Raw genomic sequence first — 288,358 nt, forward strand, 5'->3', positions numbered from 1 at the left:
GAAAAAATTCCTTTGTATTGCAACTATAAAGAGGAAAGAATATTTTCAAGTAATTTTAGAGTATCACATTTAATTTGTGAAACATTAGATTGATTCATTTCTAAAAATCATAGCAGAAACAAATATTTTCTGGCAATATCAGCTCAAAATCTGACGTCTCTCCCTTTCAAACTACCTTTGAAGTTAAAGAATATTTGTTTTTGGATGTTTGTTCCAGTTATGTTTTGTTTCGTTTTTTGCACAGACTGGGCTAGATATATTGTAGCCAAAATTGAGACTATACTTCGTGTGTGTGTGTGTGTGTGTGTGTGTACAGATCCACAGACAAAAAACAAGGAAGTGAAAAGGCAAGAAAAAAAATAAAAGAAATAGTATAAATGAAACTTTAGGCTAATACTATATGGTTTTCGTTTTCACTCTGACAAACGATTTAATCTACTGAGGATTTGGTCTGAAATAGATTTAATTATTACCATTTATTTCAAAAGGTTGGTGCAAGACTTAAAGAGTTTGTGTCATCCTCTTAATTTAAACTTATTGATTAATAGGGTAGTGATGGGGAGTAGTGAACAGATATCAATGCAAAAGTTAAGTGCTATACTACGGAAGTTAGCAAACTTCTATTTAAAAACATGTAGTAACTATTTCAGTTCTGTGGACCATATGGTCTCTCTTACAGTCGGTCAGCTCTGCCACTGTCACCCCAAAGCTGCCACAGACAATACAGAACCAATGAACATAGCTGCGTTTTAATAAATTTTGCTTATGAACACCAAAATTTGAATTTCAAACAATTTTTATATATGATAAAATATCATTCTTTAGATTTTTTCTAATTAAAAAAATGTGATAATTATTCTTAGCTAAGACTATACAGAAGGAAGTGGCAGCCCTAAGACAGTGCAAAGGACACTAAGTAAACCAAACCCCGCCTCTGAGTTTGAGCTCTTCCTTCTGCTGCTGAGTGAGATTACCTCACTGAGTCTCAGCTTCCTCATCTATAAAATGAGAGTTGAGAAGTCCCTTTCAGTTTTCACATCTAAGGATTTTAGTGAGATCATCACTTCATATTGATATTTTAACTGTTACTGATAAGATATGTAATGGTGTTTTATAGATTGCAAAGTGCTTATCCTATTTTATCCTCAAAATTTCCTGTGAGATGGTATAATTGTACCAACCTTTTAGATAAGAAAATTGAGGGATTTAAGAAATATTCCTAAGGTCACATATCTAGCAATAACAACTCTCATCTTAAACTCAGATTATTAGAACATAAAAGGTTCTCATCACCTTTCTAATACTTTGAGAAAATTATACATAAAAATAACTTTTTAAATTATTTCACACTGATGTTTTCAATATTTTAATCACCTTGGGAAACTAACTGAAATGCTTTTAGTTGAAAATACTGCACTTGCCTTGTCTTTCCTAAGACAACAGGCTATAATTCCGAGAAGCAGCTAATGATATCTAAATAAAAAATAGGGGAGGGGAGAGAATAAACTGGAGTAGGTAATAGAACATCTGTGTCTCTTCTATATATATTGTAAAGTTAAGACACTGGTAGCTGACACATTTCAAAGTAATAAGCATCCATTTAATTTTTTATCTTCATAAATGCAATGCCTGTTTTCAATTTGCCTGTGAACATAATGGGCTATAGTCTTTATGTAAAGATAGTATCATCATTAAACACAAATACCAAATTTCTAAGAATTTTGTACTGGGTTGATTAAAATCTTTTTTTAAGGCCTTTTCTCCATCCTTGACCAATTCCTTGACCTTCAAAAAGTTACAAATATTCTATGGGCCTTAGTTTAGCCACCAGGTTCTAAGATTAAAATAAATTTATAAAGAAAGTGTTTATAATTATTTGGGGTGAGAATTTATAATAAATTAAAATGAAATAAGTTGGTAATATCTTAATTTTCTGAGCTAATGTGTGGATAATTTAATTTTTAAAATTACGTACATTAATTCAGAAAGTATTTTGAAGGACTATTGTGTGCTAAGTATCATTTTAGGCCATAGGGATTCAACAATGAACAAAACACAACTTCTTCTTCTGGGAACTTATGTTATGTTGGGGAGATAGATACACAAATAAACAAATGAATGTGTGATTTTCTAGGTGCTAATAAGGGATGGGGGAAAACAATGTAAGATAAGAAGAAAAGAAGAAATGGAAAGAGTGCTGGACAGAGAGGCCAGGCAGAGAGAACAACATGTATACAGGTCCTGGGGCATGGGATGCTCAGCAGGTTTAAGGCACAGGTAAGGGGCCCACAAGTCTAGAGTAAACAACATAGAGGCAAATGACAGGAAATGAGTACAAGTTCACTCTGCCTGTGATGGAGACCCTTGAAGTTCTCTTTGCATAGTAGTATCATAATCTGACTTATGTTTCAAAGAGATCTTTCTGGTCATGTGTGAAGTATATACTATAAAGGGGCAAGATCAGATACAGAGATAACAAGAAACAATTACAAAGGTCCAAGTGAGAATTTACAGTGAATTAAGAAAGAGTCATAGTAGTAGAGGTTATATGTAGTGGCGAGATTGTTCTAGTCAAATGGCAAAGGAAGAGTTGGCAGAATTTACTGATGATGGTCTGGCTGTGGGAATGATGGGAGTCAAGAATAACAGAATTGTGGCCTGAAAAACTAGAAGATATTGAATATGCCTTTCAAAACTATGGGAAGGTGTGAGTGTATTGGATCGATGGAGTGGGGAGAGAGCAAATCAAGACTTCAATTTTGGACACGTTAAATTTGGGAAGCCTATTTCTTATCCGGATGGAGAGATGTCAATTAAGCAGTTGGTTATGTGAGATTTGACTTGAGCAGAGGCTCCTGAAAAGTGAGTTCACCTAGAAAGTAGGGAAGGGTAGCTAAAAAAAGATGAGTTAATTCCTGTGGAGTCCACAAATATAGAGATGGTGAGAAGAGCAAAACAGACAAACAAAGCAGTCAAGGAGGCAGGAGGAGGAGTGAGAAAAAACAGTGTTCTGGGAGCCAGATGAAGAAAATATTTTAAGAATGACATCATCTATATTGAATACTGCTTAAAGTTTGAGTACAATGAGAACTAAAAAATTGACCATCGGGTTGGTAATGCAAAAGTCTCCGATAACTTTAATATGAGCTGCTTCAATCCAGTAAGGAAAGCAGAACCTGACTAGAGTCAGCTCAGGAGTAGAAGTAGAGACCATACGTATAGTTAACACTTTTGAGGAGATTTGTTGGAAAGAGAGCAGAGAATTAGAGTAATATGTGGATAGGATTGTGATATCTTCCTTCAAAATGGGTTCTTGATAATATGATCTTACAGGAAAAATTGTTAATGCAGGAGCAAGGAGGAGAATGTGATCAAGAGAGTAATCCTACAGCAGATAATAGGAGATGGAGGACAGTGCATAAGAAAAAGTGTTGCCTTAGTCAAGAGGACAAACTATGACTAGGCAATAAAAAGAAAGATAATATAGTATAGTTAGAGGTAGGCTAGTAGATGTGGGAGAACACATGGAAAATCTCCTCTAATGGTCTGTTTCCTCAAGGAAATATGTAGCAAGATCATCAGTTGAGAATAATTGAAAAAGAAGTTTGGGAGTTTGGGGAAAAGTTGTGGAATAATGGCCTAACATAATGGGAAAACAAAAGAATTAGGGAAATAGAACATAGTTCCTGACAAACACTGAGTCCACTTGAGATTAGTAGTCATTAATTTTTTTAAGTTGTCATGACTGTTCTTTTCTCCAGCCTCTGTCAGTTTCCTAGGCACCAGAAAGACTGGGGCTCTCCTGGGAGAGAGAGCTCTGTGGAGATGGTAGGGTCGGCGAACCAGAGTTCTCTGCGAGGTCAATGAGCTGTTGATGTTAAAAGGCAGAAAAAGAAATGGGAAAGATAAGATGTAGTTTTCAGAGAATAAGACATTTCACGTTAAGATTATGGAAAGTAACAGAGATATTGGTAGTAAATTCTAGAGTATGACCATAAAAGTGGGCAATCGAGGAAAAGTGGAGTAGTAGATTGTTGGAGATCGAGGTAATGAGAGTCCATTTCTCTTCAGTTATGCATAGGGTAGTGCTGAGGCTGGCAGAGTGGAGATGACAAGAGAAATCTGTAGGATCCTTTGGCTGTCCTACTCATTGTGTGAGGATCTGCAGGGAATGTTGTTATGGGGAGCAGGCATAACTCTGCAGATTTCCCCTTCTGTCACACCAGTGGCATATTCAGACACATAGAATCCTGTGGACACTGACTAGAAGCCATGATAGTGGGAGTAAATCTATGGTAAAAATCAGAAAAATGAAAAATGCACTGTCTCCTAGCTATAAGACAATTTTGCACTTCTAAAGTGGTCCAAAGATTATCCACTCTGACTCATTCGGTGGTCATTTTCAAGGAAGAACCATGGCACGCATCATGGTCATTAAGGACACAATAATGTCAGAAAAGGGTTAACAGTCTCTTCTACTTCCTGATATGTTGCTACTCTTGTTCTCTTTAGAAAATAAAATAGGGTTGAATATTCCTTCAGTTCTTTAGGCACTCATTTCCAAAACTTGAAACAGAGCCAGGGTGAAACGTGGATAAAAAATGGAAAATAACTTCTGAGCACAAATTATACTTTATGCATTAAGGATTAGGGGTAAAAAAAAAAGTATCTCCTGGTTTTAAGAATAAGTATTCTTTTTGATAAAAAGATATGTTGCATTGAGTGAGAAAATAAATGATGTCAATAATTATATACTCATTAGAAAGTGATCGACTTATGGGAAAAGAGAAAATATTAGAGTGCTTTTGGGTAAAGCAAAAAGAAGGGAGAAGCAGACAATAAAGCTGACACAGAATAAATATGTAGCAGTGACGGGAAACTTCATCCATTCAGAAAGCTGACATTGACTCATTAGCTCACAGTGGAACACCTGTCAAGTTCTGACCTTGCTGATATTTTCATTGATCTGAAGTCAGAAGAAGCATAGAGGAAGATTGTCACATCAGACTTAGTTCCAACCAACAGAAAGAAATCCACTGCAATGGAAAAATAATCACAAGAAAAAAATAGTTATTTCAGAGGAGTGAAGAAAGCATCCTTTGTTTAATTCTTGCTGCAGACCTCAAATACAAAAGAAAGGATTTGATTTTTTTTGTTCTGGATCTTTCTTAAGAAAGATGGATTAAAGCGAGCTCTAAAAATGTAATTATCTAGATATAATTAATTATTCCAATGAAGTAGAAAAGTGACAAGTAAATGAAAAAATATATGAGTTCCACAGGCTATTCTCAGGAAATTAATATCATAATAGATGTGAACAACAGCAGGAGGATTAAGCCCATAACTAAGGACAAATGTAAGTTTCTGACTTGGACAAATCAAGAAGGTGAAATCCTCAAGACAGCTGAGGGCTTATACTATTAAATGCTAAGGGAAAAACAAAGAAGATAGGGGTAGGCTCTACTTGAGATGGAATGTTAATGGACAATGGAAAGAAATAAAACACCCCTTAAATTTTTATTTTATTCAGTTGTTCTCTCAACTTTATAATGTCATTCAGACTGCAAAGAATAAAAAATTTAGTAAAAATAATCAATAATTTATTCAAGCGAAGCATGTTAAAACCACTAGTTTTAAATGATTTGGGGGAACAGAATATTTGCTAAGTGTTACCCAAAGATTACTTACTAACTGTAAAGGGGGAAATGACCTTTATATTGGAGAAATATAATGGTCAAACTAACAAAAGGGCTACTTGTTGCATTGTGGGACATTCTGATATTATGTTTCTATTATGATTCACTATATGTCAAAAATGTTTAACCTGAATATAAATAAGCTTTTAAACCTAATTTTCAATTAACAGAAAATGCTAGGATTAGAAGAGCCAATTATACATACTCCAAATTTAGGATATTTTACCGAAAAAAAATCCTGATATTCCTCAAAACGAACGTTATAAAAGAATTTTAAAGTGTAGGGGAAACATTGTAGATCAAACAAATTAAAAAATAAACTAAAATAATACATAAACTTCATTTAGATATTGGTTCACTGCCACCACAAGAAGCTAGAAAAAGAAAAGGAAACTAAACCCAAAGTTAACAGAAGGAAGAAATTAACAAAGATTAGAGCAAAAATTAGTAAGAGACAGAAAACAATAGAAAAATCAATGAAACTAAAGTTGGTTTCATAAAAAGATAAACAAAATTGACAAATGTTTAGCTAGGCTACCAAGAAAAAGATGAGAGACCCAAATCAATAAAATTATAAATGAAAGAGGAGACATTACAACTGATATCAATCATAAAAATATAAAGGATCATAAGACACTACTACTGACAATTACATGCCAACCAACTGGATAAGTTAGAAAAAAATGGATGAATTCCTAGAAACATACAACCTACTAAGACTGGATCATGAAGAAATAGAATATCTGAACAGACCAATAATGACTAAAGAGATGGAATCAGTAATCAAAAACCTCCCCGTAAAAAAAAAAGCCCAGGACCTATTAGCTTCATAGGTGAATTTCACAAAAACATTTAAAGAAGAACTAATCTTCCAAAAATTAAAGAGGAGGGAATACTACCAAACTCATTTTACAAAGCCAGAATTACCCTGATATCAAAGCTACACACAAGAACATTAAGAAAAGAAAATTATAGGCCAATATTCTTGGTGAACATTTATGCAAAAATCTTCAAAAAAAATACTAGCAAACTGAATTCAACAGCACATTAAACAGATTATACACCATGATCAAGTGGTACTTATCCCTGGGATGCAAGTATGGTTCAAGAAATGCAAATCAATACATACAATATACCACATTAACACAATGAAGTATAAAAACATATGATGACTTCAATTAATGCAAAAAAAAAATACTTGAAAAAAATCAGCATCCTTTCACGATTAAAAAAACACTCTCAACAATTTAGGTATAGAAGAAATACACCTCAATATATATAACAAACCCCCAGCTAACATACTCAACAATGAAAAGCTAAAAGCTTTTCCTCTAAGGTCAGTAACAAGACAAGGATGCCCATTCTTACTACTTCTATTCAAGATAGTCTTGGAAATCCTAGCCAGAACAATTGGGCAAGAAAAAGAAATAAAAGGCATTCAAAATGGAGAGAAAGAAGTAAAAGCGTCTGTTTGCAGATGATGTAATCTCATATATAGAAAACAAAAAATACTCTAACACACACACACACACACACACACACACACACACACACACACACAGAACCTGTAAGAATTAGTCAGTAAATTCAGTTCTTGCACACCCCCTGGTCCCACAAAAGTTGCTCTTGAACCTCCCATGATCTTAAGCTCTTTAATGCTGTCCTGTTCTCTGAAGAGATCCAGTCTTCACAACATTCTTTATTCAGTCTAGAAACCACGCCTATTATTTCAAGTATACACACAAATAACTCTTGAATGAGCCATACTCTTTTGATATGATCAGAAAATGGTTCATCATATTAGTTATGTGAATGAAATATCTTTCTTCTTCATTTGACAAACACCACTTATCTTTGAAGTTTACCCAAGTTATGAAAAGTATCATGCGATCGTAAGTACAGAATCTTTTACAAGCTTAGTTCTAACTAAAATTTGATGAGTGAGTCTAAGATGTCAGAAGAAAAAGCTGTAATAAATTGTATGTTGTCTTTTTACGCACCTTTCTATTTAATTTTTGAGAATTTTTAAAGGGTAGTGTAATATATTTGATTATAAATATAGTCTCGCATTTTCCACTCTTTTATATGAAGATGAAGTTGATCAGAGTAATTACAGAACTAAAATTAGATAAATTTTTAAGGCATAAAAAGAAACTTACCCCCTAGTTGGGCAAATTAATCCCAGATATTAAAATCAAAATACCTCTGAGTTGACTCCATTTTAAAGCAAAAGTGTCAGCTTTTATCAATGTTTATTGGATATGTACTTAGATGAAGCGTGGCAATCAAATCTTAATCTTGGTTATAGCTTATATTATTCATATAAATTTATAGCATCACTGTGTTTTATTTTGTTTATTTTATTGTTGTTGTTGCTTTCGTTTTTTGTTTTTTATTTTTTTATTTTTTATTTTGCCAGTGGGAGAAAATGTGTATGAATATAACATATTCCAGAGGAGACAGATCATACTGGAAGTTAAAAGACTAAAGTAGCCTCTTTGGGGTGGGAGTACTGTAAATGAAATTATTCACAGAGTATTAAGTCATACGAGCAAAGCTAATTTAAAGATTACAGAAAAATACTGTGGCTCTGTTTTTGATAGGTGCACAAAAACTCTAAAACAAATTCTGTTAAAAGGATTTGATACATTAATTAAAGCCAATTTGAGAGTTACAAAACCTCAAGACTGCTGAATTTCATAAAGAGCTTAAAACAAAATATAATCTAACCATTAAAGCTTTAGCAACAACAGTTTTCAGCATGGTTTTGGTCAAAGTGTTACTTTTTCTTCTCCAATTAGATAATCAAAATTTAAGCGTAACTCCCTGTAAACCATGCATTTCCTTTTATGTATGCCTGAGGTAATCTGCATTTGATCTTTGGGTTTTATATGATGTTACAGCATCCAAGGTGAAGATATAGCTTATTTTCGCTCTGCAGAAACAATGTGAAATTAGATCTCTAGAGTCATGACTGATCTATTTCCCTTCACAGGGGCCTATAAGCAACAGAGGTGGTACAGTGTGTAGACATTAGTCCAGTTAATTATCCTCTCTGTGACTCCATTTCCTCACATGTAAAATTGTATCTGGATTATAAATGGTTGTGAGGATTTGCGTTAATATGTTGTAAAGTGTTAGGATCCTACCTGGCATATAGAAAGCGCTTTTATAAATGCTTTATAAATGTTAGCTAAAACGAATGACAGGAGACACAAGGAAGAATATATCAGATCACAAACATGGGATTTAAGCTTTATCATTAGGAGTGATTGCTCAGTGAAACAGCCGTAGGATCAAATGTGGGTTCTGCCATTCCCTGGCTGTGTGCCTTTAAATATTGACATTTAATCTTTCTAGACCTTATTTTCTCATGGTACTTGGAACATAATAAGGTCTTAATAAATACTAGTAATAGTAGTAGTAGTATATCACATTATCACCAAAAATCGGAAAGAAGTCATCAGTATGATTCTTTTAATTGGACAGCCACTGGATATTTCTATGATCTACACTGGTTAAGTCTTTCTTAGGTCTTATTTATATCAAGTCACATACCCATACGACTTAGTAAACTGTACCTGTAAACAAGACCCTACAAAACTGGTCTTGTTGGACAAGTAAGGGGATGTGATTACTAAGAGGATTACTAAGAAATTACCTCATGTAATGACTGGATTGGGTCATGGCTATATCACAGACAAGAATAAAGATACTCAGAGGACTCCCTGGAAGAAGGAAAGTTATAAAGGTGTACTAGCACAGAGATGTTAGGATGGCTGTAACAGGGCTTTCCTTGTCTCCACTCTAAATGTGAAGTACAAAAATATACTGCAACTGTTTATTCACAGCACTACGATAATGAGTCAATAAAATTAATTCAGTGAAAAAACAATAGGCTTTACAAAGAAGTCCAATCCTATTATTTAACAGGACAATTCAGTCAAAATTGGTAGACCAACTTTCCTCCCCAATACTACCATAATCACACATTTAAGTGCACCACGTACATATATTTTAGAGTTACATATATTTAATAACTGAAACACATAAATTTAGACTTTTAATTAAATTCATTTCATTGAGAAATCTAACATGCAAAAATTTTTTAAAATCATTGTACATTATACCAAGATTTCTGAAATGCAGTATTCTAAAAATCAAAATATGCTCTTTAAAAACAGTAGCACTACACTCACTCTGCCAAAATGTTCATGTTGTGATACATACCCTCAGGGAACTCATTGAACAAGCCTTACACCATTCTACTAATCCACTGAATCCACTCATAACTGTTAAATAAACAACATAGCTTTACATTTGACATGGGAGATGGGTGAAGTAATAGATACTTGGAAAGACTGGGAAATTATTTTTTATGATTATAATGATAAGAAAATGTCTGAGCTAAGGAGAAAATACAATACACAGGACCAATATGAATTACAAAAATTATGTAATTATGTGAAATAGTTAACTGACAGCTTTTCATATCATATCTTTTTTCCCTCCGCAACACATAGCACACTAATTTGCATTTATGGTCCCCTCAAAAATATTTCTGGAAGATATTACATCAAAAGTTGCATTCTTGTGCACTTAGAGCAATTCCACTGTAAGAATTATATGGAATTTATTTTCATATGGGAAAATATATAAATTCAAACCGACATAAACATGGACGTTCATCCTCAGAATACCATCTGGATTGGGGATCTCCAATAAAAAGAAGCAGTACATTCAGGAGGAAGTTACTTAGGCAGAGAAAACATGGCACACTTCCTTTATAGCCACTGGGTCGAAGGAGGTGCAGCCTTCACGTCAGCTAGAGCCTTTTTGCTTTTCTGCTAGTGGAAGGTTGGTGTCTGAACTGCAACCACTACACTCAACTTTTATAATTAAATGGGTCCCAATACATGAGCTGTGGATCATTAAGATCATCCTTTATTATTAATGACAAATTATCATATTAGTCAGGAAGTCACTTGATAACATTATTCCCCTCCTCCATCTCTCACACAATAGAGACCATCCTCCCGAGTTTGGTATGTATGGCCCTCACAGTCCAGGCTCCTTTTCCCACTGTCCCCGAACATTCACCCTGGTCCCAGGATCTTTTAAGTAGTCCCTGTTCCTTTTTCTGACCTTTTGCATTTAGTTTCCTCTGTCTGTGATTGCTTAGTCTACCCAAGCCTTCTTCAAGTTCAATTTACCCTTCACTTCTGATGTGAAACCTTTCCTGCCTCCCCTTTGTTTAAACATAGTCAATAACAATAATCACAATATGATGGACTGAGCTCTTACTATGTGTCAGAAAATGTTTTCCTTAGAAGGAATAGGGCTGGCATTACAGTTAGAGACTGGAGTCAAACTACTTGAGTGGCCATCGTGGCTCCTTTGTTTACTAGATGTGTAACTTTGGGTGCCGTAAATCACCTCTCCATGCTTCAGCTTCATCCTCAGTATAATGAATCTAATAATAGTACCAAACTCATAACATTTTTGTGATACATACTAAGTGCTTAGTGATAGTAGGCTCTGGATGTGTGTGATTTTTCACACAGTCCATTTCACAGATAAATTAAGGTTCATGATCAATTAACTTAACAAGCTAGTAAGTGGTAGAGATGGGAATTAAACAAAGGGCTCTCTAAACCCAAAGCTTATCCACTTAGCCACTGCATTATCTTGCCTCCAGGAATTGGTTAAATCCCTCAGATACCAAAGTACCTTAAACATTTCTTTATTAGCCCTGACCCATGCCATCATAATTACCTACTTAAATTCTGAGCCTCCTGAGAACGGGGTCCATGTTTTATTATCCCTGTGTCGGCAGGAGTACTTAGATTTTCCACAGTCTAGCATAGCGTCTGCACAATACAGATGTTCCATTATTGTGTTGAGCAAATGACTAAAAGGTTATTAAATATATAAATGGAATATCTGGAAAGATTCTCTTCCTTTTATTCTAGAGTCTCAAAAATAGTGCTGATTAGAAAGTTGAATATGTCATAGAAATGGGACTGTCATTCAGGACAGAATACTTTGCTCCTATATAACATCATGTGAATTGCTGCTTATCTATTTCATTTAGATTCTCAAATTCAAAGTAAATTTAAGCAAATTTAAGTAAATTTAAAGTAAACAATTTTAATTTAAAAAAATTAAAGTAAATTTAAACTTTTGCTTGTTTGTTTGTCATTGTATCTTACCAACTGTCCTGAACAAGATTTGTTCAACAAAGATTCCACTAACCAGTATTTGTCCTGAACTTTGTGTTTCCCCAGCTGTAGCATTATAACATCCTAGGAGTGTATGTGACCAAGGGGAAAACTGAGCCTATGCTAACCCTTCGAGATGATGCTCCAGACACATCGTTTCCAAAACCCTGTCGTAATAGCCCCAAGCCTGCTTTGGGGTTTGTTTGGATCTCTTGCCCACAGGATCAATGTGCCATTGATGTCCATACTCCTAGCCCCTGGGGTTGGTCAAGGGGCATCTGCTCGTTGAATGGGGGAAGGTATAGATGAAGCTTAAAAATGCATCTGGGCTGAAATGTCCACAATTGTGCATAGGAGGCCTCTCATGTGGGGAGACAATGCTGATAATGGGGAAAGAACAAGTCACAAGTCAGAAGTCAGCTCCAATCCCTGCCATCACGTTCCATCTCAGGGCTTGGAGTGGTCCAAGAAGTTTAAATTCAGACCTGCATGTCCAAGTCATGATAAAAAGTAAACTTGTTAAGATAGGAAAATGGAACATATATGAATATTTGAATTAACATGCCATTAGCTTTATTTATAATGTCTAGATAATTAGGCAAATATTATAAGCTTACCTTATTACTTTTGCCCCGGGCCCTGCTAATATTAGGGGCAAGTCTACTAGCAATAATATGCCTACAGCTAAGGAAGACAGAGTCATATCTCTCTTCTTCTTAAACAAATTAACGAGCTTAGTAAGACTGAGAGTAGTGACATGGTACTGGGAAAATGGCTTGGGAGGTCTGCATCCTTCCTGATGGTAGAAATAATCCAAGTAGATAGGCAGCCTCGCTTGTACGTCTTTGTAATCACTATGAAATGACTAATATGAGAAAGACAATGTTTTCAAGCTGTATATTTTAGCTTGCCACATGGCTACCATTAGAAAATGAAGGTCTCCCATGCTGCGCTTTTCCCTAATGAGGTCCATATGCAAATTGAAGAGAAGTTTAGTCACAGGAAAAAAATCTGTCTGCCAAGGTCCAAGTTCCCAAGGAGGAAGCCTGTTTTCATCTTGTAGCACAGGGATGTTTTCACTTTATATCAGTAGAAATGCTTGTTAACCAGGTTGCAATTGCAGAGGTTCGCGGTTGAGAGCCATACCACTGAGGAAAAGCCACTTGCCAGTGTAAACGGAGGCTACATTGTTTTAGGGCAGTGGCAGCCTCTCTTATCAGAAATGGGCAAGTTGCAAAAGAAAGTGAGAGGTCTCAAAAGCCCACCTCTGTTCAGCAAAGCACATGCCATATCAGTTTGGTCTTGTTATGAGGACGGACATTATGATTTATAATAAATTGGAGGGGTACTTTGGCTCTTTAAAAAAGGAAAAGGAACTGTGGGACCTTGTAGGAAAGGAAACTACCCATGAATCCAATCTACACAGAAATCAAGTTCACACGCCCATAATTCAAGGAAACGGAGCAGTATGTAATGACGTGGACGTTCACTTTGCTTTTTAAATTTTGAACTTTCTTCTGAACTAGTCTAATATTTTTAAAACAGCTGGTTTTTTTTTTCTCTCTCATCTCCTTTAACAAGCACTTTTGCTAAACATGGGAATCGCTGAAACTCAGACTCACACTGTGACTCATGACTATTGTTCCCTTTAACTTTTCTCACCATCTCCTCCTGCATCATTTCCCTTTTCTCACGAATAAAAAACAGTAATGAGAAAAATCAATGTTTTCAAATGTATACTGAATACATAGTGGAAGTATACTGATAAATTCACTAATTTTGCTTTGACTTTCTACTAACACATGTTTTTAAATCCATACACGACTCATGTTCAACTACAGAATTATATTACTCACATAATTAAATAATTAGTAAATTTCTACTTTTTTCCCCTTCTTGTAGGGCTAGGGAAAGAGAGCTATAGATTTTTTTTTTAATTTCTGCTTCTACTAAATGTATATCCTTGAGACTTCTTGTCTGCTATGAAGATAATGTTTTTAATATATTTTGAATAACAATGGTAATGATAGCATTGATACATTGAAAAGTATGTCCAGAACTTGCAGGGATGAGAAGTCTCCTATCACTTTTTCTTTTGACTCCACCAATTATGCCAGCTATGACTTTAAGAACAATCAATAAACAAGTAATGATGCTTAAGCTAACTTTTAAAATACAGATACCAATACTTTAATAGTACCTTTTAAGAGAAATGCAGGGACAAAGATGTGGCACTTTAAGTCATATGATAGGAAAAAGAGGGGAGGAGGAAAGATGGAATATTCTAGCTATAAGATCCAAATCTCTCTAACGAGTGGACGACGCCATGATGGGATATAGATATGCAGAGGTTAGACTGAGGAGGGAGAGTGGTGGACTCCTTTTCAAAGCAAAGTCAGACTGCAGTAACACAGAATAGTATAGAATCTTACTCCTGGAATGGACTTCAGAAATCGCTAATCCGATCCCATGTGACAACTGAGGAAACCAAGGCCCAGAGAGTTCAACAACTTAACGAGTACTGCGGCCAAGGTCACGGCTCAGACAAGACAGCTCAGATGAGTCCTCCAGATGGAATTCCAAGCACAAGGCCTGTGCCTCTGTGTCTCATGGTCTTTAATGTTCACACCTCCATTATGTATCCATTTTTTTAAAGGATAAAACCTTAGAATTAATAACTTTATTAATGATGCTGAATATACTTTTTCTTAAGGCAGAGAACTTATAAACGTAAATTAGCATTACGTCTCATTCATTTAATGCCACTACTGGGTTCCCAGTATAGAGGCAGCACCCCGGAGAAGAAAAAAGCATGGACTTTGGAGCAGGAAAGATCTTGCTACTGTCAATTTATCAGTCTTTTACACATGAAAAAGTTATTTAAACTTTCTGAGATTCTGTTTTATCATGCCTATAACCACGATAAAAATCACATGACTTGCAAATCTTTTCAAAACTTAAATTCGACAGAAATACCAAGACTGTGCCTGCCACTTAGGAGACGCTCAAATGTAACACCTAAGAGGGAGGATACAATACCTGCCATTTAAATGAGGATGTAACATAACACTAAAACAGAAAGATAAACAACTGGAGAAAAATTCAAAACTGTCAAATAAGGGTTTATATTTTAGTCATGTGGTAGAGAAAAACGATGCAAATAGGGACTGGAAAATATATGGAGCAGCAGCAACAACAGAAAGAATCAGAGTGGGGAGGACAAAGGAAGAACCACGTGGAGAAGATGTCTTTACCTGGGTTTGAAAAGAAATGGAGCATGTTGATTGGTGGAGCTGACAGGCACAGATGTCCTAAACATGACTGAAAGGTTAGAGCCGAGAAGGAACAATTACGTACAAAAGATAAAAGAACACCTTGGGTTTCGGAGAAACAGAGGAGACATTCTGAAGAGCAGTAACATCTGGAATTGCGTTAAGACCTGGAAGCCAATTCAAGGTCTGAAGTGCTAGCCTGAGTGATTCATTCTTGATACATATCACAATATGTACTAGATTACAAAGCTGTGGGAGAGTGAGGTGAAACCAGTGATTTAAAAACAAGCCATCTGGCAATTGGAGTGTGATGGATTATGTTAGAAAAAAAAATCTTGAAGCAGGGAGAGACCGTGGATAAAAACAATTCTAATAACCTCAGAATGAAGTGAGGTCAGCCTGAAATAGAATGGTGGTTAGAAGCCCGGCTTCTGGCCCAAATCCTACGTGTGCCCTTTCAGGCCCAGTCACAGGTGATGACAAAGACTTTACCCGGCTGTCCTCGCAGGGAAAAGCCAACCTGTCCACACCAGACCCTGGCACAGCAGGGCACAGAAGTCCTGGAAGGAATTCAGACAGCAGCCGACCTTGCTCTCTGCACGTCTGCACTGCTAGCCCAGGCACCTCCATTCCGACGCCTCTGTCCACAGCCTTCCACTGAAGCCTTCCTCTGGGGGAAACTTGAATACACCTTTTTCCACTCTGACTCAATATTCAGCACTTTCTCAACTCTAGACCTTCCCTCTCCAGGTGGCCCTTTCCACCCTGGGTCCATACAAGTCAGGAGACTGTGGTTCACTTCTCTGGCGATATACCTGACCTTACCTTACCTACCAGGGCTCCTCCACGGGAAAGAGGGAGCACCGAGGAACTTAGAGCTTTCTATTTGTGCTCCCTCTACCTCTGAAAGCAGTTACAGGCTTGCTTATTATTTCATTTGGCTTCTCATTTATTTTATTTTTTATGTTTATTTTTTTGGCTTCTTGTTTTAATGGACTACTCCAACACCTGGCAGCTCAGTTCTTGACAGTGACAGAGTGGTTTAAAAAAATGAACCTGGAAGAGTCTGTCATTCTGATTGTCATTCTTATTTTGAGCAAATTTCCTACATTCACAGTCACCAGAGTTATAAACTATATTAGCAAAACATTTGGAGAAAGTGCATTAATTTATAAAAATTTTTAATTTTACTTCTTTAAACAATGATTGCTGCTATATTTCCAATAAGATGTAATTTCAAATTTATATACAATATACTAAAAACCCATATTTCATGGTGAGGACTAATTTGAACATAACTTTCACATCACTAGCATTTGAAATATAAATTCATAAGTCAATTAATCTCCAAATTATTGCATTTCAAAACCAGTGCTGAAAAATAATAAACTATGGGGGCTTAAAGTCTCAGACAAATAGGACAATGATTGACACCTGACAGCTCTTTAAAAATAGGAATGTGGGGAAATGGGAAGGAGAGGTTTATTTACCTCCACTGTACCCACCTCTGACATTGAATATTCAAGCTCATGCAAAAAACAGTGTGATTACTTCACTGTGCATTGATTCCATGATAACTGTTGTGACTCTTTATGGAAATCATGCTTCACAGCAATTGTCAGAGCTGCTCATCAATCAGTGTTACTCAAATGCCAGCAGCTCATTAACACCACGTCTTCTCCGGAGCGCACCTGCCTCCCTCCTCTGCTTCATCCTGCGATTGTCATCATGTTCCTGGACCATCACCGCTGGTTCCACAATCTTTCTCTTGCCTCTTCCTTTGCGGTCATCTGCTTACTTTCCCACATGGCCTAAAAGTTAGGCAACTGAGTACTTAGCTATTTAGGGAGCTGAATGCTCGGTCACTTCTGAAGTGGGTAAAATGTGAATAAAGGGAGGACAAGAGTAGAGATCTCTTCTTTGGCCTTGTAAATTCTGATGTGTGCATTAATAATGTAACACTTAGGGTATTACTGGAGTCCTAGAGGAAAAGGTCTAATATAAAAATCTTTTAAAAATCTATTCTAGATATTACTGTTATGTCATAGAACTCTTGCATAGAAAATCTTCCAATTGTAATAATAGCGTATTTTCCTACTCCAGTAAAGTGTACTATTTTTCATAAGCTATTAGTTGTTTGGTGTCAAACTTTGTTTCTTCTTTCCATAATTTTATTAGCTAGCCATCTTTTTGTCACTGTTTCCTGATGAATAACTACTATTTAATATACATACCATAAAACCAAGTTTTGGTATTCAAAAACCTCATAAATTATAACAGAAGCCAAAAGATTCTCAATCAGTAAAATGAAGAGAAAGCTATTTTTGTTCTCCTGCTTGTAAATGGCATGTTGATGACAAGGATCTATGGAAGGGGCAGAAGCAGGCTAAGCTTTGATACCCTAGCGGGGGGCCCAGCTCCGTGTCCCTCCATCAGGAAGAGCCATCAGGTATGAGCAGAAACATCTGTATTAAAATGCAGCACTCGGTCCAACTCTTCCAACAAACTAATCTGAAGTACAAGAGTCAGAAACAGGCTTGCAGAGATATTGTTTTCTCATAATTCAGGATTTGGTGAGAAAGACTGGCAATATTGCTCCCTTTAATGAACACGGTGTTTCGAATAAACTATTAATCCCCATTAAAAGGAGAAAGTAGATTTAAAACACAAAGATAGTTTGAGAAACATCTAAGGATATGTGAATTTTTGCATTCAGAATATTTTATTTTAAAGAGGCACTCTCTCACTTTTAGAAACAAAAGAAAACTTGTCTCGTATAAATTAAGCTGGTTTTACTCTGGTTTTATGAAATCTGCCCTTGGCTAACAAGCGCTATGCCAGCATCAGTGGCTGGATGGAAAAACTATTCGCTATTGTTGCAGGAGTGATTAAAAAGCACATTGCTTCACATGCATCCGGACAAATATACACCGCAACCAGCGTGACATATTTTTAATTCTAAACTAGAGCGAAATCCTAACCTTACATTGACATCAAATGTGATGTGTTTTCTCTCGTGCAAGTACACATTATTTTAGCACAAATATAAATCGAAATTCCTTACATGTCTTCCTTGATTTTCTCATTTATTTCCCAGTTATACATGTTGGAAACCGAGATGGAGATTTTTTTTTTTAATTAAATGAGAAAATAAAAATTCATCATTGCTTGAATATAAAATGCCTCAAGTCCCTGATAGGCTAATGGGGAGGATTATTGTTGTTACAGTTCAACAAACATGTCACTTTGACATAATAACTAAAGGCGATTTCTCCTCAGCTGGTCCTTGGCAACAGAGACTAACTACAGATCAACTAAAGAGAATGACTGACATCTGCTGGATTATAAGAGAAATTAAAAGAAAAAAACTTCAAGTATTTTCTTCAAGTATAAATGCTAACAGCCATTCTAGCATCCATCTATGTTTACAATCAGAAACAACTTAGTTGATATAAATAAAAGAGTAATAGGGTGTAACGGGAGGGAGTACAACGTGTAACTGTGTGCAGTTGTGTTATGGTCAGTCCGGTCCAGGTAGCTTCAGCCCCAGAGCAGCGAGCGACACAACCTCTATGAAGACTGTGGTCTGTGATTTTCTACATCTCATTGATTTCTGTAATCTGTGGTTCCTATCAGCTTGTCACTGCCTAGGTCTGCGCAACCAGTCAAATGAGCTTTGCAAACCTAGGACTAAGAAATTCATCAGAATCAACCATTAGAAAAGTGAAAATACAACTTAGCCCCAAATGGACAGATCCATGACACCAGACCTGACTTACCCATTCCTTAAGTTGGGCTTTTTCACTGGGTTTCCATTTTAAAAATGACATCTTAATGAAGGAAGGGGATAACCGTTCGTTGAGAGCCTACCGCGCTATTTCATTTAGGCTGCGTGAGTACCAGCCCATGAATGGCGTAGGTATTTCCAGCCCCTTTTAATGATAAACTGAGAGTCAGAGAGGTGCAGCAGCTTGCCCAAAGTTAAGTGAAGGAGCTGTAATTCACGATTCAGTTCTACCTGACTCCAGGGTCTGTGCTTTTCACAATACAGGTTGATTCTAGGGACATGAGCCTTCCAGTGCCTGCACCATTTCAGGCTACTTTTTAACTGCATAATGTTGTATAAAGGTAATAGAGATTGCCCATAAACACTGACTGAAGACACCGTTCTTTGCTGATTTTGGTCCTGCTTTTGGACGCTCTCTGTGAGCGAGGGCTTTGTAAAGCCCTGTGGATCAGTAAGACTCTTACTGTGGACCAGTAAGAGTTGAGAGGGCCCTTTTCTCCTTTCTTTCTCAAGCGCAGTTTAAAATGTGGTCTGGTCCTCAGGACCTCTGTTTGTGAAATGATGGCGATGGATAGTTCGGTGCTAGGATCTCTCCCACCTGTGAATCCACAGGAAATTGAGAAACAAACTGAATTGTTGAGTTTACTGTTATTCGGCAATACAGTCACAGAATCAGTATATATCATACTCCATATCCAGTCATTGAAAGTTATTTTTGAGAATTTGTTTTTGTTTATAAAGCCTCATAGCAATTGAACTAAAGCTATGTACTCAAAGGTAGTTTATTTTTACACACAAAAACAGCCATTTGGGATGTTTTCTTGATAAAAAAAAAAAATGTGAAAAAATGTAGCCCTTACTCTTTCAGTAGTCTGATAATGAAATCTTTATTTCATTTGAAAAGGAAAATAGCTATGATCAAAACTTACAATCATGTTAAAATGACAAAAAAAACTATGTTTTATAATGAAAAAGTACTTTCCATGAATTACAGTAAAAATATCAGATATACCAGCTCTTTAAGAAGTTAAGTGTTTTCGTTTTCAGAGGTTACAAATTTTGATTATTTTTCTTACAAAATAAATAAAAGTGGCCTAAATGTCATTTTTAATATTAATGTAGAAGGGGAAAGAAATACAACATAAATGTCTTCTATAATTTGTTCCTGCGTGGAAACATACAGCCAATTGAATCTTGAACTCAATATTGCCATCTAGTGGAAATCGACCTGAAATGCTAGGGGTTTTGTATGTTTTGCTCTTCCTCCCCAATAACCAACCAATCCAGTGGTCAAGGAACTGGTGGGAACCTCCCTGAATCGCTATTTCTTTGCAACAAAAATGTTATTTTCTTGAGACTAACTTAAACTTACCTATGGAGTATATCAAACAATTTAACCGAATGTTATTAAAAACATAAATATCTAACTATAAGCTTATTCTTAACAACCAATCTCTCATCATACAAGATGTTGATAAATGTCATTGTAAGGAGTTAAATTTTATGTGTGTGTGTATATATAAATATATGTACATAAATATAAATCATTCATTCACTCATTTATTATCAATCATTCTTAATTTATAGTTCCTTTCACTTTCCACTTCTGCTGCTGTGTTTATTCACAGCAGTCTCGCATAAACTCCTATACGGTGCTTAATCTTCTGTGGACTGTCACTAAACTGAACCCCAATGTCACACCACCTTTCTCTTTCTTGCTATTGCTATTACCGTTGTTTCCTGACTTATCCAGACTACCTAGCTCATGCTGCACTCACTTTCATAGAGCTCCATTCTTGCTGCTGTATTAAAAAGATGTCCCCTCTTCTGCAAGGTAGTTTTGAAATTCTCTTCTAAGCTAATCCTGAGTAGTGCTTGAGACCAAGTTAGGAAATAAAGTGCCACCAGAAAGAACAAATAGGAAAAGACGGGAAAAAAACAAATAGTCCCCTCCAGGAACAAACAGACTTGTTCTTCATCCTTGAAAGCAACCACAGTCCAGATAAAAGAAAATACAGGTATATAGGGGTTTCTGAACTGAAATATAGCTGATGACTTTGTATTTTTATCTGTATAGGTTACAAATAATTCTCCCACCCCAAGATGGAAAAATTGGCATTGCATAATTCCTCATGTTCCTTCTTTTTTTCTTATTTTCCAGCTCAGGAATCGTAGAAGAATGCGCCACAAAGAGTCTCCAGCAGCCTATGTCAGGGGCTCTTATTCCAGGGTCCCCCTGGACCCTCTTGGATCATGAGTGAAAAATAAACTTCTTATTATTAAGCCACTGAAATTTTGGGATTTATTTGCAGCATAACCCAGCCAATTTTTACAGACACGATGGGTTGGTTAAATGTAAAATAAATAAATACTTAACTAAATAAACACAAATACATGTTAAGATGCTGAAAGCAAATACAGAAGGTATTACCCAGTCCCTCTAATAGAATTCCCACTTTTGCTGAGGATGCTGTATATGTTGTATATGATATGTGACTTGCTGACACATCAACTGATCAAAAGTTCCAGAGTCAATGGACATTAACCTCTCTGACCTCGGATTCCTCCCTCATTTCATCATGCATCTGTAACCATATTTCTGCTTGATGATTAAGACAAATATTCTCAGGAACAAGACCAACCTCCTAGCCTGTGTGTCCAATGGTGGAGGATCTCAAAGGGGCCAGGATGCTCATTCAACTTTTAATTCAACGAAACCATTTTGCTTCTCTTGTGGGGTAGCACTCTTCCCATAGACAGTAAGGCCTTTAGCATAGCCTGGCCTGAGTCATGAGGTCAAAAATTGGCAGTGGGTCATCCATTAGGTGTAAATGCGAAAGGTGACACTCCCAGTTGGCTCTTCATTCCTGGACCCACGATTATGGCAATGAGAAAACAGCATTGCTTTCTGGTTCTGAGTAAACAATGCATCCTTCCAGAAAGTGCCACCACAAGGTGTTATATTTCAGGTAGCTCTATAAATTAGTCTTCAAAAAGCCATTCTACCATTGTAAAAGACCAGCTATTCTGGATATGAGGTAAGAGCAATGATTCCATAAAAATCGACCTTACTTCTTTTGCCCTAAAACAACTTCCTTGTTCAGAAATAGTGTACTAAAATATCAATACTGTGCATAAAGCATTCAGAAAGTTCACGGCTGGCATCAAAACGCAAATCTATATTGAAAATAAGGGTCCATTGCAGTTATGGAAATTCCTTCTTCCTTCATATTAGAAGTGGTCTAATATAACCATTCAACTGCTAGTGACAGGATTGTCTCCCATCCATCCCATTCTGGAAAGATGCCATATTGGGGACCATCAGCTGGTCAGTACTGCTGGCAGTCCGAGTTGCCAGGAGTGATAGTAGCCACCTGTAATTTCATAAGCAGGGGGATCTCTGTGGCTGAGCCCATGAAAAACTGTCATCCCTGCTAACATGGCCACTTCTTCCTGAGCCCACCAAATAAGAACTGGAATAGGAAAAGACAGAAGCTAACACCTACAGGCAAGTCATCCTTCCACTTGGTCATTAAGAGCTTCCTCCTCAGTGAGATCTCTCTGGTGAGCATTTACTGGAGTCACTAATGTCCTCAGATCTTGGGCCCATCCCTGGACATCCTTTCATATACTCTTCCCCAAGCTTGTCACTAACTCTCCAATTTTACTTCATCCAAGTGCTGACCAACTACCCAAAGTATCAGCAAGTCCTCGAGAACTGGTGTAGATCCACACCTCTTGCAATCTTTCTAGAAAAAATGGATCATGAGAAATACTACTTAAACATCAGGTCACTGAGATTTTCTTCTCCACGATCCCAAGGCCATCTCTGAGTACTACAGTCCTAGAGCAAATCATTTCCAGCTGACATAGAATGTCATGCAGAGCCATCTATAAACCAAACTTGATTTGTTTCTTCCTCCAATTACTCCACAGAAGATCGCAGGTATGGATGGCAATGAGCTTACTAGTTCATTCAGGGCTTGTCTCATCCCATATAATCCCTTCCATTTAATGGAGAACTGTAATGATTTAAGGCTTAGAGCACCAAACAAAACTTATTTTATGATGTGCCTCTCAAGTCTCATAGTTACCTGGTGTTTCAAGGTCCAATAGTGAGCCAATAATTATTCTCAATATGTACTTTCTGAAGATAGCACAGCCTTGTTCCCTCTGATTCACCCTTCAGAGCCCAACACAGGCTCCATACAGCCTCCCAGGAGGCATAGACTCTCAAAGCATCACGGATCCATCAGGACATGGGCTGAATTGCTTGCCTAGCAAACTAGGCACACCAAAAGGATCTTATTTTATTCTGGGTCACATTCAAAGCTATCAGCCTTTGAATGATTGGGTTATTTGGTATTCAGATTGGAGCAGTGGCCCAAAATGGTATATGATGCCTCCTAAACCCAAGACATCTAAGAGGAAAGGTTGCTTCCACAGTGGTAGTGGGCAAAGGGGCTGTCACGTGCCTATCACTTTAAAAGTGACCCAGATTTCTGATCCCCTAGACACATCATAGTAGTGGCAGGTCCCTGAAACATGTGGGAGAGAGCTCCCACCCTCTGAGATACATGTATATTGATAGGCTATCCGGATCACAGAATTCTAGCATCATGTTGTCACCAAAGTACTAAATCGGTCTTATATCTTACAGGGTGGTGATGTAATTAGGCTCCCTGCTGACTAAATTATAGCAGAAAACAAAACATTGATGCCCTGAGGCAAGAGAGTAAAAAATTCTTCAGCATAAAAGCAAATTTCGTGCATTCTCTGCTTCCTGGGAAAAAAAGAGAGAGAAATCCATTAACCATAGCGATAAGTTGCTCAGGGCTGTATTTTTTGCTCCAGCAAAGAGACACATCTTTGAATGGCATCATGTTGGACTAGATATGCTAAGAAACCCTCGTACTACAAGACTAGATCCTAAAACAAATACAAGTTTAATGTATTTCTAGCACTTAAGAAAACATGAGAAAGCTCCAAGGGAAAGGGTAGGGGAGACCAGTGAGTTAAAACCTAAATGTGACCAAGACCAAAATTCAGGATTTTCCAGAAAGCAGAGGTCCATAGAAAGTTATGATCAAGACACTGAGTCTTGAGCCCACAGAAAGGGGAAGGGGAAGAGGAGAGAACCTAGAACTCCCATCTCATGCCACAGCTCTTGAAAATGCCTTATAAGGTTGCTAGTCAGACAATAAACTTGGCCCAGGCAAAAGCCAATTCAAGTCCCCATTAGAGAAAAGTTCCACCAATTTGGGAGCTCAGTATCTATAGTGTAAGTCCTATAGATGTGGGTTCACAATTAAAGGAAAAAAAAAAAAAAAGACAAACCACTAAGATACAAGAAACAAACTACCGGAGCCCTGATAGTCAGCAGAAAAAAAAAGCTCTTTAGATCTTAAAATTTTCAGAGTCAAATCTTTGGGAAAAAAAAATGACGTTTGATGACAATTTTTAAAGATAAAAGATGGAATTAAATAAATGAGAAAGGACCATGAAATTTTAAAAGGGGTCATGAAAATTATACAAGAACAAAGTAGAACTTCTAGAAATAAAAAATAATAATTCCAATGGTGGGTTAGGAGCAGATTAGACACAGTTTAAAAGAGAACTGGTGGCTTGAAATACAGATCCAAAGAAAATACTCAGAATAATGCAAGAGAGAACAAAGAGAATATGAAAGAAAAATTAAAGAACCCTGAAAGACAGAGTGAGGTGTAGCACATACCTAACCAGAATCCTACAGAGAGAAGACATTTGAGGACATCATCAGTGAGAAATTTCCAGAATCTTTAAAATAAATCCACACAAAATATACAACTTATTTCAAACAGGAAATAATAAAGCTTATAGGCAGCCACAGAGAAAATGTAGAATAAGATAAAACAATTCAACTGGCAGAGATATTCTTAGAAGCTAAAAGGCAGAAAATAGAGAAATAATGTCTTAGTTCCTTCAGTCTGTGACAACAAAATACCACAGACTGGGTGGCTTATAACTAATAAAATTTATTTCTTAGAGTTCTGGAGTCTGGAGTTCTGAAATCAGGGTGCCAGCATGGTGGGGTGAGGCCATCTTCCAGGTAGCAGATTTCTCCTGTATACACATGTAGCAGAAGGGGCAAGAGCGCTCTCATTCAGACCCCCTTTATGACACCAATCTCATAGGGCTGAGCCCCGATGACCTCATTGCCTCCCAGAGGCCCCGCCTCCTAATACCAACACATTGGGAGTTAGGATTTCAACATATGACTTTGGGGAGGGGAGAAGAAACATTTAGCCTATAACAAATATCTTCAAAGTGTTGAGAAAAAATAACACTCAATCTGGAATCAATCACCTAGTAAAACCTTTTAATGACATGAACAAAACATATTTTGGAATAAACGAAAACTAAGAGCATCACCATCATCAGTTTTTTACCAAAGGGACATCTAACAGATGGACTTCAGAAAGAGGCGAAAAGCAAGAGGTAATGGTGAGTTTTAAAATGGTAAATATATAAGCAAATCTAAACAAAGATGGTTGTGGTGATGACGAGGAGGAGAGTGATGTTAAATCTGTGTTATTAAATTATTTTAAAAACCTGAAATAATGGACAACAGCAGCTAGGAGGTCATGAGCAGGTGAATATGGTTAACACGTTTGTATTGCCTGGAACTCGTCTAGATGCTTGGAACACAAAAGGGGACAAAGACAAAAATCTCGGCTTTCATGCAGCTTACATTCTTAACAATTTATATTCTTAAAAATTAACTTAAGAGTTATTAACTTAAAAATGTGTTACATGTGCATGGTAATATTTCAAGGTTCACATAACTTTAAAAATCAATGAATTACAAATAACAAAAAGGATCAAAATAAAACAAGAAAAATTAGCATAGAAATAGATTATATATAAAGTACAAAGAAGAGATAACAAGTTCAAATAAATTGATATTCATGATAACCACCAATTAAAATTAGATCATCGCATTGGATTTTTTTAAATCCAGCTTTATGCTATTAAAAAAAAGATATTCCTAAAACACAGGACACAGAAAAGATGAAAGTAAAATTATGAAAAAACTATATATTGTAAGGCTACACCGTCGATTATAGTCGGTTTGCCCAAAAACATACCATTTCTTTCATACTGATAGTGGTTTTTTTTTTTATTTTTCGGTGACTTTTTAAAATTTACTTGTCCTGTTTTAGTGAGAGGGGATTTACTGGCAATGTGCACACATATGTGATGACTGATTTTTTTGTTATTGTTGTTAAGTATTATTCTGAAAAGATTAATGATTTTTTCTATGATATTCATTTTTGAGCCATCTGTTTATGAAATTAGATATTGCTTTCTCTTAACACTCTCAAAGCCTACATCAATTTTTATGAGGCAAAATTTGATGAACCAATAAGTGTACATTGTGAATTTTTTCATGCTTTTCAGCATTGTAAATTGTACACATTAGACCACACCACACATGAAATACTTGTTTTCCCCAGTTTACCACCAGAGGGTACCAAAACACCAGTAATCAGCAAAAGATTAGCATTTGAGAAAAAGGCCACCACAATGACGTTTCTTCCGCAGCTTTTTTGCACGAACACATCTGGCCAGGTGGAGGCGCTTTGTGAAATAGTTTGGCACTAAAACTTTTTATTGTAAAGAAATAAATTTAAAAATCAAGAAACCAGAAAGTCCGAATTGGTGAAATTACTTCCCTGATTTTACAAGTTACATTGAATTAAAAATATTTCACTTATATGGAAAGTTATTCTCCTGTGTCATCTCACTAATTAATTGAAATAACAGTGCTCTGGAAATAGTTGTCTCTTTTTCCTATTAATCTGTGTAAAGCTTTGCTGGGCTTGAGTCTTTCTTCTATTGACAAGTTCCTTTATATGATTTCTAGCCCGGGACACTTGACTCCCTTAGTTCACCAGAAATTGTTAAGTAACCATCAGATACTTAAAGTTGTGTAAGAAGATGAATGACACAAAGTGAGCTATTACTATTACAAGGGCTAGTGGATAAGTCCTTATAATGGAGAATGCACTGACACTTTGGAGTCACTAGTCAGACGTTGCGTTCAACTTCCTGACGCTGTTTTTCCACATCTGTATCATGCTTCAGTCCTGTTCCTGGGGTACTCCAAGAATTCACTTGCCTCAGGGTCTGGCTCTTACAAACTTCCTGTGCCAGAATTTTTCTTCTCCCTGATATCCACTGGGTTCACTCTCTCTTCTTCCAGTATCATCTTGCACCCACTCCTTATGCTCCATCTCATAGTACTGATAACATGATATAAAATACATCTTGCCTTCTCACTGGACGTGAGAACAGAAATTGCTTTTTCTGCTTTAATTACTGCTGTCTCTAGAAACTAGAGACAGTGCTTGGCACATCGGAGCTCCGTAAAAGCTTGCTGAACAATAAATGAATCCTAAGAATGTATGGCTGATGTTTATAAATCACCTAGCACATAGTAGCCAGTAAATGGTAGCTGTTACAATGAATTTTTGATAGACTCTTAATTTCCTATTACTGCCTGAACTTTTTTTTTTTCTATTGCAGAACTTTAATTGTGGGGTGGGGGAATACAGAGGGGACCGTGGAGGGAGATACCGGGCACCCACGAAGCATCTGCCCTTGCAAGTGGAACAATCTCCAGCTTTAGAAGCAGTACCAGGGCTGAGGATGTGTGGAGTGGGGTGCAGGGACTTCCTAGGGTTCGCTTCCTGCACCAAGATGCAACGAGCCTGGGACAGCCATTACTTAGAGGTCCTGTGAAAAAGACAGTATTAGGTCTAGTGGGAGACCCAGGAAAGCAGAGTGGGGTGAGGGCCACACTGACAGCCTACTGCGCTTGGTTTGGCAGCTGCAGAACTGAGTCAGACACACAGCCAGAGGAGAACCAGGTTCTTGGGTCCATAGTGAGTTCTGAGGGGGGAGAACAGGGTCGAGAAAAGGTCTCTGCAAAGGCAAGCCTGATGGCACATCGGGGAGACTCTCTGATAGGCAAGGGGCTCTGGGGAGCTGAGGATCAGGGAACCTGAGGAAGTTGACCAGAAAGAGGGCCTGGTGAGTGCGGGCATCTGGTCAGTCTGGGGCTGGGAACAGGACATGAGAAGCTGAGCTGGCAAGGGGCTGACAGTGGGGCCAGGCATAGGCCAAGCAGGACGGTGAAGATGAAGGGAGGCAGCAGCCAGCAAGCACTCCAAGGACGTGCTGGGGTGCAGCCCTAGGGAATCCCAGGACTCCCTGTGGCTGGTTAGACAGCCTGCTGCTGCTTAGTCTCAAGAGGTCAGCCCTCTGAAGCCAGGATGGACTTAGGGTGACATTGGCCAGAAGGCATTGAATACACAGGGGTGCCGCCTATGCCCAGACACATTGTGCCTGTGGGACCGGGAAGCACCAGGACCTCTCAGGCTTGCTCTGCCAATTGCCTTTAAACAAGGTCTTGAAATTGATTTACTAAGTAATGACCATTCTTTTAACGACGTGAAGGGTAAATGGCCATCACTCCATTCTCCAAGTATTATTCTGTGGAGCTTTAACTGCAGTTTTATGTGTGCAGTATGAGTGTGTCATAAAAGCACAACAGATACTAATACACACCCAGGAGCTTTCATAGGTTGGCCTGGAGACCTTTTACCTCTCCCATAGCTGGTCCTCCTTGTGGTAAGGGAACTGACCCAACAGGAGGACTTAGATATGGAAGGATCATTCCCTATGCCTTATTTAGTAAGCTAATGTAGTTAGTTCACTTGCTTTATTTTATAAGCCCTTAGCTGACATCACGTGACTTGGTGTTTTATGCAGCTCTAAGAATATGTTACAGAAACAGACAGATAAGATCATCTGTTGGATGAGATCACCGGTTTTTCCAGCAATGTGGTGGACAGCTTTAAGTCTTCCCTTGGAGTCTGAGCAACTTGCCAGTTAGGGTCATGTGAAGTTCAACAGCACTGCACTAAAACCAGCTATGCTAAGCTCAACACAGCCCACAAACGGTTCAGGCAAGCCAAGTCCCTGCGCGTTTCTGCTCAGGGCAGGATCTTGGCCACCTGGGAGCTTAACTTCCGAGCCCACTACATCCCTGTCAAGAGCAGCATGTAACATGTGACATGTTATCCCCTGCCTGCAACCCACTTTAATATGTTCATTCTTTAATAATCACCATGATTACTTTATTTCTTGACTAAGACAACAGGAGAAATCTGAAAGGCAGGGCTGAGCACTCTCCACTTTACTAAAAAAACAAAGCAAAAAAAAAAAAAATAACTTCCCCAAAACATTTCAAGCGTGTTGACATGATATTGCATGATCACCACACCCCACCCCAGGGTACAAGCAGTGTCTGGCCCATTAAAGATGCTGAATAACACACACAAATGAGTAACTTAAAGTTGGTGAAATCAAAATAATATCTATGGATTGCACCAAAGACAATTTCCAGGTTTTGATAGTGAAACAATTATGTAAGATGTTACCATGAGGGGAAACTGGGTAAAGGTCACATGGGGCCTCTTTGTGCCATTTTTGCAACTTCCACGAAACTATAACACTTTTTAAAAATAAGGATCAATATGGGATTTTAAACAAGTCTCTCCATTCACCACCCTTTTCAAAATTGAAATTGCTAATTTACTTAGCAGAACTGTATTTTCTAATTAATAGGAAAGAGCAAGAAAACTTTTAGAACCTGTTAAGTCTTAAATATTTATAAAATATTTATATTTGTAAAATATTTTACATTAATATATAATTTTATATAAATGCTTGCATTTATAAAAATATTTCCTATCAGAAAGGTTTTCAAGAAGTCTTAAGCAGACAAATGACCAATGGAAAAAAAGAATGTAATGCATTGATTTTAAAGAAAAATAAATATTTAAAATTTGGCAGAAAAGATGCCAAGTAAATACTTAAAATTTCTTGACTGCTGTGGTACAATCAAGTGTGAAGAGCTGATGGTCAGTGAATTATCAATCTTTAAAGGTATAAATCATGGGGGAGAGAACTGCTTGAGGTTCTTCTTTACTTTGGGGGGCTTAGTATCCCCATTAGGTCTCTGACACGTTACCTTGACAACCACAACCTCCTGGGTATTGACCGCCAGTGTTGCTGTTACACCAGAGGATTCTGCATTTGTCTTAGCTCTCCTCATACCAGTGACAATGTTGAACTTCTGAGCCCTGTGCTCCCAGAAAGAAGTGATGGTTAAGAAGTCCCCTACCTCTGGTGCTCTGCGCAGCAGCTCACCTCGAGACACCTCCCTTGTCTCCCTGTGACTACTTTGTTCCCCTGGCTCTATAAAACCCCAAGCCTCCTTCCTTTTCTGTAAGACATTCTTCTGCAGCATGGACATTGTTCATATTGCAATGGCCAGAATAAAATCACCTCCTTAACTGTCTGCTGCATTTTCCCCCGCATACCAAATTCCAGCCTAAGTTTTATTTCTTGTTTTTTTTTTTTCCCCTGTCCTTTCTTATTCTAGATAGTTACAATGAGGATAAAGTTTTCCATACTTTTCAGGTTCATTAATAAATTAATCTACATGACTGAGGTAAGAAATTGATTTTTCTCCCATTTTTACTAGAAAAATATTGGAGCAACACTGTTTTGTATGAAGTGAAACAACTATATAACTTGTACTATAATTATTTGTAAAAGAAAAAACCTTTGCTAGAGACTAACTTAAAATCTGAACTGTTCAGTTCTGTTTCCTGGACTCCCGTACATTTCACAAAATAAAAACGTGCTACCTGTCAAGAAGGCTAGATGGTCCTTTTCTTATACAAATTTACTTCTCACAACTCTGAAAGACAGTTATGATCATGTCCATGTTTCTAAGGAAACAGAACAGGTCTGGTGCGGAAGCCAGGGTCTGAATACTGGCTTCACCAATAAGCACCCTTGTGACCTTGGGCAAGTTGTTCACCTATCTTTATCTGTTTTCTCCTTAAAATGAGATTAACCCTCCCTCATAGGGTTGTTGTGAACTCATTTAACCAGTTACATATATGCAGATCACATACAACGCCAGACATATTCAACTCAATCAATATCAGACATCATGTTTGTGCAAATTACTGTTATTTAACTGAGTATAACTTACTCAAATTCACTTAGCTAGAAAGTAACAGAAACAGAATCCAAACCCATATATTCTTATTTCAAAGCAGATCCTTTCTGTTACACAGCATCACATAAGCTGGGAGAACAGTTAGAAAGAGTCCTAAAAAGAGAAAAACAAATAAATTTCACTATATTTAGAACTGTGACTTATGAAAGGGCACCGAAAAAAAGAGTGAAAGGCTAACCAGGCTGTGATATACGTAATTACCAAAAGACTTGAATGGAGAATATCTAAAGAACACTACAAGTCAATTAAGACAGACAATGGAAGAGAGGCAAGATTTGAACAGTCACTTTACAAAAGAATGCAAATGAGCAATAAAAATCTGTAAAGTCAAACATTTTAATAATCAGGAATATGTAAACTGAAACCAAAATAAGATACCACTGGACATCCACCAGCCTGGCAAAAACCAAAATCTGCAAAAACAAATGCAGGCAAAGTATAACCACATTAGGAAAAACACTTTGGGTAAGTTTGGCAGTATTAGTGAAGATGATGATATGAATTCCCCAAGACCCAGAAACATGTAGTCTCAGGTGTACATGCTAGAGCGGGGCTCGTCAGTTATAAGCAGTGTGAAGCCCTCCCTGTCCATGGGCCAGACCGCTCCAGAGAAACCCGCTCTTTGCTCTTCTAAACCTGTCTGGCAACAATGTGCCTAAGCCTGAGGTCCTCCTCGTCCTCCTCCTCCTCCATCTTCCCCAACAGAGGAAAGGCCTGCCTCATCCAGCCTTATTGCCTTACGCTGCCCCAAGGTGTAAAACCTTGGAGAAAGAGATCTGACAATCCCTTCAATAAAAGCACCAGCAATTATCTCCACATCTGATCCCATCTTATTAAGAGTTACAATTATTTTGATCAATTTTGTACTATTGATAATTATACAAATAATTAACTTCAGAATAACTTTTAAACACAGAATATTGTGGACACAGAAAATTTTTAAAGATCGATTCTAATTTAGGTATATATTTTTATTGCAAAGAAATATGATAGAGTTATCAAAAGACTTTTGAAAATAGAACTATATGTATTGCTACCTATTAGAGTAAATGTTGGGGGTGGGGGAAAGAAATGTAAATATGATTTCAAGGAGAATAAGGAATGTTAAAATTAACATTAAGGAAGAATTTGTTCTTTAGAAAATGAATGGTTGTGAACATCAAACAAATCATTTATATTCCACCTGAGTCATTTAAATATACTTATTAATTTAATGCAAGTTTGTACTTTAAAACGTTAATATTTACAATGTCGAAATTACAACTTTTATACTATTTTAACAAGATGAAAAATTTTAGATGTCTAATAAATAATGTTAGAGATTTTTTTCCCCACAAATCTTTTATGTGCTATGCAAGCAAAAATGTTTGAAGATTTTGCTCCTAGAGAAGCAGAAACATTTATACCAGGCTACCTGTGCAAGAATATTTACAGTAACTTTCCGTCACAGAATGGGTAAAGAATTTATGCAGACTATGGACTGCTATAATTAGAAAACAATGTATTATTACACAACAATGAAAATGAATAAACTACAGCCTCACACAAAAATAAATGAATTTCTCAAATTTAATGCAGAGGTGAAGAACCAAAACACAAAAAATTCTCATGCTAAGGTTCACTTCTGCTCATGACCAAGCAAAGCTGAATTACATTGCTTCGGGATATATATTATGTCATTACCCCTCAAAATTCTGTGCCCAGAGACTAGCACTATTTCCCTAAGAATGTGTATCCTTGCCCTTTTGACTTGGCTTTGCCATGGGACACACTTGAGCCAATTAAAGAGCAGACAAGATGCCTGTCACATTCAGTCAGAAGCTCCAAGAGGCATCAAAAGTTCATTGTGCCTGTTCTACTTTCCTTCCGGGTCCCAAAAGAACTTTTCAACTTGGATTCTGGAATGAAGAAATATGTGAAACAAATCCCAAACCAAACCTGAGTCCTCATGGATGCAAGAAATACGTTTCTTTTTGTAAGCCACTGAAATTTCTATTGTTCCCTATGGCAGCAAAATAGGAAGCAATACAGGTAGAAAAAAAAAAAAACAAGAAAATAACACAATGAAGACAGTGGAAAGGGAAGAGGCTGTGATCCAGAAGAGGTACGGAGATGGAGGCTTGGGGTAGAGGGACTGTTCTGTTGATTAGAGTAGTGGTTAAAGAGGTACCTGCTGTATAATTATCAAACTATATACAAATATTTTGTGCACTTTTGTTTCCTTTTCTCCATTAAAAATGTAAAAAAAGGCAAAAGACAAATTTATAAGGATTGTCCTTTGCCTCATTTCAAATAGAAATTATTCCATATCACCATCCTTTTCCCATTATTTAATATTAAGCACTATCACCAAGAGATGAGACCAATTTTTACAGTATAAAAAAAAAGTTCATTTATCCTTGGAAAATTTTGTAATGAAATGTTCTGAAATACTATCTTACATCAGACAAAATACCTGTGTAAATTATTATAACTAAATTTATTAATCACTCTCATTTTCTTCTCATTAATTCAATGTACTAAGTATCCTATGTGTAGAGGTATAGATAAAAATAGATCCCCCCATAATAAAACCGGTAGTCTATACATAAACATGTGTCTTATGTGGCAACAGGAGCTATGAAGAATACTACTGCAAAGGATGTAGAATGACAGGAGTGTGATTTTCAAGTCATCAGGGAAGCACTCTGATGAACTTATGAGAAAGATAAGGGAATCAGGGAATATCTGAGGAAATACTGTTCCAGGGAGAGAAAGAAGAGGTGCACTGATCCTGCAGCAGGAAGCTGCTTGGCAGGTTTGAGGATGAGGCAGCTAGTCAATGGGGCTCAAGTGTGTTTATGGCAGTGTGTGTCCAGGAAAACAAACATTGCTTGTGTCCTTATATGGGAGCTGCAGGATCCCAGCAGTTTTAATGGGCCCTGAAGTGTTCATAATTATCTGCACTGAATAGAGACGGACTCCCAGGTATCTCCTCCCAGACCAAGTAGCGCAGACAGCTCTAGATCAAAGTTGGGCAACAGCTCTGAGCAGCGCTTCCAGAGAAATCTTTTGCATATTTGAGTTGCACTGAGTGATATAAATAGCAGCAGCCAGGAAAAAAATAAAGATATAAACTGGATGTCCCTTCAGTAAAACTTAAAATTACATTCTGGAGGCACAACTAGAAAGATATTTGTCAGATAACTAATGCCTGAGTAATGCCTGAGAAGTGCTTCAAAAACCAACTCAAAATCTCATGCTCATCTTCAGAAAATCCTTAATGCCTACATACTAGAAAAAACGCATTTAAAAAAATGTGTAAGATGTTCACAAGAATCAACAGGTTATCTCCTACTGGGATCCAGCACAGGGTCGGTCTGGCAAAGCTGGTGAGCCTAAGCAAAAAGTGACAGAGGTGACCAGCTATGCAAGATTCTTCTCACCCATCGCAGTTGTTTGAGAAGTGATTGCCCAACTAGAGATTCTTGTTTCCCAGATGTCCTTGCACCTATGCAGGGCAGTGTCATTTGTTTTCACCCCAGAATATGACTTGGTGATACCTGACACCTGTGGGGCAAGCACTACCCTCCCCACCCTGTCACTGATTCTGGTCAGCCAGCTTGAAGTGAAGGCTTGTGAGTCCTGGGGTCGCAGTCCTAAAGTGAGAGGCACCTGGGTTCTTCAGTCACATGTTGGAAAGCTGCCTGAACACCACACTGGTTCCTCACATAAGCAAGAAACTCTTATTTTCTTGACCTACTGAAATTTTGATGTTGTCTATTACAGTAGCTAGTGTTACTTTAATAGAGTATTTAACTGGACTCCCAAGGGATGAGCTGAAGGCAATACTCAGGTAGCAGTCAGTCTCTAATATAATGGCATTTGCAAACTTTCAATGACAAGTGAACAGGATTCCAAATTAGAGTAACAGTCTGTTTGTTTTTACATACAGAGTACTATTATAGGGGAGTCTTAAAAGCAGAAGCGGTCTCCAACAGTGGGACCAGCTCCTAGACTTCCCAAAGAAACCTGGAAGATGCCCACACAAATTGAAGTCTTCTAACAGGGTCCAACTAAGTTCAAGATGCCCTTGTAGTGGATCTCAGATAATCTCAGAACCCTCCTCCTCCCCACTCCATTGATTCCTTCCCATCCTCTGTACTCACTAATTTACCACGCAGGTTCCAAGCCGGTGACAAGCGGGGGGAGTAGGGCAATGGCCACAAGTGGCAGCCTTCACGAGAAAGGAAGAGGCCCTTTTGTCCCAAATACCTTCTACTGGTCAGCACCTTTACTTTTCAACTCCTAGATGCCTATATTCAACTATACTCAACAGACACACCAGTGGGATATGTATAAATTACTTAATACAAAAAAGAAATGTCCTTTTGTTATTCTCAAGTGAAAAAAAAAGGCCCCAGCCGAGAAGCTACTCCACGCTTTTAAGTCTATCCCAGTAAGGCACACTGACTGAAGTGCTAAGGTTTCTTTCTGCAGGGTTAACGCATTAACCAGCAGACTAAACCCAAAATCCTTGCTGTAACTTATCTGGAGAGAAGAAAGGGTCAAAGAAGTGTAAATGTCTAAAAACTAAAGTTTTCACAGGATTGCCCAGATTTGAAGGGAAAAAAAAGCAAAAATTTGGCTTTTTGTATTGTCCCACATAAAACACACTTAGGATAAAAAAACAAAAACAAAAAAACTTACCCTCTAAACTTCTCATTTTCTATTCTTTTGAGGGGCTGTTTCTATTGCTTTGAGTTCACTGGCAAATATTCTCTTCTGAAAAACTCTTCTCTTCTGAGATAAATAAAAGTAGAATTTCTATCAGTAAGTTCAGTGCAGTCCAACAAGCCAGACATGTGAGAGCAGTAAGCCAAACCAGCTGATGTGCCCAAAAGGTTGATAGAGGCTCAGCAAATCACTTTCAAATGGAGTCAAGTTGTATATTCTGACCCATTCCTTCATGAGCTAAACAGCCATCTTGAGTTTTTTACATGCCTGAGATTTTTTAAACTCGGGTCTATGTTGTGTTTTTTTGGTGTTATTTTAAAGTAAATCTTTCTTCCTAACCAGTTACTATCCCTTGGCTCTCTTGTCAAAAGCCTGGGACTGGAAGAATACAGCTCATATCAAAAAGAACAAGAGCAGCATTTGCCTGAACTGTGCAGGACAATCGGGCTCGAAAAGAAAAGAGAGTCAGATCTAACGTCACCAGGAGCTCAAGAAAAAAAAAGTGGCAGCATTTACAAAGGAAGAGAGTGGTAACTGTCCCCATGGTTTGGTCACATTAGAAAGACAATAACTTCACTCATCATCAATATTTATTGGGCGCCTATTAGGTGTGCAAGGCACTATGCTAGGCGCTGGGGAAGATACAAAGATAGGTCCAACAAGACTGCTCTCAACGAGCTTACAGTCTAGTAGTATAGGAGCATACAGCCTCTAGAGAGAGATTTTAGATGTAATTAACCTCCCCCCACTCACTCCATACACACACACACACACACACACACACACAAAATACAAAAAAAAAAAAAAAAAGGGAGCAAGCAAGAAAAGAAAAAGAAAACAGAAAAAAAGAAAAAAACTTAAGCTTACTAGACTGGGTTTCATCCCTTTTTTAATTCAGCAGCTTCACATAAAAAGCACAGATCTGAGAATCTTTTAAAATGCATTTTTACTGGTAAAGAAAAGTCATTTGTTAGAAAAAATGCTATTTATTGCAATTAAGAAAATCCTCAAACATATCTTCAATATTTTCATGAACTTTTTTCTTATTAATCTGTTTTTGTGAAGTAAACAGTTTCCCAAATTGCATCAAAATATGCAACAACTTTTTGAAACAGATCTCTTTAAACCACTGGCAGTCACATAAAATATACACAGGCTCTCTGCTAAAAGCAAGGAAAGCTTCTGAAATGGGTGTTCATTTGCTACCAGAATTCACAGCTTATGGTTCCCCCCACTCAAAAAGCCTCTCTCATGTCAATTCAAGAAATTATAAAATACTTCCATTAACCTATACCCCAAAGGCCCCAAACTTTAGACTAAGCTTTAAACAGAATAGTGGAAAAAAGTTCATTATAATCTAAACCCCATCTCTTGGTGCTATTACTAGGCTGGCCAGACCCACTAGAGAATGATAAAATAATTTCAATAAAGGAAATTCAAAATAACCCACTTTTGTATTACACCCCAAGGAATTTCGGAAGTTTTCCGTTATTTTCCTTTCAGCAGAGAAACCAAATGTAGTCAACTGGGGAATAAAAAAAGTTACTGCTACTTTAGGTTAAACTGCTAAAGAAAGGGGGTTATGTGAGCATTACACATTAAAATTCACACCTTTCTAATCATTTTTACTTTAGATAAGCATCTTGCAATTTATCACCTCTGGGCTCAATGATACTAAGGATTTTATGAACCCTTGGGCCTTTGCGGAGACTTTATAAGACTTAAAACACTGACGCTAAGGTAGATGATACAGTTATCAAACTGAACATAAGTCCTTTTTCTTTTTTAATGCAGAATCATGGAAAATTAGCAAAGTCATGCACGCCCAAAAATGAGTTCCTGAGACAGAGGTTTCTTATTCCACGTGGGAGTATTCTTGTCCTGAGCAGTTTTCCTTAGTTAAGAGCAAAAAACTATTGATTCATTGTGCTAGTTATACCTAGTAGAAACCTTGTCCTCGCCAAACTCCAAAAAAAAGTGGGTGGGCTTGTCAAATAAACTGCAACTCAAGTAAATTTCAACATTCATATCCAAACTTGAACATCCTCTCATCACAGAGGTAAAATGAAGTATTAAACCAGAAGCGAGTCCAGTTCAAACTGCAGGCTTATTGTGCATGCCTTCCTTAATGAAAACATACCCAATTTTTAAGCTTTGATACTAAATATTTTAAGTTTCCAAGTCTACTTGTACAAACCACATGAAGAAATTTTCTGGGTGTAAAGCCTAACAGAAAGAGTCAGATCAATATAAATTATTAGTCTTTCAATCACCTTTCTTTTCATATTACTAAGGTGCTTTTCTGTTCAATCTCTCTGCTGAACAGATACAACAAATTTTATAGACTTGTGTGGTGTAAAAGAACCACTATTTAAATTGACTAGTCCCACTCTAACATTTTACAGATAAAGAAACCGAGACCCTGAAAAGTTTAATGAAAAAGCTGGGAGCCAAACCCAGTCTAGTCTTCATGGCGCTATACCTCTGACCTTTTCCATGAACACATGACCCTATACACAACAGGTATTAAAACTAACATAATTAAATAGTGATGTGTTTTATATGAGATAAATCTAACAAACGTTAGCTACTAATTTAAACTATTCTTAGAAACATTAGCCCTTTCACAGTTACTGCTTTTAAGGGTAAATCATTTGTAGTTGCTTCCTTTGAGGATGTTTATTTGCCCTCTCTAGAAAAAGATGTTAAATATGACCATATAGTCAACCATTTATTACCATCTACCTAAATCTCTAAATTATTTTTACATACATTTGGATTCTTATACTCTTAAAAAGTAAACTAATTTATGCAGAGAATGAAGTGCAATACTACCTCTATAAAGGTATTGGCATCTGAGAATTAGTCACTTCCATACAGGATGGAAAACCTCTTCTAGGAGTGGTAGAAAGGGTGTCCAGGATAACAAAAAAAAAGTGATGAAAATTATATGTGAATTTTGATTAGTCTGTAATCTGAGGTACAGGAGAAAGGATAAGCTTAGAGAATCGGATCTGAGTTCAAGATTTAACTCCCTTCCTTGCTATATAACCTTCGAGCAATTCACTGAACTTCTAGGTTTTGGTTTCTTCATCTGCAAAGAGTTAACATATGCATTACTTACCTCATTAGATTATTGTAGATAACTTACAGTAAAATACATGAGAATGCTTATAAATGGAAACACATATCAACAAATATATTAGCCCAATAATTATTAAACTGGACTTACAGAAAATTTTAAATAATTACCACTCAGTGGCAACTAAGCATGCTCACTATAACAAATTTAACTCAGAGGGGAAACCATGCAAACTTTTCAACTTTCAATGGCAATGATAAAAATGCACAGAAAGATATAATACGAAGGAACATTTTTAGAGAAAGCACTGAAAGACACACATTTGGTTGACTTATGAGACTTTAAAATGAGTTAGAATGATTTACAGCATATAAAGAGGTATTTAGTCTTTAAGTGGAGAAAGTTGCTAGTCACCTGTAAGAAAAACAAGCAATATGGATAGTCCTAAGACAAATGGAATAAAATTCCATCATGTTTGGCTATTTTGTAAACCAGACTTCTCACAAATAATTGTTAATGTTGCCAATAATCAGACATACCCTAAAAGATAAAAGAGAATGTCTACTTCAAAATCACATCCACTGTGACTTGCATGAACGCAAGGCATACAATAGTTTTTCTAACTCCGCTGGCACCTAAAATGTTAGATGCCCTTCATGCTCACTTACATTCCATTAAGAACAATGGAAATACAAATCTTTTACAAATCCTTATTATGTATTTTTTTTATTCTTATAAAATACTCCACTCTGGTGGCCTTGTTTGTTTTGATTGTAAAATTAAGTTTAAGTAGCACATTAACCTTCAAATATGCCTTTTGATGTTAGGTCTTATACCAAAAAAAACAAACAAACAAACAAAAAAAATTAAGTTAACAACCAAAAACAAATGAAAATGCAAATGAAGAGATAAATGAGATATGATTCATTAAGTATAAAAATATGTTGTTTCAAATTCAGAATAATTTAATAACTCTTCGTAATTTCATATGTATCTGGAAATGGAACAGATACATGTCCTGATCCTGTCACAAGAGGTAGAATTCCAGCATTTGGTACAACGTTCCAAGATAGGGTTAAAGTGACATTCCTGTTTCCCCTATAAAAAAGATACAATAAACAGATGTCAGCAGAAACATTTGTGGTTCAACAAAAACATTTTAATTAAAGCAATGGGGTGTCGGATACTTTTTTAATTGGCTATTCCTAATTGGAATCCTAATCTACATCATAAATTTTCTCAAGCCTTTTAAAATAAATAAACAAACAAATAAACAATGCTGGAAAACACCAACACTATCTACAATGACCTACCAAACTCGCTGATAGTTACTAGAGCTTTCAACCAAAAGCTTAAATGGGTAAAACAGAGAAAATAAAGAGATTTGAGCTGGAAATCAGAAGACAATGATGTGAACTCTAATTCTATCATTATCTAGATGGACAAATCTTAACAAATCAAACTTTCTCATGATTGGAAATTATTAATCTGCATAACCAGGGGTTTGGTTAAAACAGCTCACGCCCAAAACCAGTCCCATTGTTTATTCACAGAGCGGAAGAGCTAACTATGACCCAAAAGATTAATTATTCCTATCCCTTCATTTTATGTTAAAAGGAAACTGAGGTTCAGAGAAGTTAAGAGAAACAAAACTAGAAACCTTAGCATCAACTAGGCCAATGCACTATTTCCTCATGAAGGTTCCCCCTGGCAAGTTCCTCCTCCACCCCAAAAGCAGCCCTGTGACCATCACAGTCCTATTCCCACATAGGTGAGCCTTGGACTCCCTACGTACTTGAGTAAATGCTTTAAGAGTTCGGCTATTATATTTCATATACTGCGAGAACTGAGCATTTAGCTTAGATCCCAGTTTGTATAGCAGTATTTCTATCCCATTGAGAAATGTATACTTTGCTTCTCTCTCAACTTTCCTTTTCAACCTCTTTTTAAAATAAAAGTTCATCTTTTTCACCCCTTCACATTTCATTAAATGTAAATAATGACAAAGAATTGCTCACTTGAGACCATTTCCGTCGTCAAAGAAAAAATATTTTGTTTTCATATCTTTCAACAGCAGCTTCGGATTATCACCTCTTAAAACAATCTTGTCCCAAAGGACAACTTGATTCAGAGCCTACATTAAAATGAAAATTAGTTAGATTAAATCATCAGAAAAAGCACCTTTGTCACTTTACATTAAAAAGTACTGGTTAGCAAATGGTTTAATTTATACCAATGAACCCAACTTTGAGGGGATTCCTAAAATCGCAAAACATACAAAATAAAAGTGGATAGATATAAGAAGGGGTCAAACTTTTCTTGGACAAAAGAAATATACTTCCCTAAAGGAAATCATCCTTGTGCTAAGGCACTGTATTATTTAGGGTCCTTAAAGCTTAATACAAGGTTTTAGACCTAAAGATTCTCTAGAGTGAGATCTTTGGAGAAACAAAAAAAGACTAGAATCCCTACGAAGGAAGTATTCTTTTCAATTACTTTTTCCAGAAGATTTCTGAGACCCTCCAACTCAGTATGGACCCTGTATGGAACCAAGGAGTTGTTGTACCAATTAAAGTACTTAATCTTTTTAATCACAGAGCTTATTAGAAGTTTTATAATTAGAAGCTATTAAATCATTAACATCATGCTATTAATACAGATCACTGCTGCTAGATTATGTCATGACAATTTATGTGTCTCCAAGATTTTTAACTTACTAAGGAATCACTAAAGAAATGAAGACTTTTAAAGATTTTGTTTACATTAAAATAAAACATAGGCACATCGTTGTTTTATTGTGGCAAAATTCTAGAAGTCAGACAATTGTTTTAAGCCACTATTTTGACATATCACAAATAAACTGTCTGGGAAATCTGGGGCATTAAATTGAGAGAAAACACATTTGTGATCACTACTAAATCCCAAGGACTATGTTCTGAGTAAGCCATCATCCATGAGCTTGTGGGGCCAATTGCTCAGTATGTGGTGACCGCACTAACTAAAAAGAAATATGGAATAGTTATTTCTAAAAGAGGGTTCACATTATCACCATAAAGTCTGCTTCTAACATTAAACAAACATCATGACAGAGGAACACCAAATCAAAGACATGTCAAAGTAAAATGACTTTAAATGTATATTTATTCTTTCAGATTATATTACTTACTAGTCATACCGGCATAAATCAGAATTATGAATATAATTTAGATATGTCTGTCACCAAGAAGGTAACAAATGTTTATTTGGATGATTTGTTGTGATCTGTAGAAGAATATAAGTGTTTACAGCTTATCCTCACAATAGCTTTTCTAATTGTTTGTTAATGCTTTGTTGATTCTCAAGGGCAGGGCACAAACCTTATTCAACCCAATATTCCAGGGCCGAACAAAATATCTAGCAGAAAAGATATGTTCAAAATAAATGTACTGTACAATGAATTGAAGTGCTAAAAATTCCAGTGAACTAAAAAAACAATCAACAGAAAAAGTTGATTAATCTGTCTCCCTTGAAAACGAATATAGTTAAAATAAAATAGATTCATTTCTAACCACAAATCTCCTCCAGTCTATGCTGATAGCAAACAAAGGGTAACTCAGGTAAAAACAGAGAAGTATTTTATTCCACAGAATTTACCTTTGTATTTTAATTCACTTATCAGAATCATTTACTTTATACTTTCAGCACTTACGAGATTTGTGTTAGCAATACGTTATATAAATCTCAATCCTTTATTTTCAACAAAAGCTCTAAATCAGACTGTATTAAAAAATTTTTATCACAAACTGTGTTTTAATAATTTTAATCTAATAGCTTAATAGCTAATTATAAAACTTCTACTAAACTCTAATTTATGGTTAAAAAGACTACTAAAATTGGTAAATCCCATACAATTCCAAAACAAAATATTTTTCAGTAGATTAATTCCATATGTATGACTTAATATTATTGACTATCAAAACAGCTCATGTGTAGACACAGTATACATAAACAAACACACACATAGTATATATACAGATACATATATATACACACGCACACACATAAATATTTGGGTAGATTTTTTAAATGATCTCAGAGATGATTCAAAAATTAGTTATCTTCACAGCTTTTGATTATATATCTAACTAAAACTATAAGCACAGCTCACAAATTCTGTTGATTCAAATGTTTTGCTGTCTCTCTCTAATTATAGCTGTGGAGAGAGAATATTCTAGCTTAAAGAGTACTACACCTGGGCAGCAATGCTACCACCCCATCTCCCGGTACACTCAAGTTCAATAACATCCTTTCTGATGTTATCATTGGAAGTGGTCTCCAACGGTTTTTGATAACAAATTATGTTAAATAAAAACCATAAAAATATGTACATAATACACATTATTATCATTCGATAGTATCGATAGTGGATGTAAATGTGCATTTCAGTCTTCTTGACTAAGACTGAATTTTCTCAGCCAATTTTTTATCAGATCTAACTAGGTTCTCTCTTTTCTTTCAATCCTTTAATGTGGTTGAGCAGCTCAAAAGAGAATCAGACATATTGGCTCTGCCACTTTCCTACTGCTTACATGTGCTTGATCACTGGCATTATCTTCAACTGGCAATTTCTTTGCAGTAATTTTTTTAAGCCATTTTTCCATCTTGTGAGGATTAGTTTATTTAAAACTAGAAAATATAACCCATTTAATTATGTCTATACTGCAAAACTTTGCAAAATGCTGAATGTGAATGGATAAATAAATGTATACATATAGCATGGTCAATCCCCTATCCAAGAATTCCTCCTCTTCTTTTAGAGTATCTGCATGTTTTAGGAAGCATGTGACCACTGACTTAGAGACAGAGTATTAATGTCAATCCATATAGCAAGTATTAGTGAAGTTTAACTTCTTTCTCTTTTTATTTTAAATTGAGAAATACACATATAGACTTGTGGTTTCCAGTATGGCATGTAAAGAACCTAGATGCTGCCACTCTGTCCTAACATCAAGTAAAAAGCTAAACAAACTGACTGCAACTCTTCATAGATCCATAAGAGGAGAAATAGTCGCTCTTGTTTTTCTCATATATCTATAAATTATCTTGTATGCACTCATCCAGGAGACAATACCACAGAGACGGAAAAAAAAGACAGAGGCTATCAAAGGAGATAATGATTTTTAGTAGAGTCACCTCTCCATAGGCTTGTGACTTTTACTACTACTCAGGTTAGATAATTTGAATACAAAAAATTTCTATTTTTTCATAAAGAATAGGTTTTATGTATCTACTAAATACTTCCATATATACTTACATTATTTTTTGTTGAATATTCTGCTGATAAATAAAGAAACAACTGCTTAACATTCCAATCAAATATATTCTCTAGATGTAAACAAATTAAGGAATATATAAATCACAAAGCAGCATACTTTAAACAGATCTTTTTCTTAATTATTTACAGCAATAGTTATACTAAAAAAGTAAAAGAGAGGTAGCCCAGAAACATACAGAGCCACTAGTTTAATAAAAATATATAGAAGATAAATACATTGTAAAATACAGCTCATTCCTAAGTAAAAAAAATATCAGTAAGGTTATCAGTACTGTTCCCTGATCCTCTAAGTACTCCTAGCTGAGATACTTTAATAAGAACAAAGAAATAAAAAATTCGGTTATCTATAACATCAACTCATTAAGTCTAAAAGAAACAGCATTTAATAATTCAAGCACATGATGCCACAGTAGTTCTAAAGCGTAACCAATACTCACAATTTAAATGTCATGATATGCAAATGTGAAATATGTTCTGCATTAAACCAGGTATTATAAAATGTTGTTTTGGACATACACCAATACAGATCAAAATATCTCAATTAATGAAGTACTCATCTGGTTTCATTAAGTTTACTAGAGTGAAAAATAAATTACCAGGATTAATTATAAGACTAGTGTCACTGAGAAATTACCTGAGTTAATGTTTAGATTTTATTAAGCATTATATGTAAATGGTTAAGTCATTTTATTATGTGTTTACATACTAATAGTAACATGTTCAAAATATTCCCCCTTTAGATGTGTATCCACTAAGAATCACTACTTTAGAATGGAGAAGTCTAGGATGGTGCTTTATAAGAACAAGTACAATATCAAGTTTTAGCAGCAACATTAAGATAATCTAACTAAACTACAAATTATAAGACTGAGCATATATAAATACAGTAATTGAGACACGAGAAAATTTCACTATAATTGTCCAGATACACAAAGTTATTACTTTCACATTAGATCCAAACTACCTCTTACTAGTTTTTTTTTAATGATAATGGACATAAATTTGGACAAAGTTTAGCATAGGACTTTTCTGATGGTGGACTGTTTCCTAAAAAAAGTGCCTACAGAACTAATTCCTAGTCTATTCTAAATGCAATTAAGTTATTTCTAAAGAAATCACATTAAAATTCCATGGTAGTAAAGAGAATCAGGTAAACTCCGCAGATACATGATCTGCTTCGACTGCTTAGTTACTTTACCTAAGTTCAGACAGTTCAATCTCCATAATCATTGTTAATCTTGGGTTTTAAAAAAGACATATCTGGCTAGAAGTGGCAGAGAACAGTGCTGCCAACATATTAATCTAAAACCCTAAAAGATCAAACTGGCCAAAATGATGAGTCATCAAAAGGTGGAAACTCAAGATAAAGTATTTAAATTATCCTCATTTTAAAGTAATTACCTTAACTGTTAATATTTCTCATATTATAGAAGTACTTATTAAAAGAACTATAATGGAAAAATGCTAATATAGCTTACTAATAATCATTTTAAAGACTTTCAAACCGTAACACATGCAATTCACTGTTTTAACATGTTTCTGTTAGCTATCATAAAATATGAATATATTTTTAGGGACTGTATATAAAATACTCTTATCAAGGTAGGCTGAGCACTGGCTGACATTCCTCCTTCTTTAATCCAAAGGTTCTTTTTTTCCGAAATATAAATTCAAACTATCTTGAAGCTTTCAATCTACTTAATGTTTCTGTGAAGAATTTAGAGTATGTCACACAGTAACTCCTGAATCTATAAGTTTTCTCCAGGTATGAACGAGGAGGTATTAACACTATTTTACTAATGAAAACAAAGGTCTAGAAATTTCCAAAGTTTGACTGATAGTCATTCTGTCCACAAAATCAATAAACATGTACAGAAAAAGCAATGAAATAATTTCTTAAAGGATATCTGCAGTTATATCAAATGTAATGAATCCCAGATCACTCCTTTCTCTAGGTCCAGTGAAGTCTTCTACATTTTTTCTAAAAGTAAAGATAAAATTTTTATCATACTGCAAACATAACAGCATACAAAATTTATATAATTCCTTAGGTGAAGTGAAAGACAGGATCTAGTTGTTTGCACAGGTGAAACAGCAATCCCACACAAAAACAAGTAGAAATCAGAAAAACCTGTAAGAAAATAGGATAAACATGCTAATTTAATATAAAAGTAGGTCTTTAGCTACTTTCATATACCTCAAAAGAATTGCTAACGAAACCTATGGGGAGATTAAAAACTAAATACTTGATGTCAAGCTATTTAGGAAGACAGGTAGAAGAAAGTTACAAATGCCTACAAGGTGGTGCAGAAAACGAAGATAAAATGATAACTGCTATTTACTGAGTGCTTAGTATGTATGTGTCAGGTTCACTACATATTTTTCACAATTATCTCAAACAATCCTCACAAAAAAACCTAGAAGTTACCTAGTACTTCTATTTTAGACAAAAGTAAATTAAGGCCCACAATGGTAAGAAACTTAAAATTGACAAAAGCTAACAGCTCTTTGGTGTTTACATGTCCTAGCTCTGCTAAACCGTCACAGAGTCGATAGGGGCAGTGCTCGGTTCCACTCTGGATCTGATTTTTAATCTAAAAGTGTGTGTAACATCGACACAGCAAAAAAAGGGGAAGAGGGGTCTGAGGGGCGGTAGCTATTAGGTGATCGTCTTGTTGAGATTCTGACAATAAAGAAAACTAAGGTTGGAGAAAGACACAACTTGTTGGAAGATGAAATAAAGAAGAACCAGAAAAAAATGCAACGTATCAAAAAAAAAAGTGCTAGGGAATAAAAATTATCAAGAAAAAATAAGTAGACAACAATGAAATGACAATGTCATTCTGAAATTCTATTTTTGGCCTGTTTGCAGATTTATTCAAGCGGTTGGCTCTTAAAAAATAAACACCACGCCGTATTGGAGAGCTAAGAGGCGGAATTCTCTCAGTACATCCTAACCGCTCTGCCAACTTCAAAGCAGCTCCAAGTATTTGCTGCCTAGTGAAAGGGGAAAGACAGAAACTGTAAGAAAATGTCAAACAGGGCAAATTCTGGTTCTCAACGGCCCAGCAGAGCGGCTGAGAAAACCCGCGGCACCTGGGCCTGGAAGGCGGCGGCTGGGGGTGCCGCGCGGCCCGGGGCGCGAACGCGGGGTCCCGGGGCGGCGGGGCGGCGGCGCGGGCGTGCTGTTGTGTTGCTCCCTCATTGGCCGGGCGTGGGCAGAGGGAAGTGAGGAACAGGAAGGAAGCAGAGGCACTGACCTGAGGAACACTCAAAATTAAAATTTAAGAGCGAGCCCGGGAATTTGCAGCGCAGGTGTAGGAGTTCGAGGGGAAGCCGGGAAAGTCCACGCGGTTCACCCAGACGTCTGCCCCGGCGGCAGGAGGTCGCCCAGGACAAGAGACCCGCGGCGGCCCGCCGTCCGCCCCCACCTCGGCCCAGCGCGCTCCACGTGCCCTGCACCGCCGGCCAGGCCTCGGCCACACTCACAGCATGATCCTCGAGACGTGCAGCCGCACTGGGACGCTCCTGTCTTTGAAGGCGGTGGTGATGAAGCAGCCGAAGGTGAGCGCCGCCATCACGCTCAACGAAAAGGCGAACAGCGAGTTCGCCCGCGACAGCACCGTGTTCATCGCGGCCGTGTCCTCCGAGCCCTGTGCCACACTCACAACCGGGACCCTGTTCCGGCCACGGACCGGTTCCCTGCGATCCGCGCCGCCTGCGCTGCGCGCGTTACGGGGGCGCGCGCCGCCGCCGCCCCGCCTTCTTTCCGGTCCTCCGAGCGCGCGCGCAGCCGCCTCCCGGGACACACCCACCAGACGACGGGACCGCGCCGAAAGGCCGACGCTGAGCCGCGCGTGGGCCCGCCCCTCCTCTCCCCACCAATCAGCGACGTACAGGGGAGGGGCGGGGTTTCTCCACGGATGGCCCGCCGGCGTTCTTGCTTCCTGTGCTCGGGCCCGTGGACTCGCCCACCGTCCTTTCTCGGTCTTTACGTCATGTGCTTGGGGTCTGTGGGTTTGTGCTTGCTTCTGTTTCATTAAATTGTACTTAAAATCAGAAGCAAAGCAAGATAGTTTGGAGCGTGTCCCGACGTTTCGTATTCGGTAGCAGCACTTTGCAAAACGCTTTCCCCCTTGTCAGATTGGTCAGTGTTAGAATTTAAGCTTTTTTGGAGGTTGAAAATAGGAAAAGAGGCCATCCGCATACCTAAAAGCAGACCACCTTACACTGCTAATGTTAGTCCATTTCCTATTAATGTTTTGCCTTCCAACAGCAGCTAAAGCTGTTTTAGACTATAAGGATTGATGTTATCAACTCTAATATAAGCGTTTTACATGGTATTTCCTGTAACAGGATGACTCCAGTGGGTTCTTGGGCTCAAAGGAGATGATGGCTATAAAATTGCTATACAGCACAATGGATAAGAAAATTAGCAAGCCATGAATACATAATGGCCCTGAGGGGCTCTAGGGTTCAGACTGTGCCAGTCTGTCTTTAAATATACTGTCTAACACTTACTTCCTTTCATAGCTAGAGATTTTTGTAATTTTTTTTTAAAAAAAATAGGATTCAGAGTCCAGTAATCTCAATTTTTTATAATTTGCATCTAAAAACCAAAAGCTGAGATTATCTGGCCTAGAACAAGATAGGTGCAAAACAGAAATGATGGTCTCACCGATTCTGGCTTATGTTGTCCATTGCTGAGCCCTCGCTTCTTTGTATTATTCATTATCATTCAATTAATTTCTTACAGCCATACAGTTATGATTATTACTGAGTGCCTACTGTGTTTCCGTTCAAGCTTCAAGAGTACAGCACTAATAAGGGAATAGCTGTGCTAAATTGGAATAGAGCCAAGTAATGACAAATGGAGAGCTCCTTAATTGGGTTTAAAACCTTAATTTTTATCTCCCAGGAAACCACAGTTTATTCAATAGAGCAACCATTATTGAAAGTCTATTTGTTGCAAATGATAAGAGATGGGTATGAATCACTTTATACCCTCATGAAGCTTATAATCTAGTGGAGTCAATAAAATAAAAACACAAATCTGAAATGCGAAATATAAATACCAAGGAAGTTACAGAGTGCTCTGGACTTCAAAGGAGGAAAAATTCACAACTGTGGTGATATAGGAGCAAAGTAATGTCAGTAAAATATTTAACACAATGCCTAAATAGTATGTCTTAGGTATTCTCATTAGAGGATGACTTAGAGAAAGGATACTCATTGTAACATGTTGATGTCCAGGAAGAATATTTCAAAAGATACAGTACAGATATGTCTGAGAGATACCCAATAGTCTGGCCCAGCTAAACAGTGTACATATAAAGGATTAGACAGAAATAAGGCTAGAAAGGTAAATTAAGGCCCTACTATAGAAAACCAGGCCAAAAAGTTGGGACTTTATATCAAAGGAAATCACACATAAAGCAAGAGTGGCATCAAGAAACTGGCAGACATTTATAAATTATATGTAGAGCGTAAGTAACAGGATGAGGGCAATGGGACAGAAGAAAAGGAAGACCAATAGGGACATTTCGGAAATAAAATCTATATGGTTTCGCAACTGCTTAGATAGGGCTGGGGTCTGCAAATATGAGGAAAGTAAATTGTGAAAGCACAAATAAAGTTAATATTGTTATAATACCATGACTTGAACTTGAGTGGCTGAGAGTGCCAAAAACGTAAATCCGCAAAAGGAGCAAAGTAGAGAACTCTCTAATTCTGTTGTACTTCTCTAATTGTTGATTTGTATTTTCTATATATTTAATCGTAAAATGTACATTAGAGACCATTGGACCTTTTCCTTTCTAGTTCTTATATTTCTCATTCTTTTCTTTTGTCCATTGCAGTAGTCAACATTTCTAACATAATGCTCAATAATAGTGGAGATAACTGGCCTCCTTTACTTGTTTCTGAATTTAACAGGAAAATTCTTTTTATTTCTCTACTAAATAAGATGCTGGCTTTGAGCTGTGTGTGCGTCTGTGTGTGTGTGTGTGTGTGTGTGTGTGTGTGTGTACGTATACTTATATCTGTATTTCATATTGATAATAAGGAAATATCCATTCTATTGACAGGATTTTTTTTAACATGAATGAGTGTTGAATTATTTTCAAATACATTTTCTATATCTTTGAAGGTGATTATATAATTTTTCTCCCTAGCTCTATGCTATAGACTGAATTCATACATTGAATCCTAACTCCCAGGGTGGTGGTATTAAGAGATGGGCACTTTGGGAGAAGATCAGGTCATGAGGAAGGAGCCCCCATGAATGGAATGAGCACCCTTATAAAAGAAACCTGGGAGAACTCTCTTGACCCTCCTTTGTGTTAGGACACAGTGAGAAACTGCCTGTTTATGACCTGGGAGGCCAGCTTTCACTAGACACTGAATCCACCAGCACCTTGATCTTGGATTTCTGAGGCTCCAGAGGAGTGAGAAATAAATGTCCACTATTTATGAGTTGACTTAACCTAGACTACAGTAGTTTATTATAGCAGTCCAAAGGGACTAAGACACTCTGTTAATATGATGGATTAAATGAATTGATTTCCTTATATTGAACCATTGTGCCTTCTCGGAATAAACTCCACTTGGTCATGATAAATTAATTTTTAATATGCTCTTGGGCTTTCATTGCTAATTGTTCTTTTTGTCATAAATATTCATAAGTGAAATTGTTTTTTTCTTTTTGGTCATAATTTCGCACTCAAATTAGAAAATTAATTTGTAAGTCTTACTGTTTTTTTCTATATACTGGGATGTTTTAAGTAGCATTTAGATTACCTGAGCTTTAAAAATAGGGTAGAAATTCCCATGGAATACTATTTTTCTATTTTGATGGTTATTAATTATTAACTCTAATCACATGTATTTGTTTTCTCCCTTTCGTCTTGATTATTTTAATTAGTACTTTTTCCTTGTTTATTTTTTCCGAAGAACTTCTATATTTCCTGATTCTACTACTCTTTGTTTTCTTATTCATTATTTTTTAAAAATATTATCAAGTATTTTTTTTATTCCACTTTTCCTTGATTTACTGGCTTTAGGAATTAGACATTGAATTGCTATATTTTCATTTTTATTGTTATGATAACTGCTTTATCTGCATCTAAAATTTTCTGATATATTGTTTACATTTTCTATTTCTCCTCTATTGAAAAGTACTGTAAGTGTGTGTGTGTGTGTGTGTGTGTGCGTGTGTGTGCATGTTAAATTTCCAGGAAGAAGGACCTATTGCCTTTTGACTGTTTTAAATTAATGTCTGTTTTTATTTCAGGTAGGCATCGAATGCTGTTTGCATTATTTCTGTTCTTTGAATTATTGAGATCTCTGTAGCCTAAAATGTCACTTTTGTGAATATTTAATGTGCACTTGAAAAGGTGATATATTTTCTATTAATGGTATATGGAATTTGACATATGTGAACAAGATCTACCTTATTGATTATGTTACATCTTTTATATCTTTAATTTTTCATTATCTTGATTTTGTTGGATTGAGAAAGATGTGTTAAATTCTCCAAATGAATATATTTTTGTTTGTTTCTCCTCTCATCTTTATAGTTTCTGCTTTATAAAATGTGTGAAGTAACTGTTGTTTTCATTATGAATGGTAGTCTTTAGCCTTATAAAGTATTCTTTCACTCTTAGTGCTTTCGATCCAAATTCTAGCTTGTCAAATACCAAAACTGCATTATCTGAAGTAATGTTATAGACCTCAAATTAAAGTTTAGCACTTTCTCATTAAATTTCTTCTACTCTGTTAGTTTCTACTCAGAAGCTAATGGCAGTAGTGAGAGAAGGCTTTGGAGTGCTTTGTCACTTTATCTGCATATATATTCCTCTGTAACAGTCAGCTAAGAAGAAGAAAGAGGAGTAAATTATTTAATGAGGAAATACTTTAAATAAAGCTGTGTGCACATAGATAGTTAAATGGTAGAAAAAGGAGATGAACCCAAAGAGATGAGCATTGTAATCAAATATATTCTCGTTAGGGATATCTGAAGTGTCTATGAAGCACCAACCTACCTAAGGAAGTTGCTGCAATGGAATATGTTATAGGTTTGACACACTGAGGACTCCAACTGAAAATATTTTTCATGAAGACTATAAATTATACTGTCCATTTTAGAGGGTCATACATTTTTCTATCTTATTTAGTGTCTAAGACAGAACCTTGCACATAGTAGATGCTTTAAAAAATTCTAATTGAATTGTGATACCCTTAATCCATAGGCCGTGATATTTCTGAAGACATTTCCATGGGAAAAATATATGTCATACAAAAGTAACAAGCATTTTAAGTGTAAATTGGTATAAAGCACAAAGCTAAATTGGATCTGTAGGCCACAGGCAAATTATAGAACGCTTGATGCCAGGATAATAAGTTTAAACATTATTCAGGAGACGAAAGCAATGTAGAGGATTTTAGATCAGTTGAGTATAAAGACCATGTGGACTCCAGGTAGGTAGGTAATTTCTTAGGGAAGGATAAGACTGCCAACTGGTAGACCAGGTGAGAGATTATTGCAGTAGTTCAGATGAGAGAATCAAGGTGTAAATCAAGGTCATGGCAGTGCAAATGAAGTGAAGGAGCAGATACATCTATGGATTCCCTATAATTTCATTCACAGCTTCCAGTCCACTGTCTTTGCCACCTGTATGCACCTGACTGTTAGCCTGCATGACAAGTTGGCTCATGTGTTCACATGCACATGGCAGATTAGTTCATTGAGCATCTTTGAGAGGAGCATGAGAAATTATACCAGACACCTTTGGTTTCTGACGATCTACACCTCACCCTCTCAAGTAAAATAAAAAAGAAGCCCTTCTATATTCCCCAAAGAGATTCAGAAATTATTAGGATTCTTTGGATAGTTTAGGTAATTAATATGCAGCTTCTCTGTTTATATGATCTAGACAACTACCCTTTTAGGAAAGTGAGAGGAGCTAATGAAACCTGTGGCATTCTCTTAGTTGAAGAACCTAATCATCTTTTCTCTCTTCTTGGCCTCTTCTGACTCCCCCAGAAACTCACTGTTGAAACGCAGAGATTCAGACCAACAACAGCTCTAGAATGAATGGGATCCAGAAATTCAGACCATGCCTGGTGAGGTTTATTACTTTCTTTTACTCATCTGAGCTCTCTTTATTATATGAACGTTTCTAGATACCCATTGGCAAACAAAGCCAAAATATCCAGAATGAAAATAAAAGGGGAAAGTTGTTATGATAACTGTGTAGAATAGTTAACATAACAGGCCTGAGACCTCTATGCTTAAAAGTACCTGCTTGCAAGATTGACACTTGGCTGGCATCTGGGAAGCAGTTCCCTGCACTGATGTAATCCCCAAACAATAAAAGTGACTTACTATGCCTAAACTATTTGTAGAAACTGGTTTCTGCTAAATACCCACTTTCCTTCTGGGAGTCTAGAATTTTGATAGAGGGTGTCTAAATGACCACTTCCAGGTAAAGTCCCTGGGCAATGAGTTTCTTATGCATCCTTGGTTGACAACACGTGTTGTCAGCAATCCATTCTGGGGGAATTAAGCACACACTGAGTGACTACTGGGAGACGAGTCTTGGAAATGTGGGCTGCTTTCCTCTAGGCTGCTCCCTATGCATATTTTCCCTTTGCCAATTGTCTTATAATCCTTTCACTGTAATAAACTGAGTGTATGACTATATACTGAATCCTATGAGTCCTAGCAAACCAACAGACCTGAGGTGGTCTTAGGGACCCCTGACACCAGGACTATCTCCTATTTCACTAATTTTCATATTGAATATCCTTAAGGATTTCTACCAAAACCTAGAGAAACTTAGCTCCATTCTATTCTATAGGGAGAGGAAGAGTTTCTTTGTTTTATTCTAATCCTAAATCCTATTAATGAATTCAGTCTTTAGTTCAGGGTGCTAACTGCTCGCATGTTTTTCGTTTTCCCAGCTTACACCTTGCATTTATTCTGCCTGGCCTTCAGATTCCTTGCCTTCTCCCCTCTGTTCCCAGCACCAGCCTCAAGCCCTGCTTGTCATGTTAACTCATGTGGACACATTTCTGTAGGTTCTCAACCTTGAGTTACCTCCTCAGTATTGATTTTCGCAGTCTTCTCCTTCCACACACATCCACAGCACTGGTTAGGAGGCGCTTTCACCACTTGATTATCACTGAGCCACTCAGTGGCTACATCAGCTCCTGTGACCTCCCTGCAAGGAAAACAAATCAGGCAAAGTCCATTATGACAGTCAAGTATATTCTGTGTGTGGACCTATTGCCACTTTCATGCTTCTTATTTATATATGTAAAGGTGAAAAGAATTTAAAATCAATATATGATAGAGAAGGTTAAAAACCTGAGTAATACCTAAAATTGCTATTTTTTTCTGAGATTTTTTTTTTTTAACTAATGGGACTACTTAAAAAGTTAAAAACTTATATGCAACAACAACAACAAAAAGAATAAGGAAATATCTGAATTCTTTATATCTTAACTTTGAGGCCTGTCCTAAATAAAAAAATATATATATATTTCAAGAGAATTTTATTAGATTTTAGTTTCTTAATCCTTATATAGGAAAGAAGTATAAAGTACTGCTCAAGTAATTTGAATATAATGGACATTGCCTGAAATTTTTGAAGCACAGATTCTGCTCCTGTGGTTTAATCATGTGTCATATCGTGGGAATCAGTCACAAGTGCATGATATCCTAGGAGCAGGTGGAGAAGCAAAGGACTTGTGACTTGGCATAAGATCTGTAACAGATGCCAAGAAAATGATCTTGCCATGTACACTGATTTTACCATAAAGACTGGCGAGACCCAGTGCCCCAAGAATGCTCTGAGGACAGTTGTGAGTCAGGCAGCAGTCAGCATCTGGGATCTGAGTTATACATGGACCCTTCAGGTGTCTTCCTACATTTACATTACTCCTTTGCATAAGGCACTGTTCACTATAAATTACCATGTTCAGCAGTTGTTAATTCTTGTAAAAACTTTCCTGGGAAAGATCCCAAATGATTCTTAACACCAAGTGATTCTTGACACAAAAAAATCCCTAGAAGAAAGCAGTGAATAGATCATGTCTTCCATCTTTTCTCAAACAAAAATAATGAAAAAACAAAACTTTAGTCAGTCTGCAAACTACATTTCTTCTCTTTCTGTCTTCACTGAGCTTTCGGATACATGACACCTGCACTTCCCTTTGGTTCAGCAGCGTAGAGAGAACTTATTCTTCTGCATAGTCTAGAATCAATGTTTTTAAGGTAAGAATTATTTTTCATGTGTGTAACATCTTTTAAAAGTTATTTAAATGGGGAGAGAATTGCTAGAATAAAACATGTTGATGATGGACATCTGCAATATACCATTTACATTAATTCTCACAGAATAATTCTTGATAAATCTTTGCTCTAATTTTTTTTGTTTGTTTTTGTTTTGTTTTGTTTTGTTTTGTTTTGCCACATAACCTTGATGTATTACATGTACTCATCGGGCTTGATTTTCTCATCATAAGAGAAGAACCCTGTGCTAGGGCACTTGTAACAGTGACAGTACTCAGATAGGCAGATAAATGGTAATTAAGCAAGGCGTGTCGATGCAAAGCTATAAGATATCAGTGGGTTTTCAGGGCAAGACTCCAAGGTACTATGTTGGATAATCAGACTGAACTTACATGTAGTGACTACGGCAGATTCGCAGTCCTGTCTACAGTGGGGACAAGAATGGGGAGAAAACATATATTACAATTTAGGTAACATGTGGCTATTCAGAAATCACTAAGAATGCTAAAGGAACAAAGCTCTCATAGCTGAGCTCCCAGATCTCAGTTAGGTATCTTTGATTAAGTATGCTGAACTCCAGAGCATAGGGGTATTGATGCTGTTGATAATCTTGTTTACTGCAGTCAGGATTGACTAAACAGCAACAGAAGTGAACCTATAAATTGTAAAGAGGAGGGAGGTCGTGTGTCATAGCCATAAGATGCTGAGAAAGAGAACCAGGAGAATATATGGAGATTGGGGGTGAGAGGGTTGATGTTAAATGCCTACATTTATTTCTGTTTTAAAACAAAATTTCGATGATTATATGAAGTGGGTGGACAAAATCTCAAAACTTTTTTTAATAAAAATATAATTACAAATCTAAAAAAATGCTCATACAAATAAAAAAATGGATTTCTAACTCTCAATTCTGTGGTCTTTATCAAGTTTTTAAAATTTCTTTTCAAACTGTGTATAAATTTGTTATTCTATAATCATATAAGTACTATCTAAATGCAAATAATAATTATTTTTAAAATTTCAAGTTCGAATAATTTCCTGTTAATGAATCATTCCAATTACTCATTCATTAGAACACAGAGCAGCCTTTAGTACAGATATTTTCCCACTGATTAAATGCATTTTGCTGCTTGTATTATAGAAACTACCTATCCTAACACCTGGAATAGTGTGGACACTCAATAAAGGAAAGCTGTTAGTATCATCATTACTAAAATGCAAACAGTTTTATCTAAACAAATATTTCGAAAGTAAAGATTTCACATGCTATCAATGTCATAGTTATATTTTCCCAAAGCTTTTATATAATAATCACATTTAGAAAGAAAAGAGCATGGAGGTAAATATTAATTAAAAATAATATAATAGATGATATGAAGAAGCAGTGTGAGAATGAGACAGAAAGACCTTAAAAATACATTTCAGAATGTTATGTAAAAACTTTAGAGATTATCTATAGATATAAACCTATTGTTAATTATTTAAGTTATTTTCTATTACGTGAAGTAAAAAAAAAAAAAAAATGACAGAATGGTAGCGAGGGTGCAAATGGTGAATGGAAGAGTAGAAAAAAAAAAAACTCCTTTAGAAACGTGCCCTCAGGAGGAAATTTGATTTCGTAAAAGCTGGATGTGAGCAGGATTGCTGTCTGCGGATCAGAAGTCAAGGACTCAGGTGTTGGGAAGACATTGCTTCAGCATTGCAATGTGACAGAAGAGACTGTTAGAAGTACTGTGGTCTTGTTTATCACCCAGCAGTCCTGCAATGCCTGAGGGGAAGCCACAGCATAACCACGGAAGCTGCAGCTGTGCCTGTCATATGTGCCCTCAGCTCTGCCATCACTCTTTCAGACCAAGCTATAGCTATAAGTGGCCTGATATGCAAATTTGAGGTCATGCCAAAGCTATAAAACAGATGTTGAATGTAGCTGAAGTAAAAAATAGTATACGACAAAAGCCTAAATAGTACAGGAGAGGGTGATTCTCCAAGCTATCCATCCCCATTACTTCATGGGACTCTAGCTCTAGCTTTAGGAGAAAAGATCTCTGAATGAGTTGGTTTATCAGTCAATGTCATTTTCATGATAGCTACCAGCCTCCTGTGTGTCAAGCATTGTGATAGTATTCCCTTTTACTTTCATTTCATTTACTAGATATACAATAACAAACAAAACAGATCCAGTCATAAAGCTCACGGTTTACAGCCTAGGGGAGGAGATAGACTTTAAACAAGTAACACATGATCCAAAATAGTAGTAAGTACTGTGAAGGAAAAGAGGTTGCTAAGAGCGATTCAAACAGAGACTGGGTGGCTAGGGCGGCCTAGAGGAAATTCCATTAAGATGTTTCAGGGACAAGAAAGAGACTGCGAACCAAAATGGCTGGAAGTCTCTTCTCTCCAGGTCATGAAGAAGTAAAGCATGCTTCTTGGAGGGTGGCTCAACCATGTCTCAGGAGCCTGGGTTCTTCTTTCTGCTCTGCTGTCCACAGTATCAGTTTCCTTTTAAGTCTGGGATTTTTTATGGTTCTAAGATGTCTCAAAGGGGAGGAGGGGTAGAAAAAGGTGACAGAAGGAGACTTGACTAGATGGCGAACATACAACACAATACACAAATGACGTATTATAGGTTTGTATGTTTGAAACCTATGTAATTTTATCAATGTCACCCCAATAAATTTAATTAAAAAATATGTCTCAAACAAAATAGAAATTTCTCTCTCACTTAAAGATGGTTGTTATATCTAGGATTACTTGTATTCTTAATCACTTCCAGCATGAGAGGGAAAGAGAAATAAACTTAGAGACTCACCTTCAGTCTAATTGAGCCACGTTGGCAGAAAGGCTGTTAGCTGGCCACTAACATTCATTGTCCTCAATTTTCAGCAAAGCACATAGCCACCTGGAGTAAAGATTACATTTCTTAGCTTTCTTTATAACTGGGTATTGCCACATGCCTAGGTTTTAGCAATGTCATATAAATGGAAGTGATTTGTGTAATTTCTGAGAGATAGCCTTATTACCACGTGACTAGGTTTTAGCAATGTCATATAAATGGAAGTGATTTGTGTAATTTCTGAGAGATTGCCCTACAGAAAGGAGGTATGTCTTTCTGTGTCTCTTCTTCCTTCCTGCTGCTTGAATGTGAATATGATGGCTGAACATCTACAGCCACACATTGACAATAACACAGCAATATGGATCCTGAGCATTTGATACCTATAGCACTACCCCAACCCTTGACCATTTCCCTCTTCACTTCTTTCAAATGAGGAGAAGCAAATTTTTATTTTGTTTGGAACACTAGTTAGGAGTATTTTTTTGCCATATGTAGCTCCAAGCAAGTATACTCTCTTTTAAGCTATCGCCCAGACAGTGGACTGCCATGCGCTGGCTGACATTCAGTCTGTGTTCTGCCCTGGTCTATGGATGTGGTGATAGTTCCTGAGTTGTAGAGGTTGTGTGAGGGAGGGCTGGACAAAATCAAAGTGCAGTTAGGAAGAAAGAAAGGAGAAAGGTTACTGAGTGACTGACCAACAGCGACCACTACAAAAGATTATTAGTCAATCAGGCAAAGAGAGAAGAGTTGAACAAGGCAGAATAAGAGTATATGTCAAGTCTCTGAACGAGAATGAGCTTGCATGTGGTTGTGTTCACAGAGCTAAAAGAAACTTAATATAAGTGAAGGGGGAAATGACGTGAGACTGATCAGATTATATCGGACCTTGTTGCAAAGCTATACCCATGTTTCCCAGAATTGTTCTAGTCTCACCAGGTTGTACTGGGAAAATTGTGATAGTATTTCCTTTTACTTTCAAAAATGTCCTGGTTTCTATAATAAATTCTAAGATTATGCTACAAATAAAACTCATGTTAAGAGATTTGGACTCCATTCTAAGTACAATAATAGGAAGCTGTCTTTTTCCTCATTTTGTCTTGATACAGACATTAGGCTTTATCTTCTAGCTACTCCCTTATTTGTTTTCCTAGGTCAAGCTAGAAAATTCTTCCCAAATTGACTTCCAAAATTGACTATCTAGCCTCAAAGAATAGATTAAAAACTCATTTTTGCCTCTTCTGAGCCACTCGATGTTTCCTACAAGATCACTTCTCTCTGTCTGGATTTCTAATCCAGCAATATAATTATTTATAAGCAATCTTGCTATGATGTTAAACTATATGTTTTGAATATTCTTGCTTTCGGCACATTCCAAATCTTCTCTAACTTATTTTGACCTGTTTTATACCCAGCCTGTCTGCTGAAAATTATACTGCCATCTGCTTTTTCACCTTGGGCAAGTTACAATACCTTTCCTGGCCTCTTTCCATTTGTAAAATGGAATTATTAATGCTATTACATTATTAAAGCTTTATTAGTCCACTAGGGCTGCAATACAAAAAGCAAGACTGGGAGTGGGGTGAGGGTAAGCTGTCAACAACAGAAATTTATTTTCTCACAGTTCTGGAGACTTTAAGTCCAAGATCAACACACCATCGAGGTTGGTTTCTATGGAGACCTCTCTTCCTGGTTTACAAACGATGTCTTCATGCTGTGTCTTCACACAGCCTTTTTCTATGCCTGGAGAGAGGAGGAGAGTGGAAAGAGAGAAAAGAGGAAGGGAGAGAGAGATCTCATCTCTTCCTCTTCTTTTAAGGACACCAGTCCTACCAGACTTCTTTTTAGCTAAGGATGGCACATAAGCTTCATTTTTGCTTGAGCATCTATGGAATCTGTCATCCCCACCCTTATGACCTCACTTAACCTTTATTACCTCCTCTTGAGCCATAACTCCAAATTCAAGTCCATTGGGAGTTACGGCCTCAATGTAAAATGAATAGAAAATGAGATTCTGCATGAAGTGCACTTGGACTAGAGTTTATATTCGATAGTTTGATATATTTTAGGATGTATCAAAATACTATATAATAGATATTTCTATATATTCTAAATTTATATTATAGTGCACAATAAGTGTTATTTGCTATTATGGTTATTCCCCTCCCCCCCCAGGCTTAACTTTTCATTTCATCCCTGCCCTCCTCTTCAACTCAATCTATACATCCAGGCTCTCACCCATTAGGACAATCATATACCCAACAGACTTTAACGATCCGTTCTTAATCTAAATCAGTGACCCTCATATGTAAAATTACAGTTTGGAAATTTCTATTTATACTGTTTATAAGAAAACAAAAACTTAGACTATGACTCAGTTGCTTTATTATAACCAGAGTGGAATGGGATAAGATTATATACAAAATTAATTGTGAAGAAAACAATATCTTTGACATAAGTCATACTATTATTTGAAAGAATAATCCACAAACAGTGATACAATTTGTGATTATTGTCATGATCTGTCAATTCAGAAAAGAAAAAGGGCTTTACTTTCAGTGACTTTGATACAGCTGACAATTATGATATATGCAATCTTGCTATTTTATTATAAACTATATTCATCTTATTCATCATCTCTGGGTTTTAAATAGTAACTGCATTTATAACATTGTTAAATGTATGTTTTTAATTCTCCATCGAATATCAAATGGAGAAATATTACAGATTTACTTCAAATGCCAGAGTTGATGCCCTCCGACAGGCCCCAGAGGAAAATAAAACTTCCCTGGTTTTTTCAGAGCCCCTCAAAAAGCTCTAGTCTCCCAAGACACAGAAATATGTATGACATACAAAGAGGAAATGCTTGAAAGTACTAGGACAGTTAGATCTGTATATTTGTCCAGTTAATTGCTCTGATGTGAAAGGATAATTAAACATATCCTGCCTTCCTGAGAGGGCCAAATGGTGACAGCTGGCCTAGGTCCCTTAAGACTCCAAGGTGCCACGATTACTGGAGTGCTATTTTTTAGATATTTATATTTCAAAAGGGATGAAGTTTAGACCTAGGAATCATCTCTAGGTTCTAAAAGCCAGGACCTAGGTTTATCTAGAAAGACATATTTACATTCCACAAGGTTAGGGTGAGAATCCAACATTCCTTCCATCTTATCCCAAAGGAACAAATATTTGGTTTTGTTTTTTGTTTTTATTTCTCCTTTTGGGAGGCAGAGGGCCGGCTGTCTCTCTCAATTGTCTAAAAGGAGAGATTCTTGTTCTCTGACCCTCACCTATGGAGTGTCTGGCCACTCTTGGCCACTCTTGAAGGAAATATTTTATCTGGCTTTCATCCTTTTGTTCTAGGGGTAAGGTATAGGGAACCTATACCTGATGCGCTATTGTTTACTACAAAATAATGTCCAAACTGACTCTAATTCAGAACACTTCACATGAACATTTAGAATAAATTAATGAAAATGAGTATTAAAAACCCAATACCCCCATCCTGACTTGCCAAAAATGGTGCATAAAAAAGACATAGCATAAAATAAAATTTAAAAAAAAAGAAAAAAGAAAGGTGTTTTCCTACCTAATGGCAAGGGTTGTGAATACAGATGATTCAAATCTGGATGCAGATGGTGACGGGGCCTCAGGTGACAGGTGCAGGCACAGACAGAAGATGCCAAAAGGATACTGAGGAAGAACCTTTCACCTTCCCCCTCACTGCACAAAAGTATTTAGATCAAGGACCTGCTCTAGGAAGGGAGCTATCACTATAGATAACTATCCTATACTATGAACTAGGTGTGACAGACAGGGAGGAGTCTAGAAAAGTCTGTTAAAATTCCTCTCTGTGTTCCATTGTTTTTATATGGCTCAACAAACATTCGTTTACCAACTATTTGCTCTTTGTATCTTCCTGTAACTGCTTTCCTTCCCTTTGTGGTCTGGGATTCTACCCACTTTTCTTTAGCTCAAGATGGAGCATAAGCTTCATTTCAGTCTGAGTGTCTATGGAATCTCTCATATTTATGTGGATTCCCCAGACGTATGTAATTAAATTTTATTTTCTCTTGTTAATTTGCATCATATCAATTTAATATTTAGACTAGCCAGTGGAACTTAAATGAGTAAAGGAAAAATAATTTCCCCTCACCAACAGTATACTATTATCAGTCTTTTAAGATAATTTTTTTGATTGCTTCATATGTTTACTATTTTGTGAGTCACTCAACTGCTCACTTTCATAATGCATTTTCAGATGTGGACTAAAGCACTACTATTTGCAGTAAAGCTATTTATTATAGATCAGAAAATAAGAAATATCTTTTAGTATTTGTCATAGATGCAAATAAAATAAAAATATTTAATAATATTAAATATTTTAAGGCAAATTTTTAGATAATGTAGTATAAAAATAGCTAAATTGACATTTTTATTTGTAGTCTGCATTCAACCTGCGCAAACCTTTTGTTCAGTCAATGTGTTATGAGAATTAAATAAGATCATGTACTTGAAAACATTTACAATACTATATATATATATATATGTTACTGTTAAATTGTACACCTGAAACTTACCGAATTTTATTAACCAATGTCACCATAAAAAATAATAATAAATAAAAACTACTTTTTAGAAATGATAACATTATATACATGTGTACATATATTTCTATCCAAAACCTCTCTCTCTACACACACACACACACACACACACACACACACACACACACACACATATGTAAGAGAATTATCCTTCTTAAATATAATCATACATTATTAGACTGGTAAAAACAAAACATAAGTTTTTGATTAAGCCAACCATGTTAAAGTGTAGGAATCTGTTTAATAGGTCATGAAACACTAGTTTAACTGATCCTCATGATGCTAAAGGGATTTCGTCTCCATAGACTGCTTTAATGAAGACTTGTTCATTATCTCTTTTATTACTATCTAAAACGATAATGTTTGGTAACAAAAAAGAAAACCTGTTAAAAAGAAAATTGAACGATAGAAAGCAAATTCTTTATTACTATTGAAAGGACTCAAATAGAGCCTCCTACTAGAAACTGTAGTAGATAGTTTCCAAAAACTGCTTTAGAAGATATGAGAATAACTGACAGTAGTCAGCCTACTCCTGAAAATTCATATGCAGAGAGATGAATTCTAGAAGTGAAGAAAATAGAAAACCCTAACGTCAACACACTGAGCTCAGCTACTGAGTCAGTGCCCAAACATGGTCTCATGAAAAGATTCCTCGCTGTGTGTCTCATTTGCCTAGGAGTAAATTATTTGAAGACTTGTGGAATTAGAAAAAAAAACATTTCATTAGACTATCAGTCTTGTATATATCTTAAACACTGTAAACAAATCTCTTAAGCAGCTCTCTCCAGTAAGCTCAAATAATCAATATAGTTTTATTGAAAGTCTTTTTAATATCTGACTTTGCCAAAAAGCAAGTGAACAGCTGATCCATTCTTGAAGATATTAGTGCAGAGTCTCAAGTAATCATTGTTCATAAGCAACATTCTCAATCAAGTGGTTCCTAAATTTATTACTTCAGCGATCAGTATTATACAGTGAAAAACTGAGTACATTGGTGATGGAATCAATAAAGCTTAATCCTGAGTGGAGATTTTGAAATATTAATTACATCTGTCATTGATGTCTACCTGAATTTTTTTCAATGCTTTCTCTACATAGTTATAATTCTCCACATTATGTATTCTGCCTCCTGACTTGGCATCCAGAAAACTACATTTCCCAGAAATCTTTGTTGTCAAAGTACAGACACGTAACTTAGATTTCACCAATCAGATATAGCTTAATGAACCTTTGCTTTGACTGGCTACATGAAAAAACAGGGAGCTAACATATTTGCAGACATGGATAATTCTGTTTGAGGGCGAGTGAAGCCGGTTCTGGAATCACAGCAGAGGCAGTGTGGTTTCAGTGGTCACTGGTGGCAGCAGTACCTTCTAGATCATAGTATAAGCAACAGTGATACAATATCAAATAAGGTAGCCATTCCCTTAACAATTCTATCTGTGCCATTTAATTTCTTTTATTCCAATTATTCACAAATACTGACCTAGCGTAACCTATTAAAAATGACATTTTGTGGCATGACTTATCAGTACATGTCACTTTTCTGGAATACCAAACCATTATTGACTTCTGAGCCTATGTGTTGCTGAATCAAGGCTGATGAGAAACCAAGTACCTACTCGGAGAGTTGGAGAATGCAGGTTTATTACACCAGTGGTCCCAGAAGAGCTAGCTCTCTGAAGATCTGGGCCCCGAGTTCAGGGGTAACCTTACTTTTATAGGGCTTAACAAGCAAAAGCAATACATCTATTCTTAACAAGCAAAGGTAATGTATCTGTTATCCAAACAGAACGATCAAAGAGAGGGTGAGTCTTTAGTTGATTTCAAGATTGCTCTGCCCTTCGGCGTATGCAGCAAGCATGTCTACAGAAGTAGAACAAAGAGCTGATAACAAGGTTAGCCATCTGAGTGGAAAATTCCTCTTCAATGCTGGTACATTAAAGTAGACATGAACCATGTTTTCTTAGTTTTTTGTAATTAGGTTTGCCATGTCTAAGCTCAGCTTAGTTACAGAATGCCAGATGGCAACTAATTGCCAATAATTTATTAGGTAATACCATGTAATATATAGAACTGGAATATGGAAATCATAATCATCTGTGACTGTGTTTTTAAATTTATACTGATTACATATTTCTTTGGGAGTAATTTTCTAAAATGAAGCCCAAATATATTTCATAAGATGTTTAGCAATGAGCCTTTTTTTGGTACTTTCTTTTATACAGTTGTATCCGAGCTTCACAAAGTACTATTGAATTCTGGTGCCCTGAATTTTCTGGTACCACACATCCAAAATTTCATTGCTTTGGTATTATTCTTCAACGCCTTCTTTTCCTTCACTATCTAGTTAATCACCAGATTCTATTAATTCTGCCCTTAAATATATTTTTATTGAACTATTTTTCTCAAATTTTAATTCCATTACCCTAGTTCTGACCATCATCATCTTACCTGAACTGCTGTAATAGTCTCCTCGCTGACCTTCTGATTTTATTCTTGCCCTCTCTAGTTCTATACATACCAGCTAGAATGATCCCCCTGTTTTAATTAAAGTCTTCGATAGCCTTTCATTTAACTTAGAATAAAATCTCATGCAGTTATTGTGACATTGCGGTTTGCGTTCCTCAAGGAGTCTCTGGCATGCAGGAGGCTGAGTAGGAGGCAAGGCAATTCCCAAGAGGACTGCCAGCTGAGGATAGTCAGCAGGCAGCACCATTAGCTTAGAGAAGAAAAGCTTCTTTCTGAAAAGGAATCTGTGTGGTACGTCACAGCATCCACTATCCGTGGCCCCGAAACAATGGTCCCTGCCCACTCCAGCAGTACCATCTGATGCCGTACTTCTCTCACGCATGCTTCGGGCACAGTGGCCTCTGTCAGGTCCTAAGAAACCAAAATCCTTTACTGTCACAGGACCCTGTGGTTTCTCTCCTGTGCCCAGTCTATTCTTCCCCAACTCTTCATCTGGCTGGCCCTCTCATTCTTTAGGTGTCTGCTTAAATATCATTTTTTTTCCCTAAAAGATATCCCCTCACATTCCTAATCGTGGGTCACTGCCGTTATTCTTTGTCACAACAGTGCATTTATTTCCTAATTCCTATTATTTGGCTTTACCACAAGAATGTAAGCTCTTTGACAAAAGGGAAACCTGCTTTGCTCACACTTGCTTTGCCAATGTCTAACACAATGCTGGCACATAGTAGGCACTTGATAAATTTTTACCAAATGAATGAATATAAATCTTCATGTTTTCATATTATGGCAACTTCTTGATTGCTTAGCTCACAATGATCAAATTGATTTATGTGTGTATCGGTTAGACAAATGAAATCATGCTGTGGTAAAAATGTTAAAACCTCCATGACTTAGAAATGCAGATATTTACTGCTCACTCCATAGTTCCCTGCTCAGGTAATGAGAGGCTCTGTTGTTTTATGCTGTCTTCATTCAGGTTCCCAAGCCAAGGTGAGGCTTGATTTCCTTGCTTCCAGATTTGCTGAGGCAAGCAAGAGGGAATGTCGTGAATTGTGCATAGGCTTTACAAGCTTATTCCCAGAAATGATATACATCTGCTCACATATCATTGGCCAAAGCAAGACCCAAGTTCATGTCTCAGTCCAGAGGGAATGGAGGACAGTGTGGATTCCAAATTAGCTTTGTCTGTCAGGATGTGAAGATGATGAACAAAAAGAAACTGTAGAATCTAATCTGTTTATAACAGTTAACACAAGTTTTGGCTTTTGTGATGAAATCACATTTTTATTTCTGGGAAGGTCACATTATTTATGGCACATATGGGCACTTTACATCAAATTATTAATGAGAAGCTGTAGGGACTCATAAGTGAGGCTACATGGCATTTCCCATTACTGACACCAAAATCTCTGTGGAAATAAATAAGAGACCTAAGAAAACCCATCAATATTAGAGAATCACTCCAACAGAGAAAAATAAAAACTGCTTTAGGAATAAATTTACAAAATTACTTTAAGAATTCCTAACTTTATCTCAAATCGGTACTGTAACAAACGATTTTAGAATTTGGCTTGCCAGAAAGTATAATTTATGGCATTATTTCTTTAAATGCCTCAATTGAGTTTAAGGAACTTGTGGCAAGAATTTTTTCCAAGTTATTGTCAACCAACTGTGTGTGTGTGTATGTGTGTGTGTGGGTGGGTGTGGGTGTATGTGCTGACAGACGTATGATGTATTTCAGAGACATTATAGCAATGATTAACAGTAATAATTCATCAAAGCAACTTTAAAGTGATTATTAAAAGTACAAGAATTATTACAGTAACTGCCTTACTAGAAATGTACAATATTGTTGCCATTAATTATAACAACAATAAGAAAATTAACAATTGAGCTATTCTGACTAATGAGTTATTCAGGGACAAGAAAAAGACAAATGAAATGCATTAAAAACAGAGCTTGATACATAGTTGTATGGTTACTGGAAAGCTTATCTGATTGAAGAAGATTTAAATGATAATTACCTTACAAGGTCACCCCACACAATTATGCAAGGCCTACAACATAAATCTGATTGGCAAACTTCGCCAGATGTTTATTGATGAAACAAAATGTTCTACTAAGATTAGATGCAACTTACCCCAGTGGACGTTAATTGACAAAGCAGATTATCATGAGATAAAACTGAGGAAGCAAAAGGCCTCAAGACTTTATACGTAAAAAAATTTCTGAAATGGAATGTTGTGGGTTATTTATTCCAGTTGAACTACTAATGAATAAAGCTTAAAACAAAACAAAAGCTCTCTGTTTGACTGTGAGCTGATTGTGGTAATTCTTTCTTGTAAATTTATGAGGATGTATTTTTATATCTACATGCGGATGTAAAAGAGAAAACGTGGTCATCGGAACCTGGGTTTAGGGCCACAACTTCATTTGTGGGCAGTGTGTACCGACCTGTTGCCAGGGCCACCCACCCTGTAGACTCAGTAGACTGATGCCTAAAGCCACCACACTTTTAGGGCCCCCCAAAATGTTTTCATTTCTTTTAAAATCTGAAGAAAAGAAATAGATATAATCCATCTTAGATCTGTCTTTATACAAATGCAGTTGTAAAATATAATATTTTATATTTTTAAATAATTTTTCAATCATTTTATAGAAGGGATTGCTGAAGACAAAGTGCCTACAGGGATTGCTGAAGACAAAGTGCCTACAGGCCATAATGCAGCCTGATTCATGGTCTGTAGAATCTTTCATTAGACTGGTCAATCGTTTACAGTGGTGCTTTTAAATCGGCTTTTAACTGTTTGGCTAAGTTGGTCCTGTGGATGTTGACCCCGATTGGTGCATGTAGCTTCTGGCCTCTCTATTGGGTCTGTGGAGTGGCTCCTCCTAATAAAAGTAGAAGTGCAAGCATGTGAGACTCTAAGCAAACAGCACTTGGACAGCTTCTCTCTAAAGCAAAGGCACGAGGACATCAGCAAAGCTGCCCTCTCAGGATGTAGGTTGTTACAGCTTGCCCTGGAGGTGCCCTTGACAGACTTTTGCAGCGTGGGGTATCAGCAGGGGTTAGCGTGACAAGAGCTGCAACAAGGATTCATTATAGAAAAACGGCTCTTTCTGTAGATACACCTGTTAGATCTTAGATGTTAGAAGACAGAATGTATCTGCTGCTTTTAGAATGTAGAATAGCTGATTGCTTTGCTGATACAAAACACTAGTAAGGTTCAAGAAATAAAATTAGGATGTTCCAAATTCTACATTTAGGTGCAAGCTAGACTGCAGAACAATAACCTTGAATTCGTGTGCCTTATCCATCAGTCAAATATAAAAATACTCAACAGATAAACTTCAAAGTGACACAGTGGTCATGAAGACTAGAACCAAGCTGCTGATCAGATCTCTACCACCCAGACTGAGGACACATGCTTGAGATTTTAGAATTAAAAGTGGGGAAAAGAGAGTATCCAGAGAAAGTTATATAGGCCTTTCGGGGAACAGGCATTAAAAAACTACAAAGTAGTTTTCGGTTTAGGAGTTTATTTAAGCTAATTTGGCAGTTGGAGCAAATATGAAGATCTTCAACACTTTCCCTAAATGAAAGTTTCTTAAACCTCAGCAATTCCACGAGAAAAGACTGTGACGGCAGACTCTGTGGCACAAGACTAAAAATGCCTGCTCAAAAGCTACAGTGGGGACCTCGTTACCATATAGAACACACACAATACTCTAAGTGCTGGAAATGTGAGGCTCAAAAGGGAAATGTAAATTTCAGTGGATGGAAAGAAAAGTACCCCAAACAAGACCAGGTGACTGTAACTGTCTCCGCTGCAAATTTCAAATCTTTGCAAAGATTCAGCGACACAAACATGTCACTCTCTGAGAGAGGAGATAGTATGTATGGGTGGGCTTTTCCCTGTAGATATGGTAAATTCATAGTTTTGAAATTAAGCTCTTGCTGAGAAATCTCTATAAGTTCACAGTTGTGGATTCTATACAATGAATTTTTTGATAGGCAATCTGATGAGCATAAAAGCCAGATTTTTTTGTTTTGTTTTGTTTGTTTGTTTATTTGTTACTCTACCCTCCCACACACACAAAATATTGAGTTTCTGCCATGGCTTTTGGCAACACTGATACTGGGTTCTAGAAATGTTATTTTTCCTGGGATGATTGCCAGGAGCAAGGAGTTGGTTTTCTGCATTTTGGGGGTAAGAGGCTATGGCTCGTGATAATTGTATTATGTCCTGCTATCTCTCTGAACTCTAATAAGTGAGGAGCATCAGAGAGACCTGGCATTGAGCTGGTAGGACTTTTGATGCCTGAAGGCATTAGTCATTCAAGTGAGAATCTAGGCTAGAGCTGTCGCAGGAACTCTGATTCTACCCAGTACCTAAGAACTCCTCTGACTGAGGCTGGTCAGTACAAGAAATTAAGAAAATCATGTTTACATCTTAATGTAGCTTGAGAGTATTTGACTTTGAACTTGTAATTCACAAGAGCAAGTAATTTTGATTTTGGACTCCAACCCTTCACATTGACATGCTAAGAGATTTATTCCCTTTTTAAAATTCATAAAATTCAACAGCATATTGAAAAATGCATAAAACAAATGTATATTTTAACAAATTACTTCAAAGTAGTAACCCAGGTTCAAGAATAGAACATTTCCCCTCCCATGTGTACCTTCCTTGTCACACCTTCTGCTGCCCAAAGACAACTACTGACCTGGTAAACACTGTCTCGCTGCTCTTTGTTATACTTTTTTTTTTACAACATATGATGAGTTCCGTGCCCTTGAGTCTGCTCTGACTCTTGGTGACCCTATGAATGAGTGACATTCACAGTGTCCTGTTCTCAACAGCTCTGCTCAGCTCCTATAGACTCAGGCCTATGGCTTCTTTTACAGAGTCAATGCGCCTCATATTTGGTCTTCCTCTTTTCCTGTTGCCTTCTACTGTTCCCAGAGTCGCTGTTTTTTCCAAAGAACCTTGCCTTCTCATGATGTGCCCTAAGTAGGACAGCTTTGGTTTGGTCTTTGTTGCCTCGGGCAATGTTTCAGGATCCTCCTGTTGGTCTTTCTGGTGGCCCAGCGTGTCCCTACAGCACTCCTCCAACACCATATTTCAAATATTTTTCCTATCAGTCTCCTTCACTGTTCAACTTTCACATCTATATATAGTAACTGGGAATATGATCTTCGCTTTGGTCTCTAACAACACATCTTTGCTCTTGGTGAATCTTTCCTAATTCTTCCACTTCTGCCCTTTCGAGTCTCAGCCTTCTCTTGCTTTCTTGGCTACAGTCTCCGTTTGAATTGATGACTGAACTAAGGTAAGCGAACTTTAATGATTTTGACGTCTTCATAGTCCATGTTAAAGTTGTGTATTTCTTCTGTAGTCATGATTTTTTGTCTTCTAAATGTTCGAATTCAGTCCTTCTCTCACACTTTCTTTCCCTTTCATCAGAAGTCATTTCAGATTATTGCTGCCTTCTGCCAGTAAGATGGTGTCATTTGCATATCTTAAGTTATTGCTGTTTCTTCCACCAGTTGTCACTCCTCCTTCCTCTGAGTCTAGCCTTTTTTTATATCATATGTTTTGCTTACAAATTAAACAAACAGGGAGATAAAATGTACCCTGTCTGACACTTTCACTATATGAACCCATTCTGTCTCTCCATATTCTATCCTGACAGTGGCTTCCTGTCCACACTACAGGTTATGCGTCAGGACGATGAAGTGCTGAGGCAGCCCATTTCCTTCAGAACAATCCATAGCTTTTCATGGTCCATGCAGTCAAAGACTTTACCCTGTCTATAAAACACAAACTAACCTTCTTCTGAAATGCTCTGGAGTACTCCAGTATCCAGTGGATGTTTACAATTAGATCTCAGTTACCTTTTCCTTTTCTGAATCCAACTTGAATATCCTCATTTCTCACTTCATATAAGCTAGAAGTCTTTGTTGCCACACCTTGAACATCACGTCTCTTGAACTTCATATAAATGAAATTATAATGAACTTTTTTGGCAGAATCATTTCCTCGACATTATGTTTGTGAGAGTCATACATGGCTATAGCTGCAATTTGTTTTTGTAATGAACTAAATGCCTGGGCCTGGTTCCCTAACGGTCTGGGTAAGCTCAACCCAGATGGCGTCCGTTGGGCTGCAGCCGTGTTCGGCCTCAGTGTTTGCAGTGCTGACGAGAAACTGATGCGGTCTCTCCACTCAGCGGGAGGAATTCAGCTCCATTCTCGTAGCTCTGGCCAATGCGCTCCTTGACAAATCTTGTTCGATTTTTATCAATTCTTGGGCTGTTGCCAGTGGCCTGGCTTTTTGACCTGCCACTTGGAAAACTGCAAACAGGCACATTTAAGACACTCCTCATTGAGACCGCAAACTATGGAAACAAAAGGTGTTGCTCTATGAGCCAACTGTGTCACTCATGTAGATGTCCATTGTTCATTCTAATGAGGCCAACTCGATGAGGCCAACTCCATGAGACCAACTCAAGTTACTGACCGATTCTGCACACCCAGTTTGTAAACATTGCTGCCTGGATCTGTCATTGTACTGAACATGATGACATATCCACCACAATAGATGAAAAAAAAAAAAAAGATTCTGTTCTTGATGCAGAGGTTAATTCATCAGAGAGGTTACTCTTGTCATTTGTCTCCTTCCTCACTGGGAGACAAATGGCACCTCCAACCCAATGCTGCTAACCAGGGCTCCCCAACCCCTGGGCCACAGACTGGTACTGGTCTGTGGCATGTTAAGAATCGGGCCGCACAGCAGGAGGTGAATGGCAGGAGAGCGAGCAAAGCTTCATCTGTACTTGCAGCCGCTCCCCAGCACTATCATCGCCACCCCAGCTCTACCTCAGATCATCAGGCATTAGATTCTCAGAGGAGCACTGTTCTCTAGTGCCAAAAAGGTTGGGAATTGCTGGTCTGATTTATGTCCTCTGCCCAGTGTGGGCAGATCGACTGCATCAGAATTTTGCCTCTCTCCTAGACTATCAGTGAAAAAAAATAAATTTTTTTTTTTGTTTAAGATATTTTCTGTTTTTCCAGTCCAATCAGCTAACCACTGTGACTCTTGAAACTAATCTGTGTCATGTGTTCAGCTTTCTGGACCATTTTCAGTCCCTCAGTGGTGTGTTTCTTATCACAAAAACTACACAACAAATAGGTAAATAGTCAAGGTATTTGATGAACCTTCTATGCTTCCTACCATCCGCAGTCATCTGATACTATTGAGCATCTGACAATGTCTTCAAAAATAAACTAAAAAAGAAATTCTGAGTTTATCTCCCTCTTCTCCTTCTGATCTACACAATTGATAGGACAGATTGGTCACTGAATGTGACTGTCTCCAGAAAAGGAGCATTCCTTCTTGAATCTGCCTCCTGAGTGATGATCAGAATGAAAAGAATGGGAGTTATATAGTTACATTTTGAAAGTTTAGGATTCTGCCCTGACCATTTCCAGGTATAACGCATCTTTTCCCCTAACAGAACCTAGCCTTCCTGTTGGCGGCCAGCCAAAAGGAGCCCTTGGGGATCAAACCATATTCTAGCTGAGGCACCTGAACACATTTTCCTGGAGTTGCAGGGTCCTAGATCGTGAGGATGATTATGACTGCTTGTACACATGTCTCACTACAATGGCCCACATAGGCTAAACTAGGAGATGTACTAGATATTTGTGTTTTACAAAAAAAATCACTTGTCGCTATTATTCCTGATCCTTCTGGATGAAAGGTCTGAGTGTGAATAGAGGATGATTGTGAAAAGGGAAGTTATAGCTATCTGAATAGAGTAAGACCATTGTGTACCAGGGGGAGGGGGACCTAAAACCTGGGCACATGAAGAGGGAACAAGCACCTTAGACCAGGAGGGAGGGACATTAATGATCTTTGGCTTTTATATCTGCCCCCAACACCTTCCTCACAAAGAAAAATGACCTGTTGCAGTTTTCATGAACCGTCGAAGGCACCTTCAGTTTAATGGCTGGCCGAATCTGGCACCTCCAACCAAATGCTTCTAACCATGATTTGATCATCATTCCACTTATGTGTATTGAGAAGTCTGTTGGTAACTTGAGGGAGTGGTCTTGGCTCATGCAGCTCCTGTCAATGCCTCCGAAGTCTTCTGTACTTCCTTCTCCCTTAGCCATCACTCAATTTTTCCATGGACTGGGTGAAAGCTGGCAGTTGTAGTTTGGACATACTAGACATGTTTCACTAACTGCCCTCAGGCAGTCTCTTCAAAAATAAAAGCTGAACTCAATTATCAAAGTAAACTGGGAACCCTAAGATTTACTAGTGTGGGTCCCAAGCCTGGCTGGTCCCAGATCTGGCTGTGATCCAGGCTTGCAGCTAGGAAGGACTAGGACCCCAGATTTGACTGTTATATTAGTGTAGTAAGGCACCTGCACCTAAAATATGTAAACATAATTCGGCTTATTGTATCGTGCATGTGTGACAGAATGTTGCTCTTGCACTCTAATATGCGTGGAGCCCATGCAGTGCCCTAGGGAACAGAAGCGTGCTCCCTGCAATAGAACTGCACTCCCCACAACAGAGGTGAGCTCCCCGCAGTAAAGTTGGTGCCTGCTGTTTCATTCTCTTGTTAGCCCCTCATGCAGTTTTCCAACCGGGCGACTCACCGATGGAACTTTCCCTTCTCTATCAGTTAGCGCTGACAATCAGCCATTGGAAGGCCACGTTCGAGGCACCATCAACCCGAATCCCTCTACTCTCGCATAATACAAGTATCACTTGGGGTCACCCAACAACTGTAAACAATACTTTCTTTCCAGGTACATCATGAGCATCCTTGGGTTGTACATCTTGTGTAGAAGGCAGACATTAATTTGCTTCCATCCTGAAACCAAAGTGGTTTGCAACTAAGCAGTGATTTAGAAAACACCATCAGTAAATTATGTAGCTCTCAGATGACAGAGAGCTCTCTAAAATGAGACTACTCTCGATTATTTGGAGTTGCTTTCCAGAGAAATAAGTGACTATTTATGCATACTCTGAGGGTAATTATTTCTACAATAAGAATCTTACATTGAGAAAAGGTGGTTCAAAATTTGTCCCTAACTTTAACTAAAATGATCAATGAAACCACCTCAGTGCTAGAATGCAGGCACTGATGGTTTATGAGAATTGTTCAGCTGGTTGGGTCCAAAACTCTTGGGGGAATGGTTGACATCACTACCGAAAGGTTTTCCTCATTCTGCTGGTTAGAGTCTTGTTAACAGTAGCCTTAATTACATGCCGTATGAGACAAATTGAATTAATTTGCCCCAGTGTCTGCTATCAGATTAGCCACTGTGGCTGATAAGTGACATACACATGGGAAAATTAGCCAGTAGCCTAGATGATGTAGAAATGAGGTGTGAAGATGTTGACATACAATTCTCCATGGGTCTCTCGTGTCTATACTCTTGTAAGTAGAGGTATTTGCTGCCTTTTTTCTATACTGTCTTTTCAAGAGTGTTTGTACAGCAAATTTAGCCTTGGGAAATACAGATCCTTGTCTTTCTCTGGAGCAGAGGGCAGGTTTGTGTATAGCACAATATAATAAAGATAGTGGTCTTCCTCCAGGCAAAGTTTAGGCAGTTTACTGCCTGTTACAAAATATCTGGGTTCCTAAAACTTGGAGCTCATCAGCTGTGAAACTACCCACTGCATGTGCAGTATACGCCTTGGCCCCTTCTCATTGCCACTGAGCACTTGGAGGCAAGACAAATTGATGCAAACGCTATGCCCTTGCTACTTTCTGTGCCATGAATAGTAGTCTTTCACTTGAAATAACATGTTGACCCAGGAGGCTCCTGTGTCCTGTCAGCAGCCATGGAACTGGCGGGCTAACTATCACATTGCAAGTAGAGTGAAATCCCAGATCCTTCACAGTTCTTGACAGGGAAGGTGGTGGTTGTTGTTTTTAAATTAGCCTGCCTGGGAGTCACCAGGCTCCTTGAAATTGTGGGTTGATATTTTTCATTAGTTTTGGAAATTTCTCAGCCATTATCTTTACAAATTTTGCTTCTGACCATTCTGTTTTTTCCTCTAAGACCTTGATTAAATACATGTTAGATTTTCTATTATATCTTCCATTCTTCCTGTTTTTTCTTCTGTTTATTATTCATCCCGCATGGTTTCTTTTGGTTTACCTTCACATGTACTAACTTTCTTTGTGTTACATCTAATCTGCTGGTATACCCATCCATTGAGTTATTAATTTCAGAAATTGTGCTTTTTAGTTCTCAGATATCTTTTTTTTTGTTAATTTTTGCTTTAAATATATGCCGCCCTTTTTAAAAATTCCAGTGTTTTCCTGGGATGTTAAAATTTGGCTTCTATCTCTACAAGCTTAGTACCATATAATACCTGAAAATTTCTGGAAATTTCACTATCCAGAATACTTACAGTTCTGTGTATGCTGTTTGTTGTTTGAGTTGGCTCTTAATCATGTTGATATGTCTTCTTGTGTGTTTCCTTATTTTTGAATGAGTGCTAGATCTGTTTTTTTTAATGTATATATAAATAATTTAAAACCAAAAATAATATCTTCCTCCAGAAAACATTTTTTTGTTGTTTCTTTCTGCTGATGCCTACTGGTACTAGCAATCTCTAATCACTTTAATCTAATTTCAATGATTAAAATTTTCTAGACCATATAGATTGCAGTCATTGAAAGCAGCTGGTTACTTCTGTTTCATTCTTTGACCAATGTCTCCTCTTCTGGATATCAGTTTTAAGTGTGAGCACTTTACCAGGGCCCTCAATCCTGGCAGGCCTTGTACTTTAACTTGTATCCCTCCTTTCCCCAAGAGATTTTAGGAGGATTGCTTAACCTCTCTGTCATTTCCTTCTGACAGGCAAAGTCCTTCCTGTTCCTAGGGCAAAAAGGGCCCCAAATCCCATCCTCCCCTCTTTGGATTTTCCTCTTGTCCTAAATTCTTGGTTCAGTGATTTCTCACTTTTTTTTGTTGTTGTTGTTGTATCTTATTGATACTCCTAGGAACATAGTTTTAGTATTTAATCTAGAAATTTTCTTTTTGCCTCTAATGGGAAGTTTGTTCTGAATTAACTAGGCTGCCATTACCAAAAGACAGAATTGACTTATTTTGCCAGTGTATTTTTTTATTTTATTACGATATAATTTACATAGAGTAAAATTCATAGATTTTAAATATACAGTTGATGAGGTGTTCTTTTTTAAATGTATATTCCATGTTACCGTTACCCATATCAAAGTAGATAATATTCCCATCTTCTTGGAAAATTATTTCCTTCTCCTTTGTAGTCAATTCTACTCACCCCAGCACTGGAAATCAGTCTTTTAATTTATATCTAGATATTTATATTATCGATCTTGAACTTCATATAAAATAAATTGTACAATATGTACTCTTTTACTCAACCTATATGTTTGAGATTAATCTGTTTTGCACGTATCAGTAGCTTAATACTTTTATTACTCAACTGTATAAGTTGTATAAGTATACCACAATTTGTCTATTTCCTGTTGATAGACATTTGGATTATTTCAGATTTTGGTTCATACGAATAAATCTATTATGAACATTTAAGGATTCATCCTTTGAATTTTAATTTCTTGTGGAAAATGAGAGCATTTATATTTAAGTTTAAGGCATCATGTGTTACTGGAGAGTCTTGAATCATATCAAACTACACACCAAGCTACATCTTCCAACTTAGCCTTCCTCTGTTTGTTTTAGTCACCATATTTTCTATTTTTAATACATTTTAAAATTCTTATAAACCACTTAATATGTGTTAAACACTGTTACAAATACTTTTTAGTATTAAATAATGATCCTGACAACCCATTGAAGTAGTAGTTATTAGTATTCACATTTTAGAAATGAAGAAGTGGAGGCACAGAGTGGTCCATCAACTTGCTGGAGGTCACGAAACTAGCAAGTAGCAAGGTCAGGATTCAAGTCAAAAAGTCTGGCTCCAGAGACAACGCTGTGTTTTTAAAAGTATTTGAGCAGGGAATACACACAACGTACCTTCAGACAACCTGAGAATAAATAACCAGGGCCATTACATATGCTGCAGATGTTCTTTATAGTGTAAGCCATTGTATAAATGGCTTTAGATTAAAAGCGTATTAAATGTGCTTGTTTGAATAGCAAGATCGTTAAACAAAAGAGACTCACCACAAGTTAAAGATGGAGAAAAGAAATAATCAAATACCTAGGGATCTCGATTAACACCTCACTAATTCTCACTTATTCAGAAAGTGACCTTTTATTTTCTCCACGTGTGATATGCTAAATCCATGTGACAAATATGAGAGGCGATGAAGGGCACCGTTATTTTGCCAGTACCCTCAGTGTTCTTGTGGAGGCTGCCTTCCTTTGCCATTTGCAAAAAAAAAAAAAAAAAAAAAAAAAAAATTGCATCTTGGATTCATGGACCTCGATGGCACGCAGATTCATTTTCTTTGTCTTTGCAAAGTATTTACAAAGCCCACTACTGCCTTTGGTGATGTTACAGACTAAGGCCAGGTGGGGGAGCTCTCCAAAATGTACTACATAGAAACCTAGTAAGCAGACCAAGCTGGTAGGTAATCAATTATGATGAAAAAATGAGGCCAAAATGTAACTGTAAAATACAGCAACGACAGCAACAAAAACTGAGGCTTGATGATGGTGTATGTACCAAGTGAGAAAAACAAGAATAGAATATAAAACACTGAACTAACACTAAGGTATGTGATCAAATAAAGGCTTATTATGACTTTTCGTTGATTTTATATCCTGGGTATTAGACAAAAAAAAAAGCAACATAAGTTGCATAATTTTGAGAACATCTATTGTTAAAGACTGGATACGTTATTGGTTCCAAGTCCAGGCAGAGTGAGATAATGTTGAATCTAACACCCTGAGAACAAGGTCCTTATCCAACTCTTTCAGCTGAATCCCAGTGCCCAGCAGAACCTGGTGCCCGTATGCAACGCATTTTGTATGCGTTGAACAAAAGAGCCATATCTTGACTTGTAGAGGAATAGGTTGTAGTTATTTAGTAGTAGCAAATTTGAGTTATAGTTATTACTGTAGGGCAAGCTTGTTTATTATTTTAGAAAGGATGATAAAATCAAGGGCTCACAAGTTGAGGGGTTGCCTTTAAAAGAAAATTGAACAAAACTCAGGGCAAATTTATCATTCACCCTCACAAGTCTGTAATAGAACTATCATCCTGTTTTATAAGTAAGAAAACAGGCTCAGAGGGTTAAGGAACATGCCCAAGATCACACAGCTTGTAACCAGAACCACTGTGTCTTGTAAAGACCTTGCCCTAGCACTTTCTGCTACCTTACTCAGTTTATCCTGGGACATACATGATGATACCTGCTAGGCACTCCTCAAAGTCAATGCCCAGGAGTTCAGATGATCATACAGCTTCCATTGCCTTCATTCCTGTACCTGTACAACTTTAATTCATAGGTTGCTTTAGGTGCATAGTAATATATAACAAAATATATTTTGCTGTTACCATTCTTTTATCATTGCCATTAGCACATCTTAAGGTAATATTTTGTATTTCCAGAACCTTAGTTTCTTAAACCAGGATTCCAACGTGAGATCAGTTTTATTTCTAACACCTGAAGTGACTGTTTTCTTCCCTGTGTGTCCAAAACTGTTGAGTACCTTTGTTGTAGACCTGGGAAAATAAGTAAATATTTCAAAATATTTGTGATGAACAAATTTCTTAGGCAGCTGCAGCAATCCTTCATAACTTGAAGCAAAAATGTATCATTCATTTTATATAGAACATTGGTTATGAATTCTGGGTGTAGATATGGGCACATTTTCCAACACCAGAGGGAGTCTGATAGTACATGTCTATAGCTGGCAGAGAATGGAACTGTTGGAAGTTGGACATTTATTTAGACAGGCATACAGCAAAATCTTAGTGCTTATTAGGTAACAGTTTCTAATTTAAGAAATTTAATTAACAAAATAACATAAATCATTATAATACAGCTAATATTTGCTGAGATTTTTTCATAATGTATGCAATGCTATGCATTATTACATCTAAATTTCACAATATGTGTGGTAGACCCTTTAATCATGGGACACATTATTGGAGATTTAAAAAAATAGATTTGAAAGGAGAGCACACAAGGCAAGTACCTATGCTTCTCAAAGAAACAAAAACCCTAACCTTAGGATTCTAAACAGGGTCATTCACAGACCCCAATTTTTATTAGCCAGTTGGCCACATACAAGGGTAATCGATATGTTATACCTCTTTAAAAAAATGATAATTATTAATTTCTGAAAGTCTATATATAAGAATGCTGATAAAATTGCCATGCTGAAAGTACCTGAAAGGTCACCGAGGCATCATTTCACTTCTAATGTGGTCTATGCTTTGGATCTTCAAAACAATGAAATAGGGAAAGGCTTCCCTTTAGAGAACAGTCTTTAGGTGGTTTTATTAAAAAGAGGTGGTTAGAATCAATTCTTAATCACCAAAGATTTGGGTGGGGCCCATTAGCTTCAGCCCAGTGAAATACACAGTATTTAGGTATCCAAAGACTATTTATAACCCAAGCATAGCACAAAAGTATGCAGTGAATCACAGGGTGTGATAGACTGGTAAGCCAGTGAGTAAAGTAGACAATATGAATTTTTTAACTCTAACCTATCAACAATAATGTGAGAAGAACTGCAGTGAGAAAAACTCCAACTGGAATCCCAGCACTTCCACTTTAAGGGATATAATCTTGGGCAAGTGATTTCGCTTAAGTTCCTGTTTGCTCATCCGTTATGCAGAAGGGAAAATGGTACCTACTTTATAATTTCTTTATAAGGACTTCAGAAAATTTAAATATATCGGGACTTTTTCTGTAAAAGTGAAAGAATCCTCAATTCGATTTGGTTTAATTAACAACTAAAAGGGATTATTTGTATTACTGTCAGATCCTGCTGCTTCAGGTCCAGCTAGATCCAGGTATTCAGATGAAGGTGTCATGATACCACCTCCCCAAATCTTGACTGTGCAACTACTTAATGGCTTAATTCCTAGGCAAGCTATTTCCTTACTGACAAGAATAGCTCCTAGCATCTTTGAGCTTCGACATGCTACCTTAACTTGCCCTGCAGAGTAAGAGCATCTTTCCCGAAATGCCAGCAGAAGTCCCAGAAATACCTTTCATTGGCTTAGTTTGGTCAAATGACCTTATCTGGAGCCAGAAGGTCAAGTTCATAGACTGAGTAAGGGTGACATATGATCCTCTAAAAAATACTGGGTTTGCAAAAAATAAAAAAAATAAAATAAAACAAAAAAAACTTTATTGCAACAAATATCTAGAAAAGTGCTTGGCATGTAGTAAGTATTAATAAGTGTACCATGTATTAATTTTAATATAGAACCTATTTTTAAAACCCTTGAATATGTAGAGCTACCAGCTTTCAGCCACATTTTCCAGGACCACACATACATGACTAGAATCTGTTAAACCTAAAGCAACCTCTAGTTAGTGCTGACCACAATATGTAAGTTTTAGCATGTCTCAGTTTTTAGGATAGAAGGTTTTCCGAGTTTTGGAGAAAGCCCACAACGTTCCCCTAAAGAGCCTGGATGAATTTTAAGTAAATGACAACTTTGTGGATAATATTTTACTTAACTTATGAATCATAATAATGCTAGCAGAAGTTACGCTTTTGTTCCATTATACTGGAAGTATGGCTTAGAGGCCAAAAGCAAGAATTTACTATCAAGTAGCACAGTCAGAACAGAATAGCTCTCACCCCAACTAACAATATAAATAATAATTATTACGATGACTATAATCTCTAAGAGAATTTGTCCTTTATCAATAATAAAATATATTTAATAGGAACCAGAGGCACAGATACCTGCAGTTCTGCTGTGAACACATTAATTATCTATGACAGGAGATTTACATCACAATGTGTAAGTCTATATCAGGAGTTATGACAATGTATTCTGGTTCCCCTTTGTGAAGTGTCTAGTTCCCTGAGTATGGCTTTGGGGTAAGTGAAGATACAAAACAGAATCTACGGAATCTACTGAATGGAGCTAAGGCTAAATTCAGTTGTTAATTCCCTTTCAGGATTTTAACTTAGAGTGTAAACATTTGTTTTTATTTCAAATTCCTATGCTTCTAAATATGTAAGGCTCTAGTGTATTTGAATAGCTCAGAGTTTCATTTGCCTTTATTCTCAAAATTTTACAAATTTAAAAAAGAAGGGTTATAGTTTTTGTGGTGTTATAAGCACAGCGATGAGAAATTATCCTGCGAATAACAACTTGCATAAGTTTTCCCTTTCGCTTTATCAGCCACCATTGACCTTTTCAGTTTATGAGCAAGTGACTTTCTCAGTTTGCATTGACTGTGTACAAATCCTCCTCAAAATCCTGTTCTGGGGCTGGGAGGACGCCTGCCATTGGACTGAATGTTAGCAATCTTGCCATGTGAAATAGATGCTTGCAGTTCAGGTTTATATTTATGTTTTTTTTTTAATATTAGGAATATAAATGTCAATTAGAGCCTTTAGACTTCTGCTAGAAAATAAGGGATCATATTTTTTAAAAAAGGAAATGGTCATTTCAATGGGGTGACTATATTCCCTCCACATAAAAATATTTATGCAGTCGACATAAGTAAACTCCAAACCTGTAGAGAGTTTTAATGAGTTTGAGCCAAACTGATGGCAATTGCCAGCAAGCAAAATCTCAATGGATTGATAAAATGCTCCAGAGAATGACATTAGAATAAAAGGAGGTGTAAGGAGGGTTAGGTGAAATCCACTGGTGGTAAATTAAGGAGGCAGGACAAAGCAAAACAGAAATCTCTGAGATACGACAAAAAGTAAAAGAGAGAGGCATACTTCATTACATTGGTGGGTATGGGAGAGTTAGTAATTAACATTTACAGCACCTAGAGATGGCATGCTGGGGACAAGGTAACCATGAGGGCTTTGTGGTCCCTGCTTTGGTGGGAGGTTATGCCCTGAGCAGTCTGGAAAAGGGGATTTCTCTCACATTTCAAAAGTATGTTCTCTTAGATGCAAAATGACAATGGACAGTCAGGCTCACTCAAGGTAAAGGTTGACTTTCGTCAAGGATATTACAGGCCTAGGACGTGACTAACCACAATAACTCACTTTTAGTCAGGAATTTTTATGTTCAGACCATCCTATGTGGTGACTTTCAGTCTCTGAGTATGTTGGGCCTGCCATGCTGGCCTATCCTGAGCTTCTCCAGTATAGTATGCGGCCCCTTTTTCCTCCACTTGCTAAGATTTATCAACTGGAAAGCACTAGAAACAGGCAATTTTTATTATGTCCTGTTGACATTTTTAACCTAATAACTTGGATCAATACTGTAGCTAAGTTAAAACAATTGAGCACTATAATCTCTGGAAATGAGATGCTCTCTTTTATGAAAACTAAAGACTAATCTGACCACCTTTGAAAGTCATTAACATATTTAACATCCTAATGACATGAAATGAAGTCTATGAAACAACAACAAATTCCTCTTCATGTAATACCCTGGGATACTAAAGGTGGATGAACAAGAGATTTGAAAGGAGAAAGATTGGGAGTCCCAGGGCAGCCTCAGAGAGGACTCTCCTCTGATACCATATGGTGAAGAGGAGCAGAGCCAGTACCCAGATGGTAACAATAGGGGAAAGCCAAGGAGACTTTTTATTTGGAAGTTGCTTTTAGGATCACCCCTTTATACTGCTGCCTTGATTCCCACTTCACAGTCATACTAAAATACTGAGCTGAAATCCAGTGAATTCCTCTGACTAGACCTAATATTCTTTTCTTTATCTTTATTCTTTTTCATTTTAATCGTGTTTTGAATACTCAACATTTTTAATATAGTAACTCTTGACTACCCTATTTTGACCCTTCTATCTACTTCTCCTCTTGTTTTTTATGGGAGTTACTCACCAACTTTTAGCTTTGAATAATCCAAAAGTATTAGCCCAGTCATGAAGCATTCTCTTTTTCCTTTTTTCCCAGTTCTTGACCACACACAAGATTCCATTTAATTTAATCATTGCGTATAGCTTGCCCTACTAATTTAGGTACTAATTTGGGGACCAGATTAAATACAATCTCAAACTGATCTCTCGGCGTGTGTGTGTGTGTATGTGTGTGTGTGTGTGAGAGAGAGAGAGAGAGAGAGAGAGAGAGAGAGAATTTGGTCTCATTCTCTGTATGCATAAATGACATTTGCTCATTCGGATTGTAAATTCTTAAAAATAGAAAATATAAGCAGTAACTTGAGCATGCATTTTAGAGTCAGAACTATGTTCAAATAGTGCTATTGCTCATAATGAACTTTTATAGGTCACTAAAGCTCTCTGAACCCAACTTTCTACACCTTTAAAATTAAATAATAATACCCCTCTGAGATAGAGATATTAAATGAGATTTATATAGCATATAGTGGACTTTCAATAAATGATTTCTTCCTGTATTTTGAACTTCTCTCATATCACCCATTCTGCCACCAATCCTAGAAACACAATTGTTGAGCTCAGTTTGGGTTTGATTGATTGATTAATTGATTGGTTGGTTGAAACTAACAAAATTAGGACAGTTGGGATGTACTGGCTAATCAACAAAATACCCCTTCCACATCTTTTCAACAACGTAAATTATAAAAGTATTATCTCAATAAATCAGTTAAATTACTAATCAGTTTTTATTTTTTTAAAGAAAATGCTAATGTTTAGAAGACAGGGGCAAAATACTTTTCACGTGTCTCTTAAATATTAATAAAATTATTTGTGGTGTTATTTGGAAATATCTATAATATGAAAATACAGCATCTCATTTACATTTGATGAGTTAACTTACTGTGAGTTATTTTATTTAGCTTTAATTTTTATTTAGTGATTAATAGAACTAGAGATAGTAAAAGCTGCCGAAAGAGAGTATATACCAATAAAGAAAATTGAGATGGGAATCAAGGAACTCATTAAAACAAAACTCGACCCCTTGATATAAAATCCTAAATATTAGACGGTAGTATTTTTCTAGTAGTAAAACTGTAAGGACTTAAACATAAAGCCCAATGATAGCAGCCTTATTGAAATAAAAGTGTTTCTCAACCCAAAAGAATCTAGGCCCCTGATTAGCTCATGTAGAGATAATTATTTATGATAGCACTTACTGGTAAAGAGGAAGGAGTGAAACCTTAGACACTCAGATGTGACTTAGGCAGGATTTATTTGTAATTCTGAAGCACTGAAGTGGAAGTCATTGCAGTGACTCAGAGCATTGTGATGGTTCAGCTGTCCCTGGAGACTGCCTGTGTAGTCAGGCATCACAATGCCAGAGGGAAGACCAACTGGAGGTGATGGTCATGCAGCTACTTAACTGGCATAATGGCACCATAACTGAAAGGGAGGAACATTTGGTTATTTTACCTTCAATACTTTAAAGTTAGTTTTCATTGATTCCCAGAGCACAGTTGAAATGGACACTGGGTCTCATTCTCTGCCTATGATAACAATATTAAAGGCCATTTTCATAAAGAGCTCAGTGGTTTCTTTCTAATATAATGACCACTTATTTTACTAAGAGCCACTCAATCATTTGAGGAAGAAGAAGCTTACTTTATTTGACATATTTATTTTATAACAGTGTCTCCTTTGTCTCAGGAATGTTTTATGGAAATCAGTTCAGTCAGATGAAATACACGGCATTAAAAATATACAGCAAGTCAGAGAAGCACCCAACACTTACTAATATCACCAGTCGTTGGTATGCTCCTTTATTCCAAGAAGGCCACATCTATTTTCTTGTCTTTTTTATAGATTTTTTAAAAATTAATTAATTTATTTTTTATGGTGACATTGGTTAACAAAATCCAATAAGTTTCAGCTATACACTTTAACAGTAAGGCATATATATATTTACACCATCTCCCATAGTTAAATTTCTTTCTGTCATCACATATTTGACCCCCTTTACCCCATCGACCTCCCTCCTCCCCCACCCGCTCCCTACCTTCTGGTTACCACTAGTCTATTGTCCATGTCCATGAGTAGCTGTTTGTTTGTCCTGTTCATTTGTTGCTTTTAGGTTTATATCTCACATATAAGTGATATCATGTGATTTTCAGCTTTTTCTGTCTGGCTTACTTCGCTTAACATGATTATCTCAAGGTCCATCCACGTTGGCAGTATTTCATTTCTTGTTATGGCTGAGTAATATTCCATTGTATATATGTACCACAGCTTCTTTATCCAATCATCTATCTTATGACACTTCAGTTGCTTCCATGTCCTGGCCACTGTGAATAATGCTGCTGTGAACATTGGTGTTATTTTTATAATTTGTTATTTTGGAGCTTCTCAGAAAAATTGGGAAACAATACAGTGATTAATAGGCCCCAAACCTGGTTGTATAAATGTATAAATAAGCTCCCCATGTAATATGCCGTTTTATGTTTTGCAATATTATTTTTGGCTATATACCAAAATATTACAACTCTACATGTTTCTTAATATTTTACTCTATATCTCTTTTAAAAATATAGCTTGCCTAAGAATGCCTTTATGACAGTTGCATTTCATTCATAAAATAAATCAAATTAGACTTAACAAATATTGTAGGCCTAAAAAGTATATTGTTTTGCTTGGTTCTAGGTAGACTAGATGAAATACTTACGTTTACTTGATAACTGCTTGTATATGCCACCTCTTCCAGGAAGCCTTCTTTGACTCTTCCTTATCAGGATTAGTCCCTTACTCTTTATGTTCCCATTATATTCTGTCCTCACCTGGATTTGTCTGATTTCTTGCCTGTTTCCTCCTCTGGACTATGAGAAACTTGTGGCAGGGACATTACATTTTTTCTTTGGCTCCCCAGCATCAAGCAAAATGTTTGACACATTGTTTATTATTGCTTAAAAATTTTTCACTGGATGAAAGAACAGTCTAAAGTCATTATTCTATGGCTTTCCAGTCAATCCATGTAGAAAAATTTTTTTTCTGACCAGTCAAAGCAACATAATTGGATAATCTGATGAGTAGACATTAAAATCATCATCATGGCCTATTTGATGACTTAGCTCATGATCTACAAATAGGGCCATTTTATAGGCTTGAATTGATGGACTTAAGTTTTCTTGCTGTTATGGGTATCATTTACATTAACAACAGAAACCCCGTACACAAAGTTTTCAAAATGTTCATACTAATTAGATGCCAATAAAAAAGGAAATAATCTGTATATAAATTTCAATACCTGGATTTTGAAATTCAGAGCAGAGAGGTGGGGTGTTTGTTTATTTTGAGACTGGAAAGTCAGGAGTCTAGCAAATGAGGCACATGTTGCAGTTGTTTCCCTGGAATATTGTCAGACCAATCGGAGTTTGCAAAGAACTTTTATGGTCGGTATAAATATTTTGAGCTGGAGGCATCATTACCAGCTGATCTTTTCTTTCTTCAAGACCAGCTGTTCAAGAGAATCCCGGACGAGAGCCAGGCACATTTGAGACTTGGATCTCACCGAAGACCGCCACAGATTCCTGTGCAACAATGTCGGTGTTAGAAGAAAGCCGACCATTTGCTCAACAGTTATCCAATGTCTACTTTACAATACTTTCACTTTTCTGTTTTAAGCTTTTTGTGAAAATCAGCCTTGCCATCCTCAGTCATTTCTACATCGTGAAAGGCAACCGCAAGGAAGCAGCGAGGATAGCGGCTGAATTTTATGGAGTAACCCAAGGACAAGGTATGTTGCCAGTAATGCTCTCTTGTTTCAAGTTGAGTTTAACTATCATTTCATCCACAGTCCAAGAAAACATCGCATGTTTTCTTTATGGACTGTTTCAAAAGCGAATATTTTGTAAATTTCTGGTTACAGAAAATATTTGTTTTTAACTCTCCTTCATGGTTTCATAAAAAAGAAAATTACTTTGCTTTATCAATGTTTGGGTTAATAAAATCAAGGTATCATTTCAAAGTAGATTAATGGAAACATATTATTAAATATACATTTTTCTATTAATATTTAAAAATTTTAAAAATTTTATTTGCCAAGCCGTAGTTTTAGAGGCTTCAGTTTCTGTTTACACTTCAATTGTCCTTTAATTTGTACACAAATTTTTATGATTTTTAATTCAAGTATTTAGTTATATGTAAAATAAGTGTTATTAAAGAGATTCAAAGGTTCTGTTTGTCTTTCACGACTTTTATTTTACTAAGATTAACCACTTGTTTATGAAATAATGCACACTGTGTCAAATATTAAGATTTATGGCATGTGTTTTTCTGATGGATTGTTGCTTTGCTTGATTTGTAAAAAAATTAATTAGAAGAGGATAGGAATATGAATTAACAAATTTTATACGTGTACATCCATCCATGTTTCTTAGAAGAAATTGAAATATTAGACCAACTGAGAAACAATAATTTTAATGGTAGACTTTAAAGGTTGTGAAATCATTTACAATCTATTGGACTGATATCTGTACAATAAAAGCAATTCTTATAGTGGGTTTCAAGGTGACATTTTAATTGTTTATAGTCTTTTGATTAATTTCTGGTTTGAAAATAAGCGGGCAAACATGATTATTTTAGAGCCCAAAATACCTCTAAAGTAACTTAAAATTTCAGAATTAAAGAATGTAATTAAAGAATGTAATATAAAAAAGAGCACTTAGAGTAGAAAACTTGCCTTCTTAAATGATTTTTCTACATTTTCAACTTATGAAAAGTCATTTTAACTCTAGAGTACTCTTTAGGTGCATGGAAAGTTGAGTGAAAGTAGAAAATATTTTTTTGGTGTGTGAGGTAGATAATATTTTTCCCAAGAAAAACTTTTCTTATACAAAGTAAGGACTTCATGTACTCATTTAAAGTGAAGAAAATCTAAATGTCAGAATGCAATTTTCACATGGAAGGTGGGATCTAGAGGAAATAGTGGTATTTAATCATCTGCCCACCAGCTCTCCTTCCTAACAGGTATAACTTTTTAAATGTGGCATACATTATGTTGGTAAGTGAAGTATTTTGTTTAAAACACAGCAAACATAAAAGACTTGATTTTAAAAAAATCACATTTTTAGATATAAAGCTAAATAGATTATATGATCATAAGGTCCTAAAGTTTACTCTCTTAGGCAGCTTATAGCTCATTACTTCAAAGTCAAATCTTGTCTGCGTAGTATGAAAATTGCCATACATAAAAATATGAAATATGGGCTAAAAATCCACATTTCTTTGTGAGTTGACAAGGGTTTTAGAAGCAGCTTTGGAAGCTCCTTTTCAAACATATTTACAAATAAGAATAAATAATCATCCCCTCTGTAGTCTACTCTCGGTGTGCTTAAGCTGGGAACTCATTGGAATATATTAAATGGCTTCTATGTTCTTGTTTACCTTTGTCAGTCTGTGTTAAGACATATTAGAACTCTAGGATTATGTCGCAAAAAAGAAAGCAATTATCACTCACAGTTAGAAAACACTTTTCCTGGGAATATCAAGTTTTTAAAAATTTTATTTTGTGTTGTTTTTAATATTGGATCTATTTCACAAAATTTTGTCTTCTAATACCTTACATTAATTTATATGTTAAATAGAATATATCATGATAATTTTCATTCAGTGCAAGCAAAATTAGTCTTCAGGTTTTTATATTGGAAGGCAATCAGATATCTTGCAAACTCTTTCTTGATCATCTATCTCTAAGAATTAATTCTTCCTTGCCCAGGAAATTATTACTTTCTTCATTTTAATATAGCTTTTTTTTTTATTCATTACAATTAAACTATTTTTATTTTGATCGTATTTTTATAATTAACTAATCAAGCTTAATTGCCTTTGCTTAATCTGGCAATTTCCTCCTTCCTAGGAAAGATTATCACCTTCACTCCACTTTGAATTAGGTTTCTCCTTCCTACTTTCAAGACTTAGCCAGATTGTTCCCCAACATTTCTGATGTAGGCTTGCCAAATTCCATGAAATATGAGCTGATGTGTGTATTTTCATGTCTTTCACAATCACAGAAGACCATGTTGACAACATTCTGATGTCCTCCCCACGAGCAGTAATGCTGTGATATGAAATGATAGAGATTGTGTCTTCCTAGATATGATTGGACATCAGCTCATTGTATTAAACAAATGTTGAATGGTCTTTTTAAAGCACTTTGCAATGAGGCTTCTGGCCAAGATATGATTATGCAACAAGAATGTTGAAAGGCTAAATGGTAGCTAAAATAGCTTAAGGTTATTTCTTTCTTGATTTCTTTGGTATTCCAGTAAACCTAACATATCTTTTGTATGAAAAATTTTTATCAACTTCACCATCATACTAAAGGCCCTATTTGTTATGATTTTCTATATAACTACCTCCTGTATCATTCTTGCCATTTAATATCCTGATGATAATCTCTATATACCAGAGGTCTAGCTTATTTTTAAAGCTAACACTCTACTTTGAGATTGACAGTGAAAGGTGTTTTCAACTGTAATATCAAACAGTACAGAGAGCAAAAGATGGTGTGAGGGAGTACGCTGATTTCTGAAATCATTCCCAGGACCTAGAAGAAGCCATGAACTACTAATATCCCAAGAGGCAGCTCCTATCTTCTGTTAAGGCTAATTTTGTTCAAGTTTTATCTGAGGCTCTGAAAGGAGTGTAGAAGTTTTACCTACAAGTGGACAGGGCCAGTTCTAAGACCTGTTGTTTGAGCACCCCTGATATTAAGGAACTAAAGAAACAGAATATAACAATGGCAAAATGTGCTGTTCCCACCTGTAAGTAAGGATATTATTCTAATTAAGGAGATGGTGTATCAGCACATAATAATTGCTTTCCAGAAATACTAAATACCAAATGAATCTAAAGAATGGAAAGGTTAGTTTTAGATCTGGACCTTCAGAGATATTTTCATGAAGGAGATAGATCTTGAGTTGACCCCAGGAATAAATAGTAGCATGAATTTACGGGTACACATAGAATATGAAGAGATTTGACTGGAGAAGATGGTTCATGAAGTGGAAAAATGATAATAAATTGGGCACAGTTATGGAAGAATTTAAATGGCAAGCTAAGCAATTGGAACTTAACTTTGAAAGTGGTAGAAATCACTGAAAGTTTCTGGTATAAGTGAAGGTGGGAAAATGGGGAAAGACCTGTAAATCCTAATTCAAAGTAGGTTTATTTGTAGTGATCTTTGGAGTTGAGCAATAAGACAGGTTCGAAGTAGATAGACCAGTAGGCCCCTCCCGTAAGGCAATGAGGACCTAGACTTGTCTGGTGGTGCTGGTATGTATAGAAAAGAAGGAATCACTATAAAAAAAGAGAAGAAAAGAAAAGAAAAGAAAAGAAAAGAAAAGAAAAGATGAAAAGAAGAATGAATGAATCTGATGAATCCTTTAAATAGCATTGCCAGAGAGAGCAAATGTTACCTTAGGCAACTGATTTTCTCCCAGAATTAGATTTAATGTAGCTAAAAAAAAAAATATGTCAGTCAGAAACATATTAATTACCCACACAGGAGAGTCTGCAATTCCCAGCTAATGCCACCCCAAAGACGTGGCATCCTTAGCTGCTTGATGAGTCTGGTAGGTTGCCTATCTCTAGTGTGAAATATCAGGATAAATCAGGAAGTAGTAGAACTAGAATCTTAATTCTAGTCTGGCATTTAATTTATTTAATGTGTTCCCGTTGTCCCACTTTTTCGTCACCAGTTAGTAACTTCTGATTATAATTCAATTCTCCATCTAGATTTGTCAACAGGAAGAAAATGTGCTAGCTTGGCCCAGCAGTGTTTTAGTCTATCTGACACTAGGGTCATCGTTGTAAATTAATGTATTTGCATCTTGATATATCAATTTTTGGGATTTTGTGCTCTTTGAGTTGTAAATCTACCTTCAAGATGTGAATTTGCTCCAGCTTTGTTGATAGATCAAGTTTCCAAGTGTGCAAGGCCATGGACCAAATTCTAGACTGTGGAAAATACATCAGGCTAATGTCTCTCTGTGAGGCTGCTTGAAAAACAATCTCATGACACCTAACCTCTTCAGGCACTCCTTTCCTGGTTGAGACCTTATATAGAATAGAGAATGGATGTGAAATCATCTGATAGGTTATTTATGCTTGTGATTTCATAAATTCGTTTTTAGGGTTCCCATTAAGCACGCGATTTTTTTTTTTTTTTATTTAATGGGTCTATTGTTGACACTTGGAAACAGGCTGCACAGGCTGCAATGTTAAAGTTCCGCCACTACAAGTCAAAGTATTTGTCATTTGGAGACTAGTATAACCAGGGTAAGAAAAGCAGCTAGGATTTTATAGAATGTAATATCATTGTTTCCTCTATCAGTAAAGTCCCTACTAGGACTGAAAACATTTCAGGAATTTAATTTTACAGCAGATGCCAGCAACAGCAGCAGCAGTGATACTTATACTGGTTTCTGAGGAGCAACTCATTTCGTGTGATTTTGGTGCTACTGTGTTGATTTTGTATGAGGTTAGTTTCATCAGGAACATTTCTTGAAATCTCAGCAGTGACAAATTTCAAGAGACAAATCTGTAGGATGACTTCTTTCTTGGTGTTCACTAAACAAAGGTACAAAAATACCTTAAAGATGTGAGAGTTTTGGGATACATTTTCTATACTTAGGTAAAACTCCACATAAGAACAACTTAAATCAATAGAACTGTTCTATGTGACAAAAGGCATGACATTATAATCAAAAGTGCTATAAAAAATTTTTTTAAGAGATTTTAATTTTGCCCATGTTATATTGATTTTCAGATATGCCAGAGCACTTTTTTGGAAGAAATGATTACAATACTGAATTAAGAATGGAATCTGGAGACAAAGTTTCAAGTTTATAATAGATGGTTTTTTAATGTATTCTTTCTTATTCCTCTATATTTGGAGAAACATGAATTTTTAGAATTAAGGAACTTTGCATAGCTGATTATAGCTTAGGAGGGATCAATTTTCTTAGGAATACTCTTCTCATTTCTTTTTGTTCCTTTTTTCCTCATTTTAGCCATTAATTTATTTGCTCATTTATTACTTACATCATTTACTTATGTGTCTTCTATGTCAAAGCCCTGTGCTGGTATTAAGGATAAAATGAACAAACACACCACAGTCCCTTTCCTAAAGTTGTGTATAGTTAAGTGGGAGAGACAGACAAATAACCAAGTCACTTAAAAGTGTGTAAGTCCGACTTTACAAGGTTAAAGAAAGTGTTCTGAGAGCACAGAGGAGAGAGTACAGGGAAAATACTTCTGCCTGGGATATGTCAGTTAAACAAAAGCTGTATCAACAATATACATGCGTCCTTATCCATAATGCTTGAAAGGTTTTCAATTTCACACTTTTATCCTCTATTCACTTTTCACGTCAACTTTTATCGTTATTATTATTATTATTATACTCATATACCTCCTGCCTAAATCTTTACCTAAAGGTTCAGAGTTTTATTGTTAAAAGAATTTATTTTTAAGAAAGAACAAGTATGATCATTGCTTATCCATTAAGCTTTTTGAAAACTGCCAAGTACTTTGGTAAAAATTTTCAAAACAAATTTTGTATGTATTGATAGATGACATTGTTATCATCAGCTCTAAAGTTTTTATATAGTAAGGAATATTAAAGGATCAAAGCTAGGTCTTGACCTACTTTCCAATTTACTTCTTTTAGGAGGTGGTAATTGATTAAAATAAGCTATTTTTCTTCTTACTTGACATAGCCAATACAGTTTTGAATTTAATTCAGTTTAATAAATACTTGAATACATACTCTGCTCCTGACACAATATTATGTGAACATGTACACAGGATACATGTGTATTTATATACATATGGGTGTGAACATATATGTATTTATATATTTACCACATATTGCACATGACCTATGTTTAGAGTAAAAGGAGACTTAGGTGAGTGGAGCCAAATCTTGCATATGTATAACGACCAAACATCAAGCAAGTAGAAAGTTATAAGGTGCTACATTAAGTTTTGCAATGAATGTTCTCTTAGGAAGTCCATTGAGAGTATCAGACCCTTCATAGAGAAGGTAAAACTTAAGGTAAAACTTCAAAGGCAGATCATATCTGGTTCTGTGCAAGGTGGATGAAACCAAGCTGAATATGAAGACAAAGAGAAAGTTTATAATACAGAACTAAACAAGCCTGGTTCATCTGGGACGAAGGTTGAAGTCTAAACCTTAGATAAGGACATATTGTTGGGTGCTTTGTGCTGATGTGAAAAATAAATACATCTTCTCAAATCACACATCCAAACATAAGTGGTTCTATTAAGAGCTTTCATTCACTAATGATGGAAATAATTACCACTATAAGTATTTTTATAAAATCCTTGGTGTAATGAGTTAATTTGTCATTGTATGTATTTCATGAACCACATCTCAGAGAAGATAGAATACCTTCTCGATGTTAACTTGTCAGTGCACATCCTCAGAGTGGCTCCCTGGCAGTTCTGTGGGTTCCTGCAACAATTTTAGGACGTTAAGCTCATTTCCCAACCTGGAGAGGAGAGCAGAAAGTTTATTTTCAGTGACAGACAAAGCATGTCATTGAAAGCAGGTAGAGTATTTGTAATGCCTCTTTCTCCAAAACCGCCATCAAATAGTTTTGGAAGGAAAGAGAAGAGAAAGGAAAGGAAAAGAAGGGAAGAAAAGGGAGGGAAAGGAGGAAGGAAGGAAGGAAGGAAGGAAGGAAGGAAGGAAGGAAGGAAGGAAGGAAGGAAGGAAGGAAGGAAGGAAGGAAGGAAGGGTGAGTTTGCTTAGGACTGTGTAAACTTTTGGCTTTTCTTCTTTACGAACTGCATAAAGAACAAGTCATTCATTCTTTCTAGACTTCTCTCAGCAATGCTGCAAAGCAGACCTTTTAACACTGGAAATGTCCAAAGAATATCAGATCTGGAAGAAAGAGGCTTAAGGAGTCTCATAAATCGTTAGCACTTCCAGGTGGGCTGTGATTAAACAAGTCCATTTTGAAATTTAGGTTGAGGGACAACATGTATTAGAATGACCTTTTTTCTCAATCCTATAATTCTCTATTGGTTACAGGATTTCATAAACTGCCTTTTAAGTAGATTTGAGAATTTTCTACAAGAGCCTCAGGGACCGAGAGGTTAGGGTGGTATGAGGGGACAAGGTTCCCATTGCCCCCTCCCCCTCTCTGAACAGAATGACTCTAATGAATCTTCAGCAGTGGGGCTTTAAGAGGAATTTTTCTTTAACAGAAAGGATAAACTCATGTTTAAAACTAAGCTATCCTAGTTTATTTCAAATGTTATATGTCACGTGCATCCTTACAGAGCCTAACCACCTTATAAAATGAATCCTGACTGAATATCCTTGCAGCATTCTTTCCTAGGGATTAAAACAACAGTAAATATTTTGGACCCGTTAGGAATGTGCATAACTATGTGAGATGGCAGGAAGGAATCCTCTCTCCACCAGAGCGGCTAAAATTTCCATGTCATCATTACCTACCGAGCAAAATAGAAACGTTCAGAAATACTTACCCTCTTTCCAGAAGGCTTAGAGTCTTAAACTATGTACGGGCAGAGTACAAACTAACTGAAATTTAATGCCGAAATGCCATTCATGTTCTTAAATAGAAACATTGGCTCCACTCAGCCATCAAGTGTGCAGCTAGATTTAAATAAAAATGGACAATGACACAATTAAAGTTCAGGCCCAGCGATGGCAAATCCGCTCCTCGCCGTCATCACACAGTGAAGTTCCTTGTTAATTGACTGAGTCAGGTAGGCTGCTGCTCAAGTACTGAAGGAAGTTACACCACACACTACAATAGCAGTTAAATAATGAGCCCATGTGTAATGATGAGTCTGTGAGCAACAACTCTTCAGTAACAGCCAAACTAATATTGATTAGGCGCTGAGATTTATGAGCTATCACCCATCGAGTGAAAGTAGTAAGCCATTTTTTTGAGTGGAATGAGGCACCAAATAAATTTCTCAATTTGGAAGCTTGGTGTCTTATTTCCCTCTTGAACCATAATTATTTAGAATGGGGAATTGGGAAAAGGAAATAGTGCTAGTCCCTGTAGAGTTCAAATACATAGAATGACAGATCTATTGAGTCCAAGAACGAATATTTCTTCATAGTGACTCTCCAATAACTAAAATAAAAGGAGCTAAATGAAAATTGAGCATCTCTCCCTCTCTCAGTTCTTTGTAGTTATGATGAAATAACCCATCTAGTAAAATCTAGTAAAATATAAAATACAGTATAGAAGTTAAGTTTGATGGCTACTTACCATTACTCAAAGAATCAACAGAACAAGAGTAGTTTGGGTTGGAGAAATTACCTCCTGTACAATGAATATTGAATCCTAAAATGGTACTTGGATATCTAATTGGTGTAACATTCCCAGAATGTGAAAGAAAGAGAAATCTGTTTAAGTAAGCTTAATATTCAGGGTCAACTGGAAGTAATGATAAAATTTTTTAAAAGTTATTTTTATTTTGAAAGTTAATTGGATTCAGTGATTGAGATTTTTATAATTATTTAGAGCTTAATTTTTAAAAGCAAACAAATAACCGCGAACCTGGTTCTACAGCTTTATAATGAATATTTTGATTATTAAAAAAACAAGATTTTGAAGGACAAACAATTTAATTAGAAGGAAATAAAAAGAATTTTGTAATTAAGGCTCATGAAGCAAACGTGATTCTTGCCTAATAGTTAGATACTGAATTATCACAGGACCACAGGGTAAAAACAGCTGTTATTCTGGAGGAGGAGAAAAGTCACTTAGTCCTTGAAATAACTGCCAATGGCATACAGGAAAAACAGTGCCTTGGATACTGAAGAAACTCAGAAAATATTTATGGAATAAATAGAAGATCTTAAATTAGGGAAAAATGGAGTTTTAAACCACATTGCAGACAACCATGATTTAGCCACTACAAATTTTTCTATTATGTCTCTAGCACTTTCTAGTTGTGTTATCTTAGGAAAGTTGTTTAAAGTCTATAGCTCTCAGTTTCTTTAGTAAATGGAAATAGTGATATTTATTTCAGAGAGTTATTGTAAATTTCATATGAGATATAATTTATTACCTAAACTATTTGCCACAATGTCTGGCATATAGATAATGTTCCACAAATTTTGGCTCTTTATATTGTTCTTTAAACTTTTCAAAAACAGAACAAAGAATCTCACAATTTAGTAACACAGAGAAGCATCAGTAAGAAAAGGTGGTGAAATTATAATAAATTATATTTTCTAAACAATTGCTGTAAGTACATGATAATACCAGACTTACCTGCTAAGCAGGTGTTGTGCTTTGGCACCATGTTAGCTCTTTAGGGAGGTTTCAGAACTTAAGCAGTTGGTTTTATGTACGTGCCGATTTAAAAACAACAAACTGAAGCTCTGAAAAAATTATGTAAAAGTTGTCAACTTTTTTAGTTAGTAACTGGAAGACGCAGACTTCAACTCAGATCCCATTTCTGAGCTTTTCCTCTCAACCAGCTGCCTGTTCCACTACTGATCTGTCACACCACGTGAACAAGGGCCATGGCAGAATCAAGCCTCCAGCTCCTAAGATCTCTGTGCCATCCATGCGATCTGTCTACTGGCCCTTTCCATGCAGAGTTTTAACTATTTAAAAAGCATTCGAAGTGCAAACTTTTCCAAAAACACAAGCAAAAAATTTGTTTTCTGCATTTAAGACCTATGCTATTCCTGTCATTCAGGTATTTTTCTACGACAGCCTTTACACACACACACACACACACACACACACACACACACACACACGCACAGAAATAAAAATAAAAAGCAAGACATTCTGAGCCATAACATAGAATTGGAGCATGGCAATGCAGAGAGCTTGACTAGCATGGCTGAGCCTCGCCAGAATGCCGTGGTAGAAAGGCTGGTGCAGAGCGGGCATTTTAAAATTACTTGCAGAAATTTTTTCTACAGTCTTACTCTGTCCATGAAACTCTACTTGCCAGAAATTCTTCGGAAAAAAATGTATTCCTGGGCAAACCTGGTCATGACTATGCTGTAAGAAACCTACAATTTTTCTGGAAGAGTATTATGAGAAACGTGTAGTGGCATATTGCAACAGCGTGCAACAGCAAATTTCCGGTTACTGTTTTAGAGTGGTGCCACGGAAAGAGTCAAAGCTACTTAACCTCCAACAGATCAGGGCATCAGACGTTAAGTTCTCCTGCCAAACATTCCCTTTTGCTCTTTATTTTCTTTTCTCTTAATCCCTGGCATCTTAAAAGGGAAGACAAAAAAAAAAAAAAAACAGTAAAGACAGCACAAACCGTGAAGTGCTGAGTCAGCAGTTCAGGGATTTGACAATTTTTCCTTTATTTTCTCTGCTCCTTTCTCCCAGGTGGTCTCCCCAGGAAGAAAACAGAACTTTTTTTTCCCACTGAATACATCTTATTAAAAAGTTTTTTTCCTTATGAGGAAGGAGAAAAATAGACCTTTAAAAAATTTTTTTTAATCAGAATTATATTTGTAAATAAGGATGCAGAATTATTCCATAGAATCATCAAATAACCTTAAACTATAGCAATATGTTAAATTATACACAGGCCCTATACCTCTCCAAGAGCTTGGAGGAACATTTGATCTTTTATCAGGCCACTCAAGGACAATCTGAAGGTGGCTAAGTCACTCTCCAAAAAATAATAAATCACAAATAATGATTTTTGTCTTCTCTCTTCAGTATGAGACCATTAAATTGCATATATTACCATCAGGAAACAAAGTGATGATCCGGAACAGGAACGTTAAGGCCGTTACGAGGTCTGAGGTGTAGTTTTCCTCCTACAATATTCATAGCTAGGTGTGAATCTCAACTTCATGTCAGAAATGAGTGTTACTACTGAAAGTGTGGCAGAAATGGAATGATGGCAGAAGAACTTTCTCTAAATGTGATGTCTTATGGCAACTTCACAAACTGGAGGATAGCATTTTTTGAGCAACACAGCCAGTAGTCTATGGCGATCCACATCTGCAGAAGCTAGCTTAGCCTTCAATAGATGCTTATGGAATAATGCTGCTTGTACAATACTGGCCATTTGTTTTATGGGGTGTAGAAGCCCAGTTGTTGTAATATCAGAATTGTAATATTCTAGCAGAAATACTATTTTTAAAAATAGCTAAATCCTAGGTACTTTTGAAGGTATGTTTAAAACTTGGTAAAGTACTGATCAAAGAGAGAGAGAGAGAGCAGAATACGTGCATGGTTGTATTTTATAAGTTGTGTATAAAACAGTTTTTATAGTAAATTACTGAATTTTTGTCTTACCATGTAAACTTGTTACTTAAAAAGAGTCCCTTTGGAAATAAACCATATAAATTTTTTCATATACTCCATTTTCTTAAATTGAAGCACATCTCATGTGTTACTTTTCTAGTAAATATGCGGTTAATGTGGTAGACAGAGAAGATGAGAAGTGAAAAAAGTAAACATTCTCTTCAACATAAAGTGAGCCCCTAATTTCTTAAATTCCCTGTGATTGCACTTGATAGGGGTGGTTAGTGTGTCTTTTAACATTTTTCATCCCTAACTTTGACTCGACATGACCTACCTCACACTTTCTAATGATAGTAGGTCATATTTTTGTGGTTATTCACAAAGTCTTTCCTTACGTACTCTCTCTTTTCATTCTTGTAACTGTCTTTTGCAAAGTAGGTGGTATTATACTTCTTTTACAAAAGAAGAAAACGGAAGTTTAAAAACATGTAGAGGGACTTGTCCAAGGTGATTGAGTTAGAGGAAAGTCAGACTATGAGCCCATCTTTTGATGTTGCTTCTGACATGGCTCATCTAGACCACTTGTGAGATTTTGTTTCTTTGCCTATATGATGAAACAAGCAGAGTGTTTTTCCCAGAGTTTTCTGCATATTGGGTTGCAGTCTATCTTTCATGGGTTTTGTAATAATCTTAACTAGATAGAATGACTTAATACTTTCTGTCTGCTTTCTCCCTGTTCACGTGATATGCCAAACAAATTCAACACTGACCAAGTTGGGTCATTCATTACTAGCCTGTAAACCTTGTGAAGATAGGGACTCATTTCATCCTCGGAGCTTAGAAAAATGCCTAGCACTTGGCAAGTACTTAATGATAGTTGAGGAAGGAAGGAATCAAAGAAGGAAAAAAGGGAGAAAGTGAGGGGGTTCAAATTTAAGTTCGTGGATTTTATTACCACTTTCAACCTGGGGCATTGCCTGCTATAATCGTGCCTTGCCCAGGGGAGTGGTTGGCATACACTGGATAAATGTTAATGGAGAGACACCATGGGTTAATTCTCACAGAACAAATGAAGACAGAAAATCAGTACCGTGCAGAAATTATAACTAATACTCTCCACTCCTTCCTTTTCTTAATTAGACTTATCATCCCTTTTCCCCGATTCTTTTTAGCCTCATGAATTGGCAATAGCCATCCTCCCCAAATCAAACAAACTCTTTACGTGTTTCTTTTTAACTGGAATCAGTTAAAGGCTCTTCATGTACTTAAGCATCTCTTTTTTTTATCTCTTTCAATTCAAAGATTTTTTGCCTTTTGCTGAAGAGTGCTACCTGTTTCCCTCTAGAGTTGTCATGTTAAGTAAATGCATTTTTATTAATATTTTAAAAATTCTGAGCTAACTTTCAAATATTATTAAAATTTCTTCTTTATTCATTTAAATTGAATACGCTATTTCGACGTGTGAATAGCAAGCATAAAACACCCCCAACACCAGATAGCAGAACTGTAACTGACAGGAGATGGCTCTTTTTCCCTCTAAAGCAGATCAGAAATCTGTCAGGTGCTAGGAGGTGTGACATATAACTTAGGATCAATACCTGCTGAAAACGATATCTCTAGATTTCAGTTTTTCACCATTCAAGCCACTCTGTTTATTACTCCTGTGCCCCAAATTCTTTAGTATCTGTTTTAGTGTACAAAGTGGTAGGAATGATAACTAACTATATTATGTATTTTAAATCTTGCCTTGCCTATGCACCTGAATGGGGTCTTCATATACAGGCAGCTAGATGATTACAGTGGGAGTAATGACTTGTTTCAGCGTCGGGAACTCTTTTAGGTAGTTAAGGTAACGAAAAGGCAACACAGAGCAGCAGCCCCACAGTGTGGGTTAGGCCTCCTGGTTGGCCAAGGAGAGACTGCCCACAGCCTTCTGGAGCTGGTCCGCTAGGGTCTGTGGTGCCACCTTGGCTTGCAAAGTTGGAGCTGAGGCAACACACCTAGGAGTCCTGACTTTCTGTGCCTTCTGCTCTAGGACCTGCTTCTGCAAGTATGTTCAGCATGGTGGAAACAAACAACAGTAGACCTCTCTCTTCAATTTTCTTGAAAAAATATCTACATAAAACACTCTAGCTGTTGCTAACGCCTCAGCCTTCCACGTGCTCGCAGTTAGTGGTGGCTAGAACTTTGGAGAAGGATTACGTGTAAAGTTGTTTTGACATTAGGTCCTTGTCCGTGGTGCATATCAGATTTTCTTCCCAGCAGCTGTCGTGTTCAGACTAGAGAACACAGGTCGCTGATTTAATTCTTTGTATAAATTTGTGACGCTTTTTAAATTGCAAGCTTGCAGTAGTAGAAATAGAACACTTCTGTGGACAAAGCAGGTAAAGGAGAGAAGTGTCCTTTTTATGAGAATAGTAAATACTAACCCGGTTCTTAGTTATAAACCAGGGGCTGTTCTAAACATGTACAATAATAAACTTATTTAATCGTTACAGAAACCTTATGATGGAGGTGCTACTGTTTAGTAGATATGTTCTTGCCTTCCTTCTTCGTACTCACTGGTTTAGATTTGTCTGCCCATGGTATTAAGTACCAGTTTTGTATATTGGCAAGAGCACAGGTAGGAAGCAGGCAATCTTGGTTTTAGTCTTGCTTCACTGGTAATGCTCTGGGTAACTCTGAAGACACCACCTTCCCTCTCTCAACTTCAGTTTCTATATCTGCAAAACAAAGGAGTTAGGCAAGGTTGGTGGGTTTTGAATCTTTTTTTTTTTTTTTTTTAAGCCATTGCTTTTTGGGGGGTGATGACCCGGAAGCTCAATTTGTAAAGCTGGTGGGGTGGATGCTGCTCTGTTTGAAGACAGGACGCCATATTGGCTGCCGCACCCTGGAGCAGCTCTCTTCAACTCGTAGGGGTCTTTGAAGACATTTACAAATCACTAAAGTAGATGATGTCTAAGTCTGCTTATAACTCTGAAACGCGATGGTTCGTTCATGCTATTTTGACTATTGGTGGATCACTTCTGTACCAGAGAAGCTTTTCCACAGAGAACCCAAGTTCCTTTTTATGGATGTATCACACCCATGACTTCACCAGTCCTGTTCCAAAACTTGGACACTGTACTCAGCTGAACTCCGCAGAATGACTGGAGGAAGTCCAGATAACATATAATGACAATCATTTCAGAACAGTCCCTGGAGTCTCACACACAAGTTTTCAGTTATTCACTTCCAGGACCACATATGATCACTTGAAGCACACTGTTGGCAATTTTGCTGTCCAGCCATGCTGGGGTCCTGTCGCCTCTCATTTTTTCTCATCCTCTCCAAGTACACACTTTCAGTACTAAGGAAGTCCCTAGGTCATCTAGGATGCTCTGTTTCATGGAGGTGAACAGTGAGTCCTCAGCACAAATAGGAGAAGAGCTAAAGTATCCTGTAACCCTCTGTCAGAGAGCAGATATTCAGCAGATTTGGGGAGTGGAGGCAAACAGGGAGGCCCCCAAATATTGCAGCTTAGAATAAAGATCATCAGGGTAAGAAGAGCCAAGTGCTTCCTCGGCTCTTATTGGGGTGTTACATTTTCTCTTCCTTGATTTTATTGGCTGGCCTCTTTTGGTTAATTAGTATTTTCTTAATCATAAATTACATCTGGAAAAAAGAACAGAACTCATTTACAGAATTTAATAAAAGACTATAAAGCAGAAACCTGTTTAACCACCATCCAAGTCAAGAAATAGAGAACATTCTTGGAACCCCAGAAGACTTTCAGATAACCCTTTCCAACCATAATGCCCTCTCCCTGTCCCCAAAGGGAGGTGATTAACATTTATAGTAATCATTTTCTCACCTTTCTTGATAGTTTCCACTTCTATGAATACATCCCAAATAAATAAGATTTGGTTTAGCCTTAAAATTTTATATAAATTGATTCATTCTCTAAATATTCTTTCAGGACATTTTTTCACTGACCAATATGATAAAAAGATTTATTTATATATCTCTGGAATTCATTCATTTTCAATGCTGTAAATCCCATTCCCAATAAGGGGCAGCTAAGAATGATATTGCTACAAACATCTAGTACAAAGAAGTTTGTGTAGCTCTAGGAGTGGAATTGCCTGATCATATAGCACGTGTATCTTCGATTTTCTAGTGTCACACTGTTTTCCAACGTGGTTGTATCGATAATGAACCCAGCAGTGTATGGGAATATGTGCGCTTCCCATTATTGATAATATTTGGTATTGTCAGTATTCTTAAATTTTGCCAGTCTGGGGGGTATAAAAGTGTATCTTATGATTTATATTTTATTTCCCTAATGATGCCATTTTCATGTTTGTTGGACATTTGTTCTTCTTTTGTGATATTTGCCATCTATTCCATAGGTCATTTTTTCATTAATTTTTAGAAGTTATTTTTATACTCTAACGATTAAATAGAAAATGGAAAAAACAAAAGAACTACTTACAACTACTTATTGTGGCTTAGCTTTTCACTTTTTATGGTTTTTATTTTGATGAATAGAAGCTCTTAATTTAAAAATAGTAGTCAAATTCATAAATCTTTTCCACTTCTATGTACTTCATGATCATGAAACTATTTTCTATGTTCTCTTCTTAAAGCTTTCCTTTCAAATTATCCATTTAAAATTGATTTTTTGAATGGTGTAAGCCTATTTTTTTTTCTAAGTGGATAGCCAATTCTATTTACATCATTTGCTGGAAAGTAAGTCAAATCTTTTGTAATCTAGTAACTGCAGCATCCTCTCTGCATAAGTATAGCGTCTATTCATGCACAAGTCTCCCTATGGGGCTTCTTATTTCATTTCTACAGGTCTATATCACACTTTGTTTCTACAGCTTTAGAATATATCTTAATACCTATGAGTGCAAGTCCCTACTTTATTCTATTTTCTCAGTAGTTTTGGTAATTTCTATCCTCAGTAATTTAAAATTCTATATATCGATTTTTAAAGCAACTTTTCTGGTTCACAAAACACCTGTTAGGTTTTTGTTGGAATTCATTTAACCTAATATGTAATCATTTCTTAGAGAAAGAATTCATATCTTTGCAATACTTGGCCTTCCAATGAATAAACATGATATATTTTCCCACTTATTTGGTTTTCTTTAATGTCTCTCAGAAATGTCTTATGATTATCTTGAGGAGGACTTACATTTTTGAGAAAATTTATTCCTCAATACTGAATTATTTTATGTCACAATAGATAGTATCTTGTTAATTTTTTTCATTTTCCACCTGTAGGTTATTGGCATAAATACAATTAATTTCGAATAGTAAATTTATACCCAGCAACTTGTTAGATTCTTTTATTAATTCTAATAAGAATCTGTAGGTTCTGTGGGTTTTTAGATAGAAAATCATATTACTTGTGAATATAACAGATTTATTTCTTCTTTTCTAATTGTTATACCATTTTAAATTTCTTCTTTATTTTATGGGTTAAAATCTTCAATGCAACTTATGAATAATAGTGTCCATTTCTGTTTTTCAATTCAGAGAGAAAGTTTTAAACATTTTGCCATTAAGTTTTTTAAAGAAGTTCCTTATCATTCCTGTGATGTTAGTGGAGTTTCGTTTTGTGTGTTAATAACTACAGTACTTTTGTTTGCGCATACATCTGGGCATTCTAGATACTGAAGGAGAGCTTGCTTCTCCAAATGTGTGTGTGTGTGTGTGCGTGTGTGTGTGTGTGTGTGTGTGTGTGTGTGTGTGTGTGTGGTGTGTTTTAGCATTATTTATATCCTCAGTGTTGTAGTTCACATTTGGCCTTACTATCTGGGAGACAGTTCACAGTGCCCACACTCACTAAACAAGCAACTGCCCTATGGTGTGAGCTGACCACTTCCGCATTCTGTGTACACATCCAGTGCTGTGATACTGGTTTAAACTATATGATCTTTCAGAGTCCATTCCGTACATCTTGGACACATGTACTGCACATTTCTGATAGATGGTCTGGAAAATTCTATTTTAAGATTATTTTTTCCCAACATTTTAAAAACTTGTTTCAGAAAAATCTGACTTAACAGCATCATTCTTCCTTTCTCCCTGTTATATCCTGGCCCATCAATTATCCTCATAGCTCTGTAAAGGTTTAAATAACTATTACTAATTTTATACCAGGATCAATTTAGGAGGATTTTAGGGTTTACATAGTTTATGTAACAGGTCTCATTGCTTCCTAATAATGAACTGAGGAATGATTAAAGTGATCTGAAAACTCCTGAAAAGCCAGGTTCAGAGTACAGATTATAAGGAGGACAGTGGCTAAGATGAGGTACAGGTCACTTTAGCTGAAGTGACTGTTCACAGTTTGGTTATTTTCACCTGATATAGGATAAAATTGAGATTTATCTAAGAGATGACTGCTTTTAGAGGAAGCCTCTCTCTGCACTCGCTGTAAGATCTTGTTTCTAAAGAGGACTTACAGACGTAAATCACATATTGTGCTTTAGAGTGATAATTGTTAGATAACAAGTAGCACTTTTTGTATGTTGTGCATGGATATAAGTAGTTATGGATGCAAATATGGTTTACATGTGATGCCTCATACGACAATGAATTTGTTCTGGGTACATGAGGCATGTGTAGCTCCAAACTTATATTTAAAAGATGCTACTTATACAGACAAGATTATAGCTACAATTTTATTTTGGCTCTCCTTAATGCTCGAATTAGCATAAAATTTAAAGCATCATGTTACTAAATAAATAAATACAATATGTAACTTTCAGAGAAGAAAGTAAAATGGAATTAGAAAATTAATCAAATCTCACTCTTGAATACAGCTGCAGAAACCTTTTTAAAAATACCAGCAAGCCAAATCTAGCTGATTCCTCAATCAGCTTTCTAAGAGATCTGTTATGATAAGGTTTTCTATTTTAAATAACCTCCTGGCTTATAAATTGAGCAGAAACATAATACAACCCTGCAAAAGTTACCTTGGTATTATTTTGAAGCAAGTCCCAGCCACATCACTTAATCGATAGACAGAATGATTAGACGACGGCCAGAATAGATGTAGGGAAAACAGTAATGATTACGGTACAGTAATATATACTATGCAGTAGCTTGGTCTAGACCTCCGACTCAGTTGATGGAATTAGAAATGAATGAATATAGACATAATCAAAAGTAATTTAGAAGGAAAAATTAACATGATGGAGTAATGGGTTAGATTATGCACACTTTCACATCAACATTTGAAAGCCCTGAGGTAATGACAATTAAATTTATCAAGGGATTTTTAGTGTAAGACATAGGTATCATTGCGCATTTAAGAACTGCCATCAGTTCTTCATCTGTTAAACTGGCATTTACCTAGCAAAAAAACATAGGTAACATTAAACTTTGTTGAGTTCGGTTCAACTCAGCAAACCTCAGTAGGACTGTTCAAATCTTCTAGCTTCATCCCCACTGGAAAAAAATCTTCTAGAACCTAAGGAGTAATGATAAGCATATTCAAGAGACTTCATGATTCCAGACATTGCTATTGCTATTTCCAGTTACTTCAAAATCTGTGGTTCTTCCCTTTAAAACTTTTTTTTTCATTTCTAGTGTTTAAGTGTTTTCTAATGTTTTTGACTTTTATGTGAAAATGGCTGGTCTATTATATATTCTATCAATAAGCATTTCTTTCTTTGCAGCTAGTAAACTCACCTGTGACATAGGATTGATGTATATTTGAGTCTGCAGCTCTTCTGTGTTTTTATTGCTTCATTTTCATGGGGTATTTTTGTTTGGTGGTTTTGTTTTGCTCACAGAGTAACAAAGTCACATTTAGTATACCAGGAGCTATTTTATATACACGATTGTTACTGAGCAACTAATGAACCATGAAAATTTATGGGGTTTACCAGTAACTGAAGTACTTGAGAGTTGTGAGTTCTTAACTTGCTTTTTAACTTTACTACGAGATAGAAAGACAAGATTTGATGAAGTTAGCATGAATAATGCATTTATATCTACATTTACACTAGTAAGAGTAATGCCATAAACACCAATGTGAATTGAGGGCTAATTGTGTACAAGCATTGTTTTGATTTATGTAGTTATTCCTTTAATTTTCACAGGCAACCTGTGAGGTAAAATTGTTATCTTATTTTCCAGATAAGGAAATTGAGGCATTAAGAATATAAGTAATTTTCCCAAAGCAACAAGTTTAGTGTTTGGCTGACCTGGGATACGATCCAAGCTTCGGCATTTTGGTTGCAGAGTTAGAGTCCTAACTACTACACTATACTGGAAGGAGTGACTCTGTTAAAAAGTGGCTCTACTGAGATTTGTTTTAAATCAAATGTAGATAAATTGTTAGTACAAGTAAAATTGACTTAAAAATGTCACATCAATGAGTTTAAAATCTTTTGTTTCTATTGGCTGTGGTTAAACAATAAAATTAGGATTTTTTTTTTTTGAATGTTTTATATACTTTCTTCTAACTATATGTTTAGTGGAAGTCTGGGGAAATCTCAAGTCCTATTTTCAAGAATAGAATTGATATCTTTGGTTAGATTTCCCTTGTTTATTTTTTTCCTTCACAAAGGTATCTTTCATTTTTATATCTTTCCATTAATTTCACAGTTTATACAATAGTCAAATGATTTCAAAGATACCATGTTAAGAATCACAGCAATAGTGAAATAGCTTTTGCCTACTTCTTTGTGAAGTTCTTTTGGGTTTCACAAAAATCTTGGTAATGGAAATGTACTGTGCATGATAACGTCTTTATTGACTATCACTGGTTACCGCTTACAATTTATTAAAATTCAGTGAAAATTATAGGTAAATCAGGTATTTTATGGACATTTCTAGTAATAAGAAGCCATCACTGCAACCTAGTGATGGGAATTTCTGAGTCTGTCATGATCCTAGGAACCTTGGATCCCCAGATATACAAAAGTTGCTTAAATAGCGACTGAGGTCCACGCTATTTAAAATGCCTCTCTAGAGTCTAAGGTTTAAGTGAGCAGCAATGGTCTTTTTTCTTCGTGTCCCCAGGACAGAATACCTGGTATAAACAGGTGAACAAATGAATGAATGGCATTTTGCCACTTTGTCATTCATTACACACCTAGAAATTGATATGTGTTAGTAGTTAGAGTCTATGCTAGCCTCTCATAGTTTAAGCACTTAGGTATTTTGAATTAAAATTGTATTTTATTATTTTCTTTCCACATATAGGGATTAGTATTTGTGTCTTTTTAAAAAATCACTTATGCTATTTAGCACAGTTTAAAATATTACAAATTCAGGGACATCTTTTATTTTATAACTATATAGAAGATATTTTAAAATTTTTGAGATGATTTCAGCTCTCTTATTAACCAACATTCGAGTTTGGTAGAAATAGCCTGTAAGGAACAGCTAAAGGAAAACTACTTTCGTTGTGAAGTTTTCCGGACATTGGGGACTGGTTATTTTTCTCCATAGAAGCTTCTTAACATTTCGTTTCAAGATCTACAAAAAAATCTGTTTTATGCAGACATGTAATATTATTATTTCAAACTATATTTAACTTGATTTTATATTGTGCTTGTAATTTTTTAATCATACCCCCCAAAAGTTGGTACAATTGAAGAGACCTTCTTATATAACATTTATTCTCAAAGCATTGCATATACAAGCTGGTAAAATATTCTTCATTGCAGTATTTAGGCACTGCTGTTACGTGTGTGTGTTTGTAATGATCCAAACTATATTTTCTCTAGTAGTGAGTTTTCAGACCTCTGTGGCCTTTCCTAACAACTCAAAACCCACTAAGAGAGGGGCCACAAGATGTCACCGTAGGTTTCCCAGCAACCTCTATATCAGACCTGAATGACCCTAGAAACAAGGGTTAACTGTTAGGTAACAATCACTCAAATTTTCCCAGGATACTTAAGTTAGGCTTGCCCTCAGATCTCATCTGCCTCATTTTCCATCCTAGGCCAACAGATCTAGGTACTCATGTTTAAATAAAATAGAACAAAAAAATAAAATGGATCGAGAATGGGCCTCAGAGATGACTTTTAAGAGTTATATATATGCATGGCTTTGTAAAGAAACCCACAGCAAAGCTGATGCCAAGAACTGAATAATGGGCTCTTCCAGATGCGACTTTGCAAGGATGGCAGTTTGATACTAACAGGTAAAAGAGAATCTTTGTGATAATTTAAGGTAAAGATTTTATCTTGTACTTAGTGAACTCCTGGTAATCTGGAGAAAATAATCATTTACTTATTTATTCATTTTTAAAGATGAGATCTTATATTTTTTAAAAGACATTTAGAAAATGGAGATATCACACACTTTTGGCCAAGATAAAAGATTTGAGGGTCATATCAATTTAGAAATCATTATAGAAGATGGTTTATGAACTGAGCTGCTCTTTAGAAAATAAAAATTGCCAACCTATATTTGCTGATATATTAGAATTACATTTTTTGTGTGATTATGATATTGTAGTTATGATTACAAGGAGTCCTCATTTTTTAGAGCTACATCCTGAAATATTTGTGAATGTAAAGGTATAATGAGATTTGCTTCAAAATAATCTTAGGAGTGAGGGTGGGGAGGAATGTGGATTGGTTACATATGAAACAAGACTAGCCTAGACGTGAGTGGCTAACTGTTAAACTGAGTGATGGATAGTTTAAAGGTCTGAAATATTTCAGAGCTATAAGTGGTCTGGGAAGGTGCCAACTCGGATCCAAGCAGAGATCTACTCATCTAGATCTTAGGAATATGCCCTCAAAAATCTTTATCTGTAGATGACTCATTAATTAGTTCAGCTAAGCGCCATCATTTGGAAGCAATGAGCTCCTGAAATTTGTGATTGATCGTGTGAACTAAAGAGTTCACATTTATGTCCCACATTTAGCTTTTAAAATTGTCAGAAGGTGATCCAATTTTCTAGTTTTTCAGAACTTTTTGGGAAAGTGTATTCACTCCTAATCATGCCTTGCATAATTAAGTAGATTTCTATCATAATCCCTCTTAGATTTCATCTTTATATTTTGAAGTATTTAAAAGTATTAAGATTTCTTTCCCACAGGAGTGCCTCCATCTCTTTAATGCTTTCCAGCTTTTTCTTTGACACTTTCACAACCTTAACATTACTTTCACACTAAGGTTTGGTAACCAGACCATGCATAGGTCTCTGAGTTTTCAGATACATTGACATTGTTTAAAGAGGGACTTGAATGTCTCCTAGGAATAGAATTACCCTGTTTCATTTCCTATATTCTTCCTACAAGGTTTATATTTTTATTTTAGCCTTGGTGGGTAGTAAAAGTATGCCATCTCCAATCTATGGAATATCTCAGATGCTTTTTCTGAAATAGAATAGTTCAAAGTCCATTACCTTCTATGGAAAAAAAAGTTTTTATTAATTTCCTTAGTGTTTTAGCTAACACTGGTCTGTTTTAAAACTTCTGCCAACTCACAGGGCCCAAGGATATCTTTCAGCTTATCCAGCTCATTTTCTAGAGAAGATGCTAGATCCTTCTGTATATCTAGAGATTTCACAGTGCATTCTAATGTATACAATCACACATACCCAGCATTTAAATGATTCTGTTCCAAACACATTCACTTCACTGTGCATCCTTTTATGAAATCATATGCCTGAATATACTCAATCGATTCAATCTTCTGTTCCTTATTTTTTTTTTCTAGTAAATTAACTGTAGCCACATTTTCCTTCAACACCATGGAGTCACACTTTTAAAAATTACTTTCAATGCATTTCAAATTTTTGAGAGAAGTAATTATCACCTTAGTCTACCTGGTTATTTATGTGAATTATTATATGTATCCTACAGGTCAGCAAACATCTCAGTTAACTAAATCCAGTGATTCCCTCCCCTGACGGCACTGCCCTGGAAATTCATTACCTCCCATGGACTACAGAAGGCCCTCTAAAAATATTCTTGGGAATTCCTTATTAAAATTGCTCTCTAAAATCCCATGGTTTTTTTGAATGCCCACCATTTAAGAAGTGCTGTGGTAGACCTGTGAAATCACAGATGTGTGTATTCAGTCCCTGCAGAGTACACAACCTAGTGGAGGAGGCAGACAGAAATAGATCATTGTAATGCCAGGTGTTCAAAATTGTATTAAGAACAAAAATTGTACTAATTCTTGTGATAAAGCATCTTCTATTTATTTTATAATCACAAAAGAAGTGTGAAGCCAAACAGTCAAGAGATTAAAATTGAAATATATTTCACAAACAAAAATTTATATTTACTTCACCTTTTTTACCCATCCCTCCACCCCTTCTCTTCTGAGGGGAATATGGTCAATAATGTTGTGATAGGTTTGTACCATGACAAATGAGTCCTAGAATTAGTGGGGTGACCACACTGTAAGGTATAAAAATGTCAAATCACTATATTGCACACCTGAAACTAATATAACTAATATAATACTATATGTCAATCAATACTAATAATAAAATAAAATGATTAAATAAAAATTAAAATTTATTTTTACTGTATGGCTTGTGTAAATCATCATACTCCCTTATGGGAACCAACCGGGGACAAAGAGCCAGTGGATGATGACGACAGGCACATGTTAATATGCTGAACTGAACAGGTCCCTTTACTGATCACCTTTCAGTCTTTTCTAACTTCCCCTTGGAGTGTGTCCCTCAGACAAATAGCTTGGGCTGAGCTCCAGTTTTATTGGGAACGTCTGGCCTCCTTTGTGGTAACATAATGTGCCTAAAGTTCACATGCCACCTTGCCTTTCCTATGTTAGTCATAGAATCTAAATTAAAGAACATTAGAGCCGGAAAACAGTGACCTCTCCTAGTCTCATTTTATAGAAATGGAAACTGAGTTTTCATTAAGCTACTTGCTCCAGGTCACGCAATTTGTAGGATTAGAACTTAATTCAGGATGAGAAAAAGATATTCTTGGTATTCATTAGGGATAACTCTGAGGTAAATATTGGCAATGTAACATGGCAGGAAATATTAATAGGGTAATGCATGAGAAATAATTTTACTCGTGAAATATTTTTTCTCCTGCCCAGCTTTTTGTATGAAGGTAATACCCCAATATTTTTTTTCTGTCTGTATCAACAGAAGGTAGAGCCTAAAAAGTAGTGATTTAAAAAAATAATAAAAGTGGATAATAGAATCTGTGACCATTTTTCATCAAGACGGATCTCAGTATGTTAATGCAATGTAACACGATCCCCAGCTCAGTTAATCCTGAGTCCTGTCACGCTTCAGTCACTACTCTTGATTCAGTCGTGGATAGTGTGCCTTGTTGATCTTTAAGTGCCAGCAAAAGATACCAGGCACATGTTGGGGTTTTTCCTCTCATCTCTCCAGCTCCTCTTTCCTCTGCCTTTTAGGGTGAAAAATCAGCTGCACTTAAATTGACTGCTGACGTCTGTTGGTCTAGAAATTACCTCCAGAAAAACCACAATAGTGAGCTGCTCCTATATAAATAAGAGGACTGCGATTTTGTGCAGAAGCCAGTTCTAAACTTAGATCCTTACAAGATGAAAACATGAGCCAGTTACCAGCTGACCCTAATGCACAGACACTGTTTATTCCTGAAGATGGAGGAGAAAGGATAACTAGTCACTGATCACTACAGAGCTTTCTGGCTTCAAAGTTCTCTGTCTTGTAGCTATTAACAATGGGCAGTTTTACACTGGATTGCTTTGTAAATAATCAAATAGGCTTTCATATTTTAAAGATAGAACTCTAGTTTCTATTCTGTTTCCGACTAGGAAAAGCAATTTTATACGTTTCTACTTTCTTGATAGCGCAAACGGTTAAATGCTTCCGGCTGCGGCTGAGTCTCCACTTTAAAAATAGAAAATGCTACTGCATTTCTGGCCCATCCCCCACAGCGCACCTACCAACCCGCTCCAAGCGTTTCTGAATAGAGTTCAATGTTCAGGCCATTCTCCAGTTAACTCTCAGGAATCTTTGTGAAAGTCCGAAGGGAAGGGAAAAAAATAGCATTCAGTCGCTGATATTCTTGTGGCTAGAGCACTGCTCTTGTGATACCTGATTGTCGCAGACAGACACGTCAAGCACACTATGCCCGCAGATATTGCTGTTGAAAGGAACTGCATTAAGCAGACCCTCTCGAAAAGGAGGCTAGCGAGAATAGAAGAATGTTCTTCTAAACGAAAAGCTAGCTGGGGTATCCTTACCAGTCAAGGTTAGTAGAGCAGCCATTGCAAATCTGTTGGCTCCTGAAATAAATTCTTGACCTGTGTTTGCAAATACTAACTTTAAACTGGGGGTGCTTACCAGAACACAGATTCTGAAATGTAAATGTATGGCATGGCCAAGGGTGGCACCATGTTTTCCCTTTTTACTATGGAAAATGCATCGGTAGACTCAGTTTTGTGACTCTTAGTCCCTGGGCTGCTCACCTTTCTGTTTCAGCAAGTGTTTCTGAGTTGGCATGGAGACAAGGAAAGATGCTATTAAGCAGGAAAAGACTGTTTCCAAGCAATTAAAGATGGAAATTTTGAATAATTTAAATTGGGCCAGAAAATAGGAGGGTGATATAGACAAGAAAATGAATAACTTTCTTAAAATGCCTCAAGACACAGTTACTAATTTTTATAATAGAAAATATGAAAGGTGTAAATGAGAATGAGTATAGTACCAAAGAGGGAGCTATATGAGGAAATTATTTTTTAAAAGAATAATCTAAGCATTAATTTTAATAGAACATCGATATGGTTGATGATAGACTTAGAGGTTGGAAATGAAGATTCAGAAATAAAAATGACCCTCCACATCCCCCAAAACTATAAGAGTTTTATTTGCTATGTATGTAATGGTTGGAGTTTGAAGAATATTATTTATAAATTATTATAAAAATTTAAAATATACAAAGTATGTTTCAAATAGGATAAAATACGATAATTTCTTTAAAAGATTGAGAAAGTAACCTGATTCTTTCCCCATACCAAATTACATTTTCATTTAATTACTTTTTAACAATGCAATTTTCAATAAAGATTAAGAACAAATTAGTATGAGTAAAAAGTGGTTAACTATCAAGAAGACAATTTAACAATTCACCAAGTGTTTATTGAGCACTTACTATGTGCCGGGCACTGTACTAGATGCTGGGAAGCAGTAATAAGTAGTCTCATGGTCCTTAAAGCCCAGGAGGCATGCAGACAATCAGTTAGTGTAGAACAAAGATCTTTCTGTCCTTTATTAAATGAAGAATAAATTATCTAACTATGCAATTGACCACAGTATGAGCAACATAACAGAGTTGGATAAGGTGATAAAAAATTTCAAAAGTAAGCAAATTAATTCACCTAGATGAGTTTCATACATCTTCAATGAAGATCAACTCCAGAGTAAGTTGAAAATAAGCTGTTATATTTAAAAAATCTAACATTGTGTAAATATAATTTTATACATCTATTTTGACATAATTTAAATGTATTGAAAGCAAAATAAAAGAGAAATGGCCCATGCTTTGATAAAAAGAAAAAAAAAAGAAAGAAAAATTCTTAGCAAACTTACATTAGATTTAGTTTCGAATTTTTCCAGCATTGTTAATGAGACTGTAAATAGGCCCAATATTGCTGAAGGTAATTTGATGATGTATATTGAAGCTTTAAGAATTTATGCTAAACAGATAATTAGACACACATGCACACAGATAAGAAATAATGTTGATTCCCTAAAACTGAAAGCTGCCTAAATATCATTTTATAGATTAACTAAATCGATAATGGTAAACCTATACAATGAAATATGTATTTTAAAGTAGTCGTTTAAAATGTAAAATTGTATTTCCTGACGTGGAACAGTGACCATTGATATCCATCAATGTAAACAAATAAGTTAAATGCAATCTGAAGAGTATGGCTGAATCTTGAGTAAGATGACAGGGGAGGGACAGGGAGGACTTTTTCATATAAGATGGTCAAGGAAGTGCTCTCCAATTAGGTGGTATTTCAGTGGAGAACAGAAGTCAGAGAGTAAGCCATGTGTATATCTCAGAAAGAAGCACTGCAGGAACAGTGAACAGAAGTATATGTGGTATGTTTAGGAAAAGCAAGGAAGCCAACGTGCCTCAACTAGGAAGCTGGAAGGAGACAGGAGGTGGAACCTGAGGTCAAGAGGAGCCTGGAGACTCCTGCAGGTCATGACAAGGACCTTAGAGTTTCCTCTAAGTGAGAAGAGAAGCCCTCTGATTCTTTTGACTTTAAAAGGATCATTCTGGCTCCTGTGCTTGAGAGAGACTGTTGGAAAGACATGAGTGAAAACCCACAGACTGGTCAGGAGGCCTTTGTAATAAGTCAGTTGAGGGTAATGGTGGCTTGGGCAAGGGTAGCAGCAGTGGAGGTTATAAGATGATAGTCAAAGTCTGGATTATATGTGAATGATAGAGATGAAAGGATTTACTGGTGTTTGTGTGTGGGGTTTAAGAAATAAAGAGAAATTAGGGATTACACAAAAGTTTTGACCTTGAAGCACCTGGATGAGTGGAGGTACTCTGTACTGATTGGAGGGACATTTAGGAGAGTCATAGCGAGAGTTCACTTTCAGACATGCGAAGTCGAATTTCCTTTTTATACGTGGATATCCAAGTGGGAAAGTGAAAAGCCAGCTGGAAACACGAGTCTGGAATTCAGAGGAGAGAGCTGGTCTAGAGATATAAATTTGGGGTAATCAACACGTAGATAATATTTATGTCGATGGAACTAAAAGTGGTATCCCCAACAGTGAGTGTAAATAGAAGCAATGACTGAGCTTGAGATGATGTGGATCCATGAAAACTAAAAGACTAAAAAGAAGTATCTAGGCCAATAATGACTGCCTGACTGCCTCCTTGCAAGGAAGCATATGAAACTGTAAATATACATAAATTTTCCTTGAAAACCATTTTGTCTAAATTTAAAATCATATTATTAGTATTAGTGCCAGATTACAAAGGGGATGATAACACTGTTTAAAGCAAAGGAGAAGCAAAAAGGGATATCTGGTTTTGAGAGAAAGACGATGAGTTTGCTTTTAGAAATGTATTGAGATGCCAGCAAGACGTCTAGGTGAATGTCCAAAACTAAATTTTAAAATGTGGTGCTTAAATTTGTGAGAGAGGTCAGGTAGGAGCTATAGGTTGGAGAGTCACCCATATAAATGTGATAATTTCTCCTAAAATTTGACCATTCCCTATCTTTTTGTATTTCTTATAGATTTATAGGCAAGAGGAATGAGATGAGCTAAGGCTACATAATGATAAATAAATAAAGTTAGCCTATCTTCCATTTAGAAGATATATTCAAAAGTTCATGGGCACATATGTGAATGTAATTGTTTAAAATGGAATGTGGGTTGTATTGTCATATTTCAAATGTGTTTGGTACTATGCTAAGTAGTTCACATTCTCAATACTGTAGATAGAATTATCCTTCTCTTTACAGTTGAGAAAACAGATTCAAGAGGTTAAATAACTTCCTGAGGACACATAACTCGTATCTGTGACGGAATTGGAACTCTGGTCTATCTGATAATGACCAATGTGCTCTTTCTACAGCACCAAAGACCAGTAATGGGTTATTAGGGTGACTGAGTCATTTCACCCAAGAACAGCATAATTGTCTGAAAGAGTTGATAAGAATGGAAAGACTAGGACAATCTCAGTCTTTAAAGAGACTGGTTTGGGCAACACATTACTTCCCCTCTCTATCAACCATGTCTTTCAGGATTTATATGACTTTATTAATCTGGTGAACAGAAGAGTGAACAATAATGGTCAGTAAATGCCTGCTGATTTGTTAATTATTTTGTAAACTTGTAAATAGGAATGAGCCAGATATTATTGAGTTTGAAGCTTATCCACATTTTGGGATCTTCTTTAAGAAAAAATAACATGAAATTACAGTGTCTTAGAAAGTTAAGAGTTCTGAACTGAAGTTTTGTTGATTTTATAGTAAATCTACCCCCATTATAAAGGAGACTGTTGACTTAATATTTTATAATGAAAGGAGCTGTAAAATGTATTAACATTTTGTACTCAGATTCATATATGAAGATGTCATTGCTTCTCACCTTATCATTTCCTGTTTGAATGTGTTCTGCCTTTTCCTCTGAGGAAAAGCGAGTGTTCCCCAAACAGCCCTCGGCATCACTGCTAGGTCAGCTCTCCAATGAGTCTGCATCCCACTTCTGTGATGGGACAAAGATGAGGAGAAAACCAAGACTTCCTAAAAAAAAAAAAAAAAAATGGTTTCATCATAGCCATGGGCAGAGATCTAATTGTGATGCTTCTATTTCATTGCAGGGCACACACTCTAAGGAGAAAAATAAAGTAAGGATTAGCAATTTCTCAAATAAAGAGAAGCGATACAAAGAAAAGGCAATTTTGCAAATAAATCAGACTTTCAAAAGCTGTTTTTCTTTTTTGGTGGTGAAAGGTCATGTTACAGGAGCTTAGAGCTTTTTAAAATGGCCGAATAGAACTAGCAAATGAGATACGATTTTATTTTTTAATGCTGACCCAAAAGAGATATGAGTCGGATTTACCTCGACAGTGGCTGGCTTGAAGTGCCATGGGGAGACGGTGATTTAGGTATGGTACAGACCCTTACCAAACTGTATGTATCTAAGAACGTGTATGTTTTTGCTCTAGCAATGTGATGTTTACTGAACAAGGCAGGCTTTCTCCCTGTAAATTATATACCAGATGTCTGGGAACTAATGTTGTTTCTAAATATAGTCAGAGTCACCTCCCGTGTAGCTACAGAGAAACCATAGCAGTAGGCATTTGATTAGCACGGTGAAAATTACAGATATTTTGTAAAACATTTTTCACACTGAATAACTTATCCGAAGGAGCAAAATTGAACATTTAAAAAAATCTTAGATAACAAATTAAACTCTAACAAGATGTAAATTGTTGTATATGAAGTTATTTACATTCTATTTGGTCTTGAGAAAGCTTGCAAATCTTTCCCATATAAAGCAAATACCTTTCAGTAAGATATTTAATATTGAACACATTTGACTAGAAATATGCAGTTGCTAAATTTCAGATTTTGAAGGAGAGAAGTAAGGAGAGGTTAAGACTTAGTTCAAAACAGCAACTGGAACATGATATAGTATCTTTTGATTATCACATGTTACCAGATTAATTACAGAAATTCTTCTAAGGAATTACAAGGAAGCAAATGAGGTGGAGTTGCTGGGGAGTTAAGTAAGCAGAATTCAAACAAGAAAAAGTTTTCTTCATTGAGTTGCACGCATATACTCTAAATTACTCCTTTAATAGATTGGTGTACCTTCCTTATAGTTTACTTAGGAAAGAAAAGTGTAACAACAGTTGTTGATTGCTGGCTTACATACCTTTCTAAATCATGCAATTGCTTTATATAGTTTAATTAAGCAGATAGCACTTTCAGTCAAAAGATGCTGTTATTTATGGCGTGAGTTTCCCTAGTTTTGGAGAAAAAGGATTACTACCTAAAATTCATACTAAAATATCCCCTATTTATCAGTTTATATTTAGCAGAGAATGTTAGGTATGATTTACTGTGCTTTTACTAGATGCTCATTCCTAATCCTCCCTCAATCCTGTCCCATAGGTAGCACTTTTCCCATTTGATGAGGAAACTGGCTCTCACGTTTAGACGATTGCATGAAGGCCACCGTCCAGGCCTGCCTGGCCTCCCAGTCTTTTTCCTCTGGGAGCTTCTAGGCTCTAGACTCCACCTGGTTTCTTACTTCCATCTGGTCTCCATTTCCCCCGACCCCCACTCCCTCCTCCTCCTGCTCCTGCCAGCCCCCCTACTTAAAAGAACAATGACAGATATCAGGGGTCCTATGCAGTGAGCATTGCTGAGCTCAGCCCAGGAAATAACTAACCCTTACACTCTTCTTTGTCTTTGTCTCTTCCTGATGGGCCAAGGGATCTCTCATCCAGCATGGTATATTTTCAGTGGTTTTGTCACTGACCACCCGCCTCCACTTGCCAGCAGATTACCATGCCATCTGACTCTTTTTTCATGCCTAGGGAGGTCATATTAATAGAAATAATAGCAAATGCACATATGTAAAATCTGGCTTCATTTTTTCTGTCGCCACCACGAGGGACTTAAATCTCGTTTATTAAAAAAAAAAAAGACACTTGGAACAGAAAGGTATGTGACAGTCTGGGAAGAACACTGGGGATTGGAAAGTAGGTGGTAACTTCTAATACCTCATTTCTTTATTTTGGTTCTTGTGTGAACTGTTTTCTAAATGACCCTTTTTTTTTTTTTATGTTTTCTTTTGTGGACATCAGCAAGCAATGCTGAAGTGGCTCAGAGGCTAACACAATCATTTTGATGGACAAACACATTAGTATGAAAGTCAGCAACATAAAGTTCCCCATAGCTGCAAGTATTTTTAGCTTTTCTGTCTTTTAAAAGTCTTCATAATATAATATAAAAAATAAATCCAGAATAAATTTCAAAGGCCATTTCTTAGGCTTTTCCCAATTCCAACATCTGCTTAATTGTCGTGTTAGCTAGTGATGATGGAAGAACTGGCAGTACTAACGAATGGGCATCATATAATTCAGCACAGCTTTTGGAGATAAGTTAAGGATAATGAACTTTTATTTAGCCATCATATAAGAAGGAAAGGAGCACATGATCATTATAAATATTACAAATATTACTTAAATTTAAACATATTTAAATGTTTACTACTTAAAACTTTGTTAATTTACTGCTTCTTTGCTGATTAAACCAACATAATGGTTTCACATATGCAATCTGTGAAACAAATTGTAGGATTTGTAAAGCATCAAATTTCATCTTAGAGGCTGGAACTCAAAACATAGTTGTTCCCAAAATAATAATATTTATGATGGTGATTTTTGCATTTTATGTAGGGAGAACATAATATTCTAATTTCTTATAAATTATTATTTGCCACCAAATTTTGTTCTATTAATGACTATTTACTGGTGTATAATATTTCAAATCTGCTTTTAATATATAAAGGGAGTGCTGCATACTGGAAAGAAATAACACACGAAAGCTAATAATAGTAACTCTTCTTTCAGTCGAAAACTCAAAGAATTGGACATCCAGAACATAAATTTTTTGCATGAGCAGGAAATAGTGCTAGATAGAAAGGCAAAATGAAGACAGCGCAGTGTCGTAATCATGAGTATCAGCTCTAGAGTTAAACTATGTGACTCTTTAAATGATTTCATTTATTCTAACTCTCATTTCTTTAACTTCAAAATAGAAATAATAATTATATATACATCAAAGAGTTGTGAGAACTAAATGAGATTCTTTACACAGTGTTTAGGCTAGTATTATGCACACAGTAAATGCTATTTAACGTTAGTTATTTTTACTATTACTCATAAATCAGTACCAGTAAGTAAAAGATTCTTCCCCCTTTCCTTTAAGAATTGTGTTTTCAATAAAATCTCATAATATCATTGTTTATAAAGAGACCGATGATTGGCGGTTGACTTCTGCCCTCTATACCAGGTTAACTTGGCCATTTCATTAACCTTGCTATATGTGCCCCACATTTTATTCAGTGGAATTGTTTGAACCCCACTTATGTTACGGCAAGGTTCTACTGTAAGGCTATATTTAGAAGCATAGATGTATGTGTAGATTTTTTTTCAAAGATGTGAAATGTAGGAATAACTAGGTGGTTTCTAAAATACAACACCCTACTATGTTTCCAATAATTTTTCTGACTATTTAAACAGGCTTGAGAAATGCTCTTTATAAAATTTGTATTTCGGACTAACTGCTAAGTGATTTTACTTAAATTGCACTAGAACTGATTATTAGTTTTTTTTAAATTATTTTTATTTTTTGTACCCTATGGATCCAAAAATGGGGAAAGAGGTGGTAGATGAAGAGAAAGATATTAGCAAACATGATTCCATTCCACTGTGAAGTTTTTCTGTCTGGTCAGCATTGCATTAACTTATCAGTCAGTGATACCCTTTAAATGAAGGTTTTCTGATTTACATAGCCTGCATCACTTTGAAACATGATCTCTCATGTCCATTACATAGAACCAACAATGCTGGCCCTGTTTCAATCACAAGAAAAGTACAGTTTATCAACCCAGTAGTATCCTATAAAACCACCTGGGTGGACCACAAAGTAGGGAGAGGTGGGGGGGGGGGGAGGGTGTCCCAGTAGGTGGCAGCTGGTGTTGAGAGGGGCTGTGGAGAGAAGGAAAGGGGTATTTCCTCCTGGGAGGGCACCGATTTTGTAATAGGAAGGGTACAAAAGTCATGTCAGAAGAGATAGACTTAGGGGCATGACAGGTCAGTGCTTTCTCGCCAGTGCACGGAGTCAGGGTACTTCAGTGCCGCCTTCTGCCGACCACTGGGTGAACACTTAGCACTATCAGCACCGTTTCAAACATCAGTGACAGTCAGCCACACTCAACCTGTGACACTCCGTTCTAGGGCTCACCCTGCTGGTTCCACATTTTAGGATTTGGGGCTCAGCTATTTGCCCTCCTTTGTAACACGTTGCAGCCTCCTCGCACCGCAGGGCAGGGCAGTCAGGGTGCAGAGACCAGGGAACAGCAGGCAGGTTGGGAGGGTGGAGAGGTGGGTGTTTCAGCTGCCTTCTCTGTTAAAAGTGTAAAAAAATATATATATTTGTTCTGTGTTCTGTCTGAAAAAAACACAAAGCAGAGGTGGGTATTTGCTTGTTTGTTTGCTTATTTGTTTTGGTGCCAGATCTTGTGACCTTAATGCTCCTCTTCTTTGGAAGATCATTCTAAAGGTTCAGTAAGTCTGGGGTAGGTCAATTACAGAATGTGGACTATAGTCCCTGGATTTGGGAACTGCCAATCCAAATCCTTTAGAAAAGAATCAAATTTCTGGTGCATGGTTTAAGTGTCTTGGTCCCATTGTGAACAATGAATCTGAATCATTTATATCCCACAGGAATTGATCCTGTCTAATAGGGTTTACTCAGATTCATAGAGATGTTTATTTTCTTTCTTTTCTGGCAGGTTCGTGGGCAGATCGTTCACCACTGCACGAAGCAGCAAGTCAAGGTCGCCTCCTTGCTCTGAGAACATTATTATCACAGGTAAAATATTACCAATGCTTAAAATAGGCCCTGTCTCATGAGCATAGAACATTAATCAGCAGAAGTAATCAACTCAAAAGTAATAAAACTGCTTCATAAATTTTATTAGTCTTTTTATTTTAACTCACATGGCAGTCAATTCTGTAGTTTCTCATTTATCTTTGAAATTTCTTTATAAATATTTTGGTATAATCTTGTGTCTTAGTATTTCAAATTTCTCATACAGTTTATTTGTTCACTGATAGGTATTTTTGAGTAGAAGTAATTGCATTTATGTATTATTTATTAAGCATTTTAAATATGCTTAACTCTGAACAATGTATACAGCTTATTGCAGACCCAGCTCAGCCATAAAATATCCAAAAAGGGGTAATCAGACCAGATGCCTAGACAACCTTTTTAACATTATGGTAATCTGTAATATGTTATGGGGAATTGCCTAGGAAAGCTATTATTTCTATACCTGCCTGCTCATCAGACTCACCAGAGGAAAATGAAAAACACAGATTCTCTATTGAAATAAAAAGTGCTCTGGCTTGGCCTGTGGATTTTTAAAGTTTTCCAGTGTGATTCAAATGTACACTCAGATCAGTAGGTCATTTCCTTAGTGTTTCCCAGTATCAAAGAGAAAAAAGTTTTCTCCGATGGCCACGAGGGAAGGAAGGGTATTGTTGCCCAGTGTAAACAGCTCTGCCCTGAGGCTCAGGGCCCAGATTCCTGCCCGGCACTGGAGGTGAATCACGACCCATCTGAGCCTCTGTTTTCTTGTCCGTGAAGTGAAAATTTAGGAAGAGATTCTCCTTTAGCCTCAGTTCACTTCTGTGATAACCATGTGACTATTTTGTTTCCTCATCGCTTAGTAAAAAAAAAAAAAACTTACCAAAAGGTGAGTAATATCTAAAGGGTAGTCCCCTGAAAGGGTCATATAGAGGTGAGCAAACTTAGGATATTTTGCAACGTGTATCACAGATCCACTGACAGGCTAGCCAGGAGGAGACAGAGGCTGCCCAAAAGCATCTTGAAGTGAATCTCAACCTTCCAGATGCTTCTGTCATCTGGTCACTCCAGTATGTGGCAGTTAGGAATTCGTTCTCTAAGTGTGACTGCTAGCTAGCCAATTCAAAATCTTCGAAAGGATAATTTAAGGGATTTTAAAAATTGCTACTTGCTAGTGACAAAGATTTAGGATTATCATTTTCTTGCCTTCATTTTAAGATTCCTCATGTCTTTGAACATCTTCCTATGTGTTTAGTATGATTGTCAATAGACAATGAATTACCAAAAATAGCAAGAAGGCACAGAATCCCATGTTCTAATAATATTTAATTATTTTAGTCAGACATCATTAGTTTAATTGGAATAAAATTATTTAAAGTGTTTACTTAGTTTTGACTGAATAATAAAACATTTTTCTATATGCTGGGCACTATAATAATAATTGCTTTCCATGAATTATCTCATTTATTCTTCATAATAATGTTAAAATTTAGTGGTTAATATAGTCATCCAAATGAAAACAATTACTGCATTATGGAGCGAGGCTTCCAATCCAAGTCTGACTCCATAGCCAGACTAGCACAGAACCTAATCAGACTTATTTAGTGACAAAAATTCACAAAGCAGCTTACTACAATTTAGGATATTTTTCCTCCACTATGGGCTGACATGTAATATATAGCCTGAATCAAAACAAATGATGTAGCCTATAAACAATCTTTAGTTCTCTAAAACAAACAAAAATAATAATAGCAACCAAAACAATACATAAAGACAAAAAATGTTAGGAAATAATATGTTCAGAATCTATTGAACAAAATACTTAAGGCAGTTTCGTGTTTAGATGTGATGATGTTCCAATAACAGGGCTCAGGAGTCCTGACAACTGATTCACCCTATGGCGTTCTAACTGGCCTTTTCTTAGTTGCCTGAGATTCCTTCATCTTTTATATCACTCTCTAATGACAGTTGTGGAGATGATTTTATGGAACTTTTTAGTCATCTTTAAAATTATTCTTGTCATGTTTAGGGTTATAATGTAAATGCAGTCACCATAGACCATGTTACCCCATTGCACGAAGCCTGCCTTGGAGATCACGTGGCGTGTGCCCGAACTCTCCTGGAAGCCGGAGCTAATGTAAGTACCTGTTAAAAACGTTAACATTTCTCATCTACTGACTAAGCGAATCAAGCAAAGTTCTCGTTTTGCTTTTCTTCCCTTCTTAGCATTTTTCAAAGATAGCAGAATAAAAATAAAGTTCTCAAATTGCCCCAGCCTTCTCATTGTACTCTAAGAGTGTTTCCAATCACTGCGAAAATGGGTAGCATGCTGCATAATATGGAATATTCTGTAAGCTTTTTCCTGCTTTCATGATTCTAAATAGCAGTAGATGGACATCTTTATGACTATAATGCTTGTCCATCTTTTAGATGCTTTTCTTTAGATAAGTTCTCAGAAATAGAACTCCAATTTAAACCGACGCCAGTAAAATGACTTCATCACAATTTTCATCACCATCATATTAGCTGACTTTTTTTCCTAACCAAAAAGTACTTAACCATTGAATTAGCTTTTGTGTATTTGATTCTTAAGTATACAGTTTTTACAATTTTTAGTTGCATGCCCACTCCTGCGAATTATCTACCACATCCTATTTCTATGTATCTTGAAGTTTTAAAGTTTTCCTTATTGATATGTCTGAGCTAAATATATTTCGTCATATTTATTGCTCACATTTTCCCAAGTATTTCTGTGAGCAGATTACATAACTTTTAAAAATGCCTAATAGTTAATCACATATGATTCTCTGAATCTCATTCTTAGATTTTTGGTTCGGTTTAGGTAAATGCAATCACAATAGATGGTGTGACTCCATTATTCAATGCCTGCTCACAAGGCAGTACAAGCTGCACAGAACTGCTTTTGGAATATGGTGCCAAGCCCCAACTGGAGTCATGTCTTCCTTCTCCCACACATGAGGCCGCCAGCAAAGGTAACAGTTATGGAATTAAGTGACAGCGGGAGAATGTTTCTTCAGCAACAAGCAATGCTCCATTTATTTTTCAATGAATAAATTGAATAAAGGGAGGAGCATGGTGTAAGGTGCACGTGTCGGGGGGATGGGCATTAAAGAAAAGTAAACTCATCTCTACTTTTGTCGACAGGTCACCACGAATGTCTGGAAATACTGATATCCTGGGGCATAGATATTGACCAAGATATTCCTCATTTAGGAACTCCTCTGTATGTAGCTTGCATGTCACAGCAATTCCATTGTATCCGGAAGCTTCTTCATGCTGGTAATTTTCTTTAAAACATCTTCCATTCTGTCCGTACACACAAGCAATTGTTCAGCTCTGTATTTATTTCTTTACATATGCTTCTTTAGAAATAATATCTCATGGCTAAAAATGTCCTTATTCTCAGCATTCTCACATGCAAGTGAGAATAAGTAAGAAGCTTATTCTTGCTAACTCCACTTCACCTCAAAGTTTCAAACCCTTTCTTTACAGAGATCATAAAATTAAGATCTTTAAGGTTGAATGTAATGTTGCCATTCTGAGAAGAAAATCATCAAAAGAAATTTTAGGGATAGTCACTCCTTAGACAACCTTATTCTCTACCAACCATAAGAATTCACACACTTACCAGGACTGTAACCTCTGACCCACTTACCTGAAAAGATATAATGCTCTTTTTCACCTACTTTATACAAACCAGTTCCTGAAGGTTCAACTTTAGTGGTTTCTCCCACTATTGGGCTGAGAGCTCTTTTAGGTAATGGATTATCTCTTTTTTCCCATGATCTCTTTTCTCTAGCACAGTCTCTAACGTGGTAGGTGCTTAAAAATATATGTAAAATGAGTAAATGGATGTCTATGCTTTTTACTGTTTATGACAATCGGTTGGCCTCTGATATATACTGACATATATTTTTAGTAACACTTTAATGTATTACTCACATCATCTTAGCTAAATTATAAATTTCTGGCAAGCAGTGTCTTCATCTACTATTTCATTCCCATTACACCAATTAAACTCTTAAACATGAATTCTGCTAATGACTGTTGGCAGATTGTTATTGTCTGACTATGTTCTCCAATAAATTTATATAACCAGAAGAGCTTACTCTTCGCCACCTTTCTCTACTATGCTAGGAATATTATTCTTTCCATCAAATATTTTATACTAGGTGAAAAAAATATTGAAAAATTGCCATTTGTAATTGTGGATTGATTGTTATTTTCAGGCTCTGTTTTCCCGTAAAATTAATATAACCAACAGAGTTGATGCTTTCTCCGTGGAGATTTTATTATGCAATATAATTTTTCTACTAAGATGTTTTATATTTGGTTAAAAAATATTGAAAATTATTACATTTATTGAAATTTGAAAATAGCAAAAGGGCTATAAAGGAACTCTTAGAATGTACTGCTTCTTATAAACATGAGTTTCATGATAGTATCAAAAAAAAGAGTTGAAAGGGACTTATGCACTTTGATTGCTAGACATCTCTTAGTGGTGTAACCGTTTACGTACTGGAAAATGAGATTATTATTCCTTACAATATTAAACAGCATTTATTCATTGCACTTGCATTCAATGACCACCATGTGCTAGGGCTTGCACTAAAATAATTGCGCAATAAGTAATTTGACATGTAAGGTTTTTTTTTTTAATGTGAGCGTTATTGAATAATACTAAGTTATCGACTGTGATGAAAATAGATATGAGTCAACCGAATTATATGCTGTTTATAATACTAATTAATATGATTACTTTTGGAATTGTTTACAATTTTTTAAAATTTATTATGAGATCTTTTAAGCATATAGAAAAATGTCAGAAAATGTGACAAACATGGGCACTCTCCATTCGAATGTACCCAGTTTTAAGATAATACATATGTATTTGTAGATCCAAAGCATATATAAAAGTATGTATGTTTATATATATGTAGATATAAAGAAATAACTCATCGCAGATAGAGTTGAGGTTCCCTTTGTGTCACATTTTCCTCCCCGTGGTGAGGTAAATGAATCATCTAACAGTTTTTGTTCATATTTATCATCGTTTCTTATTTACACGTAGGTGCAGATGTACAGAAAGGCAAGTATTGGGACACACCATTACATGCTGCTGCTCAACAGTCCAGTATGGAAACTGTAAACTTACTGCTAGAATTTGGAGCTGATATCAATGCAAAAAATACAGAGCTTCTGCGACCTGTAGATGTAGCTACTTCTAGCAGTTTGGTGGAAAGATTATTGCTTCAGCATGAAGGTACGAAGAATACATATGGATATTTTAAACCACAAAAATACACTTGCCTGAAATAGATGATATTTAAAGACCTTTTGTTAACATGTAAAATAATAATGGCATAACTTCAGAATACTTTTTGCGAAAGTAAATGTTTTTTAACTTAGTTTCTATCTATAAAGAAGATATCACGATGAGCTTTTTTTTCATCTTACCTAAATTTTATATTCCTTGGGTTAATATACTCAGTTTTTGGCAACACATAATAATATGTAATTCTGTTTAAAATTGGCTAATAAATATTTGGAAATACACCCCATTTTACAGGGGCATGCACCTTCTATAACATGTTATAGAAACATAATCAGGAAATATTTCCATAGTTAAGACTTTTGTTCTGAAACAGAATTCCTTAAGCCTTGTCCAGGTGCAATAATAAAATTGGCTTTGGCTTCAATAGTGAATCTGATTTGAAGAAACATTTTAAATATCCCCTTTTAGTGCATAACACTTCTTTGATTTTTATCTCCTTCAAAAGGCAAAATTTGTTTCTGAGGCTTTAAATGCAACAATAATTTCATAAGCCTGAAGACTACAATGTTTTAGAAAAACATATATGAAAATACCTCAGTTAAAATAAGATCTTATAAATAAAGACAATATAAATGCTTGCATAAATGTTCCAAGAATAGTGGTCTCACTGTCCTGGTTTACTACAAAGCACTTGTAGTTTTTGATGGTTTCATATAATGTATCTTACAACACGTAAAAATCTGTTTTGACTTTAATTAACAAATACTTTCATGTTTTTTGTAGCTACCCCAAGCTCCCTCTGCCAACTCTGCAGACTCTGTATCAGAAGCTACATAGGAAGACCACGGTTACACCTTATCCCACAGCTCCAGCTGCCAACATTATTGCAGAATTTCTTACAGTACCGATAATTCAGTAAAATAATTATAAATACTTTGAAAATCAAAAATTTCTATTTCATCTGCCTACTGTATATTTCATATTAAAATATGCATAAGATAGAGTAAAAGTGAGTATGAGAACATCCAGGGAAGAAATGAAATACTAATTTTAATTTTAAATGTACTAGTGGGTACTATTGTTTTATGCATTTTTGTTGTTTTTAACTATTGTGTATTTAATACATCTAAACATTATTATTCCCACATCCCTTTTTGTTGATTTAGAAAAAATGAAAAAGTCTCCATTTTATATTTTCTAGAGTGGTAAAAAATAAATGAACTTTTAAAAAATTATTCACATATTAGATTTGAAAAGATTTATATCCATCGAATAATGCATTAGCTTTTTAATCTTGGCAACTGTAATCAATTATCTCTGTATTTTTGATGTTATTACAAAATATGAGTATGGTTTAGAAAAGAGCAGCTATTATCGTTTTTGAAATAAAATGATTTTCCTTCAGTGAATCCACTATGTTGCACATGCTCTATAATGATCAATTCATACAGAAAAGATAAATTACTCCCTTCCTGCAAACACCTCACTAGTCATTTCACCACCTTATACGGATCTATTGCAGAAACTGGTAAAACTGGAAGTTATCACCACTGCCCTCTCACGCTGAGGTGTATAGAACATTATACACCTACTAAAGCTATTTTAAGATCACCTTCTTCTCAAGGGTAGCCTCTTAAGGTCTCTCTTCAGCGCTTTCAAACATATCAGTCCAGCTTTCTTCCATTTCAGAAATTGTTAATAGCCGATGATATCTGGACTGAAGAAAATGAACTTCATATCTAATTGATAAAGAGGGCCTGGTCACACCCCAGGGATCAGGGCAGTCCAAGGCTACAGGAAATGGAAGATAAAAAGAAAAATCTTTAAATCGTGGGGTGCCACTTAGCAAACCTAGAAACCTTAAAAAATTTACCCTATATATATAAACCTTAGCAGTGGTATTTCTAATTCTTCTTACACAAACCAAGGGTTCAGCTCGGACTGTATTAGCAAGGGAACGTTATATCAAAGATCTTACTAGAGCAGTGTCCTCTGGAAGGGTCAATGCTATGTTTATCTTCTCCTGCTTTAACTGTACTTGAACGCAATATAAAATATAATAAAAATTGTGTGACTCCTTTGTAATTTAAGCCAGATATAAGTCTATTAGGGACTTAGAAATAAGATATTCAAGATGCTTACAATTCTGTATAAAGTAGAAGAAAATATTTTGATGATTTGTATAAAGTTATCGAATTTTCATGAACTATTTGACCATTACTTTAATAACCCAGGGGCCTATTTTCCTTTTTTCAGTTTTTGACTGACTTGCCAGAGACCTCTCAGGAAATAAACCATTATTGTAACCCCAAAGTCACTAAGATTGCAAAAAAAAAAAATCATTTGTTGAGATTTTCAAAAATAGAAATAAGGCTTTGCATGTTTATTAAAATATGTTTTCTATGTGGTTAGAGACTTTTAAATGTGTCCGTTTTACTATCTCTAACAAATTTGTAATGACCTCATGAATAATGTGCATTTAAAATGTTTAAATTATAGAGTAGCCTCCTGAAGCATAATTAGGTATTAAAACCATTTTTTTTAGTAAAAAAAGGTTTCTAATGTATTTTTCTCTGGTATTCTTAGAGTGTAAGAGTAATGAAAAACATCCCTCTCCATTGGTCTGGTGCCAATAAGAGAAGTAAAGATAGAATATTAACATGAAAATCGGCATTTTAAAATTTTAGAATGCTGGGACCTTGTTTCTTAGCTTGAGTATGATTGTTTTATCAAAGAACTGTTCTAATTTAAATATACCATATGTTTGCTAATGTATTCAAGTGTGATTATTATCCCTGGAATAAAATACTTTTTTCTGTCCTAATTAGTATTTGATTTTATAATGGACGGTAATGGAGAATTTGATTCAATTGCACTAAATTTTTTTACCCACCAGTTTTCAAGTCACTGCATTGTGGTCAATGAGAGTAGAGTAGCACACATTAATGTAGAATAATCCCTCAGTGACCTCCTGGGAGCAGATGTGATTCCTCTGTCATGCAAACACCTGAGGACACATTTGGGTGAGTTGGAGGTGTTAAGTGGTGTTTGGACTCATGGTATCACAGCAGAACAGGAGCAACTAGTTATGCACACATTCCAGGGACAGAGCCCCTTAGGCGTGGGGTCTCCTGCTGCTGCAGGGTCTGCATGTCCACAAAGCCAGCAGGCTTGTGGTAGAGGCTAATGGGCATTCAGGATCTATTCTGCCTTGGCATCTCCCTGGAGGTGGGAAGGACAGATGTTCTTTTAAACCCAGAAAGAAGTTACACACACACACACACACACACACACACCCCTACAGCACCCAATAACAAATTAATCCTCATGGGACAGTACCATTCAAACATATAAGGTAGAAAAGAGATATTTTCCTAACTTAACAAGTTTTGAGGCATCTCTCTCAAAATGAAGTCAGCATTTCACATTGTTGGGTTTCAAATTATTATGCTGATCCATATCTATTATATACATAAAGATATATTGCCTTAGGCAAGAAATTACTCCTTGTAAGGAAGGTCTCAATTTAATTCTCAACCAAACGGTCTCAGGTCACAGTCAGGGAGGATGGAAGGCAGTAATTTTACACTTTCAGTTGCATTCTCCTTAATAAAAAAAAATTAAAGGTATTGAAAAGAATCTCACAAACTTTCTTCTGGAATTGTGTATGAGGAGGGAAAATCATATGGTTAACCCACCCGTATATGCTTGTTTTAGTAACAATGGGCTGGACTCTGCTCCAGGGTCCCACACTCAGAAGGCCCCATGCTTGGTTTAATGGCCTACCTACTATTGTCATCTTGAAGTTATTATTTTTAAACAACATGCCCACATTTTTCTTTTGCACTGTGCCCTGCAAATTATGTAACTGTTCCTATTCAGCTGTGACATTGTTAAACACACTGGTAAATAACACTCACCTGAGGGAATTCTCCCCCTTGGGATAAGTCAGATAGAACTTTCTCAGGTAAGTCCCTTTGCCCTGTTCTGGGATGAAAAGGGGGAGAAGGCGCACTCACAAGACAAAAGAAAGAATTAACTTTTTCCTGTGAGTGGGTGTAATTTCTCCCTCTAGCCTCTTGAATCCTTTGTGGGAAAATTACCTGCATCAAACCAAATTAAATTTGATTAAGGCCTGAGGAGCACAGAGGAACTGGAGTAGGTTTTTTGTTTTTGTTTTTGTTTTCGTTTTTTGCAAAATGCCTTCCAGTAATTTCTTCAATCACTGTGCACATGCCTTTGCTACACGACTCTCCCTTTCTTTGCCTTAGGAGTCAGAGTTTATTTCTCCATTCTTGAGTTTGGACTAGTCCTATTTCTTGCTATGACCAAACAACATGATGAAAAGAAAAGATATAGGGATACTTTTGAGTCAAGAGGCCTCTGGAGACTTTGCAGTTTCTGCTTTTGTCCTCTTGGCAGTCTGGGTCCACACTGTGAAGGAGCCTGGGCTAGCTTCTTTAAGGATGAGAAAGCACATGGAGAGAAGCCCTGCTCACAGGCAGCCTCAGCTGCCAAATGGGTGAGCGAGGCCATCTTACACTGCCAGCCCAGGTGGAGCAGCCAGAGAACTGGAGAACGGCAGCCATCTGAGTCAGGCCAGGCAGAAAGATCCACTGGCTGATGCCCTGCATCATCCTGAGAATGTAAATTATTGTTATGTAATTCAAGGTACTAAGTTTGGGAATGGTTTTTTTTACATAATAATAGATAATCAATAAGAAATAGATACTTTCTACCAGGGTCTTATGAAGATTTCCATCTTACTTCTCCTCCTCATTTTTCAGTTTCTGATTTTCCTTATCTTATAAGGATTTGGGGGGACCCCCTGTAGTGCAGGGGAGGGTGAAGGAGGGGAGGGGGATTTTCCCAATAGTAGGTAATTTTTTTTCCTAATTTAACACTTTCATTCTTCCAGGTACATAAGGTCAAAATTCTGAGTTAACTAGAAGAAAATAATGAGAGAAAAATTAAAGAAATATTATTATTGACAGATAAAATCTTTGAGATTATTTCTACCTAGAATACTCCAGATTGAGTCATGGTTGAATTTTCAAGAGAAAGCCACAGGAAATATTTCTTACGTCCACAAACAGCACATCAAACAGAATCAGACCCCTTTTAAGAAGAGGTTTATAATTACAGCACAGATAGATGACTGGCACTGGCTAAATAGTGTATGTGCTCCCCTGCTTTCCCAGTACTCCCACACAGATAGGAGGCAAGTACATGACGGGCATGAGTAGAAGTGACATATGGCACTCGTAGGCTAGGAGACATAAGAGTCAGTGTGTATCCTTCCTCTATCTGGCTTTGCTATAGCAACCTCAGAGGCCACACGTGCCAGCTAGGGAAATCTGCACCAGCCTGGATCCCATCTCCCACCCCACTGACCCACAACAGACATAAACTATCAGCAAGAAATACATCCCTGATGTATTAAGCCACTGAAATATTTGAGTTTGTGTGCTGTAGTAATAATTACCTGTCTAATATGTTAATTTTCATAGGTTTAACCTTTAGCAATCGAAGTATAAGATCCAAGGGCCTCACACTTTTGCCTGTCACTTTGTAGCCCTTCAATTTATTTCTACACAAACTCACAATGTATGTAGTTAGAAACATTTAATTTTTAGCCTTTGTGCATTTATGGAAACAAAAAGATATATGTTCTAATTGGCGTTTCCATTTGTTAAGTGTTGGTTATATACCATTACATTTATTATCGATTGTAACTGACTTGACCATGAGTTGTAATTATAATTACAGGGATGAAAATTATCCACATTTTCATCTATGTGGATGGAGACATTAAATGGCCAAATAGATTTTGAATACACTGTTAAGGAAAGTGCTTCTAATATGCATCTGGTTTGAATATGATAAAGTGAATCACCCTAAAAGGAGATAAACTACCAAGACACTCTGCTTCAAAATTAGTTGAAAAAAATTTAAGCATCTGAGACATTAAAACATTTACATAAATGGTTAAATCTTACAGTCATTTTTAAGAAGCTGATACTGACATTGGAATATAAAAATTTAAATAGTAATTTAGGTAGTAGACATGTTCTTAAGTTTATAGTTCTCTCTGCTCAAATATAATGTTTCCAATTCATGTTTAGTTTATTGCATTCTCACGGCCATGCCTTTCAACTCAGATTATTAAGAGGGCGGCATAAGTGGGAAAAGTTATTACTTCATCACGAGCAACTTAGAAACTGAACTATACTCTTTCAGTTATCTACCTTTGAAAATTCACAGTCCAGTGACAATTATAACAGTAGTTCTAGGGTGACACTTCAAGAAATTAAGCTTAGACACAGCTGAAGACAAAGGTAGTTCAATGCTGCAGCAAGTGATGAAAGCAGCATATCTTAATAAATTTTAAATTATGGGTAAGCCGTAGTATCAAATAACATTTGGGGAGGCTTATGTTAATTTTTTAATTGTTAAATTACAGTTAGCATAAAATATATTAGTTTCAGAAATATAACATAGTAATTAGACTTATATAACTTACAAAATGATTGTCCTGATAAATCTAGTACCCACCTGACACCATACACAGTTATTGACTAGATTTCTCATATTATACTTACCATCCCTATAACTATGTTGTAACTACCAGTTTGTACTTCTTAATCCCTAACCCTTTTTCACTCATCCTCCAAAATCCCCTGCCACCTGGCAACCATCAAAATGTTCTCTGTATCTATGAGCTTGTTTCTTTTTGTTTATTTTGTTCTTTAGATTCCACACGCAAGTGAAATGATATGGCAGTTGTCTTTCTCTATCTGACTTACTCCATTCAGCTCAATACCCTCTAAGTCCTTCTATGTTGTTGCAGATGTCAAGATTTCATTCTTTCATATGGCTGAGTAAAATTCCATTGTATATATGTACTGCTTCTTCTTTCTTCATTCAAGCATTGATAAACACCCAGGCAGCCACCATATCTTGACTATTGTAAATAATGCTACAATAAACATGTAGATTTCCATGTCCCTTCAAAGTAGTGTTTTGACAGACAAAGACGTTACAAAAAAAAAAAAAAAAGAAAACTATAGGCCGATATCTCTTATGAACATTGATGCAAAAATCCTCAATAAAATATTAACAAACTGAATTCAGCAATACATTAAAAATACCATACACCATGATCAAGTTGGATTTATTCCTGGGATACAAAGTTGGAACATCAATTAATGTGATACAACACATTAACAAATTGAAAGATAAAAACCATATGATCATATCGATAAATGCAGAAAAAATGTTCAACAAAATACAGCATCCATTTATGATAAAAAACTCTCAGCAAAGTGGGAATAGCGGGAACATACTGCAACATAATAAAGGCCACATATGACAAGCCTACAGCTAATATCATAATCAGTGGGGAAAGGCTAAAAGCATTTTCCTTAAGATCAACAAGACAAGGATGCCCACTTTCACCACTCCTCTTTAACATTGTATTGGAACTTTTAGCCACAGCAATAAGACAAGAAAGAGAAATAAAAGTCATCCAAATTGGAAAGGAAGAAGTAAAACTCTCATAATTTGCCAATGACATGATACTATATAGAGAGAACCCTAAAGATTCCACCAAAAAACTGTTAAAACTGATGAGTGAATCCAATAAAGTAGCAGGTTGCAAATGAAATATTCAGAAGTCAGTGCCATTTTTATATATCGATGATGAACTTTCAGAAAGAGAAATTAAGAAAACAATTCTATTTACAATTGTGTCAAAAACTATAAAATACCTAGGAATCAAATTAACCAAGAAAGGAAAAGACCTGTTTTCAGAAAATTATATCATTGAAAAAAGAAATTGAAGAAGATACAATTAAATGGAAGCATATACTGTGTTCATGGGTAAGAAGAATCAACATCATTAAAATGGCCATACTACCCAAAGCAATCTATAGATTCAATGCAATTCCTATCAAAATACCAATGGCATTTTTCAGAGAGCTAGTACATATAATCCTAACATTTATATGGAGCCATAAAAAACCCTGAATAGCCACGGCAATCTTGAGAAAGAAGAATAAAGTTAGAGGTATCACACTACCTGATATCAAACCATACTACAAGACTACAGTAATCAAAACAGCATAGTACTGGTATAAAAACAGATATATTGATCAATGGAACAGAAATAAATCCACACTCATACGTTTACTTAATATATGACAAAGGAGATAAGAATATACAATGAGGTAAAGACAGTCTCTTCAATAAATGGTGCTGAGAAAATTGGATAGATAAATGCAAAAAGAAGAAGAAGAAGAAGAAGAAGAAGAAGAAGAAGAAGAAGAAGAAGAAGAAGAAGAAGAAGAAGCAGCAGCAGCAGCAGCAGCAGCAGCAGCAGCAGCAGCAGCAGCTGGGCCACCTTCTTATACTGTATACAAGAATAGACTCGAAATAGATTAAAGACTTAAACGTAAGACCTGAACCATAAAACTTCTAGAAGAAAACATAAGCAGTAAACTCTCTGATATTACTAACAGGAATTTCTTTTCAGATATATCTCCTCGGGCAAGGGAAACAGAAGAAAAAATAAACAAATGGAACTACATCAAACTAAAAAGGTTTTGTATAGCAAAGGAAACCATCAGCAAAACAAAAAGACAACCAACTGTTTGGGAGAAGATATTTGCTAATGATACATCTGATAAGGGGTTAATATCCAAAATATATAGTGAACTTATACAACTCAACAACAACAACAAAAAAAAACAAACAATCCAATTTAAAAATGGGCAAAAGACCTGTACAGATACTTCTCCAAAGAGGAAATACAGATGGCTAATAAACATATGAAAAGATGGACAAGGTCACTAACCATCAGAGAAATGCAAATTAAAATCAAAATTAGATATCTCCTCACACTTGTCAGAATGGCTATCATCAATAAGTCCAAAAAGAGCAAGTGTTGGTGAGGAAGCAGAGAAAAGGGATCCCTCGTACATTGTTGGTGGGATTGCAAATTGGTACAGCTCCTATGGGAAGCAGCATGGACATCTCTCAAAAAATTAAAAATGGATATATCTTTTGACCCATCAATTGCACATCTGGGTATTTATCCAAAGAAAATCAAAACAATAATTTCTAAAGATCTACTATGCACTCCAATATTCATGGCAACGCAATTTACAATAGCCAAGATATGAAAGCAACCTAAATGCCCATCAACAGATGATTGGATAAAGAAATTATGATTCATATATACAATGGAATATTACTCAGCCATTAAAAAAAATGAAATCCTACCCTTTACAACAACATGGATGGACCTAGAGATTATTATGCTGAGTGAAATAAGTCAGACAGAGAAAGATAAATATCATATGATTTCATGTATATACAGAATCTAAGGTACAAAAAGAAGACAATTTGGCGATGGACAGAGAGGAGGGGAGTCGGGAGGCTGGGAGAATGGGGTGAAGGGTTAAAGAAGTACAAATTGGTAGTTGACAGCTGGTCACAGGGATGGAGAGCATGGCAGAGGAAATGCAGTTAGCATCAATGTGGCTAGGTGCAGGGCCAGGGGAGGGGGGAAGCAATTGGGGGTATCATTTTATGAATTTTATAGATGTCTAACCACTGTACTGTATACTTGAAACTAATTTAAATAAATAAATTAAAAATAATAATAAATAATAAATAAAACTCTTAGAATTGATAAAATTCATGTAGCAAAAAAAAAAAAAAAAAGGTCATGTTTTGGGTTTCTGTGGGTAAATACTCAGAAGTGGGATAACCAGGTCTTCCTTTGTTTCTCGTTATAGCTTTTGTTTTTAAGTATATTTTGTCTGATGTAAATATTGCTACCCCAGCTTTTTTTTGTTTCTTTCCATTTACATGAAACATCTTTTCCATCCATTTACATTCAGGCTATGTGTGTCTTTTGATCTAAAGTGAGTCTCTTGTAGGCAGTATATATAAGGAACTTGTTTTCTTATCCATTCAGCCACCCAATATTTTGAGTGGAGTATTTAATTCATTTACATTTAAAGTAATTATTGATAGATATGAAGTTATTGCCATTTTATTATTCATATTTTTTAAATCTTTTTTTCCCTTTTTTCTTCTTAAAGAAGTCCCTCCAACATTTCCTATAATACTGGCTTGGGATGAATTCCTTTAGTTTGTTCTGATCTGGGAAGCTCTCTATCTTCAATTCTAATAATGGTTTTGCTTTATAGAGTAATCTTAATTGTCCTATCTTTTCATCACTTTGGATATTTCCCCCAATTCCTCTGGCAAAACTTCAGTTGAAAAATCAGCTGACAGTCTTATGGGAGCTCCTTATAGATAACTGACTGTCTTTGTCTTGCTGCTCTTAAGATTCTCTCTTTGTCTTTAAACTTTGGCATTTTAATGATGATATGTCTTGGTGTGGGCCTCTTTGAGTTCATCTTGTTTGGAACTTTCTGCACTTCCTGGGCTTGTATGTCTTATTTCCCTTGTCAGGTTAGTGAAGTTTTCTGTCATTATTTCTTCAAGTAAGTTTTCAATTCTTTGCTCTCTTCTTCTTCTGGTACCCTATGATGCAAATGTTGTATAGGATGTTGTCCCAGAAGCTCATTAAACTATCCTCATTTGGGGGGGGGAGAGGGATTGTTTTTCCTTTTTGTTGTTCTGATGGGTTTTTTTTTCCTGCTACCTTATCTTCTAAATCACTGATTTGATCTTCTGCTTCACCTAATCTACTGTTGATTCTTCCTAAGGTATTCTTTATTTCAGTTATCGTGTTCATTATTTCTGAGTGGTTCTTTTTTATATTTTTAACCTCCATATTTATGTTTTCTATCTCTTTGTTAAAGTTTTCACTGAGTTCATCTACTCTTTCCCCTAAGTCAATGAGCAACCTTATAACCAGTGTTTTGAATGCAGTATCTGTAGATTGCTTGTCTCATTTTGTTTAGTTCTTTTTTCTGGAGCTTTGTCTCATTCTTTCATTTGACATATGTTTCTTTGTCTTTACATTTTGCTTGTATCTGTGTTTATTTCTAGGTATTGCATAGGGTTTCTATGTCTCCCAGTTTTAGTAGAGCGGCCTTATGTAGTAAGTGTCCTGTGGGGCCCAGTGGCACAGTCTCTCTGGTCACCTGAGCTGGGTGTTCCAGGTGTGTCCCTCATGGGTTGTTTATGCCCTTCCATTGTAGTGGAGCCTTGATTGCTGTTTACATGTCAGTGGGAGGGATTGACCCTCAGGCTGACTGTTTGTGAGGACTAGCTGGTGACTGTAGTGGAGCAGCTGTTGTACAGGAGCTGACCCTATCTGGCTGGATTCAATTTAGCAATGCTCTGGTGTCTGCTCTTTGGGTGTGTCATCCTTGAATGTGGCCCCAAGAGTGCAGGCTGGGGCCCTCCCAGGAGGAGTCTGCATTAGACAAAGTTTAGCAGCAGCCTGTGCCCTGCCCTGGGCCACCTGGCATGAGGTAGCAAGGAATCTGCAGCTAGCCACCACCCACACTGGGCTTGGTTGTACCTCTAGAGGCCATCTTGCAAACCGAGGCTACCTGCTGGGAGGGCCAGGCTTAAAGCTGCTCAGTAAGAGGAACGAGGCATGCCTAGGCCAGACGCTGCTTATTTAGGTTTTGTGAACCTTTGAAAGATTTTAGGAAACTCCACAACATAAACCGAGACAGGTCATTTGTATGGAAAAGCTACTGGAAGAGGCTTCAGTGGGCTCACAGTTGGGTGGGTAGGTGGGGGTTCCATGGAATCACCAGGATGGTGTGGCCAGTGTTAGCCAGGGTGATGGCGACGGATATGGTGGCACCTGTGTCTGCATGCTGCAAGAGGGGAGGGCTTAACAACAGATTCTGCCAGCACTTCTGACTGGGAGAAAGCTGCTCCTCCAGCCGTTGCCCTGGACCCACATAACTCAGTTCCTCTCCGTTTGTCCCCAGCACCTTTTGAGCTGATGCCCCAGCACTGGAATTCAGAGGGAGTGAATCTATCAGTGAGTAAGTCTACTCCTGGCTCTTTACGAGGAATGCCTATGATTCCCACAGCCCTCTGTTTTACTTAGCCACCATCTCTTCTGGTTTTCACAACCAAAAATTATGGAGACTTCTCTTCCTGGCACTGGAATCCTGAGCTGAGGAACCTGGTGTGAGGCTGAGACCCCTGGCTCCACAGGAGGGCCCTCCAAAGCTGATCTATCCCTTCCTATTTTTAACCACCATACACGGGTGGGGGCCAGGAGGGTGTCTGACCGTCCTATCAGTCCCAATGTAGCTTCTTCTGTATATCCTTTGTTATGGAACGTCTGTTCAGCTAGACTTCAGGAGATTCTCAATGATGGTTGTTCTGTAGTTTAGTTATAATTTTGATGTGGTCATGAGAAGAGGCCAGTACAGTGTTTATTTACTCCTCCATCTTGACTGGAACTATTCTGTATTTTCTTAATCCTTTCCTTGTTTTATATATTCTTTTTCATCTTTTGAAATAGTGGGATCTTAGAAGGACCCAATTAATAGTACTTCTCCTTCCTGCCCACATTCTAACCAAATTAAAAAATAAAGGCATGTAAGATAGAATCCATACTATCACCTCAGTATGGATATAATCTAAGCTGGAGGACATGGCTCAGGAGGAGGGCTAGGTGTAACTTCTATTCAAACTCCAGAATAAGAAAGACTTCCTCCTCCCCAAGGGCAGAAGTGGACTAGAGCAGGTTGCCTCTAGCACAGCACAGCTACCTCTTATTGAGCAGAACACACTATATGCCTTCTGTCTGCATCTGGCGAGCTGCAAAATTAATAAGGTGGTGCTGAGGTATGCTCTAAAGAAATCAAAACTGAAACCACAGTTCGAATATACCCCTAGCCCGAATACCCATAGTCATACAACTAAAATTTAAACTGTTCTGACTTTCCCAAAATGCCAACTCTGACTTTACACAAAAATCTAAGCTTCATGTCGGCAGGATCTCACAGCTTCCTGGCTAACTGGCTATAAACAAGGGAGCTTATGCAATGAAAAAATGTAAGTCTCCAGTTACCATTCATGGTTTATAAACTACGCTGTAGCCACTGAAACCAGCTTCTAATCACTTTCAGTTAGAGGTCTCCCTGTTTGAGAACAGTTTCTTACTCATCAAAATATATCAAGTAAGGCCCTGCATTTTCTTTTGACAGGTTATAGATCAATAACTAGTATTGACTTTGATGGCTATTTGGCTGATGCAGAAGTAGATGAATCTTAGAGGGTGACTATGGATTATTGTAAATTTATTTTTAATTAATTTATTTTTATTTATTAGTATTTTATTTAGGATATAAAATATAGCTTTATTATTTTTATGCTTTATTATTTCTTTATTATTTTTTCTTTTATTATTTTATATTTGCTTCAGGTATATAGTAGAATGGTTAGACATTTATATAATTTACAATTTAGGATCCTCCCAATTACTCTATCACCCATCTGGCTCTACACACAACTACTGTAAATTAATCAAGAGGCAACTCCACTTATAGTTAGTTGCTTTTCCATTTGTTCACTGAAATAAACCGCCACAGTCCCTAGCAACTGTTACTCTGCTATTGATCCGGAAACCACTCTTCTCCATAACAATCTGCAAGACCCATCAAAGCAGTTTGCTCCTCTAACAGGCCCAATATAGCACATTCACGATCTTGCCTTAGGTCAAATCAATTTCCTTGTTCCCTGACACAAGGCCAATGAGTGCCTTTTTGAATATCAAAACCTCCAAGAACATCATGCTGGTCTACTCTTTCCATGACATCATGCTGACTGAATCTGATGAACAGGAAGTAGCAAGTTCCTCAGATGTCTGAGTAAGATGTAGATGAACTCATGGGAGATGGTAATCTCACTCCAAATACGAAGCAAGGAATCACTCAGCATCCAATTCAACAAGAATTTCATATATAAAAATTGTTAAACAGATTCTGAAGAACTGAAAACTAAAAAGAGTATCAAATTAACATAGATGATTCAGGAAGCAATTGCCACTTCTAGTGCTAGAGAACAAAGGGAAGAATCTGGGGTTCTTAGAACCTAGAAGTTGGAAGAAAAGTTCTATAGACTGACTTGAAAGGATTGAGGACACAGCTGGTGCTGGTTCTTCTGGAGCTCAGAGCAGCCACTTCTTTGAGAGCCACTTCTTGGTGGTTGCTAAACCTCTGAGGGAGTATGATGAAACCTGTTCCAGAAGTGCTAAAAAAAAAAAGTTGGAAACAGGAACCAGCTGCTACTGCCAGGTGAAGCTTTGTTGCTGTGGTGACATCCGAGGGAACAGCAAGCCAAGGGGAAACAGCAAATCCCCTCCCCTCTCCTCCTGGTCTCTCTCTAGTACCCCCTATTGGCAAAATTTAATAAAACACTTAGCAAAGGAGAAACTGTCGCAGAGTTCCAACTCCCCAGGAATATAGAAGGGTGTGTTTGAAACAGAGAACTATTTGCTTACCAATGGACACATTCCTTACAGGAAAAATTCTAACTTCTTAGCAAGACTGTTCTCAATTAAGCCTTGATTTATAGCCCTAATCTACCTCTTTAGCCCTTATGCTAGCCCTTATGCTAGAGCCTAAATGGGTTATTTGCTATTTCCTGAAACTCATTTTAAAACTCTCATATCATAGACCATATGTCATCTATGCTTTTTCTCACATTAGTCAGACTGTGTAAAATTGTCCCCTCCCCCATTCACTCCACAGAGTTGCATAATCGTTTTAGAAACAATTTATATTTATCGAGCACTTACTATGTGCTACATATTGTTCTAGGCTCTTTGCATCCTTAACTTGTTTACTTAATCCTCAACATAACCCTATGAGGTATATCCTATTTATTTCCACGTTTTACAAATAAAAATGATTAAACAGCTTGCCCAAACTCACATAACATAAAAAAGTAGAGCTGGTCCTCCAAAATCTGTCTTCACCAATTCAAAATACTTCCTTATAAGATCCAAATCAAAGATCACCTCCTTTGAGAGGAATCCTAGACTAAGGCCGAATTACTGGCTTCCTCCCTATACTATTTTTATGATGGAAGAGCTTTTCAGAGTATGTGTTCTTTTCACAGATATTTATATCTCTATCTTCTGTAAATACTCTAGTGCATAGCTTTCCAGTAGAACTTCCTGCAATGATAGTGTTGTCTCTTTGCTGTACAATATGCGAGCCACTAGCCACACATGGCTGTTGAGCAGCTGAAATGCAGCCAGAGTTATTTAATTTTATTTAAATTAGTTTAAATTTAAATCTAAATAGCCACATGTAGTTACAGGCTACCATATTGGATAGTAAGATCTAATGCATAGCACAGCACAGAATAAAAATTCCTCAAAGAAAGTCCATTGAATGAATGTGTCATTCATGAAAAACTCATTGGGCAAAGAGAAAGCACTTGCATAGCATCATTTTTGTTTTCCTTTTTAACCACATACAGACTCACATTGGTTTACTTTAATAAACATGTATATGAATAAACATTCAATATTATATGGCTCCACTATCAAGATCTATCCTATATTTTATCTTGAATATGTATGTATGTGACGCCTTAAGTGACTTTTTGCTGTATAAGTTTTAAAAGAATTTTAATAACTTTGTTTTGTAAATATTTAATTTGTAATTGTCTATGCCCGTTCTGAAATCTTTTTTTCTCTACGTCGTTCACTGATAAATCCCGAGTGACTAGATCAGTACCTGATACATAGCACACTTGATAAAGATGTTTTGAATGAATGAATCATCATGCACACTAGGCATGATTGTGAAGTGTGAAAATCTAACGTACAAATTGTTTTGAAATGTTATATTTCATAGATATTAAACATTCATTTTAATTTTAAAGATTTTTTCATTGGTATTAGAAGGAAAAACCAATTTCCAATTTCCAAACGAAAATTGTTTTCGTCTTCTGGAGCCGCTTCACACCCTCCTCAAAATGCCCTACTGAAAATAGGCCTTCACTTGGGCATACATCACAATTCCAAAGGGGTGCGGGGATAGGGGGAACTCCAAATTAGTGAGGCCAACTGAAGCTGAGGTCCAGACTACGCCCAGCTGGGCCAGGAATCGCGTCCCCAAACCTGGAGCGTCCGGTCCCCAAACTGGGACTCGCGAAGCCGGGCGCCCGCACTGAGGCCCCGCCCCCACGAGGCCCCGCCCCCACGCGGACCCAATAGCGAGCTCCCTTCCCCCACTGGTGCTGCCATAGAAACCCAGAAAGCGCCATGGCTGCCGCCGGCCGAGAAGAAAACTTTCAGACAGTGCCGGCGGCAGCCCTACCCAAGTCATTGTCAATTTTGCCACAGCCATCAGCTCCCGTCAGAGGGAGGCCTAAGAAATGTCTGGTCTATCCGCATCCGCCGAAGAGCTCCCGCCTGTCCCGGTCTGTCCTGCGCTGGCTCCAAGGCCTGGATCTCACCTTCTTCCCCAGGAACATCAACAGGTGCCGGAGAAGCTGGTCAAGCCTCTTTGGCGGGCGCGGGGCCTGAGCTACCCTGACCCGCGCCTGCGCCTCTATCCAGCAGTCCTCTTCGCAGCCCCGCAGGCGCTTCGCGCCTCTGATGGCCTTTCTATCCCATTCACCACACCCACAAACACATCGCCCTCTTAGGGAGTGAGACTGAAAACAATATGCTGAAACATTTCATTCACTCAATCAATACTTAAGCTAATCTGGAATGCTTTGGTGACTACACTATTATTATTATTATTATTATTATTATTAAATCACATTAAATATTAAAATAGTCAAAGGCTTTTCAGGGACACTGGACAAGTTACTTGCTGTCAGTACTGAGTATTAGATTGGTGTTAACTATAAAATAATACAAACTGTATAAGTAACTACACTTTATTTCATTTCCTTATTGTATGGATCAGGGATTTTTCAAATGGCTTCCTGATAGCAGAAATATTTACTATATATTACCCCGGAGACCTTAATTTGTTATCCTTTGTAAATGGAACTTCTTTAAAAGTCAAGTTGGATAACTGGGCACAGTTGGAAAAGGTAAATTAGCAATCATTGACATTTTTAATTGTTAAGAAGTTTGGGTTTTGAAAGGCGCGCCTCTGATGTTTTGATTTTTATACATATCTGTGTGTCACTGTGTGCTAGGATACAATGCTACTGAGTTGGCAGCTTGTTTCCTTGTATTGAAAAGGTTATTAAAGTTTATGTCACGAGTAACCTATTAAAACTGAACATACTCATTTCAAATTGGAGTGGGGTATAGTGGTTTTCTTGCTGAATGATATCTTTTAATAATTAACATGTTAAAAATCAGAAAAGTAATTGAGAGATAAGAGATTAAAATAAATTCATAGTAACTGGAGATTTTTATAGAATTTATGATGAAACTATTTTTTTTTTCTACTATTAAAGTTCCTGGCCAAAAAAAAAATTAAACTACCTAAAGAACTAATCCATGGAACGATTCACTGTAAAATTGGAGTACCCGAAATACTGATACAAGAGGTTTACACCCTATTAACACATCGAGAGTGAGTTATTTGGAATCTTCTAATAATACAACATGAAACTTTTAATAATATAAATCTCACTCCTAAAACATGGCTTGTCAACATTATTTTATTTTTTATTTCCAGAATTAAAAGTATCCAGGATGACCTCGTGAATTTCACAGACTACAGTTACCAGATGCGTTTGCCCCTGGTTCCCAGGTCTACAGCTTCAAAGTTTATTAAAGATAACATTAGGTTATCAGAATTATTAAGTAATCCCAACTTGCTCAGCAATGAACTTAAAATCGATTTCCTCTTCCTTTTACAAATGTTACAAAGAAAATTAAGCAGAAAATTAAATCCAAGTAAGTTTTCTTTGGAAATACTCAACTGAGTTCTTTATAAAGCAACTATTTTGTGCATTAAAGATGTGAACAATGTGGGGAGAGGGCTGTTAACCTATGTGTTCATACTGCTCTTAGGAATATGATAAAATAAATGCCTAAATAATTTGCTTAATTTCTAAATTATGGTGCTTTGTCAATAGCCACAGTGAATTTTTTAGCAACAATTTTTATGTTTATATTTTATAGAATGGTTTGATGTCAAACCCACAGTGGGAGAATTTACCCTCGATCATCATCCTGCCCAAGCCTCTGGGTATAAATATAAATCAATGATTTCAAAGCAAAAACTTTCTCCTGTTTTATGTAAGTGTTTTCGTTATTTTATTTTTCACTTTTTTACCTGTTAAAATCATTTTTTCCCCACTTTGTTCATCTAAATTTTGAAAAATAGTTAAAATGTTGGCCTAGGCATTTAGTCTAAAATGGTGTGGTAGGTTGGTATGTTGTTGTGCTTTCTGACAGGTGGAGGGGACATGTGATCTGCTAACTATCAGTCACAGCAGAGGACATTCCCAAGCCGGGGTGTCCCTGCCTGCTACTATAGGAGCCATTTCAGTTCTAATTTATCCTTAAATAGGGGAGTGTGAAATAGGTAAATATCACTGAAAGCTCAAAACTCAATACTGTAGCAGTTGGATGATAAATCAATCCTAAAGTAGATACAGATACTATATACCTGAACTTCCCAATCAGTTGTATTACAAGAAGCTACTTGTTTCAATACTATTAATTCAGAAAGCATTTGTACCATGGCAAAGGATAGGGCCAGTCTCTACCACTTGTTTTTGTGTAGCCTATAAATTAAGAACGGTTATTACATTTTTAAAAGGTTGAAGAAACATGTCAAAAGAAAAATATTTCCCAACACTTTAAAAAGATGAAATTCAAGTTTCCATGTTCATAAATAAAGTTGTGTTGGAACGTGGCCATGCCTGTTTGTTTTACGCCTTGTCTGTGGCTGCTACAATAGCAGGGCCCAGTAGTTGCCAGACTGTACAGCCCACAAAGTGAGGTTCCAAATTTAGCGAATAAAAATACAGCCTAATACAACTGATAACTTTAGGAACAGCTGAGGACATACTTTTACTAAAAATTCTTCATTATGTATCTGAAATTCGGTTTAACTGAATGTCTTGTTTTTTTTTGTTTTATCTGAAAACCCAACTACGAAGCCTGATGTATTTACTGTCAGGCCCTTGGTGAAAGATATTTGTAGACCTGTACTACAGAGTATGTTTCCTAACCTGTCAAGTGATTTTGTGGGGCGTGGGGGAGGAGGAAAAGTCCTTGTTTACATAAGGTCTGGGAAAGCAATGTCAAGAGATTCCTTTTTTAAAACTTATGACTTCTCAGAGAGCCTTTAATATGCTAATATGCATTATAAATATTAAAGAGAGGTACAGAATGAAGTGTTTTCCAAACTCTCTTTGATCACTCATCACTATTATTTTAGTTTTGTTTTGCTAATGGACTGGTAGAACTACTGTTCCTCAGAGCACACTTTTTAATATCTAGACATTCAGCCAGTCCATTAAAACCCCTTGAACTCATCATGTGCCTGAGGCATAGTACTCAGCATTATAGAACCAACAGAAACAAATAACAATGTTTCTCTTGTAAAAAAAAATGTATCCATTGGTTCACCTTCAGATTCCTGGAATAGCTCTCCTTCAACCTGCAGAGAAAGTTCCAGCAGGGGTGAGCTGAAACCAAGGCAGAAGGCTGAGGCAGGGGAGTAGGGGGTTGTGATGTGCAGAGAGGCCTGCAGAAGAGACTACAGCGGGTTCCTTCTTGCCTCTTTCCCTTTATGGCTAACTGGACCTTAAGACTAACTGATGTGACCACTTGCTTAGGGACCTGCAAAGTAAAGGTAGAAGTAGAAGTAGCAGAGCTTCCTTCCTGTGCGAGGAACAGATGCAAAGCACCATATATAAAAATGATGCCTACTGATATTTGAATTCCTCATTTGTTATCTTTTTGAAAAACTTTCAAGGTTTACTTATAAGTTTTAGAAAAACTATATGCTGTCATTATTCCAGATCAAAACCATGTAGAATGGATTATGCTTTTACAATTTTAATAATGTATGAGCTATTATTATAAATAACACCTCCCATTTTGTTCTCTATTCTCTTTTATGAATCCATCTCAACTTTAGTGGTCTTTTTCTCTCCTTTTCAAGATGGATGACAAGCTTACGGGGTTCTTTGCTGGATCAGGATGGGAAAGAACATGCTTTTTATCTTTTTACTTCTCTCGATCCTGTTCCAGACACGTGGATTCTCTCAATCTGTGCATAACAGGAATAAATGCTGTGAATTTGACTTTGGCAATTACACAGATGAGAACTATTTTGCTAAGATTTAAGCTACTTTCCCCCAACCCAAATTTATTAAAGGGATTCCATTTCAGTTATTTCTTATAAAAGAGTAGAGTAATCAGTTAAGGTCAGTGAACATCAAAGTTAACAGAAGGGAAAGAGCCAAAGGCACTAGACAGTAGGAACTGAACCCTGTTTTACCATCTAAGATTGCACTTAATGGCACTGAAACACAGGCTGTTCATCTGAAAAGCTTCTCATTATCAAATGAGGTGGTGAAAATTAGTTGTAATACTGGTTGTTACCTTTGTTCTTTTCTTTTTTTTACACTTAAGTTCCTCAGTTTACCTAAATCTAGTGTTAGCAAAATAAGAGGCCAAAAGAATATTGATTTCTTAGTTGCCACTAGCCCCTCACTTTAGAAATGAGTGACTTAACGGGCCTGGGTGGCCGGCGTGCATGCTTCAGTGCATCAGAGTTCCAGAAACTGATGTATGAATTATGTGTATGTGCCAAATCGAAGCACTGTTAAAATTGTAGCACTGTTGCCTCAGCTGCTTTCTGAAGCAACATTTAAAAATAGTTGAGTCATATTCAGTATCAGATGCACCAAAATAAGCCCTGGTTATTTTTAGTCACTGCTGATGACTTGGAGGTGGGTGACATTCAGATTTTTTATTTATGACTACTATAATGCGTGCTTTAAATATTCTGTTTACCAGGCTTTCGATTAACCTGTGTTCAACCTGTTGCCAATGATTGTGCATTTGTTTGATGTACTGGAAACATTAATGGTTGTATAACTATTTAATAACCACACATTGATTTTAATTTTATTTAAATATTCCAGCAAATACAGGTAATGGTGGCAATTCACTTAAAACAATTCATGTGAAGCAAGCTGGGACACCTTTTGAATCTGCTACAAAACCTCTCAAAGACAGAAAACTGACCTTGAAAAGCACCAGTCTTTGAAGAAGTGATGCCACCATCTCTTGCCTTATACTAAAGGGATAGAATCACCTAGTTTGGGATGTATTTCAATAATAAGAAAATTAAAGTGGTTTCTTATCCATAATTGGGTTGAAGAACATGTTTTTTCATTTCCATTCAAAAACTGTTTATTTAAAACACCCGTGCCAGGTACTGTTGAAAATACAAAATCAAATTAATTAGTACAGGAGGAGCAAAAATAACTTTAAAGGTACAGTTAATTCACCATGATGAGTTCTTTCTCATAAAATTTGTAGGAGTGATGAATCTACTTTGTAATGTTTTCCTCATTAGTAATGAAAAGAGCTACTAATTTGCCTGATACTATACATTTACATATCACACTCATTAATAAAAATTTATTCTGAATGATTATTATATATTGGCCCATAGAAAATCTTGCCCACCATCAAAAATAGCCTTATTTAAACCATTTAAAAAAAAAAATAGGTGTCCTTCCCATTGATAAATGAGTTGTGGAGAAGGAAAATCATGCTTTACTTGGAAATTGGTTTTAGTGTTTAGCAATCCATTTAATTCAATTAAAAAATTCCTACTGGTTGCTGTCATGCCCCATATTTTTATTGAAGGGAAACAAAAGCAGGTTGATATCCTGAAAGACTGCTTATCTTTCATATATTTTTGGTAATTTTATATTCATATTTGGAAAATTTTCTTCAACTGGAATTACTCGTTTTTATGCCACCTGTTTCTTTTGAATTCCAAGATGAATATTGCTAACAGTGAATCCTATGATATATTTGTCAATTTCCAGCTAACCTATCAGTTTTTCTGCATCTTTGAAGGCTTAGGCAGTTTTATGAGAATTTCTACATCCAGAGACATTCTTGTTTAATTCTTGCGTAGCTCATATTTAGTAAAAGAAATTAAAGGAGCTCTGGTGAAATAGACGACTTCTTAGAAATGTATTTAGAATCTGGTTTTATCTTAGGTTTAGAATTTATTCCAAATGAGTATCTTAACCAGCTATTGGTTATTGACCTGCTGCCTTGCATTCTAATAGGACAAATCTTAAATATAAAATTATGTGAATAATTTTTAACCCATAAAATACAGTTCCTTAGGAAAGAGTCTTTTAGAAACAAGTCTTCTGAAGCTCAGCTTGAGAAAAGATCATGAGAAAAGGATTAGATTTGAGTAGACAGTCAAATAATATGCTTCCTCATTCTCTGACTCTGTGTTCAATCTCCTGAAAAAGCTAATCCCTCTTGGACTATGTTAAATTTCCTAGACTCCTATGGGATCTATGGAGAACTGTGAAAAATATGAAATGGTCTGTAAGCTTCATTCCATAGTAAATAAATAAATGAAGGTATCATGTATGGTCAAAATAGGTCATTTCAAGAACTTTCGGAGGATGCGTTGTGTCAACAGAAGCCAGCACTATAGGCAAACCACACGAAGGCCATTCACTTCACCAAGGGTCTCTGTCAGAAGGAAGCAATGAACTTTTCTAGGAGCTACAGCAGCCCCTATAGGAAAAAAAAAACCTTTTCAATCAGTTGGCAGAATGCTTATAGGAATGGAAGCCTCTGTGATACTGTTTTTATTCACTAGTAAGCCTTATTTCTCTTTTATATAACTTTGGGGTTTACTGTATCAGTGTTTCTCACAAATGGAGAATCTTCCCTCTGAACCACTCAATGAAGTGACTTTTCTAGGTTTCCAAGTAGGGTGATAATCCAGATGGACAGCTCAGCACTTCACACCTTTGATGACACTCATCCAGCATTTATGGGGAAATAGTGTTCTCTCAATGGTAGTTTTAAAGACGAGACTGACACTCGTCTTAGCAATTAACTATGTCGTATCTGGCTTTAATTGCGGTATTTATTAAAATTTAGGGGATCTGACATACATATATACATGAAAATCTAGACAATTACATGCTATGTTATAGCACAGTCATACGGTATTTAAATTGAGCATGAAAGTACTTTTTTCAATTATTTAGGTACAAGTGTTTCAAAGATATGGTACAGTAAACATTTACTAAGAATTGACAATAAATATATCTTCTGTATTACTAGTATGCTAATATGAAATCCCAAATTTTACAAGTAATTTGTGAGGTTTTTTACTATGTTCAGAATACCTTTTAACTTAAAACCAAAAAAGTGTGAATTTTCCTATTATAAGGACAAAATGCAGTCATTGCTCTAATGCAACCATGTTCCTGAACACATCTGGATGACTTTGTGGAAATACAATATATATTTCATTAATTTTGATTGACATAATCATCATAAATTTTTACAACACGTAGCTCATTTTGATATTGCAATTTTGTTAACCATCTGGTAATTTTTATGGCAAAATATTTTTCCAATGTTTGTAAATCATTGTCTAATGAGATCTCTTTCATAAAGGCAGATTCAAACTTGCAAAATAATTTGTCCACATTTCTGGTTATATGGACATCCTCAGTTAGTGAAATAACTTCATATTATTTGGGGTTTCATGCATATGAAATCTAATAATGAAAAATACTTTTATAAATTTTAAAAATTGCTTTGTTTTTCATATTAAGGCACAATATATACAGATTGGCATAGTCAAATGACATAATTCTACAAAAAATAGTTAAAATTAAGATATAAGATATCATAGATGGCAAAGAATAACAGAGTTGCACTTGAATCAATCCGATTTAAATTTCAGACAACTGGGTTACTCTCTATTGTCTTCATGTGCTAAAGAGTCATGATTTTTTCACATTTTATACATAAAAATATTTTGTTTTCCTGCATCCATTAAAAATAGAGAAGGTAACAATTATTTACATATAATTTAAACTCCTATCTTTTGAAGTATTTAAAGCACAAAAGACAGACTTCTTAATCTATTTAAAACAAAATAAAGAGAATGATAGTAGTATTTAGACTGCCATTTTTAAGTAAGAAAATTTTAGTACATATATGCCAATTAATAATCCTCCCCACTTAAAAAAATTTGGGTTACATATATCACTAAAGGTTAAAAAAATTCTTAGATACATTTTATATGACCCACTGCATCTCTGAGTTACATATATTCTCTTCTATAATATTAATTATTATTTTATGAAATGGAATTTAAACCTATATCTTCTTGAGGAGTTAGAAGCGGTGAATGTGATAGATAGGTACATAATGTATATTGATTTCTGTTTTAAGAAGCCTGTTCAAGAAAAATTTGAAAATATTTTAAATACAACAAGTTTAAAGGTAATAAAAACCATAATTATTCTAGTTATATGAGCTTTCTTTAGTTAGACAAAAACATCTATATTATAAATCTTATAAAACAACTTGAGTATCAAAGTACTATTCTTCCTAGTATGCATTAATTTCATAAATTTCAAAGGCAGAATTCTAGAGTAATTAAAATACTTGTAGTCATCCCTCAGGCTTTTTTAATAGCTTTACTCTTTTAATAAATATTTTAAAAACTTGAATTTACATAATATACCCAAAATTTCACAAAATTTCAACTAATATCTACTTACAGAAATTTATCTCAAACAGTTTTCATCAAATAAATGAGTCAGAGTTAACAAAAACTGATTAGAGATTATGAAAATATTAAGTACATTAATCAAAACTCATGTCTTTACATAACAAATATTGTTTAAAACAGTCAATTATCATCAGATACAAATTCTCATACAGATTTGACTTCATTTTGCATTTTCAGCCCCAATATATTTATGCTCATTTTAACCTATTTCTTTATAATTGGACATTTGAATTTCAGATAGAAACCTTAGAAATGTTTTATTTTTAAAAAATAAAACTCAAAAGTATTTTGACTATGTATCCATTTATTAATATATATAAAACTTATAACTGAAAATTTTCATTAAATATGAGTTAATACTAATGGTTTACTATACATTAAATATAAGACAATATAAGTGTTAATTTGATCAGTCATATTACCTTCCAGTTCAACATTTTAAGATATTCAGTCATTCAAATTTTAAGTACTTGCTGTATGTCAAGTACTTTTCCAGATGTTGCACTATTTTATATGTTTCAATGTTTCAACAATATAATATTTGGGTGTCTTTTATGGTTTGTGAAACTTATATGTTATTTTACATTATTTACTCCTTTGTAATTTAAATATTACCTTCTTTCCAAATATGACTATTTCATAAAGGAGACACCTATTTTTCCTGAAAAATATATAAATATTTTATTTTTTGAAGTTAACAAGTAAAGCTAACTGTTATTCCTCACCCCCTCCTCCTCCCAACCTTTGTCTCTTAGACAACGAAGGTAAAGTTAATACTAACCCACAAAAGGTATTTTTTAAAAAAACAATTAAGTATGAAGAAAAACCTATATCAAAATGGGTTGAGTCGTATTCCAGTCCCTAAAGGTGAGAATGGATTCACCTTTGCCCACATCAAAGCATCATTCAATGAGATAGTGGATTTCCCATCTTCAAGGAAATATACAGGGCCCTGAACACAGCGAGAGTTGAGGAAAGAAAAGATGAGATTATAAATTTGTATCATGTTTTTAAACTTCTAGAAATAATCACTGTAATAAAAAAACTAATGCTGATAGAAAATTTAAAAATATGAGAAAAATTAGATTTTTTTAAACTGCCACATTTTAAAATATTTTAATGTTACATCTTGATGTCTTTCAAAATATAATTTAATTTTATAAGTTGAATTCTTGAATACAGTAGTGCTATTAATAACAGGTATTGTTACTCTATTAATTACTACAAAGTTAATAGTGCATAAATTCATATATGTTTAGTAATATACTTAAATATACTTTACTATTTTTATCATTCAGTGGGGAAAATTATTTAAGAAACTGAATCTGCTCTCCAAAAGATAAAAGAGACACTACTATATATGTGTCTATGTAATTTAAAATCACAGCAAGCATGTCATTTATTAGTATATTTATAATTTAGTTTCATCAGTTATTTTGTATGTCAAGGGTAGTTTTGAAGAACTGAATTCAAGAAGAAAACTAAAAATCAAAAAATTTCTCAAACTATATTTCCCAGCTCTTAGAAAGAAAAGCATGATTTAAAAAATGCAAAATAAAAACTTATTTTCTTAATTATGTTCTAAAGTTACCCGGTTTTTTATTAAGATTTCAAATGATACAGCTTGTTAACAAATTATTTCTAGGTATTGGAAAATCCATCATATGAAGTAGACAATTTCCTAGTCATAGGTACTTGAAATTTCAGTTATAACTAGAACACCTTAATTTTTTGTTGAGACAGAAATATACTGGGAGAGTACCATTCCATCTAGATCTGTTATTTGCTCCTTAGTATATATAAGATAATTAGTAGATCCTTTCTAAATGTGGTCAGGGTAAAGAGAGGTTAGATGGATCATCTATTAGGTCCTTTGGCTCTCTTAGATGGAGAAAAAGAACCAGAAGAAAGGAACACGAAGATATCAAGTACTAGAAATGGTACCCAGAGGGCAGTGCGTGGCACTAAACATATATTCTCAAAATTGCATTACGTTTTTTGCTCTGAATTATGAGTTTCTGAATTTAATGCTTTGGTTTTTTATTGTTAATCTCTGAACATAAGTGGATAATAAGCATATATGCAATTGTATGCCCTGTTCTTTGGAATATATTGGTATGTTCTGAAGACTTACTTTGCAGTGTCAAGTTTACACTAGTTTGGGTTTATACTAGTAGCAAGCTATTTATTTTGAGTGGATATCCCCCCAAAACACCTTTTTCTGTTGTCCTGGCATGTCGGTATTAGAGATATAATTAATTAGCCACTTATAAAATGTGACTATTACTGGGAAGTAGAGTTCTTTCCATCCAATCTATAGTCTCAAGTAGCATTTCATGGGGATTCATGTTTATTTCATGGGCGTACTTATAACTGGTCTTAGCTGTGAGATGATGGAGGCCTCTCTCTTCTGGAGATAATGCCCCCATACCCCTCAGGGCACAATGGAAGGCTCTGGCATTGCTCACCATCATTACTTTGATTTCACATTAGGGACTATTCTTTGGGATTAGCTATCTCTCATGATTGATCCCAATAATTTTTAATCACTGAAAAGTTTAGTAAGTCAGTGCAAGAACATCTATATCAATAATATATTATATGCATATCAGTTTTTAATGGCTTTCTTTGTGTGTATAAAATACAAATAAAGACTATAAAGTTAAATTTAATCCAGAGATATAATCATTTGTAGCTGTGTTGATTGTTGCTTTGTCTCCCTTATTTAATTTCCCTAAGGATATGATCTGTATGTATTTTAAAACATTTGCTCCTGAGACACATGGGATTTGTTTCTAAGTATCCCCATTACATGAATTTCTTTTATAATAATAGCAAAATGAATATCTGAATTTATTTTAAGGAGAGAGACCATTTACACTAACTACGAAAGCATTAGGGGACTATCTTCTCACAGGGTCTCAGGCCTCTTTAGAGGTATCTAATCCAGATTATGCTTATTTTTAAGATCACATTTCAAAAAATAATGAAAAAAATAAAAATGATAGAAATGCACAATTGATATGTGTCATTAGGCTGTACCTGGATTTTTAATCCTGTAAGACAAGAGATGTGAATATCCGAATGACTGGGAAGATTTGATCCAGTCACATAATCATGTCCAATGATTCCTCTGAGTGATTCATCTTTTAGCCTTTTTAGTAAAGTTGCATAAACCATTCTTTGTGACTCAGAAGGCGGTGTATATGGAGATTCTTCTGATGATCTATATTTTCAAGAGACATTACATTTTCGTTTTTGTAGAATCATAGAATTATGAAGGTTTAGATTAGAAACACTCCCTGATGATTATTTAGTTCTCCTTTATAGATGACATCAAATCAGCTTTAGACTTAATTTATAGTAAAACAAAGGACTTAAAAAGGCAGAAAAGGTTAGCATTGTAAAATATTACTGAATATATGCTAAACAAACCAAGATTCATAATTTTGCTAAGCTTAATAATGACATTTCAACAAGTCTGATGTGATATTAAGTAATACTCTCTGTTTCAAATTTTTATATCATTTTCACTCACTGGTTGATAGATTCTGTACATGCTCTCCATGCATCCAATTCTTCAGAAAGCTGTTTAATTTTTAAAGGCACTGACACCTCTCGACGTTTTAATAGCTGACTGAAACACGTGAAAAAGAAATTAACATAGAAGACTAAGATATCAGAAAAGCAAATTAACTTTAAATAACTGCAATTTTAGATTCAAAAACTACTGTTTGAAATATGTGTACACATGAGCATATATGCCTATATATATATGTCTCTATCTATCTATCTATCTATCTATCTATCTATCTATCTATCTATCTATCTATCCACCTACCTACCTACCATCTATATAGATATGTGTGTGAGTATGTATGCATGCTAACTTGCATATTTAGCCTTTAAATCCCTACAAAGTCAAAGATGTTCAATAAATGTTGGCTGGATGACAGTCTAAGTGGATGAATAAATGAACTGCATAATGTATGGAGAATAGTTAGATAAGCCAGCAAAGCTGAATAATAGCCACTTACGGTATACATCTGTATTCAAATGAATATTAAGATTAAGAAAGAAAGTGGGAGAACAGTAAAAGAACAGTGTCAACAAGCAGAAAGACAGAGATGTGTTAAAAAAAATAAATAAAGTCAGGGAAACAGACTGCACTGATCCATCACATCTGTGTTTAGAAAAGAAATATTATTATTCATGATGAGTCGTTAGATAAGGAATTATTTATCTAGCTTCTATAATACGTTACAAACTCATTACATTTCTCAAGGAACTAGTTAACCGAAATTTAAAAGTAAAATCTGTCTTGGAGATAAAAAGAAAAAGAACATAAGACCTTAGTGATGAAGAGCAAAAGTAAGACTTCTTATAATTTACATTTTGTGGTTACTCATGCCAGTTATCATTCTGCTGGGACATGATAAGTATTGGTGAGATAAAAATGGTATAAATACCACCCCCCATACACATACATCTAACATTTCAGTAATGTTATCTTAAATCGATTAGTATCATCATTTTTTAACCCAAAATTATTGATAATGTGGCTAGTTCCCAAATGCATTTCTTAAAAAATACAGCCTCCCTGTCTACAGTTTTGCACTTGACAGTACTTTATCTGCCCAGTAGTGTTCGATGATCTACTTACTATATGCAAAGCACTGTTAAAGAGTGAAGAGGAAAACCAAGGTATAGGTGGAGGAAAAACTATGAAAAAATATCAGTGAAATGCTTACATATATACAGGGATTCAGTCTGGCTGGAGTAAGGAACACGTAAAAGGATACAATGGGTAATGAGGTTGGAATCCAATTTTTGTGGACTTTTGATGTAGGACTAAGGATCTAGAACGTTATGTATAGATAGTGGGAAGTCTTGGGAGGTACTAAGGGAGGCGGGTGCTTCAGGAAAACTATGGCAACAGCAGTGCAGAGGGTGGGTTGGCAAAAGGAGAAAGACAGAGATAGGGTGACTCGATGAAGGGCTCCTGGTGGTGAGAGTAATGAAGACAATAACTGCTCTGGAACAGGAAGCGAGTAAAATGCAGATGGGGGACTTTACTAAATCATTTGATGCTGGCACTTAATCATGACCCTGATCATTTAATTGTGATTGACAGGAATATAATGACACCATTGAAAGAAAAAGAGGACACAGGAGAAGGAGTAGATTTGAGAACAAAGATGATTTTAACTTTGAACGTATTGAGTTTAAGGCTGGAGTTTGGTGAGCTGCTGCGTATGCACAGAGGAGCTTGGAGAGGAGGCTATGCCTTAACCTAAAGTGAGTTATCTCCATAGAGGGGACAGGAGAAACTATGGAAATGGTGAGGCTTTTGAGGACAGAGGACAGGAAAGAAGAGAGGAGTGGAGTTGTGGGAGGAGAGTGAGCTGGGAGAGCAGGAAAAAGGAAGAGAAGGAACAAGAGAGAAAGGGAGGGAACAGAACTGGGAAACTGGATGTTAGTGAGTTGGAGAAATCAATAAAAGTGGCAAGACAGACAACAAAAATACAATTGTCAGAGAAATAAGAGGAGCTTTTAAAATGGCAAGTTCTTAAGTTTCTCTGTCTAAACTGTTTTCTTTAACTAAACTCATTCTCTGAAGTCTCTTCTTCCTTACAAATAAAAAGCCTTCCTTTTATTCTTGATATTATTTGTGACATTTCTCCCTCTTTACTTTCATCACTTCCAAAGTCATAGATAGCTGGAAATATTTCACTAAATAATATTTTAATTCCATGTGATACAACCCACTGTTCCTATATTTTTATAGTCGAAAGTAGTTTTTGAATTATGGTTATGCTGCCAGCGAAGAAACAGATTTTTCCTTGCGTGCCCTGATAGTATTAATTCCTGCTATTCCTCAGTCTGCTCCAGGTGACAGACCTACACGAGGTGAGGAGTCGGGAACAAGAAAGCTCTGTTTTTCTCAGCATCTTGTGCCCCCATGGAGGGTACTCAGAAGAACTGCTTACCCACAGACTCTCGGCATTTTTAGGAGGTACCCACTCTGCCACTTAGCAAACTAGTAGATTTGGAAATGGATTTTAGGGAAGGCACTATGGATTTTATGTGTGAGTATAGAAGTTTTAAGCATAATGGCTGAAGGTCAGCAAGCAGTTAGAAAATAGAGGAGCTGGGCAGATAGGTTATGCCTGAGTATGAAACAGTGAGTTACCTGCTACTCGCAAACCCCCTTTCCTTTTTTTTTTTTCTACTGTAGAGATTGAAAAGCTAAAATATCCAGTTTCTCATCTTTTAAAGAGCAGGTTCCACAGCTCTGGACGTGGGCAGTAGGCACACTGCCCTGAGGAGCACTTTCCTTCCTGACTCAGACGGTCTTGCCTCTGGAGTGGCTATGCTTTCACTCTCACCTTTCTTTCCCTTAAGAGGCAGACACAGTTTACAGAGGGCTAGGACCTACCTGGTAACCACAGGAAACTCAAGCGAGAGGGAGGAAGCCATGAATGGCAGAATCCAAAGAAGGGAAGAATCCAGGTACCTGACGAAATCTACGAGCAGCTAACAGCCCTGCAATGCCTACCACAAGTGTCTTGACACAAGACCACTGCACCCTACATGTTTAAGCTGGAATTAGGATTTCTATTATTTATAGCCTAGGTCACTTCTAATTACTATAGTGTATTGCTGCTTTGTTAGAAAGTACATGCTGAGTAAATAAATGGATTCATGCAAATATTTGGTGCCTCCTATGATACAAATAGAGACTCACTATCTTAGTGAAAATAATTTCTCTAATTTCATAATAGAGAAATTTTTTTACCTTGTGTACTCATAAAGTGCTGGAACAATGCTTTGGTACTCTCTTCTGATAGCTAGTAATGCTCCAGTATAACCACACAATATGAGCAACTCGTTTCGAGCTCTAAAAGAGAATATATGTTTTTAATTTCATAATTTGAGATAGAACATTATTCATACATATAGTAAATGTACTTGTATCTCTATATTTTAATGAGTGACATTTATAGTTTAAAATGTTAAGAAAATTTTATAAACTTAAAGATGTTTTATTCATCAGTTAACTCCTATTCAGATGTGTATGCTATAACATTATTATCATTTAAAATAAAAGTCTTTAATAATATTTAACTCTTGCCTTCTTGTTTTTCCTACTCCTTCACTGTTTCTTCATGTACAGTAACTAATTTGGTCAGATTTTGGAATTCCTGGCATTCTGTGTAGACTCTAGAAATGTCCACTACATTCCTACTGGGCAAATTCTCCACAGTTTCACAGGCTGAGGCATTGTCTCTTTCACATGGGCATTAAAGCAAAAATAGCCCAAAGCCTCTATTATGTATCATATATAGTTTCTGGGGACTTTAGTTACATGGATAACAATGTCCTTTAACGATACCTGCTTTCAGGAATGGTGTCAATTTTTTACTTTCAAGTACTTTCACTTGTTTTCACCCAACCTAGTATGCTTTGCACGCAGTGGATATTTAATAGAGATGACTACTGGTTTCTTAAGGGCTTGAGGTCCAAAACTATCCAAAAGCTTTGTATATTAGTCCTATTTGAACCAGGTGTGTATGTGTGTATGTACACATATATAAACATACACACTAGATATTAGTAAATGGGACCACTAAGATTTATTATTTGTTTCAAATTGACCTCTGTATTTTTTCTTAAGATTATAACAAATTCTCTGCATGTGTGTCTACCTGTCCAAGATGACCTTATTTCTTGATCTAAATAACAAAAACAATGTAGCCATTATGAAACATTACATGGGTTTGATTATGTATTCTGGAGAAAAAGTACTCACTCAGTACATGTATGCAAGAGTAATTTTTCAGTACGAATATAACTCAATAGGTCAAGAATGGGATAAATGGTATCCAAAGTCCAATCTGAACTACTGATGTATTCTGGCAAAATAAAACCAAATAAAAAATTCTCTCAATAATAATATTAAGACTTGTTCATCCAATTTTTAACCTATGTAATTAATTCTCTTCCAGTCGATCCTATCTACCTCATTTCCTAGTTCACAAGAATTTGCCTATTGACCCTCTCTCTGGTCCCCATACCATACAATCAGCAATCTCTTTCCTTTTTAAAGTTAGAATGGCTAGTACTTAATTTTAAGGCTTAAAAAAAAAAAAAAAAAGTAAGATGAATAAAAATATCAAATAAATGAATAGATTTTAAATTAATTTACCAACTAAAAATTTACCTTTGATGAAGTGAATACCAACAGGAAGGGCTTTTTCAGGTTCTTGACTTAACAAGTAATACTTTATAGTTTCAAATACATTGCCATCTGCATGGGCTGTCTCAGCTAACTGCATACATTCTTCTATTGTGGGTAGCTTGCACTAGAAAATAATTGGTCTGATCACAATATTACAAAATTTATAGGAATAAAAGCAACAATGTAAGTATTAAATATGTCCAATTCATCTAGTATGTTTTTCTTATTAAAGCTGTTCAAAACAGTAAATGAAATAATTTGTATTAAGAGCACACATTTATAGAAATATCTTTAAGATGTAATAATAATAAGTAGAATAATAACTAATGAGTCAGTAGTTTCCTATCACACCAATACCTAATAAAAGAGGTAGAATTGTCTTGGTTGTGATATTGGGATTAGTGCCTGCAAATGTAATTTATCAAAAAATGCTGAGATTAGTTATCTTAGAACAAATATGCTGACCAGAGTGAAGAACCACATTGAATGCAAACAATATAAAAGGTGCACTCGTATATGTCCTCTACACTGTAAATTAATTTCACTTGGCCTTTAAGACAAAGCCACTTCATTTCAAGCAGAAGGACAAAAAATGTACAAGCTCTAAAAGTTTTCAGCTTTGACAATCTGTAATGCCACAAAGTAGATATTTTGGGCCTAGGAAGTTCTTTACTGTAAAATGAAGACTCCTCGTTTCCTCAAATCATCTTTTTTTTTTTTTTCTGATAAAACAGAGTACATTCCTCCCTCAGGTAAGTTCCGCTTCCATAATGTTGTAAGAATCAAGTTATCTTTTACATTAAGTTCTGATAGGTTCATAATTTTTGAAGTTTAAGTGTTAAAGTTTGTTGGCTGGCTTCTAAGCAACACTATAAACAGCTTCATGCTTTGTCTATCTCGCCAGTCTTTGGCAACCACTGAGATTGAGCTTCCACCGCAAAAAACGTTTTACGTTGTAACTCCAGATGATGTGGTTCATCCACAGGGCATTCATCTCTTCTCCTTTGAGATTTGTCTCTCTTCCCTTCTCACTTTTCTTTTATATCCCCTTAAGTTACTAAGATGGTTTATTCAACTTATTTATTTATGCATTTATTCAATAGTTTCATATTTTCTTTTGTTTAAAAAATAGAGGTGAATTGAACATTTTAGATCACTCGATCTTTCTCAAAAAAAAAAAAATACAACAAACTACATTAAAGGATCTCTCATGTATATGACAGTTCATATTTTTTCCCCATCTTTATTCACCAAATGCCATTATTTACAAATACTATGTGTTTGGTACTGTGCCTGGCTATATAGAAAAAAGTTTCTTCACTTTGATATATACTCATGGAGAAGAAGAAAAAGAAAATGGTTCCTTTTGAAACTTCATTCTCAAATAGAATACAATAAGAAGAGTAAGATAATCATCCCTGTAATTCTTGTCCTGTCTTAAAATTCTAAAAGTTATGTGTCACCACACAAATCTATAATATTTGAGCAAATAATTTTTAGCATTACTTGTGAAATTGTTCAGAGGTATTAACACCTTTACACATACTAATTTTTCGAAAGAGTTATTAATGAAGTCTGACCAGAGTCTAATTATATCCTTTTAGAATGTGTGATGAAAAGACTCTGAACACTATTCTCATCCTTATTATTAACAGTTGTATAAACACAGCCAACTACTTAACTTCCCCAAACCTTAACACCTGTATCTCTTGCCTCAGAGGATATGGTAGTATACATTAAAACTCTACTCGGTAAATATAAAGTGTAATTAAAAAAATTACTCCTGTTCCCTTCCATATGCATTATAATTTTGACATAAAAATAGCTTTTATTTGTCATGTTTATAAAAGCAAAGCACAGCTCATGTAAAGAATTCACAGAATACAAAGTGTAGAAAGAAGTTCAAACACCTGTTATCTCTCAACCCATTGGTAACTGAGCATTTATCTTTTCACAAGCATTTTCCCTGATGGCATACATACACAATCACACACACACACACACACTCAACACACTCACATACACTTTTGGTCTTCTTGTATTAACACAATACTCATTAGCATTCATTGTTCAATGATACATACTAGAAGAAAATCAAGGTTCATATAAGTGAATTAAACCTTTGTTATTTTGAAAATTAAAGGTGAGACAATGCTTTACTTGTATATTTTCTCTTAAAATAACTATGTATCTTCTTAAATATGCTATAAATTAAATGTATCCAGTTTTTTTTTTTCAAAATGAAATCACATAGCAAGTGTACAGTCTCATAATCTGTTTTTTGTTTTAGAGCCATCTACTGATATCAATAAAAATAAAACTTAATGATCTTTTTTAATGAATTAATAACGTTAAAATAGATATGTACTGTAATTTATATAAACAATCTCCCTATTGTTGAACATTTTGGTTGTTTTATATATAATCTTGGTATATAAATTCCTATATTCTGCAAAGGAGTATTTTTTAAAGCACTTTAGAATAATGCATGTGAATTTTATTATACTTCATCAATTCTTTTAAACATCCTAAATGGTTTATTTTTGAAAGTTAGCACACATGTACCTTACAGGTAAAGTGGGATAGTGGAAAGGGTATGGGATTTGTTAAAGATGTTGAAGATGATGTTCTCTCCCACCATTAACTATTTAGGCAACTTCCTTACCTTCTCTGAATTCACTTTCCTTATCAAATATGAACAATATCTCCTTCTTTCCAGGGTTTCATGAAAAATGAGTAAATACAAACATATGTGAACATTTAGAATAGTTCCAAGGATATAGTAGAAGCTCAATGAATGTTATTTCTTATATCATTTTTTGTCATATTTATTTAAGGGTCCTAAAGGGACCATATATTTGTTTCTCTGCATGTATCTATTTTCCTGAACCTAAAATTAGTTTAACCATAGCACTGCATTCCAAACTAGAATACTGACTATCATCAGCATACCTTCTCATGAAGATCATTGATCTCTTCCGTACACCCTGGGTAGAAAGCACAGAGTTTTACTAAGTGTAGTTCATTATCAGGAATCATCAGGAGGAGATCGGCTGCCAAATTCCTAGTCACATAACAAAAGGGGAAACTTCAATGAGGAAAAAATTTAACAATAACATTTAGAACTATGTCTAAGGAAGAAGACTCTTAGTATACCTTCCTTGCTTTTCTATTTATATAAACAGTACTGATTTCCTACTTTATTATGAAACTCTTCTACAGGGTATGAAGGAAAAATATATTATTATCATATTCCTAAATAGTTTTTAAAAATCTAAACTGAGTCTTTACATATTTACAATTAATTTTGTTATGATAGAATAATTCTCTATCCAAACTAAGTAGTATTAGATACATTCTTTGGAATGAATTATAAAGTAAATTTGTGAAAGCTAATTCTCATCAACAATGGACATTAGTATTAGCCAGCTCATTAATTAGATATTTTAAGTTTAGAATTTTGGGTATTCTTCATATTTCTTAAACTTTAGGTGAGAATCAAAAATAGAAATTCAGTTTTCTGATTTACTTCTTAAATATTCAATCAATGGAATAAATAATTTAATAATAAGGCATATTAAAATCATATGAACATATGACCACATTACATTAAAACATTTTTTGATAAAATTCTTTTTTTAAATTACTAGATAGAGAGTTTTTGGTTGCATGCATCATAACTGAGAAAACACTAACTTTTGATAGTTCGAGATGTTAATATTCAATTTTCAAGAAACTGATATATGTACATTCTGCATAAATAGGAAATATTTCAAATATGCATTTATGAAGGGTGTGCTGTAAACTGTGAGAGTAAAACCTACCTTCACTTTCTTTGTGAACTGTTTAGTAAAATCTACATTGGTCATTTATGTAAATAAATTATTTTTAAAAACATTGAGAGATATTTAATCAACAATTTAGTGAATATAAAACAAAAATAGAAATAATTTGTTATGTGTCAAATTTTCTGTTATCACTGGCTCGTAAGTCTTTAGTGTTTTTACAAGTTCCAAATTTGAGTAACTCATCTGTTCTTGCCCAAAATATAAATGATTTTCTGTTTTCTGATACTGATATTTAATAGCAGTTTTCAATAATATCTAAGAGAATACAGAAATTACTTTCTTTTATAATATATAACAACAGTTGTGCTAAAATTCTACTCCATAGCTATTTTATGAACCACAGACTAAAATTTGACTTTCTTACTGTCAAATTCTATGCTGTACAGTGAAATTTACAGCAATGCTAGTAATTTTATTCACTCTTTAATCCAAATCACTATTGAAAATTCAGTATATCAATTGGGGAAAATATGTGTGTGTGTATATATGTGTATGTGTGTGTGTGTGTGTGTGTGTGTGTGTGTGTATGTAAAATATATATGCAGTGATATGGACCAACTAAACGATCTAAAACTCTTTAATTTCACTATCAGAACAAGCATTTTAATTTGCTTAACTGAATTAGCTAATATTTTATATTGTAGAAAGCCACAGTTCATTTATTATGTCAGTTTTAAGTATATAATCATGAGTGTTTTCGCATCTAGGTTATAGGAACTGTTCTCATTACTTTGTAGTTAGTTTCATATGCTATAAATTATATAAATGAATTGGTATTTTGTAAAACAATAAAGTGAAAATAATTAATGATAATTTATTAATATAGAATTGGTATTCTAATAATAAAATAAAATATAAAATTTTAATTAAACATTTTTTATAAAACTAGATAATACCTGTATCCAACAGATGGAAAGCTAAAAAGAAAATAATTTTATATATGAATACTATTAATATGCAGGGAGAACCAAGAAGCAGCAAACTTTAACCAGTAAATATAAAATTTGAATTTTTGGTTTATAAAATTATAAACATTCTCTTGAAATTATGCTGCTATATGAATTATTATTTTTTAAAATTTATGGAGCTCTATTAATAGCCATGAGAATTATAGATTTATCTTGGAAATAAACTTGAAATAGCAGACATATCTATGGACATATAAAAGAACTCTTAGGTGGGGGGTTCCAGGGAAACAGAAGTTTGTTTTATATGAAAAGCAACTAAGATATATAGTCGGTTGAAAGATTTTTAGACCTTTTTTAAATTCAGTATCTATGTTTTTCTCCTTTTTACCTTTACTTTTTTTAAAAAAAGGAATCACATCTTATTTAGCATGTAGTCACCTTTGTGAATAAATAATCTGAATAAATAATTGTGAATAAATAAATAGTTAGACCTCATGCTTTGGGATGGTTCTAAGGCAAGTCAGGGTAACTACAATTGACTACTATGTTTCTGTTCCCCCCAAATTCATATGTTGAAACCTAATCTCCAGTGTATTTGGAGTTGGGTTTTAGGAAGGTGATTAGGTGATAAGGGATTATCGTCCTTACAAAAGAGGCCACAGAGAGCTCCCTAACCCCTTCCTCGTAGGAGCACAGTGAAAGATGGCCAATTATTAACCAGGAAGCCAGTTCTCATGAGACACCAAATCTGCCCACTCTTTGACCTTGGAGTTCTGTTTCTAGAACTGTGTGAAACAAATCTGTATTGTTTATAAACCACTCATTCTGCAGTATTTTGTGATAGCAGCCTGAACTGACTAAGACAGTAGCTAAGAGTCTAGAGCCAGTTCATATAGCTTTGAATATTAGCTCTTACCATTTACTGAGACCTGAGGCTAATCAATAACTATCATATAGTATCTGCTGAGGTATTACATGCAAAGTGCTTAAATCAGTGCTAGGCACACAGTAAGCAGTATAGAAGTGTAGTGAGTTGTTGTTGTTATTATTATTATTATTACTATCTGTAGTGTTCGATAGTGTATCGCTCCATCTTAAGAGTGGTATGGTATGTGTGTGCATGGAGTGTACAATGGGGAGAGGTCAAAGTCCTGATAAACAAGTTTATTTAGAAACTTCTTGAGAATCTATGTATTTTGGGAAAAGAAAAAAGTCTAAAATCATCTTTATTCAACACATATGTATTGAATGACAGCACCATATCTTTCCTAAAAGTGCCTCCATAATGAAAGACTGTCTGCCCTAAGAACAAGCTCTGCAGGTAAGAGCAAGAATGGACTTGACTGGAATTTCCAGGTTACCCAAGGGGCTTTCCAGGGTCTGTCTCTTAAAGTACTGCCTGAGTTTGGGGAAATGCCTTGTTCCAAGTCTCCAGCTAAACCATCTTTGTTATTATTCTCTTTTAGAAAAGTGACTTCATTTTCCAAACCTTAAATCAAGACATAAGATTTGATAAGATTGAGTGTAGTGGACATGTGGGAATGTGTGGTGTTGATAACCTTAAGTACACTTTATTGTCTCATAATGCCTCGAGCGCTTGAAATTACAGCTGGGCTACTTCAGAATGGGTCATGGGCTACTTCAGAATGGGTCATGGTAGATTTCATTATACAACCAAGGTAGTATATAACTACATTCTCACATCACCATTTCCTCCCGCAATCCTATATTTCATTTAAAAAGGAGACCCTATATTCTCCCAACATGTTATCAAAGGCAACTTACAAAATTTAAAAAGTGCATTCCATCACCATGAAATGATTTTTTAATTTAGAAATTCTTACCATATTGGTATCATCATGCATTTTCTCGCCAATAATTCTAGGGCATAGTGAGTTGCTGGTGCCGCAGACTCTCCCAGGACTGTGCCCACAGAGACCGCCAATTCCAGTTCGTTTCCACGAATCAGGTCTGTCATAGCAAGCTTTCTCGAGAACAAAACAATGTCTTCAGTTTCGTAGACGCTGAGTAGGATCACCATTCCCACCAAGCTCATAAAGGAGATAAGGTTGCATTAACCAATAATCAGTTATTCCTATAAAATGTTGAATATAATATTTCTATAAAGTATGTCAGTGTAGCTGTAATTTTCAAATGGAAAAGTTGAAGGGACATAAACTAAATTTTATAAGGTCAGAATTTAAGAGTTTAGAATCCTTGCTCATATTTTTGTAATTAATATGTCTCTCTGCAATATCCTCAACATGTTTTTGGTCTATCAAAAAAAAAAAAAAAAAGTAAATTCTTAAAAGCTTCTCCAATGGTGTATAATGATTATCAATTATGTCCTAAAGCAAATATGTCTAAAGATACATGAAAACAGGCTCTATATCTTTACTTAATATTTTCCTTATTGCATTATTGAGTCTACTTCTCATATATGCTGAAATATTTAAGGTAAGGTTGTTACAAATATGTATCTGTGATAAAAATATAAATTTTTAAAAACATCTCAGAGTCTGTAGAGTTACTGCTTTTTAGGCATGTAATTATTCTGGTTTGGAAAGCATGCAAAACCAAATCTTACACAGGAAGTCACCATTTTTTTTCCCTTCAATTAACATGACACATCTTAAGAGCTTTTCATTCATATAAACCAGTCTGAAACGCTGTACCTCAATATCATCTACAGCAAGATGGCAACATGCGGCTAGTACTGCTCGACCATCCTGAAAATACCATTCTGCCAGTTCTTTACTGACTGTGTGCAGGAGTCTAGAAAAAAAAGTATATATTCTAGATAAACACAAGCATACCATCATAAAAGTGAACTAATTCCGTTTTATAAAAAGCTGATTAAGGGATTGAACAGAATTTAATTTGACATCTTTGATTTAGGTGTAAAGCCTGGTTTGGAGAAAAATATCAGGAAAGCAGTCTTTCTTAGTAAATGAGCTAATAAGCCCACCCAATTGATGGAAAAAAAAAAAAAGCCTAATTTTTAAAATTTAGGTGGTGATTGGAATATGGGTAGTATATGTCAGATCTTTAAAATGCCAAGTTGAGAAATGGTAGAACGTCAGCAAAGAACCAGGCAGGAATACATTGGTCTTGATACATTATTTGCTTAACATTTTATGATCCTTTTTTTACTCGATAAATATCCTAAAAGTTCAAATATCCTATTTTTTAGGGCAAAAATAGGAGCCAAGCGAAGAGACAAGGAAAAGTAGATTGCCTGATTTGGAAAAGGTCAAAAGGCTGGATGAGACCCATTTCTCTTAAAAACATAACTATTTGGAGTTATTCTTTGGAGGAGGACTGTTATTCCAGATACTAATATTGGGGTCATGGGGTTAGGAACACAGTTACATAATATTACCCAAACTGACTTTAGAGCAAAACATTAATAAGCAACATACTTTATTTTCACTGTTCCTTGTTCCTAACAGGTTTGCTCAGTTTTTAAGTGTTTAGGTGCTTTATCTGCAATCTCTTTACTAAAATGCATTTTGTTTCACTGAAAGCTACATAAAGTGTGTCCAGCCTGTGTCTGCATTCCTGCCATTTCCCCATTTATCGGGGGATGGATATTGCAATGGAACTAGATTATGGTGAGAAATGCACAAGTCCTCTGTAGACAGATAAGGATGAACTACAGGTCCCTCAAAAACTCCTAAAGGGAAACCAACCATAAAAATATCGACCTAATCACTTACTCATTAAAGTCTTCCTTGTAGATATCATCAGAGTAGGAAGATCCTTTAGGTGCAGAAACATGTGAGGTTTGCATATTTCCCTCACAAGCAGCCTAAAATTTAATGAACATTTCAATTAGTCCTTAGCTAACTGTTAGGAGTTGGCCGATTTCAGAATATTATTTTGAGCAAAGTATACTTAAATCATGTTTGAAATTTATACTACGTTTTGGAGATACCCTTAGAATTTTAAAAAAGAATTGAACTTCATTGTATCAACATGAAGCTTCAAGAAAATAGTTACGAGAAAACGCCGTTTAAGCATATATAACGTTCAGCAGCATACAAAGGTTCAGAGTTCAGAGATGCTTGTATGTGTAAGGATCTAAAATAAGTTTAGTGATCAGAGAACAAAGATAGTGCGACTGAAATGTTGAGATAGAAGCCTGGGATGTGGGCATAAGCCAAGCCATTTATAACTTTGTCATTCATGTGAAGGTGAGTTAGTCAACCAAACTTACTTCCTCCCACACCCACCCACCATCACATGCAGCCTGTGTAATTATGCGCATGTACCTGTGCAACAAGCAGAGCTTCTTTAAGCTGACCTCTGGACATAAAAAAATTGACTAATTTTTTCACATCACCGATGGCTATGCAGTATGGAATGACATCGTCCTTATCTTCCTGGATTAATTGATCAGCTCTCCTAATAAAATAAGAACATTTATTTTTTATTTTTTACAATACTTTCATTTCTAGGTTCTCAGTTGGACTGAAATTTTTCTGACATATCTAAAATTTCTAAAATTGGAAATTTATAAAGCCCTTTTACATATCACTTTTTAAAAAGATTTTATAATCAGATCACAACATAGAAGACAAAAGTTTTCTGAATTAATATTATACGTACTTGTTTTCCCTTGGAATGCTACATATTTTCAAATTTAAAAGTACTAAACATTTCAGATCTTAAAATTAATGTAGCTTCCCTATTAATATGAACAATATATTTTTCTGAATAAGTTGTAAACTAGATATGTGTGATGGGAGATCTCTCTCAACTGGATTAATAAATATGTGAGTGTGTACCTTAGCACAATGATGAACAGAGAGCCTCTAAGTGCAGCTAGCTTTAGAAATCATTCAAAAGTATAAGAACATAATACTGATAATAAAATCCAGAATATTGTTAAGTACCCCAAGCAAGGTGGTTTAAAGAAAAATGTTTCAGATATGTAAGGGGGAAAAGGGATCCTCATCTTGGAGATTATGAACGGTTTATGTGTGTCCATCTCTTTATCTATCACCATCTGTCTCTGTTTCTCTTTTCCTATCTAAGTCTCACTTTCTCAATGACCAACCTATTAATTAATTCCACTATTAATGTTTAACCTCAGTTTTGTTGAACACTAATTTAGTTAATTTATACTTGCATTTGCATTAAAGTTCATTTCAATTGCCAATCTTTGGGTAGGTATAGTGGACATTTCCATGTTGTTTGCCCAGCTCCCTGTTAACAGTCTCCGATTCAGAGGGTCATTGCAATTTTCCCCAATGGCTATGTTTTTAACATGTGACCATGATTTCCTTGTTATAGCTGTTTAGAAACAATATTCTCTTCCCAGGCATTTGGAACCAGGACTGAGAGTCTGCCAATCAATCCCTCTGAATGGTGGGATCTATAAAATATAAACTTTTAGAGTTCTAGGGAGGCCATTTTATGGCCACAATGTGAACAGTGGACAAGAGAAAATCAGGTGATGGTTTTCAAAGATAAATGAAATAGTTTTTGCTGAAGTTGATACAAAATTCTTTTGTGATATAAATATCCTATGTTGACTTTATTAAGATTTCAGTGGAAGCGATAACATTTACAATTGTGCAGTGAGGGTACAGGAATGGAATTATTTGGAATATTAGAGTTTGGGTAGGAGTTGGCCTGAGGGCTGGAGTTGGCCTGCTTCTTAACTTATAGTTGGGAAAGCAGTTGGTAGGGAACACTCTCCTTTCTCACGGCAAATGCCTGACTTCTTTGAAATTTCGTGTTTACCTCTGATTGACTTTTATTTGTACATGTGCATTGCAGTTGAATTTTTTCCTAAACCATGTACCATGGAATAAAAATCAAAACTTTCCATTTTTAATGCCAGATATAAGGTGAATACTCATTAAATATTACTCTACAGTCCTAGCACAATATTGACACATAGGGAGCATTAAATATTTGTTGAATGAATGAATAGAATAGAGAATAATCTTATGATGTGGATTCAAATGTGTCCCCCCAAAATATACATTAAAGTCCTAACTCATGGTATTTGTAAATTCAACTTTATTTGTAAATAAAGTCTTTGTCAATGTAATTAGTTAAGACAGGGTTATACTGTAGTAGGGTAGACTCTAAACCCCACCTGACTGGTGTTCTTATTAAAAGAGGGAAATTTACACACAGGGACACATGGGATAATGCTATGAGAAGACAAGGCAGAGGTTGAAGCCCTGTGTCTACAAGTCAATGAATGCCAAGGACTGCCAGTAACGACCAGTAATTGGGGAGGAGCATGGACCTGATCTTTCTCAGAGCCTTCGGTAAAAACCAATCCTACCGACAACTTGACATCACACTTCCAGCCTCCAGAACTGTGAGGGAATACATTTCCATTGTTCTGAGCCACACAGTTTGTGGTTGTGTATTATGGAAGACCTAGGAAACTAACACATTTTAGAAAAAATCTTGTTTATTACATTTTAGAACAAGGATGTCTGGTTAAGTTTGCTTGGTGGTCAAACTCTTCTTTATCATTGGTACCTCCATTATATCCATGGAGAGGAAATGACAGGAATTAGTGCCTACAGAGAGAATTTCTGAGATGATTTATAGAATAAGTATTCTACAAACATTTGGTAACCTTCAGAAAATTTTATCACTTATTTTTCAATAGCAATACAGTAGCCAGTGAGTATGTTTACTAATCTGTCATTTCTTCCATTGACATGGGGAAATTTGTCTTCTATTGTCTTTATCAGCTGTTAGGTCAAATATAAGAACACAAAAATGTCTTGTAACTGATTAATTTATTGTATCAGTAGATATAAAATTCAGTTATTATTTAAAAGAGCATAAAAGTAAAAATCTCAAAAGTTGCCATCGTATTTATCTATTGTTTCTATTTTAAAATATTTAAAAACATTTATTAGGACAAAGACTCTCTGCCTCACCTCTGCATTAATTTCTTCCAGTATTTCACAGAGACCCCTGGTGCAACCGACAAGGCTTTGTCCCACTAGAAGAGAAGACAGGCAGAAACGGCCATTTTGATTGCACTGTTCAATTCTCAACAGACTTTTTAAAATGAACTCATATTTACAATACAAATTTTTAGAGTGTTTGGATTTCTAGGATTATTTTGTATTCTATCTCATAAATTCTACATATTATAAATATTACTATGTTTTAAAATAAAATGATATAAATTGTATTATTTAGCAGAGAAAATCTCAAACCTGGAGAGAGAGAAACAGAGGAGAGAGGAGGGAGCCAGAGCGAGAAAGAAGGTAAGGGTGGGGGAAAGATAGTAGCTAAAGTATGTGGTTTGAAAACTATATTAACTCATCTTCCAACACAACACCAGAATAATTTGTTCTGTGGTACTCCATGGTAGTCCACATTTTCTGTTCAAAATAATATATACTAAAATTTTTATCTCACTGTTAATTATATTTACCAAATATGACATTTATTTCTATTTTCATTCTCTCGCTACTCATTTTTATAAATTTTATTTATTGTAAATTCTTTCTTTACAGTTAATAATACTTATCTTCATATTTTAAAAGTTAGACTACTATTAAAGGAGCTTGTTACTCAATCAAGGCTGATTGTGATTGTTACTTAAAAATATGGATTTCACTGATTTCATGTCTTGAACTGAGGAAAAAATATTCTCAAACATCACTACATGAATCAACATTTCATTTTAATTAAAGCTCTAAAACAGTAGAGTCCTCCTGCAATAAAGGCTAGAAAATTGTTAATTAGCCTAAAATAATAATTTTGATATCTTTTATTATAACTTTATTGCTAAGTTTTACTTATTTACAAGTATTAATATCATAGTTTGGATTTATAAAATTAATTAACTTAGAGCTTTCCAAAACTGATCAAGTATAAGATGAGTCCATGCTACTCTAATCTTTTTTTTGGAGGGGCTGGAGAATTTTGTTGAACTAAAATACATATGCGGAAAAATGAAAAGCTGAATAGGTTTTCACAAACTGAATAAAGTCATGTAACCAGCACCCAGATCAAGAATCAGGAGCCTTCGCCTTCTTTGCTTTATTTTAGTCACCACCCACCTTCCAAAAGTAAGTACCATGCCAAATTTTAACGGGATAGATTAATCCTAACCTTTCTGAGAACTTTGTTTTATCAATCCAGTACTCTATAAAAATCAGGATGTGTCACCAGATGATCCTCAGTGGAAACCCTTCTTCTGGCCAGTGTGGAATTTAGTTATGACAAATAGTATTAAGAAGGGGATTTACTGTGAGCAACATAGAGATTTTTTAGGAATCAAAGATTCCAGACTGAGACAGTGGTTCTCAAAATTTAACATGCATGAGAATAACCTGGAGGGCTTATAAAAGCAGTTTGTTGGGCTCTATCCCCAGAGTTTCTGATTCTGTAGGTCTAGATGGGAAATGCATATATAATAGGTCCCCAAGTAATGCTGATGCTGTTAGCCTTGATTCTCACTTTAATGACTACTGTTCTAAGGCATACACCTGATTATCAGATGGTAGAACACCAGTTAGATCTAAAAAAAGACAAGCTTAACATTTAGTATTTAACTAATACTTAGAATACTTTGTCAAACTCATTAATTTTGCTTTAATAGCACATTACCTCTCCAAGTTCAACCATAAGTTCACAATATCTCTGAATTTGCCCTAATCTCAAGTGGATTTCAGCAGCTTCTTTCAGTCTTTCCTCTTTAGTAGGAACACCAATACCACCACCGAATTTAGACATCTTGACTGTTGTTAGTTCTTGGGCTTCAGACTGGTCATAAAAAAAATAAAATTTTCTAAATTTCATTACACAAGAGCTGGGGATAACAGATGACCATGAAAGCATTACATAGATATATATTTTAAAAACATATAGAACTGGAAATATATTAAAAAATCGATACTTTTACTCTATAAAATATGATACTTTTTTAAACTCAGTGTTTTGGTGTGGGTGGGGAGCAAAGACTCTTGGTGTGGGTGTGGACAGGCTAAATCTCACTGTCCTTAAAACTCACCAGGTGTTGTGTGTACACACAGGTTCAGAGACCAAAAGGTAGTGAGTGATAAAATGATATATAACTGGTGAAAAAATATATATAGGCCTTTTATAAAAATTAAAATAACTGGCTTACTCTAATTGGCTCCTATCTGTCAATAGGTAACCATTATAGACATCATCGGTTTAGTTTGTGATTAAAAAAGTGTTTCTCCTTTATGAAAATAATTGTTCTTATTATCATCAAATCCACATCCCTTTCACAATTCTCTGTGCTCTAACAGTTAAGCTCACCATTGACATTACATTGATATTTCTTCTTTCTGGTTCTAGGACTGGTTTGTTGTTGGTACTATATGTTGCTCCAGGTTTAAGGTACTAATAATTTTGTACTAAAATGTATTAAGAGCTATAATATGATCAGTTTTAATAAAAGGTATTCAGAATACATCTTATTGGGGCTCTGAGACTAGAGTCAGAATAGTGCATATATCACGGTCATCTGCTTGTAGGGTAAATATAAAGTGTTTCATGTAGTTCCAAGTGATCTCTGAAAAATTTCATGAGGTTCAACTATGCATGACTGCCTTCAACTGTTATCATGATTAGTTTTTATTGAAGATTTATTTCCTCCATGTTTGCTTATTTCAGTCTACCAAGTCTGCATAAATTTTAAACATAATCTTTATATTTTAACAGTGACAAAGCAAAAATTATTTTTGCTTGAGCATATAATATTTGCATACTTTACTTACTGTTCTAAATTTAACCAGATGTTTCAAGTGCATTATTCCTTTACAGTAGTTCTGAGGAAGTAAGCTATCATCTTGTCCTTTTATCACAGCAACTAAGTTCCATAAATTGTCACTGCCACCTGGAGGCTAAAAAGTTGATGTAGAATACCCAAAGATATAAAAATGAATTAGAAACCATACAGTATTTTGCATCTTCAAAAATATAATGCAGGCATATGAAAATTGAAAATTAACAAAATAATAACTATGATTTATCTCATTTATTATTTCTAGTTTCCATTTGCTTTCTTATGCTGTACAGCTTTTGTTCAGAGACCCACAGAATTGGGAAGATACATGTAAATATGTGATAACTTCATGACAATAGTTGTAATGATTCATTGTGGTGAAAGGGAAAATGTTCACATTTAATTCCTATTATACTTACTGATAAACATTCTGAAAACCATCTTAGTCTTTTTACTTGAGGATTACCAGTTAGTTTCTCTATTTCCTGTTTAATATCTCTTGACATTTTACCACACAACAGAGGAGGAGTGCCTTGTTGTATAACATAATCTGGAGAAAAAATATAATTCAGTGAGAAAAGATTGCTATAAAATATTATTTAAAAATAAAATCTAATACATGCATATTTTCAGTACCAGAATTCCCGATAATTTCTTCCCAAGATCTGTCTGCCAGAATATTTATTTGTAAAGGGGTGATTAAAGGTGTTAATGACCACAGTCTCACTGTAGAGTCCCGGGAGCAGGAGGCCATAGTGAAGGGGCGGCTTGGATGGCATGTTAAGCCTGATGGAAAAAATAAATCTATTTTAATGAAAGGAAATGTTGAAAAATATTTTTGATCTATATCCACTTCATAAAACTTATACAAAATTGAAGTTTTGAAGAAATGTTTCAAATAACAATTCTTTCTTGGCTAAAAATAATATGAGAATGTAATACATTATTTAGCATATTCTGTAAAAATGAATACAAATTGAATAATTATTAGAAAGCAAATGGTCCTGGATGAAAATGCTGAAATTATATTTCAGTTTGTTAAGACCAATAGAGTGCACAGTAATTGGTGAGTTGATGGATGGAAGGATGGATAGATGGAAGTTCTAGCTACAAGAAAAAGTTGAGGACCTTTCAATTTGAAATGTCCAGAAATGGCATTTTCTTTCACACTCTGCCCCACACTGCCTCAGTTAAAAGGCCATTGTGGTAAAGCACGTGGATACAAATGGCTAGATTAGATTACTTTCTTTAAGGAATCAAATTTGCATCCTTAATTTACATCCTTAGTACCATCAAGGGTTGAGTGCTACAAATGAGAGTAAAGTGCTGTGCAAAAGATAAGAAATTTGAGTTTCCATACCTAGCTCAAGAATGTTAAAAACCAAAACATTACACTAAATATCTAAGAACAGAGGTAGAAGAATGACTAAATAAGTTTTATCTACATTATTAATGATTTCCTGTTTTACAACTTATCTCTGGAGTGATGGTGAGAGAGAAAAATCCAAGCCATACATGTAAATATGCGCAGGGATATATATTTGCATGTGCGTGTGCGTGTGTGTGTGTGTGTGTGTGTGTGTAGAAACACAAATATACCCAAAGAGAGAGGAAGATATCACAATGCTAGCAATAATTACCTTCTAATAATTTCTGATGATGTTTTCTATTCTGTGTATTCTGATAGTTTAATATTAAACTATAGTTTCTAATGAGAATAATGCTATTTTTAAATGAAACACTGCAAGACTTGTTCAAAAAATACCATATTGCTCAAAAATCTTAATCATCATCAACACAGCAAAATTTAAAAGTACATGAAAAACATTTTACCATAAACATCTGCACCATGATCGTATACAGTAGCCAAACAAGTTCCTTCTCGAGTGTCCCACACTTTTATAGTATAGTCCCAGCTGCCAGATATTAGTAGATATGGGATCTCGGTGTTCCACATTAATCCCCTCACAGGTGCAGTGTGTCCGCTAAGAATATTTATGCAAGCATCCTGTGTATAATCCCAGATTCGAACAGAACTGAAACAGAATATTATAGACATAATACCATTCAAGTTATAATTTACTTAAAATATTAACATAGTCTTAGGGGAGCACACAACTATTTCTCAGTATATTAAAACAAGCATTTTCTATTTCAAGATAAGTGAAGATTCTCTTCTTTACAGCAGATGGAAATAAGTATTTAACTATGCCAGACCTACCTTATCCCAATATACACTATTTTTTCCCCTTACTTTTACTGGTCATTTGCTAATGATATTAAATATACTATTTTATAGTTTATATGTTTAAAAAATTGATTTCTTAAAATGAAACATCCAGAACAGATAAAACCAAAGAAAATATGATTAATAAATGAATATAATAATTCAAGAGCACTCAAATTATTTATAAACAATGAAAATATAGTATTATAACAATGAATATTATTTGAAAAATCAATTCATAATTAATATAGTAAATCATCCCTTCATATTTTTGTTAGTAAAGTAAGTTGCTTAGTGAGTGTGGGATTACTCTCAATCAAGTACAAAATTTAAATATAACTGGATTCATGAAATTAATTGAATCTACTAATTGTACAAGTATGAATATTACTGAAATAAAATTTGAACTCAAAATAAACTTAAGATCTTCAAGTGCCAACTTTGCTTGGACAATTCATATTAATTTTTAGTCATGAACTTATATCAATCTGACCATACCAAAATTATAATAGTTCAAAGTTTATATAATACGATAAAAGAAATATATATTTTTATTTTTTTAAGGCATAGCTCTTTCTGCTTTATTTAAAAAGACTTTTCCTTTTATCCTAGTACAGGACAATGTCTCATGTATATTACAACTTTGTTTTTTTCTGGTGCTAAATATGTAAGCATTTAAATTACTTTGATAGCGTACTTTCATATATGACTATATTAGAGTCTATAATAAGAGACTGGAACAATCTGAAAATGAACTCATATCAATGACTTTATTATAAGTAATATTTCAAGTGATAACTGATAGAAATCTAACAATTGTTTTATTATTCAATTTGATTTTATGCCAAAATTTCAAGATAAAAATTCTTAATTTTCAATATTAAATCTGTGGTTACTATCTGCTACAAATTTTATTTGTGTAAAGATTTCTTATACCTAAATTTATCTTACACTCAAATAGTGACCAAACTTATGCATTTCTATCATGTTTAAATATAAAATATAGACAAGATTTCAGAAACCTCCATTAAGACTGAAAAAATGTCAAATCACTCTAATTTCTAAAATATTTTCTCTTCATACTAAAATATATGATCATCTTTTATCCCCTTCTTAAAGAAAAAAGAGTATAGCTGTTTTCCCCATTAAAATGTGACCATTATTAAAAGTAAATTCTCTATATTTTACAGTGATTTACTTGTTTCAGATCTTCCCTCTCTCAATATAACCTTTTATAATTTTTGTTTCTGTTAACTTTATTGCTAATAAGATAGAAGTGAGCATCCATAGTAAGCAAAGTAAGGAAATAGAAATCTGTGATGGCAAAATTTAATTTACTTGTTCTTGAATACGAGTAAGATATTCATTAACTGCTTATATGTTAAGTACATATTTAAAATATTTCCACATGTAAGTTGGATCACATAAATAAGTACAATTTTAGAAAAGCTTATGACTTAAAGGACTAGGAAATTAGATTCAAAAACACATACCTGTCATCAGAGCCACTGCAAAGAATTCCTTCCCTCAGAGGAGACCATCTAACATGGAACACTTTGGCTGTATGCCCACTAAATACTTTCAACGGTTGATCAGAGCTGGTGGCCACATAATAGACACGAACATTTTTGTCTTCACAGCCAGTAGCTATCATGTCTCTGAAGAATCGTCAATGGCACATTAAAATATAAAACATTTGATATTATTTGTTACTGATCATTTTAAAATGTACATAGGTCTAATTTTTAAAACTAGAATTTTTTGCTTCCTTCATGAAGTTAGACTAAGAACTTAATTAGATAAATAAAAATATAATTTGCAGAAATTGCCCTAGTATGGAAAGAGTTTCTCTGTTAATGTTCCCTTTTAATCAGTTGGATTTTTATTCTATTTGTGTTAGATAAGAGATAATGGTATTTATATTTTTATAAGTTCTTTCTTAAATTGTCCAGATTCATAACTTCTTGACTATTTCTATTTCTCAGAACTTTATATTTTACAATTGGGTCTTAAGAAGTGTTTCCAATGGTGAGTGAGATTTGCTTGCTTGCTGATAAATAAATTAATTACTACACATCCTGATCACTGATAAATTTTTTCATGGTCTGGAGACAAATAATATTTCCTTTTGGAAGGGTGCTGGGAGGCTCCCCACAGATCAGGGTTGTCTCATCTGACAGTGAATCACAGTGCTCATTTGCCAATTCTCTTTGGTGGCTTTCTGAACTTGAGATGCTTTAATTTTTTGATGTAAGGATCCTTTAGAAATATAATATATAGATCTAATCTTTAAATGATCTTATCTCATTATTCTCAAAAGAGTAAGAGTAAGCTAAGCAACTATCTATCCTCTGATGGTCATACTGGGAATACTGTTCCCAAAGAAATTATGAGTCCTTGGTAGACCTGTAGAAATCATATACCAACCATCTCCCTGAAGAATGTTATCAATCATATATCCTGTCCCTATCCCCTAAAGGTAAAGAGGACTGTTAATATGTTCAATAAACGACAGTTACATATGTTGGACCCACTGTCACAGAACAACTTCCTTAAATTTCAAATGATTGGTTTTTGTCAAGTGGGTTATAAAATATATTTATTTAAGCTTACGTGAAGAAATACACTAGTTTTCAAATTGGCATGCCAATCTGTAAATGTGCAGGTTATATCTGCCCAAGGCCCACTGATAAATAAGATGGTTTCCATACATGGGAAATGTATTTATTTGTATAGTGTCTGTGTACACATATATATGCAGATGCCTAAGTATAAAACCTTAGAAATAAAATAATAAACATTCAAAGAATGTACATATGGACATCTAAATTATATATTCAGAGATATTAATAAATTTTCATAAATTCAGGGTGTTTTTCACTTATTTCCTAAGATGCTAAGTGGAATATAAATATAGCAATTAGAACATTTTAAAAAGATTTTTAAAAATAAAAATGAAATTTATTAGGTAGGCTTGGTAGTAAGCATAATAGTTAAGTATAAAAGACTTTTGTTTTTTTTTTACGACTTCTTAACCAACAAAGCATATTGCATTAATAACTAGTTTTTATTTCAACTAGCCAAATGCTTAATAATCTTATGAAACCAAGAAATAAGAATACAGAATTGTTCCATTACTTATATACAAGGTGATTTGTATATTGAACACAATGTTTGACTAGAATATATCACTACAAAAATATATCACAGTTGCTATTCTCATGGAGCTTACATTTTAAAGGGTGAGACAGACAATTTCACAATTTTATTACGTTAAGTCCTCACAAGGCATATTATCAGGGAAAGTTTACCTAATATGGGGTAAGGGAAGGCTTTTCTGTGAAAGTGATTTTGAGCTGAGAGCTCAGATAGGTAGAAGTTATCTATATCCAACTCAGATGGGTTGTGCAGTGTGGAAGGGAGAGGAATCAGATAAAGGGGTCAGCATAAGGGAAAGCTTTGGGGTGAAAATGAGCTGGCTAGTTCAAGAAACTGAAAGCACAGCTGGCTGCAAAGAATAGGGAAGCAGCTTGAAATGAGATTAGTAAAGTACACAGGAACCAGATTATGTAGGGATTTCCTTGTATCGCTTCCTCAGATTTTGCATTTTATCCTATGATCGGTGGGAACCTATTGAAGGATTTAAGCAGTACATGGTGTGCTCGGATCTGCATTTTTAAATGCTCATTCTAATTGCATACAGACAAGGCAGGGAGAAAGGAAGTGGTGACACAGTGTGAACTCTGGAGTTGATTTAGAAGGCTTTTGCAGAAGTCCAAAAACAAACGAATATTATTGGTTTAGTGACAGGAGGGATGTTTGGAAAAAAGAAGACTATTTAGATGGAGGATGTCACAGGAATTGACGGCTGACTGGAAATGGAAATTGAGAGATGATAAGGTATAATACTGGGGGAGAAGCTGGTCAAGAGCTCATTTTGTATATAACCTCTAACGGTGTGTTATGAATTATTCTATATATTTACTGGAAGAAATATATAGATCCATCATTTTGTATATGTGATATGACTTAGAACACAGGTTTAAGGTTTTAATATTTTAATATACATATTTTTCCACCTATGGAAACCCATATGATAATTCACTTTGTTTACACAATACCTAAAGAATGTTTGTTTTTAAATATAACTTATATCCTGTCAAAGAGAGGTTTGAAGCACACAATTTTTGGAAGTACAGTGACTTAAAAGGTCAATTTTAATGGAAGTTTGACTTGCACTAGTTTTTAAATCTAAGCTGATTTTTACCCGATAAATACAAGTCTCTTAAGCAAGGTTGACCTTTCAAAACCATCCATGTAAGTTTCACACATTGGGAATCATCCAGTGCTGAGGCCTTAGTCTTACATTGGGGGCAATGGATAGTCATGGCAGAATGAGACCATTGCATAGATTCCTAAAAGGGTTAGAAAAAGTGTCATGCTTCTCTGATAGAAGCCACTCATCGATTGGACTGATTTCCATTTTTCATTACTTAGCCATATGCTTTACCCTAAAGCATCAGAAGTTGTCTTGAAGCAGGAAATTGATATTTCTATATCATGTAAAAACCTCATAAAATAAAAATGGACAGCTAGAATAAATAATTACAAGGCTAGGCAAGGGGAATATCACCTAAAAAGAGTAATGAGTATTATATATGGAAATAATATTAAACTTTATGATTCCTTAAATATCTCTGAAATGTGATTATTACTTATTTAGGAAGGATACTTACTTATTGTTTTGGCTCCAATCACAACCAAATACAGCAGCAGGATGTTTGTACTTGTGTAGCACTTTACCATCGATTGTTCGAATAATGCTGAAATTAAATGTAATATGTTAATAGAAAAAAAACAACATTCTAAATAGTTATTTCAAGGGAACAAAGCCAGAATTGTACAATTCAAATATAAGTATTTGAAACTAGAGACCTCATCTGGAAAGCACAGGGAACATTCAAAAGCACTATGTAAACGATATAACCAATGAAAAGCAAGTGTATTTACATAACATAGTACTAAGTATGATAATCCACTTAAATCAATTTAAAGGTGATAAATTTTGATTTAGAAACTATTTCTTATAGAATATTTTTGATTGAGGAAAAACATAATGATATATATACATATACATTAGGTGTTCAGCTTCAAAATTTCCCAATTCAAAATTTATATTTAAAACAACTCATTTATAATGCTGGTTACATGAACAATTATGGCAAGTCCAAGGTGTATAAGTTGTAACCTTTTTGTATTATATTCTAAGTGATATAACTAGAAATTCAGAGGACCTCTTTCTCCCTAAAAGGATATTATATATTTTAACTGCAAAAAATTAAAGAAGCCCTAATACATCACTATATTATTTCCATAAGGCAAGGGCTATTGATTCCTTTAGAAAGAAAGAAAAAAAGATGTATATAAATTAATGTATTACAGGGTTTTAAAAGTTTTTAGAGAAAAGGCCCTGTAAACCATCATTAGATCCACCAAACTTTTGAGATTATTAGGGGGTGGTGGTGACCTATGCTTACAAGAGTTTAGTCATTGACTGTAGTATTTATCCAATTAGTCGAGTCCTGAAAGTACACGGTAAAGCTAATTACATATCACCTAATCAAAAAACACTCATATATCTTTTTTAGTTTGGCATGTATCAATTAGCAAATAGTTCTTTTCAAGAGAGAAAAATCACTAAAATTGTTATTTGTGAAAATTTTAATTTTCTGGTCAAGAATTTTGGTTTCCATAGTAGTTTTTTTTCCATTGAAATTAAAAAGTGAGGATAAGAAAATTAGGCTGGGTATTGTAAGACAAGACAAATGACTATATTCTTAACAACCATGTGTGAGTGTATCACCTGTCAAAGATGACAATACCTATAGCTACAGGGTAACATCATCTGACTAAAAACTTTTTTTTCAACCCAAAGGCAATTCTTTCATATATATATTTTTAGGAAGCTACTTTTTCCTAGGACTTAACAGAACTTTTAAAAGCACATATTTCTGAAACACAGAGTCGGAGAAGTTGGTTTCCAAAAAAAAGACATTTCCCCATAAATTACCTTATTCCTTTTTGCAAAGGCTTTTTATTCTTTTATAAATAATAGCATCTACAAAACTGTGAAGAAGTTTCTAGAGCACTTGATATCTTTTGAATCGCTTGTAAAACTGAAGTACCACGCCCTCAAAAATATGATGAGAATCGTTTAGACTCTTTGAGGCAATTCACAGTCTTTTAGTTATAATTCAGGTAGCGTTTTCATTTAGAAAGCAATTACTGGTTTACTTATTTACTGAACGTTATTATGTTGTTATTTATTACTGATATATTATAGCAATATATCATGTGCCTATATGAGCTTATAAATATTTATGACAGTTGATAGAGCTATACAAAGAGAACTTATCAAAAAATTTAATGTATGTGCTATTAGGATACAACTGGTATTATCGAATGTATCTTTTGTAAACAGTATAATTCCATACACAGTACTTACCAGAAACCATCACCACTGCAGGTTGCTATTCTTTTGGAATCTTTATGACTCCAGGCAATGCAGAATATTCCATTTTTTCCATGCTTCAAAAAATGCAAAATACCTATCAATAAGAAATAATTCACCCCTTTTTTCTCTTATTTATTTACTTCTTCTGGGTATTATTTTTCTATTAGGAACTTGCCCTAAATGATGCTAACAGAGGCATTACTGCAGAAAGCTGAATATATACTTTAAGAATGTGAAAAGTAGCCACACTTAACAAACGAAATCATTGTTTCAAAACATAAATTGGGTGTCTTCTAGTTCTTTTTTGTGGATGCTGTTTGTTGGGTCATCTATAGAATTAAGCTCAGCTTAATGCCTTTTCTGTAAGCATTGGTTTGGAGGTGAAGATAGTTATCTGCTACCTTATCCAGTATGATTACAACTATAGCATAAGAAATATTTAAAGTAATTGTTATTGCTTTTCTCAACTTCAAATTTTATTTTTATACAAACGAAAGAGAACAGATTTAAGATTATTCTTACATCAATCACTCTATATTTACCTGTTTCTCCGCATTCTCGGACTGAGAAATGGTAAAGGAACATAGTCATAGCTGCTATGACGACAATTTTTTAGGCCACAAGGAATATATTATATACAGGAATGTCATTCAACAACTGGGTCATGGGTATAGGAAGGTTGCAATCAATCCATTTCCAAATTTTATTTAAAAATTTCAGTCTTAAATTGTGGCTGCTATTAAGGGGAGACTGAAGTAACATTTTATCCTGAGTTTTAAGGTTGTTTTACTAAGGTCTCTAATTTGTTGTTTTTACCTCTTCGGGGTCAAGGTAGGTAGGTTTATAAAGATGGATACGAAAATGGAGGTGGTCTCTATACTCATTCAGTAGGAGGAGTGGAGACCTTCCTCCTGCTTTGTTTGTCCCCATGTGGAGCTCACTTATGGCCCTTTTATATCTTGCATTTCCTTTTTCTGAGACCTATGTAACTTAGTTCATTAAACCTGCCATTATTGATTATTTTCATATTTATTCTTCTAGATTTAAGCAATTTTGACATTGGTCTTAACTATCCTATTGAAAGCTGCAAAGACATGAATGTGTACAAGAGATGTTCTTGATGCTAATATGCTAGGATGCTGGAATCAGGTAGATATTTTAAGTCACGAGTAGCCAAGACGCCATAAGAAGAGATCAACAGATCTGACACCTAATTAAGTCAGAAGTTTCTTTTTCAGGTTCATTTCTTCTCATATCACTATTCGTTATGGGATTAGTGTTGTTCTGGTGAAGGGGAGGACAGAGCACAGGTTGAAGGCATTGCTGAACTGAGCAGGTATTATTATGTAGAGAAAGGAGAAGATGTAACCACACAGTCCTTTGTCCTCCTCCAAAAGCAAAATTGCTTACTGGTGATTGGTAGTTTCCCTAATACTCTGTACCTGCCACATTACTTCAGTAACTTCCAGAAGATCAAGGCTTCTTGATCCTCAGAGGAATAAGTCTTTTGTATAAACAGTTTTAAAGCCTTAAATACATAAACAATTTTCATGTTACATATTTCATGAATTTTAATAATACTCATTTGATACGAATAAAATTTCAAGACAGTGAAAGACAATCCGAGATCCTGTCATAATTCCCTCAACTCATATCTAACATACTGTAATGAGATATATGTATTTTCCAAATATTAATGTAGCTCGATAAACTATAGATGACAATTTAAGTCCAAACAGATATAAAAGTACAGTCTGTGATATTACAAATAGGAAGAGGGGAGGTTTTAGGGCTCGTCACAGAATAACAGAATTGGAGAGCTGGAAAGAAACCTAAGAAATTATAAAATACAACATCACCATCTTATAGGTGAAGAATCAGGTTCAAGGCAATAAAGCAAGTGTCCTTTCAAAAGCTAATTAGTAACAGAATCAGGACTGTAATTTGGGACTTGTTCTGAGTTTAGTCTTCTTGCAACTACTTAATATTAGCCTAGATAATTTTGTGGAGGATGACTCAATATTCCTTTGAATTTCCAATGCAACTTTAGGTGGATTTTTATATCTTAGATTCATCTACATTTTTCAAGATTCATTTTAGCATAGGACTTGCCTACTGTATTTTTTTATAGTTGAGAGAACATAATACCACCTTGTGATTGACTACTAAATTAGGAGAGAAAAGCATTTAAAAAATATGAAGCAGTAGAAGACATTAGGTTATTCAGCTAGTAATAAATACATCTTACCTCATTAAATCGCTGTACCATTTTGCCCTTTTTAACATCCCAAATAAAAGCACCATTTTGGGAAGTTGCTCCAGCAATACAATTCAAATCACCTTAGGAAACAATTCATTAAACACTATATAAAAGGTTTGCCACAAATGTTATTCTTTTCAAAAAATGTCATTTTTAAATAAGACTTGTGATTTGCAAAATTTCTTTTAAAATTATATAAAAATTGTTATATGTATCCAAATACAGAGAAAGTAGTATAAATGGTTCCATCATATAGCTTCAACAACTATCAAAATATGGTCAGTTTTGCTTTGTCTATAACTCCTATGAGATTTCTTTGGAGCAAACCTCTGACATTTTATCATTTCATCAATAAACACTTCAGTATGGATAGCTAAAAGACAGGGACTCTCTTATTAACAGGACCAAACTATCACAGTCTGAATACAAAAATTTGTTAACATTCCTTAATATTGCCACATATCTAGTCAGTATTTACATTTTTGTGACCATCTAGTAATTTTTTTAATGGTTAGAAAAGAATTTAGGTAAGCAAAACACATGAAAAAAAAATTCAGTTTCTCTATAAAAAACATCATACATGCTCTTTGTTTTTAAGTAATAAAAAAAGTTCTGAAAATCAAACTGCTGCTAAGTTAGCAGATGTTCAAGGACTTCAGTATTTTTTGCAAGGCAAAGAAGAGGTTTTCTCCACTAAAAGAAAGAAACAGCTGTCATCTGTTACCTAGGAGTGAAAATATGGAGGGACCACTTTGTGACTAATGTTTATAAACACCAAAAATAAAGTAAGTCTTCACTATATTTCATGCTGTCCTCACTTTTGGGGTTTTAAATTACTGGAGTTTCCATATTTACTTGCACTATTTTTTCTTCTCCTGTGCTATGTACTCTAAAAATAGAGAAAATTACACAATCATCTATATTCTCTTATCTATATCAATCTTTTCAATTTCATCCATACTTACCTAAAAATAGTGATTCATCAGTAATCACATTTCAAAAAAATCACAGAATTTCCTTTTTTCAGCATTGTTACTTTTTTGAGACAAATTTTCAATGTAGAGAGTAAAATAATACTTTAAGTAAGATTAACGCTTTCTGTGTTCTGATTTGAAACAATGGTTTTACAGTCACAATTTCTATTCAAGTTTCAGGTTTGAGACATATACATTTTGTAGGAGAAAGAATGTTCAACTAATAGCTGCTATAGTGCTACATTTGCTGGATGATTCAATACCTACATCACTAGCCAGGAGAACCTGCTGTGAAGATGCAGATTGTATTGATTGAGAGCACAGGCTTAAAAGTCAAATGGACAACTGTTCAAATCTTGATTCCACCACTACTTGCTACACATATAACCCTGGGTAAGTTACTCAACCTCTCTGACTTCAGATCCTCTTTAATAAATGTTGGCCATCACAAGCAAAAACTAAAATAGCGATGGAGGTGAAAAGTGGAGCAGCAGGTAAGAGAACTACTTAGTTCTTTTTGTGCTTCACTTCTTTATTAGTGAAGTAACATTTTTTTCAGTTAGGTTGATATTAGCACTAAGTACGTTCTGCTTAAAGGAACAATTACTGTCTTTAAGAGGTGGAAGTAAAGCCTTTCAATAGAGGTTGGTTCTTAACGTTTTATATCATGGACCTCTCTGAAAATCTGATTGCTATGATAATTTTGACAGACATAGGCACATACACACATATGCTAAAAATTATTTGTAAAATTCTAAGAGATACCCAGATTTTCCAAAGACATCTAAACCCCTGAGAGCCCATAAATTCAGTTAAAAATCCCTGTGCATGAAGAGATAAGCCAAAAAATGAGCTACATTCTGGTTATATGTGTTTTAAATTAATATGTTACTGGTAGGACAAATAAGTAAAGTGTTCTACATACTTTCTAAAGTGAAATTCATTTAGGTGTGTATAATTATTTATTATAGGGAAATAATGTTTTGGGAGACAGTGTCAGAGGTTTCTGAGGACATCTCTCCTTTATGTACAGGAAGGTGTAAAGGTAGCATCTTTTAGAAATCAAAAAAAAGACCCTATTATGTCATAAAGATTCTTCAATATTACAAAAGTGGAATGTATATAGAATTAATCACATGGTCACAAGTGAACTGCGATGTCATATAATCATTCATATTTATGAAACAGCTGTAGCTGTTTTATATGTATTATAATTTCATTTTTTTATTGTAATTAAATTTTTTGTTTAGTTGTAGTTTTTTAAAATTTATTTATTTTTAGGAGGTGAGTGACATTGATTAATGATATCCAGTAAGTTTCAAGTGTACAATTCAACAGTAAGTCATATATAGTGCATAGAGTGTTCTTAGTTAGCTTTCTGTTACCACATATTTGATCCCTTTTACCCCTATATACTACCTCCTTCTCTACTTCCCTCTGATAACCACTAGTCTATTGAACAGACATTTCTCTCAAGAAGACATACAAATGGCCAACACACATATGAAACAATGCTCAACTTCAGTAGCAATTAGGGAAATGCAACAAAACCACAATGAAATACCATAACACCTATTAGAATGGCTATTATCAACAGGACAAGTAGCAACACAGTGTTGTAGAGGATAGGGAGAAAAAGGAACCCTCATACACTGCTGGTGGGACTGCAAATTGGTACAGCCACTATGGAAAAGAGTACAGAGAGTTCTCAAAACACTAAGAATTGATCTACCATATGTATTATAATTTTTAGAAAATAAATTTTGAATTTTCATATTCAATTCATATGAAAATATTAAAGAGAACTTCTTTCATGTAGAATGTATTATACACTTAGTGGCATAGTTATACAAATGCAGCTAAAATTAGATGAGTCATGATCACCTGGATTTACTGTGGCTTTTTTATATAACTATGTCATATATAAAGTCCCAGAAAGCAAAGTACCTGTATAGGAAGTCCATTCTAAAACCTCACAAAAAAATGAACCAACAAATATATTGTTACTAATTTGCTTCTACAAGCATTTGGAACAAGACGGCTTTGAGAGGAAGAAGATAATTCAAATGAAAATAAATTTAGGAAAGCCACTCAAATGTTTTCCTGATTTTAATAAAATGCTTCTTACCTGGAGCCCATGAAAGGGAATAAATAACTCCTTCATTACCCGGGGAAGTATACACTGCTGTTAGTGTGTTTATATCCCAGACTTTTATAGTGCCATCAAATGAAGCTGTTGCTAAGAGATTGGGATCATCGGGTTTGAATTTGCAGTCAAAGATAGTTTCCACATGTCCCTAGGAAACACAATACAGCACAAACCACAATGTGTAATCAAGTTGAATCGTGAACTGTCATTTCCAAATATTAATGCAAACATATATAGGCAAGCGAAAACACACAAAATTGGAACTACTGCTGTTGAATATTTTCTGTGCAAATCTGTACAGACCTAGATTTTATTCAACCTCAGTTCCTCAAATCAGCCACTAAATACAAAGATGTTCAAAAGTCTCATTTTCAACTTCAATTAAGTGCAAAAGCACATCTTTCCTGATTATTTATCATCTACAGAATACTATGCTAGAAATTTATAAAGCAATGAACTATTACCAGTCTTTATGTCATTCTGGTAGTATAATAAAACACCAAGATAAAAATTAAACTAAAATCCTTTAATGCTAATATTCTTTATACATACATATATGTATATCTCAATAACATATTGCAAAAAACTTTGCGATTTTAGCAGAAAGAAGAAGCCAGCATGATCTCGATTTTTAGTCTCATTCCAAAATTTTCTAGCAAGCTTATTCTTTGGAACTTGGAACACTTGTCTCTGTTACATGGTGATTTGGATTCCAAACATCCTGCAAAACTGTAAAGTGGAATACACAGATATATGTAAATACATATTTCTAACGTACAACTTAATTACTGTGTGTCTGTGGGAAAATCTGTTAAGAATCTAACGTAAATATCCAGAGTAACCATTTGTCTTCTCCACAACATTAGAGAATGGGTACTGAAACTTCTTCAAGCAGCAGTGCTGGGATCTGAGACATGAATAAGTATAGGGACAGAGCTCTCTAGCCCCCAGTACTACAATAAAAAGTACAGAGGGCCCCCCTGAAATTCATGTTTCCACTGACACCAGAAACCACCACCAACAGGGAACCACACAGGGCTGCATGGCTCTCCTTTAGGGAGAGGAGAGAAAAATTTCAAGGGTTAGTGAGAGGGAAGAAAGGTTGGTTCGGCCATCATTTCATTGACTGGAGTTGTTCTGGTTGTCACTGCCAACATTAAGAACATACTTATGAAAAAAAAATATGGCATAGATGATAGAGGTTCTATTCATCCCTCTGGCAACCAAATCAAAGTTGTGACAGAAACAAGGAGCAGCAACAAGGAAAAATTGCCTGGGATATAGATGAACAAGCCTTAGAACTAGGGAGAAATCTAAGAAAGCACCCTGTAATGACAGAAGGTAGAACGGGGTGAGGATATGGGGCTGCCCGATCCCTAGCAGCTGAGTGAGATGGAGGCTGTGGCACTCACAGATGCCTCTTAAAGGGCCGTGTCCGCGAGCAGATTTTCGTGGTGATGGGACTTGCTCACTATGAGCATCAGTGCAGGTTTAGCTGTGTGGGGACTTACAGGGGATTACTGAGTTGTCAGAGTGAGGACCCAAGCAAGACTCGCTTCATATAGAAGTGCTGGGGGTATCCATTGTTCCCCCTTCTCAGTGCACCCACCAGCGATACCACAACTGAGTTATCATCAAACCATCAAACTGAATAACAGAGGTCACTCTGCCCAGACGAGTCCCTGAAACCCCGCCTCCCCCAACTCGTACCCCCACCCAAGCTGCATTCAGATATATCCTCACTTAGTCAGGTGCCCCTTGCTGAGCAGCGCCTAGACTCACACTGGTGGCAGCTGGCCTCGGTTCCTGGTGTGGCCTTTTGAGGCAACTATAAGCACAGCATCTGTGGGTTGCTTGCTGAATCTTAAGAGGTGGCCCCAGAGAGGCATAGACTGGGGCTAACCTTGGCCTGCAGCTGAAGCCCTCTCAGGACTGTGCCGATGGACACCTACTTCACAAATCCACACTAATAAGACCAGGAGACTCAGGAGCTTTGCTTAGTACATAGAAACAGACATGGAAAGGCAGCCAAAATGGGAAGATAAAGCAGATATGAGAGAACAGAACAGAGATCCAGAAATAATGGAGTCAAGCAATCTAACAGATGCAGAATTCAAAACAATGGTTATAAAGATGTTCAATGAAGTTACGGTAAGTGTAGATAAATTCAGTGAGAACTTTAACAAAGAGATAAAAAACATAAAAATGGAAATTATGAAAGGGTACCAGTCAGAAATAAAGAACACATTATTCGAGATGACAAGTATATTAAATGGAAAAAATAAAGTGAATAAAGAAGAGGATCAAATAACCTATATAGAGGATGAGAAAGCCAAGGACACTCAATCAGAATGGCAAGAAAAAAAGAAGCCTAATAATTAAGGAGCCTATGGGACACTATTAAAGGTCAAAATATCCATGTCATAGGGTACCTGAAGGAAAACAAGATGTTGAACAGCTATTTTAAGAAATAATGATGGAAAACTTCCCTAACCTGGTGAAAGAAATATACATAAAACTCCAGGAAGCTCAGAGGGTCCCCAAAACCAGGAACTCAAAAAGGCCCATACTAAGACATATTATAATTTAAATGCCGAAGGTTAAAAACAAAGAGAGAATCTTAAAAGCAGCAAGAGAAAAGCAGTTAGTTACCTACAAGGGAGCATCCATATGACTGGCAGCTGATTTCTCAAAAGAAACTATGTAAGACAGGAGACCTTGGCACAAAATATTCGACATGATGAAAACCCAAGATCTACAACCGGGAATATATTATCCAACAAAGCTATCATTTAGAGTTGAAGGACAGATAAAGAGCTTCCCAGACAAAAATAAGCTAAAGGAATTTATCAGCACCAAGCCAGTACTATAAGAAATGTTGGAGGGACTTTTTTAAGAAGGAAAAATATGTAACAAAAACAGAAATAAAGAGTGATAATGACTGCATTCCTACCAAGAAGTATCTCAACTAGAAAAGAATTAAGTGCTCCACCCAAAAGATAGTGTGGTCGAATGGATAAGAAAACAAGACTCCTACATATGCTGCCTATAAGAGACTCACTTCAGATTAAAAGACACACAAAGATTAAAAGGAAAGGGAATGGAAAAAGATACTGCCTTGATGGACCTAGAGGGTATTGCGCTGAAAAAAATGAGTTGGATAGAGAAAGACAAATATCATGTGATTTCACATACATGTGGAATCTGAAGAATGAGATCAATAGCAACAACAAAAGTAGAAATAAACTCACAGATACAGAGAATATCCTGAGGGCAACTAGGTGGGAGGAATTGGGGGATGACAAAAAAAGGCAAAGGGATTAAGAGGTACAAATGGATAGTTGCAGAATAGATATGGAGATGTAGGGTGTAGCATAGGGAAGATTAATAATGTTGTAATAAATATGTAAGGGGGAAGAAGGGTACTAGAGTTAGTGGGGTGATCGCTTTGTATGTTATATGGATCTCTGATCACTATGCCGTACAACTGAAACTGGTATATTATTGTATCCATCTATAATTGAAAAAAAAAAAAAACTCATTGAATTGCATAATGTAAACAGAAGCAACTAATTGTCTATTATATTTCAATAAAGATAAAAAAAAACTGAGAAAAGAAAGGATAAAGCTATCTGCCAGAAGTATATAGCAGACATGAGTGGGGAAATACAGAATTGCTCCTATTCAAATCAGAAGACTCTGATGAGCTGCTACAACTGATAGTCAATGTGAACCTGCAGTCAGAGCCAGAGCCACAAAACAAAATAAACAATATATATATATATATATATGGAAAAGTAAAATTTATCATTATTGGTAGGTTATATTAGTATGTAGAACCTCCAAGAAAATGAACTGACAAACTTAATTATAAATATATAAATACATATATACATATATATACACACACACATATATACACATATATATATGTGTGTACATATATACATATATGTGTATATATATGTGTGTGTGCATATATATATATATATATATGCACACACACACACTTAAGGCAGGGACTGCCTATATGTGCATTTTCAATGTTAGTTCGTGGCTATGCCTTCGAATTTTATTTTTGAAATTTTAAAACATATAGTAAGGACTAATTTGTAAACATTTCTTCTTTGTCTTCTCAAGAAGAACATAGGGATGAAGAAAAATTTTGAAGCATTTTTCTTAATTTTAATCAAGCAAACATTCACTTGGAAGTACACTTTTTAGAAAGTATATGAATAAGATTTTTCTTATCCTGTGTAGTGTGGAATTTGGAGATGCTTTACACATATAATGTCAGAGTCCAGAAATTATGAAAAAAAGAAACCCGCCATCTCTTCTGACTGGCAGACACTTTTAAAGTGAGAAGAGTCTCTGAAATAATTTATAATCAAGGAATATTTTAGTTTGTATTAGAATTATAAATTTAACAGCTTTTAAAATAAAACATTTTAATATGAGGATTTATGCTCAATAGAAAATCTATTGAATTTAGCTTGTATAACTTTATTACTAATATAAATTTTAATACACTTAACTGTTGTCTTATATTTTTCTCCCATCCCTTTCAGAATTCTTTTTAAAGTAATTGGTAATTTGGAATTTAGACAAAGTTTGCTACACTTGGAAAGCATTTTCATGGAAAGAAAAGTTTACAGGGAAAGAAAATCAAATAACCTAAAGAATATCTAAAAAAAAAGGCATATTTTTAAATAACAGCTACACATTGCTAAAAAACATTTTTGCTAAAGTCCAATATTTTTATCTGAGGATAAAATCAAATTTGTCCTGAAATGACAGTATTATTGATTATTTTTCTCTCTTCTTTTTTACAAGAGCACTGATAGCTTTAGGCTCTTTACTAAGTTTTTCCATGGAACACAATAAACATTTTAAAGTTTCTTAAATGTCTAGGTTAGTCTAATTCAAACCTGTAGAAATAAGGGGCATTTTTATAAACTCTGAACTAGTGAGAATTAAGGAGGATGATTCTCGACAAATATTAATTACAAGAGAATATACATTACTGCATGCATGCATTCATTCATTTATTCAACAAATTCTTGTTATGTGCCAGGTACTGTTTTAGGTAGTGGAGATAAAACATAGAAGGAAACCAAATAAAAATGTGAGCCCTCAGTGAGGTTGTATTCCATTATATACAGAGGCTTAACAATCATACAATTTGAAGTTGACAGAATCATGGAATTATTATAATGATTTGATAGCAGAAATAAATCTTAAAAACACTCATTTCAACCTCGCTCGTTTCACAGATAACAACAAAGCTTGGAGTAACTGGCAGAGATATACTTGTCCTTCCTCCTAAAAGAATATTCTATTTTTCATTTTGCTTTCAAAATACAGTACAGTAATGTAATTTTCCAATAATATACAAAGGATTACCATGATCCATACAAAAATGGAAAAACTACCAACCATACAGAGTAACCATGATAAGCTAAGCAGACATTAAAGAAGTTTAACGTTTATAATTTAAAGAATTTTAATAGTTGTCATCATTCTATACATTCTTCTAAAATGTTTTAACCAACCAAAATAAGGACCTGACATACAGTTTACAAAATAATTTTTAACAACATTAATACGTAAGGAAAAGTAATCATGAGCTTCACAAAACAAGTGTTGTGTATAAAAGAAGGAATGACCATAAACATACCATGTCCCTAAGAAAATCCCACTTCTTGGCTCCCATATCATAAAGTCCAACTCCACCGTCCAAGAAGCAGCACACTGCATGACCGGGAGGAAGTGAAAATGCTTGATTCTGTGTCAACATTGGGGGCGGAACTGCTTCACTAGTGGAGGATGTATAATGATTTTTGATTGTAGACTGGATGGAAACTTTAAAAAGAAAAAAACAAAAAAGTAAACATTTACACTAATAGCTTCTCATATACTGGAATAAAACCACAGGGCTTAATTTATAAAGATGCCCCTTTGTTTTCTTTTATCCAGAATTTATATCAGTAAACAGTTAGGTAGTAATCAATCATATTCTCTCTGCCACAGGAGTAGTTTTGCAGCTTCACCATGTACACCTATATGGAATTGTTATAATGTAATATATATATATATATATACATGCACATATATATGTATATACACATATAAACATACATACACACATATACATACACAAAATTGGATATTATTTTTAAAACATATATAAAAATGCAAGTGGAGCAAAATGGATAAAAATTAGTATGTAAAGAATCATATGTTGTGAATATTTGGTTTCTTATTTCCCCTTAAAGTGTAACATGATTATTTTTTAATTAAACTCTTCTTTTAAAATTTTCATATAATAGTTTATTTCCTCCATACACACAAACATACATGCATTTAAATTTCTTTCTTTTAAAGCTCATAATTCTCTTCTGGTAGTCGTCAATCCAATGAAAATAATTATTTTTGAGATTATTTATAATTCACTATAATTTAGCCCCCAAATTAAGAATCAAAAATATATGACATACATTTCCATCTCAATTTTTCTTTATTCTTCCTTGGGTTTATTTTTACTGTTTACACACTTCCATTTCTCCAACTTTCAATTATATAAATGCCCCTTTGTTTAGTTGTTTTCTGTATATTCTATATCTCATATTTTGTCTTCTTTCAAGTTTTTCCTTAGAACACGAATATTCTCTTGCAAACATAATTCAAAATAATGATGCCACTGTAAATTATCAGACCAATCTATATTCATTACATATTGGAATATAGATATCTCCCAGTATATTCACCTTTTAACACAAATATTGCATTAATTTGGATAGCACTAATTTCTTAGAATCTGATAATGACAGGAAGCCCAAACTAAAATGAACTACTAATAACAAAAGAGGCATTTGGTTCAGTGAAATTTTGTTGACAATTTGGTTAAATTTAATATGATCCATGACTGATTTTTAAAAATATTTTAATTTATTGACATTATGGGTGGTTTTGACACCCATATTCACCTATCTATCCATAATTCATTTTTTAAAGAATTTAGTATGTCTACATTTAAAATTTTTCATTTTCACATAATTTTTATTACTCCATTCTTTCTGTTACAGCAAAAAAATTGGAAGAAAAAACAAGATATCTGGAAAAAATTAATTAAAAATGACAAGATTGGTGTATGTTTCTTTATATTTTCTGATTTTTCTGTAATGGGCATGGAGGACTGTTGTAATAAGGAAAAAAATAGGAAAGGAGAATCTGTGATATTTGTCATCCCATGATAAGAATGTTCATAGCAACTAAACAAAAAAAAAACAAATAATTCCAAGAATGCAGGATAATAAACAATATGCCAGCCTCTAGCATACTACATCTCCAGTCCTAATATTTCTCACCCCTCCAGTTTCCAGGATTTAGAAGTATTCAGACTCTACAGAAAGGCTTAAATTTGTAAAAAGGCTGGAGATTCAAATATAGAGATTATCTACTATGTCATGTCATTGTCCACTAAATTATATACTAAATTTGCTGACCAAATAGCACTTCTTTGAATACCCCTTGCTAATTATTTAGTATATTATAAAGATAAGCAGTAATATAGAGGAAGCAATAACTCTAGATTATTCAATCACTAAATTCCCTACCTCATGTTTTTTATGAACCACACAAAATGAAAATACTGCCAACCATGCAGAATAATTACGATTTAGTTAGTAGGGAGTCAATTTCTTTTCCCTCACATATGTTTATATCATTAAGTTAGTCATTTTATTTGAGAGCAGCAAATATGATATTTAAAATATTAAATTTTCATAACATTTTTACTTACATTTTTTTCTTGGGGGAGAATTAAGTACATGTAAGCAGTGAAATCCTGTTTTCTTTAATTTAAAATTATCAATAGGTGTTGTTCTTGAAACATTCCAAATGCGTAACACACCCACTTGAGAATCTAGTCAGATCAGGATAAAATCTTATGTTAACAAATTTTATTTGAAGCAAAATGCCCAGATATAAAAAAAAAATAAATAGCTTCAACTTTCAAGATTTTTAGCACTATTCATTGACATTTTTCAAACAATGAGATTGTACAATTAAAGAAACAGGAAAAAAATGCTTTTCAAACTTTAAATTTTTGGAATGTTTTATTATCTTTTTTCTGTTCCAAATCCTTTTCTAGAGTAAGAAACTGTGTGCCTTGCAGCTTCCCCCCACAAAGATCATTATCACAACTTGATGACAAAAAAAGCACCCTATTGACACATAAGCTCTAGGAAAGCCAGCCACTGAAAACTTTCCACTCCAAAATTAAAAAATCCTAACATGGTTTAAAGTGTTTGTAAACTGCTCCCTTGCTTACTTGACGCAAACAAGGACTGCCTAATATACCTTTCTATACCAAATAGAAGGCTCCCTCTCTTCCAAAAATCCAACTGTAATAAGCTACTTTGGAAAACAGTCTAGCAGTTCTTCAAATGATTAAATGGAGAGTTACCATATGATCCATCCACTACACTCCTATGTACATACCCAACAGAATTATAAACATATGTCCCCACAAAAACATGCACACAGATGTTGACAGCAGCATTATTCATAATAACAAAAGAGTGGAAACAAATTAAACGTCTATCTTCTGGTAGAGGAACAAAATCTGGCATATCCATGCAATAAAATATGATTCACCCATAAAATGGAATGTTACTCATATACCCGATAACATGGATGAACCTTGAAAACTTTATGCTAACTCAAAGAAGCTAGACAGAAAAGGCCACTTACTGAATTATTTCATTTCTATAAAATGTCTGGAATAGGCAGCTCCACAGAAAGAGAGCAGATTAGCAGTTTATGTCAACACATGTGTGTACTAGGGGCTGCGAGGAGGGTGTAATAGAGAATGACTGCTAAATGGCTACAGGATTTACTGGGGGGCTGATGACATTTTCTGGAATTAGATAATTCCAGAAATAGTTGTAATAGTTGTAAAACTGTGAATACAGAAACTGCTGAGCTGTATACTTTAAAATGGTGAATTCCATGGTATGTGAATTTTATCTCAATAATGACAACAGATACATTAAAAATTCCCATGTCTTTCATTAATTATCTTATGAAATTAAAGGCAATTAAGATATATAAATAAGAATCCATCTACTTCCATGTCTCATATCAGTGCTGAAAGAATTGCTTGAAAATGTTGAGAGATAAAGACTCTCTGCCTCTTATTTTACACTAAACAAATATGGGACTTATTTATATAGTAGCTGAGAGTACTCTGTCTTTTTAGAGACCTCTTTCTGTGAACCTAATGGTAAAAGTAGAGTCATTTAATTTCTAATTATCATTTTAAATTCCATCTTCTCATCCCCTGTCACTTCTTAGCTTTGCTAATTCTCTCATAATAGGAAACTAAGGAGCATCCTTTCAACCCACGGTAATAAATTTCACTTTCATTTTCAACCTAGTTTGAAAATGTCTTTGCCTATCTAGCCATACATGGTAACTGACTGTCTATCCAGATAAGTTGTTTTTCTAGTGAGTACTTTAACCATCATGACACTCCTGAAATTGAACTGTGTCTTTTTTATACATACAAACACAAGCATGCACATATATAATATATTCCAACTTATTATCAGAAAACTGGAAAACTGGGCCTTAATTTCATTTTTATCTGTCATTATGTTAATAATACATAGTATAAATAAAAGTAAACTAGGCGTTTACTATAACAAATAATATTTGAGATTTTAGTAAGTTTGACACAAAATTAACCAATAACAGTGCAATTTCCCTGACTGAATTAAAGAATACACACATATTTAAAACTTTGAGAAATAAGGTACACTTACCTCCAGTTATAAACATCCCAGGGGCACTAGGAACCCAGGCCAAGCATTGTACAGAAGCTGCTGCACTGGGAAAATTAAATGTCGTTATGCAAAAAAGTGATTCTGTATCTACTAGGCGAATTCCATGATGTGAATTAGCAACTAGGAGATAATCCGTAGACAGAGGGTCCCATTCCAGGGCTGTAACTGGATCCTCTTCATCTGTCCCTTCAAGAGATTCAGGTCTGAGAACATGTTTCTGACTTTTATTACCTATTAAAATATTAAGAAAATGATTTTAAACAAAATTATCAAAAAACACCAATAATTGAGACAATATTTTCTCCTTATATACCACTGATCTGATCTCTGGAGAATTGGGAACACAAATCCGGCATTTCCTGCAGAAGTCATAGTTGACGTTAGAATGCAGGGGAATTAGAATTTGTCCTAATGATGAAATCAGATCGAATTGCTTTGCTTTGGCAATCTTTAGTACCCTGAATATTTTTCCTATATGTTACTTAAAAGCTGTAAGAAAATGATGCAGATAAATAGTACACATGATCCTGTCATCAACTAAAATTTCACTGAATTACAGTAGTATAGAGATAGAAAAAGGCTTAACAGAAGGAGGAACATTGTGTTTGATGAAAAGCGTAGACTTTGGAGCAGACTGCCTGGGTCCGAATCCTAGTTTTACTACTTACTAGCTTTGTGTTCTTGGTCAAGAATCTTAATCTGTGTGCTCAGTTTTTATTTCTATAATGGAGAACATAACAGTATCTTGTAGAATTTTTAAAAAGATTAAATAAATTAGCTGCTTAAAGTGCTTAGAACAGGACATATAAACAGCATATCAATATTTACTGTCACTCCTTTCTTATTCATCATACCGTTTGTCATAATCATAATTCATTTCTGACTACCAGTATAAATAAGTAAACAAGTAAAATTAAATGAAGCAATGGGTCATCAGCCAATCCTCTTGTCCGTTCTAAATTATATACAAAACTGGTGGTATGGAAAATTATGCTTCTGCAGATGTATGTCATGGGACTCCAACAAGCCAGTCCTCTCATTCTCAAAAGAAAGGCAGTGAAACAACTAATGTTTAGAGACTATACTGTTAATAGAAAGTACCAATTATTCCTAAGTATTATAAAGGTTAAAAGAATTGTTTATTAAAAATAATAATGCAACTGAAAGATACCAGAGCTCTTTCTATAATGTCATCATTAAACAGTTTCTGAACATATCAGATTATAAAAGCAGAGAAAACAGATTTCCTTAGCTCTATAAGATATATGTAAACTGAACTGAAAACCTTGCAACTTTTGTTGGGATTAAAGTCATCAGTTGTATTCTTTAAATATAACCTTGATATTAAATAGATAGTATTTTATTTACAATTTTTGCATATATAATCATAGAAAGTGTCTGTCAGATTTCCATTATTTGGGTGTATCAAGTTTTTGCTATAACTAACAAGAAAAGTTTGTTTAATTCTTCTTTCTCAAAATCAGTATCTGCTAAATGTCTATTTGATATAACTAGAGTAATGAATATTAATTAATGTCGTTGATCATTATAAGGTAGAGAGAGATAGAAAAATAATTTATTAACTTAAGTTGTAATAGCTATTTCTTAAGTAATTTTTAAGTATTTGCATGTGCCAGTTAAGATCTATGATTTGTTAAAAATATTCCAACATGTGAAAAAATAAGAATGACAACACAAAACATGGGAAAATCTGCAATGCAGATGCTGTAACTAAATCACGTAGCTTTAAAGCCCTGTGCTTACAAATGGTAATAAATTACAGTCATCATTTTCTGGTCTACCTAGTATCAACATTTTCATTATAAAAGATAGAAAATGGAACCTATGACATTTAAAGCAATCATTAGAATAACAGCTGATAATATTTTTTATTTATATGTTGTTTATTTTATTGTGTTCTATTTTATTATAACAAATATCAGGCAATTTGTGTAGTCAGATTAGTACAGAAGCATATGATATGAATAAGTTGATAAGAAGATGAGACTGACAATTCTGTATGAAAAACAAAAACTGGGACAGGGGAAAATTGGGGTGAAAATATAAAATAATGAGGGTAACATATGATCCATACAGCTGTTCAGATTTTGATTTTGAGATCTGACGGCTAAAGCAAAGAGGAAAGAAATCATGAAAGGTCACACAATAGATACTATCCACAAGATAAAAATAAAACAAAATGACGAACAAAAAAAATGTGCTTAGGAGAAGCACAGTTTTTCCTAGAACTGAGGCCAGAAATAAATGTCTCCTGTGTGTTTCCAAAATGGGACATAGTATTATTACACAGGGACAATGTCACCACCAACATTTCTAAAATAAAACAATGCAAATTTGATTAATGCACATCCCTAGATAATACCAAAGTTAATTCAATTAAAACATTCTATTATGAAGATTAAAAAATTCTCTGATGATCTGGCTTTGACTAAGAACATAAGTTGAAATAGTTAAAGCAGTAGTTTTCCAACATTTTTGGCCCTGAAACTCTCTGTTCACATGAGAATTTTTACATGAAAATCCTACATAACACAGATTAAAGTATTTTTCAGACTAAAAGGGAGCAGAAGGCATAAAGCAAGCTCAATCAACTACCAAGCCTTCCTATTTGCCCCACACAACACACACACACACACGTAAATATACAAATTTACTAATAAGCACAGTTTAAAAATTACTGATTTAAAATGATGGATGAACCACATTATTGTGGGCAGTCCTCTGTGAATATTTTATTTTTCCTTCCACAGAGCTTGAGGTCATAGCCTCCTGCAAGAACCTACAGGACAGAGACTCCATCTCCTTACAGAGAGATTGAACTACCTGTGGTGCCAATTAAGTCATTAACAAGGTACAGGTGATCTCTTTGGGAAAACTAAAAAGCGTAACAATGCCATTATTAATGCTAACAGACTCAAAATTTCAAACTCACATCAGAATGTAGTGTCAAAATCAAAAATTAGTGTTTCCCTCATGACCCATTAGCTTTTCTATATACAAAAGAAAAACACATAAATAGATTATATCTTTCATAATGTTTTGTGCATGAATTGCTAAAAAATCCTATAGAATAAATAAGATTAAGAGGTCTGTATTGGGTCCTTATGGGTTGACTTGTGTTCCCCAAAAGGATGTTGAAGTCCTAACCCTCAGTATCTGTGAATGTGACTTTATTTGGAAATAAATTATTTGCACATGATCAAGTTAAGATGAAGTCATTAGGATGGATGCTAATCCAGTATCACTGTGTCCTCAGAAAAAGGGGAAATTGGGACACGGAGACATGCTTGCACACAGTGGGAACACCATGTGAAGACTGGCATTATGTTGCCATAAAGGAAGGAACTGCCAGAAGCTGAGAGAGAGGCCTGGAACAGATCCTTCCTTAGCACCTTTAGAGGCTCTGGCTGACAACTTGATTTCATACTTCTGGCCTCTAAAATTATGAAATGAAAATCCTAAAAGTTCTCATCACAAGGAAAAAAAAAACTTCCTCTATTTGCTTTTTCTTTTTATTGCATCTATATGAAATAATAGATGCTAGCTAAACTTATTACGGTCATTATTTCACAACATATGTAACTCAAACCATTATGCTGTTCACTTTAAACTTATGTATGTCAATTGCATCTCAATAAAACAAAAAAAAATTCTGTTGTTCTAAGCCATCAAGTTTGTGGTACTTCCTTAAGGCAACCTAGCAAACTAATACATGGGTGGATCCAGAGAAATAATATTTGATGATGTGGGTACAGATACACAAATTACTTTAACAATTGACATATTAAGTTATTGGAAAACAGTGACCTCTCTGGAAATCATATAAGTTAGCCTGTTGAAATCTTATACTTCCCATCCTGATGTAAACATAGGAAAAAGAAAAGCAAAGGAGTCCTTCATTCCTCTCTACCTTTTCTATGCTAAAATAAGCATAAATGTATCAATATTTTATAACTTAGAGATATAACCTCATAGCTCAATGTCTTATGGATTAAAACCTTCAAAAATGCCTAATAATAATAATAATAATAATAAAGAAGGAAAAGAAAGCCCTAGCCAATGAAAAAGGAGATGGATACAATGATGAATTATAAAATATGAAAAATATCTAGAATGAAATATAGACCAAAATAAGAGTACACCCCTCATCACCTTCCTTCAGAGCTCTGCAAAACAGATTCCTCAAAAAGAAAGTATTGTGATCCTCATGAAAACTCTGGGTATGGGCCAGCCCGGGGACAGAAGTGGAGAAATACACCCCAGAGAGCAGAGATGCAAGAGAAAGAACCACACGGCACACAACCATCTTTATTATCCCTAAATTATTTCCCTGATACTAGGGAAGACCACCACAGAGGAAGATGCAGACATGAGAAGTGGTAGTCACTAGATCAAAACAAAGAAAGTCTACAAATTATGTCACTGAGCTGTGCGCTTAGTGACCAACTATAAAACAGAACCTGCTCCTAATGCAGAGGAAGGAACAGATTGGGTGGAGGTGTTTGAGATGACAAATGCAAACACTGCAAAACGCAATCACTGACCTCTCCCCATTCTAATCTAAATCAACGAATAAAAACATCCCCATGTGAAATCAGTACAACCAGAAAGAACACGAGGCTATGGAAAAAGAGCAGAGAAGGTAGATGGTAAAGTACACACACACACACACACACACACACACACACACAATTTATCTTTCTAAAAAAGACAAATAATAGATTCTATTTAAAGTGTATTTAAGATAAAATGGCCCTACTCTATCAAATCTTTTAACTTTAAAAAGATCATTCCCAGAAGATTTGAATTTTCACAATTTCTTCTGTTCAATTTCAATTCCTTTTTTCTTCTATTAATTGCAGAGAAATTGAATGTAATGCGTTTTGTGAAAAGTAGTTATCCTAATCTTGAAAAAGCATTTTCCTCTACCTATCTAGCAAACCAGGAGTCACATACATCAATGAGATGCCAGATGGCTAACAGCATGTTTCTTGAATGTTAGCAGGACTATTTCATCAGTGAGGAGATATTCAGGTAATTTTTCAATTTTTTTCATTATACATTTTGTTATTGTTTAAATTTTAAAAATAAACAAACTAATTTCTCAGACCCTTTCATTCATCCAGATTAATGAACTAATATGAGTCCAAAGAGTTATTGTTCCTTTCTATCCCAGGTTCAAAGTCTTTGCAGAGCTGTGGCATTATAATGGTATTTTACATGAAGGTAGGAAAATACTTTTGAATAGTATTAGTAAGTAATCATGTATTACAGCTCTATGTCATTGTTCATTCTGTCCATTTTCTTAGTAAATGTGTAAAATAAAGAACTGATTTCAAAAAGTAAAAATATGGGACAAATGACTGATTTGGGTTAAAGTAAAATATGCGCAGAGGAGTTAAATGTTTTATAATGCCTCACGAATTTACTTCAAATGATTAAAATCCATACAATGATGGATAATATTTGCACAACTAACATTAAAACATTTTAATTTGGGTTTATGCTGTGTAAATAAATCATGTATGCTAAGAAAAATAAAACTTAAAGAGATCTAATTAAATTCTTACCTGGTTGAAAAATTGACAGACTTCCATCAATATGACCAAATACAACTTTCCCCTTTTTTTGGGTATGCCATCTGAACATACTGATATCAGACAAGAAGTTATGAGCATCTTTGTGTACAGTCACTCCACTATCTGGTCCTGAGATGGTCCAAATGAACAGTGGGCCTCTGTGGGCAACAAAGGCTACAGCATCATGTACATTCCAGCACCAGCTAAGAGAGGCAGGCATCCCTAGAATAAATTAAATATAGGCACATAATAGATCTGGCAGAAGATTGTAGCATTAAATACTATTTGCGTTGTACGTTTCTAAAACATCTTAAAAGATAAGAATATGTTCATTATTTTAAAATGTTATCTTCTTCCTTGGAAATTGAATTTTGAAAAGTAACCCAAAGACTAACAAGGGAAGATCTGAAGGTACTTCTATAATGAAAGAAAAAGTACCCAGTTAGGTTTAAAACTACTAATGTGATCATATGCTTCATATATTCAAAGAAATTTATAGTTATTTCTTTCAGAAAATTGTATGCATATTAAAGTAATAAATTCTTATTGAGCTTTTGTGTATAAGACTTGCTTTAGGCATTCTTGGTATACAAGTTAATATGGGATACAATTCATACTTGAAAGGATCTTATATATAAATTGGGAAGCTAAGGATTAAATGATGAAAAGTTAAATACTACTATAAGGGTTTAATAACAATAAAATTAATGCTATAATTTATGTCTTATCAGTTTAGATTCAAATCTTAGCTTTGTCTCAGATGAATATTAGTAACTTTACCTCTCTAAAGCTCTGTTTCTTCAACTATAAAACAGATAAAACTAAAATATCTGACCACTTATTTCACATGAATGTTAAGAAAAGGAAATGTAATAATGTATACAAAAATCCTTTTTAAACTATATGACAATACAAAAGTTAATTGTTAATCTCTCCACTATTAATATAATCAAATAAATCTTTCAGGAAATAAATGTTATGGTAAATTTATGAGTCAAGAGAGAGATTATGAATCTCCCAACACAGATACATTAATCAACTGCATCAGAGTCACCAAACTGAATATGTGTATGACATCATATGGAATAGGGCCCAAAAATCTTTTTTAACAAGGTTTTCCAAATGATTTTGATGTGTAGAAGGCTTGTGACCATTGGGCTACTGTCCTGGAAAGTAAAATGGATTTGAATTATATCTTGAAGGAACAGCAGAGTCTAAATAAACATGGATGAGAAATAGCTCTCAAAAAGAGAAAATGATATAAACAAAGACACAGAGTCAAAAATTGTTTATTGACAGTAAATTCAATTTGTGTCAATAGTCTATCATGTGCCAAGAAGGAGAAACTAGAGATCTAATACCTAGTTCAGGATCTGATACATAATGGGAACTCCATAAATCGTTTTGAATGAATGAATGAATATATGAATAAGGTCAATAAAAAAGCTGATGTAGTCTTAGGATACATTAACAGAAGTGGAATTTCCCCAATAAGGGATAAGATACTCTGTATGAATCAGACTACCAGAGAACATTTGAAGAAAGCCATTAGAATGCTGGCTCTCTAAACATGTATTCCAAAGAAGGCAGCAAGGAAGAGAATGGACCAGAAAAATGTCCTAAATTATAATAGAAAACATTAATATAGAGAGGCTTATTACATGCAAGCACTTCTAAGAGGTCCATAAATATTAACTCATTTAATTGTCTCATCAAGATTCTGAGATATGTAGGTCAGATTATTATTCATGTTGGTTTTGTTTTGTTTTTTTTTTTCAGAAAAAAATTAACTGTGACATTTTTCAAGCTGGTGACAATTTTAACATTTTTACATTTAAACAAATTTATACTCATTTTCCTTTAAATGTAACTTCTGATTTTTAGAAAAAAATGATGAATTAAAAAATACAGAGGCAGGTTCAAGTTCAACTACTGGATACAAAAGTTCTAATACTAAGAAAACTGACATGCGAACTCCTACTTTCCTTAAGCTAGATTCTAAAAGGAAAAAAACAAAGCTAAGACATTTCAAAGCCAATTATTCAAAATGAAGAAGGCTAAAATATTCATATTTTTTGTAAATAAAATTGTAAATTAAGAAGATATTTGGAAATAATACAAGGAATTTATTGATATGTCTTTAAAATTTTTCAGAGAAAGAAGAAATATGTAATATTCATTAAAATTATTACCTAACATTTAATCAAATGTTAATAATGTTAATTTGAAAAGTCTTTAAATGCATATTCACTTGCAAAGGTGGCTATGGTGCACACGGATGATAAAAAAACTCTTCCTCCATGAATGGATGTGATATATATGATGTTTGATGACAAATCAGTAGCTAAGCTCAGTGATAATACAGTAATATGTTGTCTAATCTGTACTTTTGCATAACACTTAGATAATATGTAAGTATAGTCTAGTAGAGAATTTGTGTTGACAACATTAAGAGAACAATGACATTGTGTAACATTTTTAGTTTATGTCACATAAAATATGGAAGAATTTTAAGAAGTATTTATCGTGTTATTTAAAATTAATCTCACACAAAGCTGGATTTAAAGTACTGGGAAAATGCACTGTCGATCAATATAAACAACACTGGAAAAACCTGTAGAATCTGTGGTTAGTGGAGAAACAGATATAACCAGAAAAACATAAAAAATATTAATTGAGACTATCAATTGCAGTTTATATATCACAAAGCTTGGATGACAAATCAGTAGATAAACTAGATGACAATACGATAATATGTTGTCACAAAGCTTTGTGATGTATAAACAGCAATTGATATTTTTCTCACTGAAGTATTGAAAACCATTACAGTAATAAAAGCTCACTGAATGACTTTTAAATATATTTTCCTCATTAAAACCGAAGTTCACCCATTGTAGTAAGTGAAAAAATAGAATGTATAAACTTGGGAATGAGATTTACATTTTTTTAGATAAAAAATTAATCCTGTTTAGCAAATATTTTTTTAAAATAAAATTTACATAATAAAATTGGTATATTTTACTGGTATTTTCAGCATTCCTAATGACTTAAATTTGGAAAGAAAAGAAAAAAGCAATACATTGAATGTGTCAAACATATCCAAAGGTTCTAAAAGGCATTATTATTATTTTGGAAGCAAGATTTAAATAAAATTGCCTATGAATTCTCAATATTGTTGCTACATACTAAAGAGAATATTATAAAGAAACTTTGAATAAAATAAAGTCAGTGAGATTGTCACATCTAAGTTTTCCACCTCAAAGTTATAATCAGTAATTTTTAAAGAAGAAATCGAATATAGAAAATGTATCCAGCGGCAGCTTTCAAAACCAGAATCAATAACTGGGCTACACCTGGTGCTCAAAAAAGAAACTGAATGATTACTTAGCTTCATCATTATTATGGGTTATAATGCTAGATAGAAAGAATGTAGTGACATTATTCAATACATTAAGACCTATCTGTGTGAACTAGGACTTTCTACCTTGACCAAATGAGAAATAAAGGAAAGAAACCAGCTCAGCAGGGCACTGAAGATAGGCATGATATGGTCCGCGTATGTTTCAGATTGGAATAGAGTAATGAACGGGCAAGGCCAATTGTCTCATTAAGAAAATAATATCTAACTCTTATTTTTATATTTATTTTGGAAAATTGTATATTATATTTAAAAACTAATGAAATTATTTGGTATTTACTATGTTTTTAATTGATCAGTGTACCAAGTATAATTATTGCATGACATTCTGTTTCAGTTTTGTGCACATGCACACACACAATAATTAGTTATATGAAATGGAATTCTTAAATAGATTACCATTTGATAGTTTTAAAAAACACTACTTTAAAACCTGAGCTAATTGAAATAAAATATTTTGCTTATTAAAATTAAAATATTTCATTCAATAAAATAAGTCCCGGGCACAAATATACCTTTTGTGTTGTCGAGTTTAGCAATGACTTTTTGTTCTGCAACATTCCAAATGATCACTAAGTTATCGGTACTGCCACTTGCAAACAGATCAGGGTTGTGTGGACACCAAGAGATAGCTGTGATTGTTTTTTTATGTTCAGACATAATTGCGTGAAGTTTGAATTCATTATAACGGTGATCCAACTAAAAAAAATACATAAATAAAACATTTCAGTGCTTCTTTTTAGATTACACATTTTCTATTAATAATCATATTATTTTTAAAAAGCTACACACATGAAAATTAGTACACCTAGTAACAAGATAGGAACACATTTCAAGATGTGGTCTATTTTCAGGGGTATTCAATCAGCTGAAAGAAACTTTTTTTAAAAAAAATGAGAGAATTGAATTTAAAAATATCAATTTTAAAAAAGGTAAAAATAGATGTACATTTAAATATGCATAATAATTCACAGTTTAATAATATTTTCTATACTATATCTATTTATGAAAAAAACTTGGTTTTGAAATTTTTTTCTGTAATTTTTCACTTATACTTGAATCAAAAAAATTTAGGTTCAATAAACCAACTGTTCATTATTACATTATTAAGAGATGCAAAGTTTGCAGAGCAATGGTGTCATTGGACCTGTTTTAGGTTATCGCTTTTTGGATGGGGCATTCTATTGTGTTCTTATACATAAGTGGGCAAAAGGAATAGCTTAATTTTCCTATTTCTTTGTAATTAATCTATCATTTTAAATACGTTTGAGATTATACTGTATGTCATTTTGTTATACCTGGTTTTTCCCTTTAACATATAACAAACCTTTCACAGTGTTATTGAAGAGTTTTTCATTATTATATTAATTATTTATTACACCAATATCTTTAACTACATACTTGCAGTAAAATTCTTACTGCTAACATGGTCTTCCACACTGTACATCATGAATCTGTTCTATCTGGTTAGTATCATTTGGTCTCATGTTCTTTGTTCACTCTGACCTTCTCATTTCCCTAATACAGCAAAATCATTTTCTGCTTTCCCTTGGCGATGAATGCTCTCCCCACAGATTTGCTCATGGTTAGTCATTCTCCTGTTCAGGTCTCACTTCAAAAACCTCTCTTTAGAGAGGTGTTTTCTGACCACAATATCTAAATAAATTCATACCCCTCCTCAGAAACCGTCCCATGCTTTCTTTATCTTTTTTTTTAATTGAGATATATTTGATGTATAACATTATATTAGTTTCAGGCATACAATGTGATTCAATATTTGTATATATTGTGAAATGTTCACCACAGTGTTTCATTAACACCCATCACTACACTGTTACACCTTTGTTCCTTATGATGAGAACTTTCAAAATCTACTCTCTCAGCAACATTCAAATATATATATATATACAATATTATTAACTAAACTCACCATGCTATACATTAAATCATCAAGACTTGCTTAATTTCATAACTGGAAGTTTGTACCTTTTGACCACCTTCATCCATTTTGCAACCCCATCCTCACCTCCCACCTCTGGCACCACCAATCTGCTCTCTGTTTCCATGAGTTTGAGGGTTTTTTGTTTGTTTTTGTTTTAAAGTCTACATATAAGTGAGGTCATACAGTATTTGTCTTTCTCTATCTGACTTATTCCACTTAGCATAATGCCCTCAAGTTCCCTCCATGTTTCACAAATGGCAATAATTCCTTCCATTTATGGCTGAATAATATTCCATTGTGTGCATGTACACCACATTTTCGCTGTTCATTCATCTATCCAGGGACACTTAGGTTGCTTCCATGTCTTGGCTATTGTAAATAACACGTCAGTGAACATGGGAGTCGTTACACCTTTTCAAGATACTGTTTTCATTTCCTTCAAATAAATACCCAGAAGTGTAATTGCTGGGTCATATGTCAGTTCTATATTTAAGCTTTTGAGAAACCTCCATACTGTTTTCACAGTGGCTGCACCAATTTACCAACAGTGCACAAAGGTTCCCTTTTCTCTGCAACCTCTCCAACATTTGCTATTTCTTGTCTTTTGGATAATAGCTATTCTAACAGATGTGAGGTGACACCTCATTGTGGTTTTGATTTTCATTTCTCTGACAATGAGTGATGTTGGGCACATTTTCATATGCCTGTCGCCCATTTGTAGTTCTTTGGAAAATGTCTATTCGGATCCTCTCCTCTTTTTTAAATCAGATTGTTTGCTTTTTTTCTATTGAGTTGTATGAGTTCTAAATTTTGGATATTTCCCCTTTATCAGATAAATGATTTGCAGATATTTTCTCTCAATCATAGGTTGCCTTTTTATTTTGTTGATGATTTCCTTTGCTGTGCAGAAGCTTTTTAGTTGGATATAGTCCCACTAGTTTAGTTTTGTTTTTGTTGCCTTTGCTTTCGGTATCAATGACTATCTTATTACCTGTTTTTACATCTCAGGTAGAACACTTCTCTTCCTAAAACATTTATTTTTTGTTTACTTATTTATTTCATGACCTCTCTCTGCCCTCTGTCTTTCTAAGAATATGAATTCCATGAGAACAATTTGCCTGGTTTGTTCATTGTTACATTCCTAGTACCTAGAAATACTTAGCCAAAGAAGAAATTCAGTTAATATTATTGAATGATTGAGCCATTATGCTACTCCTTATAATTTAAGCAGCTTTTAACTTTTGTTATCCCAAATAATGCTGCATTGAACATCTCTGCATAAGATTTTGACTAATGATCTATTTCCTAAGGCTTTATCTTCTACAACTTCTGTTATCTGTTACTACTTGAATTTCAGCTATTTCTGAAACACCTCTGGATGAAGATATTACTAAAGATAACAAAGTACCAATGGAGTTTTCATCTAATTAATACTGCAGCTACAATAATTTTAAGTAGGCATGTTTAAATATATAAATGCATTTTCTGTACATTTAGAAATAAATAGGTTTGTAAGTTTTAAATTATTCAGTAATTTAAGTTACCTGTGGTAGATATTGTGAATGTGTCTAAGGTATCTATTAGAAAAAAACTACTCTATAAGTTAGAAATTCAGTGAAAGAGTCTAGGAATACAATAAATGTATGAAAAAGATATGGTGCACATTAATGATTTTCACTGACTCTACTATTTAAATTAACCAAATTGTATCTTAAGCACAATATAAAATACTGAACTATTTGTAGGAATTTATTATTACATTCCGACTATATTTTCAACTCAGTATTATGAAGCTATGCTATTATATTGACTTGGACCAGAAATTTCTCTAATTTTAGAGTAGTTAATACAATATATTAGTGCATTACAATTCAATGATTAAAGAATTGTGACAGACTATTAGACATTGTACACTGACTCTGGGTGTCATTTGATAAATATTCCCTCAAAAAGTAATTGTAATATTTTATATTTATATAAAATAATTTTCAAATTACTTTAATGATTACATTTAAAACAATACTTAGTTATATAAGTTTAATTGTCAACTTCACCATTTAATAATGTAATTTTCTATTTGCATACTTTGAAACAAGCTTTTACAGTGGACTCTGTAAATTGTCACATAAATTTATTTGTATTCACTTCTAAATCAGCGTAATTTTTAGACTGTTTTAGTCTTTAAGACATGAAAACTTTCTTGTTAGGTTTTCTTATATTAATAATTTCAGCTTAATCTTCCTAAGCATTTAAGTTGTAAAATGTCATAAAAGTTAACATGAAAATAATCAAGTTCTGGTTACAGTGCTTTACCCACCCCTCCCTTTGGGGCATACTGGCTTATCTCTTCACCCCCCAAATTCCACAGGGCTGCAGCTTTCCCTAGCCTAGCCTGTCTTCTCAATAAATCTTACTTTTCCTTAAAAAAAAAAAAAAAATTAAGTTCTATCTTCATCCACTTTCTGACTTTCCTTACTCCTTTGGAAAATAGTTTGCCTTGCCTAATAAGTTCTTCTTTGAGAATAAGAGACAAGAAGATAGGGACTTAAGACTGAGGGAGAAATTTTGTAGGAGGAATTTGGAAGTGGGGAGTTTGAGAATATAAGCAGAGTATAAGAAAAGTAGGCATTTAGAGTATTTGCTACTATTTTTGATATGAGGGGGTGAAAAAAAATTCAGTTATACTGGACTTCCATTATGATTTGGATATTTCCACAAGCTTAAGGAATGAACTACATAAAATCTTACTCTATGTTGTGGAAAAAATAATTAGCTTATAGAGTAATGCTATTATTTCTTAAAATTTCAATAAATTACAATACTATCAGTAACTAAAAGAAATTTTACTCCAGAATAAATTTAGCAACATTTTTTTCACTCTTAACTGAAAAGAATTAGTGTTTCAAAATAAAAAAAAAAGAAAATCACTCGAGAAACATTTAGTAAATATCTATTAAATGTCAGAGAGTATACAATAACTTGAGTATTGAAAGATGAGGAAGATTCATGCTGGTAAATGGAAGCATGGAGAAAGGCAATCCATTTTATAAGACTATTCACTAAGAAGGAGGAAAAAGCAGAATTCTGAAGAGCTTATACATTTCAGCTGGGATTTGAAAGATGAGACAATGTTCTTTAGACAGGCAATGTCGGCAAACTGCAAAAGTAACGTAAGCAAAGACAAGATATAAAAGAGTTTGAGATATTTTAGAAACTGAAATTATCTTGATATGTCAAGAAAACAAGGTGAGAGGGAGACAGAGACATGAAGATTGCAAAACAATGTCATACGATAATGTTGGATGTTAATATTAGGAAATGAGGAACAATTGAAGATTTAAAATTTTAGATTTGTATTACAGATGATTGATTACACTGAGCTATAAATTAAAGGGAGTCAAAGCGGAGACAAAGAGAATATTAAGAAACTATTACAATGAGTTAGGTTGGAAGGACCTAAAGAAGATGGAGAAAGATACAAACTATGAGAATCACTCCTAATTACCAAGGATATAGCATGTGAGTAGAAGAGGAATCAAAAATAACTTTCACATTTGTGGTTCAGATGAATGGTTAGCTAGTGGCACTGAAATACCGACTCTAGGTTTAAGGAGAAAGACTGGACTTAGATTTAAGATGTTTATGGCACCTCTATACAGAGAAATTTGGAAGGCCATTGGCTCTATATCTTGGGAACTGATAAGAGATGGGGTGGAGCTAGGACATGAAAAAATATAGTTATAAAGTTTTTTTGTCCCAAGAACATCTCAAAATTTATAATATCTTCACTATTTTTAATATAATAATCTCTAATAGACCACCCATATTATTCCACTGATAAGATAATTTTCTCATATCAAATGTTACTAAGCATGGTTTGAAACAAATAACTAAATGAATTCCATCTATTTATATGGGAATATATAGTTAAGAAGAATTAAAAGTACTTGCTCTTCATTCATAAATTGGAATCTTTTAATTCTTAAAGAAATTTCTTATAAACAGCACAAAAAGAATTATGAAATCAATTAAGATTTTGCTAATAATTTAATACTATGATATAAGCATTTTCTAAAAGTTTGACTTGTAAAACTAATATAATATAGAAATAGTAACAAAATATTAAATATAAATATCAATAAAACTATAGCATTAAGCTTTTCACGTGACAGATTTAATTGTTAATTAAAGATTAACTTTATCTAATAAAATTCAAAATCAAAAGGCACCAGAATTATTTTACCTGATAAATATAGATGGCCAGGGTAGCACAATAAGCAAACCTGTCTCCATTGGCAGCACACACATCTTTGTTCCACGGCTGACATCCAGCGGCCAGCAGTCCCACTTGCCTTACCTGGGACATGTCTGCCTTGAAAAATAAATTTGGAGAAATATCAATTAGTGTCATTATTCAAAAAACTACTTCTTCATTGTTCTACATCTATCTTCCCCAATCCTTATCCTTATTCCCTGAAAGTATTTTCTACTAGTACTATTAATCTCAGTTTACACTTTCAGAGAACAAGAGTCGAAATCCTCAAATGTCTATAGACATCGAGGCAGCCAATTTAAATTAGGGAAGCAAGAGATTATAAAATGATAAATGACAACTGACACTTGGCCAAGGATTGGGACTGCATAAGGAGTGACAGGGACTAGAGTGAAAGAGAAAGTGCACAGCCTATTTAAAGGGCTCTGGTACCACCTGAGAGGGCCACGCCATGTTGCCAGATTTATGGAATGTCCCTCCAAAAAATTTCCAGATTTTTATGTAAAATAAAAATACGTTTTTATGTAAAATGTCCTAAATATTGGCAATTCGTTCAAGGCAGCAAATTCAAATGTAAAACACTGAGCCAATATTAAGAGGACTGTGATGTCTGTCATAGAACTTAGTTTTTACACTGACTCTATAGTCTCACAAGAACTATTTGAGGTACATAGGCAAGTATACACACTGGGTTATCAATATTGCTCATTGTGACAGGAGGAAGCTGGAAACTACTGAATGTAAACTGTTTACGTGGTGAGGCAGAGGATGTCAGTGTAAACAAGGCCAGACATGCAGTTATCCCTGACAACCTTCCTTGCTCTGAAGTTTGCTCTGTCTGAAATTAATACAGCTGAACCCATTTTTGATTAATGTTAGCATAGTTTATCTTTCTCCAACCTTTTATCTTAATCTACATGTGTCTTTATATTTAATATGTTTCTTGTCAACAACATATAGTTAGGTCTTGTTTTCTGATTCACTCTGACAATATGTCTTGTAATTAGTACATTTAGACCACTGACATTCAAGGTCATTACTAATACAGTTGGATTAATACCTATCATATTTTTACTATTTTAACTTGTTGCCCTTGTTCTTTGTTCTTTTCTTGCCCCACTTTTTCTTTCTTTCGTGGTTTGAGTTTATATTATTCTATTTTTCTTCTTTCTTAGTATATCAGTTAATTATATCTCATTTAAATTTTTTTTAATGGTTGACCTAGAATTTGCTATATACATTTACAACTAATTCAAGCCTACTTTCAAAAAAACTATACCACTTCTTGAGTAGTGTCAGTACCTTAAAATAACAAAATACCCCTAATTCCTCCTTCCTATCCCTTATATCATTACTGTCATTCATTTCACTTATACTTAAGTATACATAGCGTATATATGTATGTGTATGAATATATATACACAAAGCATAATCAAATACATTGTTATTTTTATTTTGAAAAAAACTGTTATTTGTTGTTAGATTAAAAATAAGAAAAAAGTTTTTATTTTCTCATCACTTATTCATTCTCTGAAACTCTTCATTTGTTTATGTCGATCTGAGTTTCTGACCTATATCATTTTCTTTCTCTCTGGAGAACTTTTAACATTTCTTACAAGGCAGGTCTACTGGCAAAAAAAATTCCCCAATTTTTGTTTGTCTGAGAAAGTCTTTATTTCTCCTTCACTTTAGAAAAATCATTTCATAGGGTACAGATTTCTAGGTTGGTGTTTTATTTCTCTCAACATTAAATATTTCACTCCACTCTCCTCTTGTTTGGTTGCATAGTTTCTGAGAAGCCCAGTGTAATTCTTATCCTTGCTCCTCAATAGGTAAATTTATTTCCTTTGGCTTCTTTAAGATTTTCTCTCTTTGATTTTCTGCAGTTAAAATATGATTTGTCTAGGTATAGTTTTTTGGCATTTATCCTACTTTAGTGTTTTCTAACTTTCCTAGCTCTGTAGTTTGGCGTTGGACAATTTGGGGGAAATTTTAGGTGATTATTGCTTCTATCCCTTTCCACAATTCTTCACTGTTCTGGGTTTTTTTTTTTTTTCCATTACTTTTGTTTTGTTTTGTATTGTCATAGTCTCAAGCTCACAGATTCTTTCCTCAGCCATCTATTCTACTAACAGCTCACTAAGACATTCTTCATTTCTGTTACAATGTTTCTGGTCTTTAAAATTTCTTTTTGCTTCTTAGAGTTTCCGTCTCTCTGCTTAAATTGTCCATCTGTTTTGCACATTGTCCACTTTTTTCCATTAAAGCCCTTAGAACATTAATCAAAGTTTCTTAAAATTCTTGGTCTAACAATTCCAACATTCCTGCCATATCTGACTCAGGTTCTGATGCTGGATTAATCTCTTTAAATTGTGTTTTGTGCCTTTTAGTATCCCCTGTACCTTTTTGTTGAAAGAAGGACATGATGGCTGGGTAATGAGGCCCTTAGTAATGCAGTGGTGAGGTATGGGAGAAAGGGGATCATTCTTAGTCCTACCATTAGGTCTCTTGTCTTCTGATGAGCCTGGGCCTATGGAATGTGAACCTCACCAATGATTCTTGGTGTTTTTCCCTTTTAGGTGGGATACAATGACTAGAGCGGACTACAGATGGGTATTTCACTTCCCCTGGATAGGTTAAGCTCTGATATAACCCTAGCAGGTTAGGCTCTGATAAAATAGTTTTTCCTGAAGACAGCCTTGCTAAGGAGGAGAGAATGCTCTGACATATTCCAAAATGGTTCCTTTTCCTTTCCCCCTACCAGAAATGTAAAAGGATTTTCTCCAGTATTAATACTGAGGGCCTGCTAGAGATCCTGGAGATAAGACTTGCAGACTTGCTATATGAGTCTCTGGCAATTCACGAACTATAGTTCAGGTTTCCCTACTCTGCTCTGGTTCCCACAGAGGTTTCTGCTGATGGGTTTTGGCTCTAGTATGTGGTGTTTCTAATATCTGTCTGTCTGCATCTCCAGTTTGGAGGGCAGCAGTCTGCCTTGTGACCTCACTTCTCTCACGGACAAGAAAAGTTGTTGATTTTTCAGTTTGTTCAGCTTTTTATTATTTTAGGTCAGAGTGAAGACTTCTAAGCTCCTTACATGCCAGACTGAAAACAAGAAGTTCCTCTGCTAACTTTTCATTTATTAAAAACAAATAAATTACCTGAAACCATGTCAATACATTTTTACTTTGTATATCTTGATTTACTGGTTTCTATTTTCCAAATTTAAATTATATAAACATTTCAATTTTGTCATACAATTTGGTATGCCCTTGTTCCTAACTAGCTTTTATAAGACTTACGGTCCAACAATTTAAATCCATTTTAAATTCAGAGTTGAATAACTTGTCCAGACCGGCCATTAAAATAATAAAACAAAACAAAATGGTGGCTTATTTTTTAAAAACTATGATTTTGAATAAAATATTAAAAAATCATTAAATATATAAATACTATTATATTTATAAATCTGAATTATGTATTCAAAGTGATAGTATTTGAAACTTCTAGATTATTTTTCAAAAATATTATAAGATATATGCATATACATAATATTATATAGTCTTTATTAAGTGATATCTACAGTTGCTGAGTCCAAGAGCTTTTGTTATCTTTGTAGTCAGCATGAAAGGTTACAAAATTAATGATTCTGCATTACTGAAAATAGAAAATGTTCAAATGAAGGTCCATTTCAAAATATACATTTATATTTTAAATAATACTCCTATAAAATGTCACATATACAGGTAAATAGATTTTAACTGTATATGACAGGCAATTATATATTTCAGATAAATATTATATACCCTTTTTTAGCTTTATGTTTCATTTTTATGTGAAAAACTTAAGAAATTCCATGTCCATTCTAAAGTTTTGTTGCTTTAGAAAATATAATCTTTTGGGCCCAGAAACAACATATATACTTTTAAGGTGAAGTACTAAACATTGTAGTTCACTGAATAATGCGGATTTATAAAGTATTCAGGAAGACAGCCTGAGCACTATGTCAGTCCACATGCAACTGGCCGTGTTATTAACCTTGCAACTACAGTCCTAGGGAGATATTACTTTTATTTTTCTAGTCTAAATACAATTTTTAGTTTCAATCTCATGCACAAGTGCATGCAAGCACACACATGCTCACTTTTACATTTACAGTGAACATAATTTGCATAGTAAGTGTATGAAATATAAAAAAAAAGTGATGAGTAATTTACACTAGATTTTATATTAGAGTTCATTTTTAAATATGCAAGAGTATCATATGAAATAATGATAATGAAATTTAAAATATAGCTATATAGTTATAACACTGCCAAAATTAAATGATAATTAAATGATAAAACTAAGTTAAAATCAAGTTCATATATATATGTGTGTATTGATATCTTAGAATTATATATATATGTATATGCTATAAATATTAATTATACCAACATTTAAAGTCTGATTTAGTGTTCTAAAGTTCAAACTCATACCTTGTGACTTTTCCAAATACCATATTTCTTAATTACAATTTTAACTCAAAAAATCCAACTTATCTCTTTAAAGTCAATATTTGTGTGCCAATTCTCATTATTTTGAATAGAATTTTTCTTTCTCATCTACGTCTATATAAGAACTGATCAAAACTTGAGCCAAAAGAAGCTCAAACTCTTTTTCAGAGGGTGGGGAGAGGTAGATAGGAATAAAAAGTGTCAAATATTTGGTGACAGAAGGAAATCTAACTCTTGGCGATGAACACACAATGCAATATATATCGAACTTACTGTTGAATGATACAACTGAAACTTATTTGATTTTGTTAATCAATGTCACCCCAATAATTTTTAATAAAAAAATTCATTATAAAAAAAAGGCAGCTCGAACTCCTAAAGACAATATGGTAATATAAGGTCAACTGTATCTAGAACAGCTACTATTTTAAACTGTCTCAGATCCAGGAATTCATTTATAGAGGCCAACAGCAGTATTAAAAGGCAGACTGGAGTTATGATGGAGGGAAGGATGTTGAATCGGCATAATCTCCATGAGCTGCCCCAAAGTCATGATAAAGGAACACACGATTTTAGTAAAGAAGCATTTTTCTTAGAATTGGTTATCTTTTTTCCCTAAATTAGACTATCATCCCTACTCTCTCTCATTGAAATATGTGGCCTGCACTTGAAACCCAGCTTTCTGTTTCAACATCAGAAATGCACTTATTGTTATATTCAAAATTCACACACAATACAAAGGATGCTGGCATTTCAGTGTGCATGTGCTTCCAGTGGGACTGGAGAGCCAATATTAAACCCGTAAACTGAAATATTTTATCATTTACGGATAAGGTTGTAATTCAGGTTGAAAAGCTACCCGCTAATCCTCCACCTCTTTTTTGAAGAATGTTCTAGAATTCACAACATGAGGGTTTTCCTCCAGAGTCAAATATTAACTGGCTCCAGAGCTATTTACCATCTTGATTCATAGCTAAAGAAAGAAAAAAAAATGAAAAAGAGCCCTAAGAGACCAGAGGCTTTAAATTGCTGAGGATTTACGATTAAACAGAAAATTAAAAAGAACTAAAATACTGACAAAATTTCCTTGATGTGATTTAAATAGGAACCTGAAGAAGTAAGAAGGAAGAAAAATTCGGTACTGCACATCTTTATCAGCATATGACTTCAAACAACAGGGGAAAAGCTGGCGAAATGACACAAAGACATTCTGGCTCTTTTGTTCCACACGTTAATAAAAAAAAAAAAAATCCACAAATTGCCTTCATTTAAATAATTAAGAAATTGTCAATTAAAAGGATAAAAGTAGCCAGAGAGAACTCATATATTATTCTAAACTAAATCCATTTTGATAAGGCACATTTTTAAATAGCACTTTTGTACGCTTGCAAAGAGATTGGAATAGCTATCTTTGAAATACTATGCAGAAGTTGCCATAGTAACAATAGAACTCCTTTTGAAACATAATTAATTGCCTTAAAATTTATCAAAGGAACATGGCACTGCTCATCAGAAAATTTTTGCATTTTCTTTTACAACATTATTATAATACACAGTATTATTATACACATCTATTTCATTAAATGATTTTCTTTATATAAAATTACAGTTGAAATTATTGCTATTTTCATACATTAATCTCATTAGAAAAAATTCTTATTTTATATTTAAAGCCTAAAGACAATCTGAAAATACTAAGATTCATCTGAAACCAGGATAGGAAAAAAAGTCCTTTCTTCAATATATAATTATGACTATCCTTGTGTTCTATTTTCTTACCTCTGCTTTTAAATCTACCAAATAAGTATCTTATTTACACTCAGAATTCTGTAATGTAAAATAACTAAAAGATAAATGACACAGTAATACAGCCGAATGAGCAGTAAAGCAGAAAAAAGCATAGAAAGTTAAAACATAAATATAGCTTACTCTTTGCAGTCCTTCATACCAATCATCTTGCTCAAACCAACTTGAAATGTAAGTCATCCAAGCCATAGGATGTTTCTACTTTAATCAAAGCAATTGGAAACTTGGCCTCACAATAGTCAGCACCTAAAGCAACAACAATGTGTTTCAACCAAGGAGCTTTACCAAAGCTACTTTGAGAAATGCTCAGGACAAGACCTAGATATGTACACGCATTTCACTTGAAACAGTTTTAATGATTTACAAATAACGGTATTTGTAAAAATAATGCTAAACCAGAAGATAGAAGTCTATATCCAACTAAGAAAAAATAAATTAAACAATAATTATGTAACTGTTCAGTATCAGAGAATGTTGTAGCAAATATTTTATTAGGCTTTCAGTTTTTATTCTAAAAAAACATTTTAGATTTAACTTTTGCAAGATATGGGCAAATTATTTATAAAAGTTGCCAAGGCAGTATTAAGGAATCCAGAAAAACCATGAAACAACAGGAAGCAAAAAATTAGTTCCATTTTCAGCCTTAGGAGTTGGACAAAGCTAGAAGAAAGTCTCTAGGTTAAAAGTTGTATAATGACAAAGCTAATCCTATATTTCTATTTGCTTCCAGCTCAACTGATTGCTAACCTCTAAATGCCTCAAAAAGTTTAGAAAAAAACACATGACTGAATAGAGTGCTAGTATGTTCAATGGAGAATCACGATCACATGAATATGATTTCATTTTAGTTTTACTCACTTCTAGAAAAAATTATTTAATAGTCATGCTAAATAAGAGCTATCTCGGTAAACTGGAGAATATCTGGGCTTCAAAATATCCTCTCTAAAGTTTAGGTTCATCATTCAACATTTATCAGGTTCCGAGTGACCTTTTCCTGACCAAACTCATGAAACTCTTACACTTCAGTGAAGAAAAAAGGAGGGAAAAAAGGGTGAAGGATGGGAGGAGGGAGGCAGGTGGAAGGCAGAATGAAAAAGAAAACAATTTGAGTAATTTGAATGTTTCACTTTTCATACCCCATAAGGAACATAGCCTTTATTCTGTCACAGAAAGACACACTTGTATGACATATAAATGTCACTGTATGATTCAGAACATTACTACTCTAAAAATTTATCACATGCAACATGGTACTCTTCTTCAGAATTCTTCTTCCATTTCCTCTAGGAATACTTTCAATAATATCTGCTTGGGAAAAGGCTCCCACTTCCCTGGGAAGTTCCAACCCTGGTACAACCTCATGCTTCATTTGTTTACTTCTTGATGACGTCCTTGAATCTGGATCATGCTTTCCATCTTGCCTTTGGAGTTCCCACAGGCCCTTTTGTTTCCATTAACTGCTCAGAATTGGAATCTCATGCATTGTCTTACCCTTGGGATTTGCTGCCCCAACCCCGGACACATGCACATTATTGTCTCTTGTCTATTGCTTATCCTATTTTGAGTAATAATTCTGTGTCTGTCCTGCATTTAGTGTTTTTACGCCCCCTCCCCCTTGAACCTGTATCTAGCACTTGCCCAACAACTCGAACGACTGTGCCACTATTGCAGAGGTTCCAGTCTCTCTTCTAATACACTTGATCCACTTCTACCCAAGCCAAGCTCCTAAACTCCATTACAAATTACCTACTGATCCTAGATCAGTCAGTCTTTTACTTGGTAATCTCAATATGAAAAGTGTAAAGCCCAGTTTATCTCTTTTAAGTGAGGTTTTCCCCTTTCTACCACTCTCAAACATTCTTTACTTTGTCTTTCATTCCCCAGTTCAGGGAATGTTATATTCAGTAACCTAAGATTAAAAGCATCAAGCTATCTTTGATTCTTTCATCACCACCACCTGCCCCACTTCTGTCCCTCCCACTATAGTTGATCACTACCTTTAACAGGTCTTCTCAAAAGGCCCTACTCTCCATCCCTAAAGCCACTGTTTTAGTGAAATCCCTCACAATGTCTTGAACAAACCAATAAAACAATTTACTTACTGATCTCCCTGCTTTCATTGCAATTCCTAAACATGTTCTATGCTATCAAGGCTTTTGCCTGAGATATTCCCCGTCCCCTTTTTCTGTGAATAACGAGCTCTTTCACATTTAGGGGCTTTCAAGATCCAACTTAAATATCCCTCTTCTTTGAAACCTTCTCAAATGCACCAAACCCTTCACCCGTGTGCCTTTGAATTTATAGCTGTATGCACTGGATGATCATTATTTGTATAAATATAAATTGTGAGTTCTCCATGGCAAAGGGTCATGCCTTATTCATATTTGTACAGAAGATAGATACAAAGCATTTTTGAATAAATTGACACCTGCAGTGCTAGAAGAGTTCGTCAACTGGTGGCAACACATGACCTGAAGGCACATGTTACTAAAACTTGGAAAGGGTCTAAAGAAGCATCCAAGGGAGAGGTAATATACTCATCAACAAGTAAAATGTGAGCACCATTCAATTCCTTGTAAGGAAATGGCTAACCAAATCATTTAAGAAATTGTTTTTTTTTATTGTTTTTAAAAGAGTAAATAAAATGCAAATTTGAAATCGTAAAATTATTTTATAATCATTCCAAGCACCAAGTGTGTATTTATTATACCATTGTAAATCCAATGTAGTTAACATTAATATCTTGTCTATAGGACACACAACAGTTCTTATGTCTTATTCCCCGATATTTTCCTATGAGCACTAGTTACTATATTTGTAAGAATTAAAAAAGCAAAATACTGTATATCATGTAATCTCCGGTGAAATATTATCTTGCATAGAAATACATATTTCCTGATTTTACTCCAGGTATTCTGATGATCTGACAGTAAACGGAATCTGGTTCATTTAGTCTAAGAATGGCAAATAGTTTTCAACTGCATCTCCTTGATTGGTTAGGACTGTCTGAAGTGAGAGTTGAAACCTTGAGCTGACCTTGGAGGAGAAGTGTGTCATGATCACTTAGCAGTAACTGAGGCAGAAAGGAAGAAGTCATGGTGGCACTTATTCCACATCTTGACATCTGTGTATCAGCCAATGGTCTTGTTGACTAATATATTGTTAAAATCGCAAATTTAACTTAATTTATAGTCAGAATATTCTTACTATCTATTAAGATTAATGATGGAAGGAAATTATAATAATCAAAGGCTAAATGTCATCATTATAAAGAAAACAAAGATAATGAAAAAAAAACGTTTGCAGTGTCAGAAAGCTTACCATAGGCATTAGCATCCAAACATTGTCTGATTGTTGGTCTTGATCTTTTCATATGTCTCTCTGCATCTACACCTTTGCCATGACCTCATCAGCAGCAGACTATATGTCTTTGCTCGTTGCCTTTGGACTTGCCAAATAACTTGTTTTGCCTAGTGACATGTGGGCAGAAGTCAGAGTATCCCAGGTCCAAGTTCTCTGGCTATAGAGCTTGTTTGCATTCCCACCCTTGTGCCTCTGCCATTGACATAAGAACATTCTATGGCTACCTCATCAGCCCAAGAAGGATAACAGACACAAGGAATGGAGCTGTCGTAGACAAATCACTGACCTCCACAGAACCTCCACAAGCAGAACCACTTGGCCAAGCCAAATCTGTTTAAACTTGTGCTGATAATAAATGCTTTTTGCTATATTTTGCTGAGTTTTGGAGTGGTTTGTAAACAAAATATTTTTGTGGCAATAGCTAACTGGTACATTGTCCCTTGTAATACTGAGAACCAACATTTCTGAGTCAGGAAGACATGCACACTCAATGAAGATTAATCAAATCAACATTCTCACCTTATCTACATTAGGAAATTGGGGTCAAACAACTGTAGGAAATAAGCAAGAATTTTAAGGTTTATAGTGTTATGACAATCTATGTTCCATAGCAGAACAGTTTTAGAAGACAGGATATTTTTAAATTAACTAAATATAGCAAGAGTTTTTTTATATATAATTTTATATAAAGAATCTCATTTTTTTCAATCTCTAACAATTAATCATTGAAAAATAGTTGAATCTTTCTTTTCACAAGACGAAAATATATGCACATAATTCAAGCGATCCATTCATACTAGTGTGGTGTTTCCTTTTTATTATCCCTCTCCCATTTTAGAAATGCTTTCTCATTCTTTGTGTTAAGATGGTTAGGATTACCTAGAGATACAGCATTCTGAAGCAAATAAAGTAGATCTCTGCTCTTAAGATGGTCATATCTTCCAGTTATCAACAAACTACTATAAATATGGGAATTAAAATCAAGACACAGGTGGGTAGTTCCTGGCCTAAAACTGAAAATACTAAAAATTCTCTGGTTGTAATTTTATGTGAGCCTATTTGTACCAGATCTTGAAACGTTCATTCTGCTCTCTTCTGCCTAAACTTGATAATGTTTTTATTTACTCCTAAACGGAGTAAAATGACATGTTTTGCCTATTACCTAAATCTTGGTCTCAGTTATATCTGCTTTGATTCTACATTTAGATTTCCCATCCAATTTTACCTGATATCTCTGACCAAGATATTTTAATTCTCTGAAAGTTGGACATTTGCAGCCTATCCTTTCCTCTACTAAATTCATCCCCTCTAAGTTATATTTTTTCACCTATTGTACTACCCACAATTGTACACTCTTAGTCTGCCCTTGTCTCCATTATTTTGAGACAGCAGTGATATTTATTTAAACTTCCCAGCAAACTAGAATGAACATGCAAAATAAGCACAGGCCATCATTGCTTGTTCAAATGGGGTAAAATCAAGTATAAAATATTTGGCATTGCTCAAAATCATTCTTTTTCATATATCTGTTTCTAACCTGTCTTGAACTGTGTTTGGGTGGGTTAGAGAAGAGGAAGAGGTTGTCAAAGAGACTGAGGAAGTGTAAATGCTCCTCATACTGATAGTGTTTGTGGGTATCAGTCCTGGCAGGTCCCAGGTCTGGCTGTGATCCAGGCTCACGGCTAGGAATAGGACCTCAAATTTAGAATGTTACATTAGTGTAGTAGGGCACCTGCACCTAAAATATGTAAATATAATTCAGCTTATTATATCACACTTGTGTGTCAGAATGCTACTTCTGTACTCGGATATATGTGGAGCCACGCAATTCCCTAGGAAGCAGAAGAGCAGAAGCGCACTTCCTGCAATAGAACTGCACCCCCCGCAACAGAAGTGTGCTCCCCGCAATAAAGTTGGTGCCTGCTGTTTCATTCTCATGTCGGCCCCTTGGGCATTTTTCCAACTGGGCGTCTCACCACCAAAACCTTCCCTTCTCAATCAGCTTGGCGCTGACAATGTCACACAAGTTGATATAGACCTGGGATCACCTGTGTGCCTACTCTTACTATGAATAGGTACTCCTCTGAAAGAATCAAAATTAGTGGAAAATGGCTGTCGAAAGCTTTATAAAACTACAATTTTGGGGGAGTTGTCCATCCTAACTATATTAAAATCCTACATAAAAATGTCAGAAGGAAATCTGAGTTAGAGAGTAGACAGACGGTTGATTAAGTGTGCTTTGAACAGTCACAATTTTTAAAAGATTATTATTTATAAGAAAATGGTTTCCAGTAATGGCAGACAAGTATATATTCCACTTCTCCCACTGAGGAAAATTAGAAAAGGTAGATAAAAATATGTAAAATCTCTGACTAAGAAGAGGCATCCTAAGAGAAGTCCAAAGAGTCTGGCCAGGCACCTTTATTTTTTATTTTTTACTTTTTTTTGGTGGTGGTTGTGGGGTGGGGGAACACTACATTTTTCCCAATAGGATTTGCCTAAATAAAAGTAGTGGCTGAAATACTGAGAAGCTATAAAGAGTTTTGGTAATCTCATAAGGCTGGAAGGAAAAAAATTGGAGTTCAGATGCTGATAAAGAAAAATGATCTATTAATGGAGCCTTTTCAGTGAGAACCATCTGGGTCTACAACTTAAGACTAAGAATGAAATAGAAATAGACTAAGGCTCAGCTTCAAATAAATTCATTTGATGACTACATTAAGTGATCTTCCCTACCCTAATGCTTTTCCAAAGCAAAAGTAAGTTCTCTGTGGAGAAAGATATGATTAAATTGTCAGGTTACAAAGCAATCAAGGGAATTCCAATGAGTAAGGAGCCCCTCTATGGAGAGAGAGGACACACAAATGGTGTCCCCTTTGACAAGGTATGAGAGAAAAAGGTGACTGTCATAGAAGAGGGAAAGGAAAAAAGTCAGATAAAATTGCAATTAATTCCTTAATGCCAATGTGAGCTAGAGCATCGATTTAGAATAACTGGAGGTTCCAGTGGCAAGCTGAGTTAGCACTCATTTGTAAGATCTCCACAGACCTCAACTGGGTGCTTAAGAGAAAGACTGGGGGAATTCAAGGCAGTCTGCCTCTGTAGCTCAGATGTGTCGGAAACAAATGGCTACTGATAGTGGACAGGCATGAAAAACTGTATACTTCCCTGAATCCTTCTATCATATGAAGCAATATCCCTTCTAGGAAGAGGGGAAAAAAACAGCCTTACTCCCAGGGACAATGGGGAAGAGTAAAATAGAACCTAATCTGCTTCTAGGAATGGAAAGAGAACCATCCTTCTTGACCTCAGGTACTAGGCAAAGATCCAGTACCTCTGGGAGAAGGGAAGAAGCAAAAGATGTCCACCACTGGGGGTTGAGCAGGAAGATAACTTAGGCTCCCAACCTGCACCAAAACATTACTACAGATCTGTCACTATTTGAGAAACTGCAAAAAAATTCTCTCCTACTCAACATCACCACAGTTACAGTCAAATCTGGCTGCCATAGAGCAGGGCTAAGGGTGGGGAGACACACAAATCTCCTGTAAAAATCAGATTTCCGTAATCTAGGAGACAAAAATTGTAATACATTGGGATGCTATACCATAATTAAAATGAGCTATCCACACAAAATGGATGAACCCTATAATGCAATGATGATTGAAAGTCAAATATAAAAGGATGCATTTCCCAGGATTCCATTTAGAGAAATTTAAAAATAAGTAAAATTAATCCACACTATTAAACGTTATGAGAGAGTCTTCCTTGGAGAAAAGGAAGTAGTAACAGGAAGGTATCCTGAGGGGGATTTCTAGGAAGCTTACAATGTTTCTTTTATGCTAATTATTCTAATAAGAAAATTTAGCTGCTACAAAATGCTAAATTGCACACTTCTGCTGTCAGGCATATAATCTAAATAAAAAGAAATTTTACACTAAGAATACACAGCAGTGCTTCCTAATACTAACAAAATTAGAGGGGGGAGGACCCCAAATGAACGTGTGCATGTATATTGTATAATTGGATTATATTTTATAATTCCACTTGGATACTTTTATTAATCTTTTTATTTTCCCCTTAAAGTTTTCTGACCTACTTACCACCCCCAGCCATTATATATTGGAACACATTAACTTAAGTCTTTCTCAGAGACTCTCAGATACAGCACTAATACTTCTTTAATCCAGAAGTATTTTTAGAAGCAATGTCAGAGACAAGCAGATGAGCAAAAACTGAAATCTACTGAAACAAGCTGAAGGGATCTGAGATGGACTAGATTAAGGATATGCATTGGGGATCCAAAGGACACCAACATGGAATTTAATGACTACAATGATCATCCACATGGATGCTGTTAATGCCACATCCACAACAGATCTTCTAACTCCTTAGTTCCTACTGTGCCACAGGGAATGAGCACAGGAGCAGATTTCCATGAGCACGTTTCCAGACGCCTGAAGAGAACTGTATAAATAGTTCCCAACCCGTCACTGCATGCATTGACCAGAACTTTCAAAGTATTAAATAGTTATGTCCTAAGAACAATTTTTGAACAAAAAATGAATAAAGCTGGCAACACTCTCCAGTTATTAGTGATTCTAATTTCTAGCAACAACGTCATAAAGTATACAGTATATCTCTCTTTAGCTTAGGTCATGTACTATTTTTTTTTGTCACGGAAGTTTTATTGTTGTTATTATTATTATTATTATTATTATTATTAGTTTCAAGTACACAATACATTGGTTAGACATTTGTATAGTTTATAAAACTATCTCCACAATTGCTCTTTCTCTCCTCTGGCTCTCCACCTTGCCCTCACATTAATGCTAACTATATTCCCTATGCCATGTGACCCCATCCCTGTGACCATCTATCAACTACTAATTTGTACTTCTTTAACCCTTCACCCCATTCTTGCAACCCTCAATCCCCCTCCCCTCTGGCCATCACCCGATTGTCCTTGATATTTGGTTCACATACTATTTTTAATGAGAAGTTACAAACAAAAGAGTTGAAAATTGAAGCATTTTTTTTTTACTAGAGTTGGAATATATAAACAGCAAAAATCAAATTAACACTCTAAAACTGAAAAACACTCTATCTAAAATTTATATCTCAATGGACGAGTTTATTTTCTTTTTTAAAGTTAATTAATTTATTTTTTATGGTGACATTGGTTAATGAAATCTAATAAGTTTCAGCTGTACACTTTAACAGTAAGATATATATATATATTTATATTTATATTGTATGTTCACTGAATGAGTTTATTAGTATGTTGGATACAGCAGAAGTAAGCATTAGTACACTGTAATATAAATAAGTAACATATACAAAAACTAATGCATAGAGAAAAAAAGAGTGAAATGGAACAGAGCATAAGAAACATTAGAGGAAGAAATTTCCTAAATTGGTTTTAAAAAATAAAGTTCCTAAAAGCTCAACAAATCTCAAGCAGGTTAAGTTGCACATCACAGTAAAATGCTGAAAATTACAAAAAAAATTTTTAGTGGCTATGATACAAAGATCAATAGGAATAATGGAAGTCAAAAGACAACAATATGACATTTTAAAAGTTATGAAAGATAACTAACTATACACCTAGAGTTCTATACACAATGAAAATATAACTGAAGACAAAAATAACAATGTTTTCGTACAACAAAAACTGGGGAATTGTTGGTTTGAACTAGAAAAAAAATATTAAAGAAGTTCAGACAGAAAGAAATGATCCTAGACAGAAACATGAAAATTTTAGAGATAATGAATATTACCAGAAAAAGAAAATATGTGGTTAAATATAACTAAATTTAACTATACAAAACAATGATTGTAATGGTATAGTTTAAAACATTTTTAGTACTAAATTATATATCAAAGGTGAGATCAAGATAAATGGAGTTAGTATGGATGAAGAGGTAAAAGTAATCATTTTTTTTAACTATAATGGGTCAAAGTTACATGATAGAATTTCTAGGTAACTAAATTTAAATAAACATTATTAAGAAGTTAATCAAAGGAAAATGTAATTAATAAAAAATCTGTGACCAAGAAAATAAATAGCTTGATTGTATATGTAAATCAAATTATAAATTATATATTAAAAGAGTGGATTAAAATTAAAAGCATAATTGGCAGACTATTAAAAAACTCAACCATATACTCTTTACAGGAGTCACACTTTAATATAAGGTTACAAAATAGTTGAAATTTTTAAACAGAAGAAAGGTGTTATATAAATAAAAGATAAAATAAATGTCAAGGCAAGAAATAGTACTAGGGAGATACAGTGATATTACTTAAGGATAAAGTGGTGAATTCAACTGAATGGTATGATAGTCCTATAATTGTTTGTACCAAATGACATAACTTTAAATATAAAGCACAAATGACAGAATTAAAGGAGAAACATACAAATCCATAACATAATGAAAGACTTTCACAAATCTCAATATCTGATAGAACAGAGAAAACTCCATAGGAGTATAAAAGATCTGGACAACATATTCAACAAAATTGACCCAACTGACATACAGAATACTGTACCCAACAATGATAGAATTCATATTCTTCTCGGAGTAATTACAAAAATAAACCATGTGCTAAGCCATAAGGAAAACCTCACCAATCTCTAAAATATTGGACTCGTTCAGAGTATATTTTCTGGTCACAGTGGAATTAAATCTGAGATCAATAAAAGAAAGATAACTAGAAAATCCACAACTGTCTAGAAATTAAACAAAGTATTTCTAAATGATCCTTGGATGAAGAAGAAGTAAAAATAGAAGGTAGAAAATATTCAGCACTAAATGGCAAGCTGCAACAAAAGGAAATTTGTGGCTTACAGCTAAAGCACTGCTTGAAGGTAGAGAGCTATAGCCTTAACTATTTATATATATGTATGTATGTATGTATGTATACACATATACACACACAATATGTATATGTATATATATTCTAACAGAAAAGAAGGGAGAAAATCAAAGATTATATTTCTATCTCAAAAAGCTAGAAGAGGAAAGCAAATAAAATTTTTAAAAAATGTAGAAAAAGGAAATCATTCTAAACAGAGGGAAAGCATATCTATACTTATAAACATACAACAGAGAAAATCAACTTAACCAAATGCTGGTTCCTTTAGATCAACTTTTAGAAGATTTATTAGGAAATAGAAAAAGTACAAATATCAAAATCACAGATGAAAAAGACATCACTATACAGCATACTGACATCAAAATAGGATAGAATATTATGAACTTATTTGAAGCAATATAATAGATAACTTGGATGAATGGATAAATTTCTCAAAATATATGTTAAAAATGTTGATAAAATAATGAGAAAATCTCAGTAGCCTAAATATGAATATGAGTCTACATTTAAAACTTTTCCACAGATAATCTCCCAGGCCCAGATAGTTTCACTGGTGAAATTTTGCAAATATTTAAAGAAGTTTTACACAAACTCTTTGGGAGTACAAGAAAAAAGAATCAGTTATCAATTACTCATATCCTGCCAAAACCTGAAAAAGACTATAAAAAAGAAAATTACAGAGCAATCCCTCTTATAAATTAAATGTGAAAATCCTAAACAAAAGTTAATGGGTTATAAGATTTAATACTGTAAAGACATAAATTCTCTTGAAATTAACCTATGAATTCAACAGAGCCATAATCAAATTCCCAGATTTTAGTGAATTTATGTGGTTCCCAACTTTTTCTGACTTATTTCACCTAGTATGATAATCTCAAGATCCAGCCATGTTATCACAAATGGACATTACGCTGATACCAATATCTCTAATGAATACAGATATAAAAATCTTAAATTTTGTACTAGCAAATCAAATACAATGAATACATTAAAAAGATTATACATAACAATCAAGTGGGGTTCATTCCAGGGGCACAAAGATGGTTCAACGTACACAAATTGATTTATGTAATATGCCACATAAACAAATAAAGCATAAAAATTATATAATCATATCAATAGATGCCAGAAAAGCATTTGACAAGATACTGCATCCATTTATGATTTAAACACTTAATAAAATGGGTTTAGAAGGAAAGTTCCTCAAATTATAAATGCCATAACCCTAAGCTAATATGCTTAATGGTGAAAACCTGAGAACCTTCCCTCTAAGATCAGGAACAAGTCAAGGCTGTCAGCTACTATCACTCTTATTCAATACAGTGTTAGAAGTTCTAGCTAGAACAATCAGACAAGAGAAAGAAATAAAAGGCATCCAAAATGGGAATGAAGAAATTAAACTGTCACTTTTTGCAGATGACAAGATTCTTTATATAGAAAACCCTAAAGACTCCACCAAAAAACTATTAGAAACAATAAACAAATACAGTAAAGTTGCAGAATCAATGAACAAAATTCCATAGCATTACTATACTGTAACAATGAAATTTGAGAAAAAGAAATGAAAAAAAGAATCCCTTTTGCAATTGCAATAAAAAGAATAAAATACTTAGGAATAAACTTATCGAATCATGTGAAGGACCTATACGTTGAAAACGATAACACATTAAAAGAAATCAAAGAAGAGATAAAGAAATGGAAATATATTCCGATTTCATGGATTGGAAGAATCAACATGGTTAAAATGGCCATATTACCCAAAGCAATACATAGATTCAATGCAATCCTCATCAAAATCCCAATGGTATTTTTTAAAGAAAAAGAACAAAATGTCATCAGATTTGTATGAAATCACAAAAGACTCCAAATAGCCAAAGCAATCCTGAGAAAAAAGAACAAGGCCGGAGGTATCACTCTGCCTGATTCCAACTTAAAAATAAAGTGGCAATAATCAAAAGAGCATGGTATTGGTAGAAAAACAGACACACAGACAAATGGAACAGAACTGAGAAATGAACTCCTGTATACATGGCCAAATACTTTTTGACAAAGGAGCCAAAATCATACAATGGAGAAAAGAAAGCCTCTTCAAATAAATGGTGTTGGGAAAACTGGAAAGCCACACGCAAAAGAATGAAACTAAACTGCTATCTGTCACCATACACCAAAATTAACTCAAAATGGGTCAAAGACCTAAATATAAGACCAAAACAATAAACCACATAGAAGAAAACATAGGTACTAAACTCATGGACCTTAAATTTAGAGAGGATTTTATGAATTTGATCTCCAAGTCAAGGTAAGCAAAAGCAAAAATAAATGAACGGGGCTGTATCAAACTAAGAAGTTTCTGCATGGCAAAAGAAACCATCAGCAAAAGAGAGGCAATCAAATGAATAGGAAAAGATATTTGCAAACACCACCTCCAATAAGGGGCTAATATCTAAAGTATACAAAGAACTCATACAATTCAACAATTAAAAAACAAACAAACCAATTTAAAAAAAGGCAGAGGGCATAACCAGACACTTCTCCCAAGAAGACATACAAATGGCCAACAAACATATGAAAAGATGCTCAACTTCTATGCTCAACTAGCTATTAGGAAATGCAAATCAAAACCACAATAAGATACCACCTCAGAATGGCTATCATCAACAGGACAAGGAAAAACAAGTATTGGGAGAGGCTGTGGGAGAAAAGGAATCCTCGTACCCTGCTGGTGGAATATAAATTGGTACAACCACTATGGAAACAGTATGGAAGTTCCTCAAAAAACTAAGAATAGAATTACCATATGGCCCAGCAATTTCTCTTCTGGGTATCTAGCCAAAATATTTAAAAACATTTATCTGTAAAAATATATGCGCCCCAATGTTCATTGCAGCATTACTCACAGTGGCCAAGACATGGAAACAACTGAAATATTGGAAACCATCAATAAGATGATTGGATAAATAAGAGGTGGTACATATATACAATAGAATACTATTCAGCCATAAGAAGAGATGAAATACTGGCATTTATGACAACATGGATGGATCTTGAGATTATCATGCTAAGTGAAATAAGTCAGAAAAAGCTGAGAATCAAATGATTCACTCATATGTGTGATATAAAACCAAGAGCAATAAACGACCAAGACCAATTAACAGAGATTCATGGGCACAGACAACAGTTTGGTGGTTACCAGAGGGAAAAGGGGGTGGAGGAGGTAGATAAGGGTAAAGGAGGTCAAATATAAGAAAACTTGACTTTGGATAGTGAACACACAATGTAATATACAGGTAACGTATTATTGAATTGTACACTTGAAACCTATATAATTTTATTAATCAATGTCACTCCAATAAATTTAATTAAAAGTAAAAAATAAAAATTAATTGATTAATTAAATTAATTTTCAAGGTCAAAATTTTTTAAAGTAGATAAAAATATATGAACATATAAATAAAATATCTTAATGTGTAAAGACCAATTATAAATCAGTGACTTGAAAAAAATCTGTAGTTAAATTAAAAGGCATAGTGTAAACAGTTACGCTTTTATATTTTAAAATGTGTGTGTATATATGTAACACACACATATATATATACAGACACAAAGACACATACACATTAAAAACTAAAAGAATACAGACGATAAGGTAAAGAGTTGGCTATTTAATAGTTGAAAATTTATTATTTCTTTGACTTATTTATATTTTCTAAAATTTTAATAATCACTTCTCCATTCATTCATTCAATAAATATTTATTAAGCAGCAACTACATGCCAATCAGGCACTAAAGATAAAGCACTGTGAAAAACATAAGAATCCTGCCCTTCCATAGTTTTTATTCTTATGGGAAGGAGTCAGGAAATCAGAAAAACAAACAAGTAAATGATGTATGTTAGAAAAGAATTTGTGGTATGGAGAAAATAATGCAGGGAAAGAGGATAAGGAGTTTTGGAGATAGAGCTGACATTCCAATTTTTTAAAAAACTATCAAGAGGCCTCACTGGGTTGATATGAAGCAGAGATTTGAAGGAGATGAGAGGCAAAATATAAAAGTATCTGGCCAGAAAGTGCATTAAGTACAGGGAGCAGCAAAAGCAAAGACTGAGACGGAAGCTTCCCGGGCAAGTTTGAGAAACCGTAAGAAAAATCAATAAAAGTATATAAAATACATATTCAAAAGTCAGAGATTTGTCGAGATGCAGATTAAAGGTGGTTACATTGAACTCATCTTTACATTCTTCAGAATTTTGTAAATTTTCTTAATAGAACTCTGTTGCCTGTATTAATAAAAAAATAAAAAACAAAACCCTAAAAACATGTTGAAAATTAGTGTTTAAAATTTGAATGCACTATATGTGAGCTTGCAAAAAAATATATAATTATATAATTAATATATGCTTATTAGAAAACTTTGAAAACTGCAAAAAAATTGGATTTTTTTTTTTTTTAAATTAGCCATTAGCCCACTAAGGATATCTTCCTCTGTCTCATGTCCCTAATCCTAAATGGCCACTCTTCTCACCATGATATGCAGTTACCAAGGATAAATAAAATGTTAAAGATCTCTAAATCAGTGCATTTCAAAGTGTGGCTCTCAGGTTTCTTGCATCGGAATTAACTAAGAAACTGGCTAAAAATGCAGATTCCGGGATCACGCCCTAACATTAGTGGATCGGAATCTTGGGATCTGAAAACTTGCTTTTTAAAATCATTTTCAGGTGATTAATATGCTCAGTAAAGCTTCAGAACTACTTCCTTAGTTCAATAATAGTAGCAGAAAAACTGCCTCTAGTATCTTCTACTAACCAAGATTAATCTCTTAAATGTCTATCATTTCTAAGTGTACCTTAAATGTGCCTGGCAGTGGGTTTTATCTAAGCATTTTCAACATATGTTAAATCATGATGTTCTTAAAAGCTTAGGTGATAAAATAGGTCATGACAAATACAGTATTAAGCTCGTTAAAATCCCGGATTATGGAGCAAATAGAAAAGAATAAGGTCATTACGGTAGTTCTAGTTTGGACTCATAAAATGACCACCTGAACCAGTATCATACCTGATCAGCAAAATGCAGGCGTTACATGTAAGACCAAGACACAGATTCAAAGATGTGGCACAGTGAATGCACTTATTTCATTATCTACCTGAATATTTATTTTTATACTTTCTTACATTTTAACTAACAAAATGAAAGTTATATAGATTCAAATTATAGAATTAGATTTTCCTAGGTGCTTGGAGAATTACAGAACCTCTTGAGCTGTAATACGGAAATGATTTTTAATTTGATCAAAGAAGTAATCCACTTTCCTTGAATAATGGGATCATTCATTCATATACATCCAGTATGACTGTTCTAAGAGCCAGAAAATATAGAGTAGTGAAATTACATATTTTCACTTAGAAAATGAAGGCTTTCCTACAGCATATCAAACAGGATCTGTGTAATGAGAATTATTTTCTACTTTCTAATCTGAAAGTGAGTTCTTTTGCGTGTGTTATATGAAATCCTGCTTATTTTACATAATTGCAAATAAGCCTGTCTGGGATACTTGCATATGCTCACAAATTAACATGCCAACAATGTGGAAGAAAACAATGAACCTAAGCATAAGGAAAATTATTTAACAAACTCTACTGTGAGTTGTCCATGTCTGAGCATTCAGATCTATAAACCAGGTATTGAATGTGGTAACATCCTCACCAAAGCATGGAAAATTATTTCTTATATCTTTTGATAGAGATTTTCCTAAATATGACAATTATATGTCATCTCTATAATAGCAAAAAACACTGATAAATTATCTCCTATACACCCTTACTGTAGATTTACTGTTTGTTTCTATGATATATACATATATTATATTTCTTAAATTACAATGTAGAATTCCAGAGTTTTAGGAGATAGTCAACTGAGTCACACTTTGTAGTATAGTAATAAAAAGCAAGATTTTATCCTTATATTTTAAAATATTATCTCACTCAAGTAGCTGATAATGTGGAATCAGTAGGACAAGTGCCACTTGTGATTCCAACTACAAGTTGCCTTTTTTTACGAAATCTAGTCTATTTCAAATGTTTGAATTTATCTTCGGTTATATTTGTCTAGTCAATGAAATCAAGTGAAAACAACCTAAACCTTGTCTCCTAATGTGACAGTCCTGTTGCACCATGAGAACTTTTGAAATCTTTCCAATTATGCTAGTTTTTCCCTTTGATATACAAAGGTATAGGACAAAACTGGTCATTTTAGGGTATTTCCCTAACAAGTTTTATAACCAAAGTTACAAGTCCTTTTTGAACATGTTAAGTAACCTCAAGTAAGAAAAAAGGTTTCCTTCAGGTTTTGTTTCTCTACAGAGTAAATTCTTTAGAGAATTTCTACAATTCTCTTCAGGTATCCCTAATTTTTTGTACACAAATCTCCAAGGAAAAGTCTAATTCATCTACAGTGAGAAAATAATCTCCATGTGATTACCATAGAACACAGCATGGTTTTGGATACTGAAAAATGCCAACCAACTCTTAGTTTAATATATGTTTCTGATACAAAAGAAAAGAAGGAGAAGTCAGAGTAAAAGGAGTAAAAGGAATCTCTCCCAATCTCCTAATGATTTCTGTGGATTAAAATACTCTCAATGAAATCTCTGTTCTGAAGATATGCTGGAAGCTACATAACTTCACTTTAATATTTTAATCTGCTAAATGGAATAGATATACAAATATAAAATGAGATCATTCTACAATTGCAGAAAGTAGAAGTAATGCGTGTGTGTGTGTGTGTGTGTGTGTGTGTGTGTGTGTGTAATTACCATGAATGGCTGGGTGAAGTGGTTATTTAGTCATCTGATAAACGGTTATCTTCCTTGCATGTAGCAGATGTCAAATAAATTCTGAAATATAGGAAAGAAATGTGAATCTCTCAAAATTGTTTTAATTTCCTTATAGCCTTACAGTTACATAATGTACAGTTACGTAATGTAATAAAATTAGTTAGCCTGGAGAATTTGCACAAATTTTATCGAACGTGACAACCTATTCATGTTGGACTTCTAGTTTCTATTAGGGCAAAATAAACAAACAAACAATGAAAATAAAACTACTATTCTTTTCTAATTTAAAAATTGCCACTGGCTTATTTATGTCTTGACCAAAGGCTACAGGTAGAGTCTAAAGAAAACAACAAAAACTCTCTACCCTTCACTGAGAGTACAAGAATTTAAAAACATTTTTTTTCTAAGCTAAATTAATTTGTGGCTAATATATGGAGTTATTACGTGACTAATGGGTAACAAAAATTTTTAGTATACCAGTATTTAATTCTTAAAAATAAAAAAAGAATTTTAAAACTTTTGAGTAAATATAATTATTTTCAGAGATAACCTACAGTTTAAGTATTTCTATTGATATCAACACAAGAAAATCAGATCAATATAAATAATAAAATACAACTGCCCATTTTATATAGTAAGCTTGTGGAGCTCACTTAAGAAATACATGATTTTGTTTTCTATGCAGGCCCTTTGAAACAGGCCCTTGGTTTAAAAAACTTCCCAGGAACCCTTAATGCAAGGACCTAAAACTAGCATTGTAACATTAATCTCTAAATAATGCACTGAAAGGATGTTTCCTAAAATTGTGTTGAATTAACTGACAATTTTTTTCATATTCACTAATCACTAAATTTATTTTAGACCACAGAACAAGAAAGATAGACAACTTGTCTCAGAGCTCTGCCTTCACACAGGTTAGATATAACTATGCCCATTTTCTTGCACACTTAGACCAATGTGGCAGAATCTCAAAAGGACATAAGTGAGTGCATTTTCCATTAGAACTATAATCTTCACAAGCCCAGCCTAGCAGTGCAGTGATAAGACAACACCCAAGGCCATTCTGTGGTCCATAATAATCACACGGAGATTATTCTCTCACTGTTGATGAGACTTTTCCTTAGTGATCTGTGAGCAAGAAATTAGATTGGGACACCTGAAGAGAACTGTAGAAATTCCCCAAAAGAATTTATTCTGTAGAGAAGCAAAACCTAAAGCAAACTTTTTCCTCACTTGAGATTACTTAAATGTTCAAGGACTTACACTTTTGGATATAAAAATTGGTAGAGAAATGAGTTTCTCAGAAGAGTATTCCTGCAATATTCAGACAATGAAAGATTCAGAAATGTAGTGTTTCTCTTCAAACCCTTGTTAAAGACTACCATAAATATGTATACTGAAATTACAAACACAAATATGACGTATTTTTGATACATGATCAAAGTTATCACTAAATTTTATTCAAATCAATTGTTTTTAATTATAGTAAAAAAAGCTTACATTTTTGCTACTTTTAGCATTTGCATACAAAAAAAAGTCTTTTTTAAAAAAACAAGAAAGTCTGTATCTTTTATGATTTACTTAACATATACTATGCCTCTCACCATATTTTTTCCTGGAACGTTTCCTTTTTATTCATAGCTTTCTTAGTACGACCTGAATATTAAGACCATCTCAAAAGGGTACATAATCAATATAGAAGTGCCTTGAGGGCACAGTGATGAGAATCACAATCTAGACCCCAGATATACATACATTTTACCTTTAAAAAATAAATAAATAAACCATGTCGCTCGTAATAATCATAGTTTACGTTCCAGCGGTAGCTGACATTCATAAATGTTGGCGGCTTGCTGCGCCTTGTTATAACTAGGTGTGTGACTATGATGATACTCAGGCAACTAGGGAAAGCCCTGGAGGATGCACGAAGCCCCAATCTGCGTTCTTCGCAGGGCGGTCAGAGGCCGGTTCGCACGATGCCACACCACTTCAAAGGTTTGTCTCTCCCAGCCTGCTCCTGCCCAGGTCTCTCACCCCACTGCCCTCCAGCTCCTTACCTGGAGGAGGCAAGCGCAGCCGCGGACAGGAGAAGGTGCTGAAGTGGGCGCAGCAGCAGCGCGAGCTCTGCTGGCGCGCCGCTCCGCCCTCCGCTCCTGCACGCCGCCGGCTCCCGGGAGGGGCTGCTGGGCCGCGGGTTCTGAGCGGCAGGGAGGCCGGCTCCCCCAGGCAACCGCGGCGCCCGCTCTCCTGGTCCCGCCCCGAGGTACACGTGACGGACACGTAGGTCGCTGATTGGAGAGTCGGGGAGAGGCGGAAGCGGCTCGTTACCCAAGGAGACTGAGAGCCAGGAGGGTGGTTACCCGGCAACGGGTAGTCTGAAGGGAAGACGTGGTTCCCAGGCTGTGAGTGAGGCTTCAGCGGAGTTTACAGTGAGGCTGAAAGTGGAGGCAAACAGTAAACCATCAGCGTTCTCACCAGCTAATACGTTCCACATACCGAGTATGCACTTTCTAGGAAAATGAGTTAAATATACAATAAATAAATCATCCATCTCCTTGAGGGACCTGGAGGAAGGAGATGAGCCTCTTTCAGGAGCTAGGCTGCACTACTAGTCTTAAACTATCATCTGGAATGTGAGTGAATGCAGAATGCTAAGTCTCCTGCACTTCACTATGGTTTTATTTGACTCAAGCCGGTCTGTGGAAAACCCTTTTGGGTGCGACTATTTATATTAGTGGAGTCGTATGTAGTTAATATACAGGGACTTCAGAGTGTTCAAAACTGACTTTTCCCTTGTGGAATCTGATTAAATGGAAATGCTTGGTACTGTCATTTCTATTTTCTTCATATCTCTGAAATATCTTCACTACTTATGGCCTTTATCAAACGCACGGGAAAAAATAATCCTTCGTATACTTGGAATAAATCGTACTTAATAACATTTATTGAACTTTAATTATATGCCAGACTGTGAACAGTCGATGAGTGGTCTACCCCAACCAGGGAAATTCCTTGGACTTAATTTCTATCCTCCTACGCCATTGGCTTTTCTTTTCTTCCTAAGTATTCTCTGCAGGCTGTTTCCTACCACGGTGTTTATTCTATTTTGCAAATTAAAATTGACTTAAATATTGCCTTTCCGCATAGACAATAAACTTGTTAAAAAGCTAGAACCAGTTCTTACAATTGTTCCCTACATCTAAAAAAGTACCTGATGAATAGCAGACCTCCAACACATGTTGGATGGGTGGATGGATAGTTGGATGGATAAAATAACAAATTAGCACATAATCTACCAGAGAAAGTATAGAAGGCAATAACTAAATATAATTCAATGTGTTAAGTTCTCAGAACTTATAGAAAAGTTCTGTGAAATGATCTTACATGAAGGAGAAAGTTTTTTTCCAGTGTATTCAGAGAAACTTTCAATAAGAATGCTATTTGAACAGGAACTTAATAAATGCATAGATTTCACCTGATGGAAAAGAGGACAGGACATATTAGGCAGCAGGAACAGCATAACCAAAAGCACAAAATAGGGGAAATGCATGGCTGATTTAACTAATTTTGACTTGTTCATTTTCTCTGGAGGAGGCAAGAGTGGGTATCTAAAAATATGAGAGGAGGTAAAAATTGGCCAAAGATTAAAATGGAAAAATAAGAATCCAGATGGAGGAAGACATTGGATTCCCTATTAAGATTTCACTTTACCCTCTAAAACAAGGATGTTTTCTTGAGGAAAGATACCTTGGAAATGTTGGAGGTACATAAGGGTGCAAAGACGTGAAAAGCATGATCAATTAGGAGAAGAATGCACTAGTTCATGGAAAAGATGCCAATGGCCTGCATTTAAACAATGAAAACAAGAATGATGAAGAGGGAAGATCACAAGAAACATTTCTGGGAAAATAGACTTTTCTTTTATGATTGATATTTGCTAGGTACAGTGCTAAACAGTTGATAATACACATAAAGAAAACAAGTGCTCAAAGACAAAATGTCTAGTTTGGTCCATCAGTTGGATAGAAAAGTATTTTATGTCTAATTGGCTCATAATGGTCAAACTCTCCAGTTAAGAATCATATAACCAAATGAAACATTAGAAGCCATCTGTTTATGCATTCTCAATTTTAAAATGAAGGTATTGACACTTGCAAAGTTAGTTATAAATTCATCACGATCATGCAGCCATATTAGCAGAATTGGTATCATGATCCCAGACTCCCAATTCAGTACTCTTCTCCTTTTGTTGTTCATTAGTTTTAAAAGCGAGATTTAAGCAATCACAGATATAGTTAGATCTAGAACCCAGAGAAACAATAGAACCTAATTTCTGAGGAAAAAATCTCTGCTCTAATTTTCATTCTTTTATGAAAGTATTACTGTGGTGCTCTCATTTCACAAGGAAAAAAAACTGTCAGTAGCTCAGGCTGAGAGTTTCAAGGAAATCATTAGAGTTCTTCACATTTAGAGTGCACAGAGTCTTCATGATTAAATTTAAAAGCAGAGTGATTAGGGGAATCAAATGACTAGTCAATTCGTATTCAAGGCTAGGCATGTCCTATGAGAGTAGTGGCTTTGAAAAGGTGTTGAATGCTACTTAATGTGCCCCTTTCAGTGGATATTCGAAAAAAAAAAACAAAAAACTAACTAACCAGGAAGAACATTTTAAACTTAAATTTTAGGAAAATTTAGCCAAAAGGGCTTTAGATGCACCTAAATGGAAAGCCCTCTCACACTATTTTTAAAGTAAAAATAGTAAGAGAACAGAAACAATTGTGCCAAAAAACTAATCAAACTGATGTGCACTAAATATATAGAGAACTAAATACTTAAAAACGTACTGTATATAAATATACTTTTAAAACTTGAAATGATTTTTTAAAAATACAATCTATTTCTACAATATTAGCTATTAAAGTGTATATATATTACATATATTGAAAAATAAACATTTCAATTATTATAAAATATATTGCCTAACATTACTCTTTGAACTGCTTAGGTACTGAAAGAGCTTAACTAACAGATAAACCTATATTTTAAATTTTCGTTATTCCTGTTGTTATTTTAAAATTTTTATACATATTGATATGTCTAGTTATAGTTTATTCATTTGGATTGATATGGATCTTACTCTACAAATAAATCACAATTTACTTATGTACCTATTGATGAGCATTTAAGTTGTGTAAACTTTTCCGTATTGCAAAATGCAGAGAATCTCCTTGTACGTACACTTATCTATGAGTTTCTCAGACCACAAAGTGGGATTTTTTGAGTCATGATACATGAGCATCTTTAAGTATAATATTTCCAAATGCCTCTCCATTTATACCCTAGCTAGCAATATATAAATGTTTTTCCTGCCCCACATCCTCACTAACATCATATTTTCATAGTTTTTTCTAATCTATGAGTAAAATGGCATCATCTTATGATTTAAAAATGTATGTTCTGAATTCATTGAAATATAACTATTTTTATGTTTATAAATTGACCGATATTTCCTTTGATTATTTATCTTTGTTTCACCTTGCCTTATTGATTTGTGGTTCTTTACTCACGGTGTTCATCTTTGTTAGATATCTGCATTGCAAATATCTCTCCAAATTTTCAGTTGTGAAAAATTCTCAGCATTATTCATTTGAATATTTATTCTATCTTTCTCTTTCAAAATTTCAAGTGGACCTATAGTAGAGTCATTAAATTCACCTCTCATGCCTTTATCACTTTCTTTTCATATTTTTAATCTCTCTGTCTCTCTGTACTGAATTCTATATGAATCACTTAGTACTAGATTTTAATTTATTAATTCTTTCTTCAAGTCATTTCAAAGTAGTGAATCTGGTTCTTGCCGAGACTCAAAGGGCACTCTGGGGGGCCATTTCTCAGATGGAGCCAACTCTCATCTGCTTTTCCCTGCTTCAGACTCGAAACCTTTGGCTTATGATTTCATTCCCAGCTCATCATATTTCATCCTCAAATGTGCTTATCAAATTTCCAAGTGAGGCTAACCACTATAATATTCAAATTCCCAAAATTATGGGTCCCTAAACCCTCTGAAACTTTGACTTATTTGAGGGAGAGCTTTTTTTGTCTATTCACACAAAATTTTCATATGCATTCGGACAGTTCATCTTCTAAAACCGTATCAAGGATCAACTGATCCTAGGTTACAAATCCCTATTCTATTGGTTCCATGTCTCTCTACACGTTTCTCTTCGTACCACTAGAAATGCCATTCCTTTGACAATATATCCCCTGTCACAAATTGAGTTTCAGAATAACACACCCTTTTTACATTCTCTTCTACTCACCTTAGTTCCTTAATATCTCTTCTCAGTTCAATTTATTTTACACATAGTAATAAAGAACATGGTGTTATCACTCAGTAGGCTGCTGAAACCAGATGGTACTGACCTGAAAGAAATGACTGTTATATTTTTCAGGATTTTTGCAACCCATTATCAAACACAACTATTATGAAATTATATAAGCTTATAACTAAATGTAATCAAAAACAAAGTAATAAATGCTCAGAACTCATTTTCTATTATTTCTGATTATTTTACTTTTATCTATGCTTTCGAGATTATTTATGTCTAGTATATCTAGTTATGTCTATGTCTGTATGGGGGAAATACTACATAATATTGCATATTCTTTTTCAACTTATCATTCAGTGACATCACATTGGTGGTTTGAAATTGGCCACAGTGGACTGATATATTTACGCCCTGAAAATCAGCAAATGCTGCTACAAATCAGAGCATGACTCATGGTCTTGTTGACTGTCTAGATCGATGTTGTCTAATAAAGTAGCGACTAGCAAAATGTGGCTATTTAAATTTAAATTAACTTAAAGAGAATTAGAAATTCAGTTCCTCAATCACAGTAGCCACATTTCAAGTGCCCCATAGTCCCATGTGATTAAGTGGCTATTATATTAAACAGCACAGATGAATACCATTTTCACCGTCACAGAAAGTTCTGTTGGAAGTGCTATTTTATTTTAGGAACCAGAAAACCATTTCTGTGCATATTCTAGATTTTGCAAGCCATATAGTTTCCATCTCAGTGACTGAATTCTGCTGTCGTTGCTGGAAAGCAGTTATATAATACATAAATGAATGTGTGTAGATGCATCCTAAAAAATCTGCATTTACAAAAACATGACGCAATCTAGATTTGACCTACATGTAAAAAATATATTAAATAAAATATATTCAATGAAATAAGCTGAAATATGTTGTTATTTAAGAAGAATATGGCAAAATTAAGGTTATAAGCCAATCCCTGCTATATATAAACTTAAGAAAGTGATGGAGAAAACATTAATAATGCAATTCAACTATACAGTGGGATGTGTCTATAGCTTTTACACTGTAAATAGCACACAAAATTGAGGAATTATGCTTCCAATATTGAAAAACTGTTATCTAGTGCTACAAAGAGATCGCTAAGGTTAAGGATGAACGAGTCTTCATTGTTTTGCTTTTGACTTACTCATTAACATAAACGAAGATACCAATCACCATTAAAATTGGAATTATATTCATTTCTCAATTGCAACTAACTGTAAGTTGGCTACCAATCCGAGAATTTGGCAAAAATTAATGACAGAATTCCGTGAAAATTAATTAGCTATATGGAACATAAAGTGAAGAATAATGAATGTTGTATTATTATGTATGAATTGTATACAGCACACCCTTTATATCAGCCAAATTTATATATAATAAACTTGTATACATACATATACATATGCTTTTTTTTTTTTCAGAGAGCTGGTTGTCAAACATTTATTAGTACACCACTAGAACGTACTTAAATGTGTCTAAAAATGAGACACAAAAGTGCATTATTAATCTTGATATCTCTAAAACTATTTGTCTTTGTATTCATCTGTTTGTTTTACTTTCTATATTTCTATATCATGGCCTTGAAAATTTGCCACTCATCTCCAGCTATGGGGAACATAAACGATTGATGGCTCCAGCTGCTATGCTCTGAATCCACTACCACTGGGTCTTGCCAAAGTCACATTCACTGTATATGAATTTTATTTCAAAAATTATTGCTTGACCTTGGCAAATAACCAATTGTCCCTAATTAAAATAAAATGTCCCAACAGTATTCAGTTTGCTCATTCAATTGAAGGAAAATTATGTGAACGCATTTCTTAAAAAATAAAAAAGGTGCCTTTTGAACATGTATTTACACTGAATGTTAAGGGTTAATAGAAACGTAGACACGTGAGCTTATATCCTTAATTTTACCATGTTCTTATATAATATTTGTTCAGCCTATTATATACAAAATAGAAATATTTTTCGATATAAGATACAGAAAACTTTTATCTGAGAGAGATATTACAACTCCTGAAATCTACAACTTCCCAATATGAGCATTCTATTCATGTGTGTGTGTGTAATATATATTTTACTGTCTGTATTTAAATAAAATTTATCAAAGCCTTATAAATAACATCGAAGAAGTATCTATAATTGCCTGACACAATGCAACAGACTAAGTGTAGGCAAACTAAAACAAAGTTTAGAGTTCTGGTTCTGGAAAATAAGCCTTAGACTGTTTTGCTATGAAAATAACACAAGATGCTGTTGCTATGAATGGGAGTCCCACATGAAGCAATTTGCTAAAAAATATCTCAGAAGACTTTGGGCCCCTAAGACAAAGCTTTCAGGTTCTAGGGGTGATTGCCAAAACCTATTTTTAATCCATGACTTTAATATTTTAGTGACACCAAATTGAAGGGCACTTCATAATTTTTCACTTGTTTTTGAAATGCTTAAGATAATAAGCAATAATAAGCAAAAATAATAAGTAAAAACTCAGCTTTCTTAATAACTTGTGTGGTGCATGGCCAAACTTACTTTGGCTCTGCTTTTTGAGAGCAGTTGTAAAATTAAACCTTAGAGAATTTCTTCTATGTTAATTGTATTTCCAAATGTAACCATCTTGGAATAGAGAGAGAAAAGAAAAATAAAGGGAAGCTCTGAATATATATTTTATGAAATATGAAAAAATGTTACATCATGTTTTTCTGGATGGCAAACTGATAAATTGGTTGATTTTATGATTTAGAGTTTTTTTCAAAGAGCACAACAGGTTAAATTAATAAAAAGTATATCTTGTTTTTTGTCATATTACTGTTTTACATGCCTTGTACCTACGCCACCCTGGCTCCACCACTATGTTATGGTGTTAGTGTTTTTAGGGATGAAAGAGAAATAAGAAAGCAACTGATCTAATATCTTTTCTGGAGAAGATAATATAGAATTTCCTTTTTCTCAAAAGGAATATACAGTCAAAGTAAATAAGTAAATAAACAAGTCAATCAATATGTGCCACTTACATAAGTTTCTTTGTTAAGTGAATGTTAAAAAATTTCACTTTATATTCGATAAATTAATACTTAAGGAAATAATTATAGTTAGCTTTTCAAAAACTTTTCATTGAATAATGCGTTATTTTTAAATTGAAACATAAAGAATGATCATGAAGCAAGACCCTTAGGAATTAATTTGTAAGTATTCTTTAACTCGTTAATTGCCAGAATATTTTAGTATAGTTGCTCTTCTTAAGCAAAGAAGCTTTTCCCTCTAGTTCATGAAAACACGGTTAAATTTTGAGAAATTTTTGTTCAATCATGTGCCATTTCCCCAGTTACAAGCTCTTTACTCATCAAGGGAGAGAACCAGAAAGATGTTATAATTAGTTCAAAGCAAAATTCAAAATCTCACAAATGTATATAGTGGGTAAGGGCATACTGAAATGAATTTCAAATGGAGGCAAAGATTATGTTTTGGGGAGGAAGGAGTAAATTACATCTTTGCCCATCAGGTCAGAATCTACATATCTATCAGTTACTTACAATTTTAAAAGCAGTGCAAAATCGCTCAAAGACAATTAACTGGGCTAGACAGCCAGAAGGATGAGAGTTAGTGAATACAGAGATTTCCATTGTCTTTTCAACAGATTGTGTTGGTGATATTTGCGTAGCTCGCTTTGGACACATAGTACACTTGCTGAGGTGACAAATGCATAGACTTTAAATTTAATTGAGTTGATTGATTTCTAACAAACATCACATGTAGGTTCACTGGGGAAAAGAAAGAAGATCTCAGAGGATAAGAGGACTGAAGTACTATTTAAAGCTTAGTTTAAAATAGCATATTGGCATGGTTGTAAACTAGAATTATCTAATAGCTATCAGGTATTAAAAGAGAATTTTAGCTTATTTATTCACCACCGCTATTCCAAAATCTTTATTGTCAAATTTACAATGGTTCCTAGCTGAGATTTCTTTGGTGGAGAACAGGTGGAGTGTATTATAATTACTTATGACAGAAAAAGTGTTAATCTCTTAATATTAAAAAATTTTGGTGATTCTTTGCTTGGTTAAAGTATTGAGCTTAAAACTAAAATTTCTGACATTTCTGAAAGACTGTATAGCTTGTCTATTATAATAGGACAATCTTAACTTTTCTAGTGATTAAGTGACACTTTTGAGTTGCCACTAGATGATGCTGTTGCATCCTTAGTAAATGTGGCAGTTGATTTCCGTTGGTGGTTCTGAAAGAAATACAAGTTCTGTCAGGACAGCCTTGATTCTTAGCCCCTACGTTTGATTGTCTGATCGCTCATAAAACTCCACTCAAACCAACAATCTGTTACAACTTGTTGCTTGTCCAACCCTAAAGTGACCTACAGAATCTGATGGCTGTGATACCTAGTTATTTGGAGCCAAGTCAGTGAAACCCAAGCATTAGTCTTCCTCTCTTCCAGGGGTCAATTTGCTTGTTTCGCGTAATCTTAAAGCAGTAAGTCATACCCTTGTCTCTGCTAAGTTGCCCAGCTAGCAGTTTTCCTCCCATCACTTGCGGCACCGTGGTCACTGCCTCGTTCCCCTGAGGCGATGTGCTCCTTCTCTGAAGGCAGGAGCAGCAGGGGAGACAGTAGAGAACCAACAGTTCCTTTAACCTTTCCACCCTTTCGTACTCTATAGCAGCATCACCCAGTGCTGAAAGCTGGATGGAACTTCTGAAAAGACCGGTGTGACAAAGAAGCTATGGTGTAGGAGGAAGCAACTTCAGACTACATGCTAAATATGCCTTTTCTCATCATCTGGAGAAAAATCATCCAAAGAATTTAGTTACAACTTTTATAGGATTAGAGTTTTGCTTGTCAGGTATACAGAGGTTTCTAACCTTGATACTCCTTCCTCAGTACTGACTACTTCATAAAATTGCCTCCTCCTTCTCAATTCTACCATTAGGCTCTCCATGCACAATCAGGGAATCCATCTCTTACCCACAGAGGTTACTTTCACCCCAGCGTCCACCCTCCCCCTGCTAGTAGAATATTTCTCTAAGTTAGACAGCCGTTCTGGGGCAGGTGGGGCATGGGCAGAAGGGAGAGGAGAGGGTGGAGTGGCAGGCTCACCTCTGGCTTTGCAGGTCTGTCCTAAAGATATCAGCAGAACCAAGCACTCCAAGTCTCTTCCTTTTGAGGTATTCTTCTTTTAGTTTGCAGGCACATTTCTTTCTTCAGGTTATCAAATAGGCCCTAGAGAAATTAAACACAGACTTGCAACATGCCAATTTGGGGGCAGGTACATACACCCCTCGTGAGACAAATAACAATTAGCAGATTCAGCAAAATGTAAATAGAGGTTACATACTGGTCAGGACCAACATAAGGGTTGTGTTTGGCTTAAGGGATTATACAATTTGTTTAAAAGTGAGGCAACATTGAGATTTTTGAGAAAACATAGAGCCATGAGAGATGTCCCAGATCTCTCCCCTTGAAACAACAATAAGCTGAATATCCGAAGCTCAACAGAAAACACTCAACTGTCACACAAGCATGTCTGAGCATGGGATCTGCGAATAGGAGCTACTACAGGTCAGAACTGCGGGAGTCAGGGAGTTGGGTGGTAGACTAGGAGAAACAAAGAAACTGCCTTTCGCAGCGGAACTCCCAGCAGGAGGAAGGGGAGAGAATGTGCAGTGGGTACCCTGAACAGCCCTGCCTGAGAGAGCTGTGACTTCATGCAGTGGCAATGCCCAGAGACCAGGGCAGAAAGCAGAGAAGTGTATATGGCAGAGAAGCAACAGATGATTATTATCAGCCACAGTTGTAAAATGCAAGGCTGAGACATAGCTCCCATCCCCAACCCACAGAGCCCCTCCCCCACATCCTCCAAGACTGAATACCACGGAGCCCCAGGGAAAATTGAGCAAATGCTACCAAAACTGTCTCTAACAAAAAGAAAAAAGAGGCATTTTTAAGACATATGAAGCAGGGATCTAAAAGGTTTAAACGCCACCTACTGGAAACCAAAAGAAAAATGACTTTTTTTGCAGCAAGCTTTGTATAATAAATCTTTTTCCTGGAAAAAAGGCAGAATACTCTTCCATTAATAACCAGGTGGAGAAATAGTCCATTAAACACCATGAACAACCAAGGTGACAAGGCATCTTAGGAAGAAAGAGAAAAATCTCCAGAAAAAAAGATTAAAGACATGGAAATATGTAACTTAAATGACAGAGAATTCAGGATAGTACTTCTGAAAAAACTCAGTGAGATTCAACATAATTTATATCAACAATTTCAGGAATAAAAAAAACAACTGGATCATCAGAATGTGTTTTTTGCAAGGAGATTGAAACCCTCAAAAAGAAACAAATAGAACTTCTGGAGATGAAGAACACACTGAAAGAGATGAAAAATGAAATAGCAAGCTTAGAAAATAGAGTTGACCAAATAGAGGAAAGGCTCAGTAATATCAAAGACAGAAATCTAGAAATAAATCAGAATGAAGAAGAGAGAAACCTAAGAATGAAAAATAATGAAAGAACAATACAAGAACTGCTGATACCATCAGGAAAAACAAAACAAAACATAAGAATAATGGATATTCTTGAAAGGGAGGAAAAGGAGCAGGGATTAGAAAGCATTTTCAGACAAATAGTGGACAAGATTTTCCAAATCTAAGGAATGAACTTGAGCTTTGAATTCAAGAACTCAACAAAACACAAAATCATCTCAACCCAAAAGGCCTTCATTAAGACACAATGTATTAAAATTATAGAAAATCAATGACAACATAAGAATTCTCTGGGCAGCCAGAGAAAAGAAGACTGTAATCTATAAAGAAAAATCATTCAGATTATCATCAGACTTCTCAGCACAAACCCTACAAGCAAGAAAAGAGTGGAATCAAATATTCAAACTATTAAATGAAAAGAACTACCAACCAAGAATAATGTATCCAGCAAAGCTCTCTTTTAGATATGAAGGAGAAATAAAGGCCTTTCCAGACATACAAAAATTGAAGAAATTTTCCACTACAAGGCCTGAATTACAAGGGAATACTGAAAGGGGTCATTTCACCTAAAACAAAATGACCAAAAAAAAAAAAATACGTAACTTAAAGTAAAGTGTCAAGCAGGCAGATAGAAGCAGAAGAGTGTAACCCTTTCTAAGAACAGGAGATTATAAGCTTAAATAATAAAAAGAGATTTGCCATTGCAAGATAGCAATGAACATTCAGCATACATAGGAGAAAATCGAGACAACAATGACAGAAAAGGAGAGGATTCAAAGATCCAAATTAGCAAAGGAGAAAGGAGATAAGGAACACGAACACGCAGAAGAAAAAGGATGACTCTGTGTGTGTGTGTGTGTGTGTGTGTGTGTGTGTGTGTGTGTATGTCCTCTACATATTCATAATGGTAACCACAGGCCAAAGATTCAGAACTGAAGTATGAAACATAAAACAAGAATGACCAAAAGCCAACCAAAATAAAGAAAACAGAAACACAAGGACAAGGAAACAATGGAAACACTGAGCTACCAGAAAGCAAAAGATAAAAAGGCTATAAGAAATCTTCATGTTTCAATAATCACCCTAAATGTAAATGGACTGAACTCACCAATAAAAAGGCACAGAGTTACAGAATGGGCCAAAAAAACAAAATCCAACCATATGCTGCCTCCAAGAGACACACCTCAGTTCCAGAGACAAATATAGGCTCATAATAAAGGGTGGAAATGATATTTCAAGCAAATGGCATTCAGAGAAAAGTGAGAGGAGCAGTACTAATATCAGATGAAACAGACTTCAAAACAAAGAAGGTAAAGAAAGATACTGACAGACACTTCAAAATGATAAAGGGAATCACATACCAACAAGACATAACACTTACTAATATCTATGCTCCCAATAAGGGAGCCCTGAAATATATAAAGCAATTACTAACTGAACTAAAGGGAGAAAGAGACCAAAACACTGTCATAGTAGAGGACCTAAATACCCCATTGACAGATATGGATAGATCATTCAAACAGAAAATCAATAAAGAAGTAACATCCTTAAATGACACATTAGACCAACTGAACATAATTGACATTTAAAGAGCCTTTCATATAAAAATAGCTGCTCATACGTTCTTCTCTAGTGCATATGGAACATTCTTAAGGATTGACCACATCCTGAGACACAGAGATAGTCTCAACAAATACAGGAGGGTTGAAATCATACCAAGCATATTCCTTGATCATAATGCTTTTAAGCTGGAGATCAACTGTAAAAAGAAAACAGGAAGAACCACAAATACATGGAGGTTAAACAACATGCTGCTGAAGAATGACTAAGTAAGAGAAGAAATAAATAGAGAGATCAAGAGATACATAGAAATGAATGACAGCATATCAAAACTTTTGGAACCCAACAAAAGCGGTGAAAAGAGAAAAGTTCATGTCATAACAGGTCTATTTCCAAAAATAATAACAAGCCCAAATAAACAACCTAATGCTTCATCTTAATAAAACTAGAAAAGGAAGAATAAATGAACCTTAAAGTCAGCAGAAGAAAAGAAATAATCAAAATTAGAGCAGAATTCAATGAAATTGAAAATAAAAAACAATAGAAAAAAATAAATGCAATGAAGAACTGGTTCTTTGATAAGTTTAATAAAATTGAAAAACCCCTGGCTAGATTCACTAAAGAAAAAAGAGAAAGGATACAAATAAACAAAATCAGAGATGAAAGAGAAGAAATTATGCCAGACACTGCAGATATACAATGGATCATACAAGAATACTATGAAAAGATATATAACACCAAATTTAATAACCTAGAAGAAATGGACAAGTATTAGAAAGATACAATCTTCCTAGATTGAATCAAGAAGAACTTGAAAATCTAAATAGACCAATCAGCAATATGGAAATTGAAACAATCTTCAAAACCTACCAAAAAGTAAAAGTCCAAGGCCAGATACCTCTACCAGTGAATTCTACCAAACACTCAAAGATTTAATTACTATCCTCTTTAAACAATTCCAAAAAACCAAAGAGAAGGCAATACTTCCCAACTCATATTATGAGGCCAATATTACCCTGATATCAAAATCTGGGAAAGATAACAGAAAAAAAAGAAACTATAGACCAATATCTCTTATGAATGCAGATGCAAAACTCCTAAATAAGATAATAGCGAATCAAATGTAGCAACATATTAAAAAGTTTACACAACATGATCCAGTGGGCTTTTTTCAGGGGCACAGAGTTGGCTCAACATATGAAAATTGATAAATATGATACACTACATGAACAAATTAAAATATAAGAATCAAACGATCATATCAATAGATGCAGACAAAGCCTTTGACAAGATACAGCATCTATTTATGATCAAAATATTTAACAAAATTGGTATAGAAGGAAAGTACCTTAACATAATAAAGGCCATCTATGACAAACCCTCAGCCAAAATTATAATGAATGGTGAAAAACTAAAAACCCTCCCTCTAATATCAGCAACAAGGCAAGGCTGTCCACTATCGCCACTGTTGTTTGATATAACATTAGAGATCCTAGCAAGTGTAATCAGGCAAGAGAAAGATATAAAAGGCATCCAAATAGGGAATGAGGAAGACAAACTCGCTATATGCAGATGACATGATTCTCTATATAGAAAACCTTAAAGACGCCACAAGAACACTACTAAAAATAATAAGCAAATACAGTAAAGTTTCTGATACAAAATCAATGTTCAAGAATCCAGAGCATTCCTATACTCTAATAATGAAGTGTCAGAAAAAGAAGTGGAAAAAAATCAATCCTTTTGCAAGTGCAACAAAAAGAATAAAATACCTAATAATAAATTTAACAAAACATATGAAGGACCTATATAATGACAACTATAAGACCCTATTTTAAAAAATTGAAGAAGATACAAAGAAATGGAAAGATATTCTGTGTTCTTGAACTGGAAGAATCAACATAGTTAAAAAGACCGTATTACCTAAAGCATTGTACAGATTTAATACAATCCCCATCAAAATCCCATTGGCATTTTTTTTTTAAGAAATAGAACAAAAAAATCATTAGATTTGTATGGAAGCACAAAAGACCCTGAATTGCCAAAGCCATCCCGAGAAAAAAGAACGAGGCTGGAAGCAACACTCTGCCAACTTCAAATTATACTACAAAGCAACAATAATCGAAATGGCATGGTATTGGCAGAAAAATAGACACACACACCAGTGGAACAGAACTGAGAGTCCAGAAGTAAACCCATATTTATATGGGCATATAATTTTTGATAAAAAAAAAAAAAAAAAAAAACATACAGTAGAGAAAGGAAAAGAAAGCCTCGTCGATAAATGGTGCTGGCAAAATTGGAAGGCCATCTGCAAAGGAGTGAATCTAGACTGTTGTCTATCACCATGCACCAAAATTAACTCGAAATGATTAAGGACCTGAATATAAGACCTGAAACAATAAAATGCATAGAAGAAAACATAGGGATTAAATCCATAGACCTTGGACTTAAAGAGGATTTTATGAATTTGACCTCAAAGGCAAGGGAAATAAAAGCAAGAATAAATGAAAGGGACTACAACAAACTGAAAAGCTTCTGTACAGCAAAAGAAACCATCAACAAGGTAAAGAGACAACTATCTAAATGGGAAAATATATTTGCAAGCAACACCTCTGATAACTGCCTAATAACCAAAATATACAAAGAACTCATATGACTCAACAACAAAAAAACAAATGATTCAATTAAAAATGGGCAGAGGACATGAACAGACACTTCTCCCAAGAGGACAAACGAATGGCCTACAAACATGTGAAAAGATGCTTAACATAACTAGCTATTAGGGAAACGCAAATCAAAACCACAATGAGACAACATCTCACACCTGTTAGAATAGCTAAAATCAACAGGACAAGTAATAACAAGTGTCAGAGAGGATGTGGAGAAAAGGGAACCCTCATAGACAGCTAGTGGGACTGCAAATTGTACAGTCACTGTAGAAAACAGTATGGAGGTTCCTCAAAAAGCTAAGAATTGACCTAACATGTGATCCAGCAATCCCTCTACTGGGCATTTACTTGCTTGAAAACACACATCTAAAAAGACATTTGCACACTGATGCTCATAGTAGCATTATTCACAGTGGCCAGGATATGGAAGCAACCAAAGTATCCTACAATAGATAATTGGATAAAGAAGATACGGTACATATACACAATGGAATATTACTCAGCCATAAGAAGAGATGAAATATTGCCATTTGCGACAACATGGATGGACCTCGAGATAATCATGCTAAGTGAAATAAGCCAGACTGAAAAAGTTGAAAATCGCATGATATCACTTACATGTGGGATATAAACCTAAAAGCAACAAACACACAGGACAAACAAACAGAGACTTATGGACGTCACAATAGACTAATAGTTATCAGAAGGTGGAGGGGGGAGGAGGGAGGGAGAGGAAGAGGGTACATTGGATAAAAGGGGTCAAATATGTGGTTTCAGAAAGAAATCTAACTATGGATGGTGAACACAATGCAATAAATATATACCTTACTGTTGAATTGTATACCTGAAACTTACTGGATTTCATTAACCAATGTCACCATAATAAAAATAAATAAATAAATAAATAAATAAATAAATAAATAAATAAATAAATAAAAATAAAAGTGAGCCAACATTTAAAAATCCAGAGATTTCACTCTAAAACTTCATTATTCCAGGTTTTCTACACAAATCAGAAGCGCTGGCAACATGGGGCCCTTATCCCATATGACAGCAATCACCTGGAACACAGGAGTCACTGACCCAGAGCAGGCAGGCTTTTCTACCTGCCAGTCACTCCTCCTCTCCTTCTTCTTATACCTATGCCTTAGCTTATTTACAATGCTTGCCTGGCTGCTGCAGGTATGTTGTTTTGCAAACTCTGATATGAACTCTTAAGGAGAAAAGAATAATACTTTTACAAATACCCCGTAAATTGTAAGGCTACCTCTTCTACAATCACAATAGAGTTAATACTTCACATTGTGTGTTCTGCAAACCATATTTGGTTCTTTTCCTTCATTCTTCCCTTTCCCACTCCTTCAAACTTGACCTCTTTCTGTTTTCATGTGATGCTTTGACATAATTGAAGTCTCAACACTGTTTTCATGTGGAAATTTTAGCCACTAATAAGCATGGCCATCCATCCCTTTACTCACCAGCTTTGAAACCCTTTTCCCTCTCACTTATCATTCGATTACAACCAATGTCTTTTTGCATTAAGAAAATATCAGCCCACTGCTTAGCAATGCTTTTCAGAAGGTTCTTCTCAGTTACACGGACATTCTGTGTATGTTGGACCAGAAGTGAAAGGGGTAGTTTGAACTTCACATTATACAGCCATAGGTTTGTGTGATTTTGAATGATTAACCAGCCTTTTTAATGATCAGTCTTCTCATCTACAAAGTGATATGTTATAATTTTACTTATTCTTAGATTCATAAATAAACTGGCTTTACAAGACTGGGCCACTGCATGAAGGACATCTCAAGAAACATTCAAAGGAAAGTTCAAGCCTACAGCCATGGCCCAATAGTAGTGTCCTATGTCAGTGAAGAGGAATAGCTGTCATTATGGGTTTTTAAGTATTTGAGTGTTAGGCTCACTGAAGGAGAATTCAAGGAAGAGAGAGGTACAAGTAAAACAAGATACGGACCACTAAGTCTAGTTTCATCTCACATTTGAAAGAATAAAAAGGTTTATAAAATTATTTTAGCCTCAAGAAATTTAGAGTCAACAGTGATCATCAAAACTCGCTGGGTTGTTGGGGTAATAGCATAAATCTTAGAATATAGGAAAGAGGTTGTTATGAAGAATGGGCAGCAGAAACTTTTATTCTCCTCTTAGTTTAATGGAAAAGTAGGGGCAAAATCAGAAGGAAATTGTGTAGGTACTTTAAGAAGGAGCAGGTAGAAAATGTCTCAGTGTTGCGTGATGTGCCTTGACATAATGGGTAAAATGGACTGACATTGTTGCCATTTAAAATTTCCAGCTACTATCAAGATTGACCATCCCCTTAGTCACCAGCTGACTTTCTGCATTAAACCAAATGAATGAGTGAATGAAAGAACACATATGTGCATGCATTCATTCATACATGCATACATGGGATTTCCTGTGTTGATTGTTCCTAACACCATCACGAGGAACTGCTATGCAGATATGACCAGGTTCTCCCAGAAATAATCGGTAGAATCTTTCAAGTGAAATAACTGGAGAAACTGGCTTTTGGAAATAAAGTAATTATAATATAGAGTAGGAAACACTACTCTATTTTGAAGATGTCAACAAAATGAACTTTTTAAAATCCATACTGACTTCATACTGCCGGAAACCATATTTATTCTTCATTTCATGAGCCTCTTTTGACTGCTAACTCTGTGTGATATGAGCCTGTGTTGGTTCTGGGAAAATGAACTCAGAAAGACTGATTTTCTGGTTTTCAGAAGGTCATAGCCTAAGGGAAATATAAAAATAACTCTAATACAATGTGATAAGTGTGTGTTAGAATAAAACAACCTGTTGAGTTTCAGAAATGGAAAAGGACTTGAGGAAATTACATCCTGCTTTTTCCAGCCATCCGGCCAGAAGGCCCTGATGTCCTCCTCCCACCAGGTGTGCATTCAGCCTTTGTAAATAAGAACGCGCCTTTCCTGCCCACAGTGATAGGTGAAAACGAGGACAGAGGATCCAAATAAGATGAGATGGATATTTGGAGGCTGGGAGACAGAAGCTCTTCATCAGATTGTTAAATTAGGAAGACAGTAATTAGGGTCAAGAAGAAGTCATCTTGCCTCACATAAAAGGAAATAAAAAAAAAAAAAAACCCTGTGTCAAGAATGGATGCACGACGATTTACACAAGCAAGAAACCTAGGACTTGATGACATTATTGGAGCTCCTGGATCAAGTCATTCCTAAAGCCGGACCCGTTTATAGACGCTATACCCTACAAGACAATAAATTACCTTTTTGCTTAAGCTAGTAGGATATACAAAAATAAAATCATACTTTACATACTTGGCAATGGAAGGAATCCTAAGGCATGCTAAGTTTATTTTTCTTCAATTTACTTTAAAAGTTTACTTTACAGAAGCAAAATTAAGTACAGCCTCTCGAAGTTCAGGCTTCACTGTCATAGCACATCATTCATCAGAGAGCTATGGCAGTGTTCTTTCAAGGAGATGGTGAAGGGGTAGGGGTAGGGGATTAGGGGATGGGAGAGCTAACACTCAGCTGAGATTCGAGGGGTGAGCAGTGTGCACTGTTTGTCAGAGAGGGCTTGGGCATCTCCAGTTTTGATTCAACAGGTGATTTTAATGGGGGTTGTCAAACTAAAGTAGCAGGTGTGCCAACTGCGGGTACAAAATGGTTATGAGGAAATGGAACGGGCAAGATTTGTTTACAGGAGGCAGGACCCTAACTGATTTAATATAGTGCTATAGCCCTTGGAAATAAACTTATCCTCGGCTGAGACTGAGAGATCTAGACAGTCGACTGGAATAGAATCTTAGAATGTTGACCAAATAGAAATCAGCCCTTCAGCCTAGAACCGAGGTCCGAAAGAACTGGGTTCAGAAATCTGTTGGAAAGGCCAAAGATCAGGAGAGAGTAACCCTTGGAAGGGCAGGTAGCGGTGTGAGACATGCTTTTCTGGAGGCCTGTTTGAGAATCGAATAGGGAGAGCCCACTGGGGAGGTCAGTGACCCAACTCTGAGACCTTAGAAAAAGCAAATACCTAAAATTGCAAAATATGTAAATGAAGGTAGTTTTAATTATAGCTTCTGAAACTTTAAGTTCCTAGAGAAATTTTATTTTGAAAAGTGAATTCTTATATAAGTGATTTTCATAAAAATAACTTTTTATCTACATGATCGTTTCCCATCCTGAAAATCCTCTCTCTGTTTCAATGCAAAGACGTGTACCTGCACTAGAAACTTACAATTCCACCTCTAAATTCATTTTGATAAACCTTGACACTGCAACTCAAGAATTGGCTCTCCATCTCTCTTCTCTTGTATTTTCTTTCACTTAAAAAAAAAAAAGCTCAATTCACAGAGCAACGAAATGTGAAACGAAATGAGCTCGATTACTGTTGCAAGCAAGCACAGCGACATAAACAAGGTATTTCAAACATTTTCACTGTCTGAGATTTAAATGCCACTCTTTGAAGTCAGGTTTTCAGGTGTGTAATTTGACTGTCATGTCCAAAATTTCATTATTTTGTAAATGTTTTAATGACATAAAAGGACATCTAAGAATAAAACGAAACATAAAATGTTTTTGTTCTATTTCCTGTGTTTTTAAACAAACAAAAATGCAGGTCTAATTTATTTTACATCTTTAAAAGGACCAAAAGTTCTCCAACGACTGATCCGTTCCTAGTTTCATATGAGCAGACACAGTGCCCTGGCTAGCTTCACCTCTGTGAAGATACCTCTGCCCTCCTTTTTTCTTTCTTTCCCTTTTCTCACCCCATCCTGAGGATCTTAGTGTTGTAAAAGCAAAGATGAATATATTGCTATCTCTGGCCTCCTGGAGTTCATATTTCCTCAGAGGAGAAAATGATCGGAACAAATGCCAACTGTTCTGAAGATTTTGCCCTCTATATGGTGGTCTAGCTTGTATATGTCAGTCTTCTGTTCCCTAATTTGTTGAAGATTTTAACTCCCAGTGCAAGGTCTTCCTCTCTACCCCTATTTCTGTATCAGCGAAGTCAACATCTTTCTGGATGACCCAAGTAGCAGTCAAGTCTCTCAGGCCCTCACCTTTATCTACTCTAGTGCACTCGGCTTCACGTTCCATAAATCATGGAATCTCAGTGTTAAGACTGAAGCACTGAAGGGTCTAAGGTGTTACCCTATCTGCAAGCTAACAGGCCAGACTGCCGCAATTTTACATACATATGTGTAATGGTTCATTTTCTGTGTCATATTTACTGGGCTAATGAATGTCCACGTAGCTGGTAAAACATATGTGAGAGTGTTCCTCGAAGAGATTAGCATTTGATTCAACAGACTGCGTAAAGAAGATCGTTTCTGACCATTGTGGGTGGGCATCATTCAATTCGTTGAGGGCTCTAATGTAACAAAAAGGCAGAGAAAGGGCAGGCAATTCACTCTCTCTTCTTGAGCTGGGACGTGTATCTTCCCCTGCCCTCGGACATTGGGGCTCCTGGTTCTCAGGCTTTGAGACTCTGACTAGGATGTACACAACTGACTCCTCTGATTTTTAGGCCTTCAGATTTTCATGGGCCTCCAGCTTGCAGACAGCAGATCATGAGACTACTCCTCCTCCATGATTGTGTGAGCCAGCCTCTCATAACAAATCTCTTTCTATATATCTATGTATATCATACTGGTTCTGTTTCTCTGGAGAACCCTAATACTGTGTGTGTGTGTGTGTGTGTGTGTGTGTGTGTGTGTGTGTGTGTGTGTGTAGAAACAAGAATGAAACCTCTGGATCAGGGAACAGACCTTTTAGGGACTCACAGAACATCTGTCTCCCTGCCCCAATTCCCCACGGGGAAACATGGCAAGAGTCAATACATTTGTGTCAGAAGAGGTTTGCATCACAAAAGAGAAATTATGAAATTATGAAACCCAGGGATTATGTTAGAACTGCTGCCATATCATCATCTCATCCTCCAATCTGGATAGAGCTAGAGCTAGAGCTAGAGCAGAGATAGACTTTATCTTTTTTTTTTTTTTTTTACTTTGGAATGTAAACAAATTCAAGGGCGGAGTGAGGGGATGGGGGATGGGAAGGTCTTTACTCTGTAATGGAGGCAATTGATTCTGGGGGAAGCAAAAAAGCTGTCTTTAAAGTTCATTATCCATAAAATTTGTATTCTGTTATAGCAGCATAAACTGACTATGACACTTTTACACATCTTCAACTTTATTGTCCCTCTCTTCGTCCTAAAAACTTCTCAATCCAACTTTCTCTTTGCTTGCACCTATTTGAATGTTGCTGGGGAAAAAAATAAAATCACACAACTAGACGAACTGGTTTTAGTTTAATTCATGACTGTAAACCTTACATAGAATTAAATGCAGTATACCCCCCATAAGACTGGAAGCTCTTCTTAGGTATAGACATTTCATGTTGGTCGTTACAGTCATTGTTTCTCAGAACTTGATAGCTCCCTATCCACTCTAGACCACTAAACCACCGTCATCCCATGACTGTTAAGTTTGATTTTTCTGCTAGCTTAATCTGTCTTTAATGGTTGACTTTTGATTCTAACCTTACTTTATTTCTGGCTGGTTTTCTTAGATCAATCCTTTGTTTGACTGTAAGTTTAAGTCTTGATTCTGATTTTCCCTGTTTTCTTTCTTTTAGGCGACCTTTAACTTCATGGTCTACAGTAGCAGTTCTCATGGCCTAAAGGCCTTGGTTACAGTCTTTTATATACAAAAGAATTATGGAGGACCACAAGGAGCTTGTTTATAGAGATTGCATTTATCAATATATACACTATTAGCAATTAACACTGAGAATTAAAAATTGTACTTATTAATTTATTGTAAAACAATACAAATTAACCATTTGCAGGTTAACATATTTTCAATGAAAAATAACTATTTTTGTCAAAACAAAAAATTTAGTGAGATCAACATTACTTAACATTTTTAAAATCTCTGTAATAAATGACTCAATATGAAATGACTGCTAGATTCCCACATCTGATTTTACGTTCAGTCTATTATGCTATCACAGTATCACAATATGACATTGTGATATCATGAATCCTCTGAAAAACTATTGTAAAAGAATGAGAAAGGAAAAGCAAATAATATCTTAGCATTTTCATGTGAAAAATTTGATGTTATGGAAATGATTTTAGGAACCCCAGGGGTTCCGAGGTTACGCTTTGAGTACCACTGATGTACTGAATAGACTCTTAACCCATTTCTTCTACTCTATCCTAGAATGTTCCATTAAATTCCTGGCCTCTGCAAATGGAAGATCTCAAAGAATAAGTACTCTATGAATAGAATCGATTAACACTAAACCCCTCAAGACTAAAAGGTTAGTGGGCTGCTTTTTGCAGAGAGTGAGGGTCAGCAGAGACCGCATCCTACGCTTTGGCCAGGCTTGTGAGGAGAACAATCACAGATGGAATAAGTAGAAAAGCAGACTCTATGGTAAGGAGGAAGGAAATACAAGCAATAGGCCACCTTCTGAGTACCTTGTGGCTTAAAATAGAAGGCCTGTGGAGGCGGAGTTGCAAATACTGCTTCTTTAGCTCTTCTCTCAGAGTTTAAAGTGTTCCAATGTTTTTACAAAAGTTAGTTACATTGTTAGAATGGAAAAATAGAATGCATCTCCAGAGTTCCTTCGAAGAAGAAATATACCCATACACTCTGTAGGATATGATGATGCTCTCAGCCAAATCATGATTAAATAAGACAAATGTGGTGGGGCCCCAAATCGGTGGACGGACTGTAGATTAAAGTCAGACTCAGAGCAGAAAGCAGCAAAATAAGAGCTGGAGATTAAGGACATGTGTGACAAGAAAATAAATAAATAAGATATATCATGATGGGGAACAAAATCCAGGGTGCAGTTCGCTGGCATTTCCTACTTGGTTTCAACGCACTGTTTGGTGATGCTGGGAGCTTCAAATGATGAGCCTGTCTCACCTAGACAAAGATCTATCTATGTAATGACTCAAAACTCGCTTAGATCTAGCTCAGTCTTACACCCAACTCTTTTTTTGTAGGCCCAATAGTGAGAAAAATATACTCAAGGCTGAAATCTCCAAGGTGATAGCAACTGGGCTTAAGTTGATTGAAACAAAAAAATGAGCAGATGTGAGAGTCTGGATTTAGGCCTTTGCTTGAAGGTACAGGCTGTCTGTATCTGATGTCTATTAATTATATCTGAGGAAAAAATATTTCAGAGATTTGCTTTTTGAGTAATGAATACGATCTCTTTAATTTCTCCAACAATACATAGAGAAAGGCACATTGATCAGTGTTAAAATGTTAACGTTTGGAGATAGCATGGTTATTTCAGAGAAAATAATTTTTTTTTTTTTAGTCATTGACCTAACATGTTGCCACTTTCTTGTTGTTTGGTGCAAGAAATTGAAAATCTCTAAGCTACAGTATCGTAATATGAAAAGTTTAAAAAATATTATCTACCTTACAGAGTTATTTTAAGGATTAAATAAGGAAAGGATGTAAATGTGGCTAACACCTTGCTGGCATATAGTAATCGATCAATAAATAATCACTATTATGATTATAATTTAGGCAGTAATATAAACTCTAAATTACTGATTTTTTTTATTTCTAAGTATTTTATATACAAAATACTTATCTATATTAAAATCAGTTTAGAAGAAGATAAATTATTTATTTATTGCCAAGTAAAAGCAGTTGGGAGGGGGAGGGAAGTCATTGCAATACATTGTTCTGCTCATTCTGTTTACATTCTTAAGCTAATGTACATACCTTCTTTACAGATAATTTAAATACAAAATCTTAAAACCAGTACTTCTGTAAGCAAGGTCTACTTGTAGCCAAACTACTGAATGATTGTTAAAAATTTACCTTCTTAGACCTTCTGAGTTAGAACTCTGTTGCCCAAACTTCTAAAAAAAAAAAAGGAAAGAAAGAAAAGGAAAAAAAAAAAAAAAATCCTTGCTAAATACAATGTTAATGGTCAGTGCAGTAGGGTGACGACCTTCTCCCAGTTTGCCCAGGACTTTCTAGTTCTAGCACTGAATGTCCGGTGTCCAGTGTTCTGAGAATTTCCTCAGTGTCAGGCAAATCAGGATGGTTAGTCACCACATGAGTAGAATAGAATTATCCCCCAGATCTAACTACGATAATCAAAACAGCACAATGTGTGCAAATCCCTAACATTTCAAATAATCTCTTGAAAAACAAGGAAAGGAAGACATTTAAGTCACAATTTCACTAAAGTGACACTTTGTAAACAATCAAGACCAGTTTGCTTTGAAGATGGACAATTCATTCCTGTGGTTACACTGACCTCTGGTGGACATGCCTTCAACTACAGTCATTTGAGAGCAAATAGTTCAAGTGAATTGTATTTTTTTAAATTAAGTTTATTGGGATAAATTGGTTAATACAATTACATAATTTTCAGATGTACATTATAAGTTGACATCTATATGTTCTATTGTGTGATTACCATTCAAAGTCCAGTTTCCTTAAGCTACCGTATATTTGATCCCCTTTACCCACTTCATCCTCCCCCTAACCCCTTATATTTGACCACTTTTACCCTATCTCTCCACTCCTCCCTGACCCACTACCCTCTGGTAACCACTAGTGCATTGTCCATGTCCCTGAGTCTCTGTTTGTCCTGTTCATTTGTTGCTTTTAGGTTTATATCTCACATGTAAGTGATATCATATGGTTTTTGACGTTTTCTGCCTGGCTTATTTTGCTTAGCATGCTTATCTCGAGGTCCATCCATGTTGTTGCATTACATGGCAGTATTTCATCTCTTCTTATGGCTGAGTAATATTCCATTGCATATATGTACCACTGCTTCTTTAGCCAATCATCTATTGTAGGACACTTCAGTTGCTTCCATGTCTTGGCCACTGTGAATAATGCTGCTATGAACATCGGTGTGCAAGTATCTTTTTGGATATGGGTTTTCAAGTCTTTAGGGTAAATATCCAGTAGTGGGATTGTTGGATCATATGGTAGATCAATGCTTAGTTTTTTGAGGAACTTCCATACCGTTCTCCATAGTGGCTGTACAATTCGCAGTCCCGCTAGCAGTGTATGAGGGTTCCTTTTTCTCTGCATCCTCTCCAACATTTGTCATTATTTGTCTTGTTGATTATAGCTATTCTAACAGGTGTGAGATGATATCTCATTGTGGTTTTGATTTCCAGTTCCCTAACAATTAGTGATGTTGAGTATCTTTTCATATGTTCGTAGGCCATTTGTATGTCCTCTAGGGAGAAGTGTCTGTTCAGATCCTCTGCCCATTTTTTGATTGGATCATTTATTTTGTTGTTGTTCTTGAGTCATATGAGTCCATTGTACATTTTGGATATTAGGCCCTTATTGGAGGTGTTGCTTGCAAATATATTTTCCCATTGAGATGATTGTCTCTTTACCTTTGTTGATGGTTTCTTTTGCTGAGCAGAATCTTTTTTAGTTTGATGTAGTCCCATTCGTTTATTTTTGCTTTTACTTCCCTTGCCTGGGAGATCAAATTCATAAAATCCTCTTTAAGTCCAAGGTCCCTGAGTGTCATTCCTATGTTTTGTTCTATGCATTTTATTGTTTCAGGTCTTATATTCCAATTTTCCCAGCACCAGTTATTGTATGTTTTTGGCTTTTTTGTCAAAAATTATTTGCTCGTATAAATATGGGTTTACTTCTGGACTCTTGATTCTGTTCCACTGGTCCACGTGTCTGTTTTTCTGCCAATACCATGCCATTTTGACTACTGTCGCTTTGTAGTGTAATTTGAGGTCAGACAGAGTAATGCCTCCAGCCTCACTCTTTTTTCTCAGGATGGCTTTGGCAATTCAGGGTCTTTTGTGCTTCCACACAAATCTAATGATTTTTTGTTCTATTTCTTAAAAAAAAATGCCAATGGGATTTTGATAGGGATTCTATTAAATCTGTAATATGCTTTAGGTAATACAGTCTTTTTAACTATGTTGATCCTTCCAATTCAAGAACACAGAATATCTTTCCATTTCTTTGTATCTTCTTCAATTTTTAAAAATAGGGTCTTATAGTTGCCATTATATAGGTCTTTCATATGTTTTGTTAAATTTATTCCTAGATATTTTATTCTTCTTGTTGCACTCGGCAATTCGTGATCTTTTGTGTCCATAGAAACCTGATGATTTTTTGTTCTATTTTTTTAAATAATGCTAATGAGATATTGATGGGGATTGCATCAAATCTGTACAATGCTTTAGGTAATAAGGTCATTTTAACTATGTTGATTCTACCAATCCAAGAACACAGAATATCTTTCCATTTCTTTGTATCTTCTTTGATTTCTTTTAATAGAGTCTTCATAATAGTAGCTTTCATAATATAGGCCCTTCACATGTTTTGTTAAATTTATTCCTAGATATTTTATTCTTTTTGTTCCACTTACAAAAGGATTAATTTTTTCCACTTCTTTTTCTGATACTTCATTATTAGAGTATAGGAATGCTCTGGATTCTTGAACGTTGATTTTGTATCAGAATCTTTACTGTATTTGCTTATTGTTTCTAGTAGTGTTCTTGTGGCGTCTTTAGGGTTTTCTATATAGAGAATCATGTAATCCACAAATAGTTTGTCTTCTTCATTTCCTATTTGGATGCTTTTAATATCTTTCTCTTGCCTAATTGCACTTGCTAGGACTTCCAATATTATATTGAATAACGGTGGCAAAAGTGGACAGCCTTGCCTTGATCCTGATCTTAGAGGGAAGGTTTTTAGTTTTTCACCATTAAGTATAATGTTGGCTGAGGGTTTGTCATAGATGGCCTTTATTATGCTAACATCCTTTCTCTATATACAATTTTGTTAAATGTTTTGATCATAAATTGATGCCGTAATTTGTCAAAGGCTTTTTTTGCATCTATTGATATGATCACATGATTCTTATTTTTTAAATTTGTTTATGTGGTGTATCACATCATTCAATTTATATATGTTGAACCATCCCTGTGCCCCTGGGATGAAGCCCACTCAATTGTGGTGTATAACCTTTTTAATATGTTGCTGTATTTGGTTTGCTAGTATCTTATTTAGAATTTTTGCATCTGTGTTCATGAGAGATATTGGTCTGTAGTTTTCTTTTTTTGTGTTATCTTTACCAGATTTTGATATCAGAGTAATATTGGCCTCACAAAATGAGTTGGGAAGTATTGTCTCCTCTTCAATTTTTTGGGAGCGTTTGAGGAGAATAGGTATTAAATCTTCTTTGAATGTTTGGCAGAATTCACTGGTGAAGCCATCTGGTCCTGGACTTTTACTTTATGGTATGTTTTTGATGATTGTTTCAATTTTCATACTGCTGATTGGTCTATTTAGATTTTCCAGTTCTTGATTCAGTCTAGGAACATTGTATTTTTCTAAGTACTGGCCCATTTTTTCTAGGTTATTAAATTTGGTGTTATATACTTTGTCATAGTATTCTTGCATGATCCTTTGTACTTTTGTGATATAAGTCATAATTTCTTCTCTTTCATTCCTGATTTTGTTTATTTGTGCCCATTCTCTTTTTTCTTTAGTGAGACTAGCCAGGGGTTTGTCAATTTTATTAACTTTTTCGAAGAACCAGCTGTTTGTTGTATGTGTGTATGTATGTATGTATGTATTTAATTTTCAATTTCATTGACTTCTGCTCTAATCTTGATTATATCTTTCTTCTGCTGACTGTAGGCCTCATTTGTTCTTCCTTCTCTAGCTTTTAAAGATGAAGTGTTAGGTTGTTTATTTGGGCTCGTTCTTGTTTTTGGAGATAGGCCTGTAATGATATGAACTTTCCTCTAAAGACAGCTTTTGTTGGGTCCCAAAAGTTTTAATACGTTGTACTATCATTATCATTCATTCCTATGTATCTCTTGATCTTTTTATTTCCTCTCTGACCCCATGTATTTGTGGTTCTTCCTAATTTCTTTATGCAGTTAATCTCTAGTTTCAAAACATTATGATCAGAGAATATGGTTGGTATGATTTCAACCCTCTTATATTTGTTGAGGCTATCTCTGTGTCTCAGTATGTGGTCAATCCTTGAGAATGTTCCATGTGCACTAGAGAAGAATGTATAAGCAGCTGTTTTGGGATGGAAGGCTCTGTATATGTCAATTATGTCCAGTCGGTCTTATGTGTCATTTAAGGATGTTGTTTCCTTTTTGATTTTCTGTTTGGATGATCTGTCTATATATCCTGTTAGTAATTGCATGTTTCGGGGATCCCTGATTGGGAGCATAAATATTAATAAGTGTTATATGTTCTTGGTGCATGATTCCCTTCATCATTATGCAGTGTCCCACAGTATCTTTCTTTACCTTTTTTATTTAGAAGTCTATTTCGTCTGATATTAGTACCGCTACTCCCACCTTTCTCTGAATGCCATCTGCTTGAATATCATTTTCTACCCTTTCACTTTGAGTCTGTATTTGTCTTTGGAGCTGAGGTGTGTCTCCTGGAGGTAGCATATGGTTGGGTTTTGTTTTTTGATCCAATCTGCAACTCTGTGCATTTTTATTGGTGAGTTCATTCCATTTACATTTAGGGTGATTATTGAAATATGAGGTCGTCTTATAGCCATTTTATCTTTTGCTTTCTGGTAGCTTGGTGTTTCCATTGTTTCCTTGTCCTTGTGTTTCTGTTTTCTTTATTTTGGTTGGCTTTTGTGGGTTTTGCCTCTATTTCTTCTTGTTTTATGTTATATACTTCAGTTCTGACTCTATAGTGTGTGGTTACCATTACAAATGTGTATATATATATATATATATATATATATATATATATATATAGTGTCCATTTTCTTCTCTGTGTGTCTTATCTCTTTTCCCCTTTGTGAATTTGGATCTTTGAATCCCCTCCTTTTCAGTCATTGTTATCTCAATTTGTTTCTATGCTGAATGTTCATTACTATCTTGCTATAGCAATTCTCTTCTTATTATTTAAGCTTATAGTGCCCTGTTCTTAGAAAGGGTTGCATTCCTCTGCATCTATTTGCCTGATAGTCACTTTATTTGTAATTATGCATTTTTTTTTTTTGGTTGTTATTTTGTTTTAGGTGAGCTGAGCCCTTTCAGAATTTCCCATAGTGCAGGCCTCGTAATGCAGAATTCCCTCAATTTTTGTATGTCTGAAAAGGTCTTAATTTCTCCTTCATATCTATAGGAGAGCTTAGCTGGATACATTATGCTATGCTGATAGTTCCTTTTACTTAATAGTTTAAATATTTGACTCCATTCCTTTCTGGTTTGTAAGGTCTGCACTGGGAAGTAAGATCATAATCTAATGGGCTTTCCTTTACATGTTACCATTTTATTTCCCTGGTTGCCCCAAGAATTCTATCTTTGACATTGATTTTTGATAACTTTAATATGATGTGTCTTGGTGAGGCCCTTTTGGGGTTGAGATAATTGGATGTTCTGTTGACTTTTTGAATTCCTAGTTCCAGCTCATTCCTTAGATTTTGGAAATTCTCACCCACTATTTCTCTGAAAATGCTTTCTAGTCCCTGGTCCTTCTCCTCGCCTTCAATAATGCCCATTATTCTTATGTTTCCTCTCCTGATGGTATCAGCTAGTTCTTGTATTCTTCTTTCATTATTTTTCATTCTTCGGTTTTTCACTTCTTCTTTCTGATTTATTTCTAGATTTCTGTCTTCAATATCACTGATCTTTTCCTCCATTTGGTTGACTCTATTTCCAAAGCTTGCTATTTTATTTTTCAACAGTTGCAGTGTGTTTTTTATCTCCAGAAGTTCTATTTAGTTCTTTTTGAAGGTTTCAATCTCCTTATTCTGCTCATCTAGCTGTTTTTGCAATTTCTGAAATCGTTGATATGACACGTTTCGGAACTCACTGAGTTTTTTTCAGAAGTACCATCCTGAATTCTCTGTCACTTATGTCACATATTTCTATGTCTGAAAGCTCATTTTCTGGAGATTTTTCTCTTTCTGAGACACCTTGTCGCCTTGATTGTTCATGGTGTTTAATGGACTATTTATCCTCCTGGGCATTAATGGAAGTGTATTCTGTTGTTTTTCCAGAAAGATTTATTATTTAAAGGTCTCTCTTTAGCCTGCTGCAAAGAAGGTGCTTTTCTTTTGTTTCCAGTAGGTGGCGTTTAAACCTCTTGGATCCCTGCTTTATATGAAACCTAAGGTCTTTAATTTTCTTGCAGATTTTAATCACAGTCACTACTCTCAATTTCAGTCCTTGTCAGTGTTAGCAACAGTTATGGTAGCGTTTGCTCAGATTCCCCTGGGGCTCTGTGGTGTTCAGTCTATAAGGGTATGGAGGGGAGGGGCCCTCTGGGTTGGGGGTTGGGGACTGTGGCTCAGCCTCTGTTTTGCAACGGGGGCCAGTAGAAATCAACAGTTGTTTCTCTGTGGTCCTGTCCTATTTCTCTGCTTTCCGCCCTGATGACTGACTGAGTCCTGCTGGCTGCGAAGAATAGTCCCGGCATTTTTAGGCAGGGAGGCTGTTCAGGGAAGTTGCCACACCTTCACCTCTCCCTGTCTTGCAAGGAGCTCCAGGGGCTGCAAGAGGCAGCTTCCTTATTTGTCCCAGTCCACCACCCAACATCCGGGGTTCTGACATGTGGTAGCTCTTATGTGCAGATCCCATGCTCAGCCGTGCTGATGTGCAGTTTGGGTGTTTTTTGTTCAGTTTTAGATGTTCAGATGTTTAGATATTATTGTTTCAAAGGGAGAGATCTGAGGGTGACTCTCACTCTGCCATGTTTTTCCAGAATCCAAATTGTATTTTTTAAAAAAGCTTTTTATTTCCTTTTCTATCAGGAAGGAAATATGCTTCATCTAAAGTTTCTCTTTTGATGTTAAACATATGGACAAAGCTCTCTATAATTTTGCTGGAGGTGTACTTTATCATGCTATGGGGCCATGACCTGTAATCACAGAGTGGGCATTCACTGGTGCCACTGCTACCCAAGGTTTCTTAGTTATTAGTAGAGAGAACTTGTATTACCGTGAAATCTATGACAAGATAGTTTATTTATAACTAACTCTAAGTATTGGTCTTACACATACGGTGTGCTCTTGGACTTAACATGCAATTATCCCAGAATTGCATGTGTGTTTCATCTTTGCTTCCTTCAGATCTCTGATTAAATGTTACCTTATCAAGGAGTCCTTCCTAAGCCCTTCCTGACTTTCCTTATATAAATAGAAATTACTTTCCTGATATTTTCTGTTATCCTCAGTCTGTTTTAATCTTCTTTATATCTGTCAACAACACTTGATATCTACTCATCTCTCCCTCTCTTTATCTCATTTATCTGTTCTAGTATATATGTATGTATGTGTGTGTATTATCTATCTATCTATCTATCTATCTATCTATCTATCTATCTATCCATCCACCTATCTATCATCTAATCTATCATCTACTCACTGCTATTCCCACTAGAAAAAGGCAGAGACTTTGCCTATATTGTTTACTGTTACAGCTACAGCATCTAGAACATGATGCCTAATGGGTACCAGTAGGCACACAATATGTATTTATTGAATAAATGCATGAGTGAATGAATGAGTGAATGGTCAATTTTTAATTAGTATAATACCAATTCTCTGAAAGACAGCCACGAGCCAAACACAATGTACAAGTCCTTGTAGAAAAAAAAGGTTTTAGTTTAAAGAAATCACATTGCAGACCATCTTTCACAAGTCAGTGACCTAGTTACCTAATTTCGCAAAGTGAAAATAGAGTGATAATGACAGCCTGTGTCGTTGACAGGCCCGTGGCAAGCCAGGCACAGAGCTGGTGTGAAGAGGGCACCAGCCTGGGTTAAAGTCACTCTCCAGAGTATCCTCAGGCTGCATGTAAACAAGGTTGGGCAAGGAACCAGGAGATCAGAGTTAGAAAAGCTACATTAAATTTCAGAGTGACTGGATGAATTAAAGAAATAAGCAGACAAAAAGGTGGTAGGTGAGTATCAGGAAGATCAGAAAGTGCCAAGTTCCGCGTTGGTATGCACACGTTAGGGAAGCATTTCTGCGTAGTGACAGCTGCTTAGGAACTTATTAGCTATGTAAATGAGGGCCAGTTAAATCTTGCTTCATTTTCCTCATCTTGAAATCCGGATAAGTAAGATAATTTGTATAAGTCACATGGTAAGCACTTGGTAAGTGTTAGCTGTGTTGGTGGCGCACACAAAAATCTGTATCAAGCATTATGGGGATAAGTCATCACATCAAATTTTAAATATTAATCGATTCTGTGTGTACCTTACTATATACCTTCCATATGGACTCTCCACTTTAGACTTTCCAGATGTTAACTTGGTCATTTCCACTCTTTTCTAATATCTCATTAACTTTTATACAATATCTTATAATTGGTCAGACAATCAAGGACTAGCATGGCAAATAACAGTCACTCCACAGCTTTGGAGGCACTGCAAGATTCTTAGATGCTTCTTTCATTTATTAATTATAGTAGCATATATGCTTTGAAATATAGGGACTTTAAATTTTACTAACTCTTATTGAACATCTCTAGAGGTAGTAGGAAATCCATGTATATCTTCTCTCTTTATTCTTAGTCTCTTTATTAAAAATCTAAACACCATAATAAAAGTAGCTAGATGCTTTTATCTACCTCATAAGTCACAGGAATCTTTTTTTGCCATTCGGATGAAAGTTCCCTTCATAGGAATATCTCCTATAGTCCTCATCACCAATCATGTTGATCGGTTACCACCATACTCACAAAGAAAACTGCTTTTCATTTCACCAACATTTTATCATTTCTTTATGTTGTGCTAATCACAATAACATAAAACTTATCTACAGCTAAGACTTTAGCCAAGAATCAGAAAATAACTTTACAAATGCTTCTGCGTTATCTAAAATTATAAGCACTAAAGCTGGCACCATTTTATTTTGAATGAAAAGAATACAGTCCAACATTCAGAGCATACTAATTCTATATTATCAGCATTTCCAACAATTATTTAAATCATCAAGCTCTAGGTCATTTGAAGCACTCAGAAATGGGGAAGGCTGGAAGAATTAGTAAATTGGACTTCATGAGGTAAGAAAAATCCCAGGAACAAAATCTTCTATTTGCTACAGAGAATAGGAAATAATAATCATGGTTGGCTCTAAATCTGTTATTATATCAAACAATGGCTTTTGGAGTTATTTTAAGCAAAAAGTGTTAAAACTTATTTTGATGACCAAGTGTCAATTACCTGGAATGTTAAGTTAAATAAAAAATCTCTAGTCCCATAAAAGATGTGTAAATGTGGCATTAGTTATTTTTCATACATTTCTTTAATTATTCACACACAAATTCTTATACTCGTTTTTATGTATCACGGGTACGTTTTACCTCAATCAATTGGAAAGTTCATGAAGAACAGTGATGAAGACCTTTCCCGTGTTGCACTGTTACCAGGTCTCTGAATGAAACTTTGTTTATAAAACAAGGATGTTGTGGTGGTGGTGGTTCTTCCTTTTATATCAAATTGCACCATAGTTTCAGGGCAATTAGAATCTTCTCTCATTTATCTATTGGCATTAAATTGACAGAAATTTCAATGGCCTAAAAAATTACTAGGCATATCTGTGTCCTTTAAAATGTGTTCACCTCATTTGAATTACTAATGTCATTATGTTCTAGCTAAATTGCCACCGTGCACATGAAAAACTGCCTGGCACTTACACATGAGGACAGGGAAACAGAATTTAGAGTATTCCATGCTATTCATTTTCAGTACTGGACAGAATAAAAAGGATCTTTTCTTGTTACTATTCTTCAATTAAACAAAACTTAGCTATAAAATTTTAGACTTTTGATCAAAAACACATCTAAGAAGATCATAACAACTGGCAGTGCTTAAGAAAAATGATAAAAAGTAGTGTTTAACATTTTTGTCAACTTTTACTCTGACATAACTTCACATCTGTAAGAAAGTTATAAGAATATATTTTTAAAATTTATAATATACTTTTTATCCAGGTTCCCCAAATATTATCATTTGCTACCTTTGTTTTGCTTTATTGCTTCCTCCTTCTCTCTCTCTCACACACACACACCACAATATAATTTTCTTCCTCTGTCTATATTTTTTCTTTGTTTTATGAAACTAAGTGCAGACATGATACCCTGTACTCTCAAATATTTCAGTGTATATTTCCAAAAATCAGACAGTCTCTTACTGACCAAAACGCAAATATCAAAATAAAAATACTGACATTGATATTATGATATAATCTATAGACAATATTCAGATTTTGTCATTTGTCCCAATACTATCCTTTATAGTAAAAATAAAAAAAATCCTGGATCACACACTGCTTTAGGCTTTTGGTTTTTGTTTTTGTTTCTTTTTTTTTTTTTTTTTGGTCTGCTCTAGTCTAGAAAATGCCTCAGTTTTTCTTTGTTTTCATAACCTTGATAATTTTTAAAAATATAGGCCAGTAGAATATCCTTAGACTTGCTTTTATGGGACACTGCCTCCTGGTTAGATTCGGCTTATGCATTTCTGGCAGGAATACCACAGACGTTTGTAGTGTGCCCTGTGCATCATAGTGGGAGACACACGTGTCAGTTTGTCTTATTATTAGTGACATTTACCTTGATAATTTCATTCAGGTGTCGTCTGCCTATTTCTCCATGTAAAGTTATGTTTTTCAGTTGTAATCAATAAGCACATTATGAGAGATAATTTGGTAGGCAAGAATATAAATGTCCTGTTATTGATCAGACCTACTTCTATCCAATACTTGTAGCATCTGCTAATGATTCTTTTGGAATTAATTATTGCTACGATGATTGCCAAATGGTAATAATCTAATGTCATAATAGTGCTTCTTTAACCAGATCTATAATAGTTTCTGTCTTTTTTATAGTTTAATTATTTTCTTAATGGATTTTTATGCTCTCGTTTTTTTCCACTGCTAGATTTATCTCGGAGATCTATAAAAATTGCCTAGGTCATTTGGTAAGAAGCTACTGATTTTGTAGTTCATTTTCTTCTTATAATAAGTAATCTTTTGCATTAGCCACAATATTTTAATAATTTAGAAAGTAACGATGCTGATTATTTTAAGAGTGCAACTTTTTTTTTATTTAAAGGAATGTCCTTAAGACATTTTTCATTCACTGATTTTGGGTTAGATTCCTTCACTAAAGCTTAAATTTATCAGGTGCAGAACAGTTTTTGGACAACACTCCGATAATAGCAGCAGAGAGTAGAAACTGTGGAAAGATTTTAATCACAAATGGCATTATTTTAATTTCTTTTTCTTAACTATATAGCACATGTGCTTAATATTACATGGTACAACAGTTTTCTACAATTTCGACATTATGATTCTTAGAGAAAATGCCACTTTAACAACAACGCTGGGCAACATTTTTTAAAATTATAGATTGTTGAATAGTCTTTGCAATGGCATTAAAATAATTTATCCACTTGAATAGACTCTACTCTTATTCTAAGGATTTTTCTCTCTGTATACATATATTATGGGACTATAGTGAATTCAATGTATAGCAATTCACAAACATGACTTCTAAATGTATACACGGTTTACCTCTGTGTATTAAAATGTCACAACTGTTAAATTTTAGTGACCCAGTTAAGAGTAACAAAAGGTCTTCATCTTTTAATAAGGATGCAAATTGGTGATAGTACAAAGAAAACTTGAAAATTATTTTGTGATAAAATTGGAAAAGATTCTAGCAAGGAATTCTGGAGTGGCATTTATTGGTGGTTTGCTGATAATTAGGTATAGCTTCCATTTTATCATCAGCACCATCACCACCAGATCATGCCTGTATGAATGCTTGATGAATACTGGGAATCTATATTTTTGGATGTATAACCTGCTTCCATAAGTGTGTCTTTTATATTTGCTCATTGAGGTAATGGATAAAATTCGTAGTACCTTAATGTATTTATTCCACAGTTCTTGATAACTCAAATTCGACCTACTTATTTTTGTTGATGTTTCTTCTTACCTTGCCTTACTTGGTGAATGTTGAGGAAATAAGTTTATATAAAGGATGTTAGCATTTATTTTTATCCAAGATGACACTGCAATGAAATAATAAAAGGTATCATAATTTTCAGAGAGTATAAATCACTTTATCTCTCTCTTCCTTCATAACTTTATAATAACCTTTATAGCTATTTCTGTCCTTCATACCTCACCTCCAAATCCATTCCTTTCCCACCCCCTTTCTTAGTACCTAACCATTCTCAACCTGCTTTCCATATAGCTTAACTAGAACTAGTTTCATGTACAGGGATGGGTGTTTGCAATATATAGTTTTTGCAGATTAGGTATGCACAAGCCATAGGATGAGAGATCATGACATTGAGAATATCTCGTATGTCTCTGATAACTAGAGATTGTATGTGTGAGGGAGAAAGAGAGAGAGAGAATGGTCATGGAGAACCACTGAATCCAAGTTGAAAAGACGGGATGTTTACAGAGCAACAGATAGAGCAGGAGATTTGGTGGGGGAAAGAATTATTTTAAGCTGAAAAAAAAAAAACAGCATATGCAAAGGCCTGAGTGGAGCAGAAGCATGGCAGATTACAGGAACCTAAAGGATAATGTGTGGACTAAGAATAAGGATTGGTGCAGGGAGTGACAATTGTGTAAAATGACTCCAGAGAGCTAAGCGGAGGGCAACCATAGCATGAGACCCTTATGTGCTGTTTTCAGTATTTAAGTTTTATTTCAATGTTTTTAGGTGGAGGATTTTAAGCCTGGAAATTATATAACCAGATTTGGAGGATAAAATGGGGGTGGGGCAGGGACACCATGAAGAAATTGTCGTGTGTTGTAAATTGGATGGTTTCTGACAATCCACTGCTGCTCTGAAACTGCTGTCACTTCCAAGTTGTCACCTCCTACTCAGGTCTGGATGTCCCCCTTCTAGTCTATAGAATCACAAACTGCTGGAGCTATGGTGGTCTCAGAGCAATTAATTTCTTTCACTCTTAAGCTTTCACTACTGTATTTGGATAATGGCCTCAGAGCTCTGCTAAGAAGGCCACCGATTATTATCACGCAGACCTGCGAGTCACTTCAGGGTCTGAGCCTCTCTCTGCTCTTTGACAGCTCTTCTGAATATGCCTCCACATATAGAAATTAACAGTATAATTATGAATTAATCATGATAAAATACTGAATTTAGAGTTGAGAGGACTGTATCTTATATTTATGTCAAAGACCTGCAGTGTAGGCATTACAATAAAACACATGATTGTTATTTGTAGTTTACCTGACCATTTCTTTCTCATAAGACTTGAGTGTTCTCTTGTAAATGTAACTCCTTCCCCTGATTGTCAAGAGTAAATATATAAAATGGAATTAAATAACTTTAAACCGCACTTAGGTCTCACAGCACAAAAGATGGCATCATAACTCAAATGTTTCAGCAAAAAAATTTATACCAGGCCTCTCCAGAGAAGCAAATGAATAAACTTGAAAGTGCTTATCTTTACTAAAGAAATATATGAGGTGTGACTGAAGTGATGTGGCTTAAGTGGGGCTTTGAAAGCTGGCTCCTCAGCCACACACACAATGAATCTCCTTATTGTATAGTTCACAATAGGGATACTAGAGTCGGAGTAGATAGGGCTCTGCTACATTAAATGTAGATCTTGTTTGAATTGCACTTTAGTGACTGTGTTTCTGATGTTCTGAAATAATTTATTATGCTACAAATATGTTTTAAGTTCACAAAAGTCTTCATACTTTTTTTTTCTGGGATTACGAAATCATCTTTATCCTTACAAATTCTAAAGTAAAGTGAATAGCATTTAAAACTGATTTACTTGTGGAAAAAAATTACATCTCATTTGCTTCTGGTAATTGGACCACATTTCACAATAGATTGGAAGTGAAGTTTCTTAACTTTCCCCCATATCCTTTGGGGCATACAAAATAGCATATTGTTAAGTAAGCTTATTTTATATTCAGAATCTACAGTTCTTCTCACACAAATCATTCTCGCATCTGCTTTTTCACATCTTTACTTTTATTATCTAAAGGGCCTCTGTGGTTTCTTAAACATTTTTTGAGTGACTTTGAAAAATGATATTGGTTGTGCTTATTTATATTAGGCATACATGTGATAATTTACAATGCACAGCGTAACAACACTTTTAGATGAAATTAGAGATCTAATCATATTTCCCAACTTTTCCTTTAGGTCAAACACTCTTATAATAGATTTAAAAAGAATTAAATATTTTTTTTAATTTTCATTTATATCACTCAAAATATATTCTTTAAAAATATACTCTTTCTTCTGCAAGTTTGGGAAGAAAGACGCTGAATTTGAAAAGTATTGGTTTTTTATTTTGAGGACAATCAAAATGTACTAATAGTACCTATAAATATTTATTAGTATTTGGCAACTCTTTTTATAAATAATTATCAATAAGGCACACTGTACTCCTTCCCAACACTGCAATTTTTTAGGGGATTGTCTCTCTCATTCCACTGATGTGGCTACCAAATCTAAAATTTTATGTGCTATCATTTCCTCTGACCTCCAAGTGGTAGTTCAGGGCTAGAACGCGAGCCACGCAGACTAATGGTAGGTAGTATGTTGTGCTCTCGAAAAAAGCAAACAGCTCACAGGTGGTCACATGACCTCAAGCAGGGCCAATCAGGGTCCTCCACAGACTGGACTACAGATAGCGGGAGGAAGAAACTCCTTTGCCATAGTGCTGCTGTGCTGGGAAAAGGTAATTATGGACTGTTAGTACCATCTTTCCTATCATGTGTAGAAAGACAGAGACTTTCTGTACAACACACCAGGAGGGGAAACAAAGGAAGAGATGGAGAAAGATACCAGAAGTTGATGACAGAGTTGAGCCTCAGGAACATTCTTACCTGAAACTGGCTTCACTCTTATGATTTCAAGTTACAAATTTTACTTAAGCTGAACTGGGTTTTGGTTGGGTAGACATTAGAATTTTGTAATTGGAAAATAACTTCTAGTTTGTTAGCATTTAGCTTGTCTAAATATTCAAAGTATTTACCTCTTTAGGAAAATGTTTTTAATAAAGTGAAAACATGTGTGAAGACCTTTCGATGTGCAGAACTGGCCAGGCTAAATCACAAACCCATTTATTCAAACACTAATATAGGTACTGCTGTGAAGACAGTTTGTGTACGTGACTTCATCAGATGAGCCCAGTAAAAGAGGCCTTTGGGCCTTTCCCGAGTGCAGGGACCACTAAACAGCTCTTGTCCTTGTGGTTCCGGCCTGCTTGTCATCTTCCCCTCTAGATAGTCTGCCTGTGGGCTTTGGGCCTGCCTATGCCATCCCTGCAGTGATTATTCCTTGTATTAAATCTCTAATATTTCCTCCTGGTTCTGCTTCTCTGGTTGAGCACCGACTATTATAATGTGTAAGGATATCATTGTGTGTGCTGTCGGCACTTCACGATTCAGTTTGCAAACTAACATTTACAAAGGTTTCTTACTGCTTTTAGGCTTTATATTAGAGTTAGACCAGTGAAGAATATAGTATTTGCAGTGCCACCAAGGGTAGTTACAAATCATACTATCAAATCTCCTTTTTAATTGCATGTTTCTATGAAAATAAACTTTATTAAAATAATTTTGATTAAATCAAAACTTTCTGTGTTCATGATTAGAAAATAATGCTTTGGGAAGCAAGTTAACATGTCAAAGATGAAGATCTAAGGATGGTGAGAAACCCACCATGAGAATAGTAAAGTACCCACCACATAAAACTGACCCACATGGATTCAAAGCTGTGCACATTTTCTTGTGGTGCAGAAGCTGCTGGAAAGTTATTCCAGAGAGGAATATGCAACAAAGGTTTGTAGAAGAAAATTGGGCACATTTTGTTGATAGAAGAGAGATCCATGAACATGTGGCAGAATGGATAGGAAAAACCCACATGGATATCCAATATGGCAGTGTCCAATTCAAGACCTCAGCCTGAAGGTCTTAGAGAGGAGATGGGGAAGGTAAATCTGTGTTGGACGCCACCAGGAGCCAAAGCCAAGGGTTTTTACGTGTGAGAGACACTAAGTGAGCACCTCTGATATGCATTAAGACACCATTGCAAGAATGAATTGTTCCATGGAGAGAGGAAAGGGGATATTCCAAAGGCAATATCCATGTGAAACTCCTGACTAAGCTCATAGACACCCATTATACCAGATGTCTCACATTTTGTCATCCATAAGGGAAGAGCAGCAGAGGATGGTAAAATGCACCCCCAGAAAAAAACAGCTATTAATGGTGAGTAGGGTTCAATATTTGGAAAGGTGGGATGGTTAGGTAGGAAGCGAGGAGTCACTGGCTAGAACCATCAGACAACCGGGCATCACTAGGTTCTGCCTTCTGGCCGTGGACACCTTTCAAGGTACAGTGTAGTTGGGCCTCCAGTGTTTGAGAACAGAGCTATTGATAGGTAGGGGTACATCGTGAGGAGGAAAACTGAGATGTCTAGAGGATGCTGTGGAAAATTAAGAGAAATACTAGAGAGATGTGTTCATAACCTGCTGGTCTGACTAGAGTAGATGCATTAGTCAGAACCATCTCACCTCTTACAGGTGTTATTTAGTTATTGTTGTCAGTAGGCTAAGAAACAAAGGTTAGCTTCACCCCAACTCATGCCTCCTGTGTATTGAGTTAGATAGTAGCTGGGGGAGGGGGTAAGGTAGTTGAAGATTTAACCCAAGTGATTAGCCACTCAGATTTTTTGAGGAGAATGATCTAAGCCCAACATCTCCCAATGAATGGGGTTAGGGGAGATGGGAATAAAATAATCGCAGTGTATGAAGAAGGTATTTTCCCCAATCAACTGAATTGTAGGGTGAGTGAAAGGAGTGTAGCGTTGGATGGAATTATAAGACTCTTGATCACTTCTCTGTCAAAGATCAGTGATGTGGGGACCACATTAAAAAGAATTATTTCAATCTCAGGGTCTCAATAGTCATATTATAATGTTTCTATAATAATTAACTTCAATTTCATAAACTTAAATGAGCGCTCAGTACTCTTCAATAGTCTCTACATTTCTATAGAAATTTGCTTTATCGCCTGCTTAGGTAATGTCTCATATTCTTTTCTCCTTTCTTCAAACCTTATACAACCTTCCTTCTTCTAATTCTTAAAAGAGGAGCTCATTTAATACCTCACTGAAAAAAAGGATAAGAAAATGAAACAAACCACAAATTCTATGAGAAAGAAACTCTTGTCCTATGACCAAGCCGACTGTACCTTTAGTTTTCCTCTCCTTTCTCCCCATTCTGGATGAGCCTCTCTGCAATCATTACCCTTGCTACTACTAATTATCCTCCCTTGCATCTTCCATATCTCCTAACCTCCTGAATTAGTCAAATAAATATATAAACGTGCTATGGAATCAACTTTCCTTTGATCGTGCATTCTATTCTCATCATTTTTGTCCCCATTTCTCCTCTCCCTCTCAAAGTAAATTTTCTAAGAAGGTGCAAATTGTTCATTCTCCCTTTTTATTCACTTATCAATGCAATCTATTTGCATTCATCCTACTACTTTCTAGGTATTGGTTTTGTTAAGGTCATTAATTATCTTTAATTTGCTAAATTCAAAGAGTACTTCCCCGAACCTTCCTTGACTTCTCAGTAGATCACCCCATTTTTGAAACATGCTTTGCCCTCAACTTCACTTCACAGTTTTAGTCACTTCGACCGCTTCTCTAATTTGCTGACTTCTACTCCTCTGCCCAAACTCCAATGATATAACTCAGGATTCCTTCCTGGAATTTCTCTTTTACTTTCCCTGTAAGTCCTTCTATTTCTGTGGGTTTTAATACCATCCATGAGAAGACATAACATTGCATCTGCCGTTCAACTCAGTCCTCAGTTGTCTAGGTGGCAACTTGACATTTCTACTGGATTGGATATGGATCCCAGAGCTTAGCATGTGCTAATGAGGTCTGTCCTTGACCTCTATTTTCTCTCCGCAACTCCTTCATTTAGCAAATGGGAACCTTGAACTAGAAACCCAGGAGGCATTCTTGACCCCTCTCCTTTCTTCAGTTCTCATCAATCAAATATCTTATCCTGTCAGTTTTAAGTACAAATATATATGTACAATTTTCTCCATTTCCCCCATTGCTTTGATTCTAATCAATATCACCTCTCACCAGTCCTGGTTTTTCTGTTCCTTTCTTCTCCATTCCCCTTTTTTGTAATGCATACAAAATAATTCTTTAAACATATAAATCAGACCAAGTCATTCTACTACTTAATATACATTGTAATTTTTCCACTGCAATGAAACCTATATGGAGACTCTTTGCCATGGCTTATAATGTCTAATATGGTGGGACTCATGTCTGTCTCTTTCACCTTACATTATAACTCTCATCTCTCTAGCCACACTGGCCTATGTCAGTTCCTAGAATAAGTTAAACTCTTTCCCACATAAGGTAGGTATGAAGTAGGACCTGAGATTTGCATTTCTAGAAGGCTACAGGCAATATGAAGGCTGCACTGTTTGTAGCAAGAGGCTATATTGATAACTAAAACATTTCAATTCATTCATCTATTTATTCTATAGATAATATCTCTTGGCCATCCACTTAGTGTATACACTACCAGGAATAATATGGGTTATAAAAATTAATAAGGACCAACTGATTGGAGGATAAGGTAAGCACACTAGTCACTCTCGTAATATGTTTAAATATGACATATTTAAAAGGGTATATATAAACAATTGATTTGAAGATGGTGGATGCGAAGAGCGAGAAAGATGAAAAAAGGTCTATCTCAAAAAAATAAATACTATTTGGACAGGCAAAGAGAAGGAAATAATGAGCTAAAGTAAAGGTACATTAGACATAAATTATGGAAGATGTTGCTATAATAACAATATTAATAAAACAAACAGTAGCACTAAAACGAACATTCATTGAGCCTTTACAATGTGCTAGCTGTACAACTCTCCCATCCTACAAGGTACAGCAGAGGGTCTCTGCAACCGAAAGCAATAGAATTTCAGCAAGCCTGTTCTTACCTTTAGTTCTTTCTCAAAGAATAGTCAGAGTATCAGCATGGAAAATCAGTTACCTAGGAGGACCGAAAGTCAGGACAGAGGCCAGCAGCACTCAAAGTGATTTCCAGTCCTGGAGAGAACTGTAGTAGAAGATCTGCCTGGAGAGGAAGACCGCCATCCCAGCACAGTCCCCCAGTGTGGCCCTGGAACCTCCCCTGCCACCTATAACACCAGCAGCCTGTTGGAACCCCAGACAGAACCATCTCCCCCAGGCTGTATCCTCCAAAGGATATTAACCTTCTCTCTGAGCAGCTGAGACAGATGCAGAAACAGTACAACTTGCTTGATGGTGTGACTACGAACAACCATAGCGAGACGATCACCCCACCCTAGACTCAGCCAATCAGAGCAACTATGGAAATAACTCTCCAAATTACCCGCCTTGTTCCTTGGCACCATTACCCAGCCAATCCTGCTAAGCGACAAGCTCGTTGTACCAATCCTGTAACGCCAACACATCGCTCCCCATGCTTATGATTTTTCCCTTCAAATACCCCTAAAGCCCCATGTTCAGGACCGCCTCCTACTCACTGCTGCGTCGGTGTGCGGACTGCAGTCCAGACTCGAGTCTGAAATAAACTCCCTCTTGCTCTTGCATCGGTGTCGGCTTCTTGGTGGTTCGTGGAGGTATGAGTCGGGGCATAACAACTACAAGTTCTTCTTCAGGCAACAGCCAGGGATAGGAGGGGGCTTACTGGGAGATTTTAAATTTTCATCTGGAGATACCTGTGTTCAAGTTGGCCAGAAAAAAACTGTGAGATTGAAAGCAGACTGAAGTCCATCCAACTTCAGACCATGGTGGCAGCAGAAGTAAGTTGAGGCAGTGATAGGAGCAGGTCAAGCGCTGCTCCCTGCACTTTACACGGAGCTTGAAGATGATGCGCTCCATGGAGCCCAACAAGATAGTATTGGAGATGAGCCAAGAGCTGGACGAAAACAGCTATGGATGGAAGCTCAGCAAGAACTATATCCTGCTGTGTGCTTCATACACCTTCCAAAGGCCTTTGATCAGTGGAGATTGGAGGCGTGCTAACTGTGGCAGTGGTCTCTTAAAGTGGCTCAAATGAAGGGGATATCCAGTACTCCCATGGCCTTCAAAAACAGTTTCCAAAATAACCGCTAACCTTGAAAACTGCCAGGAGCAGACTGAGAACAAGAGAGGAAGCCCTGATCTCAGACACAGGCCCCACCCTCCACTCCCATCTGGGGAAGGGGCGGGAGACTTCAGAGACTATCTATTTCCTTGAGGCACTTCTCTCCAGCCCTGATCATCCTCATCTTTTCTTCCAAGTTTGTGGAGGGGGGAGAGATGGTCCTGCAGAAATAAATGCAAACACAAATCTATATATATGCTAATTTGTTGTGTTTAAGTATAATAGTTTAAAAAACAAACAATGTCCCACTTTATTGTTACAGCTGTCACAAGACATTTATCTACAACTGCAAGGGAATTGCCCGAATCCTTCAAATTCCTCTTGTGACCCAACTGAAAAAAAAAAGAAAAAAGAAAAATAAAACAAAAGGAAAAAAAAAAAAAAAACAACCAAACCAAACCCTTCCCTCAAGGGAAACCAAAGCCTGGTGAGACCATCCAAGGAATGGGACAAACGTCAGTGAATTGGAAAGAGACTTCATTTGGGAACTATGCCATTGATTTTTCTTGCTGGGAAAACAAGTCCTGAGGACCCCATCTATATGATAAATATTGCTATGAAACAACCATTCCAATATGTCTAAGCCTAAAAGAAAAACAAAAAACTAAACAAACAAGGCAATAGAAAAAGATGTGTCTTATGGATGGAACTCCACTCCCTGAAAAGCCAGCTTGCTCTTCCTAGAACATTTCTTTCATCATTTGTTATCCTGCTTAGGATCCATGACTTCCTCTTGACACTTTTTTCATATATAAATTACACTGATTGACCTTTATGGCCATTCATAAACTATTTGCATTAATTCTCTCATTACCATTTACATTTGTAAGTGTTGATGTCAGAACATCCAAACCTGTAGAGAATTTTTATAAAATTTATTTGAGCCAACAAAAAATATGCCTGGAAACAAGCTCTCAACAGACTGAAAAATGCTTCTCACAATGATAGTTTGCAGCTTCTCTTATGCATTTGGAATTAAGGTAGGAATGTAAGGAAGATAACAAGAAGGTGGGAAAAAGGAAGGGCAGCATTGAATTATAGGATAGTTAATAGATTATGTGCTCTCTTGAGTGCTTCCTTTTCTGAGAGGTCTGAAAAGAAGCCTTTCAAAGTTATATAACCTACAGGCACAGAAACAATGGACAGGGCTTGCTTAAGGCAATGACAAATCTTTCACTAAGGAAGTTACTTGCCCAGGGCATGACTACCCACCTTGACCTGCCCTGCTAGGAATTTATGATCAGATCACCCGTAGGTTACTTTCCGTAGAATCCATAGAATCCCTTTTCCATCCATACGACTAACATATGTATGACTCTTTAACATTTTGAAAGTCTTTTCAAGTGCATTATCTCATTTAAATTTGATCCAGACTTTTTTTTCTTTCCAACTCCTAATATCTGTCAGTGGATTTAAGAATCCCTGTGGATGACACTCTCAACACGAACCTGAGAGTCCTTCACCTCAATACCAGGAACCATCACCTCCATTGCACTTTGTAAAGCTACTCCTTCCATCTGCCCCTGGGCCTTATGGTCACTCCAACTTTCCCAATTGCCACAGTCTTAAGTCCTAATTTGGCAATATTTGAATATAAGTTCCCCATCTTTCAAATTTTATTCTCACTAAATCTGCTTTTAAACTTCACTTATACTTTCAATAACTTGACCCCTTCTGTCACCCCAGACCATTGATACTGGAATCCTCATCCTACCTGTATTCTAGCTTAGACTCAAGATACATTATTTAGACTCAAGACTACATTTTTCTTTTTGTTTTTGGTTTTGTTTTTGTTTTTGCCAGCAGCCTTAGCACCTTGTCCTCCCTCTCTCTACCATAACGTCCATGAGAGCTCTCAGCCTTTTATTAATTCAGCTACCTGTTTTATTTTCTCCTATAACCAGGTTACTGAACACTGCTAAAATAATCACAACAATTTAGATTGATTTCTTTCTAAATTTATGTTTGGTCTTGGCTGGGACGTCAATGCTACTTGATATTTCTTTATATATCCTGGTCAACTCCCTCTCCTATACATCACAGCAGGTTTACCAAGCTTCATTTACTTCCCTTAAGTGGAACTAGAGCCCTAATTTGTTCTTTTTCAGCACATTTCCTTCCTAGTGCCAAAAGAATATTGAGGTTATCAGGCCACTATCTGGTCCACCTCTGTCCCAAATCTCCATACTTAAATAAGATCTTTCTTCTTTCTTCTTTTCACTTTCTTTCCCAACCTCTTTTCTTATCTCAGAAGACTGGAAATTTTTCCTATTCTCTCTGACTTGGTCCTCCTTCTATGTTCTAGATCACATCTCTTCCTTCTACAGTACTCTGAGAAGTAGATCTCTAAAATCATTATCTCTAAATTCACTAACGTATTACATAGGGTCACATTTCTTTTATAGTTTACAAAATAAACTTCCTTTGACCCTAACGCCTTCTAAATACTGCCCTATCCACTTTTCCTCCCTGATGAGCTATGACTAGATTGTCCACATTATTTTTATCCCCCTGTTTTCTCATTACTCATTTCTTTAAATTTCTCTGTTCCTCACCTTTGACAATACTCTTGCTAATTGTTGGAGGATGTGATCACCAGTTGGCCAAGAGTGGAACTGGGTGATTAGAGAGGCTCCTCACACCTCCCCTGTTGCAGTGGTTTGTCACATGTGGATTGTGAGTTTATTTGCCCTTGTGTGAACTAGATTTGAATATTACATGTGTGTAAAATGGCTCCGCTAATGTTAAACCTTAGAAATGTAACCGACTTGTTTTACCGAACTGAAATTGTTTATCCAAGAGTGAAATTGTTTTGACCAAGAGTGATAACCAGACACCCGTGCACCTGGCTGATAAGACACTGAAGACGTCACCGCTACACATAAAATCTCCAGGACTCTCTGCCTGAATCAGAGCACTCTCTCTGTCTCACAAGAGTGTGTTTCTCCGTCCCTTGCTTTCCTTCTTGGCCTAAGACTCTGCCCATCCAAACGAGAGGCCTCTTCGCCGATGGACGGTTGATAGCGCAGCAACTGACCCAGGATTGATACGGCGCCGTTCCTACTCATCGTATGTCTGTCTCGGCCAGCATCGCCGGGTGGTCTGCTAGGACTGAAAGCCATCAGGATCTGGTATGAATAAACCCTCGCATGCTTGCAATCTTATTCGTTTGTGTGTCTGCTTCCTTACTTAGTTGTTGTCTTGCTGGGCTCTTCATATTTAAGTATATTAAGCAAAGTGCTGTCGTGGGTTCGAACTGGCTCAAGGGCCTTAAGGAACAAGCGAAGCCACCTGTGCATAAGTCCAAAACAGAGCTTGACTTGGACACCCCCTGTCCTTGGAATATATCTTTAACCCACAGTACTAGGACACAGACTTGAGAGAGCAATGTGCTGTTGTGACAATCTACACAGTATATGTGACTGACACCCTTAAGATTCCGGTGGGCGTGTGTGGAGATCTACTTGTCTTAGGCACCCAACACAACCCTCAAACATAAATTTCTTTGCTTGTTAAACCTACCACCTCCTATTCTGAAGTGGTTGGCCTCTCTCTTAGGTCTGCCCCTGTCCTCCTTGTGCATGGGAGCCACTTTCAAGTTTCACTTAGGGAACGGCCAAGGTTTTGAACCAACACTAATGTTTCGCCAATGACCTCATAACTGCCACATCCAAAGGAAACTTTTCAGTTTTCGTTTTATTTGCTCTGTCCCTGATATCTAATCCAGCTGATCACTCATTTCTTCTTGCAGCTGTCTTCACAGTTTTTTCTCTAGGTTCTTTCTTACTCTAAGAATATTCCCTTATGCTCCTATTCATGGACTTCTCTTACTTGCAGTTATTAAATGCTTTTGTGGTCCAATTTCCCACTGTTGGTGCTCTTTTCTTTTCATTCTACATTCTCCCTTAATGATTCAAACCATCGGCAATGTTGTCATGCCATCTGACTGAGACACAGAATGCTCAACCAATGACTTGCACTCTGTGCCAGATTACACCCTTCTAGTTTGTAATAGAATGTGTAATGAAACTTTTCCACTCATTTCAGAATTTAGCTAAAGCCTCAAATTTTGAGTTCAGTTGTTGATAAGAACCTCCATATTCTAAAAAAAAGTCATTGCTAGTCATAACGCCACAGGACTTGTGAAGTGGCCCAGGAGGCGGGACTGGCAATGAAAGATTAGTAGGGAGCTGGTTTGAAGGCAGAATCTTAGGACTTAATGGACAATTAGGTGACAGGAATGAGAAAGCAAAAATACTGGGAATTGATGTTATAAATAGAATATATTAACAGAGACCATGAATTAATTGACATGTTTATCAACTTCCCATATAAAATTATGAAATTTGTTTAATCTCAGGTGAAATTATGGCTTCTCTATACCTGAGATCTAGGATATTCATTCCCATTTATATGGTCGCTGAAAGATTACTTAAACAAAAACTTTGGCATGGTGCTCCATTGTGTAGTGGTTAGCACATCTGCTTTACATGCAGAAGGTCCTGGGTTCCTGCCTACCCCAGGTGAAGCCACGGACCAAAGCCCCATAGCCCCAGTGCACCAGGCCCCAGGTGCATGCTGAGAGTGTGTGTGTGGGAGGGGATGCCCCGCCTTCAGAGCTCCAGTTCTTAAGGGGAAATGGCAACACCCATGGGTCAAGGATGGAAAGGGGAAGTGGTAATTAAAGAGAAGAAAATATTTTGGGGTATATTCATTATAATCAGCCAAAAAAGATAACATCAATATTTACAAATATTCAACATTGAAAAATAGTACCATCTTTCTCAAACATGTGGCAACCCACAGATACTGGGAGATGGTG

General features: G+C 35.2%; 4 protein-coding genes across 13 annotated transcripts; 2 read left to right on the forward strand and 2 right to left on the reverse strand.

Moving 5' to 3' along the window:
- Window positions 1-36,406: 36,406 nt before the first annotated feature.
- Window positions 36,407-47,983, reverse strand: SPCS3 (signal peptidase complex subunit 3). The gene is made up of 5 exons (XM_016166032.2): window positions 47,720-47,983; window positions 46,138-46,211; window positions 44,210-44,286; window positions 40,935-41,050; window positions 36,407-40,014 (listed from the first exon to the last, which is right to left on the reverse strand). Exons 1-5 carry the CDS (start codon window positions 47,860-47,862, stop codon window positions 39,882-39,884), a joined length of 543 nt encoding a protein of 180 aa, XP_016021518.1. The 5' UTR covers window positions 47,863-47,983; the 3' UTR covers window positions 36,407-39,881.
- Window positions 47,984-53,296: 5,313 nt separating this feature from the next.
- On the forward strand, window positions 53,297-130,317 carry ASB5 (ankyrin repeat and SOCS box containing 5). Of its 5 annotated transcripts, none has more exons than XM_016166034.2 (8): window positions 53,297-53,353; window positions 86,951-87,234; window positions 121,770-121,849; window positions 123,876-123,983; window positions 124,689-124,839; window positions 125,012-125,146; window positions 126,939-127,130; window positions 127,926-128,305. In XM_016166034.2, exons 2-8 carry the CDS (start codon window positions 87,039-87,041, stop codon window positions 128,051-128,053), a joined length of 990 nt encoding a protein of 329 aa, XP_016021520.1. In that variant the 5' UTR covers window positions 53,297-53,353; window positions 86,951-87,038; the 3' UTR covers window positions 128,054-128,305. The 5 variants fall into 5 exon arrangements, with proteins under 5 accessions (XP_016021520.1, XP_016021522.2, XP_016021519.1 ...); XM_016166036.2 differs by having other exon boundaries at window positions 53,305-53,353; window positions 87,123-87,234; window positions 127,926-130,316; XM_016166033.2 differs by lacking the exon at window positions 53,297-53,353 and adding an exon at window positions 70,546-70,775.
- A 13,052-nt stretch (window positions 130,318-143,369) lies between these two features.
- SPATA4 (spermatogenesis associated 4) lies at window positions 143,370-149,055 on the forward strand. The gene is made up of 6 exons (XM_016166039.2): window positions 143,370-143,594; window positions 144,032-144,161; window positions 144,537-144,655; window positions 144,761-144,981; window positions 145,210-145,326; window positions 148,194-149,055. The coding sequence occupies exons 1-6, from the start codon at window positions 143,377-143,379 to the stop codon at window positions 148,316-148,318; spliced, it is 930 nt and encodes a 309-aa protein (XP_016021525.2). The 5' UTR covers window positions 143,370-143,376; the 3' UTR covers window positions 148,319-149,055.
- Window positions 149,056-151,214: 2,159 nt separating this feature from the next.
- WDR17 (WD repeat domain 17) lies at window positions 151,215-239,369 on the reverse strand. 6 transcript variants are annotated; one of them, XM_036228693.1, is made up of 31 exons: window positions 239,249-239,369; window positions 220,238-220,360; window positions 213,783-213,911; window positions 208,113-208,296; window positions 204,171-204,401; window positions 198,559-198,810; window positions 196,533-196,655; window positions 194,409-194,593; window positions 188,711-188,879; window positions 185,597-185,688; window positions 183,340-183,422; window positions 181,571-181,657; window positions 178,328-178,492; window positions 176,441-176,643; window positions 175,244-175,393; window positions 175,027-175,157; window positions 174,600-174,725; window positions 173,461-173,616; window positions 171,774-171,838; window positions 169,128-169,260; window positions 168,573-168,664; window positions 167,529-167,628; window positions 166,698-166,837; window positions 164,842-164,862; window positions 163,050-163,161; window positions 160,080-160,221; window positions 159,669-159,771; window positions 158,655-158,756; window positions 155,394-155,492; window positions 154,898-155,081; window positions 151,215-152,807 (listed from the first exon to the last, which is right to left on the reverse strand). In XM_036228693.1, the coding sequence occupies exons 2-31, from the start codon at window positions 220,301-220,303 to the stop codon at window positions 152,688-152,690; spliced, it is 3,945 nt and encodes a 1,314-aa protein (XP_036084586.1). In that variant the 5' UTR covers window positions 220,304-220,360; window positions 239,249-239,369; the 3' UTR covers window positions 151,215-152,687. The 6 variants fall into 6 exon arrangements, with proteins under 6 accessions (XP_036084586.1, XP_036084589.1, XP_036084588.1 ...); XM_036228696.1 differs by lacking the exon at window positions 220,238-220,360 and having other exon boundaries at window positions 213,783-213,907; XM_036228695.1 differs by lacking the exon at window positions 220,238-220,360.
- Window positions 239,370-288,358: the final 48,989 nt, after the last annotated feature.

This window comes from Rousettus aegyptiacus, unplaced genomic scaffold (genome assembly GCF_014176215.1).
Source record: "Rousettus aegyptiacus isolate mRouAeg1 unplaced genomic scaffold, mRouAeg1.p scaffold_m13_p_11, whole genome shotgun sequence".
In the NCBI taxonomy this organism is placed as follows: domain Eukaryota; kingdom Metazoa; phylum Chordata; class Mammalia; order Chiroptera; family Pteropodidae; genus Rousettus; species Rousettus aegyptiacus.

Bases quoted from the DNA above. Each gene is read 5' to 3' on its own strand.
- SPCS3 (XM_016166032.2), bottom strand. From the start codon at position 47,862: ATGAACACGGTGCTGTCGCGGGCGAACTCGCTGTTCGCCTTTTCGTTG. The intron at 44,287-46,137 runs ATATCCTTTAAG...TAATTTGTTTAC, and splicing joins TACATTTGATATAACTGCAG to ATCTAGAGAATATATTTGAT. The intron at 40,015-40,934 runs GTGAGCAATTCT...TCTTTTTTATAG, and splicing joins GACGACGGAAATGGTCTCAA to GGGAAACAGGAATGTCACTT.
- ASB5 (XM_016166033.2), top strand. The intron at 124,840-125,011 runs GTAACAGTTATG...TTTTGTCGACAG, and splicing joins ACATGAGGCCGCCAGCAAAG to GTCACCACGAATGTCTGGAA. The intron at 125,147-126,938 runs GTAATTTTCTTT...ATTTACACGTAG, and splicing joins CCGGAAGCTTCTTCATGCTG to GTGCAGATGTACAGAAAGGC.
- SPATA4 (XM_016166039.2), top strand. From the start codon at position 143,377: ATGGCTGCCGCCGGCCGAGAAGAAAACTTTCAGACAGTGCCGGCGGCA. The intron at 144,982-145,209 runs GTAAGTTTTCTT...TATATTTTATAG, and splicing joins AAGCAGAAAATTAAATCCAA to AATGGTTTGATGTCAAACCC. The intron at 145,327-148,193 runs GTAAGTGTTTTC...TAAATATTCCAG, and splicing joins AAAACTTTCTCCTGTTTTAT to CAAATACAGGTAATGGTGGC.
- WDR17 (XM_036228693.1), bottom strand. From the start codon at position 220,303: ATGGCTTGGATGACTTACATTTCAAGTTGGTTTGAGCAAGATGATTGG. The intron at 176,644-178,327 runs GTATGTGTTTTT...ATTCTGTTTCAG, and splicing joins TGCAGTGGCTCTGATGACAG to TTCTGTTCGAATCTGGGATT. The intron at 171,839-173,460 runs GTAATGTGCTAT...CTTCTCTTCTAG, and splicing joins TTATGGTTGAACTTGGAGAG to TGGGACAAAGCCTTGTCGGT.